General features: G+C 39.3%; 2 protein-coding genes across 19 annotated transcripts in view; both read left to right on the plus strand.

Moving 5' to 3' along the window:
* The window catches only part of Rapgef4 (Rap guanine nucleotide exchange factor 4), a 306,593-nt gene extending 261,644 nt beyond the window's left edge, over positions 1-44,949 (plus strand). For all 15 annotated transcript variants that reach the window (XM_004857683.3, XM_004857682.3, XM_087200374.1 and 12 more), the window contains 14 exons: positions 12,951-13,101; positions 15,195-15,283; positions 16,151-16,181; positions 16,407-16,485; positions 17,585-17,731; positions 18,177-18,274; positions 22,163-22,288; positions 22,687-22,865; positions 25,832-25,922; positions 29,664-29,714; positions 30,484-30,571; positions 30,981-31,045; positions 40,743-40,797; positions 43,695-44,949. In XM_004857683.3, coding sequence (XP_004857740.1) covers positions 12,951-13,101; positions 15,195-15,283; positions 16,151-16,181; positions 16,407-16,485; positions 17,585-17,731; positions 18,177-18,274; positions 22,163-22,288; positions 22,687-22,865; positions 25,832-25,922; positions 29,664-29,714; positions 30,484-30,571; positions 30,981-31,045; positions 40,743-40,797; positions 43,695-43,822 — 1,378 coding nt within the window. In that variant the 3' untranslated portion in view covers positions 43,823-44,949. The remainder of the gene's footprint in view (positions 1-12,950; positions 13,102-15,194; positions 15,284-16,150; positions 16,182-16,406; positions 16,486-17,584; positions 17,732-18,176; positions 18,275-22,162; positions 22,289-22,686; positions 22,866-25,831; positions 25,923-29,663; positions 29,715-30,483; positions 30,572-30,980; positions 31,046-40,742; positions 40,798-43,694) is intronic.
* Positions 44,950-68,890: 23,941 nt separating this feature from the next.
* Map3k20 (mitogen-activated protein kinase kinase kinase 20) lies at positions 68,891-241,400 on the plus strand. Of its 4 annotated transcripts, none has more exons than XM_021238651.2 (20): positions 68,891-69,005; positions 81,562-81,754; positions 144,321-144,408; positions 156,807-156,908; positions 160,880-160,945; positions 164,322-164,350; positions 164,729-164,866; positions 175,273-175,359; positions 180,664-180,738; positions 186,197-186,303; positions 193,655-193,790; positions 205,652-205,696; positions 207,438-207,468; positions 207,567-207,706; positions 211,081-211,143; positions 212,446-212,538; positions 229,198-229,314; positions 232,499-232,573; positions 235,638-235,788; positions 240,093-240,941. In XM_021238651.2, exons 2-20 carry the CDS (start codon positions 81,596-81,598, stop codon positions 240,779-240,781), a joined length of 2,391 nt encoding a protein of 796 aa, XP_021094310.1. In that variant the 5' UTR covers positions 68,891-69,005; positions 81,562-81,595; the 3' UTR covers positions 240,782-240,941. The 4 variants fall into 4 exon arrangements, with proteins under 4 accessions (XP_021094310.1, XP_004857745.1, XP_004857743.1 ...); XM_004857688.3 differs by lacking the exon at positions 68,891-69,005 and adding an exon at positions 69,089-69,184; XM_004857686.4 differs by lacking the exon at positions 68,891-69,005 and adding an exon at positions 69,211-69,344 and having other exon boundaries at positions 240,093-241,400.
* The last annotated feature ends 37,867 nt before the right edge of the window (positions 241,401-279,267 follow it).

Below are 279,267 nucleotides of genomic sequence, written 5' to 3' on the forward strand. Positions count from 1 at the left end.
TATGGCCGGTACATACCTCACTTTGCCCTCTGCAGGTAGGTCACAGCGCAGGCAGTGCTGTGTTTTCCACTCCTCAGATTCTGAAAGGCCACCATTTTCCCCTGTGGGGGCTCTAGCTCTCCCAGCAGAGGTCAGCCTTGCCATATTTAAGGGTTTCCAACTTAGTTATTACCTGTGTGGAGAAGTATGAACTAGCTTACCTTGGGCTCTCTTAGTCCACTTCCTGTTGCTATAACAGAATACCTGAGAAGGAAATTTATAAAGAAAAGAAGCTTATTTAGCTGATAGTTCTGGGCTAGAAGTCCAAGATCAGGCAGCAGCATCTGGCAAGAGCCTTGTACTGGGTCATTACATGACAGAAAGCCAGAAGGCCAACCAGGCCCGTGTGGAAGGATCAAAGTACAAAAGGCAACCTCACTTAATGATGACTGTTTCTTGCAGTAACTAACCCAATCCTGAGAGAGCAAGGACTCACTGACCCCACTAAGAACTAACCCAGTCCCACAAAGGGCAACATTAATCCATTCATGAGGGTGACACTCTTGAGACCTAATCACCTCTTGACATTTCCACCACCCCTCAACACCTCTATGTTAGGAATTACATTTGAACATGAGCTTCAGAGGGGACAAACCATACGAAAACCATCACACTCAGAAAGTGACACTGGCAGGAGCTATGGATCCCTAGAAGGGCTGGGGCGAAGAATCTGGAGTATTGTTCGGGACAGCTTCCTGACCTTGAAGGAAGACTGCACCTCTGTACAGGCTGCCTGGAGCAGGGACTGTGGTGTGCTTATGTTCTTCCCCTAAGAACAACCTGGGTGTTAACCAGGTTGCCATCCTGGTAAAATAAGTACAGGTTACCATTGTGAGGTAACTTTCACATTCATCCTAGTCTAGCACATCTTCCCCTTCCAATATCAACATTTGTTTCTTTGTTGATTTTTTAAATTATGGCCATATTGCCTTATAAATACAAAACTTGAAATTCCAACAGTTCTTCTAGATCAAGTTTGTTTGGAAGCAGCTTTTCAGTAGTGTTTGGAATTGAGCAATTGGTGTACAGTGTCTGGCACTGAGAGAGCATTCAGAAAACATAAGTTGAATGGAAGAAGTGAATCTTATGAATGAGTTCCACCCTCATCTTTGGGGACCATGTGAAAGTATATTTTTAAATTCCATTTTATTTTTAAAGCATCAAAAATTTAGATCCCAAAATACTTTGGCCTTTTTGAGCAGTTAAATATATTGAAGGAGAATGTCTCTATTTCTTTCTTTTTTGAGCAATCCAATCAATGTTGGCGTGTTTTTCCTTTTTCAGAATTATAATTGCCCTACCTGATTCTCATTTTCTTGTTCACCCATAATTCTCTTTGAAGGCAACAGAATGTGTGAGAATGGAAGATTTGAGTTGAATGTATTACTTAGAGGGAGCTGCAAGCGTGAGATTTGGGTGTTTATTTGCCTGGAAACTATCTTTCCAAGTAATGACAGCTTAATGAGACTTACATATATTATATATTCTTTCTGGCTCATCTTCAGTTTTTCTCAAGTAAAATTAACACATTCAGGCTTTCTCTGCACGCTCTTTACTCCATACATGGTGATCATTATTAGACCTTTGAGACTTGTTGAAAGGAAACATAAAAACCACCGCCGAATTCAGACTCACTTTTGTTTCAGTGGTTAGCCTGCTGGTAAGCCCAGGACAAACAAAACCAAGAGAAAATGAGAGCCAGGCAGGCGAAGTCATATCATCTTTACAACTCAAAGCCCTAAACACTAACTTTATGGTTTTGTGAATCTGATGTCTTGGTTTATTAGTTTGCTCTCCTTGAAGAGTTGACTGAGGACATTCAGATCACTAACTTCCGGGTTTTTTGTTTTTGTTTTTGTTTTTTGGTACCGGGGATCAAGCTCGGGACCTTGTGCTTGTGAGGCAGGCGGAGGCACCACTGAGCTAAATCCCCGGCCCCTCTAACTTCTGTTTTTAAAACAGCAGTTCCAGTAGGGAAGGCTCATGCCTTGCCCAGATGACGAGGAGTGGGGATAATGGCATGGGGAGGGAAGAGGGGGGAAGACAAGAAAATGGACGATAGACTTGATCACAGAAGACCTATGATACCCGGTCCTAATCCCTTTCTCAGGAGACGGGAAATCTCGGACAGCTGGGTACAGTCTGTGCTACCTGGTACTCTCTGACTACCCCTCACATCTGGTCTGTGAAAGCTTAGATTCTGTTCATCATTCTATTCTGAATCAACGCTCTGTGTGTTGAGCCGCAGAGGGCATTGACCTGTGCCATACTGCTTCATCATTTCAGGATTCTGTTGGGTTAGGATTAGCTTTACTTTACAAATGTGGGCCCTGAAGCCCCTCTCCCCAAAATGAACTGGCCTGCCCAAGGCAAGTAACAGAGTCATCCAGGCCTAAGGATTCCAAATCCAGAGTTTGTCATTTTTTTTCTCTGTACAGCTTACCTATTTAAAAGCTTATTTAACTTTGTAATGATTCTATACCCTTTAATTAGTTTAAGAACATTTCTTGACAACATTTTGCATGATGCATGCTTCTCTGTGCTTCAGATGGCTGAACCAAAGTAGGCCTAATTTGTTGAAACCAAATAAAATAAAGCACTTTATACAACTTCGATCCATCCTGGAAATTCTCAGTGATTTTCTGCATGCATTCCTAAAAATATGTTCATTTTCAGTTTTAATAGTTTCCTCAAGGTGCAAGGCTCGTAGGGGGCTTATTTTGCATATTCAGCTGGAGAGCTCAGGCTTACCACAGCAGGCACATGAGGGGTTCTGTTTGCAGGTCAGTCCGGACGAGCATGGAGAAAGGGACTTCAGGCCTATGGACTAATCCAGCCAGCACTGTCAAATAGAATTTTTGGCAATAATGGAAATGTTTTATGTCTGTGCTAGTGGCTCGGTAGCCACTAGCTTAAAATTGGTACTCAGAGAAACTAAATTTTAATTTTATTAATTTTCATTAATCTAAATAGCCACATGAGGTTAATAGCCACCACGTTAGATGTACAAGTCTAGTCCTTAGATGTTGGGATCAAAAGCCTCGGACATGAATTGCTGTTGTGTCACAGTGAGGGAGGATATCGCAGGTAGCCGGGAACTCGTCCTGCTGTCTGGAAGCAAAAGGGAAGCGCTCTCTCCCCACAGCTGTATGTGTGTAAGTGCTTTTTTGTCACACTAAGAGCTTAACGTTCAGCCTCCTGCCACTCAGGGAGATAATGTATGGGCTCCCTATATTATCCATGTTCCTTATATGGGCTGTTTTTCTGGCCGTAAGTAACATAGATCTACTGTGACTAACCTAAGGGATTCATCAAAAGGTAATGGAACAACTCCGAGAACTGGAGGAGTCTGTGGAGATCCCAGGCCTTCGGAAGAGGCTGATGGGCAGGAACAAAAGAGCTTACTATTGGAGCAGATTCACTCCAAACCTCCTAGCACTCTCTTCATCCCTCATCCTTGGAGAGGAGGCTCTAGTTGGCCTGGCTTTGCTCACGGCTGACCTCTTGGTAAAGCAAAGGCAAAGCACTTTGCTGCACAGACACAGAGATTGCATGCCAAGCAAAGCTGAGAAAGTGGAGAAATGGGCGAAGAGCAAGCAGAAACAGCAGATCCGTGAACCCTGCTCAGTACACCCATTCATTGGACAAATGAGTTAAACCCATGTTCTTAACATGGGACCCAGGGACAGTAAAATACTTAAATGTGGTCCACTCAGTTTGGCTGAGTGCTTTCAAAGTCCTTAACATCTCTGACTTTTCATAGCAGCTCTGTGAAGAAGTCAGTATTTTTCACCGTTCTTTTTCCAAATCAATAAACTAGGATAATGAAAAATTATGATTTGCTCAGAGAAAGGTAATCACTACTACAGAAACAATTTGAGCCCTGAGCTACTGACACATATTTCTGTCCTTGATCCACATGGTAAGACTCCACCAGTTTTGCTTTTAGTGTGGAAAAAGATGGTAGAACTGTGCTGAACATTAACATATCAGGCCTTTTATGTGCTAATGAGAGAGACTCTCTATTCATTAGGTACACTTTGGACATGATTTGACCTGATGAATACAAATGCTTTATAACGAGCTTTAAAATCATATTTGTTCAACTTCTACACTTGTCATCTTTAGCTTTTTTAACCTTTTTAAAAAATCTGTATTTAAAATTCAGTTCAGTTTTCCATTAGTTTTTAAAAAAAAATTTAAACCACCTATATATATATATAAAACCCTGTTACCTCCGAGTATGACCATGGCTAACATTTTGGTGTGTATCCTTCTAGTCATATATATGTATGTGTGTGCGTGATATATATACACATACATGTACACATACATACATATATATGTATATGAATCTATATATTCATTCATATAGTAAATATTTTTATACTTTTCACTAAATAGTATTTCTGAGTATCTTTCTGTGCCATTAAGTACTTCTCCATACAATTTTTCTAAATATAAACAACTTTTTTATCCTTAAAATAAAACATTGCATAATTGTCAATTACCACAAAAAGAGAAGTAGTGATATCTCACTACTGTTAATAATTTTGTGAAAAACACTCCAGAATTCTGGAATAAATTCTGGAATCCCTTGCTTTGGGTATTTATTGCCAAATTACTCTCCTATTGTCTGAATTTTCTGCTTTATAATTAAATTCTACAATCTTCTTGTTTGTCCATATACAGGCTGCCCTTCAATTCAGTAAGTGATCACAACTAAGCTAATGTTATTTTGAATTTTAATAACTATGTCCTTGATTCCAAGTCCGTCCACGTCATTTCCATCATCGTGACAGTACCCATTCCCCAAATGTGAGGCCAGAAGGATTGGTACATTATTTAATTCATTTGACATTAAGAAAGAAATCAAGGCGTGGAGATGCCAGGTAACTACCTAAGCTTCTGCATATCCTGGCAGATGTTTGTTGCAAGTCCGTATAGCTCTCATGGCATTGTGGTTTGTAGTGCATGTTGTGGTTGGCTTCCCAGGATGTGAGCCCTCTTAGGTGGTCGGTTTGGCCACTCTTAGTAGTTGGTTGCCTTTGCCAATGAACAGTTCTCTAATTGCAGGCCCAAGCTAGACTGAGCCAGGCAAATTCAGAAAGAGGCATCCTGGGCTTCTGAGTAAAAACATTTAACATTTTCAACATTTAAGACAGAAAACAGGAAGCCTGTCGCCCCAATTGCCAGCAACACCTATTCTGCAACCATGAGGGGAATGACACCTGGGATAAAGCTGACATGAGTCGACAGTCTTTAAGGAGAGGGACCTGTGGTGACATCCCGAGCATTGGGACCAGTTCTGAAACTTACCCTGCTGGCAGGTTTTTTTCTGTATGTCAGTGAATATAGATCTTTGTTGCTAAAGGCAGATTCTTATTGCAGCTTAAAGAAACTTATGTGGTAAGTGGCTTATAATTAAGATTACAGAAATTTAAAGAATTTTGGTTGAATATTTTCTATTAGCATACCAATATTTTTTGGTTTAGTATTCAACACAAATTTTATGCTCTTGACATGGAAATAGTTCATTTAGTTTCCTGAATTAAAAAAAAAAAAAGAATATGGATTTGCACTAAGTTTTAGCTAAAAACTGACTCTTATTTATTTTGTCCCTAGACAGAAACAAACACAACAGCTTCTGTTTCTGGAAAGATAGGGTCTCCTTCATTTATAGCTCTATGAAACTGATTTGGAGAAGTTGCCTTTATATTGGCTTGGGTTCTCAGAGAGGAATATAAATCAAAATTTGCTTTTCTCGTAGGTGAAAGATTTACAAGAAAACATTAGGTTCATGTTCTTGAGATGAAGACAACTTTTTAGGAACATGTTTTAGATTTCTTTAAAAAATCTTTCAGCATAAATTTTGTTGAAGCCAAACTTTACCATTGTATTTCCCATTTGACCCTAAAAAGTATTTGATCCACATGCTGCCATGAGAGTAATTTACTTCTGCAGATATGCAATTCAAGAATTTATTTCCAATAAGGAAGACTTGATTTGGTGATGATATGAACATGATGTGCTACTTGGAAGAAAATGAACCTTCTTATCAGATATTCGGCAAAATATTTTATACACGTTTTCAACCTCATAGCAATGCTATGAGGTATGTACTCTTAATCCTGTGGTTTATTTTCTAGTTGGGAAAGAGAGATTGAGCAGCTAATTAATTTCTCTAAGTTATACAGCTAATAAATGTTGATTAAAAAATTAGAATTCAAGCCATGTGTTGATTGGACCATGCCCTAACTACTCTTCTCTAGGTACAGATCCCTGGTTTGAAACTTAAAAGGGGACTTCAGAGAGCTAGCGACTTCTAAAAACACAGGGAATTCTATAACTCAGTGCGGGGAAATATTCTGATCAAAAAATGACAGACGTGTAAAGAAATTGTCGGCATGAAGGTGCCCCTGAGAGCTCCGAATTAGGGATGTACAAACACTAACACAGGAGCAGCCTGTGTGGGTTTGAGTAGTATCCCAGAGTTAAGCCCACACCTGGAAAGTATCAGGAACATTCTAAAACTGTTCATTGTAAATATTTGTGGAGATTTCCAGAGGATGGTCAATAACAGTTCTCAGAGCTGGGGCTTACTGAATACTATGTTTCAGACCTAGTTCCATATGCATTTCCTGTGTTAATCTCATTATGCCCTTAACCATGATCCTGTAAAGCTGACTGAAGAGGAAACCAAGGCTTCAGTCAATGGTCTTGCCAAGGATTACAGAGTTTATGAGTGAGGAAGCCAGGATATTAACCTAGATGGCCTAATTCCAGAATTTGCATTTGAGAACTTGAACTTGCATTCAGGGAAGGACTAGACCCCAGTGGCCAGTGAGCAGGCTGTTGGGCCTGCTCCACAGAGACTAGGAGGTAGTAAAGGGGGCCCTGGTTATAGTGGGGACAGCAAATGCTCTTAAGTCAGACGATCTTCGCCTAAGACCTGCCTCTTCCAAGCTACATTACTCAGCAATTATCCTTAACCTCTGCAAACCCTTTCTGTATAATTGAGGTAATTATACTTGCCCTACCCACTCACCAGGCTGTTGTGAAGATCAAATGAAGTTATGTGTGTGAAAGTACATTATGAACCTTGAAGTCCCATATAAATATTACCATTATTGTACCATCATGAGGGGAATCTGGCAAAATGTAAAGACTGTACAAAAGCTTTGTGTCATTGGTGGGCAGATGACCCCCAAAGTTTGTTTTCAGCTGCAAGCAGAGATCTTGTATGCAAAGCAGGGTTTTCAAAAACAACAACATTGAAGAGTATCAGTTTGAATGTTGATAAGTGTTTTATAAATAGCTGCATAATTAGCATGTACTTACTGCAAAAAGTATACATAATATTTTATTCCCTGTTGTAGGCTGTAATGAATCTGCTGCCTCTACATCCTAGGAGGTTTTCACTTACTTTCCCTGTGATAATTTTAATACATGGAACCATTATTAGCTGAATTAAGAATAAGTAAATGAGCAGTTAAAAAAATACGGAAAAATTACAGGTGCCTGTGGTGAGTAAGATAATAACTAGGTAAAAATATATGAAATAATTACAGTGTTTGAACGGCAGAGCCGGCATGAAGAAAATGACTCTGGAATATTAAGCCTGCTGTTGGCAGGGTAGGAAGACTGTAGCCTGCACTGTGGCCTTCATCCCTTCCATGCTCAGCCTTGGCACTGATGCCATCTGTTCTCTGCCAAAGGACACAAGGCCCAGTGAGCTGGTCCAGCTCAGTGAAGACAGTCACTCTGAAAGCTTGTTGTCCTATAGATTAAATCCCCACTAACAAAAGATTCTGTTCAAAGGACATGCCAGCAGACTTGGTATTGGTATTTGACACTGTACTTGGTGACATTGAATTCTTCAGGAATTTGTTTAGAATGAATCTATGGTCTGTATTTGACATCTTGACAAAATAAGATTTCAGGTAATTCGATAAAGGTTTTACAAAGCTGTGGTCTCATTAAAGTTTTTTTTTTTTTTTTAAGAAAACTATGTTCTTTGTAGCATTCTGAGCTGTGTGACTGAATTGTCTAAGGTACAAAATCAGCAAGCATTTAAAGTTTTTTTCAATGTTTCTCTTTGCCCAGCCCTTAGCCAGAAAATGCAGATTCACAATGTCTCTAAGACCAGGTGCTGCCATTAAGGGTTCTGATGTAATGTTCCTGGATGGTGAGGAATCTTTGTTAGAAGAGAAAGCTCGAGTTGGATTTGAATGTTTGGTTAATCATAGTGAGCCAGGGCTTTGCTGCTTGACATGAGATGTGAGGGAGCTGGTGCAAGCGGTAGCAGGGGGTCCAGGCAGACAGCAGCAATTCCAGGCCTCCCTGACCCTCAGTTTATCCAGGCAGCAACAGGTTTTGATTTTCTCCATGTGCCTTGTCTGCTTGGAGTATTTTCTGGCATTAATTTTTCTCCATCTCAGATGAATTTCCCTATTATCCAGCAAACTTTTAAATCATCTGAATCTGCTACAAAATATATATTTAAATAAAGAAGTTAATATTAAGGATAGACAAAATACAACTGTGTAAACAGGGAGAAAATCATGAAAACTTGGTTTCTATTCATTAGAGTTCCATCGATAAATTTGGCAAAAGTCACCTAACCTCATTTTGCCTCAGTTTCCTTACCTCTAACATGATAGAGTTGAAGGAAATACTATCATAGGGCTCTTGAAACTCACAGATTTCATGATTCCCAGATTCACCTGAAACCACCTCTGTGGTCTGTGATGAGTTTGGTGACCTTAAACTATTATGAGCTTTAAATTATATTTAAAATACAATTGTACTTATAATTCTAACTTAATTGGATTTAAAATCCTGATTCAGTTCATAATTGTGGATTCCCTGATAAACCTTTAACCATAGATCTTCTAAAAGCCCAGGGAGATTGTTGTGGGAATAGGACCAGGACACAAAGTCTTCTCCAGGTCCCTAAGAATCTGATTCAACAGACTGTTCAGGAAGAGAACAGTATGTTGCCTGTGGAGGGGCAGAAGCATTGAGCATATGCCGATTCAGCTTTAAAAATAGTATTATCCCCACCTCAGTTTAGTAAATAAACATCTGTGAGGGGAAAGGCAAGACTTTGTGAAATAAATCAGTTCTTCTGTTTATTTTCCCAGAGGCAAAAATCCATAACTTTCCTGAGAAAAGGGAGAAAGCCCCTCCTAGTCTCTGGCATTGGTCAGTCCTGTTTCCCAGGAGGCTGTGGGGTCACTCTCTGGGGACAGGGCACTGAGCCCTGACGTAGGAACCCAAATGCTGGGTCAGCGCCAGGAAACCTGAGTTTCAGAAGAAAGGAAAGGAAAAGAAATGGAAGGAAAGGAAAGGTAAAAGGAAAGGAAATAAATTTCTTTCCCATTAGGATTTTTGCTTCCCAAAGGCAGTTATTCTTGGCAATTTCATGAACCCAAGTGGTAATCTCTAGGCACTGTCCCCAGTGTGTGGGATAGTGGGTATGACAGTAGTGGAAAGAACTGTCTGGATTCATGAACCTTACTACTTACTCACTTACCAACCTTGGGGAGATCTCTTCTCTCTGAACCTCAGTTTTTTCATCTGTAAATATTTCCTCTTCAGGTGTGTAGAGAGCATTATATAGTCAACATGAGCACACTGAAGGTATTTTATAAGCTCTATCACATTTGAAGCATTATCCGATTAATTTGTCTTTTATTATCAACAAAAGACAGATATCTATGTCAAAAAAAAAGAGGAAAAGAGAAATCTGTCCCAAAACATAGAGAAAATGTAGATTTAATTATCCTGTGACCCTACAGGTTAGCTACAGATGTGCTACAGATGTTGCTGTATCCAACACTAAAGTATTTGCACTGCTTTCTTGACTTCACATCAAGATGACCAGAAAATTAGAATTATATCCATTTGATACTAACTTAATGTTTCAAACCTTTCAACCTCATACAACCAGAGAAGACTCATCCCCCCCCATCCCCTCTCTCTCCCTCCCTCCCTCCCCTGGCCTCTCCCCCTCCCCCTCTTTCAGCACACATATGGACTTCCTCTTCAGCATATTGGTATCTTTTTTTCAAAAATATATTAATTTATTTGAAAATGCATTTACTTCTTTAGCACATTGCCCCATCTTGAGGCTATTTTCCTAAATTTAGGCTAAAAGGACTCCCACTCTATAAACTAGTTCAATAAAAGCTTCCATTTCCTTTGATATTACCATTTTTGAGTGATTCAAACTCATGCTGCATGTGTAGTGAAAGATTTTTAAGATTTTATTTTATATGTAACTGAGGGCTCAGGGTGTTCTTTTAAAAGTAATAAGACAAGGTAAAAAATTATGTTTGCACATTTTTCACAGCACATCAGAAAGATGTCTTTCATGGACAGTATCACTTAGAACTAGAAAAGGGAATAGACAGAGGAAGCCTAGTTTGAGGTTCAGGCTAAGGAACACGGGTGCCACTCATACTGACATCAGGGTAGCAGCATACAGAGTGAGCTCAGAATGATCTGGCTTTAAAACATATTCTGTTCAGATTTCAGAATTTTCACCACCTCCTTCTTAGTTTAGCCTTGCCCTGCCACATCTTAGCCATTCTTACTTTGTCCTTTTCACTCTTATGATATGGAAATGAAAAGGGCAGTACTGGCCAAAGCCTGATAGAACCATTTTCTGTTGCTATGCTAACACCAAATACTGGGTCACTTACAAAGCAAGGAAGTTCATTTAACTCACAATTCTGAAGGCTCCAAGTCTAAGACCAGGAGGTCACATCTCCTCATCTTCCAGTGAGGGCCTCATGCTGCTCCATGAATGGCAGAAAAGTGGAAGGGAAAGTGGGTTTGTGCAAAGAGAGGGAGCGAACAAAGAGGCTAGTGAGACTCTAGTGAGACTAATTCAGTATCTCAAGAAAGATATTAATCTTTCTTAAAGGCTCAACCTTCCAACACTGCTGCATGGAGGAATATGAGTTTGGTGGAGACAAACCATCTTCAAATAAGAGCGCCATACAAATAGAAGTTACCATAAAATTGAACGAAAGAAAACAACATGGGAAACTGGCATGTTTTCATCATGATATGGTGCACAGTTCTCTTTAGATTCACTTTGCCATCCTGTTACTAAATGTCATAGCAGAAAGAGAGATGGGGAATTAGCTCACCTCCTCATTCCACAGTGAGTAAATGGCAGACTACACCTGCTAAGAGATTCACTTAAGACTGTGTACAAGGTGGCAGCAAAAGGACACAAGCCCAGACCCTCTGACTAGGGGTTGAGCCAGGACCTGTGTTTCACTCAATCAAGAATCTCTTATTTGGCATCCACTGTGTGCCTTACAGTGGTACCTGCCATTAAGAAAGGTCATACAATGCTGCGTCTAGTATTGCAGTGCTTTGGAAGGAAAAACTGAGTTATGGATGCATACAAGCAAGAGACTAAAGGGTTAATCAGAAAAGAAATAATTTCCACATAAAATGATCTTTCTTCCTTTTTTATTGTAAGCTCAGAGAGAATTGTAGCAATACAGGTTGTGCAATTTTCTTTTTTTATGAATCTCGTGCTCAATTTATGAAAGCCATTTTGCAACCCATTTACATGCAGTAAACCTTTGCTTTAAGGTTCTGTCATTTACCTTGATCATGATTATTTATAGTTCTTTCAGAAAAGGCCCTTTACTGGTTTAGCTCTCAAGCACAGCACTGCCACAAGGCAGTTTTCTACAGTGCCTTTTAAGTCATGGCAGTGAGCTAAGATGTGACCAGTCTTGCAGCTGGCTGCGAGGCTCGGGAGTGTTGTGTAATGGGAACGAAACTAGTCGGAATAAGGAGACTCAGACTCAGAACCAACCCTGTACTCTCATAATGTCATGTCGGCCTTGTCTGCTCCTTTTGTGTTGGTTTGATAAGGAAATGCCACTTTCATCACAAAACTCTAAAATAGAGCCTAACTGGGGAACTTTGTGTGCAAGCCACAGTGTAAGTTGTAAATGCTAAGTTGTTTTATGAACTAGTTTTATACAATATGAACTACTTGTAAATCACCAAAAATGGAATGGTATGTCTAAACTAAAGTACTTCTTGATAGCCTATCATGTTTTCCCTACTGTAATCCATACAGGAGGGTAATCTGAGAGCAGAGCTGTCTACTCTGATTACCTAGTAGACATTCAACTAAGTATTCATTCTGTTAACAAATAAATAACATTTCTAGCTGAACACCATTGCACATGATATAGAATTCAAGACAAATTAATGCATCATACCAAATCTCATGGGGCTCATAATTAAGGCAAGCCATAAATGCACAAATTGACAGTGAGGTAGGTTGTGGTATTAGGCAAGAGAAGTGTGTCTGAAGTCCTCACCAGAGGACTGGTTCAGCAGGAGCCTTTCGTCTTTCTAACAGAGTGGGTTTTCCTACTGCCAGCTTTCCTTGTTCCCATGTGTACTCTGTATCAGCCAGAGTCCTGGAGAACTAGATGGTCACCCAGAAAGGTTTAACTAAAAGGCATACAATGAGGGAGATTATAGAGATGTGGGAAGAATTATGGAAACCAAAAAGAGATGGCATAGCACCCAGAGACAAGCAACAGCAGGTGATATTACCACCCTAAGAGGTGATGGGCAAGGCAGAACATAGGCAAAGAACAAGAGTTGCAGCTAGACACACCAAGAATCCTCATCAACACGGAGGTCCATGTGAAGTCTAATTCCATGGACAACTCTCAGGTCAAAGTCAGCAGGACCTAACAAGGGTTTATGCATTTGGTATGCATACTTTACATATGGTTTTTCTTGGTGTCTGAGAGGAATTCCATCAGTCTGAATCTGAGATCTGGTACTCTGCCTTTATAAGTAACACAGTGCATTGAGTGTGAAATGCTTCAGTGTCTTCCTTGACTCTTTGGCACTTACCATGCCCAGCCTTCTCAAGGTACAGAACAGGAGAAATTGGATTATGGCCTCAACAATAAACGACGAGTCATCCGCCTGGTTCTTCAGTGGGCTGCCACATACGGGGACCTCCTCCAAGAGGATGATGTGGCCATGGCTTTCCTGGAGGTACGTGGGGAACATTCTTTCTTCGAATGCACCTTTGACCTACAATACAGGAACCTACTCATGGACACAGCAGCTTCCCTGGAGAGACTGTAATAGTCACTTCTAGACCCTGTTAACTTGTTCATTCGTTAGGAAGTTACTGTACGCAAAGAAAAACATCATCCATTATCCTGGCACTGTAATTCAATAAGTGGTAGCATTTGCATGTATTTTCATCTGGTCTCTTTTTCTTTGTGTGGTTTATGTAGCTGTAATCACATTAGTACCCATCATTTTGCAGGCTGCCTTTTCTCTTAACTTTATGTAAGGATTTTTCCATTCAGTACAGTCTTTATGATAAAAATTCTAATGACCATGCAGTAGCTATGTCACAGATACATTTATTTGAACCCGTACTGTCATGTGGTACTGTTTGCAGCACTTCTAGTGTGCACCTTCCTGGGATAATTGTGCATTGAACATTTTTGTGCAAGTAGATCTGTTCTTGGCTTCCTTCCTGGGAGTGGGATGCCTAGATCAAATGGTAGATGTTTTTGAGTGCAGCAAAGCACATCATTCCATTGAGAAATTACTAGGACAAGAAGTGTGAGGCCATGTGGTCATTCTGAAGGGACACAGTTTACTTTTGTAAACACTATTTCTAGCTCAGCTGTCCCCTTCCGCCCCAGGGCTCTACCCCTACGTGACAGCACTGACCTTGTCATTTGGTCCTAATGTACAGTGGTCCCCTTTTATCTGTGGGGGTGCCTTCCAAGATCTCCAGGGGAGCCCAAAACTGCAGCTAGTAAGAATCCTGTGTCTACTGTGCTTTTTCCTATAACCACCTTGCACATTCCTATGATAAACTTTATAAATTAGCACAGAAAGAGATGAACAATAACTAATAATAAAATAGAGTAATTGTAACAGCATACTTAATGAAAGTTGTTTGAAACTTGAATATTGTTTATTTCTGGAAATTTCTATTTAAAATGTACAGACTATAGTTGATGGCAGGTAAATGAAACCCTGGAAAGCAAGATCTGAGGTAAGGGGGACGGCTGCCACTCTCTCCTTCTCGGTTCAGTGAGGACTGTGCTTCTGTACAGGTGAAAGACGTGGCTTCTATTTCAAACATTACAATCTGGGTATTCAAAAATGAATTCTCTAAAAGAAATGTGTTCCCTGTCTCCTTTTTCACTGTGTTCTTTTGGGTGAGGCAGGGGAGAAGATGGACCATAGGCACCCCTCAAGGATGTGGTGAAGTATTCTGAAAATGTAAGGAATGTAGCAGCTTGGGGTCATACTTTAACATGACTCCATCAAATACAGAGCCATCCTTCAGGTGAACCAAACCGATGCTGAGACTGGCATTGCCATGGCCCCAGGGCATGCTCTGCAGGGCATAGCTGCTTCTGGGTGGTCAGCATGGCTCCCGGGACATCAGCAGAATCTTGAGTGTAATGATGAAAGCCATACCTGCCTTTTTAACACCAACAATTAACCACACCAATGATAAATATAATAGTAAAAATTAATGCATAGTGGTGCACTCCTGTAACCCCAGTGCTCAGGAGGCCAAGGCAGGTGGACTGCCAAGAGTTCAAGGCCTGGGCTGCATTGTGAATTCAAGTCAGCCTGAACTACAAAGTAAGACTGTGTCTCAGAAAAAACAAAACAAACAAAACAATGTTAATATTTCCCTGAAAAAAGTTTGAGGTAAGAAAATGCTCTTAAGTGTAGATTGTAAGATTATCTGCTCCAAAACATTCCATTTCACATAAATATCATATAAATTATTCATTTTTATTTTTGCTGTGGTAAAATATATCTGACATGAAATTTGCCATTTTAAACATTTGTAAGTATACAGTTCAGTCCTTGTAATGTTGTACAATCATTACCGCTATTTCCCAAACTTTTTCTCATTTGCAATTTTGAACTTAGACATACTGTACCATTTTATTTTTGTTTTTCTCTCTCTGTATCTGTGAAACCGTGGTCTGGTGATGCTAGTGAAGCATATGACATAGGAACGTGTCTTTATTGCTCTCTACAAAAGCATACGCTCTTTGCAGTTCTTGTTAAAAGCCTGTGACCTTTGCCAATTACAGGAGTTTTATGTGTCTGTATCAGATGATGCCCGGATGATTGCTGCCTTCAAGGAGCAACTGCCAGAGTTGGAGAAGATAGTCAAGCAAATGTAAGGAAGGGCTTGGGCAGGGAGGGTCATCAAGTAAGTGCATGCCTCAAAGTCAAAGTGTCTCCAAAAAGTCCTTTCCTGGAAAAAGAGAGAGAGAGAGACAGAAAGATAGAGATAGAGACAGAAGGAAGGAAGGGAGGGAGGGAGAAAAGGGGCGGGGGAAGGGAAGGGAGAAGAGAGTGAAGAGAGGGAGAAAGGGAAAGACTTAACAGCTGTTCTTCCATACCCCACAGAGCTCTGATGTGAGCAGCCAGGCCCAGGGCACAGGCTCTACATGGCCAGACAAACAGGGAGCCCGGTCCTGTGCTCAGCTGCTGTGTGAGCTGGAGGACTGCCAGGAGAAAGTCTAGGAAGGCAGAGATCCTGCTTTGGGGAGTTCAGCTCAATAAATGTGGGTGCTGTAGGTTCAAAGTACTGAAGGCAGCAATAAAATGGTCGGTGGCATTTCAGGAAAGTTCGAGGGCCATTACTTATATGGAAGATTCACTTTCTGCCACCAAGGCTGTGGAAGGCACATATTTGCGTCCTCTCAGTGAAAACAGGTTTTCACATGCTCTTCCTTAAGGAACAGATTAAATACTGGAGAGTGAGCACGCTATGAGATAGACTTTGAAAGCTAGAAAACCTGGGGTTTAACGTTAGTTCTGCCCAGGATCCCCTGTGATAAGAGCTAGTGTCTCTGCCGTCTCCCCGGGCTTTGGTCTCTCAGTGCTGCAATGAGGGAGGCTCATGTTGCCTCTCAAAGGCATTCTGTGACCCCATTTCCTAACATAAGATTAAAGTTACATACCAATAGAGCAATCTATAGCAATAATGATGAACTTTTAGCAATGGTATTAAATAATGTGCTTTCTCTACTTCTCGTAGCTCAGAAGATGCAAAGGCCCCTCAAAAGAAGGTAAGGGTGAGGCACCGGTTTGGATTCTGTGTCTGTGTCTCATAGAATTATACTTCTCCAGAAATGTTGTATGGCAGTATGTAAAAGTGATGTCTTTTTTGTAAACAGAAAATGTATTTGCTTTATTTCTTGGCACTGATTGCTTCTCAGCTGAGTTTTCTCTGAGTTGCTAGCACGTGCTGGTCAGTCCCTTTACATCACTCACTGTGGTTATTGTTTTGACAGCACAAGGTTCTTTTGCAACAGTTCAACACGAGCGATGAGAGGGCCCAGAAGCGCCAGCCTATCCGAGGCTCTGATGAGGGTGAGAATTTTCATCGAAGTCATGCTCATGTAGAGTATTTAGAGTCAGATTGAAATTTAAAAAGCTGTTATGTTCTTGAACTCTTATGCTCAGAGCTGAGGTGTTTGTCCACCCTTGGCTGACTCTACTTCTCCGGACTGCCACCTTTCCTTGAAGGAAATGCAGATTGCCTCTGGGCCTGGCTGTCAAGGTCACCACCTCTGGGAAGAAAAGAAAAGTTTCTTTCCTTTTCTGGTAGGAAAGCAGTTGGCCCTTTGTGGATGCAGGGAGGCAGGTGGGACTACAGGCCCACCAGCCGAGCAGGGCTCCTGCCGGGGTGAGGTGCTCTGACCTGGAACATAGCCTCCCTAGCTGCCTTCCAGGAAGTGAAGGTGTTGGCTTTTGTTTGGTTGCCCAATATTTCTCCAAAGAATCACAACCACAACTAATCATAATAATGTGAAACTTTTCCTTTCAAGCCATAAATGAATCTTGTAATCTAGGAGTGCCTTAAAACCCAAGAATTCTAGGAGCTGGAATTGCTGCCAGGGTTTGTGCAGTCAGAGGTGAGCTGTGGGTGCCATACAATGTCTGTTGAGCTGACTCCGCCTGAGCCATGTGGCCCAGCCCCAGAGCAACACACCAGTGAAGCAAGTGAGCAGAAAAGTCAGCATATGCTAATGGCCACAGGGAGAAGCAGTCCGGCTTGCAGAAGTGTTAATTTTGGCTCCCTGTGCCAGGCTTGGTGGCAGCAATCTAGCAATCAGCCCACAGTGTGGCACCTCCTCTGTTGTGAGAAAGAATGACTAGGGAGAAAGAAAACCCAGAACATCAGCCTAAACATACTTCTCATTTTTTTCCGTTACCTATTTGTGGTTTTCCACAAGTATCTGTTGGTTTTTAAATTGGGGGTGGCAGCCATATGTGCTCCTATTCTTAGACCAGTACTAAGGTGAGCAGTTGTAGGAGGCAGTCATATGCATAGATGTGTGTGGATAAATACAATAGTAAAAGCACCAAGATGATGTAAATTTGGGAGGTTGCCTAAACATTTTACACAGCTTATAGCTTTCATAAGAAATCCCAAGGCCACTTTCCCATGTTGACGGTCTTTGTACAGTTTTGTTTAAGGTCTATTGCATGGACCACACCTACACTACCATTCGGGTGCCGGTAGCTGCCTCTGTGAAGGAAGTCATCAGCGCAGTGGCCGACAAGCTGGGCTCTGGGGAAGGCCTGATCATAGTAAAGATGAGCTCCGGAGGAGGTAACAGTCATAATTAGTATTTGTACTTTTGCACAAAGGGACATTCCACCCCAAGAGAAACCATGCAACGAGTTAGTGTTGCCATTCCTGGCTGACCCAGATGGATGGTTTGGCTGGGCATCATTATCGTCTAGAAACATAACTTGTTATATAAATGCCAGTGGGGCTTTTATATATAATCACAGTTCAGCACAGAACTGGGTGAACTGACCCTGAGGTATTTCCATTGCTGTGGTGTGGTCACTTCTGACGGCATCTGAGTGCTGTGTGGCTGCATGAGAGCGGTGTCGTTTTTATTCAGTGAGTCCCTCCGGTCCTGTATTTTATGCAGTCACTCTGCATGTTCCAGTAATTCACTGAGCTGGCAATTTGTTGGTGTGATTAGGGCAGTGCAGAAAATCTCAGATGTATTTAATAGGCAATCTCATGCTTTTTATGTTCACAGAAAAGGTGGTGCTCAAACCTAATGATGTTTCAGTATTTACGACGCTCACCATTAATGGACGCCTGTTTGCTTGCCCACGAGAGCAATTCGATTCACTGGTAGGTGTGATGGTCGCCTCAGAGCAGCATCTGCAATCAGAAAAACTTGTCTGGAGCTTAATTTTCCAGTCCTACTTGCTAAAAATTTCAAATGCTCCTTGGCTTGTTCTATCCTGCAGCCCACTAGGAAAGCCTCAGGTGTTTGCTGGAGATGCGCTGAGCTTTAGATTCTTATGTAGAAATCAGGCAGGTGGCACCACTACTGACACATAATCCAGCTTTCAGGACTCTTGTAATTTGCCTTTTTGTAGTGTCCCCAATTTAAACATTAAATATTAAAATCACGAATACTTAGGCCAGGATGGAAATAATCTTTTTACAAAGCAAGATGTCACTACTTATAAGATTCCTCAGTGAGATTGAATACAAATATGGCAAAGCCGTCATCAGGCCTGAGAGTAGTGCTGTCCCCGGGAAGCACTGTCTTTACCTTGGGTAGGAAATGCCAGAGGCCAGAGCCTTCCCTGCCTCCAAAGCGCTTGTTCCCAGCCACACAGAGCTTTCTGTGGATAAAGAGTGTGTTCATCTCTGTTTACCCTTTAAAAATTAGGCAGGGAAGTGAGTAGTTATTAAAATATCTTAGCTGATGGGACCAATTCAGAGTAGAGAAACTGATTTTTCTCTGTCTCAGGACTCCTAGTGCTTTGCTTCCCTTCTGAGAGAAGGATAACATGAAGGTTAGAGGTAACCTGCATTGAATTTGGGGAGAGAATTTAATTAGCTAAGTGATGCTTAAACAGGTTTCAAGTTTAATCAAATCAGGTTTTGTAGGTTAATTCAGGATTCTCAGGCTAGGGGTGTACCTCAGTGGTAGAGTGCCGGAGGCCATGGGTTTAATACCCAGTGTTGGAAAGCAAAAAAAGATTCTCTTTTTTGAACTTTTCAGAGCTTGTTTTCCAGGATCAGGATCCTGATTCCTGGCTTGAGGACAACCACTGATACAATACCTTGAATTCAGGTGGAGAAGACCTTTGCGCATTGCATTAGTTCTTGTGGTCATCCCTTCCCTCTAGACCCAGAGCCTTTCCGTAGCCACCAGCACTGTAAGGTGGAATTGGCTCACAATTCTTTTCCTGTGTTCTTCAGTCTTCTGCATTCATTGCTTGCTAAATAAATATCTCCCAACATCAAAGGACAGAGAAGCAATGATAAGTTGTGCTCTCCTCTCCTGGAAAGGAGAGCCATAAAATGCCATGTTGCTGAAGCCCTATTGAAGGTGCCCTGTGACATGTTTACCCCACTGTGCCCAGGGGCCTCTCCTGCCAGCTGGTTCTTGGCCACGGTGTGAAGCGATGTGGTGGATGGGTAGGCGTGTGGACTGTCTCCAGCTCCCTGTGGGGCAGACACTAACCTTCTAACCCTGTTTATTGGCACAGTACTGCATGTAGCCTTCCACATTCTTAGTCCTTGCTTATCTTCCATTCTGCAGCCTCAGTGGTTGAAAAGAATTAACTTTCCATCAAGTACTCTGGAGCTGAACTTCTCCCCCGTCAGTGTGCTGCCATTCACTGTGTTGTGGGGAGCCCTTACCTGTAGCCATGGAGCTCCTTCCCTGGCTTGCTGACTTTTCCTTTGAGGACAGTCCTTGTAGGACAAGTCATGCAGGGGACAAGTCTGCAGTGCAGAATGTTGGCCTAACCCTGTGATCTATCCACACATATTCACCAAGTGTCTGCCTTGCACTCGGGACTGGGCTAGCTTCTGTGTTCAGTAGGACAGGTGCCCCAGGGCCCTTCCCTGTGACAGCTTACAGTTAAATTAGGGAGTTGTGACTAACCCAAACAGCCAGGAAGAGAACAAGTTTTAGTGTTAAACTGTGTTGTCTAAAATTAGTAGTGTGCCAGCGTTTATCCTAAAGGCTAGGGCTTGGCTTCTGGAGCTTTGCTCTCTAGACATTTTATTTAAGCAGAACTGTTAGTGGAAAGCTAATTACAAAAAAAAAAAAATCCCATCATACTGTGATTTGGCTCTACTTGTACCCATTCACTGCTTCTTAGACTTTTATTTAGTAACTCCTGCATCATTCCGGGCCCTGTGATGGTTCTGACTCCGGGATGGTTTCAGAGACCCATCCATCATGATCTGTGTACCTCAAAGAGTCCACAGTGTAGGTGGGGACACCAGTGTTGAATCAGTAAGGATCTACTATGACAGGTGCCACCCAGAGGTAGGCACGGAGCGTGTAGGAGCACAAGGAGAGGGGGTGCCAAATCCGATACTCAAAGACTTTCTAGAAGCTGTTCATGGGCCCCCTGTCCTCCCATGGGCCAAGCGAGTCTGCTGACAGCTTCCTCACCTTCCAACCTTCCTTACCATCCCTCAGCCTACAAAGCACGATCCCTGGTGTTCAGGGAAAAGCTTGCTCTTTACATTAGTTTGTCTGCTACATCTTTCAAAGCTCAGCTTCTTTCTCCAAGAAACTCTGAAAGCCATGAATTCATTTCAAATACCTAGTAATTTTCAAAAAGCCAATTCAGGTTTCCCACCCTGTTCATCTCTACAGCTGGGAGTTGTGTGTGTCAGTGCCTCTTTAGACAGGCAGATGAAGACCAGTAGCTGTCCAGGGGTAGCCCAGTGCTTGCTGGTCAGGGTTGCTCTCACACTGGAAACTTGGTTGGTCGTCTGTTAGACTACACTTTCAAATGCAGGGACCACCTATGTCCTGAACATGTAATTTCATTCTTTCTTTTTTCCTTTTTTCTTTCTTGTGGTCCTGGAGCTTGAACCCAGGGCCTCACACATGCTCAGCAAATGTTGTACCTCTGGGCTTCACCCCCAGCTCCCATGAACATGTAATTTCTTTAGTGCTCAAAATGCAGAGGGAAATTTATAGAATGGTTTTGGTAATGATGATGATGATGATGATGAAGATGATAATGATGATGAAACCTATGCAATATCAGTACTTTTGACACAAATTTTGTTATTGGGCTTTCTTGTTTGTTTTGGTGGTGCTGAGAACCTAGAGCCTCATGTATGCTAGACAAGTACTCTACCACTGAACTACATTTCCATGCCTGTGACATGAATATTGAGTATCCAAATATGGTTAGCATCATGTTGGGAAATATTCTTTTCATTGTTATAATTTTGTCATGTCTATACTGCCAATTTTGTATGCAGATATTAGTATATTCTGTATCATTTCCTTTGTATGTATACCATTCATCCTACTAGGTAAAAATACTTTATATCATTTTTCATAATATAAAAATGAGATAAGTCAGATGAAAATTTTGACCAGGAATCTTCCAAAAGCAGCAGAATTTGGTCTTTAAAAATCTGTCCCAGACTCCATGGTTATGGAAGTATCTTCTCAGCTCAACAGCAGCCAGGGGTAGAAGGATCAGACCTCAGGTGTAACCTCAGCTCAGGTGCTCTCCGACACCTGGCCACCCCAGGCAGTGTGTAACAGAGAGGGAGCTGCAGCAACCTGACCAGAGTCACCTGCAGTAGCAAGAAGCACTGTGGATGAATGTCCAAAGGGCCATGCCAATAGCTTGCTGAGAAATAGGGAGGGGGGAAATCTCTAAGAACTCCTTCCATCTTTTCCAGCAAAAAAAGAATATAAGGACTTTTTCTTTCTTTCTAGGGACCTCCCAGGGCCAACATAAGAGAATTTGTACAGGTCACCCTTCACCTACTCTTATGTACCATGGTCCACATTTTCCAGTTGGCAGAGTTGATTAGAATGATGATGATGACTATAAGGAGAGCACCAAAGCAAGTAGCACTAAAAGCAAAGGCACCTTTCTCCTCCTAGTAAAATCAAAGTTTCAAGATTTTCCTGAAAGCACTTTTAGAATCACATCCCCGCAGCAACTCCTGAAAGGATTCAGCCCTTGTCCACTTTGAGATTCTGATATATTTTTGCATTATTACCCACAGACTCCCTTACCGGAACAAGAAGGCCCAACTGTTGGAACAGTGGGAACTTTTGAGCTGATGAGCTCCAAAGACTTAGCATACCAGATGACAATTTATGATTGGGAACTCTTCAACTGCGTGCATGAGGTGAGCTGCCCAGTCACGTGTGTTAGTAGCAATGATAGCAACTGTGAATGAAGCCTGCTGGCCCCCCGAATGTGTAACTGTATGGTGCCATATGAAAAATATGTGCTGGAATGTTTTTTTACTGAGTTGATTAATACAGCCTGTTATAAAGTCTTTGAGTATTCAAGAAAAATCCTTATGGTGCTATGTTGTGCTGCAAGTGCTCTCTCTTCATGAGTATAATGACCTGATAACCCCTAGTTTGCATTTACATATTTATCAAGCCTCATGGAAGTTCTTCAGCTCTGTAGGACAAGTTACATCCAGGTCAAGGATTGAATTCACATTTGCTACCAGGCTGGTGTTTTGATTTAAAAACCAACAAATAAGTGAAATTGTTTTTTTTCTTTCTGTTCTAGCTGGAGCTAATCTATCACACATTTGGAAGGCATAATTTTAAAAAGACCACAGCTAACTTGGACTTGTTCCTGAAGAGATTTAATGAAATTCAGTTTTGGGTTGTCACTGAGATCTGCCTTTGTTCCCAGCTCAGCAAGCGTGTTCAGCTCCTAAAGAAATTTATTAAGATAGCAGCCCAGTAAGTATGGGAAGCGAAAATACTGAGCTGTGTTTTTCTTTTGTTTTCTTAGACTAGACCTTAAAAAGGAAAGCAGGAAATAGAAACTACTTAGGCACAAGGACTAGTGACAGGGGCTCATGAAAATCGTTGAATTTTTGTAAAAGATTAATTTCTTATACCTTTTATAATATTTGACATCAATATGTAAATTAAGATCTCACAGCACAGATGGTAGATTCAAAACCGTGACTTTCTTTTTGCTTGGAACTACTCTATTTTTTTTACTACCTTCGGTTTAGTCTTTCTGCAAAGTTGTGTGAGGCTCTGGAAGTTGACGTCTGTCCCGCATGGCACGTTCTCACCGGTAGAGGGCAGTAGAATATGCTGGAACAACAGCACATCCAACTCAGCCAGAATAAAATCAGTAAAATGCATAAAGGAGAGCTAACCTGGTACAAGAAAATCATCTCCATAAACACCAGAAAAAAAGCAAGCATCTTATACATATTCTATTTAATAGTACTTCATGGGAAACAGTTTATTTACTGCAGGGGCCAGTTAGGTTTCTCCCTGACATGAATTTAATCTTCTTTTATTTAGACATGCCTGACAACCTCCTGTTTACTTCCATGTTTTTGGTATCACCACAGTGCTAAAAATAAACGGCTAAATTTGGCCTGTGGCTGTGAGACTCCTTTCCTTTCTAAAGGCAGGGAGCTGGAGCACAGGAAGGTTGGGAGAACAAGTAACCCCAGCCAGACAATTTTCTTGAGCCAAACAGTTTAGATCCCATACAGAGTCTGATTTCCAGGGCTAAACAAAGAAATAAAGGCTGCTTGATGTTTTATAGCTATTAGCTTGCCAAATGCCCTGATTTCTTTTGCCAGAAATTTTAAGGTTTGATGGAATACCGAATCCCTTGGATTCAAATTCTGCTATCTCTTCTTTGGGAAAAGCTGGCTGTTTGAAGAAAGTCAGCTTTGGTAAAATATCCCATATGCATTGCTGATTTAGATGTAGCTGCTTTCCCTAGAAGTGTGAGCAACCTCATTGCAACAAACAAATGCCTTCAGTGTTTGGAATGAGTGGATCATGGAAACTATGACGATGTGTGCCTTCCCAACACAAGGAACACATTCTCTCTTCACCTTGGCCTGGGTGCTGAATGCACCAAGGAGGAGAAAGAGGGGAGTCAGAAAACCTTTTTTAACCAAATCCTGTGAATTTTACAGAGGCAACATAGAAGAGCCTCTGAAAACCTTGAGTTTCAGGTTTGTTTTTGTTTTTTTATGTTTTTTGCCTTTCTTACTGCATTTCCTTCTGATTATGTGAGTAGGTGGACTTGGCCTTTAGTGTAAATTGGCTTATACTATTTAACCATTATTAAGCCCTGTGCTGGGCTCGCTGTCCTATAATGGAGCTACTCACACAGCCCGCCTGGAGGAGATCCCAGACTTCCGTAACTCCAAGGTCTATAAGAATGCGATGGAAACCTAGTGGCAGTGGCATCTGTTTAACTTGATGTTTTAGAGACAAGCAACATACACTTTTCAAGCTCTTTGTCTTGTGCAGAACTTCATGAATGGGGGACAGGTGTTGTTATTCTTTGTTTACGCACAAGGAAACTGAGGCACACAGACATCTCGTGACTTCCCTTGAGTGATAAAGTCAGTTGGTAAAACAACAGTGACCAGCAGTCCACCCTCTTGCATTTGTTCTTCCAAGATCTCGTGCATAAGACAAAGGCAAAAAAACACGTGCGTGATCACGCTTGCTGCCTACAGCCTTGGTGTCTCCCAGGTCCCTTTCAGCCCGAGCTGACCTGTGAGCCACTGTCCCAGCCCCAGGAAGGCCTTGCCTATTTTCTCACAGATGGGCCAGACACACCTGGGCTTCTGTGGAACATATTTCCCCATTTCCATGTGGGCTTCTGAAGAATTCCTTGCTACCTTTGCAAGGAGAACATGGGAAGCAAATGTAACCATTTATTAGCTTTTACAAAAATGCAAACAGCATTTAGTTATGACGTAGCCCACTTAGATAACTGTGGGATTAGGGGCAAAGGATTGTGCATATTGCAAAAGGAATTCTCTCCTTTTTCAGGAACCTAATATGAGGAAGTTAGGGGTTCCTTACCTAGGCTACACTTCAGCATTCTACTAAGAAATTCTCATCTTGATCTACATGTTGTGTTCCTATATATGAGTTTAAAAGTTAATAGTTACATATGTGCAGTTTCAAAATGATCAGCTTTGGGCCAGGAATGGTGGCACACACCTATAACTCCAGCATTCAGAAGGCTGAGGCAGGAGAATCACCACGAGTTTAAGGCCAGCCTGCACTACAAAATGAGACCGTGTCTCAAAAAACAAAACAAAACAGCCAGCTTTGTAAATGTCAGTAAAACACAGAAAATTAGGTTATTTTGTTGTCCATTGTTTACATTATTTCTCAGTTTCAAACTTCTTGAGATCAAGTGTGCAGCCCAGTGGAATCATGTCTTGTGAATTGACATTTTTGAACAAATGAGAAGTATTTGCATGGCAGGTAGAAATCAGGGCAGCAGCATTATGATATCCTTAGTCCACCTCAAGCTGCCAGGAGAGTGTCCACCTCTAGGGTAAAGCCCTGAAAGTTCCCAAAGACATTTTGCTTTCTCTCTTCCTGTCCCATGGGATGGTTCCCTCCAGGCTTTCTAGCAAATGTGAGATTATAATAACAACCCCTAGGGGAGGTATCTTTAAATTACTTGTCAAAACCCAAACCTCAATGGCCAAAACCATCAACTTTCTAAAATGACAGCAAGAAATCAAACAGCAGAACACAGTTACCGGAGCGGAAATTATACGTGCATTAAATCTATCATTGCCTGTTCATACGGAGGAGTCCTGACGAATATTAATGACTACCAGGAAATAGAACTCTAATTTTTTTAATCTCTCAAAAGTAGCATTTTATTCAAACACGTGCCTCTTGTGTTTCAGCTGTAAGGAGTACAAAAATCTGAATTCTTTTTTTGCCATCGTCATGGGACTAAGTAACGTCGCTGTGAGCCGCTTGGCACTCACGTGGGAGGTAAGCTTCAGCGGAGATCCAGCTGTGACTTTTGCCTTAAGAAGAAAAACACAGGCTCACCAGTGGGCTTTTCTATAGAAATATCACTCACACCGGTTTAACAATGGAAAAGGTGGGACACTTGGAGAGAGGTGACCCGTCTCCTTTTCCCAGTTGCCTTAGAGTGAGAATTTTAAAAGATTTTGTCTGTGTGTGTGTGTGTGTGTGTGTGTGTGTGTGTGTGTGTGTGTGTTGGGGGGGTGTAGCATTGTCTGGGGAATCTCAGTTTTTCCATCTTCACAATGTAAATAATAATAAATGCAGTTCCTAGCATGACGTGAAGGAACATCACTTGGACGATAGCAAAAGTTTTGCTCATAGATTTTATTGGTCTCTGAAATGTCTGCTTTATTATTTCTGCACCAGACCTTACCTCTGATTGAAAGAGGACAGAAGATCCATTTTTATCTAAGTAGTCATTTTGCTCCTGGGAGAAAGAGGCCGGAAGCCAACTGTTTGGAGTGGCTGAGTACTAAGTGTCTCTTAACCACCTGGCAGACTCCTCTCTGCAGAGGAACAGCAGTTGGCTAGGAGTCTGTTTGAGGCAAAAGTTGTGCAGGTGTGTTGTGAATTTCTGTAAGATGAGTGGTTTGTTGATGGTGGATTATTCAAGCTAGAAAACATCTCCATTTATCATTAACTTAGAACTCAAAATGTGCCTGACCTCTTATATGTGGCATATAGTTGAAGAAATACTACTCTGTAATAGAACATACACACAAAAATAGACTCTTACTAAAAATAAAAAAGTATGTGGGACATAGAAAAGAGGGCAAGGAGTATATAATACAGACTCCATTTGCAGTGGTGCCTAAAGGCAGCTGTTTGCATCTCCAGTTTTTCCCTTTAAATGATTCTCCTCTGGGCCTCCCTCTTGAAACTATTTTCTTTCTGTCTCTACTAAATGTTTCCATTGTTTACAGGGCAGGTCCTTACAAGTCCTTTTGTCTTGGGTTTCTCTTAAAATTCCAGGCAGATGCAGCACACAGCAGCTCATCCCCTGAATATAGGAATGAGGGAGTTGGTGAGGCCTGTGTGCCACGCAGCTGTATCGTTTTCCAGTGTGCAGAAGGACAGAGTCAGTGCTGTCAGTAAATCCAGGCAGCGAAGCCCCTGTCTTACAGCCCGAGGCTCTGGAATGTCTGGAGACCTCGGATTCCCCCGCTGAGGATCTGCTTTCTCTCAACTTGCCTCCCTTGTCTGAGGTCCCCACAGAGTCCAAAAGAGTTGGTCGGGGAAAAAATTTTAAGGGTATAAAGCCTTGTGTGGGTCCAGGAATGCCAGGTGTAGGTCTCATGTAGCAGCAGCCAGCATAATGTGACCATAGCACATGGGAAACACTATCCAAATCCCTTCTCCTGTTCTAAGGAGAAACACAGGAGACTGCTTGGGACAGTGCAGGCAGCAAAAGACAGAGCTAATTGGCCAGTTTGCAGTCAGCAAAGGGGGATTGCTAATTGGCTGGCCATTCAGATTTGCTGGGGATGGGAGTACTGAGTCTGTGTTCATCATTGTGTGTGGCTGACAAGAGAAGATTAGCCTTTCATCGTTTATAAGCCTTTATTTTTAAGGCAAAATGTAATTATGTAATCCTGCAGGGAGAGCTTTCGTGCATGAGCATCTTTGATTTGGGTTTCTCTCCCTGTAGTTACTGAGAATCCCCCAAGGACTTCCCATACAACTCCAGTGAGTAGCAGGGTGGCCACACGTGTGGCGTGAGGAGCAGCCATGACTTCAGAGAATTATAGAACATGTGTGAAACAGGCAAAGGTTAGGAAAAGAAAGTCAAGCTAAGCCCCATGGAAAAGGAGAGGGTTCTCGGTAGAGGGAAAGACCAATCTGAGGTGCAACAAATGGGAGAAATGGTCTGGAGCAGAGTCTCCCAGCCCTGGCTCTGGTGACCTGTGGGCAGGACGCCTTGTTGTGGAGGGTTGTCCTGTGTGCTGTCAAATACTGAGAAGCTTCTCGGACCTCTACCTACTATATTTCAGGTAGCTCATCTTACCAAATCCCACACCAGTTGGGACAGCACAAATATCTGCAGATACTACCAAATGTCCCCTGGGTTAGCAAAATAATGACTGTTGAGACCCTGTTCTTGAAGCCTGGAGTGTGGATAGATAATGGTGTTAAGAACCACATTTCTGATTACCATGTGTCCTGCTGCCTCAGACTTGTAAAACAGCCAAGTGAAGAGAAGTGGGATGACGGGAGTCTAAACCTGGACTGTGCTCACAGACATCTGGCTCTAGTCAAAACCGGTCTCATTTTAAGAATGGACTAGGGGGCCGGGGATTTAGCTCAGTGGTTATGGCGCCTGCCTTGCAAGGGAAAGGTCCCAAGTTCGATCCCCGGTACCAAAAAAAAAAAAAAAGAATGGACTAGGTCCATGGAGAGCTACCACCTGATGTGGTGACTTGGCTATTCCAGTGAAGTCTGCACATCTCTCAAAGCCCTCTGCCATTGCCAGCCCTCTGATGTGAGAATGCCTGGTTTCCCTGACACCTAACTAGAGAAGAGGCACTGGGGAAGTGAGTCTGGGGGCTACCTAGGATAGATTCTAGAAACCAAGTAAGATTTTTATAGATTCTTAAGTGGGAATATGACAGACTGATTCAGACATGGAGAGGAAGAGGCAAAAGGAGCTTCCTGAGGCTCACAGAGGCCTAACTGGTGAATCATATGTTGGTACACGTCACTGGGCAGAGCAGAGATGAATTGGGGATCTTTGGGTACCAGGACTTGTAAATGTTTCCACAGTCTTGGGGTGGGTAACACATCCTGCTGTTCCATTTTGGTTTGGCCTTGTCAGAAGACAGAAGTTCAGCTTTACTAAAAACTCGGAACCTAAGCAAAGTGGGAAGCAGTGCCGGCACTGAGATCGGAACAGATCTGCAGGTGCAGTGAGTGGTGTCGGGTCCTCTGCCAGCCTCTGAACAGGGGAAGTCACTACACTGATAGCTCCACCAGAGTTTATCTGCTAGCAAAGTGGAGAAATCACATGGGAGAAATGCTGATGTGGAAAAGCGTGGAACCTGTCATAGAAGTGGTAACAGTGAGGGAAGTAATATGAATCAAGAGGCTTTGGTGATAGCTATATGACTTTGGTCCCCGTCATTTAAACTATAAGACTTAATTTCTTCCATCTGTAAAACACAGGTTTAAGGTATGCAAATGGATATTTATGGAGCACCTACAATATACACAGTACTCTTTTGCTGACTGAAGAAATAGAAGTAAACAAAACTAATCAAATCCCTCTTCTCATGCAGCTTACTTTGTAAGGGAGAAAGAGAGTTGCAGTTGTTTCTAAAACTCTTTTAATCCTAATTACTAATTACTCTATGGTCTAAATTTCTAATTGTAACATCTGAGAGTTAAAAAGAGGGTGCAGGGTTCAGACCACTTTTCCTCTGGGGAGTGCAGCCTTCTTTAAGAATCATCCACTCCAGAAAATATAAAAACAGTAAGACTGAAGCAATCGTAGTTACTTCTAGTTCAAATAGGTTAAGACTCAAAGGCAAGCTCTCTATATTTCAGAACATCATCCTCACATGATGGGACAGATTGCAGTCCACCCTGTCTCAGCAATGTTTGATTAAGAGCCAAAAGAAATACATTTCCCCTAGAAATGGTAACAACTGATACATATCCAGGTATTGAATGTGACATATGCATGTGGCATTTTCATTTCATTAACAGAAACTGCCGAGCAAGTTCAAGAAGTTCTATGCAGAGTTTGAAAGTTTAATGGTAAGTGACAGTGGCTCCTTTATTCTGTTCACTGTCTGCATTAATCCAATTTCTGATTAGCTGAATTGAAATTCTCATTTCGGAAATTTTATCTGTCCTTGTATGACTTTACGAAGTTTATGATCCTTTTTAGTGCTGCTAAAACAAGCATGTCTGACTAATGAACGGCACCCTCAGGAACTAACTTAAAGAGGACTTATGTCCCACATAAGGTCAATTTGTGTAACTAAGAAAAGCAGTGTAATAGGGACCCTGCTATCTAGCCGGGTGGCTGTGGGTTGCAAGCTGCAGTTTCCTTGGCTTACCAAAATTACTTTTCCCCATTGCTTGGGAGGTGTTAACAGATGGAAAGGAAGCAGTGGGATGGTTTCAGAGGGCAAGTCAGGACCGGCTGTGCAGGGCAGCTGGGTGAGTCAAGCCTCCCAGAAAGAGGCTGGAGGGAGGGCAGTCGGCTTGAGGTTTCTTTCACACGTTTCATATTTGCTTTCAGAGGGCGCTCTAGCCTTGGCGCCTAGGCAAATTCCCTTTTCCAACCAGGATGGGAGCAGAAAGCAAAATACTGGCTTGCCATATGTGAAGTTTTTCCTAAAAAAACAAAAAACAAAAATGAATTTGTTTTATTTAAATCTATGTTCCTTTTGTAGCGAGCTTCAGTTCAAAACTATATGATTGTGGGATGTCAAGGCTGTGGGACCTGGGAGGTAAAAGAGGTGTCGTGTATGTCACCCATCGCTGACCAGCATCTGTCTGTCTCTCTGTCTCTCCCAAGGATCCTTCGAGAAACCACAGGGCCTACAGGCTGACAGCAGCCAAGCTGGAGCCTCCTCTTATCCCCTTCATGCCTTTGCTCATCAAAGGTAATCGGAAGAATGTGTGGGCCAGGCAGGTGGCGCATGCGCATGTATTTGGGGAAGAAAGATAAACAATACCCTGATCAGATCTCTTTGGGAAGCACATCCCACCCCTTCACCTCTTTGTCACCTGTTCTCAGCCCTGATTTTTTTAAAGGGTTGGAAGATGATTGGAAGAGCAAGGATACATGATCTAGAAGTCTTGTTAGCGAAACGGGGGGTAAATTTAGAAATTTTACTAATCTCAGGTAAAGTGATTTAGAAAGTTAAACACCTTACATAAAAGGAACTATTATAAGCTTTTTCAGCTGCAATGTTATGCAAATCCACCTGCATAATCTAATGGTGCTATTGTGCTTTCTTAGTATGACATATTTCTGTTAGTGATTAGAATGTGGCTTTTATTTCTTTACAGATATGACATTTACTCATGAGGGGAACAAGACGTTCATTGACAATCTAGTAAACTTTGAAAAAATGGTACGTGCAGTATTATAACATTAACCACAGTGTTTTTTTAAAATAAAATTTGCATTTGTACTAATAAAGGAAATAATTTCCATATATGCTGCCGTGTTAAAAAAAGGTAGTTAGAAACATAAAGGAGTTGTGAACTATTTGGTTCAAATTGACTACCTGTTTTATTCTGTCAGTTCTCTTTTGTGAAACTGAATAGTATTTGTGCTATGGTTCACAGCAGCAGCTAGCTTTTGTGCTGTGTGTTTCCATCCTTGGCTGCCCGTTGCTAAAATGCACAAATGTTCCAGAGTGACTTCTGTGTTGTTGTTTTGTTGTAAGATTTGTGGAGCTAGACTGCCCCAGGTTGCCTTTGAAATATTTATCTGCTGAGCCTGAGTTTAGTGCATGTAGGTAAAAGGCAACTCTATAGCACGCCTTTAGTGTGAAGCATTAATCTAAATGTGTAGTGCTTATCCCAGTAAAGTTCTCCCAGATTCAGACAGGGAACTCAAATAATAAAAAATTGAATAACAAATACGGAGCAGGCACATATATATTCAATATTGTCTAGCCACCAGCCTGCATCCTGCCGCAGCAAAACAAAGTATTATTTGACATGGCTACTTTGTATTTTATTTTCTTATCTTCCATAAAGGAATAAAATGGGTCATGCCAAAATCTTTCTTTATCTGCATAGTGCGTGTGAATGGTGTACTTCATGGTCTATGACTCCTCCAGCTGCAGCCTGGTTGGGTAGAATGGTGTAGCATTTTACCTCCACTTTGGTGAGCGTTTGCTGAGGGTTGTGATTTAGTGTGAATGTGGAACTTTAGAAAGTGCATGGGAGCACTTGGAGATTGGGAGACAGGGAGTTCACTGCTTGGCTTCATCACTTTCTAGTTGTCCTTTAGCTTCTCTGCGAGTCGGTGTCCCCAGTAGAAGACGGGATCCTATCGACTCCCTCTGACACTGTGTTAGTGGTAGCTCCATGGTACATGGCCTGTAGTGCGAGAGAATCCTTACTGGAAAACTGTCATTCCAGTTGTTTCTTGAAATTGAGGTAGGATGTGTGACTCCAGGAGAATTTGAAACGCTCTGCACTAATTCCAAAGAAGCGGCACTATTCAGCTTTGGGAATGAGTTTGTGGCGGAGCTTAACGTGGTGAGGAAGTACAGCTTTTGCTAGAAACTAGGTTCCTATGTCTTTAGCTTCTTAGAAAATAGTTTGAGTACACATTCCTCAGAGACACTCTCTATCAGAGGGCAGGTAGTTCCTCAGCAGTTTTCCTCCTCAGCTCCCACTCCAAAGGCAGGTCATAAGCATCTCCATCACTGTGTCAGTTAAATGATTTTTTGATCAAAATAAAAAAATTCTTTGCTCACTTACTAGTATGGAGGATTAAATAATTTCCCCACATCCTCAAAAGCAAATCCTGTGTTTTCAAAATGAAAGGTTTAACAAATGAGTCAAGTACCTTCTGAGTCACTTATGCAGAAAAGCAGAGTGAAAGGTGGCTGAGCCAACCACTGAATTATAAAATAAACAGGTTAGAAGTCAGGGTTTCCCAAAGAGTTGACTGGGCTTTAGAATATTGATTGCTAAACTTGACAGCAAACAAGAACGGTAAAGAACACCAGAGCAGCCATCTGTCGGGGAGGCTAACAGGTGTTCATCTGGGTTTTCAGACCTGGGGTCTCATCCATAATCTACAAAGGAAAAGTCAAGATGGCATTCAGTGGTGCCCTCCCCATTTCTGCGTTTCATGTCCATAGCGGTAGATTCCTCTGTGCCTAGCAGTGAGCAGAGGCTTTTTACCCTTGCTCCCAAGGTATCCACTTTTGCTTCACAGCAACTGAATAGGTAGCAGTTCAGCTGCAATACTGGAGTCCTAAATTAATGATGAGTTGAGGAAGGTAACACTTCAAAGTCTAAATGGACTTAAGATCTTGGCCCCAAGAAGCAATCAAAGATTCAGGCTTCTCCTTTGCCACGTCACGTGGTCCGCAATGACACACCACCACGTCCCCATCACAGCTTCAGGAGGTGGAAGAGAGAGGACAAAGGTGTGCTCCTTCCCATTAAGGATAAAGAAGTTGCGCTTACCTCTTGCCTCACATATATTGGCCAGAAATGTGTTCACATGAAGGGAAGGCTGGGAAATGTAGCCTTCTCCTGGGTATCCATGTGTGCCACTAAAAATGAAGGGGTTCTCTTACCATGACGACAAGGGGAGAAGGGATGTTGAAAGATATGCTTAATCTTATGCTTCCACAGCTTTATCCTTTTCTTTTCATTTGATAAATCATACCATGAGAAAGTGGTTTCAGATGTGTTCTTCCAAGAGCTAGATGTTACTAGAAAATGAAATGGAATTTCAAAAACATTGAATTATGTTTTCTAAACCTGGCTTTGCTTGGTCTGGCCTTTGCAAGTTTCCAGCATCTTCTCCCACAAACTAGTGCAGCCCTCCCTCATCACCACCATTCCCACCAGTGGCTGCTGTTCCTCCTGTGGGCCTAGGAAGCCATTCTTCCTTTCCAGGTTGACATCAATGACCCTCCTTAGCCATCCATCAGCAAGGTCTTAAGTGCGAGGAGCACCTGCAGCCCGTGTGAGGCTGGTGGGCTGTGTCGCCTGAGGGAAGTCCTGCCAGGGGCTGGAGTCACCAGGGCAGCCGGGAACTCTGAAGCCTTTTCTTAGTGGCACCATTGCGCAGTCACAAAAAACTACCATGCCAACCCCAGGTATTTTTATTTTGAGTGTCTCCACCCTTGAGGTGTGAAATGAGGATTAGAGAATTTGTTGCATATTGGTTTTCAGGATTTATGGGTATGAACAAAAGAGAATTCACACTCTGATCCTTATGCAAAAAAAAAAAAAAAGGCAGACATTCTTTCATTTGGGGGGAACATAAAGGAGTATTCAAAAAATGTTTGAATAAAGCCCTTCATAGCTTTCTATGGCATATATGAATATTTATAACACTTAGAAGGTAGACGAGCAGTGGATTAGAAGATAATATGCTGGCCGCCTGCCACTATCCCAGGCTGCAGAAAGCATGCTGGTAGGCACAGTCGCTGCGGTTGTAGGAACTGCTTCTATTTCAGACGTTTCCATATGTAGGTGTATTTATTTATGAGTATGATTTGGGGCTAGCCATTTTATTTGGAATGAGAAGTACAGAGCAACTTCTAGACTTCTGGAAACATTAACAGAAGCTCATTCATCGAGGCAGAGAAATGTTTTGAATTCTTTTATTTTTGTTTCACTAGTGATCTAGTTACATAATTAGCGATAACACGTTTTCTGTCACCAGTAATCTTATTACAAGCTTCACGGAGGGAGCACTGGCTTGTTTCCTTAAGCTATAGCAAAAGAATCTCTATGTAAAAATATAAATGTTCTAAGCCACTCACTTCCCAGACCTCTCCAACTCGAAGGAAATCTAGGGAGTACAGCACTCTGAGAGTTTACTTCTTTATGTACCTTTTCCAGACCAGACTAAATGCAGATTTCCAAAGAGTGTACTTCAAAACAATACAGCATGAGAGTCCAGGCAAAGGATTTTTTTATGGGATGTAAATCTGGGAAGTCGCCCTTTTTCTTTAGGAAATTACATGCAGTTGAAAAGATAAAACAAACACATAAAATACTAAAAATAAAAAAAAAAATCAACGAAGGTTATAAAACTAGATGATGAGAGTATTAAAAGACAAGTCAACAGGCAAAGTCCAGGAAAGAGAACTTGTTGCTGATGTATTAATGAAAGATAAAATCATGCTATGCTATGTACAATAACATAATAAAATCTAGGCTTGTTGAAAAAAATCTAGACTTGTTGCCATGAGCACCTGTCCAGCCTCATCTCTTACTTAAATCTTCTGTGTACCCAGTTTATGCTGGCAAGACTGGAAGCCTTTCTTTTCCTTCCAGCCTCAGGGCCTTTGCACTAGCTGTTACCTTTACCTGAGATTTTATTACTCCAATCTTAACTTGTCTTGCTCTGTCTCAGGGTACAGGCCTTGGCTCATGTGTCCCCTCCTCCAGGTGGTCTTCCCTGACACCCTTCCAGTGCTGTCTCCCCACACCCTCCATTTTCTGACAGATAACCTCGCCTTGACAGCTGTTCTCACAGACTGAGATGATCTCCTCTACTTGCCTCTCCTTTGTCCCCACTAAAATGACAGTGTCCCATAGCAGATATCTTATCTCTTGTGTCCATTGGTTCTTTTTCAGTGCACATAAACGTCTCTAGCACATCGTAAGTGTGCAAGAAATACTTGTTGAATAAAAGCATAACCCAGTTATATTCCATTCTTGGATTTTGGCAGGACAGTGCACTAAAGCATTTTTAAAGGATGTTACATAATAAAAATCCAATCCACAGTGTTTCTTACTTTGATTAACCAGGGTGTCCTAAAGAATTCTACAAAACTGGGCTGTCGTGAGGTGACTTTCCCTGAGTCTTCAGTTCCCAATTGGCCATTGTTCTGTCCTCCTTCCCTGTGCTGCTGTATTTGTCCTTCAGTGTCCTTCTCTGAGAGGCAAACATGTCCCACAGCTGAACTGCCACATCCCATGGCACCAGGTGTCCAGTCACGGGAGCCGCGTGCCCGTGTGACACATCCATCTGTGTGTCTTGTGCCCCTTGGCTATCACAGATCCAGGGCCAGGGCCAGGGCCAGGGTACAGTGAAAACACGTCCAGCTCCCCAGTCCTTCTTATCTCTGGTCCCCACTGTGTACTTCTGTTTGGTTGGTGTCGTGGGCACAATCTTTGTGGAAGAGAGACTATATATTTCTGTGTCTTATGGAGAAAAGTTTTTATTTTGAATATGTGGAAGTCAGAGTGAAATAATCAGCTGTGCTAGATGGGACTTTATACTAAGCAAAGAATAATTGGCAGAGCTTTTATCTTTGATGGGTGAAGAGACAGGGAAAGAGTCACATCAGCAGGAGTTGAAATACAAGAAAAGAAAAAGCGATCTGGCAAACATTAAGAACAAGAATGGTCAGTGCCATACACCTATAATCCCAGCTCCTCAGGAGGCTGAAGCAGGAGCATCCCAAGTTCAAGGCCAAGTGCATTTGGAGACCTTATCTCAAAATGAAAAAAAGGAAAAGAGCTGGGATGTAGCTCAGCGGTAGAGGACTCTAGGTTCCATCCCTAGAACTAAAGAAAAAAAAGTACTTAGCAACAGACGGAAAGACAAAAGCCATTTAAAGCAAGGCAGGCAGTCAGAAGAGGACAGAGTCAAGGAGCAGCTCTTTAGGACCTCATTGCAAAAGGCAGAGTAGCCTAAGCCACGGGAGCGGTGCTGGCTGCGTCTGGGTGTGTAACAGCATACATGGCATGGGCGGGACGGCTGCTGGTCTGAACTGGAAAACCAGACCCACAAGCCTTCACTCCTGCTGCCTCAGGGAGTCAGGGGCACTTGGACTGGGCACAAGAATCAGTGCAGAGCTGGCCAGGACAGCTGGGCCTGGTGGGTTAGCAACAGTTCTAGATAAGAGTAAGGCCATGCATGGCCAGCCTGCTTTGAGGCACGGTGTCACAGGAAGGCACCCCAGCATGTCAGTGGGGCCCAGGGAATTACCTGCATTGGTGCCAGAGGGACGTTCATGCTGGGGCTGCTTCAGCATACAACGCAGACAGTGCCTGTTTTCCCCTTGCTCCCTGGACACTCTTGGTCGCGCATTACCTGGCGTCCCAGGAGGAACTTCTGCTTGTGAGTCACTCTGCCTTCTGCTATAAGGAGGCGTTAGATACACAAGGGTGGTCCCAGCATCCTTCACCACCTAAATCATGGTTCCTCTCTGGGCACTGTAGGTCAGGAACTATGGGAATATACTAATTTTTACAAACAAGCTCTGAAGATCTGTACTTAGAATTAGACCCAGGAAAAATCAGTAAAGAGGGGCCTGCAGTTTGCCCACTAGGCTGCCTTGCAGCAATTCTAAGGGCACATGTTCTCACCTTTGCCCCTGAATTCCCTAGCGCTGTCACAAGAAGCCGGTTGCTAATGAGTGTGTCATAAACCCCAGGTGTGCAAGGATGGGGGAAAAAAAAAAAAAAAAAAAAAAAAGACGAGAAGCTCTGCTTTGGAGCAGTCGTTATTTCTGCCCTGTCCTGGCTTGGCAGAGTTGCCAGGCTGGCTCTAGGCAGGCCAACCTGCTCTGGCAGGACCCCTGAGGCTAGGGTGTAAGTTTTGGTTCCAGGCCTGATGTGGCAGTTGGATAACAAAGCCTGTGTCTCTCTAACCTCAGTTTCAGCCAACCTTGATGGAAACTCCAATGAATAAACAGCTATGTGCCATCAAAGCCCTATGTGGGGCTTAAATCGGTGGGAAGACAAACTCTAGGTAGATTTCAGTGGTGATAAATGTAAAATCCTCCACTTTGGTCTATGAAATAATCAACTGCACGTCGATAGAGCAGAAGGTGCATCCAAACAGCAACTCAATGGAGCAGGCTGAGAAGTTAATTCATTGTTAGCACAACAGATGCCAGTAACCCCCCAAAAACTTTTTTAATTTATAGCCTTTCGATGTATGACATCTGCTAGATCAAGGAAGGAAAATAGGGAGATAATTTTCTTGCATGCTGAGATTTGTTCAGACTATAGGATCACACTAGAGGCTGACCAGAAGAGATCCAAAACTGTCTTATGAAGAATCATTGAAGAAATTGGAGATATTTAGGCTGAACAAGAAAACATCAGGGGTGGGGAGATGTCCATAATAGTTCTCTTTAAGTATTTGAAGAACTAACCTCTTTGTAGGGCTCCAGAGCTCAGAACTAGGAACGAGTGAGAAATAAAGGGAGAAAGTCTTGGACTCAAAATCATAAAGAATATTCTAATAGTCCGAAGGGCATGTCTTTGGAGGTAATATGTTCCTCACTGCCAGATGCATTCCAACAGTGGGAAGCCAGTTTTTTTGTTTGTTTGATTGTTTGTTTGCACATGCTAGGCAAACGCTCTACCATTGAACCCAGTCGTGCCCTTGTACAGGCTAGGCAAACATTCTACCACTGAGCTACATCTCTAACCCTTTATTTTATTATCTTATTTTATTTTGAGATAGGGTCTCATTGAGTTGCCTAGGCTGCCCTTGAACTTGGTGTCCTCCTGCCTCAGCCTCCTGGGTACCTAAGATCATAGGTGTGCACCCACCATACCTGGCAAGCTCGTTTTTAGGCAGGGCATAGAAGATCTTATGCACTTTGGAAATGGTTCAAGGAAGGATTTCTGAAGTCTCAGTAACATATTGAATATTACCCATGTCATGGGTGCAAAAAAGGGTGGAGTTAAAATATCAGGTTAACCCTTCTTTGGCTCCCTGAAAGCATTCTGTAACCATGCACTGACCAGAAATGCAAGTGGGCTTCACACATGGTTCCTGTGGGTTCACACCATTAAACACTATTGTCTGAACCTCACAAAGGAAAAGAATGGACCTCATTGTAAAGCCGGATTTGGATGTGGAAGTTAGACTGAAGTTATCTTCGAGTACAATTAAAAAGGATACGTCAAAATTAAAAAGCATTGTTAAAATTAATCAAAGATTTAGAAAGGTAGAATGAACTTCAGAACTGGAAATTACTGATTTAAACAATTGTTCTCACATTTTAAACTACATAATGAGCTAAAAATTATGAAGCCTCAGAGTATAGCTGTAAAGAGTGGTATAAAACCAAAGTCAGAATAAAATGTTTTAGCTTTCAAAACTAAAAAGCAGAACAATTACTCCCTACAAAATGGTATAGGAAGAGGTTTCTGACCCCTGCTAATTGTTTTATTATTCTTCAGAGGGGCACACTGGCAGCATTTCCCAGGGTTTTCGGTAATTACACTCCATTCAATATCTGAAGAATTACAATAATTCTACATGGAATATACTTGTGCCCTTTGGATGCAAAGCCTTTAGAGAAGTGAAAAAACAACTTAAAGTAAATTAGCAGGAAAATTATCATAGTTACTGTTTATTTCAGGCCTCCATATATCAGAGGCTAATTATACATTGTATGTTACATTTTCTTGAAGGTATTTGTAATATATTTCTCATGCTGATCAACAGACAGGCTGGTTTTTAGGATCCTTTATGAAAGTGAAATTCAAACTTTTCCGATTGCGTCTTTGTGTATGAGAAATCATCCACACAGACACATGCCATTTAGTGCTTGCCAAAGTCCTCAAAACAGTGGTATTCAGCGAGGCATTATGATCCTCACATATGTATATGTTTGTAAGGCACTGACTCTTCTATGATTTTTTTTTTACACTATGTAAGATTTCCTCAAAATCATTTTTTTATACTTTGGTAAACCAAGGGTCTCAGAGAGAAGAAAGCAAGGACTGGTATCACGGAGCCAATCAGAAATTGGGAAATCTCTTTCTCAGGGTGGAACTTTATCGATTTTCTGCTAATGTTATAATTAATCCACTGTCTCAATAGGATCCCCCTTAGAATCTGAGCTGCAAAAGGTTCCTGAAACGTGCACAAGGGCTGGGGCCAGAGTGAGGGGTGCCACGTATTGTTAAAACACCATCAGCCTGGGCCGGGGATTTAGCTCAGTGGTTCCGGCACCTGCCTCGCAAGCGCAAAGTCCCAAGTTCGGTCCCTGGTACCAAAAAAAAAAAACACCATCAGCGAGAAATGTACATCCTGGCTAAAATATGGTGCTTAGGTCTCACCAGTGTTTTTCCTCGGGGATTATGGGTTTCTGTTTTGGTGCTTCATCTTTTTCCTCTTTTATTCTTTTGTTCAGCATAAAATATTCCCATTTAAATTCCAACCAAAACTTTACAAAGAAATTCAGATTACCTAATGACAGAATTAACAAAGGTCAAACAAGTGATGATACATCCATTTCGTGGAATACACACTCATTTTTAAAATGTTTTAAAATGCAAGTGACATAGAATTCACAATACAATATGAAAAATTTAAACCAAAATAAATATGTCTATATAGTATGATTCAACTTTTTGCAGTATGGTTTTATGTATTCATTTTTAAATATCAGAAGGAAATGTATCAAAATATTAATGAATTTACTCTGTAAAGTAACATTCTAGGTGGTTTTTACTTTGTTCTAATATTTTCTAATTTTCTAAAATGTGCCTATGTTTTTGTTATGACTAGGAAGTAAAAGGAAAGAAGGAAGAAAAGAAAACAATTAGGATTAGCATTAGGTCATGCACATTTACTGGCAGACTGGAAAGGATAGTAATGCATAATGTGTAGAAAAATTTATAGGGAGAATATCTTTCCTTACTGTTCGGTCAGTATAATCTCATACTTCACTAGTGGGTCCGATTTACCATGAGGAACCCGACAAGCTAACCTTTCTTCAAATCTAGGATAGTTACAAATGCACACTGACCTCAAGAAAGGATGGTAAAAGCTATTTTTGAGAATTAAAGTACAGTCTCAAGAGTGCTTTTTACATTGTAGGGATCAAGCAACTGAGACTGGAGTTCTGCTATTCTGTCCCTTACCTGAATATGCCTTGTATACATGAATGTGGGTGCCTCTTTGAAGTCATTAAATAGGTTATAGATCAACCTGGTGCCTTCAGATAGCTGACATCTCAGAACATGCTGTTTCTTGTGGAACCAAGCATAGCTGGAATAAGTAATGGTTTGTTTCTCTTTTGGGATTATACACTAAGCTGATTTGCATTTCTGTCTGTCTTTCTTTTTTATTCCTTTTAGCGCATGATTGCAAACACCGCCAGAACAGTGAGGTACTACCGGAGCCAGCCGTTCAGTAAGTTCACTGCTGCTGCATCCTGCAGTGGATTTCTTGGTGATTAAGTCCTTTTTAATGAGACCACTGAGACACTCTGGGAGTCTGGTCAGCATTTGATCATGTCAGATGCAGCAGGGGCCTTGGGTTTATTTTGCTATTGTGAAACTAGAAAGTATTTACATTCTTAAAAACTAGAAAGTATGCATGAGAGTATTATGAATGAATTTCAGACTTAATTTGTTCATTCCACTGTGGCTAGAAACAGGTAGAGTGTGACAGCCAACAAGCCCTACTTCCAGCCAGCTCTCTGTGTGACTCATTCTTGATGTAGAGAAACTCACGTCCATGACTCAGTTCTGTCATTTATAAGCCAGGAAGGATAATAGTGTCTCCAGGTGCTGTGAGAATGTGTTAATGTTCGTAGCACATTTGTAAAGAGCCCCGTAGCAGGACTTCATATCATATCTCTAGTATTCTCAGGAAATTTGAGCTGTTTTTAGAAATGTAAGCACATATCATAAGAACTAGTATAATGCTTTAATATGTATAAAAATATTACCACTAATAAATAGTTGTAATCTGTAAGAAATTAAGTTCTGTCATTGCCCCAGATGGTCATTCTAGACCAGTGCTACCATCTCCTCCAACTAGGGCCAGGCTTTGGCTTCTGAGACCTGGTTTGGAAGTCAGGAGATGGACCCTATGAAGTTTTTGGTTAATGTCATTCTGTAAGTTTCTTGAATGGATTTGGCTCACAACTACATGACAAAACGACATGGTCGTGACTGTGTGCCTACTAGTGCCATCCTCTCCCTTAGACCCAATGCCAAGAAACTAAAAGGTTCTTGTTTCATTAAACAGAATGGTTTGCTCTTTGTAGCACAGGATGAACCAAATCCAGAGTTTCACATTCATTTTTTTTTTAATGAACAGAGGGAAAAAACTAGGAAAAGTAATCTTGACTTGGGGAGCAAGTAGACCTTTAAAAAGTTAATTCAAATCATTGTATCTTCTCTGATTTCCAAAATAAGACTACTGTTAGCTATCATCAACTATTTCCTGTGTGGATTCCATCAGAATTAAAGTGTCTTGTTATTTTTTCCTGTAGTGATTCACTGTGTGTTTAAAGACATGATTATAAAGCAGCTGTACAAGTGATACAAGAATAAATAAGCATCACCAATTTACAATCTAGATCGATGGCCCTCAGGAGGGGTCCAGAAAATCCTAAAATTATATCCGAAATACTGTGTACCTAAGAGGGTTCCTAGCCTTAAGAGGGGGTTCAGTGAGGTTCAAGAACCAAAGAACCATGATAGAATCTACTTTGTTTTATGAACCTCTTTAGAAGTAAATTCTACATCCTTTCTGGGAGGGGGGACATTTTTTAAAATCTCCACTGTGAAGTTATCAGTTGTTGAAGTTACCAGTAACTTCTGGTAAACAACAGCTGCTCAGCTCTGAAGTCAACAATCTATAGATAAAGCTATAGGAATAGATTCATAAACATTGTGGGGATGTGTACAATGTAATTACAGTATATTGTACGTGTGGAGTACACTGCCAGTTAGAAGTGGAGGAAATAAAGCACAATGTGTTCTGCAGTTCACTGTGGTATTATTTATATGTGATAATTATACTGATGAGTTTCTTCTTACAGAAAGTAGGGGCCTTTGTATCTTCTCTGCTTTTCTGTGTGCAGACCTGCATTACTCCCCTTCACCCCTGTGCAGATGGCATTCTGATTGTCTTGTCGAGTGGTGGGTGGATGGAACAGGAGCAACTGGATTGCAGAAAGCTGTGTCCTGTGGCAGGGAGAACTCTGGTCAGGAGTCCAGGCTCCAGCTCGGCCACTTCTGCTGTCTCACTAGACCAGTGGCCTCACACAGCGCTCCGTGGGACAGCATGCCACAGATCACATGGAGATGCTGGGTCCACACAGTGCATTTGCCCCTTTTATACTGAAATAATTGAGAGAATTCACAGGGAAGAAATTTAGATTTCTTATTTCTCAAAAGAAAGGCGAGAAAGAAGAAAGGAAGGAAGGAAATGAGGGAGGAAAGAAGAGAGAGAGGGGAAGGAAAAGAAAGGAAGAGGGAAAAAAGAAAAAGGAAGAGCTGGTAAGTTTGGGCACAGATTCCCACATGGCAGAGACACTCAGAAGCCAAGTAGTCACTTCCCAAGGGAACTGTGTTTCTAGCCCCCACTATCGAATGTGGCCTTCCTTGTCCTTGTGTAGTGCCTGTGTATGGCTGTCAGCATTGGATTTTCTTGCAGCACTGGTTTGAGTAAAGTCAGATAGAATGGTACTTGGGTTTTCAGAACCAGTAGCACCAGAGAACAGAAGGTCTAGTAGAAGTCATAACATCACCCCCCAAGTTGGGTTTTCTTGGCATATGAACAGTGTGGTAGTGCTGGGCGCTGTGTCTGAGTGAGGGAGCAGCGGGACCTGATGATCTCCCTGTTGTGATTCAGTTTGGTCCAGGTGTTAAGTGTTTTCGTGAGTTGTTAATGAAACTATGTCTTTTAACATCAGCCCTCATCTGGATCAAAGGAGGTAAAGACACAGAATGTGTGAGACAGAGGCGGGCTGGTAAAAGGAAACAATTTTCATCCGTCATCAGGGCTATCAGACAGATGCTTCCCTTTTTATTTGGTGCCCTTCCCCCTCCCCACAATGTGCAAGGCAGAGGAAAATGATCAAAAGAGATGATCCATGAAGGAAAAGAAAAGTGAAGGATAGAAGGGAGGAGACAGAACAACCACACGGAAATATTTCAATGAATGTGGTGTGTCGAAAGGTCTTGACAGAACTCGGGGATCTGTGATAAATGTAATAAGTCGCTGGGAAAATAAAGCTGGATCTTATATGCATATATAATGCAAAGCCAATTCTTCCCTTTCTTCCTCCCCAGATCCCGATGCAGCGCAAGCTAATAAGAACCATCAGGATGTCCGGAGTTATGTACGGCAATTAAATGTGATTGACAACCAGAGAACTTTATCACAGATGTCGCACAGATTAGAGCCTCGTCGGCCATAGACATCTAAAGTGCCCAGAGCAATGGTTTGTCTCCAGTCCACAATCAGATTTCAAGAATGCCATCTATGCTACTACTGACTGTAATGCCACTAGAGAATTCTACAAAAGAAACAAAGACACGTCCTGAGACAGCTCAGGGCTGCTTTCAGCTTACCAACTACATGGCAAGAGAAAAAAATATTTGACTTCCATAAAGCTTACACACTCTAGTTTAGGAATCCCTGGTCGGTAATCGCTATTTCATTTCCAGTTGTACCGTCTTCATAAGGCCCACAGGAAAAGCCTGGTAGAAATACCACTGTCAAAAGAAATACCAAGCTCCTGGCACTTAGCCCAAGAGTGCATGCAGGAGGAGATGTGCTACAAATGGGATTGATTTGGATACATCAGTGGTGATTGTACTTTCATAATTTTTAACTCAACATCTTGATTTGAAGCTCGGGGTTTGGAGAAGGATTGAGGAATCTGTGTAAGTCCAAAGTACAGGTTTTATTCTTCCATCTTCATAGACTTACCTCTAAAGGCATAGAAGCTGACCACATTACTATAAAACATTATGGCTACTGATGTAACTTAGGGAGGACTGGTCTGTAATTTCTGAAAGGTGTATAGAATAGTATTTATGTTTACAATGTAACTTTTTAAATTTACAAATCAGGATTACATGCATAAGAATTCCACTAAGAAACACCAAGGTTCTTAAAATTGCCAGCATTAAGATAGGAAATAACATTTCAGAAGAGCACAATATGCACAAAACATTTTCCAAAATTGAAATATTTTCCTGGGCACTAAAAACCTTTCAGCTACAAATTTATTGTTACCAATGGGGAAAAAAAAAATATTTTCTGGATTTAAATGTTATTACAAATATCTTAATTTTCAACAGTTGTTTTGCACTTTCAAATAGATTGTAAATAGTTCATTCAATCAATGGTATAGAGTTATTTATTGCTACATAATAGATATTGTGCCAAATAATTACTTTTATTTATTTTATTTAGTATGTAATTTTGGAGTACATTTTTTTCTGTTCTCACAGTTAGATTACATTTAATGTGTAAGAATTGTATGTATGTATATCTTCTGTAAATAACATCTAGTATCTTCATTAAATATTCTTGTTGACAAGAAATAATTGTGTTCTTTTCATTTTTAGTTCCTATGAGAGGCATGATTACTTGGTATACTAGTTGCTTTATTATTGTTGTTATTATTTCCCTCCTCTTCCTCCTCCTCTTCCTTCTCATTTCCTTTAGTGCTAAGGATTGAACCCAGGGTTCCATGCATGCTAAGGGTACACTCTACCATTGAGCAACACCCCCAACCTGGGTTTTTTAAAAGTCGAAATAAATTCATGTACTAAAATTCACCCTATTAACTTGCACAAGCCGGCCAAGCTGCACACCTATAATCTATGCACTTGGGAGGCTGAGGCAGGAGGATCACTGTGAGTTCAAGGCTAGCCTGGGCTCCAGTAGTGAACAACATAGTGAGACCTGTGTCAAAAAAATAAATAAATTGCACAATCCAGTGGTTTTTGGTATATTCTGGTTATAAAACTATGATCACTATCTAATATCTTATCCTTAAAAGAAACTATATATTCATTAGCAGTCATTGCTCATTCTTCTCTTCTCCATCACCTGGAAACTACTAATCTGCTTTCTATTCCTATGGATTTACTCTGGACATTTCAGATAAAGGGATTTGTACAATGTTAGGTCTTTTGTGTCTGATTTTTTTCACTTAACATGATGTTTTCAAAGTTATCCCATGTTATAGCTTGTATCCATTTTATGATGAATATCCCATTGTATGGATATATCACATTTTGCTTGTCCACCATTTGATAAATATTTGGTGGTTGTTTCTATTTTTTGGCTGTTAAAAATGTTGCTGCCGTAAAGAGGTTACTGGATTATAGAACGTCCTGGTGTGGGACCTCATACCATTTCTCAGTGATTTAAGCACTTAGTTAATATTTAATGAAGAGATTCCTAAAATTCTTTAAATTGTGGATATGCTTTTACTGTTTAGTAAGCCAGGGTTTCCAGAGTGTGTTTCAGGATATACTAGTCTCACATGTTCACATTGCAAAGCAAAAAGTAAAAGCCTCATCTTATAAATAAGTAATAAACTTGGGGACCACTTCATAGTACTTCCATTCTTAGAAATAATTCTAAGCATTCATCAATAGATTAAGTCCTATTTTAATCCCTTTTTATATCCTACAACTAAAACCTGCTTTGAGAAATACTAAAGCAGGAAAATGGCTTTCTGGATTCATTTATGTAATATTTCAAGGTTCTTGGGATCCAGGATGTTGCTTTTTGCAGTATTACCCCTTCCAAGCAAATACAATACCTGAGATTCCCCAGGCAGTGCTTTTTTTTTTTTTTAAAGTTACAGTACATTTTCTTGAAGTCATTATTGTTCAGCATTTTGCTGTATCATAGACCTCAATCAGCTGCAGTTTCCACTATTATACATCTCTAGCTAATTTACAGACATGGTAAAATAAAACTGATGGCCCACTCCTTGGACCTCCTTGCTCCTATTTTACTGTTCCTTTTTCCTATTTCTTAACAGCTAGTGTCCTGTAGACAGCAGCACCTTTTCCCGATTCCATGGTGACTGACACCTTATGACCTTATTCTAATTTAGTTTCAACATTATTCAAAATTAATACATATTCTCCTGTGTATATTCCCCCTTGGTCTTCCACATGAGAATAATGATTATTCTACACAATAAAGATAAGGGATTTTAATTATGTCCAGCTTTCTATGAAAATGCATTAAACCCCTTTATTCAAGGTAGCAATGGTGAACTAAAAGAATTCACACTCTCAAACTGTAGAGTAGTAGCCAAGCAACCCGTTCCTGAGACAGGAGATGCAGTTAATATTTTAAAACTTGCAAACAAGCCAAAAGAAAATTAGATGCCTACAGGGTCACAAGAAGGATAATGAGGTTTGCTGGAAGAAGTGAAAAAGAAGAAAGAATGTTTTTACCAAAAGCGCCCATAGAAAATTACACATTTAAGTGCTAACATACCTACTTAGCAAGGTCACTGGCATGGTGTACGGGAGCTAAGCTTTTCCAGCAATTTTTGAATATCATGGAGGTTAAATATATTTCTCCTGAATTCAGTGGCATTTTCTCTTAAAATATGAATGCAGATCAATGACTACCAGTGTAAAAAAAATTAAAAGTGTCATTCTAGTTTCAAATGTGCCTCTAATAATAATTTTTAAAACCAACATAAAGTATGCAATATGGTAAAGTGAACCTGTACCTCTAATAGCTTTCCTTTTGCTGTCAATCTAAAATGTATTAACACCTCTTGCTTCCAAGTAATCTTAATTTGTCCTACAGGGTAGAGTATGGAGTTAGATGAGCCAGTCACAGCATCCTTTACTTATAAACTGGAAAAAAACCTTCAACTTGGGCATTGTTAGTCACTTTTCTGTTCATGTATTCACTGACTCATTCATTAGCAAACAGTGATTGAGGAGGGTTATTCTTTGGCTCTTAAATATACCGCAGGGGTCCACATGTTGAAGGCTTGGTCCCCAGCCCAAGTGCTGTTAGGAGGTAGTGGAACCTTTAGCAGGGGAGGTCTAGCGGAAGGAAGTTAGGTCATTGGGGGTGTGTCCCTGAAGAGGGTATTGGGGCTCCAGCCCTCCCCTCTCTTTCTGTTTCCCAGCTGCTATGGCCCAAACAGCATCCTGTGCCACACATTCCCACCATGATGTTCTGCCTTGCCACAAACCTGGAGGCAACATGACTAAGCAGCCATGGATTCAGCCCTCTGAGACAGTGAGCCAAAATAATTATTTCCTCCTTAAAATTTTATTTATCTCAGGTATTTTGTTTGTTTGTTTTTGTTACCAGAATCGAAGGTACTGGGACCTTGTGCTTGCAAGGCAGGCACCAGAACCACTGAGCTAAATCCCTGGCCCCTGTCTCAGGTATTCTGTTAAAATAACAGCTTACTACTCTAGCTATTTACTGAATTCCACACTCTCTACAGATTCTGGATTCAATAGTGAGAAGAACCAGAGAGGGTCCCTGTTCTCCTGTAGCTTATCATCCGGTGGAGGGGATAAGATTGCTCAAATAATCACACAAATGAATACAAAAGTGCTTCCAAGGAAGGGTATAATGTTAGGAGCATGTGAAAGGGGGATTTAACCTGATACAGGGTGAGAAAATGTTGCCCATGGTAGTGACAGTTGAGCTAGACACTGAAGCATGTGAATAATAACTGGCAGGAGGAGGAGAGAATATGTTCTAAGCAAGAGGTAGCCTTGAGAGTGAGGGACGGGAAGTTCACCACGGCCAATGGGGGGAAAGGTGCCAGTGCCCCAAGACGCACTAAGAAAGGTTCAGAATGCGTGAGGCCTGGAGGCCTGGAAGAGCTTAATCTTTTACCCAAGGGCAGTGTGAAGACACATGTGCTTGAAGAAAGAGGCTGGCCATTGAATGGTAGCCCTTGGAGGCCAGGGCTATGGCTCTATGTTCCTGGATACATGGTTAGTAGCATCCAGAATGCCTTATTGTGCAGGCTTACAAGGTAGGGTGGAAGGAGTTGTGGATACTGACAAGCATTAAAAGCAGAAGTAGACTCAGGTATCCACAGTCAACATTATCCCTTCTGACTAAATCTACTTGGTCTAAGTCATTTTTTAAAATGTGTACTGTGGTAAAATATACATACTATAAAATTTTCCATTTCAGTGTTTTACAAGTGAACAATTCAGTGGTGTTAAGTACTATGTGGATTTCCTTGACATGACTGAAGCCATCTTGAGTTGTGACCACCATGATTGCCCCAAAGTAACCCTAGTTTTTACTTCATAGTTTCCCAGAATTCTATAAATAGACAAAACCATTAGAATGGTATGTGGAGTTTTACAGCCAAACTGTGGCACCAGGAATATGCCTGACTCTGATACTGGCTTAAGACACCAGGTACATTTTGTCTTAGATGAAGTCACTTTTGTTCTAACCGATATATATATGCCTCTCCTCCTGACCCAAATTTTAGAGATCTACTTGCTGTTGCTGAAGACCATGCTCCTCTCTCAGTAAGTCCCCCAATAAACTGCACACTGTTCAACCCTAACTCTCTCTGCCTCTCTTTCTTCAGTCTCTTGGCAGCTTGGGGCCGGTTCTCAAATAGTAGGTTTTGCTTGGTCCAGAGAAAGTACATTCACTTCATTTTGCAACCACCACCACTATGCATCTCCAAATTTTCAATGTCCCAAACTGAAATTCTGTACCAAATAAACAGTAACTCCCCACTTTCCTCTTCCTCTAGCTCCTAGTGCCAATTATTCTACTTTTGTCTCTGTGAATTTGCATATTTTAGGTATCACTTATGAGTGGAATCATTCAATATCTGTCCTTTTGTGCCTGAGCTGCTTCACTTAGCATAAAGTTTTCAAAGTTCACACATATTGTATTATATATCAAAATTGGCTTCCTTTTTATGGGTGAATAACAGTCCATTTTATGTATAGTGGTACCTCAGCTGATGAACTTCATTCTTTCCGCAATTCTGGGGGCACACCAAATTGGACAAGAACAGAGTCAGATTTTCCCATAGGTCAACATTCAATCTAACCATTGAATTTGACTCAGTTCTCATCCAGTTTGGCTTGTGACCAGAATCACAGAAAGAATTAAATTGATGAACTGAGCTAAAACTGTACTACATTTTATCTATCCATTCATTTTCTGATGATATTTGGTTTGGTCAAGTCCCAGCTCTTTAATTCTTTGGGATATATACCTAGAAGTAAGATTGCTGAGTCCTCTGGTAGTTCTGTGTTTGAGTTTTTAAGGTACTGACATCCTATCTTCCACAATGACTGCACCACTTTATGGGCTACAGTTTCCATAACCCATGATTACCTGTATCATTCCCATGGAGACCAGAGCTATCAATGTTGGGCATGACTGCCAGGAAGAATGGTGACTAGGGGACCCAGAGCTCAGCAAGGAGGTAGTATGGTTTGGCTTTTTCTCTTTTTAGACAGTGTTTTGCTGTGTAGTGCCGGCTGGTCTTGAACTCACTATGTCGCTCATGCTGGCCTTAAACTCACACCAATCCTCCTGCCTCAGCTTTACTTGTGCTGGGGTTAGATGTGTGCCACCACACCAAGCTTGGGTATGGTCTGAGTGTGTCCCCCAAGGGTTCATGCACTGAAAAGTTGACCCTAGTGCAAGATGGCAGGTCATGGGGGTGCTTAGAAGGAATTAAAGTCCTTGTTAGACCCCAGTTGGTTCCTGTGAGAGTGGATTGTTATAGAAGAGTGAGCCTGAGCCGCCTCTCTGGTTTTCTCTCTTGCCCTGTGATCTCTCCTTCTCGAACACGCTCTGGCCATTATGCTATCTACCACGAGGCCTCACCAGAGACTAAACAGATGGGGCTCTCTGATTTTGGACTTTTAGCCTCCAAAACAGAAAGGGGACGACACAGCGGGTCTCCCGACACAGAGCAGGAAGATTTCACTCCCAGTGTGCTCTCCATCGAGCCCTAGTGCCCACAGAATAGTCGCTGTCCCAAACTTTGATTCAGATTTGCTGCCCTAGGGTGAGGTATCAGTCGGACACCACAGGAAGGAAGGAGCAGGGGGATTTTTTTTTTTTTTTTTTTTTTTTTGGCAGTACTGGGGATCAAACTCAGGGCCTTTCGCTTGCAAGGCAGAGGCGGTGCCACTGAGCTAAATCCCCAGCCCAAGGGGAATATGACTAACCTTGAAAGAATAAGATCATTAGAACAAGCAGAGCAGCTGCCTTGCTTGGGCTTCTTTGCATGTGCTTATTGGGTAACTAGGGAAGGTCAAGGAGGCTGGTCAAGGAAGCCAGGATCTTTGTTCCTGAGGCAATTCACATTTGGGTAGACTGGGGCCAAAGCCCCACCACGAGGGATTAAGGATATACTCACAAGGCCTGGGAGCCCATGGGTGCTGGCATTCCTCTGCAGACCTAAGAGAGAGAGAGCTTGGTGCCATGGCACGTGAGAGGTGTTTTTAAGACTCTTCCTACTCAGGTGTCTCCCAGGTGATAACACCAGGGATCTAGCTGGAATGGAGGCAAATAGACTCCAGGGGGGTGTCCTTGATATTTTAGAGTGGAAGGAAAAACGAATGGGAGGAAATAGGTTCATGGTAAGGAGATTTGGTGGCTGTGAGGGGACTGGCCCTGCACTGGTTAAGATATGGTAACTTTGAAGGACAAAGGAAGAATTGGTCTAGTAAAAAGGTAAACTTAATTGTTATGTTGTTATGAATAATGGTTCTTCAGAGAAACAGAACCACTAGAGTCTTCTGAAAAGGAGAAGATTGGCGATTCCAAACCTGCAGTGTGAGCCAGCAGGCTGAGACCTGGGAGAACCCAGGGTGTGGTCCCAGTCTGAAGGCCCGCAGGTGGGGAGGAGGATGGTGCAGATGAAGTCTAAAGGTGGTCTGTAGGAGAATTCCCTCTTGCTGGGGGAGGCTGGTCTTTTTGTTCTTCTCAGGTACTTTCAACTGATTAGATGAGGCCTTCCTGCACTGGAGGGCAGTCTGCTTTACTGATCTGGATGTTAATCTCACCTTCTCAGTTGACATATAAAATTCAACGTCATGTTGTATTATATGCATCAGTCATGCCTCAGTCATGGATCAGCTGGTCTAGGTGGTCCTGGAAAGAATGGGTCATCTCTGCCCCACGTAGTCCGTCCTCCTCCATGAAGCAGGCTCACCTGGCCACACTTTACTTGTCGACTACAGAAGGTTTGCAGGAAGTGAGCAAATATGCAAGGGCCCTTGAGACCCTGGCACAGAGTGGATGTCCCATCACTTCTGCAGCACTCTGTAAGCCAAAGTGGGCTGAGAGGCCAGCCAGGAACCAAAGAATAAAGAAATAATTCTGTCTCTTGTTGTGCAGAGCCGCAAAGCCCTATCACCTAAGTTGTATCACACGGAAGGGAAAGTCACTGCCATTGCTGCAAGCCATCTACAAGAGTGAAGGTAGCACATGGTGTGTGAATGGGCTCTCTGCTCTTGCTGCAGGGAGTTTCTCAGGCAAGTGTTTCAAGTGCTTCACCTGCATGAAGCAAACATGCCTGAACATCAGATAGACAGGGCTTGATTCCAGAGTATATCTCCAGCTGCCTCTGACCCACTGAAGAGCCCCTTAAACAGGCTTCCTTGTGTGTACAGACGTCAGCTCTGAACCGCTGCTGATGTATTTAACCTCTTTGAAGTTCAGCTTCCACATCTGCCAATGGAATTGTAATACGTCTCTCACACAGGCTGTGGTGAGGTCCAAGTGAGTAAGATATATAAAGTGCCTGGCACACGAGCTGTGTGTTGCTTAAGATGTATCAGGGTCTTTCTGCCTCTCTGCTGTGAGAGGCCAGGGTGAAGAGTACTTTAGAACATTCAAGGATGCCTGAGAGACTTCAGCCAAACCAATTATTAAAGGATAGAAAGGGAGAGAAACTTACATGGATGCTTTAAGTCATTGAAATTGATTTGGGATAGAAGGGCAATTAGAGAGTTGTGTCAGATACTTGCCCTTTGTACCCCAAACTTGCGTTATGCCAGTTTTGCAAAATTTTTGCTACAATAGTCTAAGCGGAATGCCACTATACTGTACCTATGTGCAGGCACAACTTAAAAGTTTTTGTAGTGGAACAGAAAGCATTTTTAAATTACTGAAGAAAAGAGAAGTGGAAATAGAATGAGACTCATGCTTCTTATGAACAGATAAAACGTTGAAAATGAAACAGTAGACCAGAAACTAGCCCCAGGTAAAAAAGAAGTCATTCATACAGAGATCGCGCAAGAAGTTAGATTTTAACCTAGCCTGTGTGTTCAATTACTTGTTCAATCCACATAGCCTAGAATCAGTTATGCATGGTTATGAGATTTCTCCTAAGAATGGAGCCCTTCATTATTAGTCCTAATCTTCCCCCACCTAATACTCATAAACCATTATAAAATCCATTTATATTTCTGGCTTCAGAAATTAAATTGTAGGTATGAAGCAAAGTACATATTAAATTAGAGATTATTGTTTGTGGCACTCTATGTGAACCAGGTGATGGTGGGCCATTTTAATTAAGAATTTGTTTTCAATAACAACATGAGAAAATGAATAAAATTAAGTCAACACTGAATAGTTATGAGAGAGGATAGCTTATATACACAGTTGTATTATAGGCTTGATGTGCAGAGTTCATTTAGGCATTAGAAAAACATGTCTTTGGAGCAACAAAGTCTGTAACACAGGATATAGAATTCTTGCCAAGAGATGATTGCTAGGAGTTTCAAAAATTCTGTGATTTTTTTTTTCTAATCAGAAGAAAAGCAAGGACACTAAGGAATTCAGAGTTTTAAACATAAAATTTTCTGAATATTGACTTTGGAACATAATTTTCTGGGCTATATTGACTCAGTGCCCAATGCTCTCACCGGTCAATTCTGGCATTTACTGTCAGCCACTTTGTGCCACACACATACAGCATTTTATTCTGAATACCTAAGAGATGAGTAATCTCACTATTTGCTGATGAGGAAATACTGAGAGAAATGAATCATCCTGCCCAAGAGCACAGGCTCAGGTTATGACAAGCTGGTATTTCAAACGCAGTAGACCTGACTGCAAAGCACATGCTGTCAACTGCGAGGCCACACTATCTGCCTATCTTCTCACTGCCAAGGTGACTGATTCTTTAGGTTTTTGCTGTCACAAAATATAAACATAAAAGAGTTCAGAAACCAAAGCATGATAGTAATTTTGGCAAAATATGGTGGGATTTTTTTTCTTTTTTTATATTTATATATTAATTGGTACATTTTAGGTATACAATACATTTACATTTATCATTGGGTGTTTGTACCTGAACATGATGTATCTTGGTTCTTATTTTTCCCCCATTATCTGTGCACCCTTCCCTATTTACATAGACTTTGTTTCCATTTTTTTTTTTCTTTCTCATAATTTTTCCTTTCCTTTCTTCCCTTTCCCCTTCCCCTCCTGCCACCCCTCCACCTTTGGACCTTTTCCTATTTCAAATTATCAATTATTCGTTTTAATCATTTTCATCCTTATATACACTTTCAGTTTCTCACACTAGAGAAACTATTTGGTATTTACACATGTGTGTTCTATTTATTTCACTTAAGAGTATGGCCTCAATATGCATCCATTTAGCTATAAATGACTCTAGTTTCTCATTCTTTATGGCTGAGTAGCAGTCTATTTTATAAAAAAAAAACAAAAAACACCACATCTTCTTTATCCAGTTTCCAGTTGATGGGCACTTGGGCTGTTTCCAACCCTTAGCTATTACAAACTGTGCCGCTATAAACATAGGTGCACATATATCACTGTGGTGTGATTCTTTTAATTCTTTGGGGAAGATACCCAGTAGGGTCAAATGGGACCTCTAGTCCTAGTTCTTTGAGGTAGCTCCATACTGATTTCCACAGTGCTTGCACCAGTCTACACTCCCACCAACAATGGAGAAGGGTTCCTTTCTCTCCACACCCCCACCAGCATTTGTTATTGGTTGATTTCTTGACAGCAGAATATGGTGGGATATTGTGTATTTATTTATTTAGAGACATTGGTCTTTGCTATGCTGACCAGGTTGTCCTTGAGTTCCTGGGCTCAAGTGATCCTCCCACCTCAGTCTCCTGAGTAGCTGGATCATAAGGCCTTTCCTAAATATCCCATATATCACACACATGTAATATGTCAGCTACGGAAAGAGTTTATTTTCTCTGGATATAACATTTCTTTGAATTGCCCATAAGGAATCCATTCATATTCAGGAAGGAGCTTCAGTTCTTTTTAAAATGCTCTGTCTCTTAAGCAGGGTGGTTGACTCAATATTTTCATATTGTTCTCTATGCCTTATTTCATTAAAAATTGACTCCACTGGAATCAAAGTATTATTGAACTATATATATATATATATATATATATATATATATATATAGAAAATATGGAGAAGGGGACTTGGTTTTAAAAAAAATCACAGTATTTTATTTTTTAAAATCGTCATTGGACATGTCTTGAAATCTCTGCTGTCAGATGGTGTTCTGCTTCTATTCCTATGCTCTCCATCCCCTCTAGTTTGCAGATCATACTTGGGCCCCTTGAATCATGCTTTCTTTTTAATGCAGACCAATGTAGATTTCTCATAGCTTCTATCTCTGCACTCAAAGCCCTCTACTTCGGCTGAGGTTGAAGATATTGTTTGTACTGAGCAATATACAGTACTTAGTACTGTAAATGATGGGAAATAATTAACCAACTTATCAATAACAAAATTGTTGTGAGGCCGGGCACGGCGGCAAGCATCTGTCGTCCCAGTCACTTGGAGGTTGAGGAGGACCTCGGCTTGAGCTCAGGAGTTGAGAGCCAGACTTAGAGACACAGTGAGACCCTGACTCAAAACCAAAATGACTCCCTTAGAAAACCCTCAAAACCAAAACAAAACAGAAATCAGAAACGACAACAACCTAAAACATCTATGATCTGAAATGAAAACACTTTTATTTAAAATCCAAAAGTTGCTACAGCTCCTTCTGCCTCCTAAGGGTGGGTGTCATGTTTATATCAGGAGCAGTAAATCCATTTCCTATTATTTTTCATTTCATAGACTGGAGCGGGGGATGAAAGAAGGAAAAACTGAAACTTCACAACTTCCCCCAGCCGCACTGTGCCCAAGCACACTTTCTGCACAGGGACCTGTTCCTGAAACAGGAGCCTCGCTAAGGCATCGCCATTTCATCAGAGACAAATTCCCAGCATACACATTGACATCACTCTTTCTTTCTCTTAAAATCCCCTAAATCCTAACAAGCTTATTAAGGGATAGTTCTTCCCCCCTGCTATTTTTTATAAATCCTCAGAGGCTACAGTGATACTTTTGCTGCCTTTCGTGTCAAAGGACTTTTACTAATTCCCTGATCTTTACCTTCTTGACAGCTAGTCATTTCTTTAAAGGCCTCTCAGGCTGCAGCAAAATTTTAAACATTCAGTTAGATACTCTTCCTGACGTTTTTGTCACCTCCAACGTAATCTTGTACATCTTTTTTCCGTTGGCTGTATGAGCTATAACTCCACAAAATGAGATAGAAAAACCCCCAGGTACCATCACACTAACTCAACCACAGTCTGAGCAACCATGAAATATATATATTGTGATAGCTTTCTGTTACTGTAACAAATACCGGAAATAATCAACTTTTACACAAAAAAGGTTTATGTTGTCTCACAATTTTGAAGGTTTCATTCAGTCCACAAAACCATTGCTTCGGTCTGCAGTGAGGCAGCAATCAGGTGAGAACAACAGAGGAAGGGGCTGGGTGTCCTTCAGAGCCTAGCCCCTGGTGATCAGAAGACCTGCTGCTGAGCTACACCTCTCCAAGTCTTCACACCTCCCAGTGGTGACAAGCATCCAATGCATGGGCCTTTGGGGGACACTTTGGGCCTAAACCACAGCGGTTATCCTAGAAGAAGACTCTTAAAGTAACGCTGCTTGCCAACATGTCCCATCACATTCTGGACTTTTTCCAAAGCGAAGGTTGAAAGTGGGGAGGATTAAATGGATTATATGGAGATTTGTCATAAAACGTGATTGGTAATGATGCGTGAAATGGGGGGGGGACGACACATAGTGAGAGGAGGGACAAGCAGAGTGTCTTTTTCTCAGGAATCAGCTCTCATAGAATCTCCAAAATTTATGTAAGACAAATTGCCCTGAATGGCAATTGAACGAATATATAACCCAATCAATGTCTTTCACCGAAGTTCGACTTTTTAAGACTTCAAAACAACAACATAGGGCTGGGGATTTAGCTCAGTGGTTCTGCTGCCTGCCTTGCAAGCGCAAGGACCCGAGTTCGATCCCCAGTACCGAAAAAAAAAAAAACAAAAACATGAAAAGAAAAAAATTTGTTTCCCTAGTTAGCAGGTTTTACTCGGTTTTATTACATCTTGTCTTTTTTAACTCAGAAGTCTACTATAGAATTATTTTTAAAATGTGGCATATAAAATTGTATGCTGTTGAGTTAGGGTAATACTATAATGTAGAAGTATTTCTCTTCAGCTCTTAGATTCGGTACTCAATTGCTTTCAAAGCCAAACATGAAAGGATAACATGTCTTTCGACATGTACTGGGAAAATAGACATTTATTGAAAGCTCAACATGGAAAATCTTCTAGAAATACAGCTTTTAATTCTCAATGAAAATAATATCTGTATTTACCTTTGTAATTTTTAGTAAAAACAATACCTACCTTTTGTTTTCTTTTATATAACTTATAAACTACTTTTATATAAGTTTCTTCATTTAAACTTGGTAACACCCTCAAATATGTAGGAGAATCATGAAGGGACAATTTACAGACAGGGAAACTGAGTTTTAGAGATCAAATAAACTTCTCAAGGTGGAAAAGGAAACAGATGGCATGGAATGATGTTCAGATGACAGTACAAAAAAAGAGAGAGGCTGAGAGATATAGTAAAGAAAATATTTCCTGGAAATAGTCTATGAAAACATAAAGAGTAACCTCATGAATGATTTAAAACTGCAGTATGTGACCATAAGTGTAGTAAGTGGCAGGTAGGGAGGCTCATCCACTGAAAATATAAACTAGCAAGATAGAAGATTAATAAGGAAGGTGGGATATGACAGAAAGTGAAGCAAAGGGTTAATGAATCTTATTCTCTGATTTGACGGTGGCATGTTTATTGTAAAAGAGTCACCCCACATTCTCTAGGAGTAAGAAGTCAGTGGATAGATTTTAAAAAAAATATATAAATATGTGCACGCATATCTACCCCTATTTGTACAAATATATAACTATTAAATTCTATATAAATATATAAGCATGTGTTTTTTTATATATTTACTTATAAAAAGGTCTAGAATCTATTTCTTATTTGAACATTCATACTATGCACAGGAAAATCAAATATTTAGATTATAAAATAAATTTCTTAAATCAGTGGAAGACTATTCACTGAGGAAAAAAAAGACTTAATTTCCTTTTATAAATAGCTGTGGATTAGTGTACAACAATAGTTCTAACTCTGCTATTGCTGTGCATTTAAAGCCAAGATGATGACTGTATTGAAAAAAAGGGAAGAGAAAATCAATAGATTATGGCTTCAATGGAGCTCACAACAGTGCTGATTAGAGAACACAAATGGATTGCATAATAGTAAAATAACTATAAACTGGGTATGGATTTAAGCCTATGTTAAGACCATTCTTAACTACATTGTGTCTTTAGAAAACATGCATTGAAATTACAACAGCAAATTAAATCTATTCGACCGCAAAATTTAATACATAAGAAATAGCATTTTTAATGATCTGGAAGAAGGAGTAAATAGCATGTTAATGAAATTTGCAGATGCTACTAAATTGGAAGGTGTTACAAACAACAATCCAAATAGGGCCTTGATACAAATGGACAATATAAAGTTAAGGAAAAGCCAAAGGTGGAAGAAAAAAAAAAAGGAAAGCAGAACTTGTAAAATATTAGTTGGATAAATTTCAACCTGAGGGGGAAAAATCATACACAAGAAGTGTGGATTAAAAAATAGACTTGGTTATTTGATCAGAATTTTCTAATAATATATGTTGTAAATCCACATTTTCTAGGTGCTAGGAATTAGTCATCCCCTTATTCCATATCCCCTATCCAGCAGAACAGAGAGCCTATATTATGTAGATCCTAAAAATGTAAACTTTTTGGTAGCAAGTGAACATAGCGATCAGGAATATCAGTAAAAGAAATGCATATAGGAGAGAAAGAAATTATACTGAAAATAGGTGACCATGTGTTGGTATCATTTAGTCAGGTTTATAATGAAAAGAGGTCATGGAAAACTACATAAAAGATGATTTTTCTGTATTAATTAATTAATTTATTTTTATTTTTATTTATTTTTTTCCCCATTAAATTTATTGGTACATTTTAGGTATACAATACAGTTACATTCATCATTGGGATCTTGTACCATTACATGAGTATCTTGGTTCTTATTTTATTTCCCCTTCCCTTGCCCTCCCTTCACCCCCTCCACCCTTCCCTATTTGCAAAGACCTTGTTTCCATTTTTTTCCTCTTCTCATATTTTTTCCTTTCCCTTTTTTCCCTTCCCCTACCCCTCCCAATTACCCTGCTCTTTTAGACCTTTTCTTCCTGTTACACAATATCAGTTATACATTTTTTTAAATCACAATATTAAGATCTAGGAGACATTACCACAGATTTTACAGAATTTAAAAGGATATAGAAAGCATATTACAAAAATCTTTTTTGAAATAAATTTGACAACTTCTAAGGAGTACCTTGGAAGGCAAATTAATGAAACTAACTCTGGAGGAAATATAAAATTTGAGTAGCACCTATTAAAGAAAGTATATTCCTAGCTTGAAAACCTACCTATAAGACAACAGCAGGCTCATAAACATTTTAACTGATAAATTATATCAAACATTTAGAGCAGAAAAAAGAAGGAACACTTCTCCCCTCATTTTAGGAAATCAACATTGTGCTAATCCTAAAATTGGATAAAGATAATAGAAGAAAAAAGTATGAACATAGATAGAAATTTGTTGAACAAAACAAACTCTTAGAAGTCAGATCTGGCAGGATGTAGAAAGTGGTTTTGTTATAGGGATGGCAGTGTTGGTTCAGCACTGAAAGATCCACCCCCAAAAGTCATCATTTTAACAGAGGAAAGGAGAAAGCCATATGATCCTGTCACTAGTTGGAGAAAGAGTATTGGACTAAATTCTACAGCTGTTCATGGTAAAAGCTATCAGGAGACTAGGAGTAGAACAGAACTTTCTCAACAGATCAAAGATATGTACTCCATACTTCCAACAAAAACTCCTTCTATGAATGGAGACAATACAATGCTTTCTCTCTGAAGTGGGGAACAAGGGCATATATGCCTACTCTTCATCTGTCCATTAGACTTTGAAACATAGGTCTAAACCAAAATAGTCTGGCAATAAAATGACACAACTAGGATAGGATTGGCATGGCAGAAGCAAAATCTTTATATGTAGATGAAATGATCATCTACAGAGAAAATACTAAGAAATCTCTAGGAGCTCCTGGAATTTGTACTTGAATTTAGCAGGATTAGAAAACACAAGGTATATATAAAAATTCAGGTCTGTGTATACTTGCTATAAATGAAGAACTGGATATTGAAATTTTAAAGTTATGTAGGTACAAAGGACCTAGAAAAGCCAAAAACAAAAACAAAAACAAAAACATTGTTGGAAGATGTTTAGCACCCAATTTTAAGACTTCTTCTAAAGCTATAGTAATCAAGGCAGTGTTGGTGTAAGGAAAGACATATAGATCATTTGAATAAAACAGAGAATCTAGAAATAGAACCACACATATACGGTCCACTGAGTTTTGAAAGATTATTTAACATTAGCATTTTATAGAATATAAACTCAATTCAAGAGCCGAGGAAGAGATAGTGTCTTCAGCAAACGGCACTAGAACACCTGGTATCTGTATATAAAAAATTAACCTCAATCCTTTTTTTCCATACATGAAAATAACTTGAAGGGATCTATGAACCTAAATAAGAAAGCCTAAAAGTATAAAACTTTAAGAAGGAATTATAAGGGAAAATATTTATGAATTCAGGGTAGGCAAGAACTACCTAGGATACAAAAATGTGATGTATAAAAGAAAAAAAATTGATGAGATTCCATCAAAATTTAGAACTTTAAATGACATCATTAAAATGAAAAGTAGTCCTTAAACAGACCATATTTACAATGCATATAACCTATGACCAGAATATATAAGGAATTCTTAGAGCTCATTAATAGACAACCCAATTAAAATGTAGACATAAGAAGATGATAAATAGCCAGTATAGCACAAGAAATGGTGTGCAATTCTAGAATCAGAAAAATACTAATCAGTACAATAATAAGATTGAATTATACACTCATTAGGGAGATGAAGTTAAAAGTTTTAAAAGCCTTGTCATGACTTTTTCTTTTTGTTGGATTCTCCCCCTTTGCGTTTAATTTGTCATGCCCAATGGATTCATTCTGCTGGGTTTCCAGGGGTTGTGATCCTCATTGTTTTTTCCTAGGGTATTGTCTAAAATATTTTGGAGTGCCGGTTTGCTATTCATGAAGTTCCTGAGGTGGTCTTTATCATGAAAGCATCTAATTTCTCCATCAATTTTGAAAGACAGTTTTGCAGGGTACATCAATCTGGGTTGGAGGCTGTTTTCCTTTAGGGCTTGAAATACATCACTCCAAGCTCTTCTTGCCTTGAGGGTTTGCATTGAGAAGTCTGCTGTGATTCTGATGGGCTTTCCTTTGTATGTGATTTGTTTTTTTTCCTCTCACTGCTTGTAGAATTTTATTCTTCTGTTGGATTTCTGGAATCCTATTATATGCCTATGTGTAGATTTTTTTTGCTTAAGGTTAGCTGGAGTCCTATATGCCTCACTTATCTGTATGTCAAGTTCTTTTCCCCTCCTTGGGAAGTTTTCTGACATCACTTCTGTGAACAGTTTTTTATGTCATCTGCACTCTCTCCTCTTTCTTCATTGACTCCAATCAGTCTTATGTTATTCTTCTTTGCATCGTCTAGCAGCTGCTGGATTGATTTCTCATGTTCCCTTACAATTTTAAAGCAATTTTTCTTTTCCTCCTGACTAATTGCAATCTTCTCTTCTATATCTGAAATTCTATCCCCACATTGGTTCATTCTGCTGCGCAGACTTTCGATGGAGTTTTTAATCTCTTGGAAATCTGTTTGTATCTGTTTTATTCCATTTGTTTCCTATGTTGGTATTCCACCATGTTCCCCAGATCCTCTATTTTTTTAATCTGTGTCCTCTCTAGATTTATTAATCATGTCTTGCACCATGAGCAAAATCTTTGCTGTTATCTGAGTAATTATTTCTGATTTCATTTTTCCCAGATCCTCTTTTGTTGCCAGTTCAGAGAGTCCAGGTGGTTGAGTATCAGAGCGTTCCACCTCGTTTCCCTTGGGGTTGTCGTAGGTGATCTGGAAGTCTGTTTTTGAACCTTGTTTTTGTGTCTTCTCATTTCCACGGGGGGGTGGGGTGTGTGCTTCTGGCACCCACGCAGCTCACCTTCTGTGCCCTAGGAGCTTGGGATGGCAGCAGGGGAGCTTCCTTCCTGGTGCTGGGACCGGCTGAGCTTTACTGCCCTAGGAGCCTACATAAAAGATGATTGATGTCACGTGATTATTTGTGAGCAATTAGCAAATGGAACTAATAATTATTTTATGAAATACGATATTGCTTTCTAGATACCAGCAGATAGAATTTTCCTTCCTATAGGATGTGTCTAAATCCAAGAAATTGGTAATACAATTCAATGTTATATGGGATTTTTTCGTTGTCCTCTTTGAATGTGTGGAAGTTTGGGTCTGAGAATTTGGTTAATCCAGAAGCTCTGGAAATTGTAAGAAAATAGAAATGTACCTATAATGTTTTGCCACCTTGGTCAGTCAGCTTTCTGTTGCTGTGACAAAATATCTAAGAAAGACAACTTAAAGGAGGGAAGATTTACCTTGGCCCATGGTTTTGGAGTATGGACACATGGCTGTGTGGTTTCTGGGCTTGTGGTGAGGCAGTAATCGTGGTGGAAGGAGGAACAAGGAAGGAAGGGAAAAGAAGAAGAGAGAGGGAAAGAGGCTGGCCATAAGATGTAGTCCCCAATCTACCCCTCCACGACCCACTCTCCTCTACTAGGCCCCACCTCCTAATGGCCTGTTCCGCTCTGAACTAACCCCGAGGTTAGTGCCCTCATGATCCTAACCAATTCACAAAGGCCCATTGGCTGCTCTTTGGGGGACATTTTAGATCTAAACCATAGCACCAGCTTACCTAAAATGTAGATGTCTGGTGGCAGAGGCATATCTCTAATTATTGGATCTATCAACCCAGAAGCTTCCATTTCGGAAACTTGGCTATTTTCATATTTTATGTTTGTGTAATTATATTACACATGCTGTCCTTTCATTTTCAGTAATGTCCTTTTTGAATGGAGTTTGCCACCACCACACTTGTGATGGAGGCAGAGTATCCTTGGGGTGTCAGGTGCGATGATGAGAGTGAGACTTGAGAAGGAAAACCCCCAGGAGGTGAGGATGCTGGAGTGGGGAGGTGAGAGACTGGTGGAGGAATGAAAGGCGGGCCTGTGGACAGACATTTCCTCCCCCTGGGGTTCTCTTTCTGGAAAATTTCAATATAGGAAGATATTCTTTAGAGAGGTCTGAGACTCTGTTCTTGAACTCTTCACTAGGTCAAGATAGTGAGAAATCCTATATTTAAAGTCTTGAAACTCTTATCCTATCTGAACAGACACCCAGCCCTTTGTAGTTAGGCAATTTAGTTGGTAAATTTCATTTTAATTAATTAGGCCAAAAAGTTTAAAATTGTTCAGAGAGTCTTAGCACAAAGGAGTAGATGGAACTTTCCCAGGTTGTGCACAAAAATTTTAAGATTTTAAAGGTATATTATGACATGTGCTACTGTTTTTTTCAATTTTTTGCAATGGGGGTGCCATTTGGGAAAGAAAATTATACAGATCAATAGGTGTTTCTATAGCTCATTGCTTTATCAAGAATTTCTAAAAAATACATTTCCCCAAACATACAGTACAATAAAAAGAAAATGAGAGTCAGACAGATCAGGATTTATTTACATCTCACTCAGGAATGAGCTATGTCACATTGAGCAAGTTATTTAGTATGTCTGAATCTTTAGTTCCTCTTTTAAAGATTAAGTTAAACAACTCAATAATGTACTTGCAAAATTCCTAATAAATGCCTAACACAGAATCAGTGGTTAGTTTCCATACTTTTTCTTTACAAGTAAATTATCTGCAATAGCCAAATGTACCAATCGGAATCATAATCCAATTCTAATTCATTATGTTTTTCATTTCTTCATTAACTATTTATTAATTGAGCATTGCAAATAATATCTTATGTCAGTTGAGATTGGCACACACAGATAGAACAATGTATATGTGAATCTTGCCCTTAAAGCTCAGAAAGAAATAAAAAGCACGTAAATAATCATAATATGGAGCAAAATTAAAAAGGTAAACAAATGTATTAAGAGATTCTAAGAGAGGGAGGGATTATTTCCTGAAAGAGGACTGGAAGAGGCCGTGGGAAAAGAGAAGGCTTTGGCCAGACCTTGAAAGCAGCAGAGTGCTAGAAGAAGGTAACTAGAAGGAGAGCCTGGAGATTGGGAAGCACGTGGTTCGGTCTGATGCGAACAGGAAGCTCGTGAAGATGGGAGATGATATTGGGTGGGAAATTTTGAGTTAAATGGTGGAAGGTTGTGAATGTGTCCTAAGGAGCTTGGACCTCATGTAGCAGGTAGTATCATATCAGTAAAGGTTTTCAAGCAAAGGTTTTTGAGTTTTGATATGATCCTTGTATCAAATTTGTTAGATGTTCCTACCAAATTCATGTTATTTCCTAATTAAATATATATGTATCACCTAGTTTTTATTCAAGTTGTGGAGATGTTGGGACAGGACAGAAAAGTCTAGCAACGTACCATTAGAAATCCTGCTCCATTGGAATGCTGGTGTCTTCATCAGGCCTTGTGCCTTAGTTTTCAGTGTTCCGATCTAATAACAATTTACTGTTGTGTGGTCATCAGTTATAATCTCCCTCTGATTTATGAAGCTATTCTGAGAAACTCTGTTATATGTCTCACTGAAATAAGATCCACACCATTCTCCATGATTCCAGTGGAAGAAACTAGGCATCTCTGGATTTGAATGAATGCATGCTGCTTGTTGGTGTTCACATTTTAAGTGATTACCACACTTTGTTTAATAATGCCACTTAATAATGACTCTAGGATCTGGTGGAAAAATCATATCATCTGTCATATCCTTTAGGAAGAAGATTGAGTCTCTTGCCATAAAGTAGGGCTAATGGTGAATAGTAGAGATGGTTAGCTCAATGCTGAAAGGATGTGACAAACTCAGTTATGATTTGAGATTTTAAAGAATAGCACAGCAACCTATAGTAAAGAGGGAGCAGTGACTCAGACTCAAGACTCAGGCCTGTACCATCCCACATGACCACCAGGCAGCATGATACCAAATAAGAGGCAGCTGCTTGGGGATAGGGCTGGCACCATACCCATATTTCCTGATGTCCAGCAAAGTGCTCTTTCCTTCCTCGATGCAGCTACTCTGTGATGCTGCATTTTGAGATGGAGCACAAGGTAACTGACTTCCTCAGACTCTGTAATAGCAGCTCCCAAAATGCAGTCCCATACCTTTCCTGGGGATGTTCAGGATCTAATCTCTTTTCATAGATGAATTAAGACAATGTTTTCACCGTACTGTCTCATGATTATACAGTGGAATTTCCCAGGGGATACAAACAAGTATGATACTGAAATAGATGAAACGCAGAAGAAGCAGATATGAGGATCCAGCTGCCTTCCATAAAGCCAAACAGTAAAGAGATTTGCCAAAAATATAAAACAATGAAATTATTCTAGTTAAAAAAATTTTTTGACAGGGCCAGGGATTTAGCTCAGTGGTTCCACTGCCTGCCTCACAAGCACAAGGACCTGAGTTCAATCCCTGGTACCAAAAAAAAAAATTTTTTTTTGACAATGGTTACTTTTCATTAATATTTCATTTATGTTAACCTTAGCAGATTTTTTAGTTTTAAATGAATTAAATAAGACAATTCAGCTTTAGTTTCTAATATGATAAATACTGGTACAATTCACATAAACAAAAGCTATTTAGGGTCATCAATAACTTTGGTTTAGAGTGTAAAGGAGTCCTGAGACCAAAAAGTTGAACTGCTTGGTCTAAAAGAACAAGCACTAATGTCTATCTCTTATTCCCTGGAAGGAAAACTGCCTAAGATTCTCAAACTTTTTCCTGCTCTAGAAAATGGCACGATGATGCCAATAACCTGCTAGGGTTATTCTGAGGAATGGATGGAGAGATTGGATGTCAAACTCTGAGCTCAGTGCCTGGCACATGCACACTCTGTAAATATTAGCCATCTATTATTATTATTGTTGTTGTTATTATTACCACTGTGACTATCACTATCACCCTAAGGACTACTGTCTGAAAATGTCTTTTACTCAGTTATCTAATAAATTTATTCCTTGGACTTGTTAAATGCTCTTGGGCCATTGTACTTTGCCTGAATACATACTTTTCCTTCCTTTTTGCCCAGCAATTCCTCTTCAACCTTGGAAGCCTTCCCTGACTTCCCCAAACTGTGTTAGATGCCCTGCTGTAAGCCCTTGAAGGCATACTTCAAGAGAATTGCTTGTTTTCCCATTGCTCTCTGAAAGGTCTGTAAGAGAAGGGGCCACATCTTGATCATTATTGTAATCACCAAGCTCAGCACAATGCCTGATATTCAGTAAATGGTGTTAAATAAATTTTGCAAATGTCCCTAACATCTCCGGTGCCCCAGACACCTAAACTGATATCTTCAATAGCCGTGTAAATGTCTTTGATACTCAAGTTGCATGTGAAAACTAAGCTCCAAAATGACATAGGCTTCATTTACTATTTTCAAGCAATGGCTACTTATCTTAAAGGATATTTGGTTATGTGCCCCAATTTCCCAGAGAGTTGCCATTGTACAGGAGGTAAAACACTGACCTTTGTGTAAAACTTGGTTAATTCTCAGGTATGGTCCAAAGATGACTCACAACCTGAGATGGAGAACAGATGGCTGGAGAAAACACCCCTGGGTGCCAGCCTGCATTATAAGTCTTATCACTATGAAGGGTGTGCAGGATAAAGAATGTTTCTTCCTTTTAAGTTGCCTTTCCTTCCACCCTTACAGAATTTTTGTCTGTACATTTCTGATCCACTGATAGCTGGTGGTGGTTTCAGAATTTCCACTTAAGAGGGTTTTGAGGGCAACAACCCCATTGAATAGGGAGTTGGGAGACTTACTCTTTAAGCTATATTTAAATAGCAAATATGCTCTTTTTACTTAGATTGCATATTTGTTTTGGAGGGTGCTCATGGATATAAGAGGGTTGTAAGGACTTCCAAGCTACCCCAATGCTGAGAGTGCATCTATTTTTAGTGTGGAAACATTTGAAGTAAAGAAATAGGGAGGTCTGATAGTTTTGACTAGGTCTCCTTTGTTATTGCTGTTCCCATTTGCAAATCTGTGTCTGGTGAGATTAACCAAAAAACTATCAAAAAGATATGAAAGTTTGAAAAAGCAGAATTAGTGACAAGAAGCACTGGACATCATTTATTATTAGTTTTGGGGCCTAACAAAATTTATTTGGTCATAAGGAAACGGACAGCTTGAGGAAAAAAAATCAGACATGAGGCATTCAGTTTACCACATATTATACATTTATCTAAATTATAGACAGATACAGTAGAATATGATTTTTTGTTTTTTGGGTTTTTTGGTACCGGGGATTGAACTTGGGTCCTTGCACTTGCGCAGCAGGCAGCAAAACCACTGAGCTAAATCCCCAGCCCTCAGATACAGTAGAATATGAGAAAGGACCCCAAGGGCCTTGAAACCTAATTGGGAAGACACTTGAATGCCTGCCAGATTATCATTTAAGTTTGTTTGTAAGACTCCTCTTTAGTGTTCATTGTTCCTGCTGGTTATTTTCTGAGTGTAATTATGTAACGAAAACATAATGAAGGAAAAATGGACAGGGAGGAAGGGTAATGTTGCTAAAAATATTAAGGCTCTTAAGCCACATGCCCCGAACATGAATGCATTCATAGTTTTAAGGCTGGAACCTGTGGCTAATGTCTGCTCAGGCCTTCTTATTTTTGTACGGAGGAAATTGATGTCTGTTTGGTAATATGCCCCTAGCTATCAGCAGGGGACTACAACCAGGTTCTTTGATTTCCATTCTGGTGCCATTTCATAATCAATAGCCTTTGAAGGTAAAGTTAAATAACTGCAGTCTCCTTCTGGCTAAGTCTATGCTAAAGAGCCCTAGTTTTCCCTCTTATAGGTGCAGTATTGGTTTTTAGAATGATTTGATTACCTAGGTTAGAATTTTTTTTAGTATGACAGTTTTCATAAATCCTAATTCCTCAGTTACCAAAATAGAATTTATTAATCTAAAGTATAGTTTTTATAATAACAGACTAGAAAGTTGGTTTTCTAACATATATTCACCCATCCCTTCACATTCATATCTTTAACCTATATGAATGATTTACAAACTTTATATTTTCCCTCTTGGCCTCTTTTCTGAATTTCAGTTTCCTATCTCAATTGCTGCATCTCTACCTGATTTTCCTCTGTGACCTCAGACTCAGCAGGAAGCCAGCTTCCCCTTCACATATTCCTATTTCTGTCAATGACACCATCATTCTTCCCGTCACCCAGGTCTGAAATCTGGCAGCATCGCCTTCCTCTTCTTTTCCAATCCATTGGGTCACTAATTTCTGTGACCTCTTTCCGAAACTCAGCTCCCAATTCCTCACTTTTAAATTCCATTTTGTACCATCTAACTTCATGGTCCCGTAACTAGGTAGTGATAATATCCACCACTCAGCCTGTTTCCTTCCTTAACAACCCCTTCTGCAACCACCGTGAATCACTGTATATCACCATTAAAACAAAAACCACACTCATCTGCCCCCGATGCCAACTTTCACGGTTCCCCAGTGTCCACGGGTGATTAAGATCAAACTCAAAGTCCTGGGTAACGCTGCCCATCCCTTTGCAGCCTGCTCACTATCCTCCACAGCACCATCCTTCCCGATCAACAACACACTTCTTTTCTTCCCAAAGCCCACTGTCATCTATTGTTCACACTTGCAGTGGACTCCTTCCTCATCTGAAGTTGAGGCACTTCCATTTAAAGTCACCCACTAGAGCAGCAGACCGTGACCACTCCTGAAAAATTCCCAGAGGTACCTACTGATGGGTCCACCGTGACATCTGCGGCCCCATTCTCCCCAGAAATCTCTTCCCGTGTCTGTCCCCAAACCAACTAGAGAATTAACTCCTGTAGGGGCTCGAAGCAGTCTCCCATCTCTGCATTCCCAGCGCCTGTGTTTGTTGACGACTGAGTGACCGAATAGGTGGTGGCAACTTGTCAAAAACACGGTAAGGTACCGGGGCCGAGGAAGAGCCCCGCGCGCGCGCTCGCGGCAGGGCAGGCGCGTCCCCGGGCCGCGCGGGCTCTGGGCTCCGGGCTGGGCACCCCGGGCGCCGGCCTTCTCTCCCCACGCCCTGTTCGCCTCGCGTCGGAGCGAGCAGGGGGCCCGGCCTTTCCGCGCTCGGAGGTAGGTGGTGCTGTTGCCGCGACTGTCTCCCTCATTGGCGCCGCGCGGAGAGGCGGAATGTTCAACTCCTGACTCAGACGGAAGCGTGAGAGCTGCCGGGCCGCCGTCGCCCCGACCCCGCCGCCCTCGTCGCGCGGGGCCTCCGCGCCCCGGGAGCCAGGTAGGGGCCGGGCGGGGGCCGCCGAGGGGTGGCAGGCGAGGCCGCCGCGCTCCAGTCCCCGGGCCAGGCCCCGCCGCGGCGCCCCTCCCGGAGCCGGGCCCCGAGTGTGCGCCCGGCTTCGCCGGCGCCGGGAAGTTCGGGCCGGTCCCGCCGAGGAGTTGGCGCCCGGAGGAGCAGGCCCAGGCTGGGGCGCCCCGGGCTGTGGGGCGCGGGGTGGGGCTGCCCGGGCGGGCAGCGAGCAGATGGGCGGCGGGGGAACCGGGCCCCCTCGGGGCGAGGCGCGGGTTTGCCGAATCCGGCCTGGCTCGGGCCACTTCCCGCGGAGCTCTTGCGTGCCCACAGAGACACCAACTTCTGCTTCGTCCTGTCCGCCTCCGGGGGCGACTGCTCCTTCCCTTCCGGCTGCGGCCCGGGAGCTCGCCCGCTCCCGCCTCGCCCTTTCCTTCCTCCGAGCCCAGGGCAACCCCTTGGCAGAGCCGCAGAGCCCGCGCCGGGGCCCCGCCACGCCTCGCTCTCGCGTGACAGCGTTCAGAAAAACTAATTCAAAACCGAATTCATGACATCGAATTGCCTAAAATACAATGGATCATCATTGTTAGATTGCCAGAAATGTACGTTTCTGACAAGCCTCGAGATCCCGCATAAGCACTGTTTATGAGGAACTTAATTACTATTTTTGTTAGTTTCGTTAACAGTGAAAGCACACCATTTGGTGGCCCGTTCCAACGATTTTACAATTAGCAGCTTTCATTAATAATGTGTATGAGAATCGTCTTGCAGAATGAATTCGAGGATATTTGAGTTAAGATTGTTGTTAAAGGGTACTCCGAAGCTGAGAGACTTCTTCCTTTCCTGACCCAAGGTGAAACCAACAGCTAGGAATTAGTGGATCCAAACCTACAGAGGAAAACGTTTGAAGACAAAAATAAACAAATGACTCAACAAGTTAATGTCTTTGAAGAAGGCCTATTTGCACAGTGAATTTTCATGTCTTTTTTTTAATTTAAAAAAATATGTGACGGCTGCATTTTAATTACGGTTTTTATCATTTGTAAAGCCTTTGTTTTAGATTCTTGCTACAATAGTGAGAGATTTGGGATATTGTAAATGAAAATGAATTTAGTTTGTTTAGAATTAAGAGAAAGAAAAATGGTCTTTTGGAGCAGTATGCACTGTTTATTTTAATCTTTCACAATTCCTACTCTAACTTTTTGGAATTATTTAAGTAGTTTTTTTTTTTTTAACTGGGAATTGTTGGTTAAATTATATAAGTTTTAGGGGTAATAATTCCAGAATAAACAACCGTAACATAATAGCAAGGACATTTTTTTTTTCTAGCCTAGCAGTGCAAATAGATGATTGATTGCTTTTTCCTATTATTTTAGGAGATGCATAAGCACACATTAAAGAGAGTAATATTCAAATATTAAGCACCAGCATTTGGATCTAAAAATGGATGGTCAAAGATCTTGGGAACTGAGGGACCTTCTTGCCAAATAAGGAAACTTGGCAAGTTGCACTGTGTATTTTAAGTTAGCACAGAGTGAGTGTTATTGGCCATACATTGATTGGCTCGGTGCCTATCTGGAATGAGCAGTGAAACTGACTTTGATAGGGCTGCAGGGTTATAAAGGAGTTACAAAGGACATGCAGTGAATAATGAAATCATCAGAGAAAACACTGGAGGCATTATGATATTTCATGAAAAAATGTCAGACATAAGTGTGAAGAGATAGAGCAAAATGGACAGTGGATTTTAGGAATTGAAAGATTCATAGAGGAGAAAGTGATTCTAGAAAAAGGGGGTTGTCTATATCCTGAGATGCTGGAAATAAAAATCAATTCGGATCATTTGTTTTCCATTTTATTCTGCCCAGGACGGATTGACAGGATGGGCGTCTTGTCTATCGAAGTGTAATAGCAGCTAAGACACCTTTTGGTCTTACTGCAGGGAAGATTTAGGCTACTTCTTTTGTGGCTATTAACCTTGCCCTGCTACACACAAATAAGCACAGTTCCAACTGTGACCAGAAAACTGTGCCTGTAATGGGAAGAGAGCCATAAATGCAAGAGCGTGGTTTGACTGATACATGGATACTTTTGTGGCAGAGCCTTCTACAGACAGCTGAAGCATCCGTTATGTCCTAATAGCTGTTAAATAATCCCAACCCAGAAGACCGTGAGAACAAAGTGGCCACACATCTGACACCCCAACCCTGTCGACAACAATTACTAATAGGAAATGGAAGCCTCACATTAAACTTTAGGTGGATAGTAAGAAATCAGTAATTACTGTAATAATAAAAGGGTCGGGGGGATGAAGGAGGGAGAGAGATTGAGAGACAGATTGAGAGAGAGCTAGAGAGATTGAGAGACAGAAATTGAAAGAAAGATTGAGAAAGATTGAGAGAGAGGTAGATTGAAAGGGAGAACAATTGAGAGATTGAAAGATTGAGAGAGATAGATTGAGGGAGGAAAAATTGAGAGATTGAGAAAGCTAGAGATGAGAGAGAGAGAGGGAGAGAAGGAGGGATGGGTCAGGAGGCAGCAGAATAATATGGAAAAAAGACATATGGTAGAAAAAAAAATAGTAAGACTTTGGAGTCAGACCTGAGTTGACTCTGTTTGTGACTTGTAAATTAGGCAGTCGAAGCCGATTCTGCACTCCTGATCCTCAACTGCCTCACATGTAAATTAGGGCAGTAGTACCTGTTTCCTAATGATAAGTTAGTATATGAGACTACGCATGGGAATGCTTGAACCAGTCTGTGTAACTCAGCTTCCATAACTGAGTGGGAGAGGGGAGGGTTTCACATCTCTTAAGCCATACTCAGAAAAATCTGCTTGTTTCGCCTCTCCCCGCCGAAGCTTGCCCTCAGTAGGTTACCCCGTTCCCACATCATACTTAAGTGTGTATGTTGGGGGAAGGTAGGAGGTTTTTACAATGACTTCTGCTTTGGGCTTAAGTATTTCGAAAGTAGCTCTGTGTACTTTTGTGCTTATATATTGCTTTTTAATATTTTTGGGGAAGAATCTGAAAATTGATGCATTTACCTATCTATGTGAAGAATTTGGGAGTATGAAGGAGGAAGGTTATGACCTAGAGGCTAAAACTGAAATCAACTTGGAGCTATTCTTATGGCAGATTTTTGAGTACATCTTGTCTTCAGGGCCCAACAGCATTCTTTCTGGCTTCATCTCTGGACTTCCATATAGGAAAACCAAAAAGAGAAGGAAAGAATTCCTGTCTTTAGGTCATGGAGTGAGCCTTTGGTTATTAAACTTTTCTACCCAAGTACCCTATTTGAAGAAGAAGGAATGTGTTCAGGAATCTGTAACTATAACCGTAAACACCTCCAAGGTGAGCCAGAATCTTCTTAAAAATCTTGTTTTTAATCTTAAAAATGCATGTGAACTTTGCATTCTCTTCTTTCCTCTTCTGTATTGTTTAATTGAGCCATCCAGTACAGACACATTTATTTCTCCAAATCTTAACGTAAAATTGATGCTACAGGAGGGATGTTTATTCAGATCCCCTCCACACAGTGCTGTGTACATCACGTATGGGAGTGGGCAGTTGGAGGACCTGGGATCAGTGCAATACAGGGTACTGATTCACTGCCCACCCGCTGCATGGAGTAACACAACTCCATTTTGCGAGTTTTTATAGTCTGCAGTTATCCTCTGGCTTTTAAGATGAGAAGTTTTTGCTTTCGTAAAGGAGAGAAGTGGAAGGAAAGTTATAGGATGGAAATCTGGAATATGGCTCTCACCTTCCTAGTCTTGGTAGGAGAAGTTTGGGAGGTTGGCCAATCATCTCCATCACAGATATTGATCATTATGCTCCTCCACAATGTCTGCTGTCAGGTTCATGAAGCATCCTTGGAAGAGGAAGGAGACCGTGTGTACTTCATAGTAGTCTGATTAGTCATCTTATGCCTAGGGCCAGGGTGAATCTTAAAGAAGTATCCGTTCTGCTGGCCTAATTGATGCAAGAGTCTCCATCACATGTCGATTTTCCTACTGAAACCTCAGGGATGGGTCACTCGCTACTCAGAGGGGAGTGTTTCCTTTCTGGGCAACCTGGATACCATACCCAGGAATTCTTCCTGGAACTTGTGTCCACAGGTTGTTTTGCCTCTGGATCAGCAAAGAGTAGTACAGGATCTTGGTCTCTCTTCTGTTCTATTATTGGATCTGGGGATTGAACCCAGGGCTTTTGCACTGAGTTACAGCCCCAGCCCATTTTAATTTTTCTGCTTTTGAGACAAGGTCTCATTTAGTTGCCTGGGCTGGGCTGGAACTTGTGACCTTCTTTCCCTCAGCCTTCCAGAGTTCTGGGATTAGAGGTGTCCACCCCGACAGACAGCTCCTGTTTCTTTTTTTATCTCTCATCTTACATGGAGATGACCAGGTTTTAGCCCACATATTTACCCTTCTTATGGGGCATTCATTCTAGGTAACCAGTCCAAAATTGTACCCTTTTTTATCAGCAGCCAGGATGGCTGGGTACTTTCTACTTGACAGGAAATGGTTCCAGGGTAGAAATAAGCGGAGCAGTGGCAGGCCGGGGGATGGGTGGGAGGCTGGCCAGGAGGGATGTACAATCACAAGCGTCACCCGACACCCGTGCCTCCCTCTTCTAGCCAGCCGCCAGGAAGCTGCCCACTCTCTCACCTTGGCACCCTTCTCTTCCTCATGCCACAGGGAGCCCTGCAGTGGCCCATGACATGGACTGTCCCCTCCCACATAGGTTCCACCCTGGTCTCTGTGGCGTAAGTGCCCACACCAACCACTCTCCTGGTCCTCCTATATTTTACTTCTGTTAATAACATTTCTGGCCAGAAAGCATGCCAGAGAAGCTGATTTTTATTGATTGGACTATTAAAGTACAAGTAAGAACATTTCATTTAACTAGCTTGTTTTATTTTAACCTTTGCTCTAGACACTTATATTTACTTATATGGTAAAGCACAGATGGGAAAAAATGAAACAATAGCTTCTGTCTTTTAGATACTTAATTAAAATTTGCTTCTCTCAGGGATGCATGCCTGCAGAAGTCCTGTTCACTGATCCCCGCCTCTTCTGCCTAAGATATGCTGGTTTCTGAGAGCAACCTTGAAGGAACCATCTAGAATTATCTATGGTAGATACAGTGCTAGTTAGTTTTATTCATATACCTAGTCTCTTCTAGCTAGTCTTGTAGCTTTTATCTTTTTTAGTGATAAAAGAATAGTAGAACAGTGGTAGCAGTCCTGTTCAGGAATAGAATCTTTGACTCTTTGACCCTGACATTATGGATAAATTAACCAAGCTAGAGCGTTCTCCCCTCTTTGGAAGATAAGATTCTTATTAAAAAAAAAGTGCAGAGTGGTGATTCTAACTGATGATAAGTACAGTGTGACTAACTTATTGGTCTACAACTGATCTATATTAAGAAGGCTGAAATAATACCAGCACAAATAAATATTACAACAGCAATGTTGGCAAAATAATTTGTTGAAGGCTGAGGGTTGTGTGAAAAGTCCTTAAAAATGTTATCTAGGTCATGGTAAAATGAATTAGTTTTTTTTTTTCTGGTACTGGGAACTGAACTCAAGACCTTGTGCTTGTTAGGCAGGTGTGGTACCACTGAGCTAAATTCCCAGCCCCTGAATTTGTTTTTCTTACTGTATTGCATCAGAAATAAACTTGTAAGTTTACTTTTGTTAAAAAGGGGGGAGTATAAGTATAAATTACAAATAAAAAAGAGGAAGAGGGGCCGGGGATTTAGCTCAGTGGTTCCAGCGCCTGCCTTGCAAGCGCAAGGTCCCAAGTTCGATCCCCAGTACCAAAAAAACAAAGTACAAACAAAAAAGAGGAAGAACCTAAATTCAGAAGTAATAGGCCTATATAAACCTGAAAGATAGAAACATACAGAGAAAGTTCAAAGACCTTTTATTCTATAAAAGTTAATCCTTTTGTAATCAGTTTAATTTTTAAAAAAGAATTATGATTTGCACATATGTGACGAAGCAGGTTATAGTTTTTCTAAGCGAGTTGTCCTACAATATATTGGAAAGTAGACAGGGGCCACTCCGTCGGGTGTGTACTTGGGGACTCGACCGAAGCAAGTGCTAGGATTGCATACACAACTCCTAGAAATGCTAATATCTAAAAAGTGCAAATGACAAAAGTATTACCTTTAATAACTTAAATATGCTCTGTATGAGCAATAGTTTAAAAGAAAAATATATCTGCTTATAAGATCTTGGAAAAAATGACCTCAACTGAAGCAAGGGAGCAAACAGAAGAGTGAGAAAAAACTAAATATACACAAAGAAAAGCTGATGAAAAGGACTTAAGGATCTATGGTATATTTATTAATAATTGTTGCACAAAAGCACAGGAATATAATAGAAAATAATTCGGAAAATGAGGAGGGAGGAAGCTATTGAGGAGAGCACACTTGACTGTGAAGGCTGAAGGAATAGATGGCTAAGTATAGTATTGGAACTTATTAAATAATTAGAAAATGATAATTTCTATGCAATGTGTGAATACCACATGCTGGGCTCTGTGCAAGGCACCTTTACACACCTATTCCCACTTCCCAAAGCCTGCGCAGAATGGGTGTAGTTGCCAGTGAGAAACCTAAGGTTGGAGAGGTACAGTGCCAGCTCCAGGATCTAATAGTGTGTGTTTGGGTTTGCTACTAATCTCTCTGTTAGGTTAGGTGTCTTTCCCCTGGACTGCGCTGCTTCTGTGTTGAAATTTCTGACATTTGGAAGGAAGATTTATCAATGAAGTCAAGTAATACAGAGTATACTTAGTTACCTTTAGACTATCAAATGTGAGACATTAAATGGAAGGGATTTAGAATTTTTATTTATTAGGTCTGGAAATGCCGTAGTCTGAGAAAAAGTGATTGTTTCAAGGTTACCGAGAGGTGCAGGCAGAATTCAACTCAGCATCTAATTTTAAAATCTTGCTTTTTTGGTGTTAGAACTTTAATGGAATATTTTTTGTTTTTGTTTTCATTTAGGGCACAAGAAAAGGGGGGAGACATGACTTATTTGGGGTCAACACTAATTAAAAAATCAAGAGGCAAAATAGAAGATCTAAGAGCAGAGAAACTAAGTTTATTTTGTGGGGAAGATTGAAAACTTTAAAAAATAAAATAATGCTCCCTTTGAAATTTTCCACCTTCATGTGGTACCACTTTTGATAATTAACGGGTAATGCTATATATGCTTTCAGCAATTTAGTTAGTAGTTTAATTTTTTTTTTTTGGTACTGGGGATTGAACTCAGGACCTGTGGTTGTGAGGCTGGTGGTGGAACCAGTGAGCTAAATCCCCGGCCCTAAAATTTTTTAAAATTTTAATTTAAGAAAAATTTTAAATTAAGAAAATTTGGAAGCTACTCAAGTATTCAGATGATTGGATTCAACCACCGAGTTATGATTTTCAACATTTTCAAAGTTTTGATGCCTTACTCTGCTTTAATATTTCTGCTATATTCCTGTTCTACCTTTACCCTTCAGTGCTGTATGGGTTGGAAAAAAAAAAGTAGGACTGGGAATTGTAACATGGAGAAAAATTGCCTTTAAAAAAAATGAAAAAACAATTCTTTTAACATTGCTGGAAACATTGTATGTGATGTTATAGTATGTAAATAAATTTATATCGATGGTATATTTATTGGAGAATACATTTGAAAGACTAGAATATAATTTGATCAAGTAACAGTCTTCTCCAGATGCTGTGGGCATGATTAACTAGCAACTCAGATTTTTCATTCTTCTGGTCGTATGGTGATCTTTTTAGAATGATGACTTTGAATGAAAGTAGAGAAAGCTCAATATTCATATACTGTATATGGGAACTTCTACCAAGTTTTTCAGCTTGCCAAGATCACTGAGATTAAAACCTCTACTGAGACACACTGGAATTGTTAGTCTGTTTAGTAATCAGACGGGACTTAACTTTTTATAGTCTCTATAAAACATTCAAGTAATTGCATAGATTCCATTCATATACAGCCAGTTCCCAAATGGCAGGCTGTATCACAGAGTAACAGCAATTCTGGGAAGAATTTAACTAGTTGCTTTATACCAAGGGATGAAGATCCCAAAGAAGGGTGCTTTTCAGTGGGTTCAGATGAAATGTTATTGATCTCATCCTGGTTCAGATCTCTGCCTTTGTTTTGGAAAGGATTTCTCTATCCCTCCTCTACCCCTCCCCACCCAAGACTCAGAGGGAGCCAATAGTGGAGGCCTCCGAGCATTCTCCTCAGTCCCTTGTGAAACCTTGGCAGCAGTTACCAAATCAGGATTTGCTTCGGAATCCTCCGGGCGTACTTGTAAAGCCCTCAGGTCTCAGGTTTTACTTAATTTGATTAAAATCTTTCTAGCTGTGAAGAATATAATGGAAGAATAACCAGAAACTACTTACTCATTTATTCAGCAAATATTTTTGAATTGAAAACGTATCTGCTATGTGCCTGGTCATGTATACGGTACTGAAGATTCAGGTGTAATAGAACGGAGTTTTTGGGAAATTTACATGTAGTCTTGTGGGAATTTAGTGGGAAAGATTCTGTGGCATAGAAAAAGGAAAATTAACTTTGCTCATGGGGCTCAAAGAAGTGGTCAGGGACAGGAGTTGGCTGGGCAGAGACACTAGCCTATGCATGGTATGGTGAGATGAGAGAAACCAGTAGAAATTCATGTGCATGTGGGAAATGAGAAGACACAAAGTGAAAGTGACTATAAGTGGTAAAGGAACAACACAAAAAAATTTCCTGGAATGAAAGATCTGAGTTCAAGATTGAAACAATTCATTGAGCATCCTATCAGTGAATAAGAAAGGCTCACCCCTAAGCATAGCCAATAAAATTCAGGATTCCAGGGATGAATAGAAAATAAAAATGTAGTCCTAAAAGCTTACAGAGAGAAAAAAAATAATGTAAAAAGGATATGAGTAATCAGAGTAGCATCAGATTACTCAGTAGGCTTATTAGAATCTAGAAGGGAAGCCATGCTTTCAAAGTTATCTGGAAAATAATTTCCTACCTAGAATTATATACCCTCCCAGGCTACCAATTGAGACATTTTAACACTCACAGATTCTCAAAACATATTCCATGTACTTTGTCCAGACAGTTCATGGAGATTGTGTTGTCAAACTACAGGAAAAAAACAAGAAAGAGAAAATAGAAAATCCAAGAATAGGGTTTCCCTCAGAGGAAAAAGGTGAAGGGAATTTTTAAATGGTAACAAAGGGAAGTCCAAGTCCAACTGAGGCCCAGCAACCATTCCAGATCAGGATGAAGTATGTAGAAATGTCTCTAAGAAAAAAACCAGAACCTCCCTTTGGGAAAAAAAAAGTGGCGGGGGTGGGGGGGGGGCATGATGTTTTTATTTAACCCAAGGACTAATAAAAAACTAAGCAAGCAACAATGACAGCAAAAAACAATTGATAACACTAGGAGAAACAAAATTGGGCCAGGGATTTAGCTCAGTGGTGCTGTTGCCTGCCTCGCATGTGCAAGGTCCTGAGTTCAATCCCCGGTACTGAAAAAGAAAAAAAAAAAGGAGAAACAAAATTACCCAGGAAAGAAATATAATCATTAAATTCTACATGGCACAGCTGGAAATAGTATTTACTTTGTCAGACTATAAACACTAAATGCGTATGTATTGACTTTAACCGAATGTTACAATATGATCAGAAATGGAAGATGAACAAATATGACATATGCATGGAGGTGAAGCATAGTATATGAAAATTAAATCCTTATGTTTCACAAGGACAATTTAATATGTAATATCTAAAATGGAAAATAATCAAGAAACCACACTGTAAGCACATTATTTAGAAATGTGGAGTTAAATACCTGAAGGAAATGTTAAAGGAGTTGAAATTAGTTGCCTCTGGAGAGTGTGAATTGAGTGTGAGGAACAGTGGGATAGGGGGCTTATGTTTTGTATTATATGCTTTATGGTCCTATTTTTTAAAAAAAATTTTTATTTTTAAATATTTATTTATTTATTTATTTTTCTGCATTGAGAATTCAACCTAGGGCCTTTGCACTAAGTTACATCCCTACCCCCAGCGCTTTTTTATTTTTAATTTTGAGACAGGATCTCTCTATGTTGCTAAATTGCCCAGGACGGGCTCAAAGTAGTGATCTTTCTTCCTTGGCCTTGCCAGAGTGTTGGGATTATTTTTTATACTTGGATAAAATTAATAAAATGTAGGCCTAACATCTGTAATGCTGGGAAAGCCTTACATATGATGTTTTGCGTTTTGTTAAGTGAATTTTTTAGTTTGTGTATACTATGTGCCGATTTTGGCACATTACTAAATTTTATCCAGTTGTTCTTTTTTCTCCAATTAACTGAGTATCAACTGTAGAAAAATTTGTAAGGTAATTGTTGTTTCAAATATATTTGTAGCCTCTGTCAGATACATGTTTCTCCCAACCCCCTGTATTTTAATGTCGAGTCTCTATCTTCTGAACTTGAGGGTAAATAATCAACCTTTCTCTTTCTTGCCTTCTCCCCAAAGAAACCAACGGTTCTTCAGTGACCTAAAGTACCTAAAATAGGACAGCATCAGCTGCACATTAGGATCTTTGATGATGACAGCATCATTCGGCAAAGCCTCAGCTGGTTTTGGAGATTTTGTGAATATATGTTGATATAAACTTCTTTTACCACACTGCTTTCTGTTTCTCAGTCTGGTGTGTTGCTCCCCAACACAGACACGCATACACACACACACACACACACACACACACACTTTTTTTTGAGGAGGGCAAGGATGGTGCTTGAGCCATTTGAAAGTATGTTGTTGTACATATCATACTTTAATATATCTACATTATCTCCCAAGAACAAGGACATCTTCCTACAAAAAAATACCATTATTTGTCATGGATAAAATAATATTGTCTAGGGCTGGGAACTTAGCTCAATGGTTCTGCTGCCTGCCTTGCAAGCGCAAGGACCAGAGTTTGATTCCCGATACCAAAAAAAAAAAAAAAAAAAAATTGTCTAATGCAGTTACTATTTAGATTTTCCTAAAATCCCAGTGATATTTTTCTATAGTTTTAGTTATAGAACCTAATCAGTCATGACACATTGCATTTAATCATCATATTTCTTTCAGTTCTTATGTTAAGGTGTCTCCCTGCACTTATTTTTTTTCCTGCATTCTTTAAAAAATCTTTCACGATACTGACAGTCATGAGGAGCTCAGGTCAGTTGTTTATAGAATGTCTTGCATATGTGGGTTTGTATATAATTTTGGCAAGAATATGTATACAAGCTTGTTTACCCACTGTTTTAGCTTTTAATGCAGGTTTGAAATTTTAGTCCATTGTTTTCTTTTTTTTTCCCTGTTAATCTGTGGTTTGATACAGAGTATTGAGAATGGCCTCTTACCTGGAGAACAGTAAGACTTCTTAAACCACAGAAACTATCATTGTAATATCTCTGGGAGGGGTAATCTGTTCCTCTGGAAACAGGCACAATATTTTTTTAAATATCCTTGGCAGTGTTTGTTGGATGACTTAATATATTGTAATCAAGGGCAAATTTTCTACTCTTTAATTAAAGTTCTGCTACGGTATACAGAACAGGGAGCCACTTTTGGAAGAATACTTGGCCAGCTTTTCTATCATCCTCGAGCTGAAAGTTTGTTTTTCGAGTCTAAACTCTGGATGTGTGTTCAGTGTGCAACATTTTGGCTGAGCTGATGCCAGGATGCTCGGCGGCTTAGGTTATGTATATTTTGTGTGAAGTGAGTACAGCATAGAGAGATGGCATGCCGTACATGCCAGAAGAGCTATGCAAGCTCGCTGTTGAAAGCATGCTTCCCATTTGTCAGGGGTTCCTGATAGCAGACCTGGTGACACAGTATCCTTTAGGCAGAGCTCCTCAGAAGGTGTAGGAAGTGCTGCTACAGGTTTTGTCCCTGGGAAATCCGAGCCATTTCCCCTTGGACAGCTGGATTTCAAAGCCCAAGCAAGTTGCTGTTAAATTTGGCACAGGCTGCCTGCCTGCGTGAGTGTTTTCATTTCCATTTGTTTGTCTTGGTTTTCTTCTTCCTAAGTCATCATGATCTTTCTAAAAGTTTCATGAGACTTGTTGTACATTATCTAAAGTAGGATTCAAAGGATTCTTTGTCAGTTATTTGTAATCCAGCTTTTCTTTTTCTTTCTCTTTGCAGGTTTTGTGGAAGTATACTACTTTGTCATTATGAGATGTCGTCTCTCGGCACCTCCTTTGTGCAAATTAAATTTGATGACTTGCAGTTTTTTGAAAACTGCGGTGGAGGAAGTTTTGGGAGTGTTTATCGAGCCAAATGGATATCACAGGACAAGGAGGTGGCTGTAAAGAAGCTACTGAAGATAGAGAAAGAGGTAAAGTCTTTTCCTGCTATCAGCAATGGTCTCGGCAGCATTTACATAAGCTTTGTAACCTAGAGTTAGAGGGTCACAGGGCTGCAAGGAACTGGCCAGGCCATTGGGCTGCTCCATGAGGCTGTTTCCCAGTTTCCATTCTGGGAGCCCCATAAATAGAAATTATTGCAGCGTGTGCTTTAGGGTTGAGTTCTACTAGGGGTCATCTGAAATGGGAGGATTTCTTTCCATGGCATGGAAGAGCCAGTTTTCTCTGAGCTGCTCTCCTGGAGGCAGAGGCGGGATTTCAGGCCTTCCCAGGGTTTGTGTTTTTGCTTCCCTAGGTCAGCCAAGAGGGGTCAGTAGAGAGTAATGTGTAGTGGTTTCATCCCCCTGTTGTTTCCTCTCCTTGAATTTGTGGTCCTTGGGAGTTGTCTTTTAAATAATAAAAATAGATTTGCGTTTCTATTGAAGTAAACTTACCAGCTTCTTGGATTTCACCTGTACTTAAATCTCACGTTGATGGGTTTTATGAAGGACTAGTAGGTAGGTGCTAGAGCCAGACAGAGCTGCCCTTCCTTTTAAAACCAGAAAAGGGTCTTGAGTTCTGAGTCTGGAATTCATGCTGGTTCTGGGTGAGCTCTGTTAGATCTTTCATCTTGCCTAGGAATGTGACCCAACAGGCTCCCCACATTCATCCTCAAGGATAAAACTACTTGCAGAACTGATCTTCAGGGGCTCAGCAACATTGATGACCTTTGAGAGTGCTTTTTAAAAATTTAAATACAATTTTTAAAGTGATATACAAAAATTATACATATTTATGGAGTACCATGTAATGTTTCAGTCCACATATACGTTGTATATAGTGCTTAAATCAGATTAAGTATACTCATCTCCTCAAACGTTTATCATTTCTTCATGGTAAAAACATTCAAACTCCTTTTAGCATTTTGAAGTATACAGTATGTTGTCATTATCTGTAGTCATTCTGCTGATAACTGTTAATACCTACCCGCTGGACCTTGTTGTGGTCATTTCTATTTATGTCTGGTTTTAGATAATTATTGTTCTTTTTGGTATCCTTTCAAAGTGAACTTTTCCATAAATATCCTTTCATCTCCCTGAGTGATTTAATTTTTTTCATTAAGTGTTGCCAGTGAACCGAAGCAATTGATTAGAGAAGGAAACCCAAATGGCAGCACTTTGTGGGTTTCCTCTCAGCAGCACTCTGTAATTGTGGATCACCAGTGGTGTTTCCCATTGTTGAAGCCGGCTCAACAGAAGGACTCTGATATCTTTGCCTTGGGGTGCCTGTTGGTTTTAGAAAGTTTTAAAAATCAAGAGCTTTTAAAGCCAATATATGCACAACAGAAAGGTACTAGGTAGAAAAAGTTTGCTCTCTTTTACCCCTACTTTTTGTATATGTGCTGCCAAAGCAAGCACTACCCCTACTTTTTGATAAAAAATTTCAATAGTAGCTAAGTAATAAATAGTAGCTAAGTAATAAACCATTTCTTACTCTGGACTAAGCCCTTAAATTGTAAACTACTGACCCCATTGTATAGATTAGGAAATAGAACTTTGAGAACTTTATTAAGCTGCCTAAGGAGGGACAAGTGAAATACAGGAGGCCAGACCCTTTGCTCTTTAGTGTTTTTGAAACCTCTAGTTGACCAGATAAGAATAGAAAATAAACCAATTCTATTCACTTATATTAAAAAATGTATAAGTATGACAATATTTTAAGCATTAGGTTATTAGGTTATGCCCTTATATTATTTTTGTATGTGAGAAAGACTTTATAAAACAGGAAATAGATTTTGATAGGTAACATGAATTAAGGCATATTTACTCCCACTCTAAACATGCCATGAAATACTTTTTCTTCTATATTTGAGAGAGCCAGAAAAATGCCATAGAAAAGCACAGGGGTGAATGCAGAAATTAGAAACTGCCATATCCTGCTTCTGTGTAGGAGTTTAACCTGAGTGTGTATAGTTCAGAAATTGAGTTGATTACAATAAACTGTAAGAACTTAACTCATAAACTTGTAGATAGGAAAAACCAAAACCTCCACTTCAGTTTAGGGGCTTGGTTTATTCAGGGGTAGTGGGTGATCAAGAGATCATTATTGATTAGTATGGATCATTATAGCAAAGCACCCCCCCGAACATACTGAATCCACGTGAGTTTAACACTCCAGACACCTTTGGCTGGATGCTGGCAGTTATTGGAAGGGAAGTATGCATTTCTTGTGTGAATTAATTTTATTCTTTGTGAAATATGTTTTGGCTGATAGCTAAGTGTTTTCTAAGGGGTAGGATAAATGTACTAAGTTCTAGATTTTTTTTCTAATTTATTTATTCAATCCCATGTTACTTGATCATTTTTGCCAGTGAGTTCTAGAAGGGCTGGGTCATTTAGTAAAGTATTTATCACTGCATTTGACTTGTTAAGAATGATTTGACATTTGATTATATGCTTTGTGAATTTAGTGAAATGTGGAGAAAATATATATCAAATTTTTAAAATTTGCTTATATTGGTGGGACAAGGAAGACTATTTGTTTCACTTCATTTGCAGATCTCTAGTTTAGTGAGTGTGTGTTATTTTCCTCTTTTATTCAGGTTATATTATTTTTCTAATAAAAAGGATAGAAAAATAGCAATTGCTTAAAATACTTATGAAAACATTATTTAAAGACAACTCTTAAACCTAGAGAAAAATTATAAAAATAATACTATGAACTCTAATTTATCCTTTCCCTAAGTTCACCACTTGGCATTACGGTTTGTTCCATTTGGTTAATAGTATTGGTTTATAAGCAATTATATTTATTTCAGTTTTGCTGAACCATGAGAGTGAATTATAGATGCTATATATCTTCATCCTTATATACTTCATCATTCCTAAAAATATAACCACAGTACAATGAACAAATTCAGCACATTTAATAATGATCCTACTTTATTGAACATTCTAAATTCAGATTTTCCAGTTATCCCAGTAGCTTTTTGTGTCAGTTTTTTCAACCCATGATCTAGTCTAGGATGACAGATTGCATGTAACTGCTGTATCTGTTTATTCTGATTTAATCTGAAACAGTTTTCCTGCCTTCCTTTGTCTCGTAAGACTTTGACATTTTTGAAGACTCAAGACACTTGTTATGCATAATGTCCCTCCTTTTTGGTTTATCTGATTTTCTCTTTCCCTAGTTTCAGTTTATACAGTTTTGATGGGAATGCTACTTTGGTCTTGTGTCCTTGGTGATCCTTGGCATGACTTAATGGGAATTGCATGATGTTTGTCTGATTATTGGCAGTGTTAATTTTGAACCCTTGGTTAAGAGTTCACTGAACTTCCCCTTAGTAAAATATCTATTTTCCCTTTGTAATTAATAATTAAGCTGCTGGTAGAAACTTTGAAGCAGTATAAATATCTTTCCTCAACACCTCCCTAATTATTTTAGCATCCATCTTGTATGAATCAAATATTATTATACTTTATTGTGTAGAAAGCAAAATATTTTTCCTTTATGAGTTTCCCTCCTTATTCCTCTCTTCCTCTTTTTATTTATTCACCTATTCATTTGTTGAATGTAGACTGTAAGTTGTTTTTTTGTTTGTTTGTTAAGTGTTATAGTCCATTATTGCTGTTACTCATTTTTGTGTTTATCGCAGATGTAGTAAGTGAAAGCTCCTTCAGGTTGGCTGCTATGTCTTTTTGATATATGCCCTTTAATTTTGGATGATTTTCTTGCTTTTTGCTCTAAAAAGATGTTCCAAGCTCTTCTAGCCCCTGTTCCACTCCTAAAGTCAATCATTTTTTTAAGAAGTCTTGAGTCAAGAAGCCCGATTTGGAGTATGATATTTAGGAACCAAGATGTGAGTGCTGTGGTTGCCTTTTTTGACTTAAAAAAGAGCCTTTGTCCTTTTGGCAGAAATGATGATGGAAAAGAAATTTTTTTATGAATGCATTTAACTTAAAATTTAAAATTATACCTCTGGACAGATATATTCTTATATTGCTGGTATTTCTGGAGGAGTGTTTACCAAAAGGTATCACAGAAAAAAAAAAAAAAAAGAACTTACAGTGTTTATTTTCTCTGAGCCAGGAATTTTAATTCTAGGACTTTATCCTAAGGACATAATCACAGATTTGCAGAAATATGGCTACAATAGGAGTTCATCCCAGATGTGTAATGAAGACTTAGAAACAGCAAATAATGCTATAACTCTATAATAAATTTGATTCCATTTGGAAGAATGTTTAAAGAGCTCAGAAAATGCTCATAATGTATTAGTAAGTGGTGAAAACAAGTTACAAAAGTTTTATATAGGCTGGTAATATAGTTCAATGATAGAGCACTTTGTTAGCATGTACAAAGCCAGGGTTCAAACCCCAGTGGTGGGTGAAAAAGTATGATTCCCACTGGAGTTTGAAAACCACTACATCATGTGTACCTAGCTAATCACATGTCAGACCCCTCCTGTGCACAGGCCCTGCTAGGAAAAATCATGAAGCATAACAAACTAAGGGCTGATTTAGGAATGCAGATTTAGGTAAAACTGCAAATGCCTTCAGATTGCAGCCCTTCCTCACTCTGGTGCTATCCTGAGCTTTCTGTTTTAATTTTCTTACCTGAACTCTCTTTTCTTGTCCCACTCTTCTTCTGTGTTGCTTTCTTATTCCTCTAACCTTGGTCACATTCTTTCCTTCACCTGTAATTCCATTATCTTTTCTGCCTGGGCATATCCTACTCATTCTTCAGCTTTAATTTTTTCCTTTTCTATGAAATATTCTCAGTCCTACAAACATAATTTTTTCTTTTCTCTTCTTAATTTATACCACTGAACATCCAAACTACTAATTTGACATAGGATTATAATTACCTTGTGACTATCATTATTGTAAGAAATTGCCACGTAATGTTTTATGTGAACATGCTGTGTCTTCTCAGCTGAAAAGTGGGGTTAATTATAGTACCTACTCCATAGGGTGGTTGAGAGGGTTAAATATTTGAGATAACACACATTCAATATGTAGAAGACTGCTAGACACATGGGAAGACTTAGATAACTGTTAACTTATCAGTTACATCTTCACAACCTTACTCAAAGTCAGAATAGCAGGTCTCTTTTGTGAAGATTTTAATTAACTGATGCCTAAGACAGTATGTTGAAAAGGAACCAGGTGCAGGAAGAGCCCGGCGAGGCTCAGCATGAATGTGGATGCCCAAGCACATGACCTCAGAGGCCCGAGCTCGCTGAGTGCAGGGACAGTCTGTTTAGCTGATGCTGTCACTATTCTAGTCCTCAACACTGTACCAAGTACAGGTACCACTGGGATTTCAAATTTCATTAAGGGTTTTACGTTACTGCCCCCTGCCGCCTCACAATCAGTTTATAAGACTGTAATCTCCATTTGACATCAGAAAGTAAGGGTCTGGATGATAAGCAACCTGGCTAACATAAACAGCATCCTTTGTGTGGGTCTCCACATAGGTACCTTGCTGACAGTAAATACTGAAGTGCTTGTTCCATGATGCTTGTTATCATGTTGCGGTGGACTTTATATTGACCTCCTTCTCCTTCATATTGACATAAGTACTGGATACCTATGTTTTCTTCATTCACTCTGCTTTGAGCAGTAGAGAGAGTAGAACATACTTGGATTCAGCTACGTAGTAATAGAGCTTGTACTTATTACCTTTGCAATAGGGAACGTGATGTTTGAATTTGTAAATGTCCTTGCTTTTGTGCCTTCTAGGCTGGCATGCCATTTCACTTAAGGACTTTTAATCATTTCATGGCACCATGCTTTAAATGTATTATTCTACATATTCTATATATAAATCATCACTTTGAATTAGAAAGTAAGCATTTTAAAATAATGAATCCACTTATTTAATAATTAATGTAGTCATCATCCAGAAGTCTGTATTGAATAGCCTCTATCACCCAGCTCTTTTTCTATGAAACATTTCTGTTACTGAGAGCTTGTAATCTAAGACACTCCAAGGTACACTGCTATAAAGGAGATTCTTAGAAAGTTCTTCACAGTGTTGCTTCCAGCCATTGATAATGGTCCCCACCTCTGGGGCCACACAGTTCAATCCTTACCAACATCCCCGTGACAGCTTCCTGAGAACAGGATCTATGTCTTACTGATCTTTGTTTTCTGGACTGTGCTTAGTATCTGGCCCACAGTAAACAGTCAATAAATGCATAGTGCCACAAATGAGTAAAACAATAAACATAGTGATTACATCTCAACCTGATTTTGTAAGATTTACAGAAAGATTTCACTGTTATTGAATTTACAGAGAGTACAGCTTGCCATTCATAGTCTATTTCGTAACTTTTCCTTTCTTGTGGTTGGCTGATTTTTGAGGTCTTAGTAAATTATTTTGTCTTTGAATGAAAAGTTTTGTACTAAGCAGCCAAGGGAGATTTTTCTGGTCCTGATTCTTTTCTGGTTTGTTTTTTGGACATATTTTCAGGGAAAATCCAAGCTGTTTTTTCTTAGCTCCACTAATATCAGATGTTTACTGATTCATGATTTGAGAAAAATGAAGGTCTCCTCAATGAAATGAGACTCCCAGAATTATAATGACTTGGAAATAGGACTTCTGCCCTTGATACTGTTCTTCAGAAAAACAATGCTTGGTAAAATTAGCTGGATTAGAGTAGCTGCAGTGATAAGGGTGACAGTGTTGGGTAAGTGTTTGTGTGGCCTCTGTTAAAAAAGGAGGAGACTGTATGGCTGCTCTACTTTTCCAGAGAGATTATATTCAACAATTAATGCACAAACTCAGTTTAATTCAGTACATTTTTCAAACATGCAGAACAGTTCTTTCTTTATCAGGAAACTGAGTTGCTTCTATTATTGGAACTAAGTGTCTACTTTAAGAAATGTGTATTCATTTTTATTTTTATTTATTTATTTTTTTAGAGAATTGCTTTTTTTTTTGGTACCGGGGATCAAACTCAGGACCTTGTGCTTTTGAGGCAGGAGCAGTGCCACTGAGCTAAATCCGGACCCCTCATTTTTATTTTAATCATAAGTTATATTTTGAAGTATAACGAAAAGTTTCATTAGCCTCTCCTGATGACTACCCCTTTAAAACTGTGAAAGAGAACAACTTTTCCTCCCTAAAATCTCAGGGTATTTCCTTAACCATACCGTATTTTCTTATGCCACAAGTGTAGCCCACATTCATTCTTGGGGAAAACTTTCCACAAAAAAATCTGTGGATTTTGGGTACAGCCAGGGCATCTCTCCCACCTTAACCAGATAATCAAGGTTGCATCACTAGTGAGTCATCTTGGCAGTATGTATATCCTGACAGGATTTGATGGAAGGGTGCTTTACCTTTGTGATTTTCTTCTTCTAAATCCATAACCCCAGTCTGGTTATGAGGAAAACACTACACAAATTCAAATTGATGGACATTCTTCAAAGCACCTGAAGAGTACTCCTCAAAACTGGTAAGTTTTTGGGAAACAAGTGTGTTAGTCAATTCTCTGTACTATAAATACCTGAGATAATCAACTTGTAAGGAGAAAAAGTTTGTTTTACTTCACAGTTTTGGAGATTTCAGTCCATGGTCAGTTGGCCCCATTGCCTTTGGACCTGTGATGAGGCAACGCATGATGGTGGAAATGTGTGGTAGGAAAAAAGCTTTCACCTCATGGTCAGAAGGAGGAAGAGAATTGGATTCCACAACCCTTTCTAAGGGCACTGCTGCATTGACCTGAAACCTCCCACCAGGTCCCACCTCCAGAAGTTTCTACTACTGCCTGATAGTGCCACAGACTGGCGACTAAGCCTGTAAAATAAAGGCCTTTGGGGGACATGCCACATCTAGACTGTATCATAAAAGAAGAATGAAATTTTCATAGTGTAGTATCCCAAATGGTGAATAGATTTCACCATTTGGTAGAACAAATGGTGAAATCCAAATGAAGTCTAGAGTTTAGTTAATAGTTATGTACCAACGATGGCTTCTTATTTTTGACAAATCTATTCATGGTGATGCAACATGTTAACATTAGGGAAAACAGTGAGAGTAACTATCTGCATTACATAATTTTTCTATAAATCTAAAATTATTCCACAATCAAACTTTATTTTAATAAATAGAAGAAAAAGAATAAAGCAGAGTAGGGTAGATCAGGTGTGCCAGAGTGATTGCAGGGTTTCAAATTTAAATGGGTTGGTAAGGGTAGGTCTCACTAAAAATATGATGCTTGAGTAAAATGGTCAGGGAAGTAAGGGAGGGAGCCATATGCATATATGAGGGTAAATCATTCCAGGCATAGGCTAGTGGCAGGTGACAGCATGACTGGTATGTTGGAGAAATAGGAAATAAAAGACAGGTAAAAGGCCAAATGGTCAGAGACCTTGTAGATATTTGTACTGTAAGTGCTTCTGATTTAAATCAGGAGAAAATAGTGAACACGTTAATGCTTTTGAATAGGGAAATGAAATTATTTGACACACACACACACACACACACACACACACGAATCTATTTTTTTTCCTTTTGGTACCAGGGATCGAACTTGGGACCTTGCACTTGTGAGGCAGGTGGCGGAATCACTGAGCTAAATCCCTGGCCCTTCACCTATATTTTAACATGGTGTCCTAGTCACTTTCCCATTGCTAAAACACAATATCTGACATCCAAACATAAAGGAGGAGAGGTTTATTTTAGCTTGTGGTTTCGTGCTTCTCAAGTGAAAGCTATACAGTTTTGTATCCTTGAGCCTGTGGAGGGTAGGGTCTTGCTGATTTCTAAGAATTCTTTATATCATATTTACTATCTTCCTGATGCAAAGTACTTGGCTTATTTTAATCCTAATCTTTTCAGCCACTGTACTTCTTTTGTCCTGATTTTGCAAATGTTCCCTTTCTGATGAAACTGCAAACTTTTCACATGAAGTTTTTGCTCTAGATTGTCATTGTAGATCTGGCTAAAAGCAGCCAGGAGTACTCATGCTACAGCCTGAATACTGAGCTGCTTTGAAATTTCCTCCACCATATTTTTTTTGGTACTGGGGATTGAACTTGGGTGCTTGCCCTTGCGAGGCAGGCACTGGAACCACTGAGCTAAATCCCCAGCCTCCTCCACTATATTAATTAGTTTGTTGCCCTATTCTTAGTCTTCCACAAGTATTAGGACACAGACAAGTGTAAAAAAATTTTCTGCCAGAGCATAGCACATATGGCCTCTATTCCTATTGCCAATAGAGGCTTTATACCCAAATAAAACTTCCTGAGCTTGGCCTTTATTGCCTGCATTTCTATCAGCATTCGGGTCCTGTGAGCTCTCATCAGAATCTTCCATGAAGCCCGTGTTTCAACATTCTAGGACTTGTCAGGCTGGCATCTCTTTACCTTTCTGAACTTCTGTGAACCGCATCCAAAGGCTTCTGAATCACGTGGTCAGGTACAGTCACAGCAATGACCCACTTCTCTGGTACCAGTTTCTTAGTCACCTTGTTGCTGGGACAAAAGACCAAACACCCAGAACTCTTAAAGAGAGGTTTATTTTAGATCACGGATTCAGTCTATGGATAGCAGGCTCCAAGGCAGAAGCAGGATGGCAGAGGAGCATGGCAGAGAAAAGTTTGCTCAACCCATGGCATCCATGAAGCGGAGAGAGAAGGGAGGATCTGGGATGAGAATATACCCTTCCACACTACGCCGTCATGACCTGCCCCTCCTGACCAGACTCACCTCCTAATATGAGAGTTTTGGGGGACATTTTTGATCTAAACTATAATGTATGGGCACTCTGGATATTCTTGAGAAAAGATTCCAAGAAGCAGAGAAAGGGCCAGAAAGACTATGAAAAATCTATTATAGTCATGGAGGTGGAAGATATTTGTGGTTGGGACCAGGAAGGTTGCAAAAGAAACAGTGAGAAGTGGCTGAATTTTGAATACTATTTTCAGGAAGAACTAACCAGATTTGCTCAAGGATTGGACATGAGCCATGAAAGTAGAAGTCTCAGAGGTTTTGCCTGGAAGAGGTAGAATTGTACATGTGGAGGGAAAGCACCATCATGAGTAGAGCAGTTTTGATACAAGCAATGAATAGTGAGAATTTTCTATCAAAAATACAATTTATAATGCAACAAAAATATGAAATACTTGGAAACAATACAAATGGCCATCAGCAGATGAATGGATAATTAAAATGTGGTATTACATACAATGGGATATTATTCAGCCTTAAAAAGAAATGCAGTTCTGATCCATGTTGCAACATGGATATATCTTGAAAACATTACACTGAGTGAAACAAGCTTAATGCAAAAGGATGCAAATTACATGATTCCGTTTATAGAGGTATCCAGAATAGGCAAATTCAGAAGCAGAAAGTGGAAGAGAGGTTGCCAAGGGGCTAAGAAGAACGCACATGGAGAGTTACTGTTTCATAAGTTTAGAACTTCTGGTTGGGATGGTGAAAATTTTCTGGTAATTGATAGTGGTGAGAGTTGGACAACAATGTGAATGTACTAAATATATCTGAATTGTATCCATAAAGTGGTTAAAATAATCAATTTTGTGTACCACAATTTAAAAAATAAAGTTCTATTTATTAAAAAATATAAAAATTTTTAAATACTGAGATACTGTTATAAATTTAACAAAAATAAAGTACAGGATATTTACACTGAAAACTATAAAATATTGCTGAGAGAAATTTAAAAAGACATTAAAAATGAAGAGATATACTGTGTTCATGGGTCAGAATTTGGTAGTAAAATGTCAGTTCTACCAAAATTAATTTGTAGATTCAATACATAGTTCTAGCCAGTTTTGTTGTTGTTTGTTTCTTTTATTTGTAGAAGTTTATAAGCAGATCGTAAAATACATATGGAAATGCAGAGGACCTAGAATATTGAAAAAGAAGTGTTGGATGCAGACTTACACTACTACCTTATTTGATTACTTACTATAGAGCTACAGTAATCAAGACAATGTGGTATTCACATGTAGCCAGACCAGTGTAACATAACAAAATCCAGAAATAGAGCCATGCATGTTTGATCAATAGATTTTTTACCAAGATTTGCCATGGCACTTTAGCTAGGTGGAGAGGGAAGGAAAAATATCAGGGAAGGGAGAAACACTGAGAAGGTATGGGAACTGGTGATTTTAGGTGGAAGGATTATTAGAGTTCAGGTAAAAACATAGGAAGTGGTGGTTGGCAGATCATGTAGATTGTAGAGGAATAGTTATTGGTAATATGGTGTCTAGGGCATGACCAAAGGAGTTTATGACTAAGGTGGGATGAAGGGTTAGACGGTTGGAAGGGAAAAATTCAAAGACTTGAAAGAACAGGTGTGGGAGGCTACTTTATGTGTGTGTAAAAATTCCCGCCCTATGAGACAGGAATAGTAATTGGAGGAAGTAGCAATGAGTGAGGAGCTAACATGGGAGTGGGGGAAGCATTGAGATTTGTTATATGGTGGCAACAATAAAGGATAATGATGATGCCATCTCATGACAAAAGATCCAACTGCTAAGGAGGAGGTGAGCCATGGTGTCTTGAAGTGGCCACGAGGAGCGTGGTGCAACAGGGGTGCTGAGCAGCCCTTAAGAGAGGCCTGGCTTTATCAGAGGAGGGAGGCACCATTGAGGGAAGAGGGTCAGGATAGAGGAGTGCAGCTGAGGATGGAATGTGAGGATACAGTAGAAGGTTCTGGGAGCTGGGAAAGTGGGACATGGGGCCCAGTTAGCGTACATGTGGTCACTTAGCTGGTAGGAGGGAGGACTGGTGATATTTTTCCTTCCCTCCCCACCTAAAGTTCCATGCAAATCACATACTTTGTAACTACCTTCAAGTCCATTTTTGCTTTACTGTATTCAGGAAAACACAACTCTACAGAAATCCAATTCTGTGTCTCCTCCACTCTTCCATTTGTTGAGCTGAATTTGGCTACAGAAGAACACAACCTTATTGTTCCTCAGCCATCATACTATATTTCCCTAGTCCAATGGTTCTCAATTTTTTTTTTTTTTTTGCAAATAAGCATTAATTGTTCCAACACCATTTTTTGGAATGATTATCCTTCCTTCATGTGGTGATGGCATAAATGGGAAGTTGGTGCAGTACAAGGTTGGTCCTGGGGGACTCAAGGCAGGTAGATGTCTCCCAGCTATGGGGGTTGGAAGGAGCAATGTTAGGGCTCCCCTGGCCTCAGGAGCTGGACAAGAGACCCAGGGAGAAGCATAGTGCCTGAAAAATCTCCTCAGACAGATGGGATTTTCCATACTCACTTTAATTTAGGTGCTGGGATCTGTGTAATCTGAGTTTGTCAGTGACTCTCTGAGCAGGTGACTAAGAAAAAGATAATTTTTGAGAAACTAGGAGACCTAAAATGAACAAAAACTTCTTGCCAGCATGTTCTTAATAGGGACTCAACCCTTATGAAAATGCTAGAATGGATTTTTATTTACATATTTAAAAATAAAATACAAGTCTTAAGTCTTTCATTGAAAATGGAGGCATTTTAATTCATACCCAATGAAAAACACTGTGTAGCTTAGTGTTTAACAGCCCGGGCTCCAGCATTAACCCATATAGATTCAAATCTTGGCTTCACTACTTGTTAGGTATATGGGCAGGTTGCTTAACCAAGCCTTAGTTTACTATAAAATGTGGATAATAATAGGGTCTGCTTCATAAGGACATTGTGAGGACCCAGTGAGGTAATCGTGGAAGTGCACTCACAGAGCTCCTGGATTCTAGTCAGCTCTCCGTGTGCAAGATGCTCTTATTACTGTTACTTCAGCAGCTTCTAGTCAGAACACACCCCATGTTCCTGTTCTCCTCGGAGGCTTGTTAACACATCTTTCAGCATAGCTTTCTTTTTTAAGACTTGTAAATAACTAGCTATTTACATCATCCTGTAGTATAATGTTCCCAAGCTTTAAAAATCTATATCCTCTATGGTATTTTCTCATATAATTTTTTTCACTTTATCACCAACAAACAATATTTCGTCATTTCTTTGCTGTATTTTGTGTTATAAGTTGTGTTTTATCTCTTTTTGAGTACACATGTTCCCTGGCCTCTGAAAATTGAGATCTCCTGTTGCTTGAGAGTCATTGTCATATAGGGTCATTATGTTTGCATAAAAGAATGGTCTGGAGGTATTTTTTCTCCTTAGCTTAGTGAAAATGATAATATTTAGAGTTGGTAAGAGGTGGGATAATGGGCATGCACACTGTCAGTGAAGTCTGAAATGATGTAGGCCTTGTGGAAGGCAAGTTGGGAGACTGACAAAGGTCTTAAAATGAAATGCTGTTTGATCCATCACCCTCACTTAAAGGAATTTGTTATAAGAAAATAATTGGAAAAGTGCATGTGCATACATATTAGGAATTGTTGAATTTAATGCAAAACAGAAACAGCATATTCTTTTACAATCAGAAAAAAAATAACCAAATCCATGTAATCTGATAGGACAGAGATAGTAAAAGACATTTTTATAATTTGTTTTGTATAGATTGCCAGTTCACCCCTCTGCTTAGTTTTGAATCACGCAAAGTGTCTTGAAAGTACATTTATGTGCTTTTGATATTTTCTGCTTCAGCTCTTCTAGAATGTCATTGATGGCCCAGAATTTTAATCTTGTTTATCTTTTTTTCCTCTCCAATTTTTTGCTGTCATGAAGCTCTACATATTTGTGCCATAAAGTAAACATGAATTCTATTTAAGAGTTTCTGTAGGGCCTAGTTGATAGTTGAAGAAATACTGCAGACATTTTAAGTTAAATGTAATTTGCATTTATCTGGGCACTAGGCACCTTCTTTTGGTATTTTTCAGTAATGCAAATAGAGCTTTTGGTTACCAGCCAACAGTGCTTTAGAATTTTGCCTTTGTTTATAGCTTGTTCCAGATCTGGTCATTATAAAGGAGAGAAATCTTTATTTGCTCTGTAGGTGAAAATGTATGAAGAACATATAACCAGTACTTAGATGGTATTTGAAATAGGTCTTTTCCTTTATTATAGTGAGTTTTTTCTTCTCCTTGTTTGTTTTAGTCAACGCATAAAGGTCCTGGAATGTTTATCCACAGCCATTTGTCAGGATGAGTAGAAAGAAATTTTCCTTTTGAAGAACTCTATATAAAAAGAGAAAAGCATTTCACACCTGTTTATCTTAGCAGGGTCTGCAGAGAGGGAGAAAGATTCTCCATAAACTCTTTTATTCAGAGAGGAATTTAGAAAAGAAACAGAATCCCGTACCTTGTTTCGCCTCATAAGAGCACTCAGCCAGATGGAAGGGTTTTGTCTACAAACAAAAACCTTTCTTAAATTTCTCCTTTCTCTTGTCAAGCCCATCTGTACAGTTCTTTCAATTCACCTAGCGGAATTGTCTACAATCATAAGATCCTTGTATAATACATTTTCAGAAACACACTTTAGGGTTTAGATTTTTCTTTTAAATGAAAACTACCTTCAATTTTTGATTGCCACTTGATGCAGTAAAAAATGTCTTTTTCATCCTGGTAGATTAGGAAGTTTAGTTGGGGGCTAGAGTGTGATATATTCGTTTCCTACAAGGGAAGGTATGATGATCTTCTTCCTTTCAAGATATTAATTCAGTTCAGTAAGAAGTAGGACATAAGTAAAATTATTATCTTTTTAGCTTTAAAGAGAAACAATTCTTATAGTACTTTTATTATATATTTTTTAATTCACAAGTGTGCATTGCTTATGTTTGTGGTGCACAGTTTAGTGTTTTGAAATATATATGCATTGTGGAATGGCTAAATCAACCTATTTAACATATACATTACCTCACCTTTCTATCATTTATTTCTTTTTTTTGGTACCGGAGATCGAACTCAGGTCCTTGTGCTTGCACAGCAGGCGGTGAAACCATTGAACTAAATCCCCGGCCCTCTATCATTTATTTCTGGTGAGAACACTGAAAATGTACTCTCCAGCAGTTTTGAAGTATACAGGATATTATTGTACACTTACTGTGATGTACAGTAGATCCCTTGAACCTGTTCCTTCTAAGCAGAATTTTATATCCTTTCACAAGCATCTACTCAGTCTCTCTGAAGTTGATTTTGTACAACTTCTAAATCAAAATGAGTGGGATAATCTTTAGCCAAATCAATTCATTTAACTGTTGAAAAATTAGTCTTACTTTTTCACTTGTCACCATCCCTCATTACCAACTTTCTTTCCACATTACTGCTTTAACTACTTTGGCTGTAGTGTTATTTCCTTTCTTGCACAGCCCCACCTTTTTTGCTTCCTTGCTTTTCCTGGCCTTAATTCTCATCATCTTCCTGCTGTCTCTGACCATCATTCTGAGTGATCTTTGTATCTGAGTAGTGACCTCTGAGCCTACTGCAGACTTCTACCACTACTTCTTGGGTGATTTTCATCTCTGCTTCCCTTCAGCCTCTTGCTGGTAAGACCTAGAACTGCTCTGCCTTTAGAATGGCAAGCCTGGGCTTCTCTTCTCTGCCTTCACTTACTTGATCTTACGCAGTCTTCCAACAGCTGAGCTTATCTTCACATAGTTAAACACACTATCAGAGGACAATTGTTAATAATACTGAGGAACCCAGTGAATGAAATTGCAAATTCTGATGTTTGAAATCAGGACAGACTACAGACTACAGAGTCTACACACAGTAATCTCAAAGATTAAAGTCAGCCGATCGTTGCACCATGGCAGGTGGTTAGAACAGTGGCAAAGTGGAGAAGGTAGCTCTACTGAGGTTAGCTATGTACTGGTCCACCAGGGTTGTCATTGCTTAAGACAGTGTGCAAACCAGTAGCCCACACAACATTTTAATTTTTAAAAAATCACTGTAAATGTTTAAAAATCAGGTGATTTTGCTGAGCATGGTGGTGCACACGTATAATCCCAGCACTCCAGAGGCTGAGGCAGGAAGGTCACGCAAGTTCAAGGCCAGCCTAGAGAGTTCAAGGCCAGCCTGAACTATATAGTGAGATCCTGTCTCAAAAAACAAAAACAAAACAAAAAACATGAGGTGATTTTACACTAAAGTCCAGATTCCTAGCCTCCTTGAAAACGAAGCAAACTGGATCCCTGTGTGTTTTTTTTCCCATTAAGTTTATTGGTACATTTTAGGTATAAAATACAGTTACATTCATCATTGGGATCCTGTACCATTACATGAGTGTCTTGGTTCTTATTTTTTTTCCCCTTCCCTTGCCCTCCCTTCGCCCCCTCCACCCTTCCCTATTTGCAAATACTTCTAAGAAGTACCTTGGAAGACAAATTAATGAAACTAACTCTGGAGGAAATATAAAATTTGAATAGCACCTATTAAAGAAAGTATATTCCTAGCTTGAAAACCTACCTATATGACAACAGCAGGCTCATATACATTTTAACTGATAAATTATATCAAACAATTAAAGCAGAAAAAAGAAGGAACACTTCTCCCCTCATTTTAGGAACTCAACATTGCGCTAATCCTAAAACTGGATAAAGATAATAGAAGAAAAAAGTATGAACATAGATAGAAATTTGTTTAACAAAACAATTAGAAGTCGGATCTGGCAGTATGTAGAAAGTGGTTTTATTATAGGGATGACAGTGTTGGTTCAGCATTGGAAGATCCACTCTCAAAAGTCATCATTTTAACAGAGAAAAGGAAAAAGCCATATGATCCTGTCACTAGTTGGAGAAAAAGTATTGGACTAAATTCTACAGCTGTTCATGGTAAAAGCTATCAGGAGACTAGAAGTAGAACAGAACCTTCTCAACAGATTAAAGACATGTACTCCATACTTCCAGTGAGAACACCTTATATGAACAGAGAAGATACAATGCTTTCTCCTTAAGGTGGGGAACAAGGGCAGATATGCTTACTCTTTATCTGTCCATTAAACTTTGAAACCTAGGCCCCACCAAAGTAGTCTGGCAATAAAATGACACAATTAGGATAGGATTGGTAAGGTAGAAGTAAAATCTTTATATGTAGATGAAATGACCATCTACAGAGAAAATACTAAGAAATCTCTAGGAGCCCCTAGAACTTGTATTTGAATTTAGCAGGATTAGAAAATGCAAGGTATATATAAAAATTCAGGTCTGTATATACTTGCTATAAATGAAGAATTGGATATTGAAATTTAAAAGTTATGTAGGAGTACAAAGGACCTAGACAAGTTAAAAAAACCAAAAAAACCCCCCAAAACAGTGTTGGAAGACGTTTAGTACCTAATTTTAAGACTTCTTCTAAAGTTACAGTAATCAAGGCATTGTTGGTGTAAGGAAAAGCATATAGATTATTTGAATAAAACAGAGAATCTAGAAATAGAACCACACATATATGGTCCACTTAGTTTTGAAAGATTATTTAACACTAGCATTTTATAGAATATAAACTCAATTCAAGAGGCGAGGAAGAGATAGTGTTTTCAGCAAATGGCACTAGAACACCTGGTATCTGTATATAAAAAATTAACCTCAACTCTTTATTTCTATACATGAAAATAACTTGAAGGGATCTGTGAACCTAAATATGAAAGCCTAAAAGTATAAAACTTTAAGAAGAAATTATAAGGGAAAATGTTTATGATTTCAGGGTAGGCAAGAACTACCTAGGATACAAAAGACATGATGTATAAAAGAAAAAAATTGATAAATGACATTCCATCAAAATTTAGAACTTTAAATGACATCATTAAAATGAAATGTAGTCCTTAAACAGACCGTATTTACAATGCATATAACCTATGACCAGAATATATAAAGAATTCTTAGAGCTCATTAATAGACAACCCAATTGAAAAGTAGACATAAGGAGATGATAAATAGCCAGTATAGCACACAGAAAGGTGTGCAGCTCTAGAATCAGAAAAATACTAATCAGTACAATAACAAGATTGAATTATACACTCACTAGGGAGATGAAGTTAAAAGTTTTAAAAGCCTTGTCATGACTTTTTCTTTTTGTTGGGTTCTCCCCCTTTGCGTTTAATTTGTCATGCCCAATGGATTCATTCTGCTGGGTTTCCTGGGGTTGTGATCCTCATTGTCTTTTCCTAGGGTATTGTCTAAAATATTTTGGGGTAGTATTCATGAAGTTCCTGAGGTGCTCTTTATCATGAAAGTATCTTATTTCTCCATCAATTTTGAAAGATAGTTTTGCAGGGAACATCAGTCTGGGTTGGAGGCTGTTTTCCTTTAGGGCTTGAAATACATCACTCCAAGCTCTTCTTGCCTTGAGAGTTTGCATTGAGAAGTCTGCTGTGATTCTGATGGGCTTTCCTTTGTATGTGATTTGTTTCTTTTCTCTCACTGCTTGTAGAATTTTGTTCTTCTGTTGGATTTCTGGAATCCTATTATATGCCTATGTGTAGATTTTTTTTGGTTAAGGTTAGCTGGAGTCCTATATGCCTCACTTATCTGTATGTCAAGTTCTTTTCCCCTCCTTGGGGAGTTTTCTGCCATCACTTCTGTGAAGAGTTTTTTTATGTCATCTGCACTCTCTCCTGTTTCTTCATTGACTCCAATCAGTCTTACGTTATTCTTCTTTGCATTTTCTAGCAGCTAGCTACTGGATTGATTTCTCATGTTCCTTTACAATTTTAAAGCAATTTTTCTTTTCCTGGTCACTAATTGCAATCTTTTGTTCTATATCTGAAATTCTATCCTCACATTGGTTCATTCTGCTGTGCAGACTTTTGATGGAGTTTTTAATCTTCTGGAAATCTGTTTGCATCTGTTTTATGGATTCTATTTGTTTCCTATGTTGGGATTCCATCATGTTCCTCAGATCCTCTATTTTTTTATCTGTGTCCTCTCTAGATTTATTAATCATGTCTTGCACCATGAGCGCAATCTTTGCTGTTATCTGAGTAATTATTTCTGATTTCATTTTTCCCAGATCCTATTTTGTTGCCAGTTCAGAGAGTCCAGGTAGTTGAGTATCAGATTGTTCCATCTCATTTCCCTTTGGGGTTGCTGTAGGTGATCCAGAAGTCTGTTTTTGAGGCTTGTTTATGTGCCTTCTCATTTCTACAAGGGGCGGGGTGCTTCTGGCACCCCCGCGGCTCACCTTCTCTGCCCTAGCAGCTTGGGATGGCCTCTGGGGAGCTTCCTTCCGGGTCTGGATCCCTGTGTTTGACAGTGGGGACATTACTGATGAAGGCAAGACTCATTTGGAGTGTCATACTGAGAGATTTGGGGACGATCAGTTCTATTATTTTCTGATTATGGGTCATATAATAAGATACAATTTTCATTAGTATTTAACAATGCAGAAAAATGCATAAATAAAAGAATAGGTCCCTTTAAAATTTATCCATGGAGTTAATCTGAGAGATTGAAGAGTGTTTAAGATGAATCTCTTAAGAAAGAATATCTTTTTAAAAAAAATAGGGATGTGCTCTTGTAAACATTCAAATTTCATTTATTTTTCCTAACAAAATATAATGAAGTTTGTTCTTAATTGCACAAAAAAAGCTGGTTAATAACTTCCAAGATTGCACAATACACAATGGAACAAATGTTAGGAAATTTAAGAGGAGTGCTCCTCCAAAAAATGCAACCAAGTAAGGCAAACAGATATAAATCATCCTTGGCTACTAAAATGTTTGTTAATCACTTCTGGCACTTCATAGCAGAGATGCTTTCCTCTTTTCTCCTAAGGTATATCAAAACACCTGAGTAGTATAAAGACCCTCTGTGTCGTTCATCACAGGAAGGTGCATGGGAGAGGGCAGTGGATGTTCCCAGGCATGGCAAATGGCAAGGCATGACCAGAGTATAGTACCTGGATCTGTGTGTTATGGCAGAAGACTTACCAAAGGGTTTTCTGGTCCATGTAGAATTATAATCAGAAGATTCTGGACCAAAAAGCATACCCCTGGGACAGGCTATTATTACTTCCATCATTTTATAAATGGAGAAATGCAGAATTTAGTAGGCCTTAAGGTTATGTTTCGACTCTTTTCTCTCTGTAAGTCCATTTTCCTCCAATCAAGTCAGAATATTTCTTAGTTTATTGTTCATATTTTTAGGGAGATTACAAAAAACTTTCTTTATATACATGTACCGGAAAGAATGACATCTGAATTTAGTGGGATTAATGTATCTAGTTGGAGGAGCAAGAACTAATCACAGAATTTTATGCACCTGTTTTTTAAGTTATTTCTAGATTCTTATCTTTGTGTTCTAAGTTTGTAGCAGAGGACTAGTTTAGAAAAGCAGCAAATAAAAAGTGTAAGTGTTTTATGTGTGCTTACTGAGGGTGTGACTACTCAGGAGCCACAGAATAAGCATTCTTAGGCAGGTGCACCCACACATCTTCCCCTGTGTTTTTTCCCAAGACTTGGTCCCAAATACAATGATTTTACAGTGTAGGGAAAAGCATGGTCTTGTGAATATATTTGACAAAGAGACTTACAGATTCCTTGAAGGTGAGAGAGTCTTTAATGGCAAGACTTGACTTAGTAGTTAGTGATAATTATGATAGTTCACTGTCATTTTTTTGCATTTACATCATCATGGTTCATTAGCTTTGATGTCTGTCTTCTTTCATTTAAAGAATTACAACCTTTTCCTGTCATTTTCTTAAAATATTATCAAATTAATAGTTCTAGGAGTAGCTGTTATTAAATTTTGGAAGTTTACTGTGTCAATTGTATACTCTGTCAAATGAGTAATACAGTAGATGCTCCAGTACAGAAATAGTAGATTACATTAGCCAGGGACCAGTCAGGAGACAGAGCCACATTAGTAATTTGAACAGGGAGATTTTGACGTTAAACTTATTACCTAGTAAAGGTAGTTAATTTCTAAAAGACTATGGAGAATACAGAACTAGTGAATGTCAAAGACAGATATTAACTAGAGCTGAGGGGGAGGGTTCCCTAAGGGAGCAGACTTGAGAGGCTGCACCCAGGCTGAAATACAGGCCTGTTTGTAGGGGGTGTGGCTTCAGCACACTGGATGGTGGATGCTTTGCCTAGGTGGAGTTGCTTCACAACTGGAGTTGCATCACAAGAAGCCATCTTCTGGGCTTCTGTGGAAGTTCTCAAGTATTCTGTGGACTGGTGTGCAGAAAGCCACGACTGGTTGCTGAGAGGCTGAAGCTGGTCCTCGAGAATCTTCCCACTGGGTGCCAGTAACCCTCTCTGAGGGTGCGGAACCCTAAGTCTTGCTGGCAGCGTAGCTCCTGGAGGGAGAAAAATCCCACCAGAAATTAATCTTTTTTGTGAGATTTGCAGCACCCTTCCAGCACTCCTTATTGATATGGGTGAATACTGTGCCCCCTGGTAAAGGAAGAGTGATAAGAGTCCAGATCTAGCATTACAAGGCAGGGCAAAAAAACAACAGATTTGGTGCTAAGAGGCAAGAAATTAACTGACACAGTTCATCCCATTAGCTGCTTGGTTTCTGTCTACATCCTGTACACACATTTGAACTTCCACAGCATAATGAAAAAACTCTATATTTTTACCTATGAAGATAAGCTGCTCTTTGTGCAAGTGAAGTTCTTACTCTTTCCCCAGAATGAGACACATAATCCCAACAAGTATCCATGATTAATTTTTCTTCAGATTCCATTACATTACACTGAATACAGTTACTTAAAGGCCAAATCATAAATTTAATGTTTAGCAGTTTGTACATAAAATAATAAGGGAAAGGCAAGGTAAAAACAAAACAGTTACTAGTTACAAATGTACATATATAAAGAACAAGCAAAGGAAGAATACTCAGAGCTGCTGGAGATCTCATTTCTATAAATGCTCTCTGGCTTCCTTCTTCCACTACTTATTCCATATTTCACTCATTCCTTATTTCCTTTTTCTCTCAGAAACAATACAGGGAGGGAAAGCAAATTCATATCCAGGAGACATGTCTACACCAGTGAGGATAAATCCTCTCCCCCACGCCCAGTGTACAAAGCCTGACGTCCTGGGAATGATGACTGTCAGGCCTGGTGTTGCTCTTGACAGCAGATTAGATACGTAGTCAGCAATAGCAGCAGACAGTCTTGCTGAGGAGATGTTCAGGTTACTGAGCCCACAAATAGTTGTCAGCCTTTCCACCATGTTTACTGTGTTCCTGGGCCCATTGAGCAAGCTTTGCAAAGGTTGGGAAAGAGGCTGAATGGCATCCACAGAACATGTCATTTTGTTCACCTGATACTGAGCACTCCTCTGCAATGGATGCTCTTTGTGAGCATTCACCTGGGACACAGTCTGTGCCAATGTGATAGGCCTATCCATATACTTCCCCAAAATTCCTTGTCACTATCCCTTGAATCCCGTTCCATCCAAGTCCCTCATTGTATAGCAAAACTATGAGCAGTCACGCATAAATAATTACAAATTCATACTTTTGATCATTTCTCATTCTAGACAAAATGAATCACCAATTATACTGTCAAAGTTCTGCCCCAGGGAGGATTTACCTTAAATGTTCTTCTTTAGAGGTCACCCCTAAATGAGAATGTAATGCTGTAGAAAGCCACTTTCATTCAGTTGGTACTAACATATCACACAGAACCATTTATATTTTTACCTTGTGCTTTTTCTTTCTTGGTTTATTTATTGTGGGGAACTTAGTGTTGATTTAAGTTCATTGGTTAGAAATCCCTGAAATGCCAGGCATGGTAATCTTAGAACTTTGTAAGCTGAAGCAGGAGGATCACCACAAGTTCAAGGCCAGCCTTGGCTGCATAGTGAATTCAAGGCCAGCCTGAACTACCTAAGAAGACTGTCTCAAAAATACCAAAAAAAACCAACCAAACAAAGCAAAACAAAAAGAAAACAGAAGTCCCTGAAATATCTGAGTATTTCTTTTCACCAGTGCATTATCCATCTGGTAATTGGCAGTAGGTCCCTTTGGGGAGGGCCTAGAGGAGGATTTATTATGTGTACCTGGGGTGACACTCTAGGATTCTTCGTCAAGGAAACTGGGCTTTTCCTTCCATCAAAGGGTTCTGGTTTTGTAAACTGGCAGAGGCCTAGAAACTGGGTGTGACACTGTGACTTTACATTGTGGTGACTTGCCACCAGACCTGGAGTTTTTTTGTTTTGTATAGGTCTCACAGTATTCTAGTAGGCTCTGCATTAATTTCATTTTTGGGGTCATCAGGATAAATTAGTTCCCAACAGAGATTCCAGTGCACCAGAGCCTTTGGGGTAATAATACATCCCTGCTGCCTTTGATGGTAAATGCACCAAATTTATCTTTGGCATTAAGTGCTGCTTCTGGCCCTCTGCTGCTCTGTATCCCATCATCGCCAAGAAAGTCAGGAAGCCATCTCTGTGGTGACACTTCTATCATCATACCTGGTCTATAAAAGTAAATAACCACAGAATTTTTCAGAGATGCAGTGTCCCCCTCACTAAGGTATATTTCAGTGTTTTTGTGTAGGGAGTCTCTGGTCCTTTTCAGCTGATACGGTTGAAGTTGAGGTGGATGAGTTCAGTGGGAGATAAATCACTCCAACATTCCTTTGGAGTCCCTTATCCATGTCATGTCAGGAGAGTTCTGGCATCTCAGCCTCACTGCTATCATTTGAGTTCAAGTTTCAGTCAGTCAGTAAGCTTCCAGGCTCAGGAGCTAACACATTAATTCCAGGATCTCTAATCAGTGCATCTGTCCATGAAATCAGCCTAATAGGTTGTATATTTTCTAGGTACATATTTCTCTAGCACCACGGACATTTCCTATCTGTGCTTCTGGGATTTTGCCATTGTATATGAAAATCTTGCATTTTGTTTGGTCTATAAGCTATTTCCTTCTGGTGACTCTGTGCATACCCTGGAACATGCTGAGATTTAGGAACAGTGAGTGGTTACTATAGACCTTGAGGAGAATGAGCATCCCTTTGCTAGGTGTCTATTCTAGTGAGACACTGCAGCAAGTTTCTTTGCAGATGAAGACCAGTTTGTTGAGGGAAATGAGGACAAGCCACTTCCACTGTCAGGGTTTCTTTGGGGTTTGAAATAGTCTATGTTGAATTCCCCCAGATGTTCTCCCTTCCAGGTTTCAGGTCCCATTCTTTCCCAGTCAGTCCACTAATTCTCACTTGAGAAACTTGGTGAGATTATAAATTCAATAAATGTTGTAATTCAGCGGCACACATAATAAATTGTATTTTTGATTTCTGGAAATAATAGCTCTGTGATGATGAGAAATAAAGATTCTTTTAAAGTTCCACGGATGCTCTCAGGTACTTAGATCATGACTTGAATTGGGGGTTAAAGGACTTTAACTTGTCGTTTTCTTTTGGTAAATGCTTCACTGCACTCAGAAGGATCCATCCTACCCTGCTTTCCCTTTGGTCATTCTAGTTGCCATAATGGTCAAGGATGGCAGCCACTGTGACTCTTAGTTCTTGTGTCAGTTGGTACTTCCTTGCAGTTCATCACAGATGATAACTTGATTAATTTTGATACTAGATCAAGCCATAGATTACTAGCATCCTGTTTCCCATTGACAGGGAACTTACACTATTTTCCAGTCCAAGCTCATGACCAAACTAATCCTCAAATCCTTTTTTTGATGGTCTGTAACCCGTGACCTCACCTGGGACCAACCGCATATCAGTCAGGTTTCAGTCAGGTAAATGAATGTTTATGGTAAAGGTAGTTACTAAATGGGGTAAAAGAGACAAAGAATACAGAGAGCAGTTACTAACTCTAGCATGGAGGAAGCATGTTCAAGGAAGGAGCTGACTTGGGAGAGGGCTTGTCGCACCAGCCTGTGAGCCTGCTTTGAAGAAGTGGTGCTGTAAATGGCCGATAGAAGAATCCGTTGTGGTTCCCAAGCTGGAGCTGGTTCACAAGCTGCCTGCTAGGGTGCTGGTGATGTTTTAGAATACCACAAGTTGGAGTTGTTCCTTAAGAAGCCAGTCATTGATGGCCTATGGGCCAGAGATTGTGAACCTAAAAGCCACCTGCTTAGGTACAGTGGGCCAGAACTGGAGGGCAGGAAGCAAACCCTATTAGGCATGCCTGGTCTCGTTTTTAAGAATCTAGGTGCTGGGGCAACAAGGGAACTTTCGGGAAGAGGAGTTTAGCTAGATCTCCTGCACGCTGCTGGCAGCCATATAAGCAGAGGAAGGAAAAGCACCAGGGAAGTAGAAAGAGGAGGCCCTTCCTCTGCAGTGACTCTCCAGTGCTGCTGGTAACAGAAAAGTGATGTTTACAGCAACTGACAAAGGAGAGATGTTTACAAGTCCGCTCAAGTCCCACATAGGAGGGCAAGGTGTGGATTCAGAACTGAGGGGCAAGAAATTCTTAACTGGCACGTTTTATAAAGCAGTACGTTGTTCTGAGAATAAATAATGGTACTATTTTTTCTTCCTGTACTGAAAATTCATTGCCTAGTAATTAGTTTGCACATTTTGTAGGTGACAAATTTTTATCTACTCTTAAAAGTATCCCTTGTGGGCCGGGGATTTAGCTCAGTGAGGTTCCGCCGTCTGCCTTACAAGTGGAGGTACCCCAGGTTCGATCCCTGGTACCCCCCCCAAAATAAAAAAATAAAATAAAAGTATACCTTGTAGGCTGTCACATATATTACCTCATAAAGGAAAGCACTTCCTTAGTGCAATAAACTTTTGTTTGTGTATTTAAGCCTTCAGATCGTTAATATGCCCAGGAGTCCTGGGACTCCAAATAAAGAAAATGCATTGTTTCATAGCTTTTTACTTTGGTGAGCACTCTCATCACAGCAAGGCAAGGATCTCAGGTTACCGTTACAGCAACTGTACTTACTTGTGCTTTTCTGCTTAGACATCTCTACCTCACAGTTTGAAAATAGAAAATGAAGTTAAATTTCAGACATGTTCTTTGAGAATTGAACATACTCCTATTTCCTGTCAAGCATAAACAGTGTCATAGACTGAGAAGTGGAAGAGAAGATGCATTTCATTCCAGAGAGGAGGTTTCTCAAGAGGATTTCTTTTCTTTTCCTTTTAATTTTTTTAAATTGAAGGATGTATACTCTCCAATACTGTTTTGCAGTACATTATAATCTGTACATTATAAGTGAGCAGAAAATTATACATCTAGAATGATTAAAAACAAATGCTTTGAAGCAAATAATTAAATTTCTTTATGGAACTATAATGTATTTAATCCAAAGAATGGGACATTGTTTCTAAATGTATATATACTAAAAGCAGTTTATGTGATGTTTTTGCCAGTAGCAATTAATACAATTTATATAAATTAGAGAGGGTATGGTATAGAATTTTAAGAGTTTCATACTGTATAGTTGGAGTGAAGAGAAGAATGACAGGCATAGAGCAAGAATAATGCTGTAGTATTCTAGTGGTGGCATGGCATAGGGTGGTGTACAAAGTGACAAAGAATGCTGCATTACAAAGAGAATATTCATTTACCATTTTTATTGTCTGGCTAGAAGAAAGTGGGGTGGGAGCTACTTAAATTGCTGAATGCTCTTACGGATTCTTCTGGGCAGCAGTCTGCTTAGAAAAGCAGGATAAACAGATAGGCAGCACCTACACAGCTAACTCTGATGTCAGCCAGGCACCAGGAAAAGGTTTGTGTTCTCTGGGTTTTGGAAGAGGGAGCAGAGCTGCAAGTGCTGTTCTCTCTGTAATGGCTGTGTGGTTTGAGAATGGACATTTCCTTCCCAAACCACAATCTTATTTGGTTTGGTTTCGTGGTTTTCTTAAACAGGAAGTAGGGTCTGGCATTCAGTAAACATAAGGATTTAGACTGCATAAAAACAAGAAAGAAAATTTCCATCGCAGAGGACCACCCAGTGGCTCTGTCCCTCTACCTCAGTGGGTCTAAAAAAGATGGACAAGACTGATGGGTGGATACTGATCGTAAAACCTCTGGAGGATAGGGGCTCATTTGCTCACTCCATGTCCACTTCATTTTAGAAATACGTTCCTCTTTAAATAATTTAGTGAATGCTCTATTGTTCTCCCACCCTTCTCCTAAGGCCCTCTCTGGTATTCCTAAAGTGGGGAAGATAGAATAATACTAATAATTTGTTCAGAAACAAATTTTACTTTTTGTGGATTCTATTTTAAAGATGATCTTTAGAGTTAGCATCTTTCAAATTTAAGATCCCAGCTAAAAGCAAGCGTGTTTTCATTTTGAAGAGTTGTTGGCAAAGAAAAAAGATGGTGGGAAGCAGCTGGTATAAGGTGTGCACAGCTGATATAAGCCTGAAATGTACCGCATTTCCAAAAAACAAACAAAACCTTTCTCTTTTGTTAGGCAAAAAAAGTTTTTACATTGCCTAATTCTAAAATGAGATAGGAGCTGGGCTGAGAAAGAAAATGGTAATTCCAGAATATATATGTTGGTTGAAAATATATTAGTAAAATTAACTCTAAATTATGGCCCAAAACAGTTAAAATCAGAAGCCCCACACTTTATATATCTCAATTAATATTAATAATACCTGCAGTCCTGTACTGAACTCTTCCCATATGTCAGGAATTGTGTTGAGTGTTCTGTGTAATGGCTGATACCCCAGTGACTTAGGTACCATTACCAGGACACGGGAAGAAATGGGGACAAGTGAACTTAGAGACCCAAAGTCCCATGTTAATAAATGGTAGATGTAGAATTTGAATCCAGACCTTCTTGGCTCTCTTACATACACACTCTCTCAACTGTACCACTGTTAACTAAAGCATACCTACTTTATTTTCCCTCAGAACTCATACCAGCTGAAGCCTTCCCACACCTAGTCACATATTTCTTTGTGACTCTAACAAGATAAGTATAGTGATTTCAGGTTGAGGCAAAAGCATCATGAGAATTATTAAAATAGCAAGAGACGGTTGTTTTCCCCTCTAACGATATCATTACTCCTGCTTGATGCCTTCTGCAGCATTTCTCATAGTAATTTTCTAATTGCAACTCTCAAGCAGTGATGTTCATTTGAGTTTATACATCTGCAAGAGATCTTTGACAGAGCAGCACATGGAAGGCATTATGGTTAAGCTGACCGTAATCAAGTTTCTGTGCTGTTCTTTGTATTATTTTTCCCTAGCTAATTGGAGATTTTGCTTAAGATCGTGACCATAGGATACTGTTGAGCTGGTGATTCTTTCCTGAAAGTGCAAAGAACCGGCTTTATCTGTGGCAATTTTAAAATGAAAATTTTCAACTTATTATATAACATATAGGAAATAAAACTATTCTTCAAATCAACTTTACAAATTTAAACATTGAAAACAGAATTATAAAAAATATAAGGCTGCATAAACAATTAGTATCATCTTGGGAGTGTTTACTATACTAAGCTCCTTTCATTTTGGTCTCAGCACAATTCGTGAGGGGAGCACTCCCATATCTTATCAAAGCTAAGATACCTTCTGTTTAAAATGAATATTTTCTGTGTCACTAAGAAAGAAAAAAAATACTGCTGGTGAAAACTGTATGATGCCACCAATTGTAATACGAACCCAGTTCAGTGACACGAGAAGAAACACGCATTGTAGAATCCAAAATACATTGTTATTATCACCGTTTTACATCTGAAAACACTGAAACACAGAGAATTCAATAACTCACCTAAATCTTACAGCTCATGTAGCAGAGCTGGGGTAGAAGCCTGGGGTCTCTCCACTATAGACCTTGTATTCATTACTGTTGTATTTGTGCTTTTAAAAATGCTTTCATTAAGGGATGTGGGGGAGTACTTGTAAGTGAAACTTTACTGTTTTATTTGTATTTGACCTATTAAAATCTTGTTGAAATAGCCTTTTCTAAAATCAGAAATTGCAATTGAAACTCACTTGACTAAAGTGTAGTCAAGAACTTAAGACCAAACACTTCATTATAAAAATGGAAAAAGGACATAAAGAAATATTTCACAAAAAAATAGAATTTACTGTTAATGCCAATACTATTGGTGAGGCCTGGGAAAAGATACCCTCTTAAATCATTGGTACAGACATAAATTGTCTTATTTCTGAAGTACAACATTGCTTTATGCATCTAAACACATGTACTTTTTGACTCAGACATTTTACATTTAAGAATATATCCTAAGGTCATGGGCAAACAAGTGCATTGATAAAGGAAAAATGTTTCACTTAAGTTTTTTTTTTAATAAAATATTTGAAACAGCTTAAATGGTCAGCAGTAGAAAACTGAGTAAATAATATCTGGCATTCTCATTCAATGGAAATTAAGCTGTTGATCTAGATTCAGATTTACTGACATGAAAAAATGTTTGTTATATATACTTATATAGCAGATTGTAGACAGTATATAATATGTTAATGAACTGCTTTGACGTGATATCTACTGAATCTCTATCACTTCAAAAACAATAGGGAAACAAAAGGTAATGAGAATATGCCAGTATTTTAAGCTATCAAAGAGACAAGGATACTCATATTTTTGTCCTAGACTCTGCCATGAGTTACTTCACTTCTCTGGTTCTTTCATCTGTAAAATGAGAATTAGAAAATAGAATGATCTTTCCAGTTCCAAAATTTAAATGCACTTTCATTAAAGTGCAGAATTAATATGATGTGAGAGTTCATTGGATCTCATCCAAAGCATACTAGTTAACTAGGGTATCAAAATGCTAGAGTGTGATCTAGGACAAGCACTGAGGACCTAGTTAGGAGAGAGAGGCAGAGACAGAGACAGAGAGATAGGGTTTTAGAATCTACCAAAATTCTACAGAAACATGTAGCTGTGACTAAACAAAACCAGAGACTTCTACAAATAGATTTTGGCATCTCTATTAGCACCTTTGAAAACAATGTGCATGCAGTTTATTAGAGAATAAATTATTTCATGGAGTAGTGGCATTTGTGCAGTTTTTGTGCTGCTGGATAAAATCCTTGGCTGTGTCTTCTAACTTGGTGAAAACAGCAGAAGCAGTGGCAGCCCAGAGATCTTAAATCATCCTGTGTGCGCTCTCATTTTGTTTTTCTGCGGTGGCTTTTTCCCACTAGAGGGAATAATGCATTGTCTCTAGGGAATCTGAGACTGTCTATATGCCTTAGAGAATATAAAGGAGATTAAGTAGCATACACACATATAAAGTTATATGTATAGTAATTGACATTAGGTGCTCCATTAAACAATGAAATGCCATACTGTACCAGTTCTTCAGGATATGTTGCCATGGATACCCAGTGTGATGGAGATGGGGAAAGAGTTGCTTAGGAATTTGATGATTTCATTTTGAAGTAGAGTGAAAAATAAATTGTCCAAGGATAGAAACCATTAAACCAGTCATATATATAAGCGGTTGTTTTTAAAACTGTCCCTTAAAAGGAAAACATGTTTCAAAATGATTATCAATTAATGGCAGTTACTTTATATTGTCTATTGTTTTGTAAACCAAAGGGCTGAAATGTTTATCTCAACTAGGGAATTATGTGGCATATTAGATATGGTTAGGAAAAATTTTTTAATCACAGATGAATAAAATCAATTCAATAAATCGGTGGAGAAATACAGGAGGATGGTAGTGGAATGCTAAGTGGCAAGTTCTTGGAAGGTCACTGAGGTGCACTCAGTACTGTGAACCTCAGGTAACCTTTGCATGATGACAAAGAATGGGAAAGGAACAATTTTAAGAAGAAATGTGATGCCTTAGAAGCAGAGGTAAAGATGCCAGCTAATTGGTTTGATGTAATTTCATATTTCCCTCTTATTTCTAAGAGTAGCTTGTAATGAAGACTAGATATCTAATTCTTTGATTTCCTAGAAATATCCCTGATCTAACTTCCAACCCTCCGCAGTGGAATTCTCATCTCCAATGTAATGAATTCCAAAACAAGGTTCCTGGTAAGGAACCTTGCTGAAGAAATGGGTGTTTATGTAACTGTATTCTCAACCATGTACACTTGGTTGATAATGGGGATTTTTATTCTTATGAGATGGAATCTTGCTTTGTTGCCCAGGATGGCCTTAAACTCACCTTCCAGCCTCCACCTCCCAAATAGCTAGGATTATAGACATGTGCCACTGGGCCTGGCTCTAGGAAAATTTTTTTTTTTTGGTACTGGGGATCGAACTTGGGACCTTGAGCTTTCGAGGCAGGAGGCAGCACCACTGAGCTAAATCCCCAGCCTGAAAATTTTAAAACAGTGCTCCTTATCTCCACTTCTGCCTTCCCCAATTCATGTCATCATTATCTTCTAGTATTTGATTATTTTTCCTTTCTGAGTGCCATATGGACACCAAATTTAAGAAAAGAGAAAAACAGATCAGATCATGTAAGTTCTGCACCAGTACCTTCGATGGTTCTTCATTACCTAGAGAATAAATTCTCACTCCTTGTATCAGACATTTACGCTCCTTTAAGAAAGTCACCCCCAACAAAACTTTTTGACTTCTCCTGCTACCTTCCTGTCAGGGGCTGAGTTATCAGCTTTATGAGAGGACAGAACATTCTCTAAATGGACAGTGTGCTTTCTGGCCACTTCCTGCCTGTCAGAAGCCTGTTGTCCTTAAAATACCCCTCCTTCAAAGCTCTCCCGTCCCCTTCCTCCCCCCAACAGAGTAAATTTTCCCTGTGTGTTTTCATAGATCTGTTTACTTCTCTACTGAATCCTTGTGTAAGGTTGCTTTTGGTAAGCTTTTTCTCTTCCCTTGTCAAAAGTGTGTAGTGTCTAAAGTGGTTTTCCTCAGTTTGAATGTGCCTCACCTGTATCATTTATTAGCTTTGTGATCCAAGATCAGTTACTTATCCACTAAATTTCCCTTTCTTCATCTGTAAAATGAACATAACTCTGGCAGTAATCTTGTAGGCTTGTTAAAGGAGTTAAGAAAATGCACAGGAAGCATTTAGCACAATGCCTAGCACATAGGAAGCATTAAATAAATGTTAGAAATATATTCTATATGTTTCTTCTTCCTTCATTTACTTCTCTGCTTCCTGTAGTATTGAACTTTACATGTAGTAGGTACTCAGAATTTTTTTTTTTTGTACCGGGGATTGAACTTGCACTTGCGAGGCAGGTGCCGAAACCACTGAGCTAAATCCCCAGCTCAGAAATGTTTATTGATTTTAAAATGTGGCTTATTTCTACATACTCCTCAATAAATGTTTCTCTACTAAACTGATGATGGAGATACATACAGTTTCACAATGGGAAATATAGTGAAGAATACCAATTTTCTGTGTAATTCCAAAATTTTAGAAGATAGTCTAGTAAGAAAGAACTGTAAACTTCTCAGCCTCCTTTACTCATAGAAGCTGATGCCCATGGTAATAAAAAGTAGGTCAGATCTGAGGACAGATTGGGTAACATGTAGAGAGTTGATGCATGATTTGGAAACTACCATTTCCAAATTGACATTTTCTGGAAGAAGCTGTTTCATAATGACTGTAACTAAAAGAATATAGTGAAATGAAAGAAGAGACCAACGTTTGATAGTAAGTTACTCACAGACTATAATATCTACAGTATTTGAAAATTTCAGGTGTGATTGTGAAATTGAGACAATTGAGGACATGCATTCGTAGAATTATAGAATCTTAAAGTTAAGAAAGACCTCAAAAAGTTTTCCTAACTTTGGCTGTATATCGAAATTACCTGGTGGACTTGTTAAAATGTACTCTAAGGATTCTGATTCTATTGCTCCAGAGTAGAACCGAGGGGTGTGTGTGCATGTGCTTGTGTGTGTGTCTTTCAAAGGCCTTAGTTGATTTTAGTTAGAATTAGCTTGACTTGAACCCTGCCCATTGATTCTAATACTACTGTTCTCAGGAGCTGCATAAATTAGGTCTGTTACTGCCTCCACCTGGCAGCTGTCAAACACTGTGTTTGGAGACAGCCGTAATGCTCTTTTTCAGCTTTCTTTTTATTTAGACTGCAAAACCCTCTCCATCCTTATTCTACTATAGTTTCGGTTTAATTCAGAAGCCATGTAGTAAGTGGTTACTATATGCCTGAACTGTGCCAGAAGTTGGTAGACCCTCAAGGATCTACAAGCTGAACTGGGAGAGATAAACTTGTAAGTGATGTAAAGAGTGGGTGCTGCTATCTGACAGATCTGTGTTGATATTCCTGGCTGTGCCAGTTGACTAGCTTCGTCCCTAGATAAGCTCTTTAACAGCTCTGTGCTTTAGTTTCCACAATTCTGAAGTGAGGACCTACCTTTGTACAATGCTTGGTACATAGTAAATGCTACATTTTATCTAAGAGATATGCTAAGGGGGTTGCCAATGAAGGGGGCAAAGAAGTTGCATTACTCTTTGGAAGGCAGGGCTGGAGATGTAGCTCAGTGGCACTGCCTGCCTGGCAAGCGCGAGGTCCTGAGTTCGATTTCTGTTATGGGGGAAAAAGAATCAAAGTATTTGGAAGGCAAAATTTATCTGGTTGTGAAATAAAAATACTAAAATACATTTTCCATAAACAAATTAGATAGATTTGTAAACAGTTTCCCTAGTACATAAAAAGCACTTAGTCCTTGTGGAATTAAATAACCTAACTCTGTGTCCTGTTCAACACTCCCATTGATAACATAGGCAGCGAAGGATTCACTCTGGTTTCTGTGGTAGTAGAAAAAGTAGTCGACACACTAAAAGGTGCAATAAGAGAGTGAAAAGATGTCAGCAGATCAGAGCCTAGTAGTAGATGGAGGTAAAAAATCCTACATGTAAATTCTAAGTATAGGTAGAGGGGGAGGAAGATGTGCCATTACCAGGCATTGTATATTTGGTTTATGATCAGTTAAAATGTGATATATTTGCCAGAAAAATTTATGTGATTTTTCAAAGTGTGATAGAAACTTAGGATCCTGAACAAGAGAATCACCCCATGTTTTCTAGTCAAAACTCTAGATCTGCTCCTACTTTGTTCTTGTTAACTGGGATGTTTGGGAAATCAGATTACCTTTCTGGGACTTGGTTTCTCCATCTATATAATGGAAATAATTTCTATCCCATTATATTCTCTTGAATTTTAAATGTCAAATATAGTGAATGTATGAGGTATTTTGTTATTCTAGAACCTATATCACATTTATTCATGTGGTTCAGCACTTTTTCTTGATGTGAAAGACAACACCACTAGTTTTCATTAATTGAAATTTAAATTAACAAACCTTAGAGATTGTATCATACAGATTATGGTTAGACTTGCTGTATGTTCTTGTGGAAATATTGGCACCACCATGGTTGGTAAATGTTAAATTTTTTTTTAACCTTGTTTTGTTTGTACATTCACTGAAAAACCTGTGTGCTAAACTGACCAAGGTATTTTAAAATAAGTTATAATGAATTTTAACAGGATCAGTGATAAAATGAGCTGTAACAAAAGCAGCACAAGCCACTTTGTTGAATAAAGTTATGTTCCACTTTTAGGGAAAAAGGATACCCCAGGATTAGGAAAAGACCAGAGAGGAAGTATCTCTTACACTATTTGCTGATAGTGGCATGTGATTGGGGGGAGGGGGAGGTGTCTTTTTTTCTGTTTCTCTCCCCCCTTCCCTCTCATCCTCCTTCTCTTTCCCTTTTTTAATCCACTGTTACAACAACAAAAATGCATATTATGGAGCTCAAGATCCTGCAGATTACACTTCTTTCTAATTACATTTAAAACCCAAACACAAAAATTAGACTCCTTTTACACATAATATGACCGTTTTCCATCAGCCCTAAATTGGCATTTGGATTGTGTGCTCTGTAGCACCTGAAGAGCCTCGATAGAGAAGGAAAGAGGCAGAGGGTGAGAAAGAAAGGAAGATTCTAAATGACAGTCTTTTGAATAGTGCAAGTTCAATCCCTAAAACAAAAAGCAAGATCTTTTTTTCCCCCTAAATAATGTGCTCTCCAGCTTCACCTCTCATCCTGAGAAACATGAAAGAGAAAGTAAAAGAGGTGACCCAAATCACAGAGTGCCTTTGATAGGAGAAATTCTGCTGTTTTGAACACTTACAATCAAAGGAAGTGGTTTCCCTAATTACATGAACTATGTGAAATCTCTCAGAATAGCTCTTCCACCCCAGGATTCCTTGCACTTTAGAAGTTTGCATAAAAGCTCACATGGCGAATCAGATGCAAAGTGTTTGATTCAGATTTTATTAGGCAGAAGAGTGCCCACATCCATCCTGCGGTTTGCCAGCTGCTTAGGTTAGAACCACTCTACCTGGTTTTGATGTGGCTATCTTTCAGACCTGTGACATTAAGATCTTTGTTCCATCCTTTTCTTGGAAGAAGCACCAGTTTTTAGCTGGTGCTAAAACACCACATAAACACTAGCTATGTAGATATACAGAAGATTGATCTTCTCAATATTTCTCCAGACCTAAAAAGGATCAGTGGCTCTGTGCGTGAATTTTGAATGGGAAAACAAAATTTCCTGTGTTTATTGCTGGGGAATATTAGATTTTATTAAGCTCTTTATTCTATTTTTAAAAATACTTTAAATATAATGATTTCCCATAAAACTTATATGCAAAATTCCTCATTTACTATCAGAGTCTGCCAAAGCAATTGGCCTAAACAATAATGCTGATTATGAATGTGTCGGATCTTTTGTACTTTGGTAGTACAAAGGGATACAGTATAGTATAGATGTGTAAAGAAGAGAATTATAAATAACCTAAGTTCTCTGTTTGCAAAAGCAGGCAGAAGAAGACAGAAGCATCCATTTTAATTAAAATGTCAGCTTGAGAAGATTTTCTTCTGAATGAGTAGTTTTATGTGTAAATTGTCTAGTAATCGTATATAAGAGTAAAAAGAAAGTGTATAGTTTAACTCTTCTTTTCTTTCACTGGTTAAGTCTGGTGCTATTACTATGTTTTATAAAATATTCTGTTGAAAATGTGTGTGTCCTAAGAAAGAAATAGTAATCTATGAGCAAAAACAAAGGAAGTTTATTTCATTTGAAGAATGTTTCTGTTATTTTTATTTACTTACTTATTTTGTTTTTTTGAGTCAGGGTCTTGCTATGTAGTTTAGGATATCCTAGAACTCACTATGTGGCCCAGACTGGCCTCAAACTCACAGTGATCCTCCTGCCTCAGTTTCTCAAGTGCTGTGATTTCAGGCGTGGACCACCACTCTCAGCTGTATACTACTGTATTTAAAGTACTGACTGAATTAATATCCATGTGACAGTTCCTAATACTGTTGTCTTTTGGGCATCAAGATTTAAGTAAAAGAAAATAAAAATACTCTAACCAACTAATCTACAAAAATCTATTTGGATAGATATTCTATGTATGTAGTATATTTTAAAAGATTCATAATATTTATAATTTTACAAGAACATTTACAGTCTGAAATTGTTCATGATTATGAAACATGCACTTTTTCTTTTTAGTGTGTGTTTTAAACTCCTAATTATGGATGGGTCAGGATTTGGTGTTTTTGTACATTGTCATAGCAATACAGTATGGAAAAGATATAAGAGTTGATGAAGAATTGAGATTGTGGTAGATTTTTTGCTTAACAGATAAGTTTACACATAATTTTGAAAAGGTCTGTTAGCTTAGAAACCTAATACAACACTCAAACTGGACTTTTAATAGCCATTAGTCCAACAAAACCAAACCCTCATTTCAAAAAGCAGTAATTTGAAGTTCAGATAGATTAAATTGGGCAGCAGTAGATTCAGTTCAAGGGCTCAGGGTTTTGGTTTGCCCCTTTGGGGCTCTTACACACTGTCAAGTTCCCACTGTATCTGTCATTTTTTAAATGACACCCAACTGCCTAACCTGTGCTTGTTACAAGAATATTTCTGAGTAATAGGCATTTGATAATACTTTCAACATCAGTAGCAAAAGGTCATTTGTTTTCCTTCTTCACCTAGTATGTCTAGCAGATAGGGACATAGTACCATATAAATCAAAATTCTGAATCATCCCAGATACAGAGAATTATGTATCTGTTATAAAATATCACAAAGTCTGGAAAGTGGATTCCATGATCCTTACATCGCAGTTTTGCTTAATCATTAGCTTCAGTAACTTCTGTTAACATTTTAAACTGAGTATCCCTTTCATTATTCTTAAATAATGAATGATTTTACTCAGATAATGCTTTATTATTTAGAAAGCTGTGCTCCTTCTAGTCTTTCCTTTACAAATGATAAAGTAAGCCTCAGTATGATTTTGAAAATCATCCTTGTGAAACTAGTTTAATCTTAGGTTTTTCTGGCTGTAGACCAGTGCTCTTTACCCTTCATAGAATCTCAGCTTTGGAAAAGACCTTAATTGTCCATATTTCTGATGCCCAAATGTCCTCTGAAACATTCCTGCCACAAATGGGCATTTAGCTTCTGTTTGGGTTCTGATTACTAACGATGGGAACTTGCTAACCTCCTGGGACAGTCCATTTAATTCTTGGAAAACTGAGACGGTTAAAAAATTCTTCTCTCTGTTATTCTGAGGCTGTTCCACATGTTGTCTAACAACCCTTGTTTGGACCAAGAATAAAAGGATCAGTGTAATACTGAAATGTAATTTTTTAAAACAACATTAAAATTATACACCACCCCCCCCGGAAACTTTTACAAAATGACATTTATTAAGTGCCTATGGCCCCTTAATTCTTATCTTATTTAGAACTTAAACTACACTTACTTTAGCTTTTTGATTTTCTGTGAATTTTTAAATGTTTTTTCTCGCTTTTTGGAATATCTTCTAAGAGTTAGAAGTAACCAGTGCTTACTTAAGTAAGGGAGGCCATTGTGGATGTAGTATAGTTATAGAAAATTAGATTTCTGTTGTTCGTGTGTGTTGATCTTATATCCAGCTACTTTCTGAATTTGATTATTAAGTCTGGAAGACTTTCGGTGGAGTTCTTGGGGTCTTCTATATAGAGTATCGTGTCATCTGCAAATAATGACAATTTGACTTCTTCATTTCCTATCCTTTTATTACTTTCTCTTGTCTAATTGCTGTGGCTAATGTTTCCAAAAATACATTGAACAGGTGTGGTGATAGTGGACATCCTTGTCTTGTTCCTGATTTTAATGTGAAGGATTTCAGTTTTTGACCATTTAGTATGATATTGGCTGTTGGTTTTTCATATATGGCTTTTATCAGATTGAGGTAGAGATGGTCTATTCCAATTTTTTGTAGGGTTTTTGTCATAAATGCATGTTAGATTTTGTCAAATGCTTTTTCTGCATCTATTGAGATGATCATATGGTTTTTGTCCTCGGCTTTATTGTTATAGTGTATTACATTTATTGATTTGCATATGTTGAACCATCCCTGCATCCCTGGGATGAATCCTACTTGGTCAGGGTGTATGATCTTCTTGATGATCTTCTACATTCTATTTGCCAGTATCTTATTAAGGATTTTTGCATCTGTGTTCATTAGTGAGATTGGCCTATAGTTCTCTTTTTCGGTTGGGTCTTTCTCTCCTTTAGGGATCAAGGTGATGCTTGCTTCCAGGAATGAATTCAGGAGTATTGCTTCCCTTTCAATTTCACTGAAGAGTTTAAAGAGTAGAGGCAGTAGTTCCTATCTAAATGTCTTATAGAATTCGGGAGTGAAGCCATCAGGACCCAGGCTTTTCTTAGTTGGTAAGTTTTTAATTATGTTTTCAATTTCATTGATTGATATTGCGTTGTTTAGAGTTTGTAAGTCTTCTTTGTTCAACTTTGGCAATTCATATGTATCTAGGAATCTGTCCATTTCTTCTGTTTACCATCTTATTGGCATATAGGTTCTCAAAATAGTATTGATGATCCTCTGGATTTCTTCTGGGTCCCTTGTAATTTCATCCTTTTTATTCCTAATTGCGTGGATTTGGGCCTTTTCTTTCTTCCTTTTGATAAGGTTGGCTAAGGGTTTGTCAATTTTGTTTATTCTTTTGCAGAACCAACTGTTGGCTTCATTGATTTTTTTTTTTGTATTGTTCTCTTAGTCTCCATTGCATTGATTTCTGCTCTGATCTTTATAATTTTCTCCCTTATATGAGCTTTGGGTTTGTCCTGCTCTTCTTTTTCGAGAAGCTTGAGGTTCAGGATCATGTTGTTTAATTGGGCTCGCTCTGTTTTCCTAATGTGAGTATTCACTGCTATGAATTTCCCTCATAAGACTGCTTTCATTATGTCCCATAGATTCCCATATGTTGTATTGGCATTGTCATTTAATTGTAGGAATTGTCTGATTTCTTCTTTAAATTTCTTCTGTGACCCATTGGTTATTCAGAAGTGTGTTGTTCAATTTCCATGAGTTTATGAAATTTTTGTGGTTTCTTTTGCTATTGATCTCCAATTTCATTGAAGTATGGTCTGATAGTATACAGGAGATAACTTCAATTCCTTTGGACTTACTTAAACATGTTCTATGAGTGAGTATGTGGTCTATTTTGGAGAATGACCCGTGTGGAGCTGAAAAGAATGTGTATTTTGATTTTGTGGGGTGGAACACTCTGTAAACATCTGTTAAGTTCATTTGTTCAAGAGTTTGATTGAGTGCTAGTATTTCATTGCTAATTTTTTGTCTGGTTGATCTATCTCTTTGTGCCAGTGGGGTATTGAGGTCCCCCACTACTATTGTATTAGTGCTTATTTGATTATTCATGTCCATTAGTATTTGTTTTATATAGTTGGGTGCACTAGTGTTCAGTCCATATATATTTATGATTGTCATCTCTTCCTCTTGGATTGTTCCCTTTACAAGGATGTAGTGTCTTTCTTTCTCTCTCTTAATCAATGTTGGTTTGAAATCCACTTGATCTTCAAAGAGGATAGCTACTCCTGTTTTTTTTAGGGGGGGTTCCTGTCACATGGAGTATTGTTTTCCACCCTTTAACTTTCAGTCTATGAGTTTCTTTTTGAATTAAGTGTGTTTCTTGTATGCAGCATATTGTTGGATCTTGCTTCTTGACCCATTCTGCCAGCCTATTTGTTTTTATTGGTGAGTTGAGACCATTAACATTGATGGTGATAACTGATACATATTGACTTATCATTATCACGACTTTTTCTTTTTGTTGTATTCTCCCCCTTTGTGTTTAATTTCTTGTCGTGTCCTATGGATTCATTCTGCTCAGCTTCCTGGCATTGTGATCCTCATTGCCTCTTCCTAGGATATTGTCTAAAATGTTTTGGAGTGCTGCTTTAATATTCATGACGTTCCTAAGGTGCTTTTTTGTCATGAAAATATCTTATTTCTCCATCAATTTTGAAAGATGGTTTTGCAGGGTACATCAGTCGGGGTTGGAGGCTTTTTTCCTTTAGGGCTTGAAATACATCCCTCCAAGCTTTTCTTTCCTTGAGGGTTTGTGTTGAGAAGTCTGCTGTGATTCTGATGGGCTTTCCTTTCTATGTCATTTGTTTCTTTTCTCTACCTGTTTGTAGAATTTTGTTCTTCTGTTGGGTTTCTGGAATATTAACTATTATTTGCCTATGTGTAGATTTGTTTTGATCAAGGCTAGTTGGGGTCCTATATTCCTCACTTATCTGTATGTCAAGTTCTTTTCCCCTGCTTGGGAAGTTTTCTGCCATCACTTCTGTGAACAGTTTTTTTTTGTCATCTGCACTCTCTCCTGTTTCTTCATTGACTCCAATCATCAAGTTTTATGTTATTCTTTGCATCGTCTAGCAGCTGCTGGATTGATTTCTCATGGTCCCTTACTATTTTAAAGAAATTTTTCTTTTCCTGGTCACTAATTGCAATCTTATCTTCTGTACCTGAAATTCTGTCCTCACATTGGCTCATTCTGCTGCGTAAACTTTCAATAGATTTCTTAATGTCCTGGAAATCTGTTTGCATCTGTTTTATGGATTCCATTTGTTTCCTATGTTGGGATTCCATCATGTTCTTCAGCTCCTCTATTTTTTTTATCTGTGTCCTTTCTAGATTTATTAATCATGTCTTGTATTATGGACACAATCTCTGCTGTTATCTGAGAAATTATTTCTGATTTCATTTTTTCCAGATCCTCTTTTGTTGCCAGGTCAGTGAGTCCAGGTGGGTTGAGTATCAGATTGTTCCATCTTGTTTTCTTTGGGGTTGCTTTAGGTGATCTGGAAGTCTGGTTCTGAGACTTGTTTATGTGTCTTCTCATTTCAGTGGGTGGGAGCAGGGGGTGTGTGCTGTGGTGCATCTCACCTCCTCTGCTCTGGGGGCCGTTATACAATGGCCCAGAAGGTTCACCTCCTCTGCACTGGGGGCAGCACTGCTCCTTGGCACTCCGAGCAGTAGTATGGCGGCCCAGAAGGTTCACCTCTGTGCTGGGGGGCAGCTCTGCTCCTTAGTGCCCAGGGCGGTGGTACGGTGGCCCGGAAGGTTCACCACCCCCACCTGAAATTGTTCTTCCTTCCTTTTGGAGCAATGAGAGGGAGATTATCCTATACTGTTCTCAATGTGAAAGCAACTGCCTGGTACCTACAGAGAGCATCTATATTGCTGCCATGATCCAACCTGCTGAACCTTCTTGTCTGCCAAGGTTTACTCCTATAGTGTCCTTCTGAAGTGATTCCCTGGGCTGATAGTGGTCAGAAAATTAGATTTCTAAATATTATGTTTAGTGATATACATAAAAATTTGTCATACACTCAATATCATGGCTTCTTTTTAACATTTCTATTTTTATCCACTCGTTTGTTGTTATCCTGCTATAGTTATAACCAGATGTCCGTTATATTTATTTTTCAGACTTTTTAATATTAACAAGGAGGTATATACTCATTGTAAACAAAATCAAATATTACAGTACCATAGAAAGTAAAAAAGCAGTTTCTCTTAAAACCTGTACTCTAAAACTGACTAGTTTATGAGTAATTTTCTGGATTCATTTTTCTCTGCATTTATAACTATTACTTTTTCATACCATAAAAATGGATATTATAAAAAAGGTAATGCAAGGGAAACTTGTGGTGGAACTGTTCTGTGTCTTGACTGCAGTCATGATCAACTAAATGTACACATATGATAAATTAAGTAGGACTTCTCACACAAGTGCATGGAAAACTGTTGAATAAATTTGGTAGATTAGCTCAATGTCAGTTTGCTTTTGGGGAAATGAGATCTTTATATCATTTTTCACTTGATCTTAGCCAAAAGGCTGAGAAGTGATATGTATCATTTTTCTTATAATAGCATTTCAATCTATAATTATCACAAAATGAAAAGTTTTAAAAATCAGGGGTCATGAAATTTCATACACACATATGTACATGCAACATAGGGTTTTAACTTAATGTATTTAGCAGCACCTTTTCCTGTGGCTATATGTGGCTACCTCATTCCTTTTAAAATAAATTTTAAATTTATATAATATTCAATTCTTTGCCCTTTACATCATTATATGAAATTATATTCCTATCCAGTATATAATAAAGTATTAGACAAATGAATTTGTAGCTAGAAGGCAAAAATTTTTTTTTTTTTTTTTTTTGGTACAGGGGATCAAACTCGGGTCCTTGAGCTTGCAAGGCAGGCAGCGGAGCCACTGAGCTAAATCCCCAGCCCAAGAAGGCAAAAACTTTAAAGCAGCTTTTTTAAACATGGAAAATGGATGCACCTTGAGATAATAATAAGTGAAATAAATCAGACACATAAAATTAAATACTGCATCATTTCTCTTGTATGAGAAACCCAAAATACAAATAAAGCAAAATAAAACTCAGATAGTAGGAAGTAGGGAAGTAGAGCTTTCTCAGTGTGGAAAAGGATCAAGAGGTGAAGGGAGGGGAACGGGGCAAAGAGGATGAAAAAAGAGAATTTATATGTATTGTGTACCTGTACCAATTCGCCACAAGGAATGTAAACATTATGTACTACACACATGTACTAATAAAAAAAATGGGGAAAAAACAACTTAAAGGAAAACAGGGTTAGAAAAGAAAAACAGAATGAGTAATTTAGCAGACCCTAGATACTGAAAATTCTGGAACTTTAAAACTTTAATCTCTTAAATATTGGGGAAGCCAAAAGAAAAGGTAAAGACAGATTAATAGAATTTATTGAATCTGAAGAATATAAGGACAAGCGATTGAAAAAACACTGAATAAAGGCAGGCACAGAGGTGGATGCCAGTAATCCTAGCAACTTGAAAGACTAAGACACGAGGATCACAGTTTGGGGCTAGCCTGGGCAACTCAGAGCAATCACATCTCAAAAAATACAAAACATTCAATTACATATGTGAAAATCTAATTTATTTGTAACTGGAGTTACAGAAAGAAAGAGAAAGAATGGTCAGAAAAATATTGATGAAATGTTATCTTCAAATCCCTAGCTTTGGTGAAAAATGTACTCTTATGTTGAACTCAGGAAAGCCCAAGCAAGATAAATTAAAAACAAAGAATAAAAACAAAAATAGCATACTGAGTGACATCATATATTACTAAAAGTCAGAGGTAAAGAGAAAATGTCAAAAACAGCGAAAGAAAATGATACATTACATGGAAGAGAATAATACAGATCACTAATAACTTCTCATCAGAAACAGCAGAGAACAGAAGCCAGTAAAATTACACTGTTAAAATGCTTGAAAGGAGAAAAAAAGGTACAAACTTAGAATTCTGTATTCAGTTACAGTACTCTTTAAAACTAAAGATGAGCTGTAGCTCAGTGGTAAAAGCACTTGCTTAACTTGGACAAAGTCCTGGGTTCAGTTCCTAACTGCAAAAAGAAAAACTTTAGGTGAAATAGATATATTTTTAGATAAATGAAATCTGAGATAATTTATTGCCAGCAAAAATGATAAAGATGTGGTTAATAGGGTAAATACAAATGATCTTTTCGTTTGTTAACGTCTTCAAAAGAAAACTAACTACTTAAAGGAAAAGTTGTAATGTTATAGTATGATTTTATAATGTACGTAGATCAAAACATAACACAGCGGTACAAAGGATGAGCAAGTCAGCAGTCTTCTTAGATTTTTTTTTTGTATAGCACACAAATCTAAGTAGACTGTGATAAAGAGATATATTGAAGTCCTTGAACAATCACTAACCCCTTCCCCCAAACAAAAGAATAAGCAAAAATAGAACTAAAAAGCCAATGGATAAATATAAAATACTAAAAAAACATTCACTCAAAGACAGAAAAGGAGAGAGAAACACAACATAGATGAAACAAAGGGAGAAAGTTAGTAAACTTAAACCCAAGAATATACACAATTATATTAAGTATAAATGATTTCAGCATCACCAATTTAATGGCAAAGATTGCTAAACTAAATAAAAAAGCAAGACCCAAGTATATGTTATCTATAAGAGATGGATTTTAAATATGATACAGATGGTTTGAAACTAAAAAGATGGAAGAAGATATCTTATGCAAATCAAAGACATAATAAGAGTAGTGTGGTTGTATTGATAATAAAGTATGTGCTTCTCCATGAACCAGAAGTATTACCAGCAATAAAGAAAATGATTTAATAATGAGTCATTTTCTTAAAAGATACAACAATCATAGAGATGTGCATCTAATAACAGAGTATATGAAGCTAAACTGATAGACCTACAGAAAGAAATGGACAAATCCACAAGCATATTTACAGTTTTAAGCATCTGAGGACATTATCCTAAACATCTATAAAATATACATTCTCTTCAGGTTTACATGGAACTTCACCTGGATAGACCATATGATTGGCCATAAAATGAGTTTCAGTAATTTTCAATGTTTTAAAGGGCAGCTACCAAAAACCCTACAGCAAACATTTTAATTCAGCAGTGTAAAAGTGACTGTTTTTCTCCCTCTGATCAAGAGTAAGGCAGGGACGTCATTTCTGTCAAGTGTGTGGTGGAGAGCCTAGTCATTACAGTAAGACAAGGGAAAGAAACAAAAGGCCTAACGATTAGAGAGAAAGAAGTAAAACTGTCTCTATTTACAGCTTAAATTATTGTGTTTACATAGAAGATCTTGAGAAATCTACAAACTAAGAACTAGAACTGGTCAATTTAATTTAGCAAAGTTGTCAGGTGTGGTGATGCATGCCTGTGTTCCCAGTCCTTGGGAAGCTAAGGCAGGAGGATTAGGGTTCTGGGTGAACCTGAACTGTGTAGTGAGATACTGTCTCAAAAAAATAAGAAAACAAAACAAATAAATAAAAATAAAACTTTAGTAAAGTTACAGGAAAAATGTTTGATTTTATCTCTGTACATTCGTAGCAAACAACTCAAAAGACATTTTAGAAAGCTATTTACAATAGTGCCAAACATAGAAAAATACTGTACGTAGAAATAAATTTAACAAAAGATAGGCAAAATCTGTAGGCTGAAAACTATAAAACTTTGCTGAGAAACATTAAAGACCTAAATACCTTGTCCGTGGATTGTAAGATTGGAATATGTCATCCCCCCAAAACCAAATTAATTTATAGAACAAAGTTAGAGAATTCACACTACCTGATTTCAAGATTTACTACAGGTTGGGGCTGGGGATTTAGCTCAGTGGTTTTGCCGCCTGCTGTGCAAGGGCAAGGATCCAAGTTCAATCTCCAGTACCAAAAAAATAGATTTACTACAGGCCACTGATAATCAAGACAATGCAGTACTGGCATAAAGACAGAAATATAGATCACTGCAACAGAATTTAAGATTTCAACCTATACATGTTACAGTTTATTGAATTGTAACAAACGTGTTCCTGCACTTAAATATGGGAAAGAATGTTTTTTAAAATACTCCAACAAATCAATATTAAAAATAAATAACACATTTAAAAAATAAGTAGGTTTGAACAATCAGCTCACCAAAGAAGGTATAAGGATATGTGAAAGTGCTTATGGTGAGAGTGTGCAAATGCAACTTCTAGGTGTTTACCCAAGTGGAATGAAAACAAAGTACAGAAATGACTAGTAAAAGAATATTTATGGCGGCTTATAATAGCCAAAAATATTACATACTGTATTAACAGCAGAGTGGATAAGCAAACAATAATGATAAAATGGAAGGCTAATTTGGAATAAAAAGAATGAACTACCAATATATGCAGCAGCCACGTAAATAAAAAATTTTGAGTAACAAAATCAGATAAAGAAGATCACATAGAGTATAATTCCATTGATATGAAGTTGAAGAAAAGGCAAAAGTAATCTATGATGATAGCAGAATGGGGCCTGCGAGGTTGGGCAGTAATGGAGAATGCATGGAAAGATGAGACTATTCTTTCTTTCTCTTCATTACAATACATGGATGCATACATTTATCTAAATTTTACATTATTTACTTAAGGTCTGGATATTTTATTATATATAAATTTTTATCTCACTTTAAAAAAAACTACAAATGTCCAGTATTTAGGAAAGAGGGGAAAAAAAAGAAAAAAAAACCAAGTCTATTGCCTTTTAAGGCTTCTCCAGAAGCACCCGTTAATAACTTTTGTGTGTGTGTGTGTGTGTGTACATATATGTATACCAATTTTTATTGATATATGTAATATTGAATGTAAATTAAAATATAATCCACATGTCATATAATTCATCCATTTAGGATATATAATTAATTGGTTTTATAGCATATTCAGTTTTGCAGTCATCACTGCAATTACTTGTAGAATTCAGTATTTTCATCACCCCACATAAAAATCCATGCCCATCAGCAGTCATTTCCCATTTCTCCTCAGCTCCTCCTTCTTGGCCTACCCAGGCAACAACTACTCTTTTCAGTCTGTACAGATTTGCCTATTCTGGACATTTTGTACAAATGGATCATACAGTGTGTGGCCTCGTGTGAGTGCCTTCTTTCACTGGACATGTTTTCAAAGTTCATTCTTCAGCATGTATCTGTTTCATTTCTCTGTATTGAGAAATAATATTCTATTATATGGATATAGTACACATTTAATTTATCCACTCATCAGTTAGTAGATACTTGGGTGGTTTTCTGATTTGCTTTTTAGAAATAATACTGATAACGTTTGTGTACAAGTTTTTGTGTGAGTAATTCCCGTGGGGCTGTACCTAGGAGTGGAATTGATGAGTCATATAGTACCTCTGTGTTTGTTTGAGTAACTGTCAAACAGTTTTCCAAAGCAGCTGAACAAGTCTGCATTTTTACCAGAAGGATATGAGTATTCTAATTCTCCACACCCTGACAACACTTGTTATTCTCTGCTTTTTTTTTAATAAACATCCTACTGGCTATGAAGTTGTTTCTCATTGAGATTTTGCTTTGTACACTATTTCCTTAATGAATGAGTTGATCATCTTTTCATGTGTCACTGGCCAGTTGTGTATCTTGTTTGGAGAACTATTTGCATTGTCTATGTGTAATTGGGTTATCTTTCTATTATTGACTTGTAAGAGTTTTCCTGTATTGTAGATACAAACCCCTTATCAAATATATGATTTATGATACAACCCCATTCTGTGGGTTGCTTTTTCACTTACTTGATGGTGTCTGCTGACACCATCAAAAGCACAAACACTTTTAAATTTAGTGAAGTACAGTATATCTTTTCTTTTGTTGCTTGTACTTTTGGTTCATATTTAAGAAGTTTATAGTTAGGCGTGGTGGTACACATCTATAATTCCAGCTACACGAGGCAGGAGGATCACAGGTATGAGGCCAGCCTGGGTAACTTAGCTAGACCATGTCTCAAAATGAAGTAAAACATGAAAAATTCTGGGGTTATAGCCTAGTGATAGAGCACCTGTAACATACACACACACACGGCCATTAAGATTTATTCCTACATTTTCCTCAGTGTATTTTGTGGTTTTAGCTCATACCTTTATCATTATGATCTATTTTGAGTTACTTTTTATGTATGTTTGAGGAAGGGGGTCCAGTTCCCCTGTCCTGCTTTTTTTTTGGAGGGGTATGTGGATAATAGCTTCAAGTGGGGATTGATAGGTGAAGTTTTTGTTTGGAGATATTACTACCTAGACAAAATAGAGGCATCTGTCATAGCATATACTGTTTTTAACCTTTTTGGGGGGGGATACTGGGGATCGAACTTGGGACCTTCCGCTTGTGAGGCAGGGGCGGCACCACTGAGCTAAATCCCTGGCTACTGTTTTTAATCTTAACTCAAAATAATATGCATTGTCCTAACCTTTCTGAAAATATGAATTTGATCTATAATTAGCCTCAAAAGAGTTCTCTAATTTTGTTAATATGATTTTGTCCAAAATTCTCTAAAAATATAAACTTGATCAAGAAGCATTATACATTAAGTCCTCTTACAAAAATATTTTTAAAATTTTTTCTTGATTTTTACTCATATGATTCTCCTGAAGATATGTTAAAAGCTGGAAGAGATTGCTATTTATCACAATTAAAGAATTTATTTCATTGTTTAGTATGCCCCCTGCTGAACTGCCTATGCCCCTCATATTCCCCCATGTCTCTGCATGTGCGCGCACACACACACGCACACACACACACATGCACACACACACACGCACACACACACACTGTAGTTCTTGGCTACTTTTGTCTTCTCTTGTTACATAATATTTAATGGGTTTGAAAAACATATCCTTAAGTGGACACATAGGCCCCTCTACTTAAAAGAACAACTTAGTGTCTTCCCTGGCTCTTGGGTCATAAAAACTGACCACTTTCTGGTAAAATTTTATGCTGAGAGAGGCAGGATATTAAGTGGCTTTCAGTACAGTTCAGCTGCAGAGCTTTTCCTTTCTTTTTTCCACTGTTTCCTGATGTTAGAAGGCCTGGTATGAGCAGCACGGGTTCTGGGAGGCCTTTCTCCCAGGCAGTTCACAAGCTGGGTGCACGGAGGGATGAAGAAAAGCAGCACTTCCCTGATCTCTCTACCCCTACGCCCCAGCCATATTTTCTAATCTCCTCAGGGTGCTTGGAAGCTGCATGCAGTTTGTTTAACAGGAAATGTGTGGATATTGGTTACTTTGCTGATCTCTAAGGAATGTCCCCTCTCAGAGTTCATGGTTTGCCAAATTTGGCTGAGTTCTTGGCTTCTTTGGTTGGGTAACTCTGGGGCATAAGATTTATGTTTGATGATGAAGTGAAACCTAGGTGGCTTCTGAGGTTCCATTCATGCTTCTCCCTTCACTCGGTCTCTTGACTTTCCTGTTCTCCTAGGTTGAGCAAGATGCTTATAAATGTCTGGTCAAGGGTGATTCTCTAAGGCTGAGGTCATAGAAGGAATTCTGAACTCCAAACAACCATTGAAGACATGTAGAATTGATTACAGTGTAGGATAGGTTTAAATATTTACAGTGACAATGCTGTTAATCAATAATTGGAACTTAATATATGCTAAACAGTTTTCTAGTGCTTAACATGCACAGATGATGTGCACAATCATTTAATGCTTAACAGTAGTAAATTGTATTCTTATAGTGCTTTACATTTTGTAAAGTATTTTAACATTTAGCTGATTTCTTATTCAGACACTATGAATATGAGACCAGAGAAGAGTAGGGAGACATTTAGACAACTAAATGCAGTGTGGTAGCCTGGATTGGATCTTGGAACCCAAAGAGAACATTAGTGGAAAACTGGTAAATCTAAGCAAAGTCTGGACTTTGAGTTCATTGTAATGATCTATGATAAGATAAGATGTTAACAATATGGGAATTTGGGAGAAGGGTATGTAAGAGCTTATTATACTTTTCTGTAAATCTAAAATTACTCCAAAAAAAGCTTATTTAAAAAATTATGACCTAGTTAAGGCAAGTTTTTTTTTTTTTTTTGGGTACCGGGAATCAAACTCGGGACCTTGCGCTTGCGAGGTAGGCGCCAGAACCACTGAGCTAAATCTCCAGCCCTAGGCAAGTTTTTATTAGCTTCATTCTACAGTTTTCTAATGTATAGAAAAAGCTGAGTAACTTGCCTAATAGCATATATGGGACATAATAAGAAACTGGCACTTAAATAGTTGTAATCCACATTCGCTTTGGGAAAGTTAACACAAAATACGTTTCCTGTTGACCTCAAGTCAGTAGTCCTTCTATATTGGAATGGATAATACAGTACGTACATTGTTTGGGCCTCTGATTAACAGCCCAAACACATCAGAAACCTCATATAGGGAAGACACAGAGAAGATCTGATGAGTGATGGTCAAGGGCCCGAGATGTTGTTTTGAAAAAGAATGATAGTATAGCATGGTCTCCTGTGACCTCTGACAAAGGAATCTGAGGATGGACAGAAAACAGAAACGCAGCTGCCCCAAGTTTAGATTTGCCCTGCAAATGCAGTAATTATGAATGTAAGGACAGTAAGATTCCCAGCCCTGTAAATGGATGAGTGAAATAGTGTTCATTTTCTCTCAGTTTAGCAAATTATTTTGACCTCTTCTCTCCTTTGAATTTCACTCTGCTGTTGTGGTCAGTCTGTGAATCTGTTTTCCAGCAATCTATAGTTCTGGTGTTTTGTATATCTGAACTCAGTTCTGTATCTCTTTTAAAACATTTTCTTTGCTCTTTCTAGGTAGTTTCTAGCAGCTAACATTTGTAGTGGAAAAGACATGCCTAGCCTGTGGTTTACAAGTGACCTTAGTCCCTGCAGTTGTTGTAAGTCCTTACTGCTTTTTGTATTTTACATATGAAGAACAAGCTTAGTGATGTCACAAGAGACTGCAGGTTCATATGCTTCATATATGGTAGAGCTAAAATTTAGCTTGAGTTTTCTGACTCCAAAACAACTAGGCTGCAGTTTAGCTTGCCACAAAACTGCTCTCTAGTCCTGTGGCCCTGGACTGCACATTAGCCTCACGTAGAGGGCTTTTAAGAAGCATCCATAGCTGGGCCTCATTCCATGCCAATTAAATCAAATTGAAGCCAGAATATTGGTGAAGAGAATTTATATCATTCAATCTATACTTTTTAACCTCCACATTTTGACATTTTATCAGTAGGTAGGCTGAGGCCCCAAATCACACAGCCCAAATTACATTCTAGGTCTCTTGATTCTGTTTCTAGAGTTCTTTCCATACTATAATCAAATAAAGTGTTAGAACATTTACTATGTCCAAAATTGTAAGCACAAATGTAGTCACAGGTGAGTTTGATTATTCATATGTGATATAGAAATGTCTGGGCATATATATCTGCAAGATTTTAAGAACTTATATATTCACATTTCATGGTTAAAATCATAGGCTTTGCAGCCAGATTGCTTAGTTCTAATCTTTGCTTCACTATTAGATCATGGGCAAATTACCTAACCTTTCTGTTCCTTAGTTAAACTAGAATTAATAGTAGTACTTGAATGAGTTAATGCATGTAAAGTAATGAGACAGTGTTGATACATAGGAAGTGCTTCATAATGATAGCTTTTGTAAAGTATGAGAAAGCATATACTCAGCTTTCAACTTTTGAAACTAAATAGTTACTACATTAATTGATTGCAAAAGAATTATAGTAATGCAACTTCGTGGTTGGGCTTGTTTTCTGTCAGTTTTATATACTTTTCTGTAGCCTCTTAACAGAGCCTCGTGCTTCATAACATGCCATCTTCTCTTCCATGGAAAGGATGCTGATGTGCCAATTTATTTTCTTCTTTATCTGAGGTTACATCTCAGCTCAGTTTAGCAATGACCTTCTACAGATTTTGTTAGTAACTGTCTCAGGCTGCCAGAATGTTGCTCTAATGCAGGTTGGTATATATTACATCAGTCATTACCAGGTTATACTTGTTTATGTGCAGAACAGTCCTTGTCTCCTGACAGTCACATACAGTAAATAAGCAGTATTAAAGAAAGTCTTGAATCATGGATATGTGATGAAAACACACTCATGAGGGTCTGAATATTTTCTAGAGGTAAGCACCAAACTTAGGTCTAACCTTCTGGACACTAGCTAGGAGAGTGTAACATAATTGCTTGTTAACATAATCACTCAAGCAGTGGGATCTGAGTTAAACTGGTTGTTCAGGAAAATCACAAATATTCTTTTCTACTAAGACCATTTTACTTAAGTTATAACTTTATGTCCCATTGGATTAAAGAATAACAACACCTTTCTTTTAGATGGATAAATATGGAAATGATTTGAAGAGAACTACTATTATACTATATTCTACTATCAGGGTAAAAAAATGAATACCTCCAGTTATTTGACTGTATCTTTAGAAGGACTTATGTCTTTCCATAGATATGGGTAAAATAACCAAAAGATTTTTTTTAAAGGTATGCGAAGAGTAATGATTAGAATTTTTGAGCCTAGGAAAAACCTGAAACTCATGTAAAAATTAGCCTTCATATATTTTTCACTGTGTCCACCAAACACAAATAAAGACTTGGATTTTGGCATGAAGGTTAATGAAAAGAGAGATGGTGGCTGGTACTAGTAGTTAAGTATTTAAGTGGAGGCTCTCTTCTCATTGAGCTGTCAGGGGAGAAGTGATCTTTTGCTGTTATGAGTGGAGTTGCCTTACTGTGGTGTTGTAGTGGAGGATTAGGAAGGAAAAGACTTCGAATCTCTTTCATTCTTAAGATTCTATGATTCCAAATTATCTGTGCTATTTGTTAGGGTTTTGTTTTGTTTGATTGATTGATTTTCCTTTTTTGTAATTAATAAAACAAAGAAGTCTGGCAGATGACAGGCACGTGCCTTTGCCATTAGTTATTATGTGAGTATGCTGACATAATCCCCAAATACTAAAATCATTAATTTAGCTGAAGAATCCAGGTATGCAAGATATTGTCTAATTGGAGGCTAAAAGATGTTAAAAGACTTTTTGGATATTTTAAAATTAAATTTGCCTAAACTCTTCTAAATGATCTTGTAGATTTCCATAATAAATGTGGCAAACATTTCTCTTATGGGATGTAAATAATCAAATCCTATTGCACTGTAGAGTAATATTATAAAACACTTAGCTAATCAGATTGTGAGAGTTGCTCAAAATTCATAACCATGTAATTTTTGCGTAGAGAGAGGGTGCCTCATGCTGTGCAATTAACTGGTTTTATTAGCTATAAATTTGGTTGTTGCTGGCTGGCCTGATGGCTTAGTGCTTGTGGAGAATTAGATCTTGGTTTTTGACTTTATCGTGTACAGTTGAGTTTTGGGAAAGCATAGAAACCTTTCAACGAGGACGGTGGCTTAAACCCTAAGAGGGATTCGCTGAAGAATTGTCCTCACTTCTGTAACTAACTAGAGAGCTTTGGAATTTTCTAGGTCTCTTGTAATGTTTGGATGTTCTATAAACAAATGTTTCATTTTGTGTCCACATTAGGTTTGTAAAGTAGAGCGTGATTTGGTGATTATATGCTGGGCTTTGAGATGAGATGACTTGTGTTAAGAACCTAGCTTTGCCATTTACTGTGCCTTTGGGCACATTTTAAAATTTCTGCTTGCCCATTTCTTCGCCCATGAAAGTGTGATAATAGGCTGTAGGCCCATGGTTTGCTATGAGAATTTAAAGATTCGATCTTGAAGTGCTTAGCCTACCTCACAGCAGGCACCCGATAGATGTTAGCTATTAATATAGGGAAGCTATGAATTGGAATCTCTTTGAGCAAGGCAGTTTTTCATTTAAAAAATGCTTAGAAGGGGTCAAGATTTCATTGAACTTTTTTTTTTTTTGGGTACCATGTATCATACTCAGGACCTTGTGCCTGTGAGGCAGGTGGTGGTGCCACTGAGCTAAATCCCCAGCCCCTCATTGAACTTTTTTAAGAGAGAAAGGGCCAGAAATATATAAGAAAAAACAGAGGTAGACCTGGATTCTGATTTTATTACTGACATTTACTAAACCGTTGTCAAATGAGCTTGAGCCCATCAGAGACCCAATTTCCTCAACACTTAAATATGATAAAATTTCTTATTGGTGAGAATCAGGTAGGATAGATGTTTTGGAAAACATAAGTATTGTATTTATGTAAACATGGAAAGTCAATATAATAAATATATGATGTTAAATCAAGCAAAATATGTAAGTGGAATCGACTGCTGGAAGAGAGATGAATTTACTTAGAGGCTAGGCTTAATGATGAATTGATCATAAAGCAAGGAAAGAGCTGTCAGAGAAAAATACTGACATGGTTTCATTGACTGGCATTTGGTGGGCACCTGGGTAGGATTACTGTCCATTTTGCTGATGAGGAAACTGAGTCCCAGAGAGGTTAACGTCCTCAAAGTCCCTGTGTTAGGTAGCTTCCCATTACTATAACAAACACCCTAGACAGATCAACTTAAAAAGAGGGAAAGTTTAGTTTGACTCAAAACTTTGGAGGTTGCAGTCCGTGACTGATAGGCTCCATTGCTTTAGTTAAGCTTTAGTTAAGCACGTCATGGCAGGAGCACTGGTCAGAGGCAGCCCATTCACTTCATGGCTGGATCTAAAAAACAATGAAGGACTGGGTCCCTTTTCCCTTTCATGAGCATGCTCCCAGGGACCTTCCACGAGGCCCAACCTCTTAGCGGCTTCTAACACCTCTCAGTAGTGCCAAGCTGGGGATTAAGCCTTTACCAACAGGACCTGGGGGGCACAATGAAGATCCCAAACCACAGTAGTTTCCCTTGCTTGTAAACAGCAGAGCCAAGACTCACCTTGAAGCTTGTTCAACTGAAGAGGATGTCCTAATACACCCTTGCTAATGAACTCAGTTCAGTTCATCAGATATTTATTGAGTACCTACTAACAGTGGATTACATTTTAAAACAGAAATTGATAGAAATTTCAAGTATGAAGGAATCTGGGAAAAGAATTTTGACCATCCAAGTCATTTTTCTAGAAAGAAAGCAAGGTCTAAAGTGACCAGTTGGCTTTAGGATCATCTGTTTTGAAACTAGGATTAAATTTTTATTCACCTAGTTCAGTGCTTCATTAAATTATATTGCCATTCAATTTTCTAAAAGCCTAATCCTTCATTAGTTCATCCAGTATTTGAAGTTTTATTTGGGGCCTTTCTTTGGGGGAGATATTTGTGTATAAATTAGCAAAGTCAATTTCTTTGACCAAGTTATATAAATTTTGGCAGAAAGCTGGATTCTTGTATATACTCTGTCACCCAAATTTGAGTACAAGTTGTTTCAGTATTTTATACTTTTTCATGTTATCACAGTGACAGTCAGTTGTGAGCACAAAGAATGTAAACTCTCTTAGCTGATTTGTGATTTGGAGATATCTGTTGAATCCTGCTTTTAACCCTTTACTACTTGTTTCATTCAGTCCCAGCCACTACCCTATCCTGCCAGGTTAGTCTGCCCTGAGTCTCAGTTGGGAATGTACTTAACTAGAGAGCAGCCAGGTCCTTCTCCACCTGGTGAGTCTGCCGCATCCCACCCTGGGAAACCACTGAGCACTGGAGACTTGCCAGCAAGGTGATGTACCTCACGTGACTCCATCTCAGCTCTTCAAGAAGCATAAGCAGAATGATTGGTTCATTTTTTTCTTGTTAGCATTTGTAACCAGTTTCCTTCCAAAGAAAGGTCTTCATGACATCAGGCACTGATGCAGGATATATTATACTATGAAAACTGAATTCAGTTCATTTATCCTTCTTTATTTTCCTAAATACCTAAAGAGCATCATTTGAAAGAGAACGTACAGAATTATGAAGGTTGCTGTTGTTGTGAGATGGTGATTGAATGGGTCTCACTAAACCCAAGGTGGCACAAAGATCTTGACTTGAACATGACACCGTGGTGGTTAAATACAGGATTGATAATACTCCAAGCCTATCTTTTAGGTGTTCTTGTAACAGCATTTTCAGCAGTAGAGGGGCATTTTTCCATTTTGCCATACACATGAGAAACATTTTTTAAAACTTTATTTTAAAAAATGCCCCTGGTCATGCTACTCTTGGGGGTAAAAATGCACTGAATTAACGGTATATTTTAGGTCTTGACTCAGTCAAGACCTTGGGAACTTGATGCAGGATATAAGTCCACCCTCCCTCCTACCCCTGCACTAGGGATTGAATTCACAGCTTTTTCACTGAACTACACCCCAGGCCCTTTTTTCATTTTTTAAATTTTGGGATAGGGTCTTGCTAAGTTGCCCAGGTTGGGCTTGAACTTAATTATTCTCCTGCCTCAGTCTCCCAGAGTGCTAGAATTATAGGCGTGCACTGCTGTGCCTTGTACTTATAAATCTTAAGATAATGGAAGTTGAAAACTTTGCTTCATTTATCTTTATAATAATCCAGGCCTGAAACAGTTAGGAGGGGAAGGAAAAGGAAGGGGAGAGAGAAAGAGAGAGAGAGAGAGAGAGAGAGAGAGAGAGAGAGAGAGAGAGAGAGAGAGAGAAGGGAAGTTCTATCTGTCTTGCTTGAAAGATGTTTTCACCTCATAGGTTTATAAATACTACTTTAGGAGTTTTAAAATCAATAACTTCCCCCCTTGACCCTTACATTTTCTATTAAATACAGTAGTTCTGGGGGCTCTGAGGATAAAGATAAGAGGTATTCTGTACCAAGAAGACCAGTGTGTTCATCTTTTACAACCTGTCCTCTTGGAAGAGGCTGGTTCACTTGTTTCTGGTACAGTTACAGGGTATTTATGTTACTGGTTCAGCATAGGAAGGGAAGCCTGGATGAAGTGCATCCTGTTGCTGAGGGTCAGGGTTTGGTCTCCGTGCACTGTGGAGCAGCATCTGCCAAGGCAGTGGGTGTGGAGAGTGAGGACTTGACCAGAGCAGGTTCACCTGCAGATGTGAGTCTGGGAATACATGGCAACATGTATTGGATAGAAAACTGGAAATGTAAGGTTTAAGACTAAGCAGACTTCTGCATTCGTAACCTGAAAAAGGTTCGATGCCATGGTGAGGGCACCCTTGAATACAAAGCAGGAAAAGATCTCAGGAAATTGTGCTCATTTGTTTGTCTTGGACAGCAGAGCCGACAGTAGGCAGTGTGTGTCTGTCCAAATTCTCATTCTTAAAGTTTAAATCAATAGTGAGCTGGTTAACATAAATTTCACTGTGGGTTTTACTGTCATTATATAATTGATTGAGTGTCATTCTTGTGAAATCTAGGCTAAGTTACTCTTACAGGTGTGAAAGAACAAAATGAATGCTGAAGCAATTCCTACCCTCTGGTGTTCTGTTCTCACCGAACTGCTCAGAGTAAACACTTCCTCACATAGGCTGTCTATAATACAGTAATTATTTAAACACGCTAAATATTAACATCATCAAATGTTACTTGTTCATTCATCCTTCACATATTTTGCCTGTCGTATTGTACTAGTCACCTTACGAAAGGAACAAAGTAGGGTGGTAGGGCACCAGACCAGACAAAGAAGGAGGGAGAGGAGCTTCGCTCAATAAAATAAGGAACTAGCCATGAGCAGGTGGAAATCATCCTGCAACAAGGTCAGTTCCACTACCCGCATCCTTAGTCTCATAGCTCTCAGAACCAATGGCCTTCTGTGGAGTAACAGGTGAATATTAGTTTGTTCCAGAGACATGTCCAGAGAAGCTCACAGGCCAGAGGTTAACTAAAGTAGTATTTGAATGCCTGTAGAAGTCTAGGAAGGTAAGGACTTCCTATCCTGGTGCTAAAGAAAATCTATAAATTTCCATGCAAATCCATATTTTCAATCCCATATTTATATGTTCTAATTATATATAACATGCCTGTATTGTTTTTGCTCATTATAAAAATATATATAATAAAGAATTTAGGAAATACGAAAACTTAAAATAACAGATTCTTTTTGCTGGAGATAGATAACCATAATTAATGTTTTACTTCTTTTCATTGTTTTTCTGTATGTATCATAAAAGTGGGATATCTTAAATCTTCTTGAGCTTTGCGGAATAAAGTGACCTGGTACCATATTGGATATTGGAGATAGAACTGTCTTTGGAGAGACCTTTGAGCTTGGGTATAGTTGCAGTGAGGAGACTGTCAGCTGAATGATTTCTTCCTCTTACTATCATGTTCTAATGGAATCATAGAATCTGAGAATTGGTGAGGACCTCAGAAGTCAGGGGCAGTAGAGTAACGCATTTAAATACCACATAGACCCGTGGACAAGGAGGAGGATTTGACATTCACAGGCATTAGAGGCGAACCCTGTGTCAACGTGCCACTTCACAAGTGGAAGCAGAGACCCCACTGAGACACAAGGCTGCTCCTCGTTAGAGGGTGGTAGCTAGTGAACCCCTGGAGCATGCAGGATAGAAGGGGGCCTGCCCCAGAAGTGGGGCTTCCTACACTATAGTCTTCATTCTGGGACCATCAGCAGGCTGCTACCAGTATCTTTGCTTTATTTCACAAAAATAAGTGAATTCAATTTTATTTTTAATATATTTATCACACATAAATACTTATAAACTGTATATATATATATATATATATATATATATATATATATATATGCTCTAGAGGGAGAACCTAAGACTTCTATAGCAGCTTTCCAAAATTAAAGAAATAGGTTTAAATTGGGGATTAGTTGAAAAAAGTTTTTAATTAAGAGGAATCACTCAAAAGATGGAAAAACTGACTCCAAATCATATTTTAAACTGTTGGACGTACTTTAAAGGAAGAAAATTAAAACTGTGACATTTTTAGCTTCTTTAATATCTCTAGTGGAATCAGTTATTTGGAACTTGTGTGCTCGTCAGCTTCTGGAAGCATAGCAAACTGAGCTGATGGCTCATCTCCCCATACAAACTCATAGAAATGCCAGATAAAATAAAACTAACATCAAAATATCCACCTCCTGTCCACATTATAAACAAACTAAAATGACTGTAATTTTTGCTATTAAGAAAGATGAAAGGAAAGAGAGAGAAGGGCAGAAGCAACTGGCCTCAGCCTTAAACAGTAAGAGCAGACACATATTTCAATGCAAACACATTATATAGACATTTTTATACTCTGTTAAGAACATTCTTCTTAGACATTTTTATAGATAGATTTTTGGCTACTCCATTTATATATCAGAATGAGACCCTTGTTTTATGGAGCATTTAGATCTTGAGTTAAAATTGTTACATTCTGTTCCATCCCCACCTTAGACCCTCCAGTCCTAAACTAGAAAATTATGTATTTATCTCAAGGATATTTAGGTCCTACCATGTATAACTTTAGGATGATTATTGAATATAGACTCTGTTACTTTTCTTGTTGCTGAGACAGAATACCCAACACCCACAAGTTAAACGGGGAAAGGTTTATTTTGGCTCACAGTTTGCAGAGGTTTCAGTCCATAGTCAACTGATTCCAAGACAGGGCAGCATAGCAGAGGGGTATGGCAGAGAAACAGCTCATGGCATAGCAGGCAGAATGCAGCAAACAGCAGCAAGCCTGCTTTTCCTTTTTATCCCATCCAGGCTAACAGCCTTTTGGATGGTGCCACCCAGAACTGTGCTAATTCCAATCAGTGAACTAATTTAGTACCACACACCCTTAATCCCAATATCACACACCCTATATCCAGCCAGCTCCAAAAACCCCCACCTATGAGCACATGGGCTTTGGGGGGAGATCTAGATACAAGCTGTAACAGACTGATCATTCATCTCTGCAGAAGTCTAGAATAGCATCTTTTAAACTTGGTTACTGTGGTAAAATATATATAGCATAAACTTTGCCATTTTAACAACATTTAACTGTATAATTAAGTGGTTTTAATTATATTCACAGTGTTGTATAACTATCATTATCATCTGTTTTCAGATTTTTCATAATCCCAAACAGAAACTTTGTAACCCTTAAGCAATAACTCCCCATTCCCTCCTCTGCCAAACCCCTGGCAGTCTGCTTTTTAAAATATAATCTGAATTCAAGATACCTCACATAAGTGGAATCATACAATATTTGTCCTTTTGTTTCTGGTTTATTTTAGTCAGCATAAGGCTTTCAAGATTCATCTTAATTTGTTTATGGCTGAAATAATATTCCTTTGCATTTGTATATCGAAGTTGGTTTATCCTCTTATCAGAGGACATACACTTGGGTTTTTCTCCTTTTTAACCATTCTGAACAATGCTGTGTGGACACTGGGTACAAGTGTTTGAGACACTAGAATAACCTTTTGCAGTGTTCTTGATTTCACTTGTTGACTAAAATTAGTTCAGTGTAACTTAAGTATGCTCAAACATGAAACTAAGATTTAACGCCTTATAACTCTTATATGCCTATAAAATTAAATTTTTTCTGTTAAATAAGACTAAAATTCTAAAATCAGTACATTAAAATTAACATTTTTCATCAAATTGTGCTGACTGAAAATGAATTGCTTATGTTGATTTTAATAGTATAAAAAGATACATTTTATTTATTTATTTTTTGGTACCGGGGATTGAACTCAGGTCCTTGTGCTTGTACAGCAAGCAGCGAAACCACTGAGCTAAATCCCCGGCCCAAAAAGATACATTTTGACAGTGAACTAATTATAAAACATCAAAGGCACTATTTTTTTTTCTGACACTCAAAGTTAATGGAGGAAAGGTTTATTTGGTTTACAGCTTGTAGAGGTTTCAATCTATAGTTTTAGTCTGTAGTTTCAGTCAAAATGTACTATTTTGACATGCAGTCCATTCACTAGATTGTCCCAGAATGGACATCTGGAAAACAATTTTTAAAAATTTAATGAAAAACTACATATTGCTTAATTACTGCAGCAGTTTCATTAATGAGCTGTTGTAAGCTGACGCCTATAAAAGCTAACTCCACAGAATCTACCCCCCTCACCATAAGATACCAACAGCTACAACACAGGTTTCAGTTATTCATCTAACCACACACTTACTTCTACTGGAGCTTGTAGTCTGCCTGTTTTTTAATAGCCCATTACCATGAAACTAGTACAGCTCTCTAAAATTATGTTGTTAAATCAGATTCCTAGTTTATTAAATAAGAATTTAAAATCTTATTCCAGGAAAATGTCTTACCTTGCAAAAGAGTAATTTTGCCTTAATAACTGTAAAAGATTAAAGTATGAGCACAACAATGGGATGCAGGATGTTGGTTGTTATTTTGACATGTGCATGTGCCTGCCCAAGAGCTGTTAAACATGCTAACCAACTCCTAAAAAGATAAATCCTCAAGGTATCACTTGGCAATGTTGTCAGTGTAAACATGAAAACTGTTGGGAACATTGAAAATTCCATCATGATAATGTATAAAGTGGTCATCCAAGGATTCAGATATTCCTACATTTATTCTTTATTGATATAATATTTTATTGATATAATATTTGTTGATACAATATTTTAATGGGCACAAAATTCAGATACCCTAAAGATTATACTGAAAGATAATACTCTCCCCGTTTGACAAATACTGGTGCAACATTAACTTGCCTGCTTTACTCATGTAGAACTCTACTGCTTTATTCAGAGTTGTTCTGACACTTAAAAAATAGGGCAACTTGTGATTTCCAAACTTCACATAAACTTTTATTTTTATAATAATGTTCCTTTATTATTTCATGATGAGAATTAGAATTACCGTCAGATGAATGGTTGTGTTGGCTAATTAATGCCTACCCTTCTTACTTGGGAACGTGAACTATGAGAAGAAGGTTGCCTGGTGAACGCAGAGCCTCTGCAAGTGATAGCACTCAGAGGGTGTTAAGGAATCATTTGGCTAAGCAATGATAGCCCCCTTCAGCACCTCTTTTACTAGGAGTAAAACACTGTCAAATTAACCCTTGTAAGTGTCTCCTCTAATCAGTGATGATTTTCCTTTTTCTTGAATCTGCATTAGCCCCCTGCCAACCCTCAGATCTCTGTTTCCTATCTAGTTACATCACCTTCAAAACTAGTTTCACAGAATGTGTTTTTAATGAAATCTCAACCCTCACCCTATGAAAAAAATGTACAGCAAATAACACTAATTCATAGTGTGCACATTCCCAGAGGAGAGTCCTCTTTCTGACCCTGGCTTCTCCATTAATTGCTGACGTTCTTCTGGATGATGCCTTTTCTGGGGTAGGAGGCTTAAAATCTACTTTTTATTGCCAGTAATATACTTTTCACTTAAAAGATTTAAATCTTTTCTATATTTAATTCACATGATTTTAAAACCTCTTTGTATTTATAATTCTTGATTAGTCATTTTATCTCCATAAGATGAATAAAATTTTAATTAATATATGTGATTTATCTAGAGTATCCTATAGACGGTAGTGTTTGGTTTTTTCCATTTTAAAAATTGGGTTTAATAAATATAACTTTTTTTGCTATGCCACTCCAGTACAGTTTTCTAGTATTAATACCTTTCAGAGTGTGCAAGTCCTCTCAGATCACCAATGAAGGTCAATAACCCATCTTCATATGTTTATAGTGCCTTGCATAAAAGGCAGCAGTAATATATTTTGAGTGAATTATTAGATAAATAATACAAATGGGTATTATCTGAATCTATTAAGAAATATTTTAAACCTCTACCTTAATTTTGACTCATCCAAATGACAGAAGTTCAGACTTGCTGGAGCTTCTCAAAGAGAGTATTATGCAGAAAAGTATATTTGGTTATCAGGAAAAGGGCTTTTACTATAAATATGGTATCTGACCACTTCAGTCACCCTTCTCCAATACCAGTCATGTGGACTTGCTAGCCACCTGCCTCTTTTGTTGCCTTGTCAATCTCATGTTCTTTGTAAATTTTCATAAAGATTCAACAGCAGTTTACTTAAACTTTCAACTGTGTTGCTAAAGACAGTCTTTTCAGCATCACATACTTGTTGATTATATATGTATATCTTTGTTAATGTAAGGAAAATAAAATTGAATATGGTGTGCATTTTATTAGATTATTATAAATGTGAAATTTTATGCAATTTTGCATTTGATTTTTGTACAGGCAGAGATACTCAGTGTATTGAGTCATAGAAACATCATCCAGTTTTATGGAGTAATTCTCGAACCTCCCAACTATGGTATCGTCACAGGTAGGAATTCATTATTTGACTTCTTTCTTTCTGTCTCAAATTACCTAGCTTTAGATTCCTTAATATGCTAAAATGCTTAATATTAGGTTCAGTCATGAATTGTGTGCCACTGTCAGGTGTCACTTTTGTTGCTATAAAGCATTAATAAATCTGATTATATCAATATAATTAAGAATGGTGTTTCTACTTCTACCCATGTTTAATTGTGCTAATTATATCTGTGTAAATGCTATTTAAATTCACTTGCAGCTGCAATACCAATACTTAAAGGTGCCGTTTAACTAAAATTTCATTTAATTAGTCGAAATGAGAGATGTTTTTTGTAACTCTGTGACCTTTTGTAAATTAAGATTTCTGGAGCTATTCATGTAATAATTCTTTGCAAGACATTTTAATCCTATTAGAGCATTCTTCAAGGTCTCTGATGTTAGAGCAGTATTTTTTAAGTTTGGTCATCTGAGCTGATTATGGCCTTGAGCTAAATTATCACATAATTTGAAGCAGCAGTTTTAACTGGTAGAAATACCATGTCCAAAAAGGAGCACATAGAAAATTTTGCTACATGAAAACACAGAAAGACACATTTTTAATACTTTATGCTCATATAGTGCAATGAGCAGTTTAAGTTTGTAACAACTGTAATAATCAGTTTTGTTTTATTTTGTTTGGTACTGGGGATTGAACTCAGGACCTTGTGCTTGCAAGGCAAGCACAGTGCCGCTGAGCTAAATCCCCGGCCCTGTAACGTTCAATTTTAAACTAAACTTTGATCAGGTCTTAGTTATTTTTTCTCTTGTTCCTGAGACAAAATACCTGACACCCAAAATTAAAAGAGGAAAAGTTTATTTAGTTCACAGTTTGTAGAGCTTTCAGTTCATAGTTGGCTGACTACAAGACAGGGTGGTATGGCAGATGGGCATTACAAAGGAGAAATAGTTCATTGTGAGTAGAAGGCAGCAAAGTAGCAGAGAAGCAGCAAGCAACAAGCAGCAAGCAGTGACCCTCTTTCTGCCTCTTATATCATATCCAGGGTAGGGCAGGCTTAATCCTAGCACTGTACCATGAATCAGTCCCAGCATCACACCCTTGATCCCAGCATCACACACCCTAGATCCAACCACCTCAGAAAAGCCTCACCTATGACCACATGAGACTTTGAGGGGACATCTAGATACAAGCCATAACAAAGTTCTTCATTTTGGCAATTCTGTTATCATGGCAAAAGCAAGTAAGAAAACCTTAAAAATTAGCCCTGTTTTCTTCCACTGTAACAGTAAGAACTTGGAGTGTCTTCATAGAAAATAAAACATGTTTAATACAAAGAATTGTTTTAGGAACCTTCTTATAAATTCTCTCATCTGGGGGCCAGGGATTTAGTTCAGTGGCGCTGCACCTACCTGGCAAGTGCAAGGTCCTGCGTTCAATTCCAGGTACTGAAAAAAAAATTCTCTCATATCATACTTAATCCTACATGATAAGTAAAATAATTTGTTTTTACAAGAAACTAAGACCTTAACTTAAGTAACTTTCTTAGCTAGGGTAAGTGGTATACATTTCTCTGGAAGCACTTCTTGCACACTACCAGGCTCTAGAAGGTTATGAGTTTGTTTTCTTCAGTTCACAGGGACATGGTGCTGTTACTTTCATCCTCTAGTGGCAAGTAGTTTAACTTGCTTTTGCTCTTAACTAGTATTTTTATCTACATTCTTAGCTAGAGGGATTTTTATCCCTAATTTACTGCTTTTTGATCTGTGCCAGGAATGAGGCATGTCACAGTTTTCTCCTGTATTTCCTATATTAACATGAATATCTCAGAATGGTTTATATTGTTAGGGGTAAAACATGCCTGACCTTTCATGTCAGATTTCTGATTTAAAGTTAAACCTTTCTCTGGCTCAGTTACCATATTGCTCTTTGTCCCCAAGTTGTGTTTACTTTTTACTGGTTATGTTTATAGATCTGAATCCTGTTTTCTGTCTTCATTTGTAGCCAGTATTATTCTTATCTAGCAGATGTTATTCCTGTCTGCTCCTTTTCTTATACCCTTGATGTCTCATGCTTTGGAGAAGATTGTTTTAGCTTACCTAAATCAATGGGCTATTTATGGAATTTTCTAGTTTCCTGAGGTACGAATAAAGAGTAGAAAAGGGGACTTGAATTATACTATGAATTATTTTTCCAAGAGAGTACTGTCCAAAGAAAAATGTGAGACACATTTATTCTTTGCTAGCATACTCAATCTGAGTCATCTCATTCAAAAGTGAGAGAAAGAATCCAAGTTGTTTGATAACTAAGTTTGATTTTACTTGGTATTTGTAGCAAGTAAATTGTATCTATTCCTAGAGATTTAGTTTTAACTAAACATGTGTTCACATCTTCCAACCAACCCTTCTGGAGTGTTAGGCTCAAGCCATGCTGTGCATGGGTAGCCAGCTGTGCATATGCCAACTAAGCAAGTTTGAGGGTGAAGGATGAGATGGATTATGGATGATGGCACTTACCCTGCCTTTTGGAATGAACACAGATAAGTCCTACTGTGAGGGTATGAAGGGGGAAATACAGGTAGACAGGCAGAAGACCTTGATCACCCAGCCTAGCTACATGCCCCTCTATGAACCTCATCCACGTATCAGATGATAGAGACTCTGAGAAGGAAGTTTGAATGGCTGAAGTTCATTCAGTGGGTTTTTTTGTTAATAGAAAAGGTTATTGCAGCAGGCAGCTGTTGTCACTCATACTGAGGGCTTGAAAGAATGATTTATCAGAGTGATGGAATGGAATGAGTGCTGGAATGGGAATCAGAAGGTGTGAGATCTTCTCTTAACTCTGCCAGAACTTCACAGATGGGTCATTGAAGATCTCTGACGAGAGAGATGTCTGGGAGAGTATATATGTGTATTTGTACATGTCTGTATGTGTGTTTGCTGAAACTTTTCATCACAGACTTGTTTATAATGGGGCATGGGGAAATGTCTAAGAGGCAGCTACCAGTTATTTCTCTTAGAAGGGAAATGAACATCTTTCTTCCAAATCTACAAAGAAATTGGGTAAGTAGAACTTTAGACTCCAAAGATTCACTAATGCATCTTCCTGTCTTTGATTTTTGGAAACCTCTTAATTCTGTGCCATTCCCCCCCCCCCCCCCCCCCCGCAACACACACTTGCGGCCTTGAGGAGAAAGGAAACACCTTGGAGAGAAGGGAAAGGTTGTTTGATTCTAGATTATGTAGTTTTTTGGAACAAGTCAGATTGGAGAGTAACTCACACTCACACTATCAAGTTATCTAAGAGTGAAGAAAGGGTGTCAGACTGAGTTCCAGGGGAAAGTAATTTAGGGTCCCAGAGGCTTAAGAAATTGCATCTTTTTGCTCAGGGCTGAAGGGCACCTCTTGTTTATTACCTATTCCATGTTACTCTAACCAGCACACTCAGGCTACTAGTTCTGCATGATTTATCAGCAGGTCTAAGTTCTCATTAAACTTAACCATGGAAAACATTAATTTTTAAGCACCCAATCTCATTTCTTTTAATTGATCTTGATTTATTTTAAGTATAGACACATCCAGTGTGCATGTTTTGATGTTATGCCAGTCTTTGCTTATTAGCTAATTAAGTTATCTTTTGTTTTTGTTTTTGTTTTTTTTGAGACAGGGTCTCACTGTGTGCTCCAGGTTGGCCTTGAACTTACTTTGTATTCTAGGCTGGCCTGGAACTCATGCAATCTTCCCATCTCTGCCTCCTAAGTGCTAGGATTACAGGCATGTGCCACCACACTGATTATTATTTAATTTATTTTTACATGGTTTTCAGAGAACATCATCTTCACTGTAGTCCATTTGAAATACAGTAGTTTTCAGATCTCAGCATTATGCTATCTGTAGATATTTATCCTAAACTGCAAGTATCCAATGGCATAACATTAGAATTGTTGAATATTTCAGTCCCATGAGTTTGTAACCATAACTTACTGCTTTTTAAAGTTGTCTTTAGAAAATTTATTTTTAGGAACACTCTGAAGTTGGAAACAAGACCCTGTGGTTCCAGGAATACTCTGTGTATGTTAAATTTTGTTGCGTCTTTTCTCCTCCCTCCTGCCCTGAATTGGGTAACAGCAGGAGTCTGTAGTGCTCTTTCCTGGAGGTTGTCATTCTCCTTCTTCTACCTCCACTGCAGCTCATTTTGTTCAGAGGTGGGCTATGAGGCTTGGCAGCTTTGCTGCCCATTGAGGGTGCTCACTAGATCTGGAGCAATGGGCAGTGCCCACATTCAGCAGCACTGTTGGTAAACGTGATATTCTTGGTGACTGGAGAGCAGGATGGCTAACAGCCCTACCAGCCTGAAATAATGGTTGTGATTGAGGTAAATATATCCCTGGCCAGGGCCACGTATAGGTAAGACAGAGTGAGGAGAGGGCCCTGTGTTCACACACTCCTTGTTGTCCTTGAGACTGCACTTTTTGAAGGCGACAAAAAAGAGCAATGGAAAGTAAAAGCTGGGACAGATTTGAAAAAGCCTAAACTTTCAGTGTGCTCTTGCTACTTACATGTGGATCCATGAGCTTGGGATATTTGAGCATAACATCTTCCTAACCACTGGCTAAGCATTAACCTGTACAAATACAGGATGACCTTTATAAGGCCAGACTTAGAAGTGACATTTTGAAAAAAACCTAAACAAAAACTGAGCAAAGACATCACTGGGGACACACAGTGTGAGGCAGATTGAATGAATTTAGCAAGTTAGTAAACAAAATCAAGACCAACATTTGGAGGCAAAGTAAGAATTCAGAGTTGCCACAATACATTATCCAATCTGTCCAGTTACAGAAAATAAAGTGTGATGAAATAGGAATGTGTAACCTATGTTCAGGAAGAAAAGACAATAGTGGAATAATCCCTCAAGTACGCCCAGTTGTTAACAGACATGAATTTCCAAACAGTATGTTGAAAGAACTAAAACAAACTATGTTCAAAGAATTAAAGGAAAATATGAAAACAATGACTCAACCAGTAGAGAATCTTAAGTAGATAGAAATGATTATTATTTTTCTAAAGGACCCAGTGGAAATCCTGGAGGTAAAAAAGAATAATTGAAATGGAAAATTTTCCAGAGTGATTTAATGGCAGTTAAAGACAAAGAATGTTGAAAGCACAAGAGAAAAATAAGTCCTCATGTACAAGGGATCAGCAACATGATCAGGGGCTGACTTCTCACCTATAGTAATGGAGGCCAGAAGGCAACAGAGTCACATTTAAAGTGCTAAAAGCAAAACGTGTGCAGCAAATGTATCTTTAAAAAGTGAAATAAAAATAAAGATATTGTTAGATATGCCTGCTAAATAAGACCTGCTTTACAAGAAATATTGGGCTGAGGGTGTACTTCAGGTTGAAGGGAAATGACACAAGATAATTAAAATCCATAGAAATAATTAATAAAGGAGATTGGAAATTTGTGAGTTAATATGAAAGTCCTTAAATATATTCTCATTTCCCTTCATATCTTTAAAAACACAAAATTTTACAAAGCAATAAATTTTACGTTGACTTTAAAACAGATACAAAAACAATATATTACAATAATGGTATAAAGGATGAGGGAAGAGAAGTTATATTGGGAAAAGGGCATATAAAAGTTTTATATTTTAGATTAGTATTAGCCTGAGATGATTGTGCTGTAAGATGCATTTTAAATTCCCTGAGTCATTACTGAAAAAGTCACTCAAATACAGTAAAAAAAAAAAAACAAAAAAAACAAAAAAAAAAACCACCAAGGGATTAAAATGATACATTAAAAAGATTAACAGAAAAGAAAATATTAAGGAAGAGCAGCAGACTGAAGAAGAGAGACATGAAAACAAGATAGCAAATGCAAACCCCACTATATCAATAATTACATTAAGTGTGAATGGTCTTAACATCCCAGTCAAAAGACAAAGATTGTTAGACTGAATAAAAAAGCAAGATCCAGGGCCAGGGATTTAGCTCAGTGGTTCCACCGCCTGCCTCGCAAGTGCAAGGTTCTGAGTTCAATCCCCGGTATCAAAAAAAAAAAGCAAGATCCAACTTGACTGTCTACAGCAGACATGTCTTAGATTCAAAGGTACAAATAGATTGAAAGTAAAAGAGTAAAGAAGGATGTACCATAATATATTAGAAATCAACAACAGAAAGAAATCTGGAAAATCACCAGACAGTAATGTTAGAGAATTGGGCAACTATATACATTTCAGACAAAACGGACTTAAGAAATATTACTAGAGAGAAGTATAGCCATTTTATTATGATAAAAGAGATCAGTATGTCAGGAATTTATAGTAATTGTAAAGTGTATATACCTAACAGCAGGTCCTCAAAGTATGTGAAGCAGAAACTGAATTAAAAAGAGAAATAGTCAACAATAATAACTGGTTTCAGTCCTCCTCTCACTACAGTAAGTGATAGAAAAACTAGGCAGAATCAACACGGATATAGAAGACTTGGAGAACATTTTCAGCCAATTCTACCTAAATCACAAATATAGGGCACATCGCCTAACAGAGAATACATGTTTTTTTAAGTACATATGAGTCCTTTTTGAAGATACATCACAAGTTAGGCCATGAAATAAGTTTCAACACATCTAAAAGATTTTATCATACAATGTATGTTTTTCAACTGTGGTGGAATTGTATTAGAAACCAACAACAGAAAGAAATCTGGAAAATCCCCAAATATTTGGAAATTAACATACTTCTGGGTCAAGACAGGAATCACAATGGGCTTTTAAATATTTTAAACTGAAAGAAAAATGAGTCATTATCAAAATTAAAGAAAGTAGATGAAGCAGCACCAAGAGGGACATTTATTGCTTTCAGCACCTATATCCAAAAAAAGATAAATCTGATGTTTATAACCTAACCTTCTTCGACCCTTAAGAAACTACAGAAAGAAGAACAAAATAGAAACAAAGTAATACAACGGAAGGAAGTAATGAAATTAGAACACAGTAAAGCAAAAATAACAGAGAAAAATCAATGAAAATTTTGGTCTTTATAAAGATGAACAATTTGACAACTGTTTACCTAGATGGACCAAGAAAAGACAGAAGATACACATAACCAAAGCCAGGAGTGAAAGAGAGGACAGTGCTATGACTCCTACAGAAGTTTTAAACATTTTCAGAGTTCAGTGCAGTGCTACATACCTGTAATTCCAGCGTTCTGGAAGGCTGGAGCAAGAGGATTGCAAGTTCAAACCCAGCCTGGGAACTTTGTGACTCAGTGAGACCCTGTCTCAAAATTTAAAAATTTGAAAATGGCTGGGGAGATAGCTCACTGTGAGTACCGTGAGTTTAACCCCCAGTACTGCTCCCCCCAATCAGAGACTGTTACGACCAGCCTTGTATTAGCAAATAGAAACTTTAGATGCAGTGAACAAATTCCTAAAATAATGTAAGTTATCAAAACTGACTTTAAAAAATAAAAGCTGAATAGACCTATAAGAAAAAGATTTTTGAATTTGTAATTTTAAATATATCCATAAAGAAAAGCCCACCATGACCTAATGGAATATTATCTGGAATTGCAAGGCTCATTCAACATCTGAAATCAGTTAATGTAAGGCACCATAACAGATAATAGAATAAAAGACAAAAATTTTATATGACTATTTTAAGATGCTGAGAAAGAATTTGGCAGACTACAACACCCATTGACAATGAAAATTCTCAACAGACCAGGAATAGAAGAGCTTTTTCTCAGCTTGCTAAATAGCATTTACAAAGATCTACATCTAAAATCATACTTCAGCCAAGCGTGGCGGCACACACCTGTAATCCCAGCACTTGGGAGGCTGAGGCAGGAAGATTGCTGCAAGTTTGAGATCTACACCCTGTCTCAAATAAATAAATCAATTAAATCATACTTAATGGTGACAAGTTTCATGTTTTCCCCAAGACTGAAAATATGACAAGGAGGTTCCAATCACAATGTCTTCAATATTGCCCTAAAGATTTTAGTCCAGTCCGGCAGAAAAAAGAAATAAAAGGCATCCAGATTGTAAAGAAAGAAGTAAAACTTTTTAAATAACATTCTGTACTCCTATATGTAAAAAATCCTGAGAAATTCACAAAAAAATTACTAAGACTAACAAACGTGTTTAGCAAGGTCACAAGGATCCAAGGTCACAATACAAAAATCATTTCTATTTCTATATGCTGGAAATTAACCTAAAAAATAGTAAGAAACAATTCCATTCATAGTTTCAAAAAGAATGAAATCATTGAGTATAAAGTTAACTAAGTGTAAGACTTGTCCATTGAAAAGTAGAAAATACTATTGTGAGAAATTAAAGATCTCAATAAATAGAAGAAGCATTACATGCTCATGGTTTGGAAGATTCAGTATTGTCAAGATGGACTTCTCCCCAAAGATCGATAAATTCAACACAATTCCTCTCTGAATATCTGTAGACTTTTTAAATGGAAATTGACAGACTGATCTTAAAATTTACACAAAAATGCAAAAGACCTTGAAATAACCAAACCAGTATTTGAGAAGCACTAAGTTTGAAGACTTAGACTGTTTTATTTCAAAACTTATTATAAATGTGCAGTAATTAATATAGGGTGATATCTGTGTAATATCTAAAGGCATAATAAATAATGGAACAAAAGTAAGAAGGTAGGGGGAAAAACCTCACATTGTTCATGAGTTGGTTCTCAGATAAGGTACCAAGATAATTTACCAAATTATACAATACTGAGACAATTAGAGAACCACATACAAAAACATAACTTAGACCCTAATTTCATACCACATACAAAACTAAGTCAAAATGGATCATAGACATAATAAATTCTAAACCTTTTAGAAGAAAAATGAAATAGAATCTTCATGGCTTTGGGTTAGTCAGTCTTAAATATGATACACAGTGAAGACCCACAAAAGAAAAATCAATAAATTGGGATTCATAAAAACTAGAAATTTCTGTTTTTTGAAAAATGATACTCTTAAGAGAATAAAAAGACCAGTGACAGATTGGGAGAAAAAACTTTGCAAATCATATACCCAATAAAAGACTTACATGTAGAAAAAAGAACTCCTAGAATTCAATAAAACAACCTAGTTTACATGGGAAGAAGATTTGAATAGACATTTTGCTTAATAACATATATAAAGGGGTAATAGTAAAAGATGTTCGACTTTATTAGTTACTAGGGAAATGCAGATTAAAAACGAGATACCACTAGAATTAAACACTAGAATGGCTACAATAAAATCCTCTTTGGAAAACAGTTTGATAGTCTTATACATGTTAAATACAAACTTACCATATGACTTGGCAATTCTAAAGTGACATTGGGGAACTATTTGGATTGTGATGATGGTCAGTCAACTCTGAATTTACTAAAATTCATCAAACTATCACCAGTGACTTTATAGTGTATAATTTATACTTCGATATGGCCATTTTATTTTGTGCAGTAAAAGCTATCACTTTCTTGATGTTTTTGTGCTCAAATTTTGAAAGCTCTTCTAAATCCTGATGCAACAAGGATTGATTTGTTGAGAATGTCTCATAAGTTCTCTGATTTATGTGTTTAGTATTATCTATGTCATTGGCAGGGGGTATCACAACCCCCATCTTGAAACTATACTACAAAGCTACTGTGATAAAAACAGCTTGGTACTGGTAAAGAAACAGAGCTGAGGACCAATGGAATAGATTAGAAGATGCAGAAACAACTCCAGACACAACCACCTCATCTTTGACAAAGGAGCCAAACACCCTCACTGGAGGAAAGATAGCCTCTTTAATAAATGGTGCTGGGAAAACTGGGTTTCAACTTTCCAAAGATTAAAACTAGACCTATATCTCTCACCATGCACTAAACTAAAATCTAAATGGATTAAAGATCTAAATATTAAAACAGAAACGCTGAACTGGCTGGAAGAGAGTTTAGGAAGAACTCTTGAAGACATTGGTGTAGGAAAAGATTTTATGAACAAAACCTCAGTTGCCCATGAACTAGCACAAACAATCAACAAATGGCATCTCTTCTTATTAAAAAGCTTCTGCACAACAAGAGAAACCACCAACAGTGTGAAGAGACAACCCACAATGTGGGAAAAAATTTTCACCTGCTGTTCCTCAGACAAAGGTCTGCTATTTAGAATCTGTAAAGAACTTACAAAATCAAATCTCCCAAATTTAAAGACCTAATCCAAAAATGGGCATCTGAAATGAACAGATATTTCTCAGACAAAGAAGTAGAAATAGCAAATAAACATGAAAAAATGTTCAACATCACTGGTCATTCGAGAGATGCAAATGAAAACAATGCTGAGATTCCACCTCACTCCAGAAAGAAGGGCTGCTATCATGAAATTGACCAATAACATATGCTGGCAGGGCTGTGGGGAAAGAGGAACCCTGCTCCACTGCTGGTAGGAGTGTAGACTGTTGCAAGCACTGTGGAAATCAGTATGGAGATACCTCAAAGAACTAGGACTGGAAGTCCCATTTGACCCAGCTATTCCACTGCTGGGGATCTTCCCCAAAGAATTAAAAGAATCATACCATAGTGATTTATGTGCACCCATGTTCATAGCAGCACAGTTTGTAATAGCTAAAACTTGGAAGCAACCCAATTGCCCATCAGCTGGAGGCTGGATAAAGAAAATGTGGTTTTTTGATAGAATGGAGTATTACTCAGCCATAAAAAATGAGAAATTAGAAACATAGCTAAATGGATGCACTGCCAGAGTCCAGCTCCAGCGGGTTCAGGTCCTGCAAGGAGGTGTGGAGTCGGCGACGAGAGAATGAGACAGACACTGAGTGGAGGGTCGGCAGCTCAGCTTGCCTGTCTGAGTTATACCGAAATCACTTTACTTATATATGTTTTGATTACACAAGGCTTTGGTAAGCACATGGGTCCATACACAGTGTGTTTTCATACAGAGTTAAAGAGCAAGCTGATATTATCTAAGAAACTATTTTAGACCACCCAGCTCTAAATACTCTTCCGGGTTCTATGTGAACTCTTGCTAATTTATCAGATTTGCATTTGAGGAACAGGAAGCATTTTTAAAAGATCAGGCTACTTCATTAGGCCAAGTTTCATGGGATCTCACTGTTGTGTGCCCTGCGGGTGTTGGCCAAGGATGACCAGGTGCCAGACAGTGGGGCGCCTGCGTCATGAATTTGTTGATGTCCCAATCTCCCTCTGTACAGTCAGGGCATATGGATGTCACGTCCCCACTGCTCATGGAGGTATGAGTGAGGGGCTTTTCTGTAAATGGATTTACAATTTCTTCCTGTAATCCCGGCCTAGTAACCATTTCTGAAGTAATGACTTCTATCCTTTCAGTGATTTCCCGGGGAGTACATCACCGAGGTAATTACTACCGCAGAAAGCAAAAGATGGAGTCGTGGTTTCAGCCATAGTTTCGGTTTCACTGGATCTGTGTCAAGCAGCAAGATTGTGACCATGGCCAGCGCCAGTGCACATTGAGGCAGTACTCTTAAGTGAAATAAATAGGACACACGTGTAAATACTGAATAGTTTGTCTAGTGTGAGAAACTGAAAGTGTAAATAAGGACTAAAAGGTATAATATGTAATGTGAAATAGGAAGAAAAGGGGCAAAGGGGAAGGGGAAGTGGGAGGGGTAGGGGAGAAGAAAGAAGGGAATGGAATTAATATGAGAAAATGAAAAACTGGAAACCAAGTCTCTGTAAATAGGGAGGGGTGGAGGGGTTGAAGGGAGGGCAGGGGAATGGGGAAAAAATAAGAACCAAGAGAGATTATGTAAAGGTGCAGATTTCCAGTGATGTATATGGTTATATACCTAAAATGTACCAATAAAATTAATTTTTAAAAAAAGATTTTACATCAGATTTGGGGAGTTCTTGTCAGTCACTTCTTCAAAGATTCTTTCAGTGTCTTTCTGTCTTTTGCTTTCTTGGGCTCCATTATGTATGTATTGGTATACCTGACGGTGCTCTACAGGTATCTAAGGTTGTTAACTTTTCTTTATTCTTTTTTATCTTTACTTCTCAGTTTGGAAAAAAAATATTACCCATGTCATAAGAATAACAGCTTTTAAATAAATATTTGTATACATACCTTTGTTTCAAATATACTTTTCCAATACCTCTTTGTGTTTCTGAGTTCCAGATAAATGGCTTCTGGTTCTGGATTAAAGATAATTATTCATTCTATGTCAGTGATCTTGTCTTTGACAAATTTTTCTTCTAAAATATTATTAACCTTTAGAAACCATAGCATTTAACAATTTTATATAATTTGATGTTTTTTGTTGATATGTCAAAACATATTTTCTTGATGAAAATGTGAAGTCTAATTGCTGAAATGTACTTTGGTTTTAATTATGTGCCTATCTTTCCTTTGGAAATAGAATATGCTTCTCTGGGATCACTCTATGACTATATCAACAGTAACAGGAGTGAAGAGATGGATATGGATCACATTATGACTTGGGCCAAGGATGTAGCCAAAGGTAATATTGCTTGGTGTTTCTTACAGAATTGGTGGGAGCATTTTCCTACTCTGATGTAGGGACTTATGTCAGAAAAATGTTATTCTGTGTCTTTAGATACTCTTGTTTTTGCAGACCAAAAGTAGTAAGAATTCTTCAATTCACAGTACAGATATTTTAGGTAATTGCCCTTCTAGTTCTGAATTTGTTTTCTCTTCAGTTCTTTCCCTAAAATCAGGTTCTACAAAATCAGCAAATTCTGGGGCAGACATTTTTGCCACATTTTGTGACATTGTAATTGAGAAGCTGACTTTCAATGCTTGTTCTGAAAGTTTCTCTGCAGTATCTAAAAAAATGATTTATTATAGGATTAGTTCTGCTCATTTTGTATACATGATAATATGCTAAAAATAGTAAGCACTTGCCAAAAAATTTATTTGTTCCTCTATGTGTGGGCCACTCAGGTTTGATTTTATATTTAATGTAAACTTGGACATGACACTTAGAAATGAAATATTTTAATACATAAAGTCTTTAAACAAGATGCCCAGTTCTTTTTCCCCCATAAATTTCTGTGTAGATTAATGGTTTCTAAAGCAATTTAAATTCCATTTATTTTTATCTTTTTTTCCATTTTCCTAACTGAACATTTTTTAGTTTTATTTATAACTGTCAAAGTTGCTTTGGAAACAAGTTGATCTAAGTAATGAATACTGATAGTTACATTTGTATTCTAGCAACCTGTAGGAAGTAAGTATCTCCACGTTTCACAGGGGCAATTAACTCCTTTGCGTTTCACTATTCCATTTTCAGTAGCATCTCTTTTCAAAGCAAATACACTGCTGCTTACTACTCATTAAAGAGAACAACTCACACTTTGCTTTCACTGCAGAGCCACACAGTGACTCCAGAAGTAAGTCTTTCCTTTGGGGATTTACCTTGACTGTTTCAAGTTTCATCAACACCTGCCAAATTCTTAAAATAGAGAAAGTAAGAAAAAATTTTTTTCTAAAGTTTCTTGCTAGATGCTGCTACCAAATGACAGTTCATTACCTTATAAGAATAATAAGCTCTGTTTAGGATGGAGTACTTAAAGCTTTTGCTGTGCTAATGAACTTAATTGTATATTCATGCATCATGCATCTCAAATCAGCCTTGAATTTCATATTCTTCAAGCTATTTTCATGTAGCATCATAGTCAGTTCTCTGCATGTCAGTAGCACGCAGAACCACCTGTGTGTAAGTAAGCAAGATGATGTGCTGTTAGTCGGAGCTGCCTGCAGCATTATGGAAATGCACTTATGTCAATGTAAATGCACATACAGGCAGTTCTTGACATATGGCACTTTACCTTACAGACTTTTACATTTAGGGTGCTCAGCCAGATATAACCATGTTATTACTTAATGGCACTAGGGTAGACACATCAAGCAAACACACTGATATCAGACACTTGCCTTCCTGTTCTATACTTCAGGGTCCCTGTAACACACCCCACCCCTGCTACACCAGTTCTGTCGGAGGGCCAAGTCAGCTCTTTCATTCTCCAGAGGTTTCCAGAGGTGCTAGCTTTCTGCATTAGAAGGGTAGGGAGGAGAAGGAACAGAGGTAAAGGATAGGGAAGGAGAGAATGGGAGTGGACCCTCTGAACAGGGTGCAAACTACAAAGTAATAAAATCTCTTCTGCTTGGTTGATGAATTGATCTGAAGGCAAGTGCCAATGTGTTTGGCCTCTGCTGAGAAGAGGCTTATTTATTTGTAATCTTAAGTACTATGTAACATTTAAAAGTCCTTTTTGATGGCCTTAAAAAGGAAAAGAAATCAATGCTTTAGAATGACTTCAACCTTCTCCAGAAAAGCCAGGTATAGAACTTAGAGATTAAATAGGAAGACCTGACTTTTGTCGATTCTGTTTCAAATTCAGCTATGAACTTCTCAATTTGACTGAGATTGAAGCCACTGAAGCAACAATGTTGAGAAATCAAAGAATGAATAATTCATTCCAAATAAGAGTTGGCTCATGCATTTTGAAATAGGCATTGCTCAACATCATTGCCGTTGAGAGAGTACATCCTCAAAGCTAAAAAGATTATCTTCATTCTGGGTCGGAAGAAGAATGGGGAAGGGGGGAGCTGAAATTGCTGCAAGCCCGTTCAGCAGTGCATAAAAGGAACAATTAAAGCAGATCAACCTGTATCGAGACTCAAAAGTGGTCATCATTGACTCCGATTCTCCCCAAAGTCTCCTCAATGACACCTGTCAAATCGTTTTTAAAAAACCCTCAGTGTTAAACCTGTTAGAACTGTTTGCCAACCTTCGTAATGGTTTGCAATAAACATAGGTCAGAACTGTAAATGGCTCTATGAAAACAAGTTAAACAATATTACATAATTGTGATTACTACAATGGTAGGGTATACACTAAGTGTTATTTAAATGTATATTGTACATTGTTCACAAATAATTTAGGGTACTTTTTCTTATAATAATCAGCCATAACAAAGAAAAGTGCCTGTGTTTTAAGCTTTTATACTTGAGTGTTGCTTTTTGAAATCCTTACTTGTTAGCAGGTGTAGAAACTATCTCTACCTCTGATAGTAATTAAGCTGATTCTAAGCTGAAAAGTTATTCAGGAATTTGAATCTAAAACAAGAAAGAAGTAACTATGAAATTCAGTCATACAGATTATTAGATGTCACCCAGGTTGTAAAGCTATTGAATTTTTATAGTTTGACGTATATAGAATTTCGTATTAAAAGAGATTCCCTTTATCCCAATTATACTTTGCTTAAGATCATTTAAATTACTAATACTTTTGTTAACTCTTTTCAGTGATATTATTATATGGCAAGAGTTTAAATCTTATTTTCTTTGTTCTTTCATGATTCTTCATGAAAAGTAGAATAATAGATTATTAAAAATTAACCTCTATAAAATAGAAATGTTCTATATACTTTAAAAAGCCAAACCATAGTTATTAAATTGTGTTCAGTGTTCATTCACAGAGGGAGCCTGTTTGATTTGATGGGGGAAAGGACTTTTCTTCCATTATTTAGAAAAAAGAACTTGAAAAATAAAGGGAGAGGAAATGTTCATTAGAAAATGTTCTTTTTCTTTATTCTCAGGTAGTATAACACATAAATACAGAGAGTCAAACACTACTAAGACATGAAATAGTCTTTTCAAGTACAATTTTTGATTCAAAACAATAAAACTATTTAGGTTATAATGAAGTATCTTAATTTATATTAAAAATATGTTGGAGAGAACTTTTAATTCTGTTTAAATACAGATTATCTCTAAGATTTATCTTTGTGAAAAGAGTAAAATATTTTACAATTACTGTATTTTTTTCTATCTGAAGATCATAAAATCCTTGAGCAACCATAATTAGTCAGTTCTCCAAGCTCCCCTCCCCCCACCCTATCTTCAATCCCGGGTCTTGATGGAGTGAATACCAAGAAAATAAATGGAGCTGCAGCTAGGTAATCACGGGCATCCAAGTAAGAGCTGCACCCCTTGGGCAGGACTTTGGCAGATGTAGAAGGTGGCAGTAGTGGAATACCTTAGCCACAGAGCATTTCTCCCACTGGTTACTGTGCTATTTCCATGCAGACTCTAGAAAATTCAGATGCCCTTATTAGGTATTATAAGAAGCTAGCTTTACCCACAGTCGAATTCCATCCTCCAAGAGATTAAAGCTTATAAATTTTGTGTGTGTGGTTTTTTTTTTGATACTGGGGATCGAACTCGGGACCTTGTGCTTGCGAGGCAGGCGCCAGAACCACTGAGCTAAATCCCCGGCCCAAAGCTTATAAATTTTACTTAAGTAAATGTTACTACTGTAGACATATCCTGTTTCTGTTTTATAACTCTTGAAGAATAAAACACATGGACTTGGTTTCTGCTATTAAATTCTTTGCAAAAATATTAAAGGTACTAGTGCAATGTTGAAAATATTAATAGGCCTTTTTTTTCTTCTTTTACAAAAAGGAATGCACTATTTACATATGGAGGCTCCTGTCAAGGTGATTCACAGAGATCTCAAGTCAAGAAACGGTAATATAGCCAGATATTTTTATTTTACCTAACCCTAACCTTACTAATCACACATTACACATACCTATTATAGAAATAAGCATCATGCTTTACATATCCTTTGTAACTTGTGGTTTGACTGCTGATATCCTATCATTTCACTATCAATAAATATCAAATTCTCTATATTATTTGAAGAAGCTGCATACTGTTCCATTGTATAAACATAGCACAGAGTGTGGACATTTGGATTGTTTACATTTTTTCCTAGATAAGAAATGTTTGACTTAATACCTTTCAGCCAAATTTTTCAACACATCTCTAATTATTTCCCTAGAATCATTTTCTAAAAGAGGTTTTGCTGGGTCAAAGTGTGTAGTCATGTATTTTTAGTCTTCTATTTTTAGATGGTTCTCTATACTAGCAATTTTGAGTTTTGTTCCTGTTACTTCTGAATTATATGGTGTAAATTTTTTTTGTCACTCACTTCCATATGACCTGGAGTAGTGCCCATCAGCATTCTTGGAAGTTTGGAAAGTAAAGTCTTTCATTTACTTCTTTCCCTTCTTCTGTACTTCGTGCAGTTTATTTATGATCCTTATTTTATAATTTGGAGAGTGAGCATTTTAAAATAACTTGCAGGATTAGACATTACCTTCAAGTAGGAATGGTAACAGAGTGCTTCTTTCATTACATCACTTTAGAGTTATCAGAGAAAGGCTTTAGCCAAACTTGCTAAAGTAAACATGGTGGTTTACTACTTCTAAAGAATCTTTTTATCAATTATCTCCACACTTCCTAAGCAATTCTCAGTAAGGAGAGGAAGAACTATTTGTTTTTATAAAACCTTTAGGTCACTGCACCTCAAATGGGTATTTGTCAGTAGAGTGATCCTTAGAATGAGTAGTGTTGGTAAGTAAAAGAGGACCAAGGAACAGACCAGATACCTCTGCCGAGAGTCTGGGGCGTGAGGTGTGTGTCTGGCTGAGATAATGGAAGGGTAGGGAGGAAAGGAAGTTGTTGGGGTGGCCACTCCTGAGGAGTCCAGGTTGGACCCTCAGTGTGATCCTGCCAGTTGACTGTTGCTGATTTGTTGTGCCCTCTTCTAAATTATCACTTATCCTTTGGCTCTTATTAGACAGAGGCTTCTTGAAACTAAACACTTTTTTTTTTTTTTTTGAGACAGGATTTCACTATGTAGTTCAGGCTGACCTCGAACTCACAGTGATCCTCCTGCCTCAGCCCCCCAAGTGCTGGGATTCTAGGTGTGCACCACCCTGCCAGGCAACATTTGATGTATAGTCGACTAATTAAATCATTAGGAAGTAATCTAGAATCTTGTAAGAAGTATCAGTGTCATGACTGTAATTTTTTCATTCATGTGCAGAATTTTAATCTGAAAAAGTTATTAGACTTCAGTATGTCCTTAATCTTTTGTGAAAGAACAATGGTTAATTAAATTGCAGATTTATTTATGCTATAATTATGAACACTTAAATAATAATATATAATGTTAAAATTTGTGCTGTTATTTGCCAGAAACATACATAAACTCACATTGAAATAGTACAGACCTAAGTTTTTATAATTTTTTTCCTGGGAGAGGGAACAATTTTCATTTTCTATGTTATACATTTTTATAGTGTTATTTTTAAAAAGAAGCATTTGTTAATCTTATAAGGAGAAGAAACAGTAGAGATATTTTAAAAACAATTGAATATAGTGTCAGCAGTATTTTCGTAAGTTTATAACTTATTATTTGTAATGTTTACCTTGAGGCTATTGCTATATGTTTGGTCATGTGAAGATTATTTTCTCCATTTATCAAAGTTATTAATAGCTGCTGCTAAGCACTAAATTGATCATCTGCCATGTTCAAGCCACAAGTGACTTTTAAAAGAAAGACCAAAAGCATTTTTTCAGGGTTCCATCCTTGGCCTCCTCTCCCTTATGCTCTTATTCTCCTCCTCCCATGAGAGCTGCACTTAACTCTCAACACAAACAAATTTCAGCTTCAAAACTGTGTAGATATAACTACATAGATATTTTTATATCTAACTTGTTAGATATAACTACATAGATATTTTACATGATCTCAGAATGTATTCTGTTCAAATTAGTCTTTCTGTCTTCTCCCTCCTCCTTCAAAAAATCATATCATTCTTCCTTTTCTCAGCGAGTGGCAATACCAGTTACCGACACAAGAGATTAAACACAAAGGAATTGGTAGTTTGAGTCCAGAGCTCTGGTTCTACCCATTAAACTATATTGCCTCTTTATTTATTTATCGTTGAACCCTCCTCTTTCTCCCCCCATGTCCAGCTATTCATTAAGCCCAGCTAATCTACCATCCCAGGTATTCTAGGCTCAGTGCACCTCTCTCCTGTCCTTTCTCACAGCCCTCATACCACATCTGCATCGCTTGGATCACAGCCACTTGCATGCCTAGTGCTCTCCTTTCCCCCGGTTCTGTTCTTCTCTGATGTAGTCTGTCCCCTGCATGCTTGCTCACTTCATTCCTCCACTTACCATTTCCTACCAGGGCTCTTCTTGGCCCAGCCCTGACCTTCCAGAGTTGCTGTGCCTTTCCTATCACTCTGGAGCTTTTGCATCACTCTGTCATCTGCCTTCCCAGCTCTCCTCTTTCTGGTTATCTTTCAGCTTTTCATTTCTTAGCATAAGGATCTTTTCTCCCTGGAAACTTCGTGTGACTTCCCTAGACTCAGATTTCCTGTTCATTCACTTTATAATACTCTCACTTTCTCTCATCATGATATTTATCCCACTTTATTGTAGATGTTTATTTAATTGTCTCTTTGGTTAGATGGTAAACTTCAGGACCACAGGGGCAATGCCAGTCTCGCTTATCTTTCTGTTCCAGAGCATATATATATGGCTTTGGTCATGGTGCTCAGCAAATAGTTGTTAAATGAATGTATGAATAAGTGAATGAATTAATATTGTCACTAAGAAAATTACTCTTCAGTTGGGAAGAAAAACAATGTAAGCAATAATAGTGATAATGACTTCCTCAGTTTCATCTTAGCTGCTACTGGCAGGACCCAGGTAAAAATTTGGTTCTCCTAAATAATTTTGTTCCCTTTTTCAACGGACAGTAATGCATTGTATAAAACAACTATTTTAGGAGTCATTTAAATCAGCACCTCATAGAATTAAACTTTGGTTTTATTTTCATTTATTTTTTTAAGCTTTGGTTTTAATGTTAGCTCCCTTTTGCAAAATCCTCAATGGAATAAACACTTTGAATTTACCTTTTATTATATCAAATTGGAAAGTTAACCATATAAAAGCTAGGAGAAGAAAGTTATGCTTTCTTCAGTATAAGACTTCAAACAAATTAAATGATTGTCATAATTTATCTTTTTTTCTTTTTTAGTTGTTATAGCAGCTGATGGAGTATTGAAGGTAGGACTATTTCTTTTTTTAATTTATTAGTACATGTCTGGGGTAATAATGTTGTTGTGGTTTTTTTTTGGCACCAGGGATTGAACTCGGGTCCTTGCGCTTGCGCAGCAGGCAGCGAAACCACTGAGCTAAATCCCTGGCCCTGGGATACATAATGAATACATTCATTGTGGGTGGTGGGTACCCGTACATGACACACCTTAATTCTTTTACATCCCCCTCCTCTCTCTTCCAGCTCTCTCTCAACATCTTTTAGTCCCTTTCTCATCTGTTTCTTTTTAATTTAAAAAATTGTTGATTTCAGGTGTAAATTCCATGACTGACAGTTCTCTTACTAGTCAGTACGGTGAAACTTGATTCTGGTTTCTCTGTTCTCAGATCTGCGACTTTGGTGCTTCTCGGTTCCATAACCATACCACACACATGTCGTTGGTTGGAACTTTCCCGTGGATGGCTCCAGAAGTTATCCAGAGTCTCCCTGTCTCTGAAACTTGTGACACATATTCCTATGGTGTGGTGAGTGCATTTCTCGTTTCTGTCAATTGCTATAGGAAATACAAGGAGCAAACAACCTAGAGACGAATAATGCCACAATTCACTCATGTGACAGTGCTGCTATTTCCAGAAGACCACCTGAAGCAGAGGCCCAAGGAGAGCACATTCTAATTGTTGGAATATATGTTTTGATCACGTTTTTTGCATCTGAGCTATTTGTCCTGTACTAAAAAGAAACCAGCACTACTTCCAAGAAACAGATTAGATGTGACCTGAATTAGTGTGGGGTCCAGTGCACTTCTCTGGACAGTGCATTTTTGTGAGTAGAAATATGCCTGTAGGGCTGGGGAATTAGCTAGGTGGTTCTCCTGCCTGCCTCGCAAGCACAAGGTTCCGAGTTTGATCCCCAGTACCAGAAAAAAAAAAGAAACATGCCTGTAGAGTATGTCTGTAACTCTGTGGAAATATGGACCATTTAGAACAGGACTTGATTGTGATGGGTTGCTCAAGCAGTATAAAACCGCGAGTACATCTGCCAGATGAACTAATTAATGGGAAACTTGAGTGTTAACTGGTAAACTGATTAGTGACTGTCTAAAAGCATAGAAGAAAACATACACTTAGAAGATGGCCTTGCCCATGTTTGCCATAAGTCTTAGAAAGTGGTAGTGACTATCTGAAGTGTAAATATGAGCGACTACATGAAAATGGCAACTGAGAAGCATGAAAGAATAGAATCATACAGGAGTAAGGGAGGATACTTAAAGAATGGAGACCACAGGAAGGAGCTGAAACTTCTTTGGGAGTGGGGATGGGTCATCCTGGAGAAAGACGTTCTTACACTGTCAGGGAGAAAGAAGCCAGAGATGGGGCAGTTCTTGCTGGAGGAAGAAATTTATTTGTTGCCTTTCTTTGAGGATAAGTTTTTTCCCTAAAGTACAGTATATCCTTCAGAGAATTCAAAATATTTGGAACACCCTGTCTTTGTGTTTTATCTCCCTTTTGCCAAGTATACTATCTCTCTTTTCACCATTACTTGTTAAAAGGACATTTGCATTATAATAGGAAGTGGAGCAGGCTACTTGGAGCCCAAATCAGCATGCTCTCCTTCTGAACTTCTGCATGCTCTTGCTGAAGGTGCTGGCTGGTGGCACAAGAGGAAGTCAACATGGTCAAACATGCTACTTTAGTCAGTCTCTGGGTGTTCGTTCACTGCTGGGTTTATGAGTTTGGGGGCTCTTTCAGCTGGCCAGCTCTTTCTAAGTTATAACACATTCTGTGTACACCAAACAACTTTGATAGAGATACATTTTGTTTGCTACTGGAAAAAATCATTTCAAAAGTGAAATACATGTTTTTAGCTAAAGGCTAGAATTTTGAAGATTAGAAGAGAGCAGTAATATCAGGCAAAATATCTAATTTCTCTTAATAATATTTCTAAGAATGAAAACTATGTATTATTACAGATATTGATAAAATAATTCTCAACGAAAGAAGGAAAAAAATGTTCCAGAGGAAACCAGATTCTAAAACTGGTTTCCCGTGTCAGAAGGTACTGCATTCTAAGCATTAAATATTCATATTCTAGGATTCTGAAAATGGGACACTAATTGAAATTTAAGAGGTTGTGAAATTTTTTCTCTTATAAAGCTATATCCCTTCATTTTTCAGCAAAAAAGTACATATATATATATGTATTGTGCATGTATGTATGTATGTGTAGATTGAGTTAGGCACTGTACTAGACTCCAATTTAGGATAATTTAGATTTGGAGTAGCCTGCTCATTGGTACAGATATCTCATTTTATTCTGTGGAACAGGAGCCAGCAAACGTTTTCTATAAACGACCAGATAGTATGTGTTTTTGTCTTTGAGGGCCACTTACATTCTCTGTTGCCTAGTTATCTTTGTTTTTTCAAATCCTTTAAACCACTCTGCTTGGCAGCAGGCCTTCCTTTGCAGACCCCTCTGTATCAAGAGGGCTCAGGAAGGAATAAGCAGCAAGGCTGAGAACATGGCCAAGTGGTCCGAGTTCCAGCCCACTTCCTCAGTATTCAGCAGGAGACCAGTTCTCACTCCTCTTAGGTACATGTGTACATAAGAGAATATAAACATATCGAGGTGGTCATGATATTTAAATTGTTTTGCACAGTTATATGAATTGGAAAACATTCAAGTTTCATTTTGCACTCTGAACCCATACAGTGCTCTTATTTTGAAAATTCACCCTAAGTCTTGGAATTTCCCTATTAGAAATTTTTACCAAAAGATATTACTGTGAGTTATGTATAGGAGGAACCTTTGGTTGTGGTATTATTTCATTTATGAAAACAAACTCCAAGCCACTTTCTTTCAAAACCTTCCAGTTGCCAGGAACTTCAGTGTGAAATGTACTCATCTGCTTTTCCTTAGCTGAAGCACAATTTTAGTACCCGTAACCAAGAACATATGCCTTTTTTACTCAGAAACTGTTAAAGATGTTAAGAGGTAAGGATCCATCCTTGGGATCTTTCTTGTATCTTTACAGTACCTTCCACACTTTGACCTCTGTCTCGGTCTGAGTCCACCTTTCTGGAGCTACAAGTGTTATTTTAATTTGAAAACCTTTCACTCATGCAGCTATGCACCACTTTTCAGAGGAAGGGCCAGAGCATGTCTCTTTGCACATTAGGCCTTCTATCTTCTTGCTTACTCGTCCTAGCTTTGCCTGGTTTGGTTTGGTTTTACTGTGGGAGGGATTTAACAAATACCTAACAAATCATTCTGTCACATCGTTTGCTTGACTGAAGCAAACAAACTCTCACCAGCCACAGAGCATCTCCAGGGTTGCTCTTTATTTACAAACCAGATATTGCTAGATAGAACCTATGTGCCCCAACCACAGGACAGGATTGTGTCAATATCGATTCCACTTTCATGATAGTACTTTCCCTTAACTGGTGGAAACAGACATGCCTCTTCAATGACTCAGTTTTAAAACATCTTCTACTACCTATCTATGTGAAGTGAAAAAGGTTTGCTCAGAATGCTAGTGTGCCTCTGGCAGCAAGCTCTATCTGCAGAATTCCATTCAGAAAACTGCATGACTGTTAATTTAATTATAAACAAGACTTCTGATTGTGTTCAATTCCAACCCCTTCTCCTTTCGTTTGTTCCAAGTTAGCATTATTAGTGAAAGAAAATGTACAAGGCATGAGCAACTGGAAGGAAGCTCCCCTACCGCCATCCCAGGCTCCTAGGGCAGTGAAGCTCAGCCAGTCCCAGCACCCAGAAGGAAGCTCTCTGCCTCCATCCTAGGCTCCTAGGGCCGTGAAGCTCAGCCAGTCCCAGCACCCAGAAGGAAGCTCCCCAACTGCCATCCCAGCCTCCTAGGGCAGTGAAGCTCAGCCAGTCCCAGCACCTGGAAGGAAGCTCCCTGCCTCCATCCCAGGCTCCTAGGGCAGTGAAGCTCAGCTGGTCCCAGCACCCAGAAGGAAGCTCCCCGCCTCCATCCCAGGCTCCTAGGGCAGAGAAGGTAAGCCAGTCCCAGCACCCGGAAGGAAGCTCCCCCGCCGCCATCCCAAGCTCCTAGGGCAGAGAAGCTGAGCTGGTCCCAGCACCCAGAAGGAAGCTCCCCTGCTGCCATCCCAAGCTCCTAGGGCAGAGAAGGTGAGCCGTATGGGTGCCAGAAGCACCCCCCCCCCCCCGTGGAAATGGAAGACACGTAAACAAGCCTCAAAAACAGACTTCTGGATCACCTACAGCAACCCCAAAGGGAAACAAGATGGCACAATCTAACAATCTAATACTCAAAAACCTGGACTCTCTGAACTGGCAACAAAAGAGGACCTGGGAAAAATGAAATCAGAAATAATTACTCAGATAACAGCAAAGATTTTGCTCATGGTGCAAGACATGATTAATAAATCTAGAGAGGACACAGATAAAAAAAATAGAGGATCTGAGGAACATGATGGAATCCCAACATAGGAAACAAATAGAATCCATAAAACAGATACAAACAGATTTCCAAGAGATTAAAAATTCCATCGAAAGTCTGCACAGCAGAATGAACCAATGTGAGGATAGAATTTCACATATAGAAGATAAGATTGCAATTAGTGAGGAGGAAAAGAAAAATTGCTTTAGAACTGTAAGGGAACACGAGGAATCAATCCAGCAGCTGCTAGACGATGCAAAGAAGAGTAACATAAGACTGACTGGAGTCAATGAAGAAAGAGGAGAGAGTGCAGATGACATAAAAAAACTCTTCACAGAAGTGATGGCAGAAAACTTCCCAAGGAGGGGAACAGAACTTGACATACAGATAAGTGAGGCATATTAGGACTCCAGCTAGCCTTAATCAAAAAAAATCTACACATAGGCCTATAATAGTTAGGATTCCAGAAATCCAACAGAAGAATAAAATTCTACAAGGAGTGAGAGAAAAGAAACAAATCACATACAAAGGAAAGCCCATCAGAATCACAGCAGACTTCTCAAAGCAACCCTCAAGGCAAGAAGAACTTGGAGTGATGTATTTCAAGCCCTAAAGGAAAACAGCCTCCAACCCAGATTGCTGTACCCTGCAAAACTATCTTTCAAAATCGATGGAGAAATTAGATACTTTCATGATAAAGAGCACCTCAGGAACTTCATGAATACCAAACCGGCACTCCAAAAAATTTTAGACAATACCCTAGGAAAAGACAATGAGGATCACAACCCCAGGAAACCCAGCAGAATGAATCCATTGAGCATGACAAATTAAACGCAAAGCGGAAGAATCCAACAAAAAGCAAAAGTGATGACAAGGCTTTTAAAACTTTTGACTTCATCTCCCTAATGAGTGTATAATTCAGTCGTATTATTGTACTGATTAGTATTTTTCTGATTCTACAGTTGCACACCATTCCTTGTACTATACTGGCTATTTATCATCTTCTTGTGTCTACATTTTAATTGGGTTGTCTATTAATGAGCTCTAAGAATTCTTTATATATTCTGGTCATAGGTTATATGCATTGTAAATATGGTCTGTTTAAGGACTACTTTTCATTTTAATGATGTCATTTAAAGTTCTAAAATTTGGTGGAATCTCATTTATCAATTTTTTTCTTTTATACATCATGTTTATTGTATCCTAGGTAGTTCTTGCCTACCCTGAATTCATAAATATTTTCCCTTATAATTTCTTCTTAAAGTTTTATACTTTTAGGCTTTCATATTTAGGTTCATAGATCCCTTCAAATTATTTTCATGTATGGAAAAAAAGGGTTGAGGTTAAGTTTTTATGTACAGATACCAGGAGTTCTAGTGCCGTTTGCTGAAGACACTCTCCCTTCCTCGGCTCTTGAATCAAGTTTATATTCTATAAAATGCTAATGTTAAATAATCTTTCAAAACTCAATGGACCATATATGTGTGGTTCTATTTCTAGATTCTCTGTTTTATTCAAATGATCTATATGTCTTTCTTTACACCAACGCTGCCTTGATTACTGTAGCTTTAGAAGAAGTCTTAAAATTGGGTGCTAAACATCTTCCAACACTGTTTTTGTTTTTGGCTTTTCTGAGTCCTTTGTACTCCTACATAACTTTTAAATTTCAATATCCAATTCTTCATTTATAGCAAGTATACACAGACCTGAGTTTTTATATATACCTTGTGTTTTCTAATCCTGCTAAATTCAAGTACAAGTTCTAGGGGCTCCTAGAGATTTCTTAGTATTTTCTCTGTAGATGATCATTTCATCTACATATAAAGATTTTACTTCTGCCGAGCCAATCCCATCCTAGTTGTGTCATTTTATTGCCAGACTATTTTGGTTTAGACCTATGTTTCAAAGTCTAATGGACAGATGAAGAGTAGGCATATATGCCCTTGTTCCCCACTTTAGGGAGAAAGCATTGTATCGTCTCCATTCATAGAAGGAGTTTTTGTTGGAAGTATGGAGTACATATCTTTGATCTGTTGAGAAAGTTCTGCTCTACTCCTAATCTCCTGATAGCTTTTACCATGAACAGCTGTAGAATTTAGTCCAATACTCTTTCTCCAACTACTGACAGGATCATATGGCTTTCTCCTTTCCTCTGTTAAAATGATGACTTTTGGGGGTGGATCTTCCAGTGCTGAACCAACACTGCCATCCCTATAACAAAACCACTTTCTACATCCTGCCAGATCTGACTTCTAAGAGTTTGTTTTGTTCAACAAATTTCTATCTGTGTTCATACTTTTTTCTTCTATTATCTTTATCCAATTTTAGGATTAGCACAATGTTGATTTCCTAAAATGAGGGGAGAAGTGTTCCTTTTTTCTGCTTTAATTGTTTGATATAATATATCAGTTAAAATGTATATGAGCCTGCTGTTGTCATATAAGTAGGTTTTCAAGCTAGGAATATACTTTCTTTAATAGGTACTATTCAAATTTTATATTTCCTCCAGAGTTAGTTTCATTAATTTGTCTTCTAAGTTACTTCTTAGAAGTTTTCAAATTTATTTCAAAACAGATTTTTGTATTATGCTTTCTATATCCTTTTAAATTCTGTAAAATCTGTGGTAATGTCTCCTAGATCTCAATATTGTAATTTAGTAAATGTATAACTGATATTGTGTAACAGGAAGAAAAGGTCTAAAAGAGCAGGGGAATTGGGAGGGGTAGGGGAAGGAAAAAAAGGGAAAGGAAAAAATATGAGAAGAGGAAAAAAATGGAAGCAAGGTCTTTGCAAATAGCGAAGGGTGAAGGGGATGAAGGGAGGGCAAGGGAAGGGGAAAAAAAATAAGAACCAAGATACTCATGTAATGGTACAAGATCCCAATGATGAATGTAACTGTATTTTATACCTAAAATGTACCAATAAAGTTAATGGGGGAAAAAAAAAGAAAAGAAAATGTACAAGGCATAATTTCTAGAACCATTTGTTTTAGATAATCACACATTTTTTAAATGAAGAAAGCATTATATGTTCAAAGTAGATATTAAATGAAAGAGCCAGAAACGATGGTTGTTAAGGTTAGGACCATGTTCGTTTTGGAAGTTTGTGGTCCACAAACATTGAAAATGATACCTACCTAAGAAAACAACGTGATGATTCAGATTTTTTGATGTCCTTTCAAAGAGCAGTCCATAGCCAGAACTCTGTCAGCGGGACCATCTGTTTGCATAAAGCACCTGTAGTTCATTAAGAGCTTATTCTGTTGATTGAAATATCCCCCTTACACACAGTAGTCACACACCAATGAATAAGTCCACAAAAAAGAGTTACAAATTATCTTTGCTTTTTATTCTTCTATTTTTTCTGATTTGCTGTAAGAATTTAACCTCTAATATTCTCAAGGGTACCAGCCCTCCTCAGCTTCATAGATGCATGTTGCTTTCTAGCACATGGCCTTGTACTGGCTTAAAGAAACGTGCTGCCAATGCCAGAAATGGATCCTGTGATCCTTGTTTCTAAGGGGGTAAACATTGCTAGGCAGGCAGTTGTTCCTCTATTCATTTTATAAGAAAGATTTTCCTGCCCTCTTATGTTAACTTCTCTTGAAGGACCATTAAGTATGTTCAGTGTGTAATCCGCAAAAAAAGAAGGGACTTCAGGAAGGCAAAAATCATTGAAAGAATAAGCCTTCTAAGAACACAAGGCCTTGTTACTCTCTAAAAACAAAGCTACCCTAATGACAATGCAGAAAGGATTACCATCCTAGGAGTTTCTCAGCCAAAACCAGCTTTGAAAACCGAGTAGCTTAAGAGCCTCACTGTGCACTTGTCTGTGAGCCATCTTCCAGAACCAGCCAGGCTCAGGTAATGGCTTTCTATTGTGTGTAAGAGAAAAGGCAGAAGTACACAGCCTCATCCAAGTTTCTGCTCCGTAAACTGAAAATAGAAATTTTCCTTGTGAGCACAGTTTAACTGTGAGAACGTCTCAATATACAATGAGTTGGAAAATAATTTTTAAGGTGTAAGATCACAATAATGTTTGGCTTGCATCCTCCTAAGTGGTATTTTAGGGCATCATTTAATATATTTTTAGACCTTGGTGACTTCTTCAACAAAGTTCTTTAACAAAGGTTTTTGTGTGCCAATTGTCATTTTGTTGAGTGTAGAAAAAGCCATCCTATCTCATAATACTTACTTTTTAGTGCATTCCTGAATTTGGAGAATTAGTAAAAGGAAATAGTGAGATGTCCTGGTTCTGGAACCAAACTGTAGGCCTCAAATAGCCTTCAAAACATGACAGTTCTTGGGGATTAGTCCTTCCAAGACACAAGAAGTAAAATGAACCTTTTATTTTTTTGAGGTCTAGAACTCAGATCTTGCTAGGTTTTGGACATTTTCCAGCAGAATATTTTGTAATAAGGAATGAAGAATTAATAATTTTCTGGTGCTATTTCCTCAGCACCAATGTGTGTGTATATATGTGTGTTTATACACACACAAGTGTAATGTATGCACAGGCCAAACTGAGAAAGGAGGAGGTGTGAGGTTGCTCATCTGAACATTTTATAGTCTGGAGCAATTGATTTGTTTGAGGTTAATTCCCTCTTCCCTTTCTCCGTAGGAATGCAAAATCCATCCATTTACTTGCTCTTCATGTCCTTTCCCCCAGCCCCAGCACCAGTGGAGGGGTAATTGCAGCAAATGGAGGGGCTTCATTTCCTGCTCAGGCCTCTTGCTGCCTCCTCCCTGTCACAGGCGTGTGTCAGGGTGATTGCATACCTGGGCTGGCTCTCACCCTTCCATTACTTACAGCCATCACTAGAATTGTCCCCTTCTGGGATGCCCCTTACCTTTCTCTAATCACTTGTGTGACTCAAATAGAATTATTCAGTAGCTCTTCTAAAGAAGTACCTTACACACTTGATTAAAAGCCCAAAGAGGCTTCAGTGAATTTTTTTCTCCTGCTTGAGCAGCATCTGCCAATTTCCCTGATTTTCCTGCTAATTATCTTCGTATTAGTTCACATTCATTTAACATGTTATGGCTCAAATAAGACTGAATGCTAGCTGAGGAAATAGTGGATTGAGGTTTACAGAACTTGTTTGAATAGAGTACTCTCCATTTACATTGTCATTTGGAAATAGACTTTCATGTTTTGAACAAGAGAAATCCTAGGCCAGGGATTTAGCTCAGTGGTTTCACTGCCTGCTGCACAAGCGCAAGGACCCGAGTTCGATCCCTGGTACCAAAACCCCCCCAAAAAACAAGAGAAATCTTAAGCCCAAACTGCTTAGTCTCTTGTTGCCTCTGCCATGGCTTGGTACCTACAACATGGCAATTCACATTCTTTCTGCCACCGCAGCTTCTCCCTCTGTAGAATTACATGAGATGGGTTAAGAATTTGGCCTTCATGGTGAGGCAGCAAGTTCATATCCTGGTCTGTAATTTAGTAACTGAATGTCTTTGGGCAAGTTTATTTAACTTTCCGAAATCCTAGTTTCCTCACCTTTAAAATGAGAATAATACCTATGTGAGAAGATTGACCATTGATCATGATGACACAGATAAAGGGTACCTGGAACATAGTTCCAAGCACTCAATAAATGATAATGGTTGTTATTATGATTATTATTGATCAAATTAAAATTGTTTTATGCACTTTACAAAGTATTAGTAGACTCAAATTTTGGATATCTTGTTTGTATAAATAGAGAAAGTAACTGAGTGTCCAAATCTCCACTACTCAGTGTTTAATGATTAACCAAAATCAACATTCCTAGCACCAGTCGGCTTGCTTTGGGCATTCTCGTTAAGATTTGTTAATTGTGCTTATCTCAGGGGTTGCATAGAGATTAATATACACATAAACTCACATACACACAGTCAGCCTATGTGTATACAAAACATGTATTACATTTTAGAATATGGTATAATAAATTATAGGTAGAGGAAAATGGTTTCCTTATTTTGAGAGAAATTTATCCAAAACACAAAATCTAAATGTTGTAATTTTGCAAAGATCTACCATTGTAGAGTAAATGGCTTTGCCAGTGATTTAGATTGGCGTCTTGTTTTTGTTATAATATTATTATTGAACCTTTAAAAATGTTGAATTCCCTGTTATTCTCTTATAGAGAAATGTGTCAGAGGTTGAAGGCAGAATGAGTTTTTATCTAACAAAATATAAAATCTGATTTGTAGGAATATAACTCAATAACTCATGAGATAAAGTTAAATCCCTCAGACTCATTGATTTCATAAAATTTTAAATCTGACTCTAACTTCTAAACTAAGTTTTTTCTTTATAAAAAAGAACATAAAAAGTACATAAAATATGAAAGAAGTCCTATGTGTGAATATATACATACAGATAGATTTTGTTCAAGTTTCTACAGATGAGGTTGGTTGTACCTGGTAATTGGATACAATTAAATTATAGATAAAGTTTCAGTAATATACCAAAAATATAAAGTACAAGAATAAAAATTCCATTTTCTTTTTGTTCCAGGTTCTCTGGGAGATGCTAACAAGGGAGGTCCCCTTTAAAGGTTTGGAAGGATTACAAGTAGCTTGGCTTGTAGTGGAAAAAAACGAGGTAAGACTACGTTTCTCCATTCAGGTACATAGATCAGAAAACAGTATTGGGGTTTTGCAAAAGACTTTTTCATCTTCTTCAAATTGAAAGTAAGTTCACGCTTATGGAAAGATTAGCAGTAGGAGCTAACACAAAGGGTCAAAGTGATGTTATTCCTCATGAATGGACCCTTTACATCTAATTGTTGCAGCTTCACGTCGTGATGCTGTAGATCAAAAATTGTACAAGTACTGTACTAGTTTCTCAGTCTCAATTGTAAAACCTAGGGGTTTGTTCTTAGTGATGAAAGAAGCCATTGCGTCCAAGGTAGGGGAACAGTTTAACTCCATCTCCTGCGTTTAGGACATCTTTTTTACTGGCCGGGAGTTGATATATCTGTAAGAGACCTTCAGCTACTTCAACTTACCTCTCCCAGCAGGAGTCACTATAGTACAAGAAACTGTCGCTTAGATGAGAATTTCAAAAATAAAAGAAGAAAAAATAGTTTCAAAAAAGGGAAAAATTACAGTTTTGCCACCTACGTTGAACACTACATTGAAGATGAGCTCCTCACTGGAATTGGCGAGGCAGTGGCATAACTGTTCGCTTCTTCATGCAGAGCCTTTCCATTTCAAAAGAACTTCAGTGGCGTAAACACCGTTTGTGCTGTGTCCCCAGCCTCGCTTTTCTTCTTCCCATAAATTGAGGCTTTCAGTTAGTTGGACCTATGAGCCTACATCAGAGAACATGGCACATTCATATCAAAGAGAGCAACTACATTTTGAAAGGTTTAAAATTGTGCCTGAAACGCACAGCCATGGAAATTCTCAGCATAAGGATGAAGCATCCAGTATCAAGGTATTATGAGGACTCAGATCACGTAATAGGAGCATGCAGTGGTCTTTTTGCAAAGCAAAACAACTTCATTTCACAAAACTTCTTCATTTCCCAATCTTATCTGAGCCCTCCACAGAGGGTAAGAGTGTAACCTTAAGGTAAAATAATTTTCCAAAAGGCCAATATATTCCCTTTCTAATTCTGTAAAAGAATTAGATTGATCTGCTCCCTTTGTAAGTTGCAGGAACAAGTTAAAAAGCTGCTCTTGGGCCCGGGGATTTAGCTCAGTGGTTCCACCGCCTGCCTCGAAAGCGCAAGGACCCAAGTTCCATCCCCAGTACCTAAAAAAAAGCTGCTCTTGAGTTGGAGAAACCAAGTTCCCATCTTTTAGATCACATAATCCAGAGTTAACCTTATTAATTTGTCCTTCTGATTCATTGACGAGGGATGAAATATTGATGATAGCTGAACTTAGTGAGAGAGAGCTGCCAATTTAAGAAATGAGAAGGAATTAAATGCAAGAATGTGCCTTACTCATTGTTTTCACAGGAGCTGCTTGATTTTAATTAAATGTGATAGTAATTCTGGGTATGCTGTTAAAAGAGACCTCAACACAGGGTTACATAGTTTTAGCGTATGAGGACCCCCCCTTGTTTCTGTTCTATTTCTTTTGGCAGTGAGATGATTAGATGTTTGGTTCAGGGCTTCCAGATGAAAAGTGAAGAGAATTATGACCTTCAGTTGACTCTGGAGCAGAGCAACCCCCTCTCAATTCCCCTTCCACATTGTGCAAAGATAAACCAATAGAAAGGGTTTTTAAAGCTAACTGGACCCTCCAAATGTGTATAAGACGGAATGACTAATACTATTAAATAATATACCATTCTAAAGGATGGCAGAACAGGCAAACCTAAAGCATTTTTAAAGCCTTAGATATTTAAAGCTGAAGAGAAAGATGAACCTAGATGCTGCCTAAGGGTTAGGAATCCCCAGAAATGACCTTCAGCACCTCTTTTACGTTGTGCACAAGGAGGCAGCCTCCTTCTGTCCCCCGCAGGTCCCCAGAGTGTACTGTTTACCCATGGTGTGTTCTGATGATCAACTCCTAACTCACCAAGACTCCTCAGAGACCTCCCATAGTATAATTATCAAATATGGTAGTTGGAAGAATCCACATGGTAACAACTTCTCTCAATGTTTTTCTAATGAACTTAAGTAAAACCGGGTATTATAAGAACATATGCTAATTGTCATTCTGCACGGTACTTACGTGCTCACAATATGGAAGTTAAGTGCAAATGCAATTTTGAGTGTTGTCATTCAAGATAAGATCGTGTCTTCATTTCACCTCATAAATGGAGGCACTCATTTCCAGAACACATTGTCTTTCTATACAGCAGTAATTCCCAATGATTGATTTCATTGAATAACAAAATTGAGACCTGAAGAAATGAAGTTTACCAAACGCCTTCAACTTTTAATTATTTTATTTTATTTACTTATTTTAACTGTTGAATACCTTAAGCTATTGGGTTGAAAAAAAAGTAGCTATATTTTTAACAGGCTTCATTTAAATAAAGAATTATGTGTTTAAACTGTCAGGGAGAAATTTTAAATGTGATCCAGTCACCCAGTTATTAGGGGTGCTCTTTCTTTGTAATTTTTTATTTTGAAATAATTATAGACTCACAGGAATTTATAAAAATATTGCAAGGAATCCTGTGTACCCTTTCCCCAGCTTCCCCATTGGTGGTACCTTGTGGAGCTGTAGTACAGTATCAAAACTAGGAAATTAAGATCAACACATTACTCTTCACCAATCCAGATCTTACTCAGTTTCACCATTCATACCTGTGATTTTCATCTATCTGACAATTAATACTTTGTAAAACTGTATCTGAAAGTTTTTGTTTCTAGTCCCTTATTAATGAAGTAAGGCCTATAAATAAGTATCTTTTCTAATATTAAAATTAGATTCATAAAGCTCTGCTAAACTTTACCAAGTAAACAATGAACCTTTATAGAAACCATGAAATTAAGTCTATATTACTAAGAAAATTTTTAAATAAAACAGTATGCTTATTTGCTTTGTAATTCCCATGAAACTTGATCAGCATTTCAGATGTTCTGGTAGCATAATTTCTACTTTTATAAATATTTAGATTCTTATATAAAATCTGTTTTGAACAAAACAGAAAAGTAAAACTAACATAGAAACCTTCATAAAAATAGATCTACTCCTTTTGACTATACTTCAGAAAGATAAAAATTTGACTTAAAAATAATTTTTACATCTTATATAGGAAATAGTATAAAAATATGGTCTTTTAAATGTTATGCCTAATTTAGTGACTGGGAAACATTTTAATCTTAAACGTGAATTTTTATTTTTAAATATTTAAATTTTATATATTGCAAGCCTGGTGCTATGTTATTTTAGAATGTTTTAATGCATTAAGAGTGTGCACAGTTATGTAATCAGGATTTAAATTCTTTGGATTCTATTTTAAAGTACTTTTTAATGCACCAAAATAATCCCTTACTCAAAGTGAGTCTAGATTTAACTGATCAATATCAGATTATTTAAAATGATTGTGTTTCTTTGTGTAATGCTTCAGGTGTTGTGCCTAAAATGTTTTTCAGGAAGAAAAGATGACAGAAGTGCTCGTCTGTATTCAGCCAGTTCCCATTTCAGTTCACAGAAGAATGTTGAAAAAAGACTGTATTGAAAAGTGTTACCCTTCCCAAAAACGCATTATCTTTAGTTACACATGAAGAAAATTTAGTTGCATAAATGCAATTGTAGTGTGTTTTTATTAGTTGCCACCTCCCAGATATCTTGTAAGGAGAAAAAAGCAAACACTTGGTTTTCCTTCTTATGAGGGTCAACTTTACAGTAAAATAATAGTACAGTTTAATACATGTTATTCTAATTTGTGAGATCACTAGACTAGAAGTTTAAAAGTGCTTTGGTTAGTCTTTAACCTGGAGAGGATTGTTTTGTCAACTTTGTTTTGATTTTAAGATTATCCATAATTCCAAAAACAGATCATTGGTTTTCTTTCTAGCTTTACATATAGCTTCTCCCAAATTCAGCTAAGTTCAGTATAAAGTTTTCTGCTTGCAAGACTTCTGGGGAATATGTCTTATTCATACTTTGTAGTACAACAGTTCTCAACTCCTGTGTTAACATCCTTCAGTCCCCTGATGGGAAATTCAGAGAAGCACAACTTACCTGCATACAATGTATGTTACATCAATACAATGCTGTATTATAAAAAATAAATAAATGAAACATGTAGATTGCATTTTACAGATGCTCAGGCATGCCCACATTGGAAGAGATACTGAGGCATTCTTAGGTCCTTGTACCTATGGGTAAATAGAGTTCAGCAGCTGCAAGTTCATAGAGTTGCGTCATATTAATGCCTGCAGTATTGAGAGCAAACTGTTGCTGTTGGTAGTCTCAAAAATCTAGGTAAAGTTATAAGTAATGTAAAAGTCAATCTGCCTTTGATGTATTTTATTTGATAGTTGAGTTCTTGAAAAGTTTCATATGTTTTAAAACTGTTCAAAAAATATTTGGTGTTTATTTGTAAATCAGAGTTACAGTCTAGGGCCAGAAAATTATAAACCTCATTACTTGCTTGTCTCGCTTATGTGAATATACATAAGACATTTGATATTTGGTAAATTATAAGTGAATTCTTGATTATGTAGGACTTTATTGTGTATTAAAGGATGACTAGCATTCATTTATTTTTACTGTGCTGGAGATTGAACCCAGGACCTCACACATTCTAGGCAGGTGCTCTACCACTTATCTATAGCTGAGCCCCTTGAATCTTTAAAACCAAAAAAAAGACCTCCTCGGGATTGGGGCGTGACATGTTCTGAGAACCGCTACTGTAGAATGTTAGAACAGGATTGTTCCTTATATGATGATTTGTGTTATATCCAGTCCCTACACTATATGGATTTAACCAAATCAAAGCCATAGTGAGTCATGCATTCAGAATGTCCTATCAATGACAAAATGCAGAATTCCTTTAAATTATTTCTAATCATCTGGGCTGAAGATGTTTTCTGAATAATGTACCTGTTGCCAAAAGCTAAACTGATTTCCTAATTACATGGCCTGTTTGGATATATTGTCTATGGTAATAAATTTGTGGTTTTAGATTTAGCATTTAGGTTCCAACTTGCCCTGTCCTACTGCTGCTTCTTTTAGACTAACCTGCTGTTTTGTTTGTTACATTAGTCATGCTTGAACCTGACTTCTCCATTCACTAAGGAAAAATTGGAGTCTTTAGAGATTAGATATTACAAATCTCAACATCAATTCTCCTCTGTCGTATATTGATCCATGGAAATTTTAAATTTCATATTTTGTTTCTGATCCTAAACTAACTCTTTTAGGGCCTTTCAAATAGTATTTGTTCACCTTAATGAATAAGTCCTTGTTTTGTTTGCCTTCTCCTGGTATAGAGACTAACCATTCCAAGCAGTTGCCCCAGAAGTTTTGCTGAACTGTTACATCAGTGTTGGGAAGCGGATGCCAAGGTATGTTTTTGTTGTTCAGAATCCTGAAATTTCACTTGTTTTTGTTGTTTTGAGTTTTAAAACTTGGAGTAGTAGAATCCCTCATACTGCAAAGCTGAGTTGCTATTCCTGTGAGCCCCAGGTTGACTGTGAAGGCCCTCTGTTGTCGTCTCCTTATCTCCATCTCCAGAGTCTCATTACTGACTTTTTTATAGCATCCTTGACTCAGTAAAAATAATTTTATTCTTTTGTTTTTAATCTTTAATAATAACCACTGCACTTCTATGTTATAAAAATGGCTAACACACAGTACTTATTATATACCAGGCACTGTTCCAAGCACTTTATTTATATGAACTCATTTATTCCTTAGAATGTCTCTGAAATGGAGCTGCTATTATCCTCATCCTGCATTTGATGAATCAAGGCACACAGAGGTTAAGTAAAGAGCCAAGGCCACACAGCTAATACACGGTGGGACTGGATATGAACCCAGGCAGCCTGGCCTGAGTCCCTGCCTTACCCCTATTCTCTATCGCCTTTCTACCCAAGTAGCAGGCACAAGTAGCACTTCTAGAGATTCTTAGTATATCCTCCTGTCCGATTTCAGGGATGTTTTGAAGTTATCACAGTAGAGTTGGAGAAATTCCAAACCTTAGGCTTTCGTGTGGTTATATCTGAGCACGATGGTTCCATTTCCTTTCCCTGCAAAGACCACTTTAAAAGACTTTTGCACACATACGGAAATATTTATAGGTAAAATGATGGGCCAGTCTTGGATCTGCATCAAAATAAGGTGAAAGAAAATGTATAACGGTGTAAAGTAAGTCAGATTGGCCATGATAATTTATGAAGCTTTTAAAAACAATTTTAATAGAGGTTCATTATATTCTTCCCTATTTTTATGTATGTTTAGAATTTTCCATAATAAAAAATTAAAGAATAAAAAAGATTCTCAACAAAGTAAACTTTAGAATAAGAGAGCAGTTACACCAGGAAAGTAACAAAAACCTTTATGGTCCAAATCTGTTCAGTTTTTCATGGTAATAGAGGCATTACAATTGACCTTTCAAATACAGGCCTAAAAAGAAAGACTAAAACTGGAATTCTTTCTTAACTTTAGCCCAATTCTAATGTGACCTTCAAGAAAATGAATGATGACAGCAGAGTCCACTCTTCTACCACATTTTGCATTGGTGGGGAAGCTCAGAGACAATTCGTGAATATGGGCACTGTGTTAGTGAAACACAAAATCCGTATCTATTCGTGCACAGTGTTTCCCGGCACATTGTTCTGCACTGAGGGCAAAGTGCAGCAGAGCAGCCAGCAAGGCAGTGAGGGGCCCCGTGCTGTGATGTCCTTTCACGCCCCATGCTGCAGTCACTGTTGCCTGGAGCCTGAGTGCTGTTCCACCCGCCCTGCACATTCTGCCTTAGTCCTGCTGTTCAGCTGCCCTCAGTCTTTGTTTTCACTCTTATTCTTAAATCTTTCCCACCTCTTTTTCAAATCAAGTCCTACATTTATTTGATATCAATTTTAGGGAATTTAGCATGTTTTTAGACTATATTAGTATTTTTATTTAGGTTTGTTATTTTTATTAGTGTTCTTTGTATGGTTTTTTTGTTTTGTTTTCTTTTGTTTTTGGTGCCAGGGATCGAACTTGGGTCCTTGTGCTTGGGAGGCAGGCAGTGGAACCACTGAGCTAAATCCCCGGCCCATTGCATGGGTTTTGAATGGTCTCCCTTACCTCTGTGTGGGCCTTATTATTATTATTATCATCATCATCATCATCATCATCATCATCATTTTTTTTTCTTGATACCGGAAATTGAACTCAGGACCTTGCGCTTGAGAGGCAGGCACGGTGCCACTGAGCTAAATTCCCGGCCCTAGCCTTATTATTTTTAGTATGTGATTTGCAGAATGTGGGGTTTTTACACATTAAGAAAAATGTCTGTACTTTGATTCTAATCCAGTTGAAACTAAGCAGATATGTGCAAGCTTGCTTTAACATATTTTGTACTGTTTAAAAGGTATCATACTACCCTCTCCCTACTTCTACAGAGTATATGTCCCTTGTAACATGTACAGTGATTTGGGTAGTATTTTTTCTGTCATACCTAAATAGAAATTTTGTTTGAAATTATTTGCCTTGAATTACATTCATTCAGCTATATCTCTATAACTGCAATTATATTTCTGTCTGCAAAGCAAGTTTTTAATTTTTTAATTGGACACTTGGTACCACATTCATTACAATTCTAAGAATATGCATTATGGTATATTGATTAAGTGATACAATAAACACCTCACACACCAAGGACATTTGGACCAGTGATGAAGTCACGAGGTTGTCAGGCCCCCAACATGTGGACAGCTGACCTTTCTTTAAGACTGAAAAAATCTTATGTTCCTGCCATGTAAAATATAAGGATACTTTAACATTGAATTTTGTTTCCGAAAGCCATAAAATTTTACACTGATAAAACTACTCCATGCCCCTGTATTTGATTTGATTGAACAGCGGGGTGCAGCCTGCATTTCCATCTCCTTGCCCATCTCCAGACATGCCTTGCACTCTGTCCTTCCCTGACCACTGTTATTACTGTTACTGCTCCTGTGTCCTGTGCTTCTCCCTGAATACTTCATCTTTGGACCTTCCCTGTTACTCTGCCAGACCCAACCTGGGCTTAGGATTCCTTTCCAAACCACAGTCCGGCCTATTGCCCTGTTTTGTGCTGCCATGTTGCTTTTTTTGTTTTGTTTTGTTTTGTTTTGTTTTGTTGTTTGTTTGTTTTAATATCCTTTTCTTTCTAAATGGATTGCAAGCTCTACAAGGCCATAGATCTAGTTCTTAAATGTGTTTCCCTATAAGACTTTTTATCAGTTTACTAAGTAGATGCCCAATTTGTTGTTGCCCAAAGAAGCCAAACCGTAATAAATTTTCTGAGGTACATTTCAGTTTTTTGGCTAGAAATATAGCAATTCAACCAGTAGTTGAACCCAGTCCTGTGCAAAGTTGGAGAGCAACAGTTGCTTAAAGTATTTTACTTCTTTTTCAACCCTTAGACTTTTGAGGATTAACATAATAGGTTAAAATATCTGGTCCATCTCTAGGTCTGGTGTTCTTTTGCAATGAGAAGGGGGAGATGTGTATAAGAGAGAGCTGGTATTAGGTAAGTGTCAGGTCACTCTAGTGGCCTATACTGGTAATCAAAATATTTTATTGAAGAAACAAAGGAAGAAAGGAAAGGAGTATTGCTTTAAGCCTTAATGTGAAATTTCTGAATAAGAATACAGTAGCCAAAGCTAAGAGGAAGTAACATCTTACTTACCCTTCTGGTAAAAGATGGGAAAAGTTTAAGAGAAGACCCCTTGTTTCTGTTAAGTTGCTTCCTGTGTGATGCCAGGCAGTTTATACTTTTCTGAGACTAGTTCTCCTTATTTATAAAATGGAAATAACAAATAGAGAAATAAAAGAGATGCTTAATAAATGATCTAGTTGTATTTTTTAAATAAGCAAATTTACATAATACCTAAAAGGAATCTAAGCCCCCAGAAGAATGTCCATTAGATCCTACATCAAATGTATTCTATAACCAGGATGCTCAAAAATCATCACAAAATTCCATTTGTTATTACATTTATATGTTTGTTTGTTTTTCTGGTACTAGAAGTCAAACTCAGGACCTTGTACTTGAGAGGCAGGTGCCACTGCGAGCTAAATCCCCAGCCCTTGTTTGTTTTTGAGATCAGGTCTTGCTTGTCTTGCTATGTTCCCCAAGCTGATGGTGAACTCCTGGGGTCAAGGCTCAAGTGATCCTCCTGCCTCAGCCTCCCAAATAACTGAGACCAGTACACGCAGCTGTTTACTGTTTTTTAAATGTTCACTTTCATCATTTTTATCTGAGTGTAGATTCTAACTGTACAATTAAGATTTTTCTAGGGTTGCTTGTCATCCAATTACAAAAGAGTTTTACCTTGTTTCAAGAATAATTAAATGCAGGCAAAAATATTGTTCTTTAAAAATTCATTAGCTCTTCCTGCTGCCTTGCAAAATGAAAATCTTTTATTTATTATGTAATTAGTTCCTTGCAAACAATTAAAACATTCTTTCTTTTAAAACCTGACATTGTGGAGAAATTAAGGTGCAAACAAAGTTAAAGAAGACAGAATATTTTTAAAGATTGCCTACAGAAGCCATCTTCCTCTTTATTAGATGGCTTAATGTGCATCATAACATTTAGCTACATATGCCTTCTTAAAAAGGACACACACACAAGCACACACATTCTAAAGAACAACAACAATGGCAGAGCTCAATAAATATTCTAGTTGTATATTTCTGAGAAATGGAAAATTTGCTTTTCTTAGTAATGTAGGAAACACGCAAGTCCTGAGAGCAAGCCACCACCTCAGCATTGTTCCTTCTTGTTTTTATGCTCCTAAATTAAAATGCATGTTTTAATTGCCGTGACTGTAATTTGTTCAGAGATGGTATAATTATGAGGCATCCTAAAGAGAGAAGGTGCATCATCCTTTTATTATCTTTCTCCATTTTTGTTTTAACCTTTTGTTTCAACCTTGGCTAGAATCTGACGACAAAGACTAGTGTACTTACTGCTTGCTGAAATATGCTTAACTGCTGCTTTTTCAATTTCTGTGAACAATGTCTTACAGTATCCCAGCACTAAAGCTAGTTCTACTGTGGGATAAATAGTAAGAACAATGAAGTTATGATAGCTTTAAAAATTGTTTTCTTCACTGCCCAACTGATTTTAAAATTTTTATTGCTTCCAATAGATTGATAGATATATTTTCTCCCATAATTTTATATAAAAATTTTCAAACTTACATAAAAATTGAAAGAATTTTACAGGGAATACTAACATGTCCACCGTGCAGACTTTACCAGTAACTTTTTTTTTTTTTTTGGTACTGGGAGTTGAACTTGGATCCTTGTGCTTGAGAGGCAGGTGGCGGAACCACTGAGCTAAATCCCTGGCCCTACCGCTAGCTTTTTAATACCTTCATTACATAGATTTTTTTTTCCCAGTACCAGGAATTGAACTCATCACCTTGTGGTTGCCAGGCAGATATGGTGCCACTGAGCTAAATCCCCAGCCCTCCATCATATAGATTTTTAAGTGAGTTTTTCCTTTTATGAGTCCTTAATCACACCTCACAGAGAGAATAAATGCACTCCTTACCTAGAGAAAAATATTAGTTATCTCAGGTTTAGGCCGTGTGATAGAAAAACAACATCTGATTCTATTTTTAGGAGTAAAAATTAACTGGAAATATATCCCTTCTTCCCTAAACCAGAGTAATTTTACAGTTGTGAAATAACCACATCAGAACATTGTATCATGTTTTATTTGGTCCTGATTGGATGAGCTTGTTAGTTGGCTGTGGATGTCTACATTTTTCTCTTCTTTCTTAAGGCTCCACAAGTGATTACGTTTCTTTTCTTCTTCAGAAACGACCATCATTCAAGCAAATCATTTCAATTCTGGACTCCATGTCAAATGATGCAAGCCTCCCTGACCAGTGTAACTCATTCCTGCACAACAAGGCAGAGTGGAGGTGGGTAGCCCTGGCCCGGCTTCAAAGTCCGTGACCGGCCTCAAAGGAAGAGAACTCGAGGACTTGATGACAGTCCTGATTCCTAAGCCCAGCACACACATACAAAAAAATTTAAGATTTTAGAGATCTTATAAGTCTTCCTTTTCATAGGTAAGCAAGAAAGAGTGTTTCTCTAAGCTTGTTACCTTAGTATGTGTCTGAGTTTTTGGAAAGAAAGTTGAAAGCATATCTTCTGAGACGAAAGATTACCAGACATTTCTTTGGGCCATGTCCAGTAAGAGATAAAAATATTCTTTAGCCTTGATATTTGCAGAACACTGAATCCACTAGTGCAAAAGGCTAGGGAGACCATTAAAAAACTTTCAAGATAAAACTTTGGATGTTATAAATCCTATTAAAATTTGTTAAGTGTAATACAAACTGAGTAATGAGAGAATTCTATGAGTGGAAAAAGTAAGCCTAAGATGAAACACTTAAGCCAGGTCACATGATGCAGGAATATAAATAGCATGTTTGGGAACTGACACTATCCCTCCCCTGACTCAGCTGAGATTTTAAGTAATTTCATCTCTGCTCCTGATAGCCATGGCTGTAACATGACACCTTACGCCATCTGCTGATCCCAGATGAACACTGCACACACTTTGAAAGTCACTGGACATTTCTTTGGGCTGTTTGATTGGTATTTTACAATAGCCTTATTTATTCCTATTCCTTTGGAATAAGAACCAGTGAGTTTAATAAGTTTTTATTTAGGGTTACAAAATGAATTCATTGAGCTCAAGTCTAGGTCTGGTCTCTGAGCTGAAATAATTAACAAAGCAGGGAAGCAATATTGTTTCCTGCAGTAAGAGGATAGTGCACATCTAATGATATCATTCCCCTTTAAAATCTATACATGGGTTCTCATGGTTCTTAAGACAAAGACCAAAATACTTAAGAAGACTCAGAAAACCTCTGGACTCCAGCCTCACCGGCCTCATGTTAAGAGCACCATTCTACTGCCTAGTATCTGGCCTTTGGTCCCTCTGCTGAGGCATATTCTCCCTTGCTTGGTCTCCTCTGTGTAGAACCATCCTGCTGGCTCAGCATCGCAGCGGCCTGACCCCACCCCAGCTCCTCCCAGCCATTCAGGTGGCTGCTGCCCTAATACATCCACAAGGGGGTTCCTCTGACCTCAAGCCAGGTCAGTCCCACCTGTGTCCTCTGCACTTTAGTGTTTATATCTCACTGGCCAAAATGTGGGAGGGGCAGACCATCTCTTCTGTCATTACTGTCCCCACTGCAGCTACAACACGCTTTGCACACACAGCTGCTCCCTAAATATATAGGGAAGGAATGAAGAAAATACCACAGTCAGACCAGGGATTTAGTTCAGTGGCACTGTGCCTGCCTTCCAAGCGCAAGGTCCTGAGTTCAGTTCCCAGCACCAAAAAAGAAAATACCACAGTGGTCATAATGTAAGAGGCATAATGCTCTTATGTGAGAGAATAAACACGTGTAAGTTCATGAAAGTGCTTCCTCTGCTTTCATTCATAGATTTCTTTTGCTAGTGTAAGAGTGGCTGGTGCTGCCCAGGTATCAAACCATAGCCACAAGTCCAGCTATCTCAGAGTACACGGCGCCCTCCAGCAGGAGTATGCAATGTTAAACTACTAAATATAAGTACACAAATAACTTAATTGCTGTTTTGACAAGCATTATGACAGAGAAGTACTGGTTATCTGAGAGTATTAACCATGAAATCTGATCCAGTTTGAGGATAGAATGAAAGGATTCCCCAAGGAAATGCTGTTTGATCTGCTATCCAAAGGATTAGTGGATTTAACACTAGTATTGATACCCTTGAGATAGCAAGACTTTTAAAGTATGTCAACAAAATCAGAAAACAAAGAGAAGTTGGTAAATTTTATGTATAAAACTTTAAAACCTTCATATGGATGAAAGCAATACCCATGATGAATAAATTTCCAAGAGAAATGACATGCTGTTACAACTTTTTTTTCCATCTCTCAAATGTTTTTGTCTCAGGACTCCATTACATTCTTTGAATTATTGAAGAATCCAAAGAACTTTTGTTTAAAGAGTTATATCTGTCAATAGTTACCACCTTCAATAATAGAACTGAAGCCAGGCACAATGGTGCATGACTAATCCCAGCTACTCAGGAGGCTGAAGCAGGATGGAAAGTTCAAGACCAGCCTGGGCAACTTAGACTCTGTCTCAAAGAATGGCTACACTTGCCTAGCATGCTTGAGACCCTGCGTTCAGTCTCCAGTGCTGGGGGAAAGAAATGAGAAAAAAGTTTAAATATGAATTTATTGATTCATTTAAAAATCAACAGTAAATCTTGTTTCTGCATCCAGCCTGTGGCTATCACATGTCATGAAGCCTTGGAGAGAATGGGAATATAAAAGGAAATTCTGTCTCATCGCTATTCTAAAAACCAATTTGACCTCAAGAATCCGCTGAAAACATTTCATGAGTCTCCAGTCCACACTGGAAACCACTCTGTTTTGTTTTGTTTTTTGGTACCGGGGATCGGACTCAGGTCCTTCCACTTGTGAGGCAGGCGGTGGAACCATTGAGCTAAATCCCCAGCCCCTTGAAAAACCACTCTGATAGAGTAACTATCTTTAAAATAACATTTTAATTAAAATGTCATACTAAGGTCATGAAAAGGCATTTCATAAAAAGAGATGTGGAATGTTTAATAAATATTTTAAAAATTCAGCCTCACTTAGCAATCAGGCAAATACATGGGATCATAATTTGTTTTATCACATGGGAAAATTTTACATTATGAAAAATATCGAGGGATATAGGCTTTCCAGTGCATTGCTAGTAGGAAAATACAGCTTTCTGGAAGTTAGATGGCCTTAAAGTGTTCATTTTTTTTGTCCCAGAAATCCTACTACTACCATTTTTTTCCTAAGCAAATAAGTGGGAAGGCTGAACAAGCAATGTGTGGGCATTCGTTCAGCCAAGCTTCATTTGAATCGCACAACTAGAAAGGTATGAAGTACAAGAGGAATGGTTTCTAAAAATGCCAATATCTCTATACACAAAATAGTTTAGAAAAATTCATGATTACACAGATCTGCTAAATGATTTTTAAATAGAGGCTTTACAGTCTAGTTTGTTTAGAATGATCCCATTTCTGTCAAATGCACATTTGTATGTATATGTCTGTGAGTATAGGGGGAAATATAAAGAAGTTAATTTTATCACTGAGTAATGGGATTATTGAAGAGTGCTATTTGTATACATTAAATCTGGATTAGTTAAATGACAAATTTAATTGTTAAAATACTTCCGGGTGAAAGCCAGGTGTGGTGGTGCACACCTGTAATCCCAGCTACTCAGGAGGCTGAGGCAGGAGGACCACAAGCCCAGCCTGTGGAATACAACCAGACCCCGGCTCAAACCAAACCAAACCAAAGTACTTCAAGGAGAAAATGAGGGGAATAAAATTGGCAATAGAGTATGAGGTGATAAAGAGGCAAATCCTCCCATAATATTTTAGGGAAGGGCATACCTCTGTCTAAGGACCCCCTCTGTGGCTCTTTCAGGAGCTGTTAACCCTGCTGGAGAGCTGCAGGAAGAATGCACGCCCTTACCCGAGCCAGAGAACCACAGCTTGGAAGCAGCAGAGCTGCTGTAAACAAACCCAGCAATTGGTTAAAAACATAGGGAGTAATACCAATTATGGTAAAAAAAAAATTAATAAATACAGTTATTATGTATTAGGCTCCTACCAGATGCTTGTACTTCTTTAGATCATCTTTTTAAATCTCCATGGCAACCCTAATTGTCTCAGAGATGTAAAAACTGAGGCCTAGGTGCTTGGTCGCTTGCCTGAGATCATTCTGTACTGGAAGGAGCCTTTAACGGGACCCAGTGACCAGGCACAGAGACAAATGCCTCATGCAGTACTGTTGCCAGACCATGGCCACTGGTCATGTCATCCCCATGTAAATGTGCAGCATTCACCTAACCAGACTCTTTTTTTAGCTATGAGACATATTGCAGGGCATGATCATTTCAGGTTATTCTTAAGGCAACAAGACTGTCTTACCTGATACGTCAAGTGCTAAAAAGAATAATGTGTGTTTATCAGATCATCTGGATATTTCAAAGGATGACACATTCAAACTACTCCCTGCTTTCTCTCAACTTTTTTCTGGTGTCTAAAACCATGTGACCAGGATCCAAAGAATATTTTTGCAAACAAGAGTCACAGTGAAGTCTGATTCCAAACCTGCTGTGGTGCTTTTGTCAGATGACTGTTGTCTGATAGAGATTCCTCTACATGTAGACCAGATGGAAATTCTATTTTTAGAAAATTAAATGATTCTGAAAATTCTTTTAAAACTAGATTATTAAAAACCACACAAACTATGTCCTTCCCTTTGACCTACTAAGTGATAGGAAAGAAATCTAGTATCTGACATTTTTATTCATCCAAACCTCAGCTTGATTCTCTTCCTATTGACTTAGAAGCATCAGGGACAGAAACATGTCCTCCTGCTGGGGCTGTTGTCAGTTGTCACTGGCTGGTGTGACCATCTGCAAATGTGTGGCAATGTCCTCTGAGCGAGCTGCGTGGGCTTGTGATGGTGCGTTCAGATCTGTCTCTTGGCAGAATACTTTGTTGGTTGTATTTTTTCCTTGGTGACCAAAGTACTCTCACCATGATACGCCTTCTTGAAAACAAAAAACAGAGATCAAAAAAAAATGTAATCTCTGCAATTTGGATATTAGCACAAATTATTTAATATAGACACAAACTTTAATGTACTTATATGTCATGTAATATAGGTACACAATACTATATTGCTGCTTTTGAAAATTGAATTTTTATTTCAAAGTAAATTTCTGTCTAATGAACGAAGATAATTACAGTTTATTGTAATTGCACAGGGAAAGTTGATACTAGTTGAAATCAATCTCATCTGGATTTAAAAGTTAACCAAAATTTTCATCAACTAAGACATTTAAACAATTTTTAGAACAGAAAGGTTACATAAATGCATCACTGAATGCATTTGATGTAAAGCAATGCTCCAGCAAAAGCAAAGGGAATGGCAAGGAGGGCAGCCTCTTTGTGTGTCTTTGGGTTTGGGTTTCATCCCTAATGACGCAGAGCTCAGGTCCTGGGGTGCAGGTTTGGGGAGCTGGGGTGGGGGAGACAGCCTGAGGAAGAGTATCTTCTCGGTCAATGTTTGTTCCTGTGCCACACCTTTCAGCTTCCTTATAACTATTGATATGTTCCAGAAGGGCTCAGAACCACAGAGGGCTCCCAGAGCTGGAACTTGAGATGAGTCCTTGGGCTCAGTTACAAGTGAAACAGAATGTGTTGGCCATTTACCCTGATCGGAAAGGACATCAGTGAGATCAGTCTCACTGGCAGTAGCTTTGGGACGGGCTTGTCCAAGTGCCACCCAGACCCGTGGTCCAGGCCACTGCGTCTCATCTCACCAGGCATGTCCAGCTGCACGGCCTGCTTGCCACCCTCTGGCCCTCACTGGCTGAAAACAGGATGCCCTTCTTTTGTTAGAACAGTTTACCTGAAGGTTTGCCATATTGATCCCTCCTAATCTCCCACTTGTTTTAGGAGGATACAATATTTTGGTCAGAAATTAAATGATAATTATCAGAAATAATTTGTCAAAAATAAATTTAGACTTTATGATATAGTCATAATTCTGAAAGACTGCTGCTTTAATGCCTTGTTCTGTAGGGACTTGATTCTCTGCTTTTATGCTTGTTCACATGGCACCTGTGAAAGGGGCAGTGCTGGTATTTGTGGGTGGCACACCAGTGTGTTTTATGCTTTCTTGCTGCCTCCCTTGCTCTAAGGAACTCTTCAGACAAGCAGGAGAGTGAAGCCTTGGGCCCAAATCCATTCCCATACCAGTAGACGGTCCCTGAATTGGGCTTTGCCAGTTAATACTTAGAACTTTCTTTCTTTTTTTTTTGTTTTTTTCTTTTTGGTACCGGGGATTGAACTTGGGACCTGGTGCTTGTGAGGCAGGCGCCAGAACCACTGAGCAAAATCCCCGGCCCCACTTAGAACCTTCTTGTTTTCATTCATTTAGTTCTCATCTGTGAGAGCATCAGAATAAGCCATCCACTTATTCTGATTTTCCTTGGAAATAAAAAGGCAGATTTTGATTACATATAATCATTAACTTAAATCTGGGAGCTTCTCTCTTCCACATTCAAAGTCCCAGCCATGGTGATACAGCCTGTAATGCAGGTTTGGAAGCCAAATCAGTTCACCAATGCCTGTCTCTTCCTTATCTTTCTCTGTGGGCCTTTCTGGTTTTTTCTTCCCTCCCCCTCACTCCCTACTCCCTAAGCTTCCTCTCATCACTATGGCTTACTTACATGCCCTTTAAAAACTCAAGGTAAGAAATTCCAGTCCTTACAGCATAAATTTAGACATTAACATCATAGCAGCCCTGAAGAAGAAAAAGTTTGTGCTCAGCCACCTTCCCACTGCCAGTTTCTGTGAAGGACAGGTTTCTGCCACTGGGCATATTGTTCCAAGTGTGAAGCTGATTACCCAGAAAGATGAAGGAGGGAACTTCCTTTAAAAATTATTAAAGCTCCTGAGAGTTCCTCTGGCCCACCGTATCCTACACTTGCCTGATTGTAAAAGCTACCTGGATCAATTATTGAGTGATGGAAATTCCGGTCCCGACCTAGCCTCCTAATCATGACTCCAAAGAAAGGTCTCAGGAGTTGCGTCTTGTTCTCAACAAGCTGCCCAGGTAATTCTTAGGATCAGTCCAGTTGTGGAACCCTGACAACACAGCCACCATCCCTATAACCAAAGGAACTGAGGGTAATCAATTGATTTCTTGGGTGGTTCGCCCACTAGGTAGGCTAAAGTGCCATCTCAATCACTTACTGATAATGTTTCCATCACCTAACCTGAATGTCATTTTCCTATCCATAATTCAAAATTATCTGAGTTTTTTTGGGGGGGGGGCTCTGTGGGAATAAGATGAGAGACTATATAACAGTGTTTTGTAAACTGTGGAGAGCTCAGTGGATGTAAGCATGTGCCAAATAGCCAACCCAGGATACCAGCTCCACACTTGTGCTGAACTCCAGTTGCTCTTCAGCAATGCTTTGTTGAAGTACTTTGAGCTTGTTCCAAACTAAAAGCTACCCCTTGACTTTTAAGAATGTGAAAGCTCCCTAATGGCCATTTCCCAGTCAATTTCAAAGCTTACATGTGTTAATTAGTCTTTTACTGTGATTAGCTTTCTGATGGGCCCACTGAGCATCCGCTGTCACTTCAGTAGACCTGAAACTTAAACCAGTTATCCCTGCACAGGTGCGAAATTGAGGCAACCCTTGAGCGGCTAAAGAAGCTAGAGCGTGATCTCAGCTTTAAAGAGCAAGAGCTCAAAGAACGGGAAAGACGGCTAAAGATGTGGGAGCAGAAACTGACAGAACAGTCCAGCACCCCGGTGAGTATCTTCCCGCTTGGGGTCCCCAGCGCTACACTTAGAGCAGTGGCTGAGCATGGCAGCCAGGCACCCCTTCTAGCCTTCCTTCCACCTGTGTGTCAAGGCCTGCGTTTGTAGCAAGTAGTGTAAATGACCAAAGTGCCAGGAATGTAGAAGAAAAAGCTATCCTACTTCTGGCTTTTTCCTTAAGAACTGTCATTCTCTCAGTGTGTTTGTATATTAGAATTACAAAAGTAAAATCCCATGTATTTTCATAGCATCTGATAAGTTCCCAGACCATGTCCCTAAATGCTGCTTAACTTTTTAGTCCATCATAATTAATAACTGTAACTCCAAGGCAGCCCTTGATGTGTCAGAACTTAACCACGTTTTCCTTCTAAAACAGCCAGGCAGATGACATATAAATGACAAGCCTTACTCTTTCTTACTCAGTTTGGTGTTACGATCATGGGCAGCAAAAGACTTGGAAAAGATTTCTCTTGGAACAAGTTTCCAGTATGTTCCACATCTAGGGAGACTTGTTTTTTCCCAAGTCATATAGTTAGAGGAACATAAAAATTCTTTTTAAAGGTTTTGCTATTTATACACTAATCTTGAGTTTACATGTTGACATAATACATTAAAATCTAATTCAATTTCAGTGTTCTTCCCTATTTTAAAAGATTTATTTTCAGAAATCAAATCTAAATTTATCATTGATTTTTCCAGAGTTTTTTTAATGGGCAATACTTAAAATCACAAGTAATGGTAGATTAAAAATAAACTTAAATGTTTTAAATTCATTTTTATAGTTGCTATGCCAGTTATACCAAAGGAAAAAAGAGCCTTAATTTTGTGACCTCCAAAGACTTTCTTTAAAAGTCTTACTTTCGGGCCAGGGATTTAGCTCAGTGGTTCCTGCACCTGCCTCACAAGTGTAAGGTCCAGAGTTCGATTCCTGGTACCAAAAAAAAAAAAAAAAAAAGCACAAAAGTCTTACTTTCTATTAATTGGCTAATGCACATTTGCTAAGTATTTTCCAGTGTCTGAGGAATTAAATAGTTTGTGTCTTTTTCCAACTTGTTTGGGGAAGCAACTTGATACCCCCCCCCCGAAAGAAGAAAAAAACAATGAAGTTAAATGTTTATTATCAGATTTAACTTTTTAAAAAATGACTTCAGTTATCCAGGGAATCCCAAAATAAGAATTTAATTGCCAGGACTGTTGTAAGCTCTGCGAATCTACCTTGGCTCTTGAGAGGAGTGCGGTTTCCTGTGCAGGCTGGCCGAGAAAGCCATTCCCCAGGCCTGCACTGGAGCCCTGCTTCTCCCAGGCTGCTGAGGGGCAGAAGCAAATTTGGCCCTGTCCGATAGCCCATCCTCTGAAGTCTGAGAAGTTTCTTCTTTTTTTTTTTTAAGTGCATTGAAATCTTAAGCTATAAAGCACCCCATGGCTTGACTCTAAATGTTATTGTAAGAAAAAAACTTTAAGCCACCTATTAGAGTATGCTTTAAACCTTTCTTTGGTTTATTGTCATCAGTTTTGCTAAGAAATTATGGGCTGCCTTGCACACATTTTTGCCATTCATTGATAACATAGTTGTATAATAAATAATAAAACGCTGCAAGTGCTCAGTAGGTTGTAGGCTTGCGTTTTAACTCTAGAAAACTTTATGTAAAGGAACTGCTCTGAGGGCTACAGCTAACAATAGACAGCATGAAGCACAAGCTCAAGAGATTTTCTTGCCTTTTTTACTTATGAGGTCTAAGTTTTCTTTCTTTATAGTACTTGCTTTTAAGGTCTCCTCTACCTGGAGATGGTATTTCTGAAGGAAAGAAAGTTTATACTCAGGTATTTTGTAAGTAGGTGTTTTCTTTTATTTTCATTTCAGCTTCTAGTCGGCTTTAAATGAGATTAGTGAAAAATAAAAATAAATCTTTTAAAAAGAAAATGGAGGCTTAGGTTTTCTGTATGTTGCCCCACCTTGATTATAGAAGTTTAACATTTATGTAGCTTCTTAAAATTCATGTTTTTTAATTAATTTCAGAGACAGTTTTCCTTCTTAAAACTAAAATGTTAAAAATATTTGGAAGATGAGTTCTCTATGCATAAATAGAAATAATGTTTATTTTTAAATTATTGTAGCATGCTATAAAAATTTTAGGAATGGTTAGTTATTATCTAGGATAATAGGAGGAAAGACCTCTGAAATAATTAAATAAGCGACAATAGAAAACAAAGCCCAGAAAGGTGGCTGTAAGGAAATAAGATCCTTTTCCCAATATTTATGAATCAAAACCAGTGTTTTTTTTCTTCTGTATACCTGGTACTTTTTAGCTGAATGACGTAAAGTTTTTGTTGTACTAACAACTCCAGAAGTCTTTTCCTAATAGAATGAGCCATTAAAAAATTCAGCTCCAACTTCACTTTAAAAATTAGGAAATTGGTACTAATTGTTAGGTAGCTTTATACCCACAATGTAAAGGTTATTCCATTACATCATAAATTCACCTATATTGAGCCACATCAAAAATATACCTTAAGGGGGGGGGGATTTAGCTCAGTGGTTCCGCCACCTGCCTCACAAGCATAAGGTCCCAAGTTCGATCCCCAGTACCAAAAAATAAATACACATATATATATATTTATATATGGAATATATATAAATATATATATACCTTAAGTTACTTATTTCTCAAAGAAGAGGCACTGACACTTTTCATAGCCTAACAGTTTTACTCCTGAAATCAGTATAACCAAATATTCATGGAACTAGGTTGACTGATCAAAATAATTACATAAGATAATGTAATTATCTTTCTCACCACAGTGAGAAAGAGAACTCTTAGGAAAACATTCTAATAAAGCAAGGAAAGTTGAATATTAGAAGATAAAGATAGCAATCTAATACTTTCCTTCAGTTTTCACATGTGTTTACACATTTATGTATAAAAGGGACAGAATTTAAAATTTGTTCTCAAGTGAATTATTTTCTGATTTGAATAAAAGCTATTATATCATATCTGGCTATAATAAATAATAAATGTAAGCAAGTAAAATTCTAGGCTGACTTATAGTGAATACTCAGAATACTCATCTGGTTTTAAAACGTAGTTTACCATCCAAATTTCTACAGAATTGTATTGACACCTGAACTGTTTTTACAATTCCTCTGGGCTTTTCTTCCTTGGTGCAGGCATTTCTTAATTTTTACTTGAGATTTAATCTCTGTTTCATTTCTTCTTCCTTTAAAAAAATATAGTGGTTAAATATTTCTGTGTGAAATTGAAATTGGGGAAAATTAAGAGAAATTCTGAAAATGATTTTAAGCTTAAAACTTGCACCTTCTTGCCCATTTGGAACTTGGCTTGCTGTAGTGCTTTGCAAACTTTCGGGTAAGATTTACTCTGTTATTCCTAAATTATGGCAAATACACTAGGACCAAATCGGCCATTAAATAAGTTCTCACACATAATTCCCTATGTTCGTGTATTTCACTAATCACTTACCTCCTGTGTAGTGCCAACTAATTTTGTGGTTTCTATTCCCCTTATTTAAATTGGTCCTAATTTCTTTTTACTTCTGTCCTTTCTCCCCCCTTTGATAGCTTCTCTTGCCTCTTGCTGCAAGAATGTCTGAGGAGTCTTACTTTGAATCTAAGACAGAGGAGTCAAACAGTGCAGAGATGTCATGTCAGATCACAGCAGCAAGTAACGGGGAGGGACATGGCATGAACCCAGGTCTGCAGGCCATGATGCTGATGGGCTTTGGGGATATCTTCTCAATGAACAAAGCAGGAGCGGTGCTGCATTCTGGGATGCAGATAAACATGCAAGCCAAGCAGAATTCTTCCAAAACCACATCTAAGAGAAGGGGAAGGAAAGTCAACATGGCCCTGGGGTTCAGTGATTTTGACTTGTCAGAAGGTGATGATGACGATGATGATGGTGAGGAGGAGAATGACCTGGATAATAATAGTGAATGAAAGCAGAAAGCAAACTAAGAAAATTGGAAATGTTCAGAAAAAATAAAAGTAACTTGTTATCTCAGTCTGTACAAAAAACAGTTAAGGAGGTGGAAAACCAAGCACTACATTTTTAGGTCAGTTATATTTACAGGACAGTAATTTACTTTTGACTTATTTTTGCTTACAGAAAAGGGGGGGTGATTAAGCCAAAGGTATATTTATGAATCAGCAAATGTGGTGCCTGATTATAGAAATTTATGATTCTATACGATATAGTAATTTAATGATATTCTGGCTTTTTTCTTAATGAATATTTTATAATTTGTATTTGACTTTATTTTATTACCTTTATTCAGCTGGTTAAGAAAACTTAAATTTTGAACAAGCACCCTTTACTCCTAATTCTTTGACACTTGATTCTTCTGTAATGTACTGTATTTTTTCTCAAGACAATATATTGTCAGAAATGATTGATAGTGATTGCAAAATCTAGCTATAAGGAAATGAGATAAAGGGTTATAACAAAATGCTTCTCCAGAAATAACCTAAGTGCCAAGAAATTTTTCCATATTAAATAGCACAGCTACCCAAAGTAAAACTTGGGAGGTGTTCTCAGTAGTACATTTGAAGGAGGAAGACTCTAATTTGAAGCCAACAGCAGAAGCCACAAGCTTGCACACCAGTGCTGTCCCTGGAAGCTTCTTAACAACACCACACCGTCATCCGAGGCTTAGCTTGTACTTTACACACAGAGAGAGGTGCAGTCTTAAAGGGATGCCACCAGGCGTACTTATGCTGAGCACTGGCCTGCTCTGCATGTCCAGTAAGGCGTGCTGCATGCTTGTTTCTTTGTTTTCTAGAAGGGCATAACAATCCTGGATTCTAAATGTATGTATACGTATCTTAAGAAGGAAATTAAATATTGTAAAAAGAATAGCAAAGACACATTATCCTTACTGAGGCAAAAGCTCACCATAAAGTGTCCTTTCTGTATCAAATCTAGCTTTCCAGAATTTTCTTTTTTTTAACCCTGCTCGGTGATGCTGGTGTTTTAGAAAAGTAGGTACAGGTGCTGCTCTGAAGCCCTGGCCACTCAGAGTATTTTCCAGATGCTGTCACATGTTTGTCAAAGCTTGTCTAAAAAACTACGACACGTTTTAAAAATGATAATTAGCTAAGAAAGGCAAAAGAACAAAGACCTTTTTTTAATCTTAACTGGAAAGCAGTATCAATTTGGCTCTCAAACTAAAATGCTTTTGGTGGCTCTTTATATAGAAGTTTTAAGCAAGGATATTATCACAGATGTTTCTAATACTATCTCTAAGTATATTTTACCATATTTGCTTCTAATCCCTGCTGAAAGCTGAAAAACACTATCAAATGATTGTTGTGCCACCTTTATTTGGGGAGAAATAACTGGTAGTATGTTCTGGGTTCTACTTTGCTGTGTGGTCTTGGAAAAATTCAATCTCCATGAGTCTGTTTGTTCATCATTAACATGGGAATAATGATAACCTACTTCAGAGCACTGTTGTGAGAATTACCAGAAATAATATGAGAAGCACTTAACACAGCACCAGGCCCATGGTGAGTGGCCAGGTAGTGTCAGCTGCTATTGTGCTAATGAAAAGACACTGAAAAATAAGTAGTTTCCATACCCTTCTGGAAAACTAAACTATCAATTTCAAGTGATACTTGCTTAGTCTAAAATGAAATGAAAAGTGGAAAGCTTTCAGTAAAGATAAAGAGAACATTATTAGAATGTAAGCTGTACGAACAGATTTAATCCAGTTGCTCTTTGGAAAGTGTGAACCCTGGCCAGGTACAGCTGGTGTGGGGTGTTGCAGGCCACTGCCACCCACAGGCTGAGTAAACACAGAAGGAGCCCATAAAGCTTTGCCTAGAAGATAGGTCCCTCTCATAGCTGTTCTGCTTTACTCTTCTGTCTGTGCTTGCATAGATCCACATGCATGTGCACATACATGGGCAGCTTGTGCTCAGACAGAAGTACTTCCTGACTTGAGCCAGCCACTCAAGCAGAAAAGTGGTGGAGAGAAGCAGATGGAATGACTTCCACTCCCTACTTCCCAGGAGGCAGGAGGCATGGGGCTCTGAAACCTCTTGCACATCTTCCAGGCAAAACTAATGTCATTTGTTCAGCTGATACTCACGGAGCCTCCTCTCTGTGCTTGTACTGTTCTAGGAGCAGCTAGATGAAAACATGTGGGCTTGTGGCGCTTACATGCTAGAGTTTACATGTTAGTGAGAGGAGTTCAGCAATCAGCACAGTGCATCGTATACTATGTTAGCGTCCACTAACTGCATGTGAAGCAGGGAAAGAGAATAAGGCGAGAGGGGGGTGCAGAGGTTTTTAGTGCGGTCAAGAAAGGACCCGCCGATGGTCACGCTGGAGCAAAGCTGAGGAAGATGAGGGGATCTGAGTGTGGCAGGATCTTCGCAGGTTATGTCAGAATACAGTCCTTGTCTTTCACTTCAGAATAATCAGGCACAGGGCTGGGGATTTAGCTCAGTGGTTCCACTGCCTGGCTCGCAAACACAAGGTCCAGAGTTCGATCCCTGGTACCAAAAAAAAAAAAAAATCAGGCACAGGTTTAGAACATTTAGCCAGAATGAAACTGATACATTAATATTTACATACGAACTCCTATGAGTACATATAAAGTTTTGGTCCATTAAAAGTAACCAAATAGGGGGCCGGGGATTTAGCTCAGTGGTTTCGCCACCTGCTGTGCAAGTGAAAGCACCCAAGTTCCATCCTCGGTACCAAAAAAAAAAAAAAACCAACAAAAAAGTAACCAAATAGGGCCAAAAGAGAAAAGTTACAGTCTCTATACCCAGACCTAAGGTATACCCTTACTGAGGTAAGATTTTCCTCATCTTTTAATTGCTACTGTTTTCCTCACCAATGTTCCAAAAATGTTCATAGCTTAAGGGGCCGGGGGATTTAGCTCAGTGGTTCCGCTGCCTGCCTTGCAATTGCAAGGTCCCGAGTTTGATCCCTGATACCAAAAAAAATTGTTCATAGCTCAACATTCTGGCATCAAAAAACCACAAGGATTTAGGGTAGGGCAGAGTTGGACCCAGGGAGGAGCTTGCAGTTGTTCTCCACCTGAAATTATATGTTTGGCATTGGCTGCTTTACTTTCTGTCCCAAATCAGTGTCCTTCTAGTGGTTTGCAAAATGTTGAAACATCCCTGAACTCCAAATCACACAAACAGAATTTTATATTCTCATTCTATCTGTGAAGATTATTTAGAAGACTTTAGATTCTATTAATTTTATTTTTTAAATGCCTGCCAATTTTATTAATTAAAAAATGTCTGCTATATCCAAAATTTCTAGAGATGATGTTAGTTGTGCAGTTTCTAATTCACTCTACACATTAATTTTTCAAATGGCAAAATATCAGTGTTAGATTTAGTTCCAATTACTTGACTTACAAAAATGTACATTTCAAAAGAGAAGAGTTAAAAGAAACACTTAGAAATTTAAAGATTCAAAATGAGGATTGAAACTCCAAATTATGGTAATAATTATGAGAGTCATACATTTGAAACTCTACCACTTTTTCTTTTTTTTCCTATGCTTAGAAAGTTGAGCATTTGATTCAACCCTACTAGGGCTTCTGAACTGGCAAAGAGCCATCACCTAATGGTATCTGTGAGTCCTGGGGCATATTTTCAGTTGTCACAGTGAGCGGGGCAGCATTTAGTGCCCACTGCCAAGACCTAAGAAGAATTCCATCCCAAATACCACTAACCTGTCTCTTCCCTACTGAGAAACGTGTTACACCTGGCAGTTTTAGAGTTCCACCTCTATTTTTCTTTTCCCCAAACAAAATTACCCAAGCCAGTACAAAATCAAAATACATTCTCAGAACTATAACTACACATCTGAGTTTTGTCAGTTTATGCCTTTATTCCAAATCACCAATTGTGGAAAAATGGCTTCTTCCTCCCTTAAGAATGCTGCTGGCCACTTTATGAAATAGCCAGATTCACCTGGAAGGGGTCACTCTCCAATTACAATGATTCCACAAGGCATGAAAAGAGAAAAAACACACTGAGGTAGCTACAGTTCTGCAAAGTAGTCAGGTTAATTTAAAAGCCCCCTTTCCTAATAGTCATCTTATTAAAGTAAAATCACATTGTAATACTTTACATAGATAGCCAATGAGAAGAGAGTGGAGACACATGGCACACAATTTTTGTTGCTCTGGAAATATTGAGGGCTGTATTTTTAGCCAGTGATTTTTTAAAAATGCAGGGGAGCCAGGGATTCAGCTCAGTGGTTTCACCACCTGCCTCACAAGCACAAGGACCCGAGTTCGATCCCCAGTACCAAAAAGAAAAAAAAAAATCAATTATATCCTTGGGCCGGGGATTTAGCTCAGTGGTTCCGGCGCCTGCCTCAAAGCACAAGGACCTGAGTTCGATCTCCAGTACCAAAAAAAAAAAAAGGCAGTGGATTTGTTAGACCTTAACACCAGCTCAGGTATTTAAAGTTGATCCCCATCAAAATAAAACAAATTGGGGGGTTATGTGAGGATCTAGGAGAGATCCAGAATGACTTGCTTTATTAAGGTCTTACTATGTATATAACTTAATTTTTCATTATAGTGGTAAGAGTTTTATGAAAGACAGCTTTAAAACTTGGTCTGAGTTAAAAATTGATATTCTTTTTGTTGTTGTTGTTACACTATACTTGTTGCAGCCTTGTGTAAAACAAGTAGAGTCTCACCATACCACATAAATGATAGAGCATAAGTTTTCTGTAATCAGGCACCTTTTGATGCATTTGAGTAAGACTGTTTTCCTGTTTAGATTTTAAGCATTGCCAGACAGACTCTGCTCTATTCTTCTGACTCTAGCATAGCCTAATAGCATTAGATGCAGCATTTCTATGATGAAAAGTGAGTGTTTGTCAGGAAACGGGAATGGCTATGTTTTCTGAGACCTCGACTTCATATGCACTCTTTTGCTTTTGAGGAGCTTTCTGGCATGTGATTATTTACTTCAGAACTAGAATTTCAGGCACCTACATTAATTATTTTATATTGTGTGCAGAACAGTATATCTTTTAATGTCAGATACAATACACTGCACATATTGCTTTTGCACTCTTAAAATTTTTGTATTAAATAATAGAAAATATTTGTATTCTTTGGGTGTGAGCTTTGAATAGATGCCATTATCACTTTATTGTTTTTTTTTAAACAAAAACCTTCTTTCGGTTATTCTATTGCAATGTTATTCTGAGCAAGTCCTATAACAAGTATCATGTATAATGTTTGTATGGAAGATTAAATTTTACTCTTGTGTGGTAAGACTACTCAGTTACTGACTTCATAGTTGGAATTTGATATTCCAGCACAGAATCCACAATGTATTCAGAAATCCAGGTTGGTGTCATACATTTCATTTTGATGTGAACTTTTCTTTGCTTTCTTTTGTTCTAAGACTCCATTTTGCAATAAACGTTTTGACAGTAAATCCCTTTGTTATGTGTTGCTGTGTATATAAGATCTTTGTTAGACTGAACCCACAACATTCTTTGAAGGAATCCTTGTCACACACAAACATGTGAGTGTTACCTTTTCTTTCCTGAAGTCAGTTGGAATGTAAATAATGAATTTGTAAAGTGATGGGGCAGTCATGAGGGATTTTTTTTAATCCCCAAAGAAAGACAGAACTCATCGTACAGCAGATACGTTAACAAGGCACAGAAACATAAAAAGAAATGGTAAGCCACTATGTGGCTGGAGATCATTAACTCCTATCCCTGTCTTGCCAAATCCAAACCATCTTGCAGCAGTGCCTGGCTCCAGCCTTCTTCTCACTGATCTTTATAAGCACCGTGCTGAGAATCCTATAGGAGCGAGTATCAGATTGGTTCAGTGTCTTTCCCTTGGTGTCATGTCGATAACCCATCCTCAGAGTATAAGAACTCTTCTTTTGACATAAAAGCCAAAGATGTTGATTTCATTTGCAGCCTTTATTCTATTCAAGAAATACTTGTTTCTCAATTTTGTTTGGCACAACATTTGGAAATCATATAAAAATCAAAACACCATACACACACCCCATTTCCTGTAAAAGCCAGCCTTGGTGCAGGGAAATATTTCTGTAATGCAGTCTGGTTTTCTTGAACTAATCAAAAAGTTCCTCATTTCATTTTTTTCTAGAGCTGTATCCAACTGGCCTACAAGGAAATAAAACTTGTCATGTATTTTCTTTGAGTTCAGCTTTAGATTTGATTCCTCAAGTCTTTCTCCTTGCCACATTGTTAAAGCCTGTGCATGTGTTGGATGATTCCCACATACCTCAGGTGTTTCAGAGGAGGAAGGGAATCGAGGCACATGGGGTAGCTAAGGATTTTTGACTATACTACTCAAACTCTACACATCCATATTAGCTGGCAAAATTTTTTAAAAACTAGGAACTCCTCCTTTTGAGTCTGCCACATTTCCCCTTCTTCCTCCAACATGAGCTCTCTGCATCCTGTGCTCCAGTTAGGTGAATATGCCACATCCATCCTCCTCCTCTCCTTCCTTCTCCCACCATTGCCAGTGTTTTGCCATGTCACTTCTATTCACCTGGAATCACCTCTCTCTCCTCTCAGCCCTGCAGTGCCCAGGTGAAGCCACTATGCCTTCCATTTCTCCATGCCTTGTTAGGGAACCCTTCGTGAGTACATGAGGTTTTGTATACCCATGCCCATTGGATTCTTTGCCAGAGAAGTTAGCATTTTAGTACATGCATCCTTCAATTTTTTCATTCTACAAAATTTTTCAACAAAAACGTACCAGGTAGTATATGCTGGGCCCTGAGTAAATCATGATGAAGGTTGTCTTGGACTCCCCCGTGTATAATCCACACCTATTTCTCGATTCTATTAAAAGCTCCTTGAAGGGGCTGTACCTTTCCTAGCAGAGTTTTGAGTATGTGAGTTCAAAATAAATACTTATAGCTTAGGAAGATTAAACCACTCTCTCATCATTACGCTCATAGGAAAAGCAACCAAATTCACCCTTTTTTCAAGTCACCCACCAAAAACCATTATTGGTAACCATTATTGGGTGACACTTTAACATGTTATCTCATAAGTGATCCAAACATTTTGGCAATTTAAAAAGCTAGTCAAAGCTAATGACTCTACCAAACTCTGATTTCAACCATAGAACACAGTCTTTTTCAAGTATGTAAGGATGTATCATTTAGCCTGTGGCCATGGGGCATCGACTGAAGTGAGAAACTCTTTGGCTGTGAAGATGGTTTGGGCTGAAGTGCTCTGCAAGGCTCCATTCCTGCTAGTGCACCTGGCAGGGGGGTGTGTTAGGCTGTGTGAAGGCGACTGCACCTGGGTTTCTTAGGACAATTCCAGTTCCAAGCATCCTTCCTCCATCTGTCTCCATACTTGGTTTTAAGAATATAGTGCAACTGAGATATTTAAAATCTTAGAAATCCCCCTGTGAAAAGGCATAATAAATCATAATAAAACATCGGATTATCAAGTAGTTGGTTTGACATTTTCATTTATAAACAATCCTCATATTGGCTGAGAATTCTGAGGAAAGCTCTGGTGTCTGACTAATGTCAGAAATTTCCTGATTGCCGCAGCCCTATTATGTTATATAAGACCCTTCCTGGTATGCCAAGAACCAAGAAGTATACCAAGTTGTGCAAAGACCTGCCTGGAAAGCTCACAAAGTACAATAGCTGTGCATTATTGGCTTCTGGAGTTAAAATCCTTGGAGCACTGAGAACTTTAGAGTCAGGGAAATTCTTTCCCATTCATCCAGCCTGCAGGAGGAACCGAGCCAGATCAACACTTGATCAAAAAGACAAAGATAATACTACTTTTTTTTTCATTTCATTCATATTTCCCACGCAGCTGCTGCCTTCCTTTGAGATTAGTACATGGACTGAAGACGACGTGGTAAGCTGCTTCTGTTGATCCCTCAATGGGCCTGGGCAGGTATTTCAGACATTTGTCCATAAGTTTAAAATGCAGCTAGAGGGTTTTGGGTCATAGGGAAGTCTTAACTAGCAGAAGTTGACAAATTCCATCTTTCTGGTTTCAGTAATGATTGCAATCTCAATAGCAATGCAAGTATCTCCTCCAATCTTGTAAGAAGATCCCACCTTCCTATTAACTCTAAAAATACTCTAGAATACAATAATAAATATCAATAACAAAACAAACGCAGTGACCTAGAAAACCAAATGGACAAACGTGAAAAATAAATTGATTTTAAACTTTTCCTGAAAACCCAAGCATGGACTGAGCCATGGTGAAGAGGATCTGCTAACGGCAGTGCTGGGTTAGGGTTGCCCTGCATGGCGTGTCCTTCCCACCTTAGGCCTGCTTACAACGTGACAGTGTCACATTGGCCGTCATCCTTGGGTCTCTCCCAAGAGGAGTGGACACACTGCCCCCAGACATCCCCTTCGGCCATAGCCAGAGGAGCTCCATGTGGCTAGCAGGGTGTGGGCAGATATTTGAGTCCAAAAAGGCTTACACTCCACACTCTGGGTAGAAGCCCTGAAGAACAGTGTTCCTCCTTTGCCTGTTACATCTCCATATCTGTTTCCTAAGTGATAAAAACAGGCATGAGAATTCCCAATCAGAGACCACACCGACTTATGCCTGTCCAGGCCCAATTTACAAGCTCAAGGATATCATTAAATGAAGAAAATCAAGACGGAACCCTAGTTTAGCAGGGATAGGCCCCACTCCAGGGAACAGACTCACTACTAGAAATTCTTCAGAAGGTCTGTTTGTTTAACAACTGGGTCTGTGAGCCAGGGCATTTCCCTCTCTGCCCTTTGTACTCTTGTGATGGAAAACCTCTTTGGCTTCTACAGGGTGAGAAACCTGGCACCAATTGCCTGTTTCTTCCCATTCACTGATCCCCAGTAATTCCAACTTTCCTGCCAGCTCTGCCTACCATGGAAAGAGGGCTTAAGGTCTCCTTTATTCCCAAGCCTACACATAATGCCTTTATTCTCTGCCAAAAAGTTGGCCCACCTCCTTTGAAAAGAAATTGTTTTAAAATCACTGAGTTCTAACAGTTACTTTCAGTTCTTGCTCTGAGGTGGAGTGACTTCGAAGGTTAAGGGCTCCCCAGAAAGTCAGAGGGGCTGAGTTAGGCCTCCTGTCTATATGCCTTCACCGAACATGGAGGCCACTGTGAGCAGGAACCAAGTGAAACCCAAAGACTAAGGGTCACAGGGCCCAACTACACAGGAAGCTCCACGCTTGGACTTGTCCAGGGCCACGTGGCTCTGTCATGACCAGACAGGCCTAGAACAGAGAACTCATTCTCCCGGTCCACTGCTTTGTTTGTAGTCCCATTACTCATACAGCTCCTGAAACCACTGCCTCTGGGCAATCCAGTGACCACTGGCATGTGAGCGTAAAAATCACTGTAAGAACCCTCTTGAAAAGATTTTTAAAATATCCCCCACGGAAATCCTTCAACTGTCCACAGCCTCCAAAGGAAGAAATATCTCCAGTTTGAAAGCTTGAGTTTTAAAACTATAAACAGAAACTTTCATCTTTCCTTTGTGGCTGAGCCAGGAATTTGAGACATGTAACATACTGAAAACTGTGTTTTATGATTAAGAATGGCCACTCTGTGTCAATCCTCCAAACCATGTATGTCGTCTCTTCACAGTATTTTTGGGTTCAGCAGCTCATCAGAAAAGGCAAGTGACATAAATTACGTTCTTTTCATGGAGTTAACTTTGTCAGAGTGTGGCAGAGTCTCATTTCCTTCTGCCTTCTCCTTACCCCCCTCCCCCAGGTGACTCCTCAGTGGAGATGAGTGGCTATGCAAGCCTGTTTAAGGAGAACAACATCACGGGCAAGCGGCTGCTGCTTTTGGATGAAGAAGACTTGAAAGACATGGGCATTGTCTCCAAAGGACATATCATTCATTTTAAGGTAGGATATCCCATCAGTGTACCTTTGCTGAGTACCCACAGTGTACTCCGCTCCCCAACCTGACCCACCCTTAGTAAGGTAGATGTACAAAGGAAAAGTAATAATAATAATAATAAAAACCAGCTTCCTATCCAAAGCCACACCTTCACAAAGGCTCTGCCAACATGCTACCTAATTTCCCTTACCTCAGTTAGAGCCACTTACACTGGCTTTCCTAGAGAAATCCCATTAAATCCAAAGAACCTATTCACCTCATTCCACAGACCCCAGATACATATGAAAAATGTATTTTCAGTCCCTCAGTGTCCTGTGAACAATGGCTTGGCACTAAACCACCAGAGACCATCTCCAGGACAAAAAGCAGGACCTTGCTGTCTTTTCCTTCCTACAAAATGAGCAAGAAAATTCATGCATAAACAAAACCCCAATGGCTGGCAAAGAGTTTAATCTCAACCTCTGTGTGGGAGCAGATCCATCCTGTAGAGCTGTACTGGCTTATGTGGGCTATTGTGGGAAAAATTTATTTTCTTCAGTATAGAGAAGTCTGAGTTCCAAGTCTTTCTGAGTTCTAAGTCTTATTCTGTTTGACACAGATGCCAAATAAGATGCTCTCAACTTCTCTTCCTTCTACTGTCTTTGAAAAAGGACCAACATTCCTTAAGGAGCAGTTAGGGGAGGAGGGAGGCCAGCTGTGATACCTCAGCAAACCATAAGTGATTGGAATGCTTCTTGACTTGTTTGGGGACAACCACTGTACTTCTCCATGTTGGTGTCATTAAGACAAGCAATGTCCAGACTCACGGTTTATTTCTCAGGAAATTCATGAATACATACTAATTGCCAGACTGGGCCTGTGAAGAGTCAAAGGACCATCCTTCCCTTAAGGAACTTATATCCCAGAGAAGACTCAACACATGTGCATACAACTTCCCACGGGCCATTGGAAGAAAGGGGCAATTCATTCCTTGACTTGGGAGATGAAAAGGGAAAACCTCATGGAATGGAAGCTGGATCTTGAAGGAAGGACAGGGTTTGGAAAGGAAAGAGAATGAACAGTTAAGAGAGAAATGTAGGAAAGTAGAGAGGAACAGAACATACTGTTCCATTAGGAGGCTCTGAAGGAAGCCTGGGCAAGAAGTGGATCTCACCACAGCTAGAGCGGCAGGAAAACAGGGCCATGTCCCCCACTGTTTCCAGCTGCAGGCTGAAGGTCTGGAATTTGATCAGAGCTGAAGAGTATTAAGAATGGACCTGTTTCCACTTTGCTTCTGGAAATTTTAAAGTGAATTAGAGAGACGAGGCTGGAGTTTGAAAAAATAGGAAGTTATAAGAGTGACAAGGCCAGGCTCATATTGCAAGAATGCAACAGCGGGCAAGGAGGGTGCAGGTTAGAGAGGAGGTCGAGAGAAAGTTTGCAGGTTGCAAGCCAGGCACAGTGACACGGACATGCGCTGCCCGGGGGTGAGCCTTGTATGTGAAGCTCAGTGAAGGAAGCCAGATGCGGAAAGCACATTTGCTTTCCATTTATATGAAATGTCCAGAGTAGGTGAATCCATGGAGACAGAAGAGAACAGAGAATAGCTGCTTAATGCATACAGAGTCCCTTTTGGGGGTGACAGAAATATTTGGGGATGTGTTTTAGTGGGAATAGTTGCATGACACCATTGAAAGTCCTAAATGCCACTGGGATGCAGTGTTAAAGTGGTTACTTCTATGTTATGTGAATTTCACCCCATTTAAAAATAATAGTAATAAAAAGGATGACATCTCTGATCAAGACCAGTCCCACCCTGTGGGACTGTCTGGCTCTGATGAACAGTGTACCTTCAGAAAGATCAAAGGAGCCCGGGCAGCAGAGAGAGAAGAGGAAGAGAGGAGTACGTGACCAGGAGGTGGGAGATGAGAGAATGGCAGGATGGAGGTCGGGGGAGAAAAAGCTGTAAGATAGAAACTGACCCAAAAGTTCCCATTCGGCAAAGAAGCCAGGAAACACCCACTGAGAAAGGCCACGTGGGAAGCAGCATTTGGGCTGCCCCTGTGGGTTTGGGTGGTGTTGGGTCCTGTGAACCACAAGGTCTGCTCTGAGCTCCAGAGGAAGGGGGTGGCCAGAAGCTCCAGGGGCAAAGACTGCCACAAGCTCCTGCTGAGTCTGCCTTTGCGCATGCGCACAGAGGGGTCCCTGTCGGGAATGTGGCCTGCCGCCTCACTGCCGCAGCCAGGCTGCTGGTTAAACTCGGGAACATGGCTATTTCTGACGAGCTCCTGAGGGAGGGAAAGATGCAGGGAAAAGATCATAGAGACTTGCTCCAGAAAGCCCTGCATATATTCTTGGACAATTAGGATGAATAAAGCTTCCAGCTAGGCCTTGAGGATGGGACCCCACATACACCTCCAGTCAAGAGAAGCCCTCCTGGGCCAGGGATTTAGCTCAGTGGTCCCGCCACCTGCCTCGAAAGCGCAAGGTCCTGAGTTCGATCCCCGGTGCCAAAAGAAAGAGAAGCCCTCCTGATACTTGTCAGAAGTATGTCCTGCCTGGGCACGTCCTTAACCCTCTACTACATTGTTGTGCACCTTCTCAAAGAGTCTCAACCTAACAGTAGGTGATAAAACTGGAAAACAGAGCAGCAAATCCACCATCCTTTCCTATGTGGTTGTCTCTCCCACTAAGCCTGACTGTAGCTCCCTTTTCCCCTGAGCCTACAAGCACTTATGTGGAGGAGTCAAGTGGAAGGAGGAAGACCGAACATCCAATAAGTGATCATTACATTGTCAAGTGTCAATAGTTTCATTTGGCATTTAGGAAAATGCATCTAATTTTTCCCAAATTGGCACTTTTTGTTCTCTACATGATAGTTCACAGGAAAGCTGAATAATATCTGATGAGTATCAAAAAACTCATAATTTAAATTGTCCTCCACTCCTGTAAGATGGCGTGTGTTTCATTGGGAGTGTTGGACGTCACCTAACACCTACAACATACTAACTCCTTCAGTGAGACTCAGCCTTTCTGAAAGTCTCTGGTACCCTTTCCCTACAGTTGGTGGGTTTTTCCTGGTTAGAGTGACAACTGCATTCTGTACACTAGATTCTAGAACACTAGTAACTAGAACATTAACTTGTCACTCCTGTACTCTGCTGGTGTTTGAAGAATGTGTTGTTTAGTCTGATGTTAAATATCTTCCTGTTCCTTTAAACAGTTACAAACTACCTACATGATTTTAGACAATCAGGTATATGCTCAATGGATAATGGATATTAACATCCCCAGTATATTTTATGAACTGTGTAAATAAAGAATGCTTTTATATATGCCCAGTAATTTTAATCTTCTCTTGCTAGTACTGAATCGTTAATAATATGATTTTTTTTTACAGTCAGCCATTGAGAAACTAACCCATGATTACCTAAACTTGTTTCACTTCCCGCCTCTTATTAAGGTAAAGTTTTTTCCTTTCTGAAAGTATGCTACTTTTATTGACATGCACACCTGCCACATCCACACCTAGATTTGCCAGTGTCGGAAACTTGTTTGAAGTGGAATTTAATCATATCTAGCCAATAAAAGTCCCTTTGAAGAGCAGGATGTGTCCAAATTGAACAGTCTTGTTCCCCACATGTTGAAATATTAACACATTCATGATAAGAACAACACATCTCACTTCAGTGGCTAGGAGATGTAAATGCCTGCAGTGTAGGTGAGGCCCTCTGGCCTTCCACCTGGCTCCAGACACCTTCCTCTGACATGTAAGTCCCTGAAGGAATCTGCACATGAGAGCTCTGGGCTGTCACCTGCACTGGGGAGTGGGAGGTCTGTTGTTTGAATGACATATTAGTATTCAGTAGTCCCCCCTTATCTGTGGAGGATACATTCCAGCACCCCCATGGGTGCTGAAGCTGAGGTTAGTGCCAAACTCTAGATGTAGTCTTTTCCCTATACATACATACCTATAACAAAGTTTAATTTGTAAACTAGGCACAATTAAGAGATTAATAACAACCAACAGTAAAATAGAACAATTATAATAAGAGTTTTAAAACTCATGAATTATTTCTGGAATTTTCCATTTAATATTTACAAACCCCAACTGACTGCCAAGTAACTGAAATCATGAAAAGCAAAAGGGACTAATGTATTTAACATATTATTCTGAATATAATCTCAAAGTATATGGCATAAAATCAGCATATACTTGCAATTAATACACAGACCTCTAGGGCATAGGGGGTGTGGCTTGGTGGTAGAAGGCTTGCCTAGCATCTGTGAGGCCTAGTTTGATACCTAGCATTAGCCAAACCAAACCAAACAAAATCCTCTACTCATGAAGTATGAGCATGGTTTTTCATTTGCAAGGCTTTTCCTCTATCCATGTGTGCTCTAAGAGCTGCAGAATTCCTCTTTGGGAATAGCTCATTGCTCTCTTGGGTGTTCTGAAACTCTCAAGTTGAAATATTGAAGTGCATCTCCAGGTGTGAAGTGCTTTTCTAGGATAAAACTGCATGATGTAAGATGCATCATGAAAAACATAGAACAGTGACAGCCTGAAGTATATGAGACAAATCACTCAGCAAAATTCTCAAAGGCCTAATTCATCATTTTTCTTGCTTTAAGTAATTGTAACTTGTAGCTTCATCCAAAATAACCAATAGCCAAACAATAGATTTTAAAAGAAATCATCTGATTTACATGAGAAGTCAAAGTAAAAGCACCATCTAGAATAGTGCTTGGTTTTCTGTTTTAGGACTCCGGAGGTGAACCTGAAGAAAATGAGGAAAAAATTGTGAACCTTGAACTTGTTTTTGGTTATCACTTGAAACCAGGAACTGGCCCACAGGTAAACACATTTCAGATACTTTGGGTAGTTTTTAGTGTAATTTTCTCTTTAGTTCTCCTGTGACTCCATGGTTTTGTACACCACCCTCAATCACCTAGTTAAGTGATTCTGAGTAAACTAATAGACTTTGTTAAGCAGAATTTAGTTGACAGACTGCCAGCTGGCCTGTAACCCAATGTGGGAATCTTATTTTCTTGGTTAGTGGAGAGGCCACTCAGGCCCTCGAGGAAACTCATGGGGAAGGAGGCCGTGGACACCAGCTTCCTGTTTCCTGTTTCTGAAGGGCTTCAGTCTTAGGATACTAAGAATAAAACAGCACTGCGAATGGAACTCCAGTCCATATGGAGGCTCAATTTACCAGCTCCAAGTAGGGTGGCAGGGCATTTGACCACCAGTCATTCACTCAAGCTTTCACTTTTTGTCATTTTTAGAGTCTAGAAAAAGCTATTTGAATAGATGGCATGTGAATGGGAATTTTAACAGGTTTGTGTTAGTTTAGATTACTATAAATAGTTAATAATAACGATAACTTCTAATTGACTGCTTGTTCTGTACCAGGCATATAGTAGCGAAGTGTAAATGCTAATTTCCAAATGTGAAAACCAAGGCTCTGAGAGGTTAAATGACTCTCTGGCCCCAGATCCATGGCCCTTAACTACTGTATTACTCGTGCTTTTCCCCTGAGGAGCATCTACCCCTGTAGATGGTTACTGTGCTGGGCCTGAGGCCAACTCAGCTGGCCCACTGGCCACTGGTGGAGAGAAGCATACTTGATCCATTCCTGGGAACCAGTGCTTGGGAAAGGCCGGAATTTGCTGTGGGTTAGAGTTTCACCTGGGGTTTAAAAGATACCCTTTCTAGACACCTGACAGGGAGGGCCTGACCTGCACTGCCGCAGGTGTGTTGATGCTTCTATTGAACCACAGTGCTTGGTTGAAAGAAAGCAGCTCTGAATCCAGACTTCCTGTGTATGCACCCTTCCATCTTCCCTCTATGGATGGCTCTCTGTCCATTCATTCAGTTGTTAGATGCAGAAAGGGGGCTGCAGAGTAAGTTCCTTTCGCTTCAGCATCATCGAAGAGCCTTCTAAAGCTGAGATTCTTTAGCTGTGGGCACCCCAAATCCAACCAACGATAGGCAGATTGCACATTCCTGTTTGCCTTCTTTGGTATCCTCAATTTCTTAGGTTATGAGTTCTCTTTATTTAAACTTGTTTATGGCCCATAAATGGTAAAGAGAGAAAAATTTCTTTGAGGCTTGTCAAGAGAGGTTTCAAACGGGAAAATATTTTCAGTTATTGAAGAAATGACTTGTTAATGTGGAAAGCTGAAAAGTATAATCTCTTTAGTAAAAAAAGCAAAAGCTATCAATGATATTTGAGACAAAATACAGGGGTGTGTTTTTTTACTATAATCATGTAAACTTTATGAATCCTCCACAAGCTCAAAGCTGCCACAACTTTTGATATTCTGCTGTCTCATCCTGAGTGATAATTTCATCCATTCATTCAGCATAGCTTTACTGAGGACCTGCTGTGTGCCTGGCTCTATGCTACCTGCTCAGGATTCAAAGTCAAAAAGTACAGACCTGTCTTGCAAGAAACCCAGAGCTTATTGGGAGAAATAAACAGTGAACTGTTACAGTGCAAAGTGATGCGTTTTTACCATGCCGTACACATTGTTCTAGGGCACATACTAGATGCACATCTGTAGCTGGGAAGGAGGTGAGGGAGGGTCTTGGAGTCTCTTAGAAGGGATGCTTAAACTCAAATATAAAATTCATTAATCTGGGCTGGGTAGGAAGAGGACTTTGAAGGCAAAAGAAACAGTATGTATGAGAACTGAGACCTAGGGAGCCAGGCAAAGCCAGGAGCACCTCTTAGGCTGATTTCCTGGGACCGCACAACTGGAGCATCCTCCTTCTGGGAAAACTTACTGACCGCAGGATAGTAGCATGTTGATCGTTAAGACTGGAGAGAGAGAGAGGGAGGCTGGTGACCAGAAAAGGGATTATGTGTTAAGCTAAGGAGTTTGAAAGCTTTTGAGCCGAGAGTAGATAGGATTAGACTTTTTTTTTAAAGATCTATTAGAAGCACAGAGGAGGGAGGAACTGAGGGTACAGCAGTGCTGCAGAGTTTACTTTTGGTAGCTCTGTGGGGCCCAGGACGCATGAAGGTGACACTGATGAGACCTAATCAGGGGCCAGAATGGTGCTGCAGATTTTTAGTATGGGCAAAGTCTTTTATCCTCCCCAATCCATGACTAGGACAGGCCTTACAGGAGAAAGCTGGAGCTTTGGGAAGTTCTCCACAAATCTCAGTCTGCAGATCAGAGATCCTTGCTTGATCTTACCTTTCCTTTCACTAGTAAAATGAGAGGTGTGTTCTAATGGGAACCGCTGGGAATAAAGTATGACAGAGACTTTATCACGAAGACAGTACCTACATTTTCTCTTTGCCTTTGATAGAGACCACCAGTTAATGCCCCTTAAAATTGGTATGCTTAGCCAGGCATGGTGACACACACCTGTGATCCTAGGACTCGGTATCTGAGGCAGGAGGATCACAAGTTTGAGCCTAGCCTCAGCAACTTAGCAAGACTCTGTCTCAAAAGAAAAAATTAAAAAAGGGCTGGGGGTGTAGCTCAATGTGAGTGCAGAGGCCTTGATTCAATCCCCAATACCACCCCAAAGTGGGGGCGGGGGGGTAAATGCCATTTCAGTAACCTTAAACCTACCCAAAATAAACAATAAAAATATGACTTCATACACAAATAGACAAATATATACAGAGGAAAAAGCCCTTCATGTAAGATCTGTCCAACCTTTTGTTCTAAGAATTCTGATTAAATTATTTTTCTTAACTTCATTTTACAACTAGATGGTTTGTGGCACAAAATGAGGCTGATCTGCAGAACCTTGGAAGATCTGCATTTGAGAGCTCATGCCTTCTGTAAGAAGGGCCACTACAGTGACACCTTGTCCAAGAGCTCAGTCTGTACAGCTGTACCCCTGCAGAAAGCCAGGACCTGACCATACTCCAGCTCATACATGCTACAAGCATTCTCTCATGAATGGAATGTCTTTTTCATTTCTCTTTTTAAAACAACCTGGAAGGGCAAAAAAAAAAATCTTGACTGAACCACAAGCTTCAGTGGCAATTCAATTAATAAATGATGGGCTAGGGGTGTAGCTAGGTGGCAGAGCCCTTGCCTAGCATATGTGAGGCCCTGGGTTCCAGTTGCAAAACCACCAAGAAATAATTAGTTAATTAATTAATGAGAATGAATTTTACCCACTTATTTGATTGCTCTATTTCTAAGAAGTTCATTATTCATTTAAATAATACTGTATGCCGAGGCAGCCTAGAAGTTATGACAAAGTGGCAGAAATTGGGTCTTTCTCCATGTCTCCAATGTGAGGGCCAGAAAATGCCTACAATAATTATTATTACCTCATACTTCTGGCCAAAGACACTGCAAGCACTTTGCAAACTTTTTTTCATGTCGTTGTTACAGCTCAACATAATGGGGAACATTACACCTCAATTAACTTCCTCATGAGGATATCAGGCATCGAGGTAATGTTCTTGCCCCAGAGTTCCCCCCAGTCAGGGGCAGATCCAGTCCACAGGCTTAACCACCTCTCTCTGCAAAGTACCGTCATCCCCCAAAGTAGGTACATTGGTAATCAATTTATTTTGGGAAGTTAGTACTACATTACCACAATGTTTGTTTTCTGTGGAAACTCTCTTGTGTTTTATATTCTAAAGGCTTTACTTGACACAAAAGGGAAGCAGCTTCCAAAATCTCAAGCAGCTTCACACACTCCCCAGGTGGCAACCACCCTTTTTATTGAGATATTCAGCTGCATAGAGTTTATTATTATATCTCTTATCAGCTCACCAGTCAGGAATATTGATTCTCAAATTGCCAGAGGATAAACTATCAATTCACCTAGGAGTTTTCTCACCAAGATCTTTTTGAGACTTTGTGTCATAAAAATTTAAAAGCAGAGCCAAGAAGGAACTACTGTATTTGGGAGTCATCCATTGTTCATTAGTGATGAACCGTCACTTTGTCTCCTGAATCCTTATTCCCCTCCCTTCTGATGCAACATAGGAAGCCTGGCTGAAGCCAGGTGCCTGTGGATCTGAACTAATCACCAGCCCTAGGTAGGAGAACTGGGTTAGAGGAGGAATAAGGGAAACAACACCCTGTGTCTCCCAACACCCCTGGTCGCTGGACCTTTTAATAGGGTTCCACTTCGAGTCTTGGGCTACCCCTTCCAAATGGCTCTCACTTCTAATTTCCCTTGGAGAGGTGTTTTAATGGCTCAGGAGAACCAAGAAAAGAAAATGAGAGGAACATTTTAAAGAAATGGAAACAGACTGACAAACCCTCTCAGAGCAGAAGTGGTCTCTGGGGACTTTCCCTCCTGCTCTTCTCCCTGTCCAGCCTGGTCATTGTTAGCACCTGGCCACATCTCCCACCTACCGAAGGCAGGAAGAAATTCTGTCAGTAGTTCTACTTCTCTGGTCTTCTCACATCATAGGTTAAAAATGCTGCTTTTTACAAATGCTCCGCATTTGTATTGTGCTTTCAGATCTCTATTAGATTGCTTGTGAAATGTTGCATTTAATAAACGTAATTGAATCTCCAGGCCCTTTCTTAGAGCACTATAAATATCAAGAACTGTCAAGTAGCGCTTTTTTTCCTATTGTGTAATTTTTGTAAATGGATAGATAAACATGAGTAAAATAACAGGGCACAAAGAAAAAGATTTTTGTAAGAAGTATAAAGCCCACACCTTTTGTAAATTTCAAAACAGCTAAAAGCAGAGCTTTTCTTTGATGTGAGTTACATTCATTTAAAAATCAGTGTAAGGAAGTTCATTTCTCATGATCAGCTATAGGGGGTATGTGTACACAAACATGTGTTTGTGTGCCTAAGTCTATAAGCTTGCAATGGTAGGGTTATATAAAAAAAAGAAGTTTTAGGGAGGAGGAAACAGAGAGGTATCAATCAGGTATAAAGTTTTGGCTCTACAACATGAATAAGTCCTAGAGATCCACTCTACAGCCCAGAGCCTATAATAAACAATACTGTGTTATATTCTTAAGATTTTGCTAAGAAGGCAGATCTTATGTTAAGTGCTGTTATCACAAAAATAACAATAAGAGACCAGGAAGAAGTTTTGGAGGTGATAGAAATTTTAATGCCCTAGGTTGAGATGATAGCTTCACAATATATTACTCATTGTTCACATTAAGTACTTCCAGCTTTTTGTACGTCAATCCTACCTCCATAAAGTGGTCTTTTTTTAGCAAGAGAAACACAAGTTTTATTTGACAGTAACAAAGCAAATGCACACTGGAATTTTACAATTGCATAACTTTGCTGCTGACTTCTAAACACAGAGTGTGGTGATATACTCCATCCAGTGGGTTGGACAGCCGCCTATAGTGCTAGAGCAGAACTGGGCGAGGTGCTCAGTACTTGCTTGCTGATGGATTAACACCCATGTGGACATGCATGCATATCAGGGAATGTCCAAAAACTAGAGAAACTCTCCAGAAACTAGGTTTCAGGTGTTTTCAGATTTCTGTGGAGTACATAGTCTCACCATAGCTGATTTCAAGTTACCAATCTGATGTCACTGAACTTAAAGGAAGAAAGCTGTGAGCAATGAATGGGCTTGTGAATGCTAGTTCCAGCAGACTATTGGATTACTCTTTGTCTTCTTAAAAAAATTATGAAATCATTCAAAAATAGCAAATAGCAGCATACCACACGTGAGAAAACAGAGGCTTCAATAAGTTAGAAACACATTATTACTGGTTTCCAGCTATACTGAGAGAATTAGCTCAAAGAAAGCTCTGGTCTCCTAATGAGCCTGTTGGCTTAAGTCAGCTTGTGTCACCATTTTCTCATATTTATCATGTTATGTGAATCCCAAAAGTAGGATTCAAGTTTGTGCAAAGTAAAAATAGGCTTATGAAGACAGAGAAACAAATTTTAAATCTGTGGCTATCCTTTAAAAACTATTGAAGGGCCGGGGATGTAGCTCGGTGGTGCTGCATCTGCCTGGCAAGCCCAAGGCCCTGAGTTCAATCCCCAGTAGTGGAAAAACAAAAACAAAAAACTGAAAACTATGGAATCCATCCTAGTTGGTAACTCCGTGATGAGAGGTGCAGGTGTGGATAGCAATAGAGGAGATTTTTGCTTTTAGAATGGGTTTTCCAAAGCCTCTGAGAATCACTGTAAGTTCTGCAGAGTGATGACCTCAGCACTATCAATGACTTATGTTTTCTCAACCAAAAATTAGGTCTTGAGAATAACCAACTATAAAAGGTACAGATTATTTGAAGTAAAATTAAAAGCACTGTGTTGGAAAACCAAGGACTGATGACAGCCATATCAATCCTGGACATCTGGATTTGGACTAAGAATAGCTCAACTGGTAAACAGTGCCTACTACCTAGGTCAGTACTTCTTCTGAAAACATACTTCTTGGAGTCACCTTTAGAGACATGGAGGCAGGAGAAGAACTTTGCAGGTAGAAAAGCTTTTTGGAAGGTCCTGGATAAAAGTTTATTTGCAGTAAATTTCCCAGTCTGAAAGTATTTATTAATCACCACTTAGGTAAGCCAGATCACCTTCTCTGTGGGTTAAGAAACCCTTGAGAGTAGTCTTAATTATTCAAAAATCAGTAGCAAGGCTTACTGTTCTTTTTTTACAAGATGAAAACCTAGTACCTTCCAATTTAAAATACATTAAAAAAAAATCCTTTCCAAACATGTCAACTAACATCTGAACCATTTTAGATAGTCAAGTATGTAATGCATCATATGAAAGTGTGTCTCACTTGATTTGTCTCACTTTATTCTAACATCATCCCTAAGGTCCCTTTCTCATACATAACTCCAATAACAACCCCCCCCAAAAGGCAATGTAACAACCTTATCTCCACTGGTGTCTACTTGGCACCAATCTGCCCTGACCTTAGACACAAGCCATTGTTAAGGATATAACGCATTTACATATTTTGCAATAAAACATCAGTTATTTGCATTACTGTGTCAAGTTTTATTTGATTCTTTCACCTAAAAATGACTCATTTTCCTTTCTTGTATTTTAAAAACCAACTACTCTAAGCTTGTTTGAGAATAATCAAAAATTGCCCATTTAGCTAGAAGTCATTTTCTTTTCAAAAGGCAAATGTTATTTAATCTTTCAGCTGTTCATTGTGCCATCATAAATACTTTCTTTTCAGCACAGTTGTGGGGACTGAAATGAGCCCACTAATTGCCTCCCATTTCGACTGACATGTGGTGGTTTAGTGGAAAGAGAACACAGCAGGGAGAAGGAAATAGGAGGCTGAGAAAATGAGAGCTAATTATTTTCACTGCCTCATGTCAGGCTCTGTGTCAGCCTTGTTTTTACAAACTGGAAGGTTTAGCACTAAATAAAACAAACTGGCGTCATGTTTTTATATACTGGCAGTGTCATGGAAGCAGCTGCACATCTCAAAGACAATATAATGCCTGCGTTCGCATGGACACCATCTGACAGACACTGTGAGCCACAGCTAATGAGGATATCACAGTGGTGCCAAAGTGAAAGGTGCTGAATTATGTATGATTCTTCATCAGTGCAGCAATAGTCCTGTACATCATTATGAGACATTGTTTTGCTGAAGAGATTAAAACATTCTTAGTTCCAGACCCTGCAACCTATACGCGCTGAAAGAGGTTATTAATGGAATTTTTAGGGAGAGTTTCTTGTGGATTTCTTTTGGGTTGAAAAACAAATCTCACGGGACAAAGACGTAGTGGGTCATGACACTGTGTAGATGAAGAAGAGAAGCAAATTAACCATACTTGTGTTATCTTCCTTTTAAAGGCAGCATAATAAAATATAGTGTAGCAGGATTATGCTTAATGATAAATAACCCAGGTGCCATCATGGGATGCTCCACTCTCCTGCCTTGAACACAGCGGGCTTCGGCAGCTGAGCTGGATAATAGAAATGCATGTGAAGGAGCCTTCGAGGCCTAAGTCGTCAACATCTCACTATTCAATAACAGCATGACCAATATTTTTGCGTATTTTTATTTTATCTGCCATTACTTCTTACATTTCCCAGCAGTCATTTGCTTGCTATTACTGTTACCTTTCTTTCCCTCCTCTTGTATCTTAAAAAGTTGAGTCTGACTACTCTCTTCTATATTTTGAAATACTTCCTCCATCATGGCTTTTTTTGCTGGACCTTCTTGGGCGATTTTGGTTTTTCTGCATTCTTGGGAGAAGAGGAGAGGGTGGGGATTTTGAAAACCAATGTCTCTTAAGATTAGACTCTCTGTACCAGAATATGAACTCCAGTCCCAGGAGGCTGAATGACCTTGTCACATATTTCCCCAGTTTTCTGAGCCTCAGTGTCCTCATCTGTAAAACAGGGCCAGTGCTCTGTAGAGCTGGTAAGACTGAGGATTAAGTAACACAGAAAAATCTCAAAAACATTATACCAGGCATAAACAAATGCGTACTGTGAAATGTAATCTGTCGTGATAGAAATCAGAATAATGGTGCCTCTGCCTGTGGAAGAAGCTTGGCTGGGAAAGGGTAGGAGGGAACTTGCTGGGGTACTGGAAATAGCTTGCTTGTTTTGTTGGTTACACAGCATATAAATTTATCAAAAATGTAGTGAGCTGCACACTTTAAAATCTGTATTTTATTGTATGTAAATTATACCTCAATAAGAAAGTACATTAAAAATGTTTAAGTATCTGTAACCTTCAGGTAAAAATTATCTAGAAAAGCCTGGATGCCTAATTTTGGAATCTGTTTCCTTCTGGAGTATCTTGAATGACCATAGACTTAGATTTTATAGAAGGTTTATCTACAGTGTTGATAGTTCCAATTACATTTTGTAGAGTAAAAAAACATATATAGGGAGAGTTGTCTCTGAGTTGCCCAGAACTTTAAAGTTGAATATTTTGTGGTACTTCCAGTCATTTTTTTCTATTTGGAAAATTTACCTCTATCTTGATTATTTCTTTATATTCTCTTCTCTTTTCCTTCCTTCCTTTCTCTTTTTCAGGAGGGAGAAGGGATGTCCATTGTATTAGTCAGTTTTGTGTAACTGTGATAAAACACCTGAGAAAATCAACTAAGAGGAAGAAAGCTTTATTTTGTTTCATGGATTCAGAGGTTTCAGTTCATAGTCAGCTGGTTCCATTGCTGTGGGCCTGAGGTGAGGCACAACATCATGGTGGTAGGAGTCTGTGGAGGAGGAGGCTGCTCACCTTGTGGAGGCTAGGAAGCAGAGACAGACAAATAGACAAGAAGGTACTGGAGACAAAGTCCCCAAGGGCATTCCCCCAAGGACCCACTCCCTTCAACTAGGTCTTATCTCCTATAATTTCTATCACCTTCCGTGTGGTCCGTTCAGCTATGAAGATTAGAGCTCTCATGATCCAGTCACTTCCTAAAAGCCCTGCCTAGGAACACTTCTGCATTGGGGATCAAGTAATACATGAGCTTCTGGGGGATATTTCAGATCCAAGCTATGTTTGATTGGCATCAATTTAGAACTCCAAGGAATTTTTTTTTTTTTTTTTTTTTTTTTGGAACTGGGGATCGAACTCGGGTCTTTGCGCTTGCGCAGCAGGCAGCGAAACCACTGAGCTAAATCCCCGGCCCCTTAGAACTCCAAAGAATTTTAAATGGCTCACAAAATATGTAATAGTGATTCTCACAAAGAAATAATTTAATTTAGCATTAACTGAGTATTGTTTAGGATTTATTTTCACAGGGTAAGAGGTTCTGTTTTACTTGGCCAGTAGTCTTAATTCAGAAAATTTTTGACATAACTAGCAATCTTGAAGCATTTCACTGGGAATGCTTTCTTGTCCTCCATTAACCATACACTTTCTCCTAAAATTATCCAGGTATTTCAACAGCTCCCCTGAGAAACATGCCTATCCTATGAGAGTTGTCCTATTTTTTATTGTTCCAAATGTAAAAAATTTCCGTCTCTCCAACAAAATTCCATTGGGTTCTTGCAGATTTATATTGAGAGGAAGATTTTCTAACTAGTGGAAAGTTTCTGTAACTATGTTTTGCTACCTAAAGACTAGCAAAGACACACCCCCACCCCCCTACCCCACCCCCGCCCTACTCTGCACCTGGGCCAGGGTTGGATTAGTGATTGTCATTCCCCTTCGAAGATAATGATATCAAGATAATGGATCAAGATAATGTGTTCCAACCCTGTGAATGTCTTCTTGGATGGTGTGGCAGTTAGGGTGGAGTTGCAGCCAGATTGGCCTTGGGATCTGTCCTGGAAATTGGTAGAGCACACTTCTAAGTGTGTCTGGGCGGGTCATGGAGGCATAGGGTTGAGGTCCATGTCTGCCCCTTCCATTCTGGTACTCCTCTCCTGCTCTGCTTCCTTGATGCCATGAACTAAGCATCTTTGCTCTGCCACATCATGGTATCATGATGTTTCTGCCTTAGAGCCAGTCAACCATGGACTGAAACCATGAGCCAAACTAAACCTCTACTCCTTTAAGTTGTGGGTGTTGGGGTGTCTAGTGACAGGAAAGCTGACAGATAGAGAAAGGAATCCAGTTATAAACTAAAAACCCAGGGCAGTCAAGATCTGTTTTCCTTGATTTTGTATCTGCACCAAGACAAGAGCTGACGGAATGGAAGGTGGTGGAACTTTCAAGAGGTGGGGTCTAGTGGTGGTCTCCAGGTCTTTGGGGCATTCCCTTGAAGGGGACTGTAGGACCCCAGTCTCTCCCTCTCTAATGCCCTGGCCATAAGGTGAGCAGTTTTGATCCACCACACCCTCTGGCCATGAGGCACTCTCTCATCACAGACCAAAAGGCAACAGGGCCAACTGATCATGGACCAAAACCTCCAGAACTATGCACCAAAATAAACCTTTCCTCTTTATAAATTGATCATCTCAAAATTGATCACAGTGAAAAAAAAAAAGCTAACACAGGAAACCTGCTCTTCATAGCATCATGAGACCACATTGGTTCAAATGGGAACTTGACCCACATTTGCTACTTACTTGATCTCTCAAATGACTGCATCTCCCTGTGCTACTATTTCCTTGGTTAAGATAAGCCTCACTGACTGTCAATTACATTTAATAGCCACTGCACCTCCAAACATCTAATGGTTCTTATTAGTAGGGCTGCATTAGGGTCTACTGAAGCAGAGAAGAGCAGAATTCATGCTATATATAACCCATCTATGTCAGAAGATATAAATCTATTCCTTCTTTTATTTTCCTAAAGCCAGTCATTGATATGTTGCAACTTTTTTCAACACTGGTCATGGCCTGGTCCCAGAGTTAGTGCCCTTGGCTACCTAGGCTCCTGCCTGGGAGAGATGCTCTGACGAAGTCTGTCGGCCTATACCATGCTTTGCACCTTCCTGTTTCTCAAAGCTCCTTTGCCCTCTGTCCCGTTCTCTTCTATCACCACTTAGTGACAGGTGACTGGTACAGTAAACTCATTGGAGCTGTGTTGTTGACCGTAATGGAAACAATAATAATTATACCTTTTTGAGCTCCCAATTGAGTTCTGACACATGCTGGGTACTGCATTTATATTATTTCATTTAATTATCACTCAATACAACAACCCATTTGTGAATTAAGAGCACTGAGGTTCAGAAGATTACATATGTTGGCTAAGGTTAGTGAAGGAAATGGTAAAAACTAGGAGTCACTTTCAACTTGTGATCTTTATCTTGCCCTTCCACCCAAGTTCCTACAGTAAAGGCTTAAGATATGATCTTTTTTCTGGATTGTTTCTATTTTAATGGTAATCATCAATGTCTTCAATCTATTGTGTCAATAGCAAGGACAATTCAGGCCAGGGGTGAGGTGGTTTTGAAAAAGGGTTTCTTAAGGCCCCATGGAATCTCTTGGAATTCAGAGCTGACTGCTTTTGATTTGTGCCTGCTGGAATTGAGAGTTGTCTACAGCCATCAGAAGTTACTGTCAGTTACTCTTCTTGTTGCTGAGCCAAAATACCTGACACCCGAGGTTAAAGGAGGAGAGGTTTATTTCAGCTCACAGTACATAGAGGTTTCAGTCCAGTCAGCTGGCTCCAAGGCAGAGTGGTATGGCAGAGGGACATCACAGAGGAGAAATAATTCATGGCAAGCAGAAGGCAGCAAAGTATCAAAGTAGCAGCAACAGCAGGCAGAAACAGCTACCTTCTTTCTGTCCCTTTATATTCCATCCAGGCTGCAAACTTAATGATTGAGGCCACCCCATTCAGGGTGGGGCACCCTGAATCCCAGCATGATATCCTAAACCCAGCATCACACACATAATCCAGCCACCTTTGAAACTCACCTATGACCACATGAGACCTTGGGGGGACATCTAGAAACAAGTCATAACAGTTACTCTTGAATATTAGTCACACTTCTAGCCCTCATATCAAGCCAAAATCAATACCAGCTCACCCTGATAAAAGTGAATGATTTTTAAGTTAGTGACCATAATGTCACTCCCTGGTCTACATCACTGCCAAAATACAGTGCAAATAAAGACCTGGATTAGCCTCATAAAAGTGTGGAATTGCTGTTTTTGGTGATGCTATTGATGATTCTACTCATCCTGTTATGAAACTCTTTTCTGTGATCTATAGTTAAGAACTTGTTGCGTGGCTTTCAATATATACAGCTATACTCTATGGAATTCCGTGACCATTGGATATTCCGTGACCATTGGATAAATTCTAGTAGTTGTAGACAATCCACATAGACAGCTTATGACTCATTAGGCAACAAAACTGCCAAAAATACCTTACATTAATTTGACATTTTTCAGAATTTAAGGAATTCCATTGCTTTATTTGTACATTACTTAACTAGGCAACAGTGATATCACAGATGCTCTGAAAATTCCCATGAGTTATATCAAGGCATTGGTAGATTAAGTTAATGCTTTAGGTGAATGTTATATATTCTCTTTCTTTCTCAAGCAGCTTTGTAACAACCAGCATCTACTTTTTCATGAAATGAAAATGCCTCCATGGGCTGGGGATTTAGCTCAGTGGTTTCGATGCCTGCTGCGCAAGTGCAAGGACCCGAGTTCGATCCCCTGTACCAAAAAAAAAAAAAAAATAGAAAATGCCTCCTTGTCTTATAACTTCCTTGATTATAGTTTTATTGCTTCAGTATCTACTTTCTTTTATGGTTCTATTAAAAGGCTTTCTTTCAGGTAAAAGGAAAAGAGATTTTTTTAAAAGTTCTAAGCTGTGCTAGGCATGGTGGTGCACACCTCAGTCTGGGAGACTGAGGCAGGAGGACCATAAGTTCAAGCCCAGTCTGGGCAACTTAATGACTTAGCAAGACCCTGACTCAAAATAAAAAATAAAAAAGGGTTGAGGATGTGGCTCAGTGAGAAGATCCTGAGTTCAATCCTAGTACTGCAAAAAAGAAAAAAAAGTCTAAACTGGGCATGGCCATGGTGGTACACATCTTTAATCCCAGCTACTCTGAAGCCTGAGGAAGGAGGATTGCAAATTCAAGGCCAGCCTCAGCAATTTAGTGAGACCCTGTCTTAAAATTTTTAAAGGGCTGTGGGTGTAACTGAATGGTAGAGCACTTGGCTAGCATGAGTAAAACCCTGGGTTCATTCCCTAGTACCAAAATTATCAGCTAAAGTAAAAGGTCTTTAACCCTTTAATGTGGATCAGTGTTTCTCCAAGTCAGAGTTGAGCAGGAAGCAGTTGTTGCAAGGAGGATCCATGGTTTGTTGCTTTTTTGGTTGTGTTTGCAAAGTCTTCTCTCACCCTTCTCCCTCCTGGCTGTCTTGGCAAAACCATCCAGAATCCAGCCCAGCCAGCCCCTATATTCCCTTCCCTGTTAGTATCTCCCTCAACTTTAGAGGCAGGCAGACTTGTGCTATCGCAGTCCCACTGCCACCCCCTGTTGACCATGAAACCTCAGGAAAGTTCCTCACTCTATATGGGCCTCATTTTTCTCATTCATCTAAAGGGAAAGTAGACTCATTTGCAAGGTTATGAATATTGAGTAAAATAGCACAGTATAAGTACCCAGCAAAATGCCTGTGGCATAGTAAGCACTCCACAAATGTGGGTTCCCTCCATGGGCCCTTTCTTAACACAGAGCTCCTCTGACAGTGCTCCACAGAGCTCTGATGTAGAGCTTGATGTCAAGGAGGGGCACTCTGACTACGAGCCAGGAGCAAAGCAGAGGGAGTCCTTGAATTTCCATGCAGTTCAAAGTTTTTTGACTGCTGTTGACTAAATAATTCCAAAACTGGACAGGCAAAAGAAACTTGTCTCTGTTAAGGCTTTGTATTTCAGCCACTGCCTTGAGGAAGCTCTCACTATTTCAGAGAAGAGCATTCATAACACCAAATAGTCATTCTCCTGCCCATGAGCCAGGTTGCCCGGGTAGCAGTGGCTCCAAACAAAGAAATAGTGAGAGGTTTGTCCATTCTTAGTGCCTAACTTGACTGATGTTATACAAGAGTTTGTTTCATTTTACTGAATAGAGTTACTCCTTCACTAATTGGCTCTCCATCTTGTGAAAATGACTGGGCAAAGAGGGTTGCTCCCTTCAGAGGGTTGCTCCCTTCAGAGGGTTGCTCCCTGCTTGGACCTGCAATTTCTCCAAAGGCTTTTCTGGCACATCAGGTTCCCTCAGCTTCTCATTGAAGCCAACAGGTTTTCAATAGCCTCTTTGTTGATCCTCTTCCATGAGAATTATGTCTGAGCTTGCTCTAGGAGACATTCCAGGTCTACTCTTACAGGAGTGTTTGCTAGTGTCAGCATGTAAGGTGCTTGTTACGTTATCTGTAATATCAGAGTCCTTCATCCTTCAAAAAATGTAAGAGAGAATATAAATTTGTGGTCCAGAGGTCCAATCCGGTACACAGACATGGGTTTATTTTTCCTTTGAATTGTGTACATAGTGTTTAGCCTTTGACATTTTTATTACTAAATTCTTCATACAGCAAAGTAGAGAGATTTTTATTGCAACCCCCCATGTATCTAACCCCTCAATTCAACCATTAACATTTTATTCTACTTGCCTTCTCACTTACCTATCTATCCCTTGAGCCATCAAGCAATCCTTATTTTTTCATACATTTCAAAGCAATTTGCAAAAATTAGTACCCTTCCTGCTAAACATTTCAGTATGCTAGAATTCAATAAGAAATTCACAAATCTAAAGTTTACATTCACTGACTCATGACAAATGCATACACCTACATAGCCCTGACCTCTATCAATAAAATATTATGACCCCTAGAAAGTTCCCTCCTGCCCTTCCCAGTTATCTCCCTCTGCAAAGTGACTACTCTTCTGAATCTTTTTCTACCATACATTACTTTTGTTTAGAATGTCATATATATGGGATCTAATATGGTTTTGTGTGTGTGTGTGTGTGTAGCACTTCTTTCATTCAATGTAATGTTTTGAGATGACCCATGTTATTGCATGAATCAGTAATTTGTTTCTTTGTATTTTCAAGTAATAGTCTGTTCTACCACTATTCATCCAATTTCCTTTGATAGTTGACCTGTTTCCAGTTTTTTGGCTCCGATAAAGCTGCTAAGAACATACTTGGACAAGTTTGCTTGTTTTTATTTTCTGTTAGGAAAATAAACACCTTCTAGAAGTAGAATTTCTGAGTTTTAGGATAGACGTATGTTTACAATGAATATAATGAATTACCGAATCTTTTTCTGACACAATTGCATTCCCACCAACAATGCGTGAGAGTTCCAGTAGCTCTAAATCCTAGCCAACATTTGATGTTATCAGCCTTAGCCATTCTGGTGGGTGTGTGGTAGTGCCTCCTTGTGGTTTTGATTTACACTCCCCTAGTGACCAATAATGCAGAGCACTTTTTCATTATATGGTGTTTTTAAAATTTAATCAATCATTTAAAAGTTAAGTTTCATGTAAGATCCTGGATTTCCAGCTTTTCGTGCAACATTAAAGGGCCTGGCAAAGCTGGACTCATATTCCCACCTGGGACCAATCAATGGAAACTTACCAGTGGCTATGCCTTAGAGGCAACTGTTCTTCAGCTCCCTGAGAACAGAATCCTCCAGATAACACCTAGTTATGTTACCTCACCTTATCACAATTGCAGTGCTGTTTTCCTCCTTGTTAAGAGCAAAGTGAGCTGGTTCTTGAACCCATTACTGGGGAAATGAAAGGTGGATCAAGAGGGCTGTAAAGTGCAAAAAAAGCAGGAAGACCACATTTCTTTGGGGCAATGAAAAAAATATTACTACAGTGTTTAATATGTAAATTAAATGGATCTATTCTGAAAAGAAACACCATAAGACTCTATAATGAAACTGCCTGACTTTACTCATTTTTATTACCTGCCTGGCCCCATAGGAATCTGAGTTTGTAATTCCTATAGTAGAAATCTTGAATTGATAAATTATGCCTCGAGGCTGCAGTAACTGCAAGTTATTTAGATATACAAAGGGATCTAATTTCATGTCCTTTTATTGAAGAAAAAAAGCACTCCCCAGTTCTTCATTTAGCATACTTTGTGTGTTAGAAAACATTGCGGCCAAAAAAATTTCTTGTTTCACTTCCTCAATTCTATAATTTTACTTTTAATTCCAGGATTGTAAGTGGAAAATGTATATGGAGATGGATGGGGATGAAATTGCAATAACCTACATAAAAGATGTGACATTCAACACTAACCTACCTGATGCAGAGATTTTAAAGATGGTAAAGGTAAGGCTCTATTTACAGCTTAAAAGCTTTTTTGAATTCACAGATATCAAACAGACATTAAAATACCCCAGCAGTGTGCTTCTGTGCTTGTGATGCTCGCATCAGCTCAGCCTCAAGCTGGCTGTTGAAAGGCACATTTTATTTAGTAGATTGAGACAATAATAGGTTTTTGTTAAAATTCCACTTATGCTGTGTGAGCTAAAAAGCATTGCAAAAAAAATTGTTTAATTTTTTAAAAATTTCTGTCTACATTTCTTTATGCTTACCCATTTATTAAAGGAAAGAAAATGTTATTGATGACAATATTTGCTTCAAATTTGAGTCATTTTTAAACTTTGGAAAACTTGTAAAGAGGAAAACTTTTCTTGGTTTAGTTCAATTTCCTGCAAGACTGGGATGAGGCTATTTCTGGGTATATGTTGAAGTTTTCATGGCTCCTTGGGTTCGCATTTGGGAATTCCTGGATTTTCATAGTGTCTTACTTACTCCAAAGTCACTGGTAGAAATATGCCATTGGGAACACTGAAGAAAGACTTATAGAAACACTTAACTTGCCCCTTGGAATGGAAAAAAATCAGTTCTGTCCCAACCATATGGAGAAAAACACACATGAAACTTCTATTGTAGAAGATCAACAACTTGAGGCAAACAACTGTGATGTCAATAGGATTGTCAACATAACCTCAGCCTTTAACTCTCATACACTCTTAACTGTGTATTTGGGTTTAGTCCAGAAAATGAGGCTTATCACAAAGTACCAAGGTACAAACATAAGTAGAAAAGTAAAATGAACTTTCAGTGCCATGGCCTTAGACTTGTGAATGTGTTCTCTGCACAAGCATGGGATCGCTAAACACCCAAGTCCTTTTAATATACAAGTGGCTTCATCAAGTAGACTGATTTTGTTTTTCTTTTTTTTTCTTTTTTTTCTTTTTGGTACCAGGGATCGAACTCGGGTCCTTGCGCTTGCGCAGCAGGCGGCAAAACCACTGAGCTAAATCCCCAGCCCAAGTAGACTGGTTTGATATTCGTTGTTGGGTTCCTTTGTATAACTGGGAGTTATTTCAATGGCATTATTTATCTGTAGAGGTTATGATTTGAGTTTAACTTTTCCTTTCGTTGTTGGGGCGTATTATGTTGTTATGTCTTGAAGACTAGAAAGTATAGATACTGTCACTGGAGTTTAAAGGCAAAAGGCCTTATTGGGGTCCCAACAGACCAGGCCCAGCCACCCATTCCATAACACCACTCAAGGAGATGAGCAGCGATGAAGACCAGGAAAGGGGCTTTAGTCAGCATGGCCATGCTGGGGAGCACAGATAAAGGTGTTCAATATCTGTCTTCAAGGGTCTAACAGAAGCTTTGGGGTTTATAGAAAGGGGGAACAAAGGCAAGGACTGGCTGGGAGTTGATATAGCTGGGGGGGGTAGATTTACATAGCTGGCAGCAGAGGTGATCCTGGTCAAGTCAGGGTCTGGTTGATATCTTAGGACTGGTTCTGTGAGGTCTTGGAGAGCCATCATCACTTGAGGGGGTAATTTGGCTCCCACCACGAGATGACTGGGCTTCTGCTTTGGGGGAGCAACCCTAGTTCCCACCATGGGGCAACTGCTCCTGGTTAAGGGGTGACCTTATCATGGGATGATATTTAAGGCTCTGCTTTTCCTGGAATCCAAAGTGATTAGTGGTTTAGGACAGTGACTTGAGACTTCTAGATATCTCTCCAAGGTGTCTAGAACTGGACATTGTAAAAGCTGGTAATTAGCAAATCCTAAAAATTATTTTAGTTACTCTTACCTCGCTGTCCTCAGTCTTGAAAGGGAATGAGGTAGGCTAAATGAATTTAGGAATAACAAACTTTGTAACGCAGACACTCCCTGAGTGATTAACATGCCTACGTGCAGAGCTGAGCAGAGATCTGACCCGGGGTTTGTTTGTTTTTTTGGTACAGGGGATCGAACTCAGGACCTTGCACTTGCAAGGCAGGCAGCAGAACCACTGAGCTAAATCTCCGCCCCTAACCCAGAGTTTTAGGGTAATAACGGAGACACAGTAAATGAAGGCAGAGATGCCACTGGGCATCCGCCGGCACAGCCTTTAAGTCCCTGTTACAATACTTTCTGCTTCTTCCCCACCTGTGACCTCACTGGCTGTGGCAGTTGTTCCTTGCTTCAGTGTACTTTAGAGTGAGATCCAAATCCCTGACTATGAGCAGAAGTTAAGTTGCTCCCAGAAAAAATAGTAGGATGGAATTGTAAAACAGAGTGTCCTTGTTTCTGTTATACCACATGTGCAGAATCACACACCAACACCAACAGGGCTCATGGAAAAATAAGATGGAGCAGACAATTCAAAATGTATAGAATTTTATAACACCAAAAGAAACAGTAACAATCCTAATTTAAAACAAAACAAGACCTGTTAATATCTATTACATTTTCTGTACCCAGCTCATAGGCAGTCATTCTTTTGCAGCCTTAAAACCAGAGGGCCAGGGGCCAGGGATGTAGGTCAGTGGCAAGCACAAGGTCCTGAGTTTGATCCCAGGTACCAAAAAGAAAAAAAAAATAGACAGGAAGATGGGAGGAGAATGCAACTCACTTCTAATAGGCATTAATTTCATCAAAATTAAATAGCGTCCAAGACATAGGCCTCTTTACTCATCCCTTGTTTTAAGACAGTGGGAAAATATTGCCACAGTGTCTTCACTGGTACGTGTGGCATTGTGGGGTAGCCTGACCGAGTGGGAAGCTGAGTGATTGCTGCAGCCACTACACCAGCCACTGCTTGCACTCAAAGAACACACTTCTGGGTCTTCTCATATTGTTGTGATTTTCTTTTAGTTTTGAGAAAGTTTTTCTGTAGATGATTTAAACATTAGGATGAATTAATGATATAATAATTATATAACGATATAATGTTAGGACTGAGCGATAGCAAATGTTATATCACAAAAGAGAGGATTGTGAGAGACTAAAATCAGCTGTTTACAGTTGTGTGAAAGGATGTGTTAATGGAAAACAAAGCCCAAAACATGAGCACGTTGTGAACCAGCATAACTTTCACGATAATCTAGTATGATGCCCCTATTTGCCAACTGAGGATGGCGCAGCTGGCCTGGAAGAAACACACTGACAGGACAGGCAGTACTGTGGTATTATACCTCCTAGCTTTTCTTTTTCAGCCACCATTTGTGATGGAGAGGTGGATTGTGGGAATAGCACAAAACCAGACCGTGGAGTGCACTGTCACATATGAGGTAAGTGTCTGGATTGGATGGCTTCTGGCCTTCCTGTCGGTTACTGAGCAGGGTTGTAGCTGGTCCCTTGGAGTGCTTATAGTTTTTGGGGATTTACTGGGAAAGAAATTACTTAACCAACATGAATATGAGATCAATATAATTTCACTGACAAAATATTTGAAAAGGTAAGAGAACAGGATAAACTGACCTAGATAGAGACTGGGACAACACTTCATTCATTCATTCATTCATTCATTCATTCTTGACTGAACACTGCTACACACCACGAAATATGTTTAGGTACTGGGAATACCATAAAGTGATTGAAGCAGACCTTTGCCTTCTCAGAGCCAAGAATTTAGGGGTGAGAAAAGATGAATGAATCTTCAAAAGGGCAGAACACAGCCCCACTACCAGGTGGGGAAAAAGTATACGATCAAAAACAGATGAACTGATTGCATATACTTTGATGTGGAAAGATAGAAAATGTTATACTTTTTTAAAGATATGCTGTTAAAATTAGAATTCATATGTTTAACAGTACCTGAAGGCAGCTGCTGTTCTGTGATTAGGATATTCAAGACCTACACTCTCTGGAGGATTATATTCTGGTGGGGCCAAATAGAGAATAAGTAACAAATAAGTAAATCATGTCAGAGAGCAAAAGGTAATAAATGGAAAATAACTTGGGGTGTTAGATTGGGTGCTCAGGGAGGAAGTCTCTGAAGAGGAGGCCGCAGGAAACAGCAGGAAGATCAAGTGCAAGTCCCCATGCACAGGGTACAATGACAAAGCTAGGCAGGTGGGCAGGGCCTGGCCATGGGCCCCAGTAAGGAGTTTGGATTTGCCATAAGCAGAATGGGAAGTTAACAGGGCATTTTAAATAGCAGATAGAAAGAATCTAATTATGTTTTAAAAATCAACAAGATCTGCATAATAACATGTATATGATTACCAATGCTTGGCACTAAAAAAATTTTAAGATAATAGATGTCATGTTATACATTTTGTGTCATAACATTTTTCACATTAACAGAGAATGGTCTCTCTGTATATATATTTTAATGATCTGTGGTTCCATAAATGTATTTAACACCAATAATTTTTAAAATCACCAACATCTTCCTGGTTGGTAGGACATTAACCTTACAAAATAGAACAGCCCTGTGTGGAGCAGATGGAGGAGTACAGTTGGAGTAGAGTGGAGATACATGAAGATATTAGTGTGCATCTAGCACTGATAAGACCTGCACTTCCAAGCCAGGCTCGGTGGTTCATGCCTTTAATCCTAGCACTCGGGAGGCTGAGGCAGGAGGATTGCTCAGAGTTCAGGGCCAGCCTGTGCTACATAGTGAGTTCAAGGCCAGCATGAACTGCATCATGAGACCCTGTCTCAAAAAAAAGGTCTGCTTTAAATTGGGGTTTATGCACTGCTGCATGTTGTGATGATATCCCAAACTACCAGGTTTGGCTCTTCAGTGGGCTCCAAATCCTGGCCAGCCTGCTCCGAAGCCTGGAAAGTAGTGTTTTGACAGTAATCTGTTGTCTTAGTTACTTTTCTTGTTGCTCAGACACAATACCCAACACTGCAAATTAAAGGAAGAAAGGTTTATTTTGGCTCACAGTTTGTGGAGCTTTCAGTCCATAATCAGCAGGCTCAAGGCAGGGCAGCATGGGAGCCGGGCATGGCAGAAGACAGCTCATAGCACAGCAGCTGGAAGCAGAGATCGAGGGAGGAGGAAGGGGGATGCATTCTTCCAAGCCACGCCCCCCCAGTGACCCCCACCACCACCACCAGGCTTCACCTGCAGCATCACATCTAGCTATAAACTCTCGTGGACTGATCCACTGCTGAGTGTCTCACCTCCATGATCCAGTCACCTGCCCAAAGCCCCACCTATGATCACATGAGGCTTTGGGGGGACATCCACATATAAACCCTAATATCTGTCCTCACCTGAAGGGTGCACAGGTTATGGGCTGAGGCACCAGAGAAGCAACATTAGTCATCAGTGAGGCTTGCAGTGCACAAAACCCAAATAAAAGAGGTTGGTTGGTCTTGCAGATTTGATCATCTATCCTGAAGCCAGGTAAGGGTCCTCACTGCCCAGGGAGGTCCTCTCCTTGGTAACCTCTTAGCCAGAGTTCACCTCTGCCAGCCTGCCACTCTGCAGATGCACCATACTCTCTCTTTGCTGCTTGTTTCCCTTACTTTTCCTCCTCCTTTTTAGACTTTATAATGATGATAACCACTTATGTCTGTGTTTTTTACTTATGAGTTTTAAAAAAATTTTTCATCACGTATTGAATCCTGGAGATTCTTTTGGAAGGTGTGACTGGGGATGGACCCAGAGTCCTTCTCGTGCTGGGGGAGTGTGTGCTGCAGAGCTCCACCCAGCTCCCGAGAGGCTTTCATCCCTGCCGCTTTGTGACACCTGGTGAGGAGGGCGCTGTCAGGAGCAAACAGGCCGAGTCCTGAGCTGTGTAATTTGTTTTCCAGTCCGCATTTCTCCCCTCTTGATCCTGTCTCACTTTGCCCCTGTCACCCTACCCTCCCTGGGAGAGATTAGTGCACTGTGTGCCCCGCATGCACCCAAGCCCCTGGAAACCGAAACCCTTCTTGGCCAGAAAGGGTGGTCAGATGTTCATTTATACTCATTTATTCAGCAAAATATCTGTTGCAAGTACTAAAAACAGGAAATTATTTCTTGTTTCTTATCAAAGAGGTAAGTTGAGATTTGCCAAATGTTATACATCTTGGAAAAAGACAGCACGTATTTCACTAACATAATCTGTAAGGAGTAAAGCACTGCTGGGGCTGGGGATGTGGCCCAGTGGAAGAACAGGTGTTTAGCATTTCATTTGTGAGTCCCTGGGTGTAATGAGAGAGAGGGGTGGGGGGAGAGAAAACACATGAGAAAATTATATTTACGCAAACTATTCAGAATATTTTACCTAAGGCATATGATAGTGTTCTAAGCAGTGACATTGAAGTGACATAATGACTTTGGTTTCTTTCCTTCCAATTTTATAAATGAAATGTGTATATGCTTGGTCATGGCTTCTTCTTTCTTTTCGACAGAGTGATGTTAGAACTCCAAAAAGCACTAAACATGTCCATTCAATTCACTGGAGTAGATCGAAACCACAGGATGAAGTGAAAGCTGTTCAACTCTCCATTCAGACATTGCTCCTCAATTCAGAGGGTAACCCTCGCAGCAGGTCTGACTCAAGTAAGTCAGTGTGATATGTGTGTGATACTCCGAAAAGTTAGTTACGACATTCTCATGGCAGAGGTGAGTGCCTGTCTGTAGCTAAACACACATTCCTCACATAGTACTTTCTCCTTATACTTTTAGAATATTGGTTTTTGTAAACAGATTATATGGTAAGTAGTATTTATAGACATAAATATGGGTATATTAGAATATATTTCAGGATAACCATGATAGAAGATAAACATTAGGATTACATTGCATTGGTAATAAAAATCTGTTTTCATATTTAGCTTCCAGAAATGTGTGTGCAGATAGAGATATAAATCTTCTGTGTGTAGTAAACATTTGCTGCAGAGCCGCTGCTGTCACTGGGCAATATCTTGCATCCTAAACACCACTTATACATCGAAGTATGAAAATGACTGGGGAAGGATGGAAGGCGAGGATGGAGAGGGGGAGAGAAAGGGAAGGATGGAGGGAAAAAAGGGTATGATAAGAAAGAAAAGAGGATAGAAAAAGACACAGAAAACTTGAAATACATATGGTGGATAGTGGTGTTAAATTATAGATAATGTAAAGAAACAATTACGAGTAACGCTGAGGAGGATCCACTGACTGTTGTCAACTTGGTCATCATTTGGTGGACTCAAAGAAAAGATTCTGACCCTCAGCTCTGTAGGTCCAGAAATTCAAAGAACTCTTTGGGACTGGGACAAGCTAACAAAAACACTGGAAACATGTATACAATATGCATTTCCCTCTTTATCATGAGAAATATACCTGGCAAACAAAGCAAAAATGCATGTTTTCTGATTGGTGCATTTTTTTTCCCAAGAGGAAAATATACCTGTGAAGCCTTATCAGAAGCTTATTTGGTGGGCAAAGCCAGGGGCCATAACTTGCTGCCCCTGAGGGCTGACATCTTGCACTTACAAGAGCCTCACCCCTGTGTCCTCCACTATGAAGTCCGACCCATCAGGCGGACCAGCTGTCCTTGAATGCCCGCCAACCCAGTGCCTGGAATCCTGCACAATACTCAAAACCCACCAGCAGATTACTTGATGGCATGGCCATGTCCACCTTGGTCAGCACAGTTGATTTGCTTATATTTTATAAATAATCATCACAGACATCCTGACTACCAGGACTAGGCATGATTGAGTCTTTGTCAAGCCTTCCTTGCTGTAATCTCATCACCAAACATCTTTTAGGGCATGCTGTTCCTACAAATGACTGTTCCACATGATAGGAGTTGATTCCCACTAGCTGTCCTCTCAGAAGCTCTTTTTCCAGGTTCTTTTGTATTTGTTCACACAATTCTTGTTTTGCATGCCTATTACACTTCTAAGGACTTCTTTCTGTAACTACTAATGTTTGTAGGGCACATTTTACTTCTATAGAGCTTTCATGACCTTCATCCTCTTTGATCCCTGCAACAGCCCTATGAAAATGGGGTGGGGGGGTTTTCTTTTTGCATCTCTGTTGTATTTTCCTCCCATTAAAGCTTTTTTTCTGTTTCCCTACTAACATGAGACAAAATGGCTGCCAAAAATTTGATTTAACTCCAATCCCACCATGTGAGAGTCACCAAATAGACACTTTATCAGTCCCAATTTCAAACTTCTCAGCATAAAACTTAAGAATGCTGTTTTTTGCCAAGCATTCTCTCATGGGCCAATTAGCTATATGAATAGGATGAGATGGTGGTAGGTGGCCAGGACATCCTATACATTGTATTGTGGCCAAATGAATGGAGTCAGGGTGAAACCCTTAATATGGCATTTACATGGGCCTAGGTGGCATTAAATTTATCATTTAATGTGGTAAATGGCAATAAGTGTTCTTGGCTACTCTTAAAAATAAATATTTTAAGGGGCCGGGGATTTAGCTCAGTGGTTCCACTGCCTGCCTCGAAAGTGCAAGGACCAGAGTTCGATCCCTGGTACCCAAAAAACAAACAAACCAAAAGCAAAAAAAAAAAAATTTAGGAGACAGGAAATTTGGCTTTCTCTAAACATGTACACAGGAATACCCTCCTTTCTCCTGTTGGAATTGCTCCAGATAAACTTTTTCATTCAGAATATCAAGTGGAAAGGTTGCAGACTTAGTCTCTCTTTGGAATTACTCCAATTTTATCTAATTTGCATCCCTTTCATTCTCATTGTAGCTAGCTAGTTATTAAGTAAATATATTTATTTACAAGTAAATAAATGTATTTATTAAGTAAATACTGGGGATTGAGCCCAGGGCCTTTACACTGAACTACATCCCAAGCCATATATATATATATATATATAGAGAGAGAGAGAGAGAGAGAGAGAGAGAGAGGGAGGGAGAGAGAGAGATGGAGTCTTGCTAAGTTCCTCAGCTTCCCAGCCAGGTTGGGCTTCAATTTGTGACCCTCCTGCCTCTACCCCCCAGAGTTCTGGGATGGCAAGCAAGCACCACCATGCCCAGCCCTTGTATCTCATTTCACCCCTTTTCACAGTGTGGTATGAAGACTCAGAGGATACTACCCAGAACAGTTAAGGTCACTCTCAGTGGTAGAAAATCTCCTTTCAGCTCACTCCTGTGGCTCTCAAACTGTGGTCCCAGGACCAACAGGATGTGGGTGCCCTGTGTGCTTGTTTGAAATGCAGACTTGGAGGCCCAGCCCCGGGCCTCCAGAATCACAAATTCTGGGACTAGAACAGCAGTCTTCATTTTAAGAAACCCTCCAGGTAATTCAAGTATTCTAAAGTCCCGTAGCTACTGAGTCAAATGACAATAAAATGGATTGTCTTCCTTAACAAGAGGCTGCAGCTGCAGTGAGAAAACCCAGTGGGACCACACTGAGGTCAAGGGTCACCCCTTTACTCCCTGCACGCCATGTTGGCTGCACCCTCCACCCGGCTACTCCCCTGTTCATGGTCACTGTGTAGGATGTGGCTCCGCCCAGAGGACAGGACAGGTCAGGGCCTCCCTGTTTTCATATTCAGGAGTGATGAAAGCCTTCCTAGAAGCCTCAGCCTAGATTCCCCTCACCAGCTCTGCTTTGGCAGAACCAAGCAGGCTGCCCCTCCTTGGCACCTGCACTCTGGCTCAGACTAATCAAGTGTCCCCAGAGCCCCAAGGCAGCCTGCTTCCCTGACACACAAGGCTGCTGGGGTTGGAGACCACACAAAATCAGGGCTCAGTTGGAAGCTAAAATGTCAAAGAAATCAAGGTGTGGAGAGGTGTTGTGATACTTTATGATTCTGCTCATGTCACGTTTCTGTAATCCGAATCACAGACACACAGAGTGAATGGGCAGTTACCAAGGGCTGGGAGAGGGCAGAGGGGAGGAAGCATTGTTTAGTGGTATACTCTGCAAGAGAGCTGTTGCACAAGGTGAACTATATACACTGAGAAAGGGTGTTCGGGAAACACAAGCATGCACAGTGACAGAAAAAGGCACTTGGCTGATGGGAGCCTTGACACAGGAGGTGCCCCAGGTCTGGACAAGTTCCTTGCCTCAGAGTTGGGGTCACCTGTGCCCATCAGAAAGGGAGGTCACTAGCTGGCAGAGAGAAGTGAGCTTGCACTGATGTCCCCACCCCAAAACGCCATCTCCAACAAGCAGGGCAGAGACGCAGGAGCTGTGGCGGGAGCACCCCAGGCCAAGAAGATGGGAGACCTTGGGGCAGGGAGCTAACTTACACACGAGAAATTTCTGCTTCCTTTCTCCGGCATATTCCCTGCTGCTGAACCTCTGTCCTCCCAGACAATGAGCACCGTCTCCCTTCCAGACAATCTGCAGCTGGCTCAGCCTTCAGAACTTGTTTTATCTGCCTTTGGGGCCCTTGAGGGTTCAAAAGTGCTGGTCGCCAAAAGAAAAAAAAATCCTTCGTTTCTGAAACATACATATGCCTGTCACCCAAGCACTATTAAACAGCAACTTCTAGATGTGAGAACACAACTAAGTAGGAAGAAGATGGCATTTAGAGGAAGGAGGACCTAGGATTTTTGGCTGAGTAACCTTGGGCGATTTCCTTCACGTCTCTAGGTGCCTTAGGTTGTAGAGTAAGATTGTTAGTATTTACCTGGGAAGATTATAGGAAGGATCAAACATGATCATGTAAGCAAAGCCATGGAACAAAGCCAAGCTCACAGCATATACTGGTGTCAATGTCCTTCTGGTTTTTAAAAAAGTATTTGTATTAGTGTAGGAAATGTCCTTATCCCTGGCCTAGAATTGCTGTGAATGCGAAGCATGGGGCAGCCTGAGCGGCTCAGCTTCCCCAGCCCAGTGAGGAGCTGGGCCTTAGCTGGGGCCGAGCTCATGTATGACTCTCCCGCAGGTGCCGACTGCCAGTGGCTGGACATGCTGCGGATGCGGCAGATGGCCTCCGACTTGACCCTGCAGCGCTCACACAGCAATCCTATCCTGGGCTCCCCCTTCTTTCCGTTCTTTGACAACCAGGACTCCTACGCGGCCGCGGTGAGGCGGACCCAGGCTCCTGTCAAGTACCAGCAGATCACCCCCATCAACCAGTCCAGGAGCTCCTCGCCCACCCAGTATGGGCTGACCAAGAACTTCTCCTCTCTGCTCCTCAACTCCAGGGACAGCGGCTTCTCCAGCCTCAACACTGACAGCTCCTCCGAGAGGGGGCGCTACTCGGACCGGGGCAGGGGCAAGCGCGATAGCGGCAGCGGCTCGCTCAACTCCTCTCCCCGGGGCAAGGGCCAGCACGCGGCTGCCCCAAGGGACAGGGCCGCAGGCAGGGCCTACAGGGTGTCACCGGCCTCGCTCGGCCCCCGCCAGGCCCCCAACTCCCGGAGGAGCCCAAACGCCCGCCGCCTGCCCAGGCCCATCCCGGGGATGCCCATGCAGCCTGAGCCCGACCCCCAGGCCTGCGAGGAGGAGAGCAGGGCGAGTGAGGGCGGCTGGACCAAAGTGGAGCCCAGGAGGAGGCCGCGCAGGCCCTCGCCAGCCAGGGGCGGCAAGGAGCGGGCCCGGGTTGGCCACCGGGGCCGCAGGACTTTCTGAGAAGTAGGCCGGACCGTCCTGGTCACCCCTGCAACGCCTCCTGCTAAGAGGTTGTCTTCAGGTTTAATTAACAAGAAGACACTGCTTCCATTCGTTGACTGGAAAACACCTTCCAATAGAGACCGAAGCTAAACCACAGCCAAAAGGATGGTAACCAGACTTGAAAGTACTGCTCTCCTCTGAATTAACATTGTCGGAGGAGGGGCTGTGTCCTCATTGACGCTCTGGTCAGCAGGGTCAGGACTAAGACAAGAGGTCCACAGAAAATCAAAATCCTGACAAAGACCAGATGGATGTTACTGATGTTTTCTGTTTGTCTCACCTCTACTCCAAGATGTGGCAAGGCACTATCACTGACCCTGTTTTTATTTAAAATTTTAATATTTTGTTCATGAATTTTGGCATTCGTTTTCTAAAATATTGTGTTAAAATATCATTTTTCTTGATGACTGAGGTTTTTTATGCCTCCCTAAATTTTGTGCCCAAAGCAAGTGATCCTCCCCCGTCTCAGCTTTGCTAATTAGTATTTATTTTAGTGAGATACTGTGTTTCTGTCATGGCCATAATGGAGCTGGTTTGACTTGTCATTTTTAGGGAATAAAAAAGGTTATTGAACTTAGTGCTGATTTTGATGTATGTCGCATTCGTTATGATTCATAACAAACCATATACCTAAGCTCCCAGAACTCCTTTTGAGTATTATTTTCCACATTTTACCAAAGGACCACAAAGGCCTCTTAGGATGTCAGAAATCTGAAGTCTTTAGAAAACAGACAGAGTGCAGGATAATAACATCACAAGCTAAAAGCTAGAGAAATTTAAAATTACCAACATCCTCGTTAGAACAAGACCGTAAATACCAGCCTTGCAGCAGGACAGCTCGAAGCAGCTGGAGGTAGAGGAGACGGCTTGCTATTTAGGACAGCAACGGTGAAATCCAACTTGGGAAATTGTTCATACTGTACACCTCAAAAAATTGGTCAGCAACAAACATCCGTCAAATGAATTCAAGTTGCTCTCAATATTAGGAAATTCCATTCAGTGTTCACTAGCACTGAATATTAGGTGTCCTTGCCCTGCCTAGGCTTTTCAATGCTCTGCAGAAATCCAGATGACACGCTGGCAATTCCACGGGGCTGAAATCGGGACTTGTCATCAAGGTATGTGCGTGTGTCCTCGGAGGAGCACAATCCTTGGGCCCTGCTGGGAAAAACTGTTTTTGTGTAGCATTAAAGTCAAGTGTATAGGAGAGGACCTTCGCTTATAATGGAAGCTGTCATGACCTAAACATTGATTCAATAACTAGATTTTTATAAGTCTGTTTTGTTTTGCACTACTGGAGATTGAACCCAAGGCTTTTTACTAAGCTACATTCCCAGGCCTCTTTTTTTCTTAGGGAGAGTCTCACTAAATTGTTCAGGCCGACCTCCAACTTGCAGCCCTCCTGCCTCAGACTCGGTGGAGTAGCTAGGATTACAGGTGTGTGCCACCACATCCAGCAAATATTCTTGTTGACCATCGGCATTTACAAGTAAAGGTTAGGAATGATGTGATCAGTTAGCCAGATGTCATTTCCAAGGCAGGTGAACAGCTTCTAAACTTTCTAAGCCACTCCACTGGGATTCTGCCTCACACTGCTTGATTATATCAACACAGTCTGTTTTCAATTATTTTTCCCCTTTGTCCTTTGTTCATGTTTAAATTGGAAAAGAAAGCAGACAGACACAAAGTATGCTATCTTAATATCATGCTGTTTCCAAATAAACAACAAAAGAGTTTCTTGTATGGCAATTGTTAGATAAGTAACTGAACAGAGTTGACTCAGTCATCCAGAAAGGAATACAAAGTATGGGTTTAATTATTTAACAAAATGTTCATTCTAGGGCATTATTGACCAGTCTAGTCTAAAATGATAGCTCCTTACACACTGTTTTTGTGCATCTTGCTTTCATGCATGATGGGTCAGAGAAATTCACTTGGTAGTAAAGTGACTCCATGATTTCAACTTTAGAAATGGGTGTAGTAGGTGACCATAAAAAAGTCTTTCCAACATCCCACAAAACTGACCACTCTCTAATATTGTGGGGTAAAATACTTGTCAGCATCAATGTTCCCAGTCAAAATCAAAACAAGAACATCTGCAGTCTCCTTGATTGTGAAGAAATAGTGAGAGTTGGATGTTCTTTCTTTTTTCTCTAATGATGCTTATTCTCCAAAAGTCCCTGCCAGGTTGAAAGGAGAATGTATGTCAAGAGCAGAGTGAGTATTAACAAGAACTATTTTTTTTCCATCAAAATAATCAGTTGCCTAAAGACTTAAAAAATGGGGGTAGGAGATGTAGCTCAGGGAAGTGCTTAATCTGTGCAAGGCCCTGGATTCAAGCCCTGGCATCAAAAAATAAAATAAATGTTCCTAATAGTCAGGAACTTTATTAGTTGTAAGAGGCTGAGGTTAAGAAAAAAGGAAAATTCGGGCGGGGGATTTAGCTTAGTGGTTCTGCCACCTGCCCCGCAAGCACAAGGACCCAAGTTCGATCCCCAGTACCAAAAAAAAAAAAAAAATTAGGAGAAAAAGTGGTAATAGAAATAAATCAAGAGACTATGTATCTTGGGCAGGGCTGGGCCAGATGGGGTTGGTGTCCGTGGAACAGCCTCAGAGCCAGTCAGCTGCTGCTGAGGGTATGCGGGCAGTGAGCAGGGGCTCAGCCCCCTCCCAGGAAAGCCTGGATGGACGCAGTCCCTGGGCTAGTGATGTGATTGACCTAGCCCGAGTGAGTGCATAATCCCAAACAGAGTGGAACCAGCATTGTGGTGCTCCCTATAATCCCAGCTACCTGGAAGGCTGGCACACAAGTGCAAGTTCAAGGCCAGGCTCCGCAACTTAGTGAGACCCTGTCCCAAAATCAAAAATGATGAAGTCTCTGTGTTTAGCTAATGCAAGGCCCTGGGTTCAAACTCCAGTACTGAGGGGGGAAAACAGAAAAACATGGGCCAGAAGGTGATATCGCTCAGTAGGACAGCACTTGCCTAGCATGTGTGAGGTCCTGGGTTCCATTCCCAGAGAGAAAGAGAAAGAAAGAGAGAGAAAGAGAGAGAGAGAGGGAGAAAGAGATTTTCAGCCAACTTATAATAAATATAGCTCATAAAAATAAAAATTAAATTGCAAAGTTTGAAACAAGTGACAGTAAATTTTTTTATTTTGTTTTGTTTGGTACCGGGGATCAAACTCGGGTCCTTGTGCTTCTGCAGCAGGTGGCGAAACCACTGAGCTAAATCCCTGGCCTGACAGTAAATTTTAAAACAGCAAAATCTAATCTGGGAAAATTAGGTTACAAACTGGCTGCAGACTTTGTGGTCACACACACCTATGATCCCCGCACTCCTGGGGCAGAAGGATCACAAGTTGGAGGCCAGCCTGCACAACAGCAACTTAGCGAGACCCTATCTCAAAATAAAAAGCCGAAAAGGCTTGGGATTTAGCACAGTGTGAAGGCCCTGAGTTCAATCCGAAGAACAGAGAAAGAAACAAAAATAGAAAAAAGGAGGGGAGGAGGGAAGAAGGAAGCAAAGGGGAAGGGAGATGGAAGCAAGAAAGAAGACCAGAAAGAGGGAGAAAGAAAAAAAGTGGCAGAAGCTGTAATTGGCCAAATTCAGTATAAACACACAAAAAATTTATATACATAAAATCATTGTAAAATTAAAATAAAAAGGAACTGATCTCATGGAGAAAAATAAGTACAATAAAATTTGAATTTAAAAATGGTAAATGACATTGTTAGATAGAAAATTAATCAGGAAATCAAACTGACATGATGACATTCACTCCATGAAATTCTTGACAAAAACATCTCTCAATATTTGTAGAACTCTAATCAAAGTATTTTACCCATAGATGCAGAGTTAAACTGTCATGTGGTCTGAATGTCCAGTGGTTCAAAATGGCAGGGTTCAGCGGGGTGGGGTGGCACACACCTGTAATCCCAGAACCCAAGAGGCTGAGGCAGGAGGATCACAGCCAGTTCAAGGCCAGCCTGAACTACTGACCTCTACCAGAGAAAGGCCTTTCCCAGCACTGAGTTGAATCTCAAACCTTCATCCCCAGGCTGAAGGAAAGGAAAACGTTCCATGCCATGCAGGCAAGGATTCCCCGAAGAATGCAACCAGCCAGTCACACTTGGAGGCCCAGGACCTCCAGCCTCATGCACAGTGACTCAGGGGTGCGCTGGATCTGAGAAATGCAGACCTGCGGTGGAGGTGCTCATGTGACCGAGCTCCCATGAGGCTTTTCTGTGCCGTCATCACCCTGTGGTGAAGCAATCAAATGTTACACTGTCTGCTCCCTGTCGCCATGCTCTTCTGGTTGTCGTCAACCAGCTTGTCATCTGGCTAAGTCATCCTTCAACTTGCAGCTAAGATACTGCTACCTCCAGGGAAACTTCTCTGACCCTGACAAGGGTCAGGCATGCCCTGAGTGTTCACACAGAACCTTCTGGTTACTCAATCTTATTTATCCCTCTCTGTCATAATTGTCCCTAAGTTTGCTTGTCTGAATTTGCCCGACTATGCTACATGAAGGCAGGGATTAGCCTACCTTGGTCACTAGGGTATCTCTAAAACATAGTACTGGATCTGTTTAATTGATTATTGATTAATTGATTATTCCCAGGCTAACAGACCACCACATCCTCTACATTCTTGTTCTAATTCCATACTCATTAAGTAACCTTAATAGGACCCTTCAGTCCCCTAAGAATTATGTTTAATGTTAAAACAACTGCCATTCAGATTTTATACATTGGTCCTTGCCAATATGACTTGGCCCTTGAGCATAATTCTGTACCCTGGTTAAGTTTTGGGGCATATTACTAAAGCAGATTGTGGGTGGCTAAGGCCCCAAGGGAAAGGGCAGCCTGTTTTCCCCCAAGAAGTTGCTCTTTGTGTCATAGCCAATTGTACTCATTTTCCGTTTTGAATTTCTTCACTTATCATAGCATTATAAATGCAGGCTCTCAATAAATATTTGTCACGGGAATAAAAAGGAATAGGAATTTTTCTTTACGTTCAAGAAATTCAAACACAGACATCATGCTTTTGGACATTTACCAAATCTGGCTATCCAGCTTTCTGTGTGCATAGTGAAACAGGATTGTTACTAATCCTGGCACCCCATGTCCTGCTGTCACTGCTCTGACCTGGTGACCTGGCGACCTGGCATTTGGCCTTCATCCTGCCTGGCCCAGGCCCCTCATTAGCCGAGGCTGCCGTCTGTCTGACTGTGGCTGCTGAGGCTTTGTGTAGGCGCAGGGACAATTCAAGACTTGTCAGCTGGTTGTGGCTGATTATCAAGATGTCCAAACTGGCTCCTTTGCTATGTGTAAGCAATTTAATTTTGTGCCTAATTTTAATCTGCAGCCTACTGTATGTCTGCATCTGCAGCGTTAAAGTGTTCATTAGCATTTAAAGGGGGAGCTGATGGTATTGATCACTCATATTAAAACCCAAAACAATCATACAGCCCAAAACGGAAGAGGATTATCTTCAACCACTGAGTCACCGCCAAAGTTAATGTGCTCAGAACTTGGACAGAAACCAAAAATGTGACATTTAGCAGAGGTGTAAGTGATATCTGTTATAGGAGAGATGGTTTGCCACCCCTTACCACCCAGCACCATGATTATGAGGCTTTGATTTTCCTGTGGCACTTGGGGTTGAGCCCAAGGCTTTTGCACTGAGCTATATCCCCAGCCCTTTTTGTTTTTTATTTTAAGACAGGCTAGGGCCAGGGATTTAGCTCAGTGGTTCCACCGCTTGCCTCGCAAGCACAAGGACCCGAGTTCAATCCCTGGTACTAAAAAAAAAACAAAACACAAGCTAAATTGCCCAGGCTGGCCTGGAACTTGTGATCCTCCTGCCTCAGGCTCCCAGAGTGCCAGGAGAACAGGTGTGTGCCAAGAAGCCAAGCCCTGAGGGTCATCTTGTGTCTCGAGGCAGGCAATTCGGTGTGAACAGCTGGCTGGGCAAGTGGGCATGAACTATTAATCATGGAGATCCAAGACGTGCACCAAAAAACAGTTCCACACCACCGAGGACCAATCAGAACATGCTATCTTCAATTCTCCTCGGGAGAATTTAAAGCAGGTATTTGATAGGATGCCCTGGATCTGATGTCAGTCTGAGGGGTGGGGGACACAAAAGAGGGCCTGGTTGAGCTCTTAGCTACTGAGTTTTCTCTCTTTTCCCCCCATGGCCTGTGCTCATCTTACAGAGTGTACTTCTTTTCCTATTTTTAATTGCTCCACATTCGTTCTACAGAGCATGTTTATTTTCCTGCCTTTGATAAATGTGAAACCTAGCTACCTTTTGTGCTTATTTTGTCCAATTTTTTGTTTAGGGCAAAAAGAACCTAGAAAGAATCTCTAGAGGAAGTCCCCAGAAACCCAGATCCAAGTAATGGGCTGGCTACCACAGGCACCCATAAAGACTTTCTACTCTCCATTGTAATTTGGTATTTTCCAAGCTTTGCCTCTTCTGCTTGTTCCACATTTTCCCACAGTCTAAAATCAGAACGTGAGCTTAGCTCACCTGAATGTCAGAGCAGAAAGCATCTTGAAGACCATCTACCAATGCTCAGCCCCCTCATCCCACTGGTGAAGACACCAAAGTCTGCCCCATTGGCTGCCAGTTTCAGTGAAAGGCCAAGCTCAAGTCCAAGGCCACCCCCAACTCTCCCTGCATTGTTCCCAGTGACACCTGGACTCAGTGAACTGCTTCGTTCTGCAAACTCTGTGTGTGTGAGGTCTGCCTTTAATGGTGAACCCTTCTTGGTTCTCAGTGGAGCCTGGAGAATCTCAGTGGTTAGCAGGTTAGTGAATGTTCTTAGATGGTAATCATGAAGGCAGATCATTTCCTCTTCCTTTCATCGGGCCTGTGTTTTTCCTCTGGATTTTTGATGTTATACAGTATTTGTTTTATGGAATAAATATTTCTAATAAAGTTATCTATAAAATAAATTGTTAACACTCAACGCTGAGTACCTACCATGAATAATATTAATATTAATAATAATATTCTCTCTGATTTCATAGTTCATTCGAGATGTAAGCCTCAGGAAGTGGGGGGAGTAGGTCCTATAAACCTAACTGGAAACTTGGAAAGAAAGAGAGTGAAACATAAAATGGAAAAAGAAGTCATTTATCTTGTGGGACAGGAATCGTTATTACCCGCCTCCTCCTCAGCTCTTGGTTTCCTTCTGCACCTCAGGCCTCCCATTCCTCCCCATTTTCACAGAACCCTTGCCCAAAGCTCGAAATGAGAACTTCTCTGTTATACTTTATCTTTAAAAAGTCTCAAAATCGCTCATTCCCGAATTTAACGTGACATTCTCAATGATGACATGGTCACCACCTTATGTTATCAAAGGCTCAAAATGAGTTTACTAAAGGAGAGAGGCGTATCAGTTCAATGCTAGATGGCTTGATGGACTTTATATCTGCCCCGAATTCCTATATTGAAGCCTTAGTCTTCAATGTGGTGACATTTGAAGAGGAGGCCTTTTGCTTACGGAAGACATGAAAGAGCTTGGCTTCTCTCCCCTCCCCTCCTCCCCTGTCCTCTGTGAGGATGAGGCAAGAAGTCAGCGATGTGCAGCCAGAAGAGGGCGCTCTCACCAGAACTCGATGTGAGGGCACCCTGGTCTACGACTTCTCAGCCCCAGAACTAGAACAAACAAATGTCTGTTGTTGAAGCCACCCAGACCATGGTAATTTGTCCTAGCACCGTGAGCTGCAGAAGACAACGGTCGATTTTCAGAAACCCCATCCTTCTTTACCATCAGGGATGAAGTTCCAAGGAGTATGAAAGGAAAACAGTAGAGGACCTGCTGTGTTTACTGTGGGTTCACAAGAAGCAGTCCCGGGTGCAGCCTGGTGGTAGAGCACTTGCCTAGGATGTGCAAGGCCCCAGGACTGGGAAAAAGAAATGTCCGGCTACTTCAAACACAATTGAATTTATTGTAATGTAGTATAAAATATATCGTGGCAATAATAGTTCTGATGCGAGTTTACATTTATTGAATGCTCACGCTATATGTTCCAGATCCGACTCTAAATTATTTTCTCATTTAATCTTCACACCAACCCTACAAGGTAGATTCTGTTATGATCCCCATTTTACAATTGAGGGAACAGGCAGAGGGAAGGCAGCCATTTGCTCAAGGTGATCCAAGAAATGGAACCAGAGCAGGGAAGAACCCCGTGGAGACGGGAGCTGGAGGGTGGCTGGAATCTGAGGTGGCTGTAAGGGCTGGGTGGGTGGGTTGCTGGACCCTTGCCCTTGAGCAACACTGTCAGCATGGCCGGGCTACCCCTGCGAGAATCTCCAGCCAAGCCCATATTTCTGAGACAGACCGCAGGGTCAGACGCTGCCCAGCAGCCCCGCAGTTGGACAGGTGCCAGTTCCTGGTTGTGCTGGTCGTGGGCTGCAGGGAAAGGAGACAAGGATGGCAAATGTGAGAAAACCTGGACATTTAGGTTGTGAGAACTGGCAGGAGCAATCATTTCTTTTTAAAGTATGTATAGGCATAACCTTTCCAGCATGTTGTTATTCTCTGGTGCTTTATTAACTTGCTGCAAGGGCATATTTGAACAGATTTGTTAAATTTAATGTCTATTTTTTATGTGGCATTTATAAGAACTATACTAGAAAAATTATGCAGATAAAAATCTCTGCTTTTTAAAAAAGGCAGGAATAGATAATTTTATAGACCAAAAAGTAATCAATTTAAACCAATATTAAATTGAGCACCTACTATGTGTAAAGGACAAACTTCTTAAAAGTAAGAAATAGAGTTGAGAAGGACATTGGGATCATTTGGTTCAGTGTCTCTCAAATTGGAGAAGATGCACTGTCAAAGTCACATTCTTTAAGCCACATTTTAAAGTTTTGTGTTTGTATTGCAAGAGCAATATAAAACTCATGTTGACCACCTGCATGGCTGCCTCAAACCCGGGTACAGCCATGCAATTTCAGTGTTTAAGTCTAGTGTATCAACATTCACTTTGTGGACCAAAGGCAAAAGAAGAAACCTCACTGCCATGAAATATATTCAGACCAACTCACTGCAATCAGTGGTTTGGTTTCCCAGTAGTTTGCACAGAGGGAAAAATGGAAAAGATTGAGTAGGTAAAAACTTTGTATCCCTAACAGAAAGAGGTACTTTGTTCTAACAGACATCATCATATTCACATCCAATTAATTTTCTTTTTTTTTTTGTCCCGGGGATCAAACTTGGGTCCTTGAGCTTGCGCAGAAGGCGGTGAAACCACTGAGCTAAATTCCCAGTCCAATTAATATTCTTAAGATTGATTTTGTTTACATTTAGTGTGCAAATTCATTAGAGGGACATAGTTGAAGACAACTGTAAGATGAAAGGGTTTATGCTTTCCCCCCAATGGTGGTATTTATGTTTAAGTAACATTATTATCAGAGTAATTTAATAATACTCACAGAATACAATTCTATTTATTTTCTGCAGTACTGGGGTTTGAACCCAAGGTCTTCCCTCTGAGCTACATCCCCAGCCCTATTTATTTTTATTTTAAAACAGGTTCCTGCTAAATCCATAAATGGGCTGGGCTGGGTTTGAACTTGTGATCTTCTTGGCTCAGGTTCACAGAGTGCTAGGATTATAGGCTTGTGCTGATAAGGAAACAATGTACAACAGGGCAGGCCAGGAAATGTAACTGTGATCCTGAGGTTCTTGCCCAATGTATCAAAGTGTTCTGCTCAAACAATGTAACTGTTTGTAGTGGTGCACAATGTTTCTACCTAAGGTTTCAAGAATGTTCTTGGGCCCTTAGCTCAGTGGCATCATGCCTGCCTCACAAGCACAAGGTCCTGAGTTCGATCCCTGGTACCAAAAAAAAAAAAAAAAGGATGTTCAGTTAATTCTGCCCATCCACATCAATGAGCATGCTCTGGTAGGTGACCTCATCCTCCCACCCCCTAGATCTCTATATAAAGTTGCTCCTGTTTCTGTTTGGGGCTCAGAATTTGGAATGCTTAAACTCCTCTGGGCCAGCCAGCTTAATAAAGTTCAGTTTTTCTCCACCTCTTCTTGTAACTTTCAGTTCCTTGTGTCTTCAAATTGCAGTCAGTAGCTGTAACACAGAGCTGAAACACTTGGGTGTAATGCTGAGCTCACTTTCCCACAACAGTGCCACCATATTTAGCTTTTTAATTTTTAAATTTTTTTTCAGTTCTGGGGCTTGAACCCAGGGCCTTGTTCTGAGCTATATCCCCAGCCCTTTTTATTTTGTGATAGCGTCTCACTAAATTGTCTAGGCTAAGTTGGAACTATCTTCCTGCCTCAGCCTCCCAAAGTGATAATAGTTCTTTTCCTTTAAAAGGAAATCATTCACTACTTGAATTTGAAGAACACAGATTTAGGCCCCTACTAATTTCCACATGGTAGACAAGGCCCTGGAATATAAAGAAACTGGTGAGCTACTTAAAACAGAAACTGTCTTATTCAGTCCAAGAGCCCAGAACTTGGGTCCTCAGGGAACCATGATGGAATTTAGGGGCATAGGAAACAGATAACAGAACCAAGACTAAATTCTCAGACCTCAGTCCTTTTCCTGGACTTTGTCCTGGGAACCTTTTTTGGTCTTGCTTACCTGGGCTACCTAACTGTAGTCACTTCCACATCTGCCTTTGATTTTTCCCCTCTCGTCTACTCTCAGGAGTCACTGTAACTTAACTTGGCACTATGTACCAAGTACTTCAAAGCATGATCTTCTGCAGTGTCTCATTTGACCTCACGAACTCTGGGTGTCTTCAGTCTGGTTCCACATGCAACTTGTTTCTGCTGTGTCTTTGTCTTGGAACAGTTTCTACCCAAGGAAAGACTTCGGAGTACCTGGAGGGGTATGCTCTCCACCAGAATTGGGCCATCGTGTCTCTCACTAGAATCAGGAATCAATGGTGCTTTCAGGACCTTATCTTGAGAGCTTTTTGTTGTCCTTAAGGAAAGCCAGTTCATTCTGCTTCATATATGTGGTAACTTGGTTCTCAGTAATAGTTTCCGTGCTAGTGGAAACCTTGGTGTTTCGTGGTATTCTGCTAGGAGCTGTGTTTTCCTGAGAAAAGCCCCTTCCTTTCCTCTCCTCCATTCGTCATTTGTCTGGAGACACAACAGGAAGACTGTGGAATGTAACAATGCCTCTCCTTCACTGTGGGCCGAAACGGGCTCCACCCTCATCTGTGTTCCATAGAGGAGAAAAGATTTCCCTGGTGGGATTAGAAAATCCAGAGTGTCATCCAAATTAGAATACCAAAGAATTGAAGTGTAGACTTTCATTCAGATCACTGTGGTGCCATTACAGTGTGATTGCAAGGTTGACTCCCGTCTAACTATGGAGAGATAAGAGCAAGGTTTCTCTTCAGCCTCAGGAGCTTAATCCGACCTCATGCCAAACCCGGGGCTTTGGAGGAGGCCCTGGCTTCCCCCAGGGAGAAGGAGCATGCTCCATTAATGTGCATTCCACAATGGGACATTTTCCTTCTGTAACTTCATATATAGCCTGAAAGAGAATTTCTCAGAAGAGAGGTATACCCCACATTCCCCATACTGGCCATTCAACAGGTGAAATGGATAGCTCGTTTTATTAACAAGTTACATTACTAGATAAAGTTTAGGCTTACCTAAAAGATGTATTTGTTCTCCCTAGGGTTGATGTTTTATAAAGTTTGAAAAGAGGGACAACATGATTCCAGTTTTAAAACAAATGATTAATAACATAAAAACATAAATTTTGGTCAAGTGTGGTGATGCACACCTGTAATCCCAGCACTTGGGAGGCTGAGGCAGGAGGATTGCTTTGAGTTCAAGGACAGCTTGAACTACATAGCAAGACCTTGTCTCAAAAAACAAAAACAAAAAGAAAAATACATTTTTAAAAAAACAATTGGTATCAGGGGCCAGGGATTTAGCTCAGTGGCACTATGCCTGCCTTGCAAGCGCAAGGTACTGAATTTGATCCCTGGTACAAAAAAAAAAAAAAAGCAATTAAAGCAATTAACATCAAAACACACTGTCTCTTTCTCTTTTTTAGATTTTTGAGACAAGGTCTTACCATGTCAACCAAACGGGCTTTGAACTTGCTAAATAGCCCCAGCTGCTTTCAAACACTCGATTCTCCTGCCTCATCCTTCAAAGTGCTACTATTACAGACATGCACCACCACATTAGCTAGCATTCTCTTTTTAAAATGATCATACCGGAATTTTACTAAGAATACTAAGATGCTCTAAATTTAAGCATGGGCCACAAAATGTAAATGTATGTACAAGACAGAGAATGAAAGAGAAGAAAAAATAAAAGGAATTTATTTAGCTAAGGCTTTGGACTAAACCCACAATGAAAAGAAGAAAAAACAAACTGCTCACATTCCTTTCCTGTATGTTTAAGAGTAGCTATCACTGGGTGGGGGTGTAGCACAATGGTAGAGTGCTTGCCTAGCCTTGGAGAGACCTCAAGTTCAATTTCCAGTATGGGGGTGGGGTGGGGTGGGCTGTGCATGTAAATTAAATAAGTAAAAGATTGCTCATCAAGGAAGCATTACATTCCTATTGTAGAATCAGCCAACCAAAAGCCACAAGCACCTGGAGTGGTGGTGCACACCTGTAATCCCAGCACTTGGGAGGCTGAGGCTGGAGGATCCCTGCAAGTTTGAGGCCAGCCTGGACTACATAGTGAGTTCAGGGCCAGCCTGAACTACATAGTGAGACCTTGTCTAAAAAAAAAAGAAGAAGGAGACTGTGAGGACCCCCCCACCCCCACCCTAGGCAAGCACACTGGCTGCCAGTTTGGCCTTGTGGTCAGATGCGGGTAGCTGTGCCCTGCTCCATCTAGCTTGTCCTGCCCACTTGCATCCAGCAGACCATGAGAACACCCTCACCCCCCGCAGGCCCACGATGCCTATAACAACAGCCAGCCCCCCACCCCCCGCCCCTGCCTCTGGCCTCTTGGCTGTGCAGCTACCCAGTTCCACACTACAGAGGCACAGGGGGACATAAAGGCCATTGTCCTGAGTTGCAGAGGTGAACAGCAGAGACAGGGGCTCTTTCAGGCTCCCTGATGAAAACTGAAGCCCACTGGAAAAGTGAAGATAATCTCTGCAATATAGGCACAACAGACCACCCTACTTGGTAAGTTGGAGGGATCATCACCTTCCATTTGATCATGGACTATTTTCAGGGGAAAGACAGCTGGAACCTGAAGTAGAGCTTTGTGGAGTTCGGGCCTGTGAGAGGGCAGGGAGCTCACTTTGGGACTTGCAGCGGGAAGTCTGTCTGAATCTCACGGGTCTGTGACTGGCTTACTGGGACTCATTGACATAACTGACAGTACCAAAAACAAAAATGAAAAGACATTTAAGCAAGTCACAAACCCAGGCTTCCACCTCATAAAAGGCAATTTCTGGGGAAAACGAGGTGGAAAAGTCTGATAATCAACCACCTGGACACCCTGAACTGATAGCACAGGAAGTAACAAAACAGATGAATGAGGCTCTAGAAAAATTCAAAGCAGAAATAATCTCCCAGATAACTATAGAGATGGTAAGCAGAGTGAAAGAGATGATTAGAGGCTCTAGAACAGAAACTGATAAAAAAATAGATGAGCACAGAATCATGCTGGAAGCCATAAATGCCCAGCATAAGAAAGAAATGATCACCCAACATAAGAAAGAAATGGAATCCATGAAAAAGATTCAAACAGATATTCAGGAGATTAAAAACTCCATTGAAAGCATGCATACCAGATTGAGGGAATCTGAAGATAGAATATCAGATATAGAAGACAGGATTGTGGTTAAGGACCATGAAAGCAGAGATTTCTTAAAAATAGTAAGGGACCACAAGAAATCAATTCAGTAGCTGCTAGATGATGCAAGGAAAAAATGGGAGAAAGTACAACTGACATAAAAAAAACTGTTCACAGAAGTAATAGTAGAAAACTTCCCAGACAGATGTGGAGAATTGGACATTCAGACAAGTGAGGCATACAGAACTCCAATTAGTCATGATCAAAAAAAATCTACACCTAGACACATAATAATTAAGGTCCCAGAAACCCAACAGAACAAAATCCTACAGGCAGTTAGAGAAAAGAAACAAATCACCTCTAGAGGAAAGCCTATCAGAATCACGGCAGATTTTTCAACACAAACCCTCAAGTCAAGGAGAGCCTGGAGTCAAGTATTTCAAGCCTTAAAAGAAAATAACTTCCAACCTTGACTGTTGTATCCTGCAAAATTATCTTTTAAAATTGATAGGGAAATTAGATACTTTCACAACAAAGAACACCTGAGAAATTTCATGAAAACCAAACCAGCACTCCAAACAATTCTAAGCAATATCCTAGAAAAAGACAATGAAGATCACAACTTCATGAGGCTCAACAGAGGGAAACCACCAGGCAAGGTAAGAAACTAAAGCGAAAGGGAAAATAAAAAAAGAAATAAAAGAACCACCAATACTAAAACATTATGACAAGGATGAGTCAATATCTATCAATTATAACTATCAATGGTAATGGTCTCAATTCACCAATCAAAAGAAATAGACTGACAGAATGGATTAAGAAGCAAAATCCAACAATATGCTGTATACAAGAAATACACCTAACTCAAAAAGAAATATATAGACTGAAAGTAAAAGGGTGGAAAACATTTCTCCATGCCACAGTAACCCAGAAAAAAGCAAGGGTAGCAATTCTATTTGCAGACAAACTAGATTTCAAACCAAAATTAATTAAGAGAGAAAAAGATGGTCACTACATCCTTGTGAAGGGAACAGTCCAAGAGGAAGAGATGACAAGCATAAATATATATGCACCAAATATGAATGCCCCCAACTATAGAAAACAAATTTTTTTGGGGGTGCTGGGGATCGAACTCGGAATATTGCTCTTGAGAGCCAGGCACCGGAACCACTGAGCTAAATCCCCGGCCCCAAAACAAATACTAATGGACATGAAAAACCAAATAAGCACAAATACAATTGTAGTGGGAGATCTCAATACTCCTTTATCACAATTAGACAGACCATCTAGACAAAAAATTAACAACGAAATTCTAGAATTGAACCAAGCTATTGAACAAATGGACTTAATAGATGTTTACCGAGTGTTCCATTCCACAAAATCAGAATACACATTCTTTTCGGCTGCACAGGGGTCATTCTCTAAAATAGACCACATGCTAGCACATAGGACGTGTCTAAGATAATGTAAAAGAATTGAAGTTACCCCCTGTATATTATCAGACAATAGTTCAATAAAATTGAAGATAAATGACATAAGAAACTGCAAAACTCCCAGAAACACATAGAAATTAAATAACATCCTTCTGAACTACCAATGGGTCACAGAGGAAATTAAAGAAGGAATTAGACAGTTTCTACAAGTAAATGATAATACCAGTACAACATATAAGAATCTATGGGACACAATGAAAGCAGTTCTATGCAGAAAATTCATAGCAGTGAATGCCTGTATTAGGAAAACAGAGAGAACTCAGATAAATAACCTAATGCAGAACCTCAGACTCCTAGAAAAAGAAGAGAATAACAAACCCAAAGCTTGTATAGGAGAGGAAAGTATAAAGATCAGAACAGAAATCAATGCAATGGAGACTAAGAGAACGATACAAAAAATTAATGAATCAAAGAGTTGGTTTTTTTAAAGAATAAATAAAATCAATAAACCTTTAGCCAACCTTATCAAAAAAAGGAAAGAAAAGGCTCAAATCCATGCAATCAAGAATGAAAAAGAAGTCACAACAGATCCAACAGAAATCCAAAGCATCATCAATACCTACTCTGAGAACCTGTACTCTAATAAAATGGAAAACACAGAAGAAATGGACAGATTCCTAGATACATATGAATTACCAAAGTTAAATGAAGAAGATATAGAAATTCTAAACACCCCAATTACAATGAGTGAAATTGAAAATGTAATAAAATATTTACCAACAAACAAAAGCCCATGTCCTGATGGCTTCACTGCTGAATTCTACAAGACATTTAAAGAAGAACTATCACCATTACTCTTTAAACTCATCAAGGAAATTGAAAGGGAAGCAAAGCTTCCAAATTCATTCCTGGAAGCAAGTGTTACTTTGATTCCAAAACCAGGGAAAGACACAACCCAAAAAGAAAACTACAGGCCAATATCCCTAATGAACATTGATGCAAAAATCCTCAACAAGATACTGGCAAACAGAATACAAAGGGTTATCAAGAAGATCATACACCCTGACCAAGTCAGATTTATCGCAGGGATGCAAGGATGGTTCAAGATTTGTAAATCAATAAATGTAATACACTATATTAACAGAGTCAAGGACAAAAACCACATGGTCATCTCAATAGATGCAGAAAAGGCATTTGACAAAATCCAACACCCATTCATAATAAAAATGCTACGGAAAATTGGAATAGAAGGTCTTTATCTCAACCTGATTAAGGCTATTTATGAAAAACCAACAGCCAACATCATACTAAATGGTCAAAAACTGAAAACTTTCATGCTAAAATCAGGAACAAGAGAAGGATGCCCACTATCATCACTCCTGTTTAATATTGTTCTTGAAACATTAGCCACAGCAATTAGAAAAGAGAAAGATATAAAAGGAATAAAAATAGGAAAGGAAGAATTTAAACTGTCATTATTTGCTGATGATATGATACTTTACATAGAAGACCAAAAAAATTCTACCAAAAGGCTTCTAGACTTAATTGACAGATTCAGTAGAGTAGCTGGATATAAGGTCAACACTCAAAAAACAATAGCCTTCTTATACACAAATAGACTCACTGAGAGAGAAATTAGGGAAACAATTCCTTTTACAATAGCATCCAAAAAAATGAAATATCTGGGAATCAATCTAACAAAGGAAGCAAAAGACCTCTACACTGAAAACTACAGCACACTGAAAAAGGAGATTGAGGAGGATATAAGAAAATGGAAAGACATCCCTTGTTCCTGGGTAGGAAGAACCAATATCGTGAACATGGCCATACTTCCAAAATGATTATATAGGTTTAATGCAATGTCGATTGAAATCCCAACAATATACTTCACAGAACTAGAGGAAACAATCCAAAAATTCATTTGGAACCAGAAGAGACCTAGAATAGCAAAATAAATTTTAGGCAAGAGGGATGTGGCGGGGGGTATTACAATCCCCAACTTGAAACTATACTACAAAGCTACTGTGATAAAAACAGCATGGTATTGGCAAAGAAACAGATCTGAGGATCAGTGGAATAGATTAGAAGATGCAGAAACAACTTCAGACATACTCAGCCACCTCATCTTTGACAAAGAAGCCAACAACCCTCACTGGAAGAAAGATAGCCTATTTAATAAATGGTGTTGGAAAAACTGGATTTCAACCTGCCAGAGATTAAAACTGCACCCATATCTATCACCATGCGCTAAACTAAGATCAAAGTTGATTAAAGATCTAAATATTAAGACAGTAACACTAAACTTGCTGGAAGATAAGTTAGGTAGAACTCTTTTTTTTTTCTTTCTTTTTTTTTTGGTACCAGGGATTTGAACTTGGGTCCTTGTGCTTCAGCAGCAAGCAGCGAAACCACTGAGCTAAATCCCCGGCCCAGAACTCTTGAAGCTATTGGTATAGGAAAAGACTTTATGAACAAAACCTCAATAGCACGGGAACTAGCAGAAAAAATCAACAACTGGGATCTCCTTTTATTAAAAAGCTTCTGCACTGCAAGAGAAACCACCAACAGAGCTAAGAGATAACCTACAATGTGGGAAAAAATTTTTAACTCAGACAAAGGGCTACTATGTGGAATATATAAAGAACTGAAAAAAAAATCAGAACCCCCAAATTCAAAGACCCAATTCAAAAATGGGCATCTGAAATGAACAGACATTTCTCAGACAAAGAAGTAAAAGCAGCAAATAAACATATGAAAAAATGTTCAACATCACTGGTCATTCGAGAGATGCAAATGAAAACAACACTGAGATTTCACCTCACCCCAGAAAGAATGGCTGCTATCAAGAAATCGACCAATAACAAATGCTGGCAGGGGTGTGCAGAGAAAGGACCCCTTCTCCATTGTTGGTGGGAGTGCAGACTGCTGCAACCACTGTGGAAATCAGTATGGAGATACCTCAAAGAACCAGGGCTGGAGATCCCGTTTGACCCAGCTATTCCCCTGCTGGGTATTTTTCCAAAAGAATTAAAAGAATCATACCACAGTGATATATGTGCACCCGTGTTTATAGCAGCACAGTTTGTAATAGCTAAAGCTTCGAAAGAGTTCAAGTGGCCATCAACTGGAAACTGGATAAAGAAGATGTGGGTTTTTTTATAAAGTGGAGTACTACTCAGCCATAGAGAAGGAGAAACTAGAGTCATTTATAGCTAAATGGATGCATATTGAGGCCATACTCTTAAGTGAAATAAATAGGACACCAAATAGTAAATAGCTAATAGTTTCTCTAGTGTGAGAAACTGAGAGTATAAATAAGGACTAAAAGCATTAATAACTAATAATTGATACTTTGAAATAGGAAAAGGTCCAAAGGTGTAGGGGTGTTGGGAGGAGATGGGGAAAGGAAAGAATGGAAAGGAAAAATTATGAGAAAAGGAAAAAAAAAAAGGAAATGAAGTCTATGTAAATAGGGAAGTGTGGAGGGGTGAAAGGCACACAGGTAATGGGGAAAAAATAAGAACCAAGATACATCAAGTACAGGTACAATGACCCAATGATAAATGTAAAAGTATTGTATACCTAAAATGTACCAATAAAAGAATTTAAGCAAAAAAAAAAAAAAAAAAAGAACAAGGTTTGAGAGAGCATAGGTGACAATGGGTGCCGAAGGGCAGGCTTGGGAAAGCACAGGAAGCAGTGACTGCTGTCATAGCAGTCAGGGCCAATGATGTTATGAGTTACCAGGGGTAGCTGTGCTTGGAGGGAGCAGTTTATTTATTTATTTTTATCCAAAACCTTTATTGGTACATTTTAGATGCACATAATGTTCACTTTCATCATAGGGAATTTGTACCTGTCCATGATATATCTTGCTTCTTTTTTTCCCATTCCCCTCCCCTCCCTTCAACCCCTCTTCCCGTCCCTATTTACAAAAGCTTTGTTTCCATTTTTCCTTCTATTCTCTTTTTATTTTTGTCCTTTCTTTCCTTTCCCCCTCCCCTCTCCCTTTTTCCCCTTCTCATTTGAATATTTTCCTCCCATTTCCCAATATCTGTTATACATTTTGGTCATTATTTCCACTTTTGGTTTCTCATACCAGAAAAACAATGCGGCATTTGAACATGTGTATCTGATTTATTTCACTTAAGAGTATGGTCTCAAGGTGCATCCATTTAGCTAGAAATGTCTCAAGCTTATCCTTCTTTATGGCAGAGTAGTACTCTATTGTATTAAAAAAACCCACATCTTCTTTATCCATTTGCCAATTGACCTCATGGTCTTTTTTTGTTTGTTTTGCTTTGTTTTGAAGGATACTGTGGTAGTATTAGAATCAATATTGAAATTTCTTAAACTCTTCTAATCTAATCAGCTTCCCCTCAAAATGAATGTATCTACTGCCTCAAGGCTTTGACTGTTAGGAAAGAATTGTACATCAGGGACTTGGTTTTACAAGTATGTATGTTGCCAGACACTGAATGCCATGGTGGCTTGGGTGGGGTGCTAAGTATCACACCTAGGGTCTTCTGCATGCTAAGCAATGCTCAACCACTAAGCTACATCCTCAGCCTGGATTCTGTAAATTTGTAATAGCAGATGTGGCACACAGCTGTAAATCCAGCACTCAGGAGACTGAGGCAGGAAGATCTCAAGTTTGAGAACAGCCTGGGTTACATAGCAAGACCCTACCTCAAAACAAAACAAAACAAACCCACTTGGGGCTGGGGATGTACCTCAGTGGTAGAGACTAACGTGTATTTGGCCCTGACTTCAATCTCCACCACAGCAAAACAAAAACAAAGAATTTTTAGGGTAGTATTCAGTTTGAGGGTCTTTAAGACCTCTGGATCTTCCTCTTTCTACTTTCTTTTCTTTCAATTATCTCCTAGGTCTGTATCTAAAACTTAGACTGGGAATATAGCTCAGTAGTAGAACATGTGCTTTGCATGTGCTTTGCATGCACAAGGCCCTGGGTTTGATCCCTGGCACCAAGAAAAAGTAAAACCCTGAAGACTAAAGCCAGAGAGGTCTCAAACCAGACAATCTGAGCTCAAACTCCAACTTACCACTTTCAAACCATGTGACAAATCACTTAACACACTGGTGTTTCAGTTTCTCAATAATATAATAAGATATAAAGTATCTTTCCTATCTCATAAGGTAACTGGCTTAGAACAGTGAGAGCCCAGCCTATAGTAAGTAGCTATGACTATATGTGATCAATATTATAAAAGTGAAATATACTCCACTGACATTCACAACTCCCTTACCCCATGAGAATGGCAAAGTGTCTACATGCATGATTCTGCTTCATGACTACCACAGTCAGAACATCACTAAATGGCATATAATTGTCCTAGGAAAGGGAACAGGAAATACATAGACAGTCTCCAAAGTAATTTTGGAATGACAGGCATGACTGGAAATCATGTGGCTCAACATGGAGAAATTTGGTTTGGGGGTTGCTGATAAACCACAGCCATAACTATTTGGTTCCACCACCAGTCAAGTTGGGCTAAGGGTTTGATTGCAGAGTCCCTCATTATTTTTTTAATCCTTGATTTCATCTCCTTCATTCCAGCCTCCCCCAGTAGATGTCCCCTCGTATATGGAAGTGCGTGAGGAAGCCCAACAGCAGCAGATTCCACAAGGGATCACATCAAAACTGCTCCTGGACCGTCATCTGCTTGCCCAGCACACAGTTCCTCAGACAGTCTTTGTTCCTTCTGCGTGCAATCACTTGAAACAAGGACCTCCTTGTATGCTGCAGTCAGCTGCAGTTCTGTCACCAGGTTCCAACTATACTGCTGAGGATCAAACCTCTACCTTTTAATCTCCTGTTTTCCACAAACCTAACTCCCAAGTACACTGAGGAGGTGCTTCAAAGATACTTATTTGAATTTTTACTTCCATAATGCATTGCCTGATGACCTAATGACTAGTATAATTCTGAGCCAGAAAGGACAAGTTGCTTTATCTGGTAATTGAACCAGAAAGACCTCCTGACACTTCAAGAAATTAGAAGGAAATAACCCAGCCCCCCTGAAATGGAGATCAATGGAGATATTTTTGTAACGGGCTTCATATGGTGCAGAAGTGTTTTTCTCTAATTTTTTATTCTAATACAGTGGACCTTTGACTTATGAACTCACTTCCTCTGCAAGGGCTGATTGTAACCCAAGTTAGTCAATTGAAGGCTTAGGCTCCTCTACATAGTCTTAGAATTCTCTCTCCTGTACACAGGCAGATCTCGGTGTTCTTAGACAATCATTGGCCCAGCATTTCTCAGTTAACCCCACACAGGAAAGGATGTTGTAATGTTCCATCCGGAAGTGCAAGCAGCCACCATTCAGGTCATAACTTAACTTTGTTCGTAAGTTAAAACTAAAATTCTGTTCATAACCCAACTTGTTCGTACACCAGGCTGGTTATAACTCAAGGGTCCACTGTATAATGTCTCCTGTGTGGAAATACAGGGTAGCTCCAATGTGAAATCCAGCTGGAAAGTACTGAGACATTTTAGCTGGAGTCTGCAGAGGCAACTGGATGTCCACCTGCCTCTCTCTCTTCTCTGGAGTATCAGTGCAGCCATGTTACCCAAATGACTTCTGGGTTTCCCAGTATCAGACTTACAAAAAATTTGATTTTCCTTTCTTAAAGTTCCTAGGCTACTTATGATCTGACCTTTACAGTCTCACACTTAATTTAGCATAAAATACGTAATCAAGTGTTAAAATGATGGGACTGTTTCTGTAGCTTGGTCTTTTTTCATTGCACAGTACTCGTCTCCTGAGGAGTGTTGCTATTAAAATCCCTTGAATAACTTCACAAAAATCACAGACACTATTATAGGCTGAATGCTGGTGTTATCCCAGAATGCAGATTGACATCCTAAGCTCCCTTGTGGGGATTATGAGGTGACGCTTTTGGAAGGTAATTTGGTCATGAGGGTGGGGCCCCCATGAAAGGGATTAGTGCCCTTGTGAGAGAGCTCTCTTGCTCTCTGCCCCCTGTATGCAATACAAGGAGAATCCACCAGTCTGAAACCCGAAAGAGGTCCTCACTAGTACCTGGCCATACTGGGACCCTGATCTTGGACTTCTAGCCTCCAGAGCTCTGAGAAATAAATTTCTGCTGTTTATAAGCCCCTTAGTGTGTAATCCTATGTTAAAGCAGCTTGAACTAAGACAGGCACAGAACAGCTGACACTATTGATTTGACAGAAGAGACAAGAGTTCAGGATGAAAATACCAATGGTCAAATGTCATGCTAGCTCAGCCTACTCTCCTCACTACCAGTTGTCAAAAGGTAAAAAAAATATGTGCTTAGCAAAACAAAACACATTTAATTTTCTGGATACATTTATTGCATTATTCTGGTGTGATGGAGTTCTTAACCAGGTGACCTGGTTTACATTTCCAGCTCTGTAAATTATGTCTGTGACCCTGGGCAAATTATTTAAACTCTGTACTTTACAGTCTTTAGTGGGTTGGTCACTGAAAAAATCATTTTTCTTTGATTTGTGCACAGCATGATGCAGAAAGGGATACAAAGGTGACAAAGTTTCTGTAGTTCTGTCTTCTAAACCTTTCTATTAAGGTTTTCAGTTTTGTAATACTACTTTTTATTTTGCAAACCTTTTTCTTTTGTTCTCTGAATATTCTTTCTTTGTAGCATCCTGTTCTTGTTCAACAGCTTCTCATTTCCTGAGGATATTAATGTCGTCTGTTGTTTTCATGTTCACACACACACACCCCTAGAGTTTGTTTTCTCCAAGCTGCTGTTTTTCTGTTTCTTTTGTATTACATATCTTTTTCCCATGTCATCTTCTAGAGTGTCAGCCATACAGCAGTGGCTTTCAAAATGTTTTGTTCAAGTCAGCAGCAAGAAATGTACAACAAATAGGAAGAAAAGGGGCAAAGGGGAAGTGGGAGGGATAGGGGAAAGGACAGAAGGGAATGGAATTAATACGAGAAAAAGAAAAACTAGAAACAAAGTCTTTGTAAATAGAGAGGGATGGAGGGGTTGAAGGGAGGGCAGGGGAATGGGGAAAAAATAAGAACCAAGAGAGATTATGTAAAGGTGCAAATTTCCAATGATGAGTGTCATTATATTGTATACCTAAAATGTACCAATAAAATTATTTTTAAAAAAAGAAATGTACAACATAATAAATGAACTGATGTCAGCCAGAGACAGCTAGGAGAATTCATACACTCTCTTCTCATTCATGGTGGATGAAGTACAGGGGACTGATGGTGTCACCTGTGGACCCTCGAGTCATCCAGGTGGTCACAATGAGAGGTCGGGGCAACAGGTGTTAAGGTAGCCAAAGCTAGAAGAGGTGTCCTCCTTCAGTAGGCTGGAGGAGATCAGAAGTTCCCATGGATTTTGGTTTGCTTCTACATTGTTGGGAATGTAAACTATGAAAGTCAGTATGGAGACTCCTCAAAAAACTAAAAATAGAAATTCCAGAAGACCCAGCTATTCCCCTTCTACCTGTCTTCCCAAAAGAGTTAAAGTCATATTACAGTGATGCATGCATACCCATGTTTGTAGCAGCACAGCTCATAATAGCTAAATCTGGAAAGCAGCCTACATGTCTATCAACATGTGAATGGGTAAAGAAAATGTGGTATTTAAACACAATGGATACTACTCTTCTATAAACAAAGAAAAACAAGTCATTTGTAGGAAAATGGATGCACCTTGAGGCCATAGTGTTAAGTGAAATAATCAGACACACAAGTTTAAATATCGCATAGTTTCTCAGGGAGACAGATGGTTTGCAACAGAGAAGGGGACCAAGAGATGAAAGGGGGGGGGGAGTTAGGAGAAGGGGAGAAAACCAGAATTAAGATGTGTTATGTATACGTACCAACTCCTCACAAGGAAAGTGATCATTATACGCTATGAACATGTACTACTAAAAAATAAAAATTGAGAAAACAATAGGAAACTTAGGCAGCTCTCAGCCAGGACAAAGGCTCACCAGGAAGTACCTGGCACACTATTAACTCAGTAACTCAAGGTAGAACTGCTTTGGAGTGTGGTGCTCTTCATTCCCCGAGATCATGGTCATTCTCCGTGCCAGGCAAACACTCCCAAGCTCAGACCTGGTTCACAGAATGAAAGCTCAGTTGCCACCCTTGTGCTAGGCAACAGGATAAGAAGTCCCTCTTCTTGAGGATCTTAATGACTAGGGTGAGGACACTGTAGACTAGAAGATAAAGCATCTTTTTTCCTGCAGTACTGGGGATTAAACCCAGGGCCTTCATGCTAAGCTACATCCCTGACCCTTTTTATTTTTCATTTTGAGACAGGATCTCACTAAGTCACTAAGTTACTCAGGCTGGCTAAAACTTGTGATCCTCCTGCCTCAGCCTTCCAGAGTGATGGGATTCCAAGAGTGTGCCAGCAGGCCTGGTGATAAAGCACTCTTAATAGGGGTTTGGAAGAAAATCACCTAAGTCTACAAAGTATGATAAAGAGCTGGGCGAGGTGGTGTATACCTGTAGTCCTAACATGAGGGAGGCTGAGGCAGGAGGATTGCCATAAGTTTGAGGCCAGCCTGGGCTACATAGTGAGTTCAAGTCCAGCCTGAACTATATACAGCAAGACCCTGTCTCAAAAAAACAAAAGAAGGCCAGGGATTTAGCCCAGTGGCACCCAGCCTTCCTCGAAAGCTCAAGGTCCTGAGTTCAATCTCTGGTACCAAAAAAAAAGAAAGAAGAAAGAAAGACGGGTCTGTACTTTGGTGCAAAGGGAGACAACAAGGCATGTCTGAACCTGCTGCAGCTGACATTAGTACTGGAAGAGGACCAGTAATGCTTGATATGCCTCTATATGCGAACACTGTTCTGTGTCATGGGGATTCAGTGAATGAGACCAAGAAGGTACCTACCTGTTCTTATAGAGCTTATGTTTTGGAGGAGGAAGACATGTAAACCAAGGAAATAAACAAGATAATTTCAGAGAGCATGTGATGGTGGGAAGATGGAGGAGTATGAAGAGTTTTGTGAAAAACTCTTGCCCGAATCCAAGAAGCATCACTATCCACAAAGAGCTTCTGCCCGCTCAGTCTGAAGTATTTCACTGATTTGTTTCCATGCACTGGCTGTGCTTTCTCCACTGGTAAACTTTCTTTAAATAATTTTTTTCTCTAGTGAACTACCATTATTCTAGTGAATAATATTTTTTTCTCTAACAGCTCATAGGAAAACAAAGGGAAGCCTTATAAACATTTAAAAGATGCCTAATGTTTATTCATAGTTAGAAAAATACAGATGAGTTATCATTTTTGCCTTTCAGATTTGCAAAGATCTGATAGATTCTAGCGGGCAAGATGCCCCTTAAATGTACTTTTGCTAAGAAAATCCATTTATAAGGGAAATGAGAGGAATAAAGATGTGCCGTGTACAGGATTCTAATAACTCTAATCAATGTGAACATTATATGCCATAACATGAGCTAAGACAGATAATATCAGCAAGTATGTAAAAGGTGATAGAGGAGGTAGGGCCGGGGATTTAGCTCTGTGGTTTCGCCACCTGCTGCACAAGTGCAAGGACTCGAGTTGATCCCCAGTACCAAAAAAAAAAAGAGAGAGAGAGAGAGTCAGGGCACAGGAAAGACATTTGTCCCTGGGCTCAAGTCCCCTGGGGTGGTGCACGGAATTTGCCTTTGCAAATTCCAGGCTGACTGAACTCCTAGGGAGACAAATGCCTCACTCATGCAGTGAGGATCATAGCCCCCACTCTGCCTCTGGGATTCTCAGCTTCTTTTTTGCAGTCCTGGGGGTTGAATCCAGGACTACCTGCATGCTAGGTAAGCATTCCAGGCCTGAACTACACTCCCAGCCCTCCGCCTTTCCTTTAAAGAAAAAGGAAACACCCTAACCCTGAAGATTGAGCCCCAAACAGAGTGAACAGGGAAGGAACCAATAAGGAGGGAATGAGTCAGGAAAGACTAGATGTTGTTTTGATTTAGATGTAAAACACCCTTCCCCTCAAAGGGTCATCTATTCAGAGGTGGGGCTGTTGGATCTGTGGGGTGCTGGATTGTGATTGGATCGTGGGGTGCTGTCCTGATCTGTGGATTAATCCATCTATGAGTTCCTGACAATGCGCTGTTAGGAGGCTGGGCCTGGTTGGATGGGTTACTGGGGACGTGACCCAGAAGGATGCGAGGTGTATTTTTGTCTCTGGCTCTTCTTTGCTCTCTGCCTCCTAGCTTCCCTGAGGTGAGCAGCCTTCTTCCCCCGGGCCCTTCCACCATGATGTCTCTTCCTGGGAGCCAGCCATCCATGGCCTGAATCCCCTGAATCAGGAGCCAATCTCTCTTCCTTTAAGTTGTGGGTGTTGGGTATTTTGTATTAGTGACAGAAAAGCTGGTTAACACAGATACGACCACTCAGAGAGTGTAGTATTGGGGGATAGCACCCAGAGCAGAGTCCCCAAGAACACCAAAGAAAACCGAAATCTCTTGCCCTAAAATAGTAAGGTGGACTCTCTGTCTTTCCCTGTTTGCCTGTTGGAAGGATCTAAAAGCCCACAGACAAAGATCTTTCTCCCCTTCCTGCCTTGTGACCCCTAAAGCCAAAGATGGAAATCCTCCCCTACCAGAGACAGCTGCTATGGGCCTAGAACAGCTGCTATCCAGCGACCCAGTGGAATCTGGAGCTGACTTCATCACCTTCCCACAGTTTTTCACCTCTGAAACCTCGAACTCCTTGCTTCTTTGTCTTGTCACTCTGAGATTCATTGATCTTCATTAAAGCACTATTTAAGTCAGAGTCCTAAACTTGGAGAGTGTTACTTTCCAGAGAGAGTTGCCTTTTTCTCATGTGACAGACAGGGAGCATGTTAATGAAATTGCTTGTTCCGCTCATGTTAATTTGCTGTTTTGTTAATTTGAGTTTGTCCCAGCTAAGAACCTATGAGGCTATGGAAAGGAAATTGTATCTTTCTCCCTTTCAACATCGTCTTTTTTTTCAGGGTGAACAGAGGAAATGACACAGGACATGGGAAAGATTGCTTACGTAAGGAAGGAAAAATTATTTTTCCTATTACCTCAGATTTTCCAGCTGGAGTCCTATAAATTGGACCCAGGAAAGACAGATGAATAAGAGAAAAACAGTTTATTAATGCATGCAGTGTATTTCACACTGGAGCAACTTCCTGATGAGCAACTCAAAGGGCTGGTTAGAAGTTGGGTTTATCATCTCAGTAAAGAAATACATGATTTTTAGACAGGCACCAAGACTGAGGAAAAGAACTTTGAGCTTCTAGCTAGGACATTGTGGGAAGACAAATATGCGGGGGAACTGACAGGGGAAGGTTGTTTTCTGCAGGTCCACATGCTCTGTGTATCCTGCGTAGCCGTAAAACTTCTCTGGGAAAGATTTATGGCAGGCCTCATTTCTCAGAAGTTCCTGCTTGTCCTCAGATTAGGGGAACTTCCTGGGAGGTTTCTTTCTCCATCTGTGCATTCTTATTTGCCTCCAGCTCAAAATAATCTTTATGCCAAAATGGCATAAATGATCCCCTACACCAACTCTAACGTGAATTGCTGGGCAAATGTGATCCATTTGATACTCTTAGGGATGGGAGAAAAGAGCTACAGCTGATAGGGGATGGTGGATGGTAGACTGTAAAAAGAAATGAAAAGCTTGTTCAGTCACTGGTGAGGATGAAGAAGAGGAGACTGGTCTAGGCTGATATTCTTGAATCTTTATTGAGTAGCAGATGGAGAGACATTGAAAAACTGCAAACAGGATGAAGGAATCAAGGCAAAATGTGCCACATTAGTACATTGATTCCTTTCAATTTCTTTCAAACAGAAGTCACTTGAGAAATTGTAACTTCAGAGAAGGCCTTTTGGCTTCTCTTTTCCTGCCATCAGCAAGCCATAAAGACTGTTTTAGTCTCTCATCATTCCCAGGCTGAAAATTAGCCTTAATCTCCAGAGACAGGTAATTGGGGCTGCAGTGAACCTGAATCAACAAACTCTGATGTCTTAGCTTCTTCCACTGGCATGTACATCCCCACCATACAGCTCTCAGTAACGTGCCTAGAACTGACCACTGGAGACAACATGTCCATTTGTTCTGTCATTCCTTCAAATATGTGTTGTTCTTTGTCTAAAAAGTATAAATGAATCATGTTCTGGTCATTTCTTTGGACATCACACTCTTGTGAAGATTCCTATGCATGTAAAATTAATAAAACTTTGATGCTTTCTCTTTTTCATCAGCACTTTTATTAATTGGGCTCCTAGATACAGCCAGATGCCACGTAGGAACTAAGAGAACAGTAGAGGAGAAATGTCCCACCCCGACAAGTGGAACTATACAGTTATGAGTGTGTGTGTGTGTGTGTGTGTGTGTGTGTGAGTTAAAAACACTTGCTAGCCAGGAATTTGCTGGAGTGGGTGAGTGGGTTGGTGGTGGCATAGAGACAAGATGCAAGGAGATGACTCAGCTCTCTTGTATGTCTCATTTATTCTCTGGCCATCATTTCTGCTCCTCCTTACCTAGAAGAGCCATACAAGGTCTAGTCCAGAGATTTCTTCTCCTCCCAGCCTGTGTGGGTTTGAGTCTTCCTTTTCACAGTTGTCAGAAATGATTCACAAGCAAGCCTCCTGCTCAGTAAGAAGAAAAAAAACCATAAATTCTAAAAAAGACAAAACGGTTTCAAATACTTGGGTCATGGAACTCCCAGTTGGTTAATCTGTCATTTTATCTTACTTAATTTGTTCAATGTTTGGTATATGCCAGCTACCATGACTAAGATGAAAGCTTGGAATTAGACAGTCAGGGCCTTTGCTATCCCCAAGTTTAAATTCTAGATAGGCGCTGTGTGTGTGTATGTGTGTGTGTGGTGTTTGGTGTAGTGGACGAAACAGATTGTAAACACGTAACCATGAGAATTTCAGACTCCAAGATGAGCTGTGAAGAAAAACAGGATGATGGGAAAGAATAAAATGGGTTCAGAGGTAGCCTCTGAATAGAATATAGGGCCTAGGGGAAGTGACATTTGAACTTAGACTTGAAGCCTGAGGAGATACGAAAATACAAAGATCATTTCATACAGACAGAGCAGCATATGCAAAGGTCTCAGGTGGTTGTGCAGCTGAGATTCGTGTGGCTGGATCCCACTGAACAAGGGGATCATTGGTATGGGATGAGGAGGTAGGGGATGGAACAGGCAGGGCCTGGAGAACTAGAAAGCTAATGAAGGACTTTTTTAAATGCGAGAGTGATATGGTCCAAGTTACTGCATTTCTGGCTTGGGAAGCCACTGGAGAATCCAGAGAGGAGATGATTGTTTAGACCACAAGGAGAGCACTGGAGATAGGGAGAAGGAGATGGATTTGCTATTGCTCTGGAAGTAGAATCAATACTATTTGGTGACAGATTAGATGAGAATAAGAACAAACAGAGAGGGATTGAGAATGATCCTTAAGAATGTACCATACATTTTAAATAAAATTAGGGCCGGGGATTTAGCTCAGTGGTTCCAGCGCCTGCCTCACAAGCGCAAGGACCCGAGTTCGATCCCCGGTACCAAAAAAACCAAAAACCAAAAAAAAATTTTTTAATAAAATAGAAGGAAAGATTTTGAATGTTTTGCCACAAAGAAATAATGAGCGTTTGAGGAAATGGATACGGTTGCTCTAATTTGAACATTACACAATCTACACATTATTCACACATCACATGGTGCCCATAAATATGTACAATTGTCATGTTTCAGCTAAAAGAAAGAACGTTCTTGGAGATTCTGGCTTAAGCAACTGGGTGGATGACAATGCGATTTACTGAGGTAGAGAAGATTTGGAGGTGAAGGGACTCTACAGAGGGAACCAGGAGTCCTGTTATCGATATATTTAAAATGACATCGAGTAGCTGCTACACTAAATGAGTTTGACTTAGAGGAAAGGTCTTGGCTGGAGATAAAACACTGGCAGTCACAGCATGCAATGACTCCATTGTCCTTGAGTTCAGATGATCTACTTCTCAACACCAGTCCAAGCACTACTTTGCTAATTTGCAAACATGTCATACCTGGTGCCATCTTTTAGTTGAGCTCCACATTCCATTGGGAGTCACTGTCCTAGTTCTGATTCTATCACCACAGTTTCATTTTGTCTATTCTAATGCTGTACTTTTCATCACCATTCAGTTCAAAATATTTTTTCTCTTGTGATATCTTCTTTGACTCATGAGTTATTTACAATAGATGGTACTGTTTAATTTCCAAATGTTTGAAGCTTTTCTAGATATCTTAATATAACTGATTTCTCTTGTGTCCAATTGGATATGTTATGCACAATTGCAATTTCTTTTGAAATTTATGAAAACATTTCATGACCCAACATACACCATATATATAGTTAGTACTGGGAATAGAACTCAGGACCTTGCACTTGCCAGGTAAGTGTGGTGCCACTGAGCTACATCCTTGACTCAGCATATCTTGGTGAATGTTCCATTTGTACTTGAAAATAATGTGCATTCTGCAATTCCCAAGAGAAATGATTTATAACTATCAATTAACTACAGTCACACACTGTTTAATGACAGGGATTTGTTCTGAGAAATGCGTTGTTAGGTGATTTCATCATTGTGCAAGCACCACAGAATATATTTGTACAAACCTAGATGGTAGAGGCAACTACACACCTAGGTTACAGACCCGGACACCAGGTCCTGAACACTATTGGCAATTGCAACACAGCAATGTTTGTTTATCTAAGCATCTCTCAATATAAGAAAGGTACAGTGGAAATACAGGATAAAAGCTTTTTTATCTTACTTTTTTTTGTTTTTTGTTTTGGTTTTTTTTGGTACCAGGGATTGAACTTGGGACCTTGCGCTTGCGAGGCAGGCCCCAGAACCACTGAGCTAAATCCCCAGCCCCTATTTTACTTTTTTGAGTACCAGGGATCGAACTCAGGACCTTGTGCTTACGAGGCAGGTGTGGTGCCACTGAGCTAAATCCCCAGCCTCAAAATCTTTTTTAAAAAAGTACACCTGAAGGAAAAAAAAAAAGTACACTTATATAGGACACCAACCATGAATGGAGCACACAGGACGGGAAGCTGCTCTGGTGGATTAATGCAAAGGTCTGGGCTGTGACTGCATAAAACTGTAGGCTAGGGGGCCGGGGATTTAGCTCAGTGGTGTCGCTGCCTGCCTTGCAAGCACGAGATCCAGAGTTCGATCTCGGGTACCAAAAAAATAAAATAAAACTGTAGGCTGTATAAACACTGCACACTTAGACTACCCTAAATCAGTAACAAATTTTTTCTTCAATAATTTAACTTTAGGGCTGGGGATTTAGCTCAGTGGTTCTGGCACCTGCCGCGCAAATGCAAGGTCCTGAGTTCGATCCCTGGTACCAAAAAAAAAAATGTAACCTTTAGCTTACTCACTTTTTAATTTTATAAACCTCTTAACTTTCTTGAATTTTAACTTTTATAATTAACATTTAGCTTCAATTCCAAATACACTGTACGTCAAAAACCGAAACAAAACAAAAATTAAAAATAAAGAACTTGCCTCTTAGGATGTGAGGGCGGTCTGGCTGTGACGTCTGTCACCCCATTGATCGCCAGGGTTGATCCGGCTGATCTGGCTGGCGAGGCGGGTGTCCCCTCCCTCCCTCCCGGTTCCATGTGCGTCCCTCCCGAAGCTGCGCCCTCGGTCGAAGAGGACGACCACCCCCAGTAGAGGACCGTTTCCTCGGTCAAGGGTATACGAGTAGCTGCGCTCCCCTGCTAGAACCTCCAAACAAGCTCTCAAGAACTTGCCTATTATAAAAACAAAAACAAAAAAACCCAAATACATTGTACAACTATACAAAAATATTTTTTCTTTATATCTTTATTAGCTTTTTTCTATTCTTAAAGTTTTTGTTTATTTTTTTTGAGATAGGATCTCTCTATGTAGTCCAGACTGGCCTTGAACTCACTATGCAGCCCAGGCTGGGGTTGAACTTATGGCAAATTCTCCTGCCTCAGCCTACCAAGTGCTGGGATTACAGGCATGTGCCACCACTCTGGTTTAAAATATTTTATTTAAAAATTAAAAAAAATTTTTTGTTAAAAATTAAGACACAAATGCACACGTTAGCCAAGCCAGTGGTGGCAAACCTTGTAGAGCTTTCAATGATAACAAAGAGCCTGCTGCAGCACGTGTGTCATAAGTTCATCATGACGTGACAGGGTCAGAATCAACAGCATCACTCCACATCTTATCTCTGGAGAGGTGTTCAGGGTCAGTACTACACACAGAGCCCCATTTCCTATAATAACAAAGCTTCCTTCTAGAATTCCTCCTGAAGGACCTCCCTGAGGATGATTTATAATTAACTTTTTGGGTGACAAGTAATGTACTCTAAATCAAGGTGTGGTGGCACATGCCTATAATTCCAACACTTGGGAGGCTGAGGCAGTAGGATAGCCATGAGTTCATGGTCAGCCTGGGCTACATAGTCAGTTCAAGGCCGGCCTAAACTAAAAAGCGAGACCTTGTTTCAAAAAAAAAAAGTACACTCTCAAATAACAAAAGTATAGTATAAATACATAAAACAGTATCATACCAGTAGTTGTTTGTTATCAAGAAGCATTATGTATTGTACCTGATTGTATGTGCTACACTTTTATCCTACCAGCAACATAGTACATTTGTGTAGAGTGTGCTACATCATTACAATGGCTCAGTTACTAGGCAATGGGAATTGTCTTAGTCACTTTCTTCCTGCTGGGACAAAATACCCAAAGTTTAAAGCAGAAGAGATTTATTTCGGCTCATAGTTTCAGAAGGTTCAGTCTGTGGTTAGATGGCTCCAGGGCAGAAAAAGGATGGTAGAGAGGCATGGCAGAGAAAAGATGCTCAATCCATGTGGCCAGGAAGTAGAGAGAAGGAGGATGGGGGGATGGTAATACCCTTTCAGGTCATTCCCCAGTGACCCACCCCTTCCAAACAGGCTCTACCCTCCTAACAGCATATTTAGCTTTGAACTCATCAGTACATTAATCCTCCATGATCCAAAATCCCCACTCCTGGACACATGAGGCCTTGGGAAACATCTAAACTATAAGAGGAATTTCCAGGCTCCATTATAATTTGCAGGATCACCATCATATATGTGCTTTGTCACTGACTGAAATGTTATGTGACACATAATTGGGATTAGATAATTTTGTTTGTGTTTTTTAATGCTTCACGTCCTGTTTTTTGGTTGTTTTTGTTTTGTTTTGTCTAACTCTATCAATTTTTGAAAAGAGTTTAAAAAAACTCCTCTCCTACATTATTATTAGTAGTATTTTTTTGGTACCGAGGACCAAACTCAGGACCTTGTGCCTCTGAGGCAGGCACAGTGCCGCTGAGCTACATGCTCAGCTCTTCTCCTACATTTTTATACTTATTACCCACATGCTTTATCGTTTCTCAATCTTTTACTTTCTGATTTTTTTAAACCCTTTCTAATTTTTATTTTTATTAGTACATGTTTGTAGTACATAATGATTACATTCCTTGAGGGGAGTTGGTACATGTGCATTACACATCTTAATTGCCTTTACATTCCTTTCTTTTTCATTCTTTTACTTTCAACCTCTGCCTTTCTCTTTAAAGTGGGTCTCTTTTAGGCAATACATTGTTGAGTCTTGCTTTCTTATTCAGTCTGTAATCAAATCTTATAATTGGTGTGTTTAGTTCATTTACATTTCATGCAATTATAAGTTATAAATCCCACAATATAGTATTATTTACTTTTGGCAGTCAGTTATTTGCTATAGAAATGAAGAAAGGGGGAAAAAGGTAGTCTTTGTTTTTGTCTACATATTTACCATTTCTTGTGCCCCTTCTTCCTTTAGTAGATTCAAATTTCATGTCCTTTCCATTGAGTTAGAATAACTTCTTTATTTTTGTACTGTAAGTCTACTGTTAATGAATGTATTATCTTACTTGTATATGAAAATGTCTTCCTTACACCTCATCCTTAAAGGTATTCTCCTTGGATATTTAATTTTGTGAAGGGAGTTTTTTCCCTAGCATTTTAAAGATGTGGATCCAATGTCTTATGGCATCCACTGCCTCGGATGAGAATCAAGCCATCATTCTTAACTATGTTCCCCTGTGTGTTATGTTTTCCTTCCTCTGGCCACTTTCAAAGATTTATATTTCTGTTTGACTTCAGACGTTTGACAATAGTGTGACTAAGTGTGGTTTGTTATCCTGCTGGAGCTTGTTGATCTTCATAAGTTTGTAAAGTGATATTTCTCACCAAATTTGGCAAAGTTTCGGCCATCATTTAATCAAATTCTTTTCTGCCTCCTTTTCTCACTCTCCTTTCTCCTGCGTTGTCAATTATATGTATGTTACTTTGCTTGATATTGTGTCATGTGTCACTAAGGATTTTTCTTTTTCTTTTTTTTGGTACCGGAGATCGAACTCGGGTCCTTCTGCTTGCAAGGCAGGCAGTGGAACCACTGAGCTAAATCCCTAGCCCAGGATTTTTCTTTTTAAAATACTTTTTTTCTCTTTACAGATTGGATAATTTTTTTTGCTTTATTTTAGTTTTAAAAATATTAACATATATAATTCTGCAAATTAATAGGATTTACTTTTATATTTCAATACATGCAGGCATGTTGCACTGATCATGTAAATTGGAAAATTTAATATCGGTCTGTCGTCAAGTTCACAGATTCTTTTCTTTGGCTATCTGCAGTCTATTCTTTTTTTTTGGTACCGGAGATCGAACTCGGGTCCTTATGCTTGCGCAGCAGGCAGCGAAACCACTGAGCTAAATCCCCGGCCCTGCAGTCTATTCTTAAGGTCATCCCATAAATTGTTCATTTCAGTGATTTTATGATTAGTTTTAGAATTTCCAATTTATTCTTTCCTGTAGTTTTTATGTCTCCATTGAGATTTCTCATCTGTTTATTCATTAGGACCATCTTTAAAGTTCTTAAAACTATATAATATATAGTTTTATATATAATGTAGATATATATCTACATTATACATATATAATAGCTGCTTGTAATAATTACATATATAGATGCTTTAAAGTCCTTGTCCATTAATGCCAATATGTGAGTCATCTCAGGTTATGTTTCCATGGTATGCTTTTTCTTCTTCTTTTTTTTAACTTTTCCCTGAAGAGCACTGGTTTTGGTTTTGATTCTGTGGACAAATTACTGGCTGATCACTTTAAACTTGTTAAGTCTTAGTTTTTAGGGTAAGCCTGTTTGAAGACCAATCTGTTTACCAAGCCTTTTAACCAAGCAGCAGTCAAACTTGAAACTCACTTTCTTCTGCAGTAGATAGCAGCAGATATAGTTGCTAAGTTCTTCCAACCTTTTAACCATTGCTTTCCACTGGACTCCTTGGAATGATCTCTGCAAAAGCACACCCACCTCAAAAGTCAACCAATATTTGACAGGAGTTGATATGCAGATTTGACGATCGCTTACTCTATGGCTTTCTTTTCTGGGATTTCACCCTGGATTTCTAGCCATTCTTGCAGCTCTGAAGTCCCAGCCTCTAACCAAAAGCCAACAAGGATGCAGATTTCTCCTTAAGTTCTAGCTGCTGCATCCTGCAAAGACATGAGAAAGTCTATATGAAGTGGATCTCATTGCCCGGGTGTGGTTCTCTTCCTTCTTTCTTTCTGGGGATGGAATAGATTGTATTTAACTCTCTTGTTGAATGACTTGCAGAAAATAACTTTTAGCATTTTAAAGTAGAATATAGCTCAATCCAAAGTTAGTTTAGTAAAAATTTTGCCAGCAGTTGTTAAACTTTACTAAGTCCACAAAGATTATACACATCATTCAAAATTTAAAAGGAAGTATTAAATTTGTCTTGCCCCAAAGTTAAATAAATACAGTTAGCTCCACTAAGAGAAGATTAGATTTGGTGGATTTGGTAAAGTATAAAATCAGGCTTACCTGGAAGACTATCTTCCAAATATAAGCACCTTTTATTGTTCTCTGCACAGTTTTATGGTGTCATTATTTTGACAATTTCAATTTATTTCTTCCCATTAAAAATATATTTCTATTAAAGGCACCATGATTCATGAAATAGGTTTGTTCCTTTTACTATCCAATTCCAGTCATATCTCTATTTTCCTTAACACTATTGTTTTGGATAATATTTGAATATAACATTTTTGGTTGTTCTTAAAAGTCAGTTTTCTTCTAATCCTATATGTTCTCCTCTCTTTCTAATTATATCAAGGGAAAGTTTCACTCTGATGTTAATGTTATCTAACATTGAATATTGTTTTACCAAAGAAAGAACAGTATCAGACACTTAAAGACAATGACATGTGATTAGAATTTAATAATGTCTTATATTGCATGGATCTATAATATTATTGGTGGGTAATTATGCTGTTTTTCTAATTATAGCTTTGATTTTAAATTTTATACAAGTAAAAATATAAGTCAATTTAAAGAAAGTGAGTAAGACATAATAGTATAAATTATATGGCTATAGCAAAACATGTGACCACAATGCTGGAATGACTGAAGTGAGGAAAGCGTCACTCAGCAACACTTCCTCTAACCAGTAGTGAACAACAATCTAGAGTGTGGAAGAGAAGTCAGGATAAGAAATATAGATGTGAGAATTCAAAGGCTTAAGGCCTTCCTTCCAGTGCCATTGTTAGAATTGAGTTTTACAACTTTAATCAAGGGTCGTTGAGAGGATAGCCACTCTAAGAGGTTCTGTCTTTGGTCCCCTGAGATGTTTTTGTCCTTATAGGTTGTTACAGTTTGTAAAAATCAGTATAACATGCTCCATCCTACTTCTGATTTATGTTTTGTATTTGATTTTTGCTTTATATTTCCAACCATTGTGAAGATAGCTTTAAAATACCTCTATAAGTTCATTTGTTTGAATGTCTCTGATGAAAACTTCTTCGATTTTACAAGTATCCATTGTTATCTTTCTTTTTTTCTACATTGATCTTGATCCTGAAGAGAGTTATAAAATTTTCTTTTAAGTCATTTGACTCTAGTCCCGGATCAGGTCAGTATCACCTGAAAACGAAACTTTTGTTATCCAAAGAGTATAAAGAAAATAAACCCCCAGAGAGACAGCACTGACTAGAGATTAGAAGAAAAGGCTATAAGGATGATAATCCAATTTAATCAGCTACACTTTTTTCTGATCTTTCTGCTACCAGTTTCCAACTCTGGCTTTTCAGGGGGTGATATGACAACCTGGTGCTGATATTTATTTAACAAAGGCACAATTTTATTTTCTTAAGCAACTAGGTTTTTGTTCATTTACTGTTAAGTAACTTGTTCTTTGATCTATTTTGGAGATAGGACTGAAGGAAAAAATACCAATACTGTAATTCTGTTAAAGGCCTAATATCATGGACATATGTCCAAATGCCTTTTCTAGCTTGCAGTATGCTAAAGTTTAATTATACCTACAACACAGACTCTGGAATACTTAAATAATCAAGTTTATTTTCTTTTTATAATACTTTAGTAGTCAGCAGTCATTTTTGTTGTAATCCCCTACATATTGACTTTTAAAAAACTGCTTGTAGGATTTTTCTCATTTTTGGTTTTCATAAAATTTACTAAGATGCCATAGATGTCGTTTTCTTTGTATTTATCCTGCTCGGGGTTCGCTGAGCTTCTTGAATCTATAAATTTGGGAAATTCAGTTATTATTCCTTCAGACATTTTCTTTGTCCCATGCTCCCTTCTTTCCTTCTAAGACTCTAGATACTTGTGTGCTAGAAGTATTCATATGGCCCATTAGGTCACTAAGCCCCTGTTATGTTCTCTTCCCTCTCTGTCCACCCAAAACCTTTTTCTCTCTGTTCTTCAGATTGGATAATTTCTAATGATCTGTATTTACATTTACTGATTCTTACATCATCTCCAATGTTCTGACAAACCCTCCTACTAAATATTTTATTTTGGTTAGTTTTTCACTTCTAGAATTTCCATTTGGTTCTTTTTTATACTTTTGATTTTTCTGTTGATATCTCCTATTTGTTTATTAATTACAGGATATTTTCCTTTCTTCTCCCAAACATAGTTTTAAAAATCTTTCTTTGCTAACTTCAATGTCTGGGGAATCTTCAAGTGAGTTTGCACTGATTGTCTATGACTTGTATTTTCTTTTTTTTTCTTCTATGTCTAGTAATTTTGGATTTTATTCAAGACATTATAAGTGATATG

The sequence above is a fragment of the Heterocephalus glaber genome, unplaced genomic scaffold (assembly GCF_053883595.1).
Source record: "Heterocephalus glaber isolate CG9 unplaced genomic scaffold, H.glaber_assembly_v1.0 deba00000347, whole genome shotgun sequence".
Classification (NCBI taxonomy): Eukaryota; Metazoa; Chordata; class Mammalia; order Rodentia; family Bathyergidae; genus Heterocephalus; species Heterocephalus glaber.

Bases quoted from the DNA above. Each gene is read 5' to 3' on its own strand.
- Map3k20 (XM_021238651.2), top strand. From the start codon at position 81,596: ATGTCGTCTCTCGGCACCTCCTTTGTGCAAATTAAATTTGATGACTTG. The intron at 164,351-164,728 runs GTAGGACTATTT...CTCTGTTCTCAG, and splicing joins CAGCTGATGGAGTATTGAAG to ATCTGCGACTTTGGTGCTTC. The intron at 212,539-229,197 runs GTAAACACATTT...TTTTAATTCCAG, and splicing joins AACCAGGAACTGGCCCACAG to GATTGTAAGTGGAAAATGTA.